Source organism: Manis pentadactyla, chromosome 3 (assembly GCF_030020395.1).
Source record: "Manis pentadactyla isolate mManPen7 chromosome 3, mManPen7.hap1, whole genome shotgun sequence".
NCBI lineage: Eukaryota > Metazoa > Chordata > Mammalia > Pholidota > Manidae > Manis > Manis pentadactyla.
In genome coordinates, this window is record NC_080021.1 from 187,021,429 (window position 1) to 187,309,786 (window position 288,358).

General features: G+C 45.0%; 2 protein-coding genes and 1 long non-coding RNA gene across 9 annotated transcripts in view; 1 reads left to right on the top strand and 2 right to left on the bottom strand.

The window, feature by feature from the left end:
• Positions 1-15,076: 15,076 nt before the first annotated feature.
• Positions 15,077-183,932, bottom strand: PAX5 (paired box 5). 6 transcript variants are annotated; one of them, XM_036888471.2, is made up of 11 exons: positions 183,142-183,932; positions 170,153-170,318; positions 164,877-165,074; positions 157,575-157,639; positions 153,821-153,949; positions 125,384-125,559; positions 94,747-94,803; positions 89,890-90,019; positions 54,802-54,903; positions 24,227-24,313; positions 15,077-17,834 (listed from the first exon to the last, which is right to left on the bottom strand). In XM_036888471.2, the coding sequence occupies exons 1-11, from the start codon at positions 183,185-183,187 to the stop codon at positions 17,758-17,760; spliced, it is 1,233 nt and encodes a 410-aa protein (XP_036744366.1). In that variant the 5' UTR covers positions 183,188-183,932; the 3' UTR covers positions 15,077-17,757. The 6 variants fall into 6 exon arrangements, with proteins under 6 accessions (XP_036744366.1, XP_036744367.1, XP_036744370.1 ...); XM_036888472.2 differs by lacking the exon at positions 183,142-183,932 and adding an exon at positions 176,052-176,445; XM_036888475.2 differs by lacking the exon at positions 54,802-54,903.
• Positions 183,933-214,537: 30,605 nt separating this feature from the next.
• Positions 214,538-220,080, bottom strand: LOC130683012 (uncharacterized). The gene is made up of 2 exons (XR_008996556.1): positions 215,235-220,080; positions 214,538-215,028 (listed from the first exon to the last, which is right to left on the bottom strand). It is a non-coding gene; the product is annotated as an uncharacterized LOC130683012 (long non-coding RNA).
• ZCCHC7 (zinc finger CCHC-type containing 7) overlaps positions 215,169-288,358 on the top strand; it is a 300,853-nt gene continuing 227,663 nt past the window's right edge. The window contains exons 1-2 of one of the 2 annotated variants that reach the window (XM_036888516.2): positions 215,169-215,311; positions 220,087-220,714. In XM_036888516.2, the coding sequence (XP_036744411.1) occupies positions 220,108-220,714 (607 nt within the window). In that variant the 5' untranslated portion in view covers positions 215,169-215,311; positions 220,087-220,107. Of the gene's footprint in view, positions 215,316-220,086; positions 220,715-288,358 lie in introns of both variants that reach the window. The other variant, XM_036888517.2, reaches the window with a different exon arrangement.

Below are 288,358 nucleotides of genomic sequence, written 5' to 3' on the forward strand. Positions count from 1 at the left end.
CAGTCCAGGTCCCAGGAAGTGGTTGGCCCACAAGAGTTCAAGGAAGAAGATGAGACTCTGCAGAGGTGTGAGCAGGGCTGAGAGACCAACCTGGGGCAGGGAGGCAGGTGAGGCATCAGAGGGGAGCAGTTGTAACCCTGGGCCTGGAGGGCAATAGGGAGGGATTGTTGCCGCCAGAATCTGAAGAACAAAAGCCATGGAAAAGGGATTGCAAGAAGATGTAAACTCTAGAAGGCATGAGGTGAGGACTGGATGGAGGTGAGGACAGAACTGGGTGAGACAAGGAGGGAGAGGGGACAAATTCTCGGATCACTCGCTGGTCTCTCCCTCCTGTCTCTGGCTGGTGCCTCCATGAGGACCAAGGGGCCTGGGTATCGTGGCCACAGAGATCAGCTTCTAGGATACAGAGCAGAGAGAAGGGAGGAGCTGTGGGGTACGGGACAAAAGGAGGATGCTGCGCATGCCCCTAGTGTCACCACAGCTGGCCCCTCTCCGGGGAGAAGGGCCGCAAGAAGGCATGTCTCAGGACCAAGTGGAGATTCTCCACAGGGGGCCCGCAGGGCATTGACACCATCACCAGCCACCTTTTACACCATCCCTTCACTGTCCTGTCTCTCTGGCCAACCCAGCAGCCCAGGCGCTACCTCTGCCGGTTTTCTCACCTCTCCCCCTGCTGGAGAGCTCGCCTCCGTTTCCTCCCTGACACCCTCTGAGTAATGACACCAGACCTTGAAGCCAACGAGTCGTGAATCAAAGTGGCTCCTCGATATCATAAAAGAGATGTTCTAAACCCCAAACATAAAGATCGTTTTATCTTTATTAATAGTTTAATGCATCTGAGAAAGCTATTTGACATTTTTTACACCTCCAACTCTTTCCTTCATGCATTGCTGGTCAGATTACACCAGGGTTCAGCCACTTAAATCCACTTAATAACTGACTAAATTCTACACTGAATTTACATTGAGCTACAAGCTGATTCTAGGATACAGATGAATTTTCTAGTGGAAAGAAAAAAAAAACCCACACCAACACCCTGACTCCAAAGTTGTAAATCTGCTTTAATAATGAAAAAGGAATTAGTTAAACTATTGGGATTGATGTCATGTTTAACAGCACGTCCTGATGAAGACTGCAGCACAGAGTGAAGGAATGAACCTCGTTTAATAATTGGGAATATTTTCTTCACTTCTTTAATTAAAGCATCACTTGCAGACACACGTGTGAAATGAATTCAAAACACCTGGAATTTGGGACCCAGAGAAAATTCAGTTTTCCCATCTGCTGGCAGGCCCAGTATACTTCAGTGCATGACCTTGTGAGCAGAAAGCTTTGGTCATTAATGGCATATGAATTGGAATAACATCTGACTGGCTGATTCCTTCTATTGGAGATACATACACACGGCCACCACCACCATTACCACATCACAGAAACATGGCCACACATGAGAGATTACATTTACCACATACATGTGCACACACTGGAGCTCAGCACACCACACACAAATACATAAGCCCACACTCTGGGCCCACACGTGCCAATGCTCTCTCACAGGAGGCACACATACGCTGAGTCCATAGACGGCACACAAATACTCCTGAGTAATTCTTAGTGGAGAAAGGGGAAAGACATGTTCTCTACCTCTCCTTAACTTCCCAGGACGAAAAAATTTGTAACTGTCAGAGATGTGATAGGACTGTCGAAGACATATGGAAAAAACTCAAACACACCACATAAGTTGGGAAACATAAATCCCAGTTCTATTTGTTCTGTGACATTGTATAAACCACACATTTTTCATCAAGATAGAAAATTAAAATCCTCACCAGGTTCAGAATTGCCAGGGAAGTTAGAAAGTCTAGTGGCCTGGCAAAAGGAGAAGCAACTGTGGCTAGCCTGGCACTGAAGGATGCTTGAGAACCCAGCACAGCAGAGCTCAGTGGGTCGGCGTCCTCTGCAGGGCAGAGGGAAGCCCACCCAGGCGCACACACCCAGGACCGTGGTTGGCCGAACCTTCCACAGGCGTGTCATCTAACTAAAGGACTCCTTGGTCAAGGGTGGCCAGTCCTACTCCCCCAATGAAGCTCATCTCAAACCTCCAAGTAGCCTGGAAGCTCTCCCGGTGCTCTAGTTCCAAATGCTTAACTTCTTCCTTACAAGGAACCCCGCCACTGCCCCCCGCCGCCACCCGTGATGACCAAATATACCTGAAGCCAGTTAATCTCAGTCCCTGGGGAATTAGACAATGTTACTCTATTCCATTCAGAGAAGTATCTGTCTCACATTTGGTTTTCCTTTCCTTAAGCCATTTTTCAAGAATTCTTGAAAAGTTCAGTGTTTTTACTGGGTTTGCTGTGGAATATCCCCAGCCATTTGAAGACTAAGTAATGACATCCTTTGGTTCTTCCTCATTCAAACAGATTCTTCCTTTAAAAAGTCTCCTGGATCAGGCAGGCAGGCTTCTTTTTGCAGAAGCCTCACTCTGCCCTCCCTCCAACACACCCTTGGCTTGTCCTTCATGGACCCCCAAACTACCATTTTGAATAGGTCCCCCCAGATGACTTCTGTTGACAGGCAGGCTGCTGCCACAGGCTGCCTGACACTTCCTTGGCTTGGGGCTAATTTCCAATGGCAGGTGCCTCACTGTGGCCAGAGTTCTGCAATCTTACTGTCTGCTTTCTTTCCAGCCCTGGGTGGGTGCCAGTGTTGGCTGAGATCCAGCTCATTGGCCAAGGAGGATCCAGTGCCCAGGGGCTTCAGAGGGCGTTTTGAGGGCTGAAGATCACCACAGGGAAGAGCAGACCAAGGGGCCTCGGTCTCTCTGATCCCTGTGGCCCTCATGGTTGGTGCTTGACCCTCGCCTTCATCTAGAACCACAGATTCACTGAGAATTTGAGATGGAATGACTGGAGAACATGTGGTTAAACCTACATCCCCCACTGCACAGATGGAGAGGCTGAGCCCCATGTGGGGACCTTCTGACTTGGGTGCGAGAGGAATCAGGCAAGAAGATGAGAGTTCTTTGTGGAGGGGATAGTGGGACAGTGGGAGGGAGCCATTCAGCTGGTCCCTCTTGAGTTTCTGAAGCAGAAACTCTGGGTTGCCTGTCATCCTCATACAAATCTTCCCTACCTCCCATCTCCCTTCAGTTCCATTTAACGTTTACTCGGTAGTGACTGGTTGAATAAATAAAAGTAGGAGTCTCTACTCTAAACCAGACAGTGTGCTATAGGTAATAAAGGCACAGTAGGGTGGCAGAAACTGCTGCTCATGTTCCAATATTATTCTCTTTTTCCCGTAGTAGTAGAATTTTTAGCTGGACAAAATAGGGCCATGCAGACGAAAGATCACATTCTCCAGGCTCCCTTGCAGCTAGATGTGATTCAGTTGTGGCAAATGGGATAAAAGCAGAAGTGTCAGGTGCCAGCTTCCTGGAACCTTACTCAAGCTGGCTCCCTTTTCTTTGTCTCCTATTCCTGGAATCCTGATGCTGCCGCCTTGGATGTTGGGGCTGAGGAACACAGCCTCAGGAGGGTCACAAATGACTAGAAGAGTGTTCCCTAGGGCTCTCCTGCAGCCAAGTTGCCATATCAGCCCTGATCACCCACCTCCAGATTCCGTATGTGAGAGAGGGTAATCTGCTGCTTATTTAAGCCACAGTTAATCTAGATATTTCAGTCATTTGTAGTTGACTTACTCTATTACAGGCAGTAAAATAAATACTTGAAGGTTTGGAAAAAAATTCCTATTCTTTCTAACTTCTCCAAGAAAACACTGGACTTTTTCAAAAGGAAATTACATTAAGAAACTAGATTCTCAGGTTGAAAATATTTTAAAGAGGTAGTATATACACATTAAACATACTCTCTCTATACATATATGCTTGTATAATTATCTTGCATAAATTTTCTTTTCAAGAATAAGAAGAGACTATGGTTATGGGAAAGAGAACTAGGAGCCTCAGGTTAGGTGGGAATAAGACTCACTGCCTACTTTTTTGTTCTGTTTGAATTATTTTAACCACCCATGTTGGGTTTTTTAATGCAAAAATCTAAACATGAATGAAAGGCCATTTTACCCCTTAGAGGCTCCCAGTCCAGTCACCATCAGAGGAACCCTTTCAATGTTGCCAGATGAGCATCCCGCTCCCCCTTGGATATCTCAGAGATGGGGTGCCCAACTCCTTCCCATACTCTCTCTGTGGAAAAGGAGAAAAGGGACAGACATGCCAACCTTGGAACTCATTTCCGCATCTTGGGAAAAGATGGGCCCTCCTCACAGAGCTGCGCCGAGTGCACCTGGGGAGCTGGCACATCCTAACTGCTCAGCCACGTGCTGATTAGCGTTACCACAGCCCATGTGTGCCTGGCGTGCCTGCCTGCCCCGCAGCACCTCCCAGACTGCTAGTTTGTGTAACTGTTGTCCTGATATAGGCTGGACTCCCTGCCACCAGATGGGGTTTCCCTGCCACCAGATGGGATGCTCCTTGAGAGCAGGGACCATGCTCAATTCACCTCAGTCCCCCAATCTCCATTCCGGAACCTGGCATGGAGCAGAGATTGATCAAGGAGCATTTACTGGCTAAAGAAAGGAAAAAACAATTTGACGATTTAAAAATGCAGGTCCTGACAGCAGTTCCCAGTAACCCCAGTAGGTTCATGATTTTTACTGTAATATCAGTGTTTAGTCGATTCCACTTCCAGATGCGTCAAGGAGTGCCAAGGAGGGGCATGACAGGAGAAGGGCTGTGGGAACTCTTCTGGAAGGTATCACCCGGCAAGTGCTTTCCTCACGAGGAGTATGAGAACCTCCCAGGAATCTCCATCAGAACTCCACCCCTCCTGCTGGGCCTGGCACAGACCCCACAGCCACAGTGCAGCGACTCTCAGAGACTGCTCTGGGTCATACAGCCTGGCTGCGTGTCTTGGCCCCACCGTTAACCAGCTATGGGAGCTGTGGGGAGATGTCTGAGGTTTCTAGGCTTAATTTCCTCAACTGTAAAAGTGAGAACTATAATAATTGGACTTACCTCCTAGGGCTGGTGTAAGGATTAAATAAGATAATGCACATAAAAAAGACCTCATTATCAATTTATTAAGGAGTGGCAACTCTTTGAGGTATAAATATGACATGGTTTAATTTTTTCCCCAGCTCCTCCAAGCTATGTAGACCTATCCCCTTCCCTTTCCTGATAGAAAGGCAGAAGGATTTTTATTTACATCTTGGCCATATTCTAGAAGTTTCTAGTAAAGTCCAGTAATTAGAATAGTTGCATTCTGAAATTTAACACTCAGTCCTGTTCTTTCTGAAACTCCAGTCTCAAACAACGCAAAGCTGGTATTTGCCCCTCATCCTCCAGAGTAGCCTGGACCTTTCTGTGGCTCCAACAGCCTGTAAAGAATTGAATTAGTTTTCCATGGCTACATAACAAATTACTGCAAACTCAGTGACTTAAAACAACATAAAGTTATTATCTCACAGTTTCTGTGGGTTGGGAGTTTGGGCATGACTTAACTTGGTCCTCTCCCTGGGGTCTCAAAAGACTGAAATCAAGGTATTGGCTGGGGCTGCCATCTCATTTAAGGCTTGGGGTCCTCTTCCAAGTTTACCAGTTGTCAGAATTTGGTCCTTTGTGATTGAAGAACTGATGTTCTCAGCTCCTAGACACTTCCTGCCCTCCCCTGGCACATGGCCCTCTCCACAACATGATGCTATGCTTCTTCAAGGCCAAAAGGAGGGCATCTGATTCTCTGACCTCTAGATCCTCTTGTAAAGAAATCACTTGCTTAGCAGGCCCACCAGGACAATCTCCCTTTTGATTAAAGTCAACTGATCAGGTGATTTAATTATATCTACAGAATCTCTTCACCTTTACTTTGGGTAGTCCCATATGCCTCTCTTACCCAACTCCTACACAGAGTTCCTGAACATGGGGGATCTGACTCTGCTTCTTCTCCTTCCCCTGGTTCCCATTAGAGGTCATCACCCCATAGCCTTCAGCTTTCAGATGTCCCCTCACCAGGGAGAGGCTCTTGGGGCAGGGTTCCAGTAGATGAGTACAAAGATGGCAATCATCAATGGTGCCTCCACAACTCACAAGGCTCACCCATGTTTTTGCCCATTCTCCTTTCCCCTTTTTCACTAAAATGAGGACAGTTCACGAAATCTGCTAGCCAAGCAGATCCCCATACAAGGAGCAAAATTCCAGTTTCTTCTTCAAACTATCTCTAAACTTTCAAGACATTCTGTTAAAGTGTCTTGATTTTGAAGAGTAGTAGCAACAGCTCTGTCCTCAGGACTCCTGGACCTGCATTTCCCCCAGGCTGACCATCTCTTCCTCTCCCAGTCTTCTTATGGGAAGGGTGAATGGGGGTAGTTACAGGATAGTCAGGCCCATTCTCCAAATTGTCATCTCTCAGCACTGCAGGAGGTGACTGGACCCAACCATCAGAGAGACTCAAGAACTTCTGGCTTCAACTTTGGGCCGTACATATGCAATTCTGGAACAACAGGAAATATCCCACTAAGTACCAGTGCCTGGTAGACAGTTAGTGCCCAATAAATGTTAATAGACATTATTGATTATACAAGGCCGAAGATCAGAGTGAATCAAACAGAACACTACTGATGACAAGCTGTGGGACTCCTTCAGTTTTTCCAGGTCAGGAATACCCTTATTCTCTAAGCCTGTTGTCAGTTTCAGTTCAACAGAGGGTAAGGAAAAAGGTGAGAATCAGAGAGCTGGGCAGGATATGCTCACGCCTTTCTTTTGCTTCAGCCTATCCATCCTTCACTGCCCCAGAGTTGGAAGAAAAAACTGAGTGAAGCTGAGATTGAAAGTCTCTGGAATTCATGGTGTCATGAAGACACAGCCTGGCTAACTGCAGACTAATTTCCTCTTCTTCAGCACACAGCTAGACTACATTTCGCAGCCTCCCTTTTCAGTTGTGTATGACCACGGGACTGCGTTCTGGCTAAAAGCATATAAGTGGAAATGATATATGCAATTTCCAGCTCTGCTCATGAACACCTCCTAAGGCATGATCCTCTATCCTCTTTCTTTTTTGCAGGCTTGATGCAGACAAACAAGATAACCTTGGAGGCCACACATTGCAGATGGCAGAACCAAAAGATAAAAGGAACCTGGATTCCTGAGTCATCTTGTGGAAGACTGCCTGCCTGACAGGAATACCAAAAAGCAGACTTTTATTGTTGTAAGACATTTAAGTTATAAAGCATATTTGTTACATCAGATGGCACTGAGTTAACTAATACACAAGTTCACAGACTAAATGATGAAATTTGTCTGCACCTACATTGTCCATGTTTTAAGAACTTGTAGAAGTTTCAGGAGTTTATCTGCCATGCTCTGTAAGGTATGCACAATGTTTTAATTCCACTTCACAGATAGGTTTTCTTTCCAATCCCTCTTCAGGGGCCTTCCCTATTAAAAAGGCCCATTTATAGAAACTACTACTTAGTGTTTTTGGAACTTGTTATCCTATTTAGCAGAGTCTAAATCAGGAGGCTTTGAACTCGGACAATTACTGCTCTTGATTAACAACAAGAACTGATGAGTTGGTCTTTCCAGTGTGCTAAGCAAATTCAGTGAAGCAGAAAATATCACTGAAGGGGAAACAATGGGAAGTGACTTTCTTGGCTACACTATGAGCTGTCGCGATATTTACACGTGTTTGTGGGTAATATAGGAAACTCTGCTGCTTGCATGCCCTTCCAGATGACACTGGTGGGCTTGAAATGCCATGTTTCCCACTTGACCTGGGCTCTTAACATCATCCTCTGATGGCAGGCAGCCAGGCTAGGGGAAAACCACAGATGGGTGAGTAGACGGGCCCAGGTACAGGATCCTACACCACACCTTTGAGCTTCCTCTGGGGCCAGCACCAGGCCTAGTGATTAACAGGCAGCTCTGGTCCCATGTTGCCAGACAGCTTGCTCAGCAGAAGCATGGAAAAGTGTCCATTTCCTCACACCCTCCCCAGAACTGGGTATTTTTTTTTAAAGATCTTTATGAAGTTCAATCATGCTATTTTTAATCTTGGATTGGACATGTAATAATATTTAGTATGTGTTCATTTGTGAATGATCTAAGCATGTCTTTTATCATTTCTTTATTGGGGATAGTAGTATGTTTCATATAAATGCATACAAAATTTTAATATATTAAGGGCATTGGACCTCTTCATATTTCATAGGGTTTATTTTACCAAGTTGTCTTTTTTTGTTGTAATTCTTTATGTACATATGGAAGTTAAAAAAAATTAAGTAGTTAAATATTACCTTTTCTTTTAAGACTTTTCCATCTTTTAAGCTTACAAAGTCACATTCCATATGGTGGTTTGAGACATATTCATCTATAACCCCACTAGTTTTATTTAAAAAAATTTTTAAGTAACCGTTTAATCCACCAGGGGCTTATCTGAATGGACGATGTCAGGTGGGAACTCCAAAATCAAGGCAGTGACAAATTCAGTGTTTAGCAAGGACCTGTTTCCTACATCTTCATATGTAGAAGGGATGAGGGAACTCTCTGGGGCCTCTTTTTTTTTTATAGTCAAATATACATTTCGAGGGGGTGGGGTGTTTATTTATTTATTTATTTAGGTATCACTGATATACTATCTTATGAAGGTTTCACAAGAAAAACAATGTGGTTACTACATTCACCCTTATTATCGAGTCCCGCCCATGCCCCATTGTAGTCACTGCCCATCAGTGTAGTGAGATGTCACAGAGTCACTATTTGCCTTCTCTGTGCTACACTGTCGTTCTCCGGGGCCTCTTTTATGAGGACACTAATCCTATTCATAAGGCTCTACCCTGATGAACTAAGCACTTCCCAAGGGCCCACCACCAAATACCATCGCGCTGGGGATTAAATTTCAATATGTGAATTTAGAGGGATGTAAATATTTGCTCTGTAGCCACCTTCCTCCTGCATTTAGCACTCTGTCTGACTTAGAAGAGGTTTTGACTACATTGATCTTTGGATGTAAAATTTTGACTACATAGCAGAGAAAACATCATGGCCACACTCACATTTGTCATTTGGAAAAGATTTCACAATGCATGACATATGTTCCTCACAACATGTTCGAAGTAAATGTTAGGTTTCCACTGTACAGATGAAGAAACCAAGGCCCCCAGAAGCTAAGAGCCCACTTAACTTGGCAGACTGACTACCAAGGGCTGGGGCCAAGACTCCTGCCAAGGCTCTTAGGGGACCTTGTCCCTCTGCTTTTCTCAGAGCCTTGTACATCCTCATCCCCCTGCAGGTCACCTCTGCATGTAGCATGGGGCCTGGCTCCCGTGGGGGTTTGAGGAACAAATGGGCCTAAGATTCAGTCTCACAAGGCAGACCTCAGGCATCCCCCTCGCCTCTCTTTGTGGCCAGCACTAAGGTAGATATGCTGCTGAAGACTTCTGCCCACGTGCCCTGGTTACCACAGGTACTCATGCTCCATACCCAAGAAGTGCAGGCATGGGGCCTCTGTCCCAGGAGAACCAGGCACAGAGGCTGTGGCATCAGGGATGGAGGCTCCCACTCTGCCTCACCAGTTCCCATAGGTCTGGGGTCCAAAATGATCAGTTCCAAAATGCTGCCACTTCCCTTTGAAGTTTATGCCTCTGAATCACGAGCAGTGCGGAGAAAGGAGCCGGGCCAGTTCCCCACCGCCGCAGCATCCCTCTCTCCCTTAGGAGTCACTTTCGTCACCATCCATTGCCAAAATGAATGGAGGCCGCACAGCTGGCTTTATTAAATATGAATGAGTCGCAGCCCATGGCCCCCACGCGGTCACCTGCCCACTCCATCTCTGGCAATTACTGCACTGTACACACTGTGCCAAGGGGCGCAGCGGTCCCTGCTTGCCCTTGCAGACTGACACCACCCAGCAGGGGCAGGGCTCGGGTCCGCAGCTGCCCTGCCCCTGATGGAAAGCCACCTCTGGGCTTCCAAGCAGTGCTCAGTTCTGAAGACAGGGACAGGGAATCTCCCACAGAAGGCTCATGGATTTTTGGGCTCTGAGCTCTGGTCAGATGTGGCCTGTGGCTTTGGAGCCCAAAGACTAGGTCTCCTGGCATGTGTGGCTTCTGAGCTCTGTCTGCATGTTAGAGGTGTGTGGGCAGCACCCAGACATTCTAGGTTCCAGGCAGTTTTGAGATTCGGCCAAGGTCAAGGTTAAGAGCATGTGTGCATGCACACACCAGTACTGAGCACACATTTGATGTGTGTTACCTTAACCCTCACAAACATCTACTAGATTGTAAACTTCCTGTTAGTGGGTTCTTGTTAGCTCTGTTCACTGCTGTGTCCCAGGTGCTGGGACAGAGTAGATACTCAGACACTGTTGAATGAAAGAATAAGGGTGTTCTGGGTGTTGCTGTTTTGGGGCTAATGAAGTTGGGGTTATAGAACTTAGCCAAGGTTCCACAGCTAGTGAGTATCCGAGCCGGGAATCCAATGCAGGCCAGGCACAGCCACTGCTCCACCCTGCTAAGCCAGCCGGAACTGCGGAACTGCTAATCCAGCTGGGGGCAGGCACTGCTCCTCTCACCCTAGCGCAAGCCATAGTCCGACGCTACAGCACACTGCTGTAGTTGCATGGATTTTGTTTTAACCCTGATTTCATCAGAAAAGCCAACAAAATTCCCCACAATCCCAGGTGGCTTTGTCAAAGATCATCTATGAAATTGTAAAAGCAAATGAAATCAAATTCTTTTTCTGAACTTAAAAAATTACTTTTATTTTAGGAACCAATAAAATTATGGCAAATATTTACAAATAATTATCTCACATAAAGGTTACATAAAATCAATTCTTCACAAGTAACAGTCACTCATGAAAAGACACACAGATATTGAAACTACGCCAATCTTATTGCAAGTTTCTCCAACTAATCTAAAATAAAAGTGTTGCAGTCAACCATTTAACTTAGAATAAAACCACAGATTCCAGTGTTGACGAGAAAAAAAAGTTAAAAAATTAAACCAAAACCCCACCCTGTTTTCTCCCAAGTCCCACCCCCAGCCCCTGCCCTCCTCCCAACAAAAGAAAAATATGTCCAACATCTTTGGCAAATTGGCACTGCTGTAATTACATTCAAATATTATTACACACAAAAGCAACACACGTCACTAAGAAAAAAAACCACCAATATTTCAAGTCAGTTGTTTTCTACTAGAAAAAAGAATACAAAACATACACATTTTTAAGAAGCATTTTTTTGTTTTCAATCTGTTGGAGACAGATCATCTCCTACTTTCCAAGGCAATTCCATTGTGGGTTTTTTTTGTTGTTGGTTTTTTGTACTTTTTTTTCTTTTTTTTAACAAGTAAGCGTCTATGCAGGCATCACAAACTTTGGCGGATACAGTAGATATGTAATTCTTTGATGCTGGAAGGGTCAGTCCCTAAGACAAAGCCAACTATCTCAAAGAATGAAAAACAAAATCCATATGTCTTCCTGGCAAAGAGTTCCATTTGCAATGTAATCTGCATTTCTACAAATACTCAATGTCCAAAGGCCACTAGAGGGTGAAAAACCAGGGCGGTGTCTTCCAGCAAGAGTCATGGCAAAACCCGGGTCCAATTTCTACCCTTGGCCCAAACTTGGAGGCAAGAAGCTGAGGCCCTCACTGGCCACTGCCCCACACTGTGCGGGCAGCTGGGGGCCAGGGCCTGCCTCCTCCTGAGCCCCCAGGTAGGCTGCTGCCAGGTCTGCTCACCTTCTCTGACCAAAGGCAAGGAGGGCAGGCAAGAATTGGCATGAGGAGACTCAGCGCTTTCTCTGAGTTTCAAGTATGTTTGAGGCGTGAGTGTGCATGTGTGTGTGTGTACACACTAACGTGCACGTGTGGAGGGGAAGGCCAGATTTGGAGACTGAACTTTGCAGGGCATTTCAAATAGACTCAGGACTTATTTATTTTATTTTTTAGCTTTATAGCAATTAATTGGCTATTGATTGGTTGGGATGTTCAACTCTCCATTTCCTCTAATACAATAAAATAGTTTCATTAAAATGTATTCATGCTTGAAAATAAGGCAGCCATTAAATGGTTTCCTTTCTGTTCCACTCCAAGGGATATGCACTGTGTGTAAATCAAAAATCCATCATCCAAAATCACTTGTTCTTAATGGTGCTTTTAGAGAAGAGGAGGGACATGGCAACAAGCATGGTGATTTGGGTGGTCAGTGGCAGGACTGGGTGGGCAAGGCTGCAGTGTGGCCTCCTCCAGCCAGGCCTCAGAGTCAGGCAGGGAGCACGTGACTCCCAAGTCATCTCTCACCCTGGAGCTTCTCACACTGCCTGCCCCGTGCCACGCTCAGAGCTGCCCAAAGCTGAAAGGGGGATTCCTTCCCTCTTTCTCCTACCTACAGGCCAAAGGCATTACCTGAGATGACTCCATTTTAGAATTCATCAAGAGTCCCTCAAAATATAGATAAAACTGCTGCATTTTCTCCTTGTGCTGCTTGGGAGTCTAAGATATGGAAGGAAGAATATTTAGACTTATTGAATGGTGGTTACATTTACCCCAACTCAGAGATGGGCTAAACAGTAGCCCTGGGAACATGCAGACTGAAACACGAGAATGGCAGGGATGTGACTGGGAGGTCCCCTTTGGTCCAGGGAGTCTAGAAACAGGACCCCAGTGCTGTGAAATTACAGCAGATGAAAGAAAGACTGGTGCCTGCCTGCTTCTAGCAAGCAGCTTGTTTCAGAGAAGCTGCAGACCCCTCGTCAGGATGGTGGGCGGCCAAGGGACTCGTTTCCAGTCCTCTGCAGCAGCCCCTCGGGACCTGGCCACCCATCTGGAAGCACAGCCAGGAGCTGACAGTGGGGAAGTACGGATCAACACTGTGGTTCCACCATGAATATGCAAGAGGGAACCCTGAGGTTCGGGGATCTGAGGACAACAGGGGACAAGGGCTGAAGGGGCTGCCAGGAGGTGGGGCAGCCTGCTGGCTGGGAGTCATGGCCTGACTGTCCGATGTTCCAATAATGTATTTTGTTACCTTTTAGGAAATGTACTTGCCTTGGACCTCTCTGAGGCCTAAAGAACTAAGGGAATAAATTCTCCTGGAGCACTGGTGTGCATGCCTGGAAACCATCAGAGGCAGGCTCCTAGATGGGTGACAAGGCCAAGGCTGCACAGCCAGCCTCTCAGCAGGGCTTCTGGGGAGCTGAGCCAGCCCAGAGCGCTGTGGGGTCCACCCACTCCAGCCCGGGCTTGGTCAGTCCAGGAGCCTGGACTTTGCTCTACTCTTGAGGAAGCTGTGTCTCAGCCATATCTTGTTTCTAGGCATTTGTCTGGAGTGCTTGGTTTGTTTTTAAGATTTGCTCCCCATGGCTTGGAGCTAAATTCTACCTGAAATGTCATCCAGAAATAGTGTCAGGGGCTGCCAAAGGCAGGGCAATGGCTCCAGGATGTGACTTCTCATAAAGGGATTTCACCCCTCAGTGCCCTGTGGCCACATCTGGGGCTCTGTCCTGCACATGTGAAAGGCCTGAGCAGCACTGACCTCCCCTCCAAGCCACAGTCTCCCCACGCCCACCCTTCAGATGTTCCTCCCCACCCACTTTCAAAGCTCAAACAGTCTGCAAGAGCCCAGGATGAGAAGGGAGGGGCCGCGGACCCAGGGAGACTGCTCTTGACACTGAGTGGTTGGACACCTCTCTCTGAGCTCCCATCTCCCCCAGATCTGCAGTGCAGGGCAAGGAGGTAAAGAAGAAAGGGGGCATTGGACAAAGATTGGGGGTTACAAGCTGGTCACCAGTGGGTCAAATTTGGCTCACAGACATATATTTCTGCTTGTAAGAGCATTTTAAGAGCTTTCACACCTGAATGCTGCTGGAGAGGACGCCTTGGCTCCCACCAGCCCTGGCCGCCTGCCACTGGGGCAAGTTTGCTCCACCTGTCTGGCCCCGGAAACAGTTCAGGGCCCTTGAGATTGTGATGTGTGTTTCCAGGCCTGCAGGTCCCCTGATGGCCCGCTCAGGGACTCCTGTGTATTGTCACAGCGAGGCATGGAGTCTGATCCACAATGGGAAGAATAAAGAATGAGGAGGCGTCCATGGCACTGGAGCCCTGGACCCTGGGAGCCCACTGGGCCCATATCCAGGCCCTGTCAGGGCTTCTGGGGTGGCCTTGGATAAGCTCTGGTGCCCTCAGCCTCAGGACACAGCAGGGCAGGAGTCTGGATGGAACTTCAGAAGAACTCGTGTGAATCTGGACAAAGAATTCACAGGCTTCAGTGTAACGGGGATCAAGTTGGATCAGCAAAACCGCCAGCCCCCGGGTCCCTCCTACAGGCCAGCCTGTGGCTCCCTGTTCTCCTTTCTCATTGTGGGTCTGGGGGTTTCTAGGGGATTGAAGGGTGTCTCTAAGCCATCCACTCCCATGACAGGAGCCCAGTTCTGTGGAGACCGAATGGGGCTCAGAGATCTGACAGGTCACTTGACCTCTATCTTGCACATGAGGCCAAATCTCAATTTTCCCACCTGTAAAATGGGCATTGTGATCTTTGCCCCAGGGAACGGTCAAAGATTGCAAGCACCACACAAATGTCAGTGATGAAAGGGCTAACCCTAACTGAGGTGCCTTGGAAGAACGATGTTGGATTTGATATGTCATCAAAGTTTTCAAGGCTGGAGCTAGACTTCTGGTAGGAAAACTGTTCATAAAATCCACAATGTCCTTTTCAAAAAGTCAGAGCTGGAACACAGGGTTGAAGGCCCATGGAGGAACACCCCAGGCTTCCTGCCACAACGCTGGTGAATGCCCTCACCTTGTGTTGCCCATTCACAGTTCTCTGGCATCTACTCAATGATATGTGTCCTTTGGAACCTTTCTCCCCAAGCTTCCAGGCAGCTGCGCGGGTAGGGTGGGGACTCCTGAGTCGGGGAGAGCAGATAAGTGTACGTGAGCAAGCACGTGCATCTGCCTACTCTTGGCCTTCTGCCTGGCAGCCCAGGAATCAAGAGGTTGTCTAATAAATACAAATGCAACCTGAAGACCTCAGGTCCTCAGGGGAGACCTCTGCAAGACAGCAGAACCTCAGGGGAGAGAGGAAGGGCATGGAAGAGACTCAGTGCAGGGCAGGAGGAGGCACAGGATGGGTGGAGGGGCACACGTGGGGCCAGGTGAGCTTTGCCGAGGAGGGATGGTGTGCACTTTAGGCAGGCAGTTCAGGTAAGGCTGACCTTCTTCCAGCAGCCTGAGACCACAAGGAGGGACCAGCACCTAGAGATGTGGGTGCAGGAGGCCAGGAGACCTGTGCTGCACACTCTGACCCTACCCTTCCTGTCAAAGGGAGAGAGGGAGGCCGGGAGAGGCTAGGCAGCATACCTTGTCCACCCTGCCTGGCAGAGGGAGGCTGGAGCCAGATCAGCCCAACTCCAGAGGTGGGCTCCAGCCCCAGCCAGCTCCCTTCCTTGCCCAGCAGGCTCCACGGGCTGGGTGTGCCAGCAGTGAGCAGACTGGCTCCTGCCCCCCCACCCTCGGGGAGGGGGTCTTCTCAGCAGTTCCCACAGCCCAGGACACCCCGTCTGGGCAGTGGGTCCAGAACCATCTCCCACTACCCTCACTGTCAACTTCGCTCTCCAGGGAAGGGAAGATCAGCCATGTGCCAGGGCTCAGGGGACTGAATTCCAGCCCCACCTCTGCCAGTCACTATTTGGGAACTCTACCTTGCTGAACGTCAGTTTCTTCTTCTGGCCCACCACCTTGTAGGAGTGGTGTGAGGAGAACACTTGGTGGTAAGTAGAAGAGGTCTGCTCTGTCTCCCTGCATGGCTCCGGGCTTCCCCAAGCTGGGCTGTTTTCCCTGAGGGGAGCTGGACTAAGTCTTCTGCAAAGCTGCCTCCCTGCCCTCTGGCTGTTCTGATGTCCTGTCTGGTCCACATATTAGCAGGACTCTGGCGCCCGCCCCTTTGTGCTTGCTTTGAAGAGGAAAGCCTGCCCCAGAGGAGCCTGCTGCAGACCCAGCATCCTGGGAGAGGGGAGGGGAAGCAGGGAGCTCTCAGGTGACCCTGCTGTACCACGGCAGCTGAGGCTCAGAGAGGTGGAGGGTCTTGTATGAGGTCCCACAGCAAGGCAGAGGTGTGACCAGGACAAGACCTCTCAGGCCTGATAACCTCAAGTGGGGGCTCTCTCTGCCCCAGCTCTTTGCCAACTTGGTGACATTTCAACATTGGGGACACTATCACATGAGATGGCAAAGTCCACTGTCATTGCTGTAATTCAGCCCAGATTTGGATGGGGCCTCCACCTGGCTGTTTTGAGTTGACAAGAATCGAGGCCCCAGGCAAAGACATGGTGGGCCCAGCAGCCCCATCTCAAGCCACTCACAGTTCACACACAAGTTCCTCACTGCCAGTCCCGCTCCTCTTCCTGGAGGCCTTCCTCTGTCCCCCAGATCCTCCCAGGTGGCTCTTTCCAAGCTCCCCTCCAGGCTCCCAGGGCCCTTGGCCGTGGCCTTGACCATCATGGCCCCTTGCATCCACAGGTAGATACATACTACACAAGGTGAGGCATCCGCCCCCACCTAGCACCTCCATCCCAGCTGCATTCGAGGCTCCACAAGGACAGGGAGGGGCAGACCAGGGGCTTCTGGCTGACTGCCGCAGGTGTTTGTGGTCCTCAGTGCAGGGAAAGTCCTCTTTGTTAATCACTGTATACATGGTAGGGACAGATTGCCCAGAACCCACCCGCTGGCATCCTGGAGGGTGGGAGAAGTGTCCATGGCGGCTGTCCAATGTAATTTGGGCCTGGGAGTGCCTCAGAAAACACATCCCAGTTCAGTTCAGCGGTTCCAGGGTCTGGGGCATCAAGAAAGGCTTAGGCCCTTCCTTGGACCGTGATCTCCTGGGTCCCATCCAGCCCTGATGTTCAAAGTCCACAATAGACAATATCTTACTTTAGAACTGTAGCTGAGGAATCTCACAGATGGTTCTCTTTGAGTCCTTTGATGTGGAAAAGAGCTGCTTGCACTGCATTAGGCCCAGGGAAACAGAGGCAGGTAGCTGGGGCATCTCCCCAAAGTGTGTTTCTCTTGGGGAGGGATTTTGGGGAGGGAGGGTCTCTTGGAGCATAAACACCCCAGTGGGACTCCTAGTCCAGAGAATAAACAAGTAGCAGTGAACAGGACGCTGGGCCCTGAGGTGGGCATCGTCAGTCTCAAAGACAGCTCTAAGCCCACCTGCAGGTCACCCGGGGCAGAGGGGCTCCTCTGTGCACAGGTCTGAGATGTCCTGTGACGCATCAGGAGTGCTGGATGTGTAATGGGTGGGCAGTCCACTCAGTTGGACCCTCAGGCCCACAAAAAAGCAAGAAAGTATTTACATGGGTGCTGCTGAAGCAACAAAAGCAAGCTCTCCCTCCTTCCCAGGCCTGGGGCAGGAAGACAGTGGGTGGTCAGACAGCTGGGGGACTGGCAGGCTGGGTGGGAGCTGCAGCTATCTGCAGAACAGTCTGTTGGTTTGTGGAGACCCAGTCGTCATTGGGAAGAAGCTCAATGATTGATTAGAGGTGGACCTGTGTCTGCAAGTCCAGCAGCCCTGCCATAGAACCCCCGAGTCCCTGGCAGGAAAAGTGGGGAAAGGAGCTTCAGACAAGTGGGGGGGTGGCTGGGCACCGTCTGATTGGGCCCCTTGGCTGTCTTCAGAAGGGACTGGGAGGCTATCGCCCTCAGTGATATGTGTCTTAAGTACTTGGCGCCTGCCTGGCTCCGAGGGTCAGTGACGATCATAGGCAGCAGCGGCTGCAGGCGGGGCGGCTCCTCGGGCGGCGGCGCTGTAATAGTACGGGGAGCCTGGAAGACACAGAATAGGCAAGGAGGTTGGAGGTTGCTCTTGTGCCCACAGCCTCATACCAGGACCCCTTTTCCACCAGTGTCTCCCACCTCTGTCCCTTCCTCTCTCTCAGCCGGTCCAGGTCACCATCCCCTCTCACCAAGACCTCTGTCTCAGTCTGTTCCCTAAACTTCAGGCCTGATCAGGGTTGCTACCTGCTCACAAGATTTCAAGGCCTTCCCTCCACCTAGAGTTGGGGTGAGCAGACTGGAGCCCTTGGGTCAAACCCTCCCTGCAGCCTGTTTCGGCCAGTAACATGCAGTGGAAGCCGGCCTTGACTGTTCGTTTCTGTGTGGTCTGTGGCTGCTTTCTGCAGCAGAGCTGACTATGGTAACAGAGATCATATGGCCTACAAAGTCTAAAATGTTTACTGTTGCACCCTTGACAGAGCAGTTGCCATCTTCTGACCTGGAGGATGAAAAGTCAACGCTTCTTTGGTCAGCCTGCAGATGCTTGTGCCGCAGCCCTGCCAGCCACTCTGGGGGCACCTCTCATAACCACTGCCCTGCCCCGCACCTCCACACACACCATACTCCAGGAAAATCAAACTCTTTGGAGCTGTCTCAAATATACCGTAATGTAACAGCACCTACTACTAGCTGAGCATTTCCTCTGCCCCACACCATTATGCCCTTTACATATGTTGTCTCATTTAAACCTATGGCATAGGTAGAGCTAGCCCTTTTATCATACCCATGCCTCTGTGACTTTTCCTAGGCTCTGCTTCCTTCCTGGAACACCTTGGCCATGTCTTCCCCTTTCCTGTCTACTAAACTATTCCACCTCCTTTAAGTCCCTGTGCCCCTGTCTCCTCCCCTGGGAGACCCCTGGCCTAAGCTCACACTCCAGTGCAGGCTGGACCACATGCTCTGATCACTTGCTACTGCACTTCCTCCCTCACTGCTGGGCAGAGCCCGACAGAGGCAAGGGCTGGGCTGTGCTCTTCTTGGTGTCCGTCCCCAGTCCCCAGCCTGGAGCCCGGCTCAGGCACATGCTCAGCCAGGTTTGCAGAGTAAACAAACAGCACTGAGTGAGCAAGCAACAGTGAAGACCTCTGCCTGTTTGTTCACTTATTTTCTGGCCCTATTGGGTGCAGTGCTAGGCAATAACACATAAATATCAGCCTGACACTGGTCAGTGTTCGGTGTCAGGAAGGGGACCAGAGCACTGAGGAAAGAGGTCTGGGAAATGCAAGATTATTCTGTCAGGCTCAGGCTTCCTGGAGGAAGTGGGGTGGGCTGGGCTTGGAGGACAGGAGGATTTGGACGTAGGGGCACTGGGGTATGTGAGTATATGGGGGAAGGGCAGGGTGCCATCTTGCTGCCTGTGAACTGGAGAGAGAGCCAGTGTGAGGCCCTTGTACCAGTGCTGGGTTCCTCCCACCGTCCCCAGGGGCACTGCTCTGTGCTCAAACTCCTCCCCAGGGATGAAAGTTTCTGGGGGCCTCAGGAAGACCAGCAGATTGTCAGAACCACAGAGGTCAAAGATACTAGGCCATCTCTTCCTTTTATAGGTAGGAAAACTGAGGCTCAACAAGACAGTCACATGCCCAGAGCCCCAGAGCCTCTCAGTGCCAGAGCCTGGCCTGGAATTCAGGCTGTCCGCACACGGCTCAGGACTCTTTACACCATGACGCAGTTCACAGCCGGGACACCCAGTGCCAGAGGGCCACGTTGACCCAAGGGAACAGCATGGACCATGTGTCTGCTGGGGTAGGAAGAGTAATTCCCTACGGGAAGTAATTAAAATCAATTCTGAAATATCACCCAAATCCAAATGATTCTTGGCAATTCTTTCAGATACCATAACTGGGCACCAAGGCCTGGAAAGGTCCAGTCAGGCTCTCTCATTCTTGGCTGAGTGACCTTAAACAAGTGACTTCCTCCCCTGGGCCTCAGTTTTCTCACCTGTAGGAGGGAGTCCCAGTGGCGTTTTAGGAGGGCACGTGAGATAAGGACATGAAAGTGCTTTGGAGATGGACTTTTCTCAGCCCTTTATATCCAGTAACTCTTTTTAATTCCTACAACAGCTCTATCAGATAGGAACTAGAATTGTTCCCATTTAGCATATGAGGAAACTGATGCACAGAGAGAGTAAGAGCTTGCCCAAATTCATACAGCTAATATGACATCAAGAGGACAGATGGGGCAGGCATTTTAGCATGTCCCACCCAGCCCCAATCAGCAGACATACCTCTCCTGCCCCATGCCCGCAGGAAGGCAGTACGGCCTGGCGGCACTGACAGCAGAGGTAGGGGAAATGCCTTGCTGTGCTGTCCAGAAGGCATGGCTACTAGGCCCATGCCCACTGTTCCCAGAGGTGGGTTTTCCAGCTGTCTCCTCTGTCACCTCCCCAGTCAGAGCCCTGACTCAGAGACACCTGCCTGCTTCCTCTGCTCTGGGAGGGGGACACTGTTGGAAGGCAGGCCCCGGAGGACCCTGGCTCAGCACCCACGGGCCGCCTCTCACCCTCAGCTCTCCCTCGCTCCCCTGACCTCTCGGCCATGCTGTCCAGGGGCCTCAGCAGGAAAACTCTACAGCAAAATCAAAACGGCTTGCATTTACTGAGAGAAATGAAAACATCACCTCACAGAGCACTCTGCCTTCCTGGTGCCCATTAGACTTCCTTCTAGAATAAACTTGTCCTTTTTTCTTTCATTTTTCCTCTACAATTCACATTATCATCCATTTACTTCTTGACACAGTCATTCGGCTCCATTGCTCTCTAATCCCCTTACCGCGGCCACAGGCACACCCATTCTCATCCTAACTGACCACAGCCGGCTTCCTTCCTGCCACCAGGCCTGCCGGCCCTGCCAGCTCAGGGTGGGCTGTGCGTGGGCCCCCTGCAGGCATTTCCAGGGGAGGACGTTCAGTGGGAGGGAAGCTCTCCTGAGAGGCCAGTGTGCAGCTCCATCAGGTGCCTTGGCCATCCTCCCCTTGGCAGTGTTTCTGTGAATATCCAGAGGGTCTCCCCTGTTTCCAGGCTCCCGTGGATCTAGCAGGAGCCCCAGGGAGCTTCAGAGCAGGTTTCTGCAGCCCCAGCACCCTCCCCAGGTAATAATCAGTCTACTTCACCCACCCCATGGGATTCTTTCAGCTAAAACCCAGAGGACACACCCTCGGGGAGGGCAGGCTGGTAGAGGTGAATGAGCCCAAAACTCTTTTGCAAGACTGTAGTAGAGGGGCCTGGCATCTCACTCAGCTTCAGGAGAAAGGGGCATCTTGCTTATTTGGGGCACTAGCCTTCAAGAGAGCATTGTGTTCAGCAACTGCTTGAATAAAGAAGTTGCCAGTGGTTATTATCCTCACTTTACACCCTAGGCAACTGAGGCCCAGACTGACTAAGACCTAACAATGATCCCCAGGTTATGAACTCGAGCAGCACAGGGGCCATTTCACATGTTTGTAACTGTCAGACATTGTTTAAACTTGTCCTGCATTTGCAGAGTTTCCTGGGGTATTAGGCCCAGCTCTTGGGGCTGGAAGCCAGAACTCATTCTCCCAGCTTCCTTGCTGATGGGCACAAGTGTGTCACCTGGGCCCTGCCCATTAGACTCTCTTGAGTATGACCTCTCCTGAGAAGACAGCAATTTGAGGAAGTGGGCTGAGAGACCCCATCTGCTGGGGTGGTGGCAGAGGTACCCAGCTCTGGGCAGTGGCTGGGCACAGCACTCAAGCCTGCTGGCTGAAGCAGCAGTGCAGAGCGAGCTCCCTGGGGGTGCCAACCTGCAACCAAGGAGTGCTTATGCTAGAGCAGCCCTGGGGTTGTGGCTGGGGGTCCCACACCTCTCTCTGGTTCTCCTGGGGATTCTGGAAGACTCCAATATCCCTTAATAAATTTGTTTTCTGCTTAAACCAGCCAGAGTGGATTCTGTTGTTTGCAACTGTAAGTCTGACAGATAAATACAATAGCCTGGCATTCAAAAATAGACCAGAGCTGTTCTCATCACACACATGGTCTGAATATTGAGGACTCGCAAGGCTTGTTCCCATGGAGGAATGAGGCCTCTTTTCCTGGCTGTAGTGCTGTTCAGACTGAATCAGTCGAGGAGAGTAGGGTTACCGCATCACACACTGGTTATGAATATAGGCTCTGGAGACAAGATAACCTGCATGCTATGTGACCTCAGGTATAAGTTTATTAACCTTTCTGAGTCTCACTCCATCTGTATAATAGAGACAACAGTATATGCCCCCTAGGGCTGCTGAAATGATAAAATGAGATAACCCACAGGAAGGGTTTTGCCCAGTGCCTATATGATTAGCAAGGGCTCATTCAGATGAAGAGAGTTTTCATTCTCTATTCACCCTCCAGGTCCTGTGCACCTCCCAGCACAAACACACTTGCCCAGGGCCCCCTACCCCTGAGCCTGTGAGCTCTCTGGGACCGAGTCTACATCTCTTCCACATGGGGCATGAAGCCCACGCTGAATCATGGGGGCTGTGAACTGGGTTTCACTCCAGCTCAAGCAGCAGAGACCTCAAATGCAGTCCAGTCCCACCCTCCCCTTGCCGTCCCTTTGGGCTCTTCTGGCATTCATTCAACATTCCCCAGATGTGGCTCCACCCACCTCCCACTCCATCCCTTTGCCACACTTGTCTGAGAACTTTCTTCCCACTTTTCTGCCTCTTGAACTCCCAGGCAAATAAGACTACCTGACACCTCATGAAAATTAGAAAAACATGCCCACTCTGGGCAGCTATAGCCCTGTACCAGCACTTGGGGCTTTGTGCCAGGCATGTGCTGGATTTCAGCCCCCACTTGTCCCCTTGGGGAGTGCCCAGCCATACATGGAGGTCCTAGGTGAATGTGGCCTCCTTGGGGTCACACCCCCATCTCAAGGAATTCTTCCCACAGCCTGGCCACATTCTCTGGGGTCTCACAGCAGCACTGGGACCAAGTCTCCATCTGAGGAAGATCTGTAGGGAGGGGCTCCCAGGCTCAGGCCTCCAGACCCATGCCCCCACCCCCACCCCTAATGAAAGACTCATGCCCCCTGAGACGGACAGCTGGGCCAACTCAGAGCCCAGGGCCTCTCAGGAGTGCTGTTTAAGGAAAACATTAGGTAAGTATAAATCTGATTCAATACTGAAAAATAATTTTTACCCAAACCAAAAAAGGAGTCTGACAGATCAGTCCAGAGATTTAGTTCCTTGAGGAGTCCACAGACAGTAAAGGCCTAGTCTTCCATAAAATGGGATCTCTAGGCACAGGGAACTGGATTACTAGTTGGCAGTGTTTCTTATTTCGCCTGCAAGTTTTGCATGATATACACTAAACGCTGGTGTCCGTGTCATGTGTCTGGCCTGCTCACCAAGCAGGTTTGGGAAGGGACCAAGGCTGTGACTCCATGGCCTCCTTCACAGACCCATAGCCTGGCACCTTGAGTTTGAAGACACCAGGGTCTTGCTCTTTTGAGGAAGTCTATGTTTCTCAGTCCTAAAATATTTCAGGATCTAGGGAATTAACAGGTTAATTTAAGCAGCTCTTTTTAAGCTGGAAAGACAAACCTGGATGGTCTCCAAGGCCCTTCCACGTCTGACCTTCATGGGAAGTCCTCAGCTGCCCACCCAGGAGGGATCAGGTTGCTGCCCGCAGCTGACTGGCTAAGTCTGCCGAGTGATCTGTGTGAGCCCTGGGCCCCAGATTCATGCTCCAGAACTTTGGCTCCAGCTGACACTCACCAGCTGGTTTCATGTAAGTTCATTTCAACACAACAAAAGGCTCTCTTTGGCCTTCTGAGGGCTGAGCTATCCCTGCTTGGCCTTTGGGGTGGCCCAAATATCTTTGATGGTGTGCACAGATCAGGCTGGCCCCAGCCCTGCTCAATCTGCCAGTCTGAGGCCTGAGTAGAGGCTGGATGCAAGCTGAGCTCAGAATGGCATAACTCGGCAGCACTTTAGCCACAGGGCAACCAGTTTCCTTCCAATGGAGCTTGCTCTGCTGATATCCATGGCAGACATCGCTGATCAGTCACCGGCCTAAGAGTCCATCAGGACAGGTAGCCACTACCAATCAATCAAGTTGGCCTCCTAGGCATCTCTTATTTAGAGATTTCTTACCGGAATATTCAGATTCTTAAGAAACACGTCACTCTTAGGCAGGCACTTTACCTACCTTCCTCTTTCTCCCTCAGTGCCCTTTTTTCCTCCCTTACCTCCCAAAACACCTGGGAGAGGGATGAGGGTGTGAGCAGGGCTGGAGTGCTGATGGCTGCCCAAGGGCCCCATCATGACTCTCACATTGCAGGTGACCAGACCTCAGGGTATTGAGGGACCCCAGCCCAACAAGGGGGCTGGATGGGGCGGCCGATGGCCCGGGGCCCCACAGGACCCCCGCCAGTACTCACCGAGCAGCCCCGGGTTGGGGAACCTCCAGGAGTCGTTGTATGAGGGATACTGAGGGTGGCTGTAAGGGCTCCCGGAAAACTCACTCCCTGCATGCGGTGGGTGGGGAGAGAAACAGGAACCGAAGGTCAAGTCAGGTTCGGAACATGCCGGTGGCATTCGCCTCTTCCATAAGCTGCAGGCGCTTCTCATGACCAGTAAGGGCAAGTCCGGTCCACACCCTTAAGTGGACAGCTGTCCCTGGCATTGTCTATATTTTCCCCATAACATTTTCTTATTCGTGGGAGTGAATATCAGCCTCTCACAGGCATCCCATGAAACCACCATGTTCCAGATACTCCCTTGGGCTACTGGCCCACTTTATAGGTGAGAAAACTGATGCCCAGGGTCTCTCACAAAATGGCCTTGATACAGCAACCCAAGTCTAAAGCTGCATTCAGCTTGGTTCTCAGCCCTGACGGAGGGCCCTCTAGGACCCAGTGTGGATTCAGTTCCATTCTCCATACGCTTCCTTCCAGGGTGGCTCTCAATGGAAGAGCCAAAGGTGGTCTCATTTGAGTCTGGCTGTCCGTGCTGGGAATTCAGCTGGGAATCCAGTGGGTACCATGAGACACAAACTCAGGCCTCTGCCAGGGGGCAGGTGGCACTTTGCTGAGATGAAGGGCAAGCTGAGGGCTGGGGAGCACAGAAGAGGGAGTGGGTTGGGGCCTTCGGGATACTGGGGAAGTGGCAGCTGTTAGCTGCCCTGGGCATGCAGACAGGAACTGCAGGCTGTGCCAGGGTGGGGACAGCACTGCGTGGAGGGGCAGAGTGGGACCTGAGGATGGCTCACTGTTGCCCAGCTACTCATGGAATCATGATGCTTGCATCTGGCACTTCCTTTGCTCTTGTTTCTGGCCCCAGTCGTCTCTTTACCAATGGCCAGTCATAGGAGAGGAGTTCAGAGCTCCTGTCCTCAAAGCTTGCTGCCTAGGCTCTGTAGCAGGGTAGGCCCTGCCGCTCCCCTCCCCATGGCTTGGGGCTCCCAGAGGGGGGGTTTGGGCCTGACTCAGCAGGGAGCCCAGTGTCTGGCACAGCTGGTGTTGGCAGGTGGCTGTTGAGTGGCTTTTTAAGCCACTGGTTACAGAGCAGGTGGGCCCCTCCCTGGCAGTGATGATGTGTTATACAGCCCCAACAGACCACCTTCAGCCCAAACAGGCTTCTGTGGATTCTTCTCAAGGATGCAAAAGGGCCAAAGGGCAGAAGCCTCCAGAAATACCAGCAAGACGTCAGGACCTGGACCGCTGCTCTTTCTCAGCAGCCAGGCCCAAATATAGGGACCCCAGGGCTCTACCAGGTGCGGCAAGTACAATAAAGCAGACTTGATGGGCCAGCAGCACCCGCCCCCTAGACTCAGCTGGTCTCCTCCCTTCTTCCACAGGCAGAGCATGCCCCCCCACACACACACACACTAGTGCGTGCACACACGTGCACTCCTCCCTGGGCCTCTCTGGGGGCCACTCCCAGCCTGACAGGCTGAGTCTTCCAATTCTCTGTTTTTTATGCCTCAGTGGTCAGGGTGTCAGGATCCAGCGTATGGAGGGAGAGCATGGTGACAGTGCTGGGCCGCAGCAGCCCAGCCTCGACATATCCATCAGTGCCACAGAGCCTCCTCCTCCTAGGGGGCAGGGTGGGGGAGCGGGAGACCCAGCAGCCTGGGGAGGGGGACAGCACCCTCCCCTCGGGGCTGCAGGCACCCTTGGAGCTGCCCCATCACAGGCACTTCCTGAAAGCATGGTGCTTGGGCCTGGGGCATCTGGCTACGCAGGCAGAAGCTGCCTGCATCGCCCGCCATCCAACAGCATCATGCCCGTGTGCCAGGCCCAGCTCTAAGGCCATCTCTTCCAGGAGATCTCCTTGATCTCCAGCCCCAAAAAGTGCAAGTCTGGGGGGTCCATTCAGCTGGAGTTGATTAGTTAATTGTGCCTGCACTATCCATCCAAACCCTCTCCCCAAATTGACAAAGGGCCATTAACAGTTTCAACTCCATTACAGGATGTAGTAAGTCAGGGTTGCCCACCATCCTCGACCCCATCCACCCCTGCCTGGCTTTCTACAACCCCACTGGGATACCTCTTCCTCTAGGAAGCCCCCTTCCCCCACCGCCCATTGTCAGGTGCACTCAATCTCTCGCAGCACCCCACAGCACCAGGCTGGCCCAGACTGATGTGGGGGTCTCCTGGGACAAGAGAGTGCTGCCCTGCAAGTCTGTGTCTCATTCCTCCCTGCGCCCATGGGCCACCCACCCCCAGTGCAATGCCCCGTCCATAGCAACAGCTGGTGCTCCATTCATCACCATAGCTTGCCTGCCTTTACCTGTAGCACAATGCTCTTGCACAATGTCCACATGGCTCTCTCCTTCACCTCCTTCTAGGCTTTGCTCCAATGTCATCTTCAAACCACTGCATTTTAAATAGCAACTCCTTTCACCCCACTCCTTTTTTCTGCTTTATTTTTTTTTCCACAGAACTGATCATAATTCAACCTATCTTGTTTACTGTACTTATCTTGTTAATTCTGCCTCCTTTGCTAGGATGTGAGCTCCATGGGGCAGGGAGATTTGTCTGTTGAGCTCATGTCTCCATTCCAACATCTAGCAGAAGGGCTTAACATCTAGCAGGCACTGAAAACTATTTGTTGAATGAATGAATGAATGAATGGGAACTCCAGGGACACAGATGATGGCTCCTACTACTTCTGTTATTAGTACTGATAGCCAGGGGTGTATTGAGCACCTGCTGGATGCCAGAACTCAGACCAGTTTATCTGATCCTTTGCCCAGGTTCTAGCTACCACACCATCCTGCTACTTAGTGGAAAACATGAATCCCCAGGGACACCCTGCCTGGAGTGCCAAGAGTGGTGGCATGATGGGCACCTTCAGTGGGACTCCTGTCCTGTGAGATGCCCTGTGAGAGTGGGCACTCTGCGTAAGGGTAGCTTGGCCATCTTGGCATGAGGCTGACCTGGGGGCTGGTGCAGCCACCTGCTGGGGACTTTGAGATGGTGTCTAGTTATCTCAAGTGCCACACAGGTAACTGGCTGAGGGTAGGAAGCCCTCATCCCAGGAGATGTGGGGAGGCCAGGTCCTCGATGGCCAAGGAAGCAGCAGACTACCCAGGTTCCAGCCCACATGCTCCCTATCACTGAACCCTGTGGTCCTCAGTCAATCTGGCAGAGGCTGGGAGCACAGGATCTGGAGCCAGACTGCCTGGGTTCAATCCCAGGTCTGCCTCTTTCTACCTCTGTGACCTTTAGCAAGTTACTAAACCTCTCTGTGCCTCAGTTTCCTCCTCAGTAAAGTAGGTACAATTAATAGATCCCACTGCATATCTCTGTTGTAAAGACTGAATGATACACAGAGTGCCTGGCACACAGTGAATGCTCAAGAAGTGCCAGCCACATGACAACGACCTGATCCTTGACACCAAGGCCTCCTTAGCATTGAGAATCTCACTTAAACCTCCTGGCAATCTCAGAAGCTCACAAGGTGGCTGCAACTTTCCACATTATATACGTGAGGAGATGGGGCCTCAGGAAGGTAGGGAGACTTTTCCAGGCCAGGAGGCAGCTCCAAGGCTGGCCTCCAGCCTTACTGCCCAGCATCCTCTGCCCATGGGACACTGCCTTTCCACCCCAGGCCTCTGGCCACCTCCAGGCCAGTGATGTCTCAGGGACCTGCTGGTCTGCTGAGCCTGGATCTCACTTCTCAGGAGCCATGAGACTCCTAGCAGGGAGCCACCCTCCTTGTGGTTCCATGGGCCCCACCTGACGCTGGCTTTTTCTGGGTCTGAGGCTCTAATCTCCTGCTTGAGTTCACCACCATCATGATACCCAAGGAGAAGACACCTTCTTTCCTTCAAACCTTACCTAAATCATGGGAGTTTTGCTACTGAGAGGGAGAAAGGGGCAGACAGGAGATGCACATGTCCCGCGGCAGGGGTGGGGCTGAAGAACATTTATTTAAGAAATGAGTGTCTAAGTTCCCATTTTAAGTAGCCTATGTTGGGGGCTGTAACCTCCCCCCACATCTCTCATACATTAATGACTGCTGCACACTCCAACGCCTTGGGCAGCCTGTTTTCTCCCTACATGGAAATCAAGGGAAGTGGATGAGTGCCAAGTTCGGGTGGCCGGAATGAGATGAGAGACTGTGGCTCAAGAGCCGGGTGATGTCAGAGACCATCCCCTGTAAACATCAGAGCATCCTGGAGAGGACATGTGACTTTCCACGAGGCTGGGAATGAGGGTTTGAATCAAGCTTATCTTGATTTCAAGGTGCCAGGAGGAGCCTGCCAGCCGTTGTTGGGATTCTTTGCACTGGGTAAAGGAGGGGTAGGGCCAGAGTAGGCAATGACACGAGCAGAGAGGTGGGAACAGGTGGATGGTATATGATAGCATTCTGGGGCACCTGGACTGATGCCCCCTCTTAAGCTGTTGCCAACAGGACCAAGAATACAAGGATGGTCCCCCTTCAGGCTCATGCCCAGGGTCACACCTACACATATGACCCACACTCCGCTCCTGCTCAGACCTGCCTACTCTGGAGCAGATGACAGAAAATAGCCTTTGGAATCAGACGCTCCAAGCTCCAGGCCAGGCTTTGCTACTTAGAGCTTGCGTAGCCTTGAACATGTGAAATGAGCCTCAGTTTCATCTGTAAATTAGAGGGTAGGGAAGTCCCCACTTTTTAAGCTTGTGGAGAAGATCAAATGACCTAACAGTCACAGAAGATCTTTGCAAACCCCCACATGGTAGGATTTAGTACCTTCTCATCACGGATGGTATAGAGAGCTAACTCAGTCATTCCTGCCCCCACCCAAACCTTCCAACCACAGCCCCAGCTTCTCCCCCATCCCCTTGGAGCCTGGGGAAGGACCGTGGGGACAGAGAGAAATGCAGCGCTGCGGAAGTGTCAGAACAGCAGGGGAGAGGTCATCATACATGACATACTCTGGTTTTATAGACATGAAACTGAGGCTCAGAAAGGAGAAGGGATTTGGCAGAGGCCGAGCACGTGGAGTCCCTCACAGACCAGGAAGGGTTTCCTGGGAATGTCTGTATCCAGCCGAGACAAGACGGAGAGAAAGCACACCCGCAGCCAGGAAGCCTGTCCAACGGCAGGGTGCTCCAGCTCCAGAAGCCCCGTGGAAAACAGTAGAGCGGAGAATGTGAGGCACTTGGCTTTTTACATGGGAAGGGCTGGCCTGCTTCTCTCATTACCACTCAATCCCAAGCCAAGCGCTTCTTCCCAGAATTTATAGGAAGTAAAATTGGCTCATCACCCTCTACACCACAAACTTATGTTGAACCTCACCAACCTCTGCTATTGCTCATAGTCCCGGATTATTAGGACTGGCAAGAATTTGAGAGACAGTTTATCTCAACCTCCCCTCCCTCAGGGCCACATAGCCAGACAGGGATGAAGCAGGACCGTAATATCCCTTGTATTCTAGCCTGGTCTTTCACCAACCCAAGGACAACTTCACTGGGTTGCGTCAGCAGGGGAAGAGCAAGTCCTGGGGTAAGAGCCCTTCCTACCCCTGATATGTTTGCAAATGTTCAAGCACATAGCAAAGTTGAAAGAATTTTGTAGCAAACACTTATATACCTACTGCCTAATTCTACCATCAATATTTTCTTATATTTGCTTATTATCTATCTCCATCTCTCCAGCCTTTCATTCATCTTATTCTTCAGCATTTCAAAGTAAATTGCAAACATCAGCACATTCTCCCCTACCTCAGCATGCATATCATCAACTAAGATTCATTATTTGTTTACAAGTTTTTTCTTTTGATATAAAGTATACACATAATGAAATACACAAATCTTAAATTTATTACTGCTGTGTTTTAGCAAATGTGTTCACCTGTGTAAACCCATACCTCTATCAAGATGTAGAACATTATCACCACCCCAGAGAGAGAAAGTTCTCTCATGCCAGATAAGGGGGAGTTTTAAATAATTGAGAACCCAGTTATCTGAGGATCTGACCAAGCCATTCCCCAATAAACATGGAGTTCTGAGATTACCACTGACAACCTAACCCTGATTGCTCAGAGGCCCCTAACCCACCGACTAAAGGCCCTTCCAGAGCCACTAAGCAGAATAAAGCTGAGGAATGCCTGTTCTTTCCTCAAAGACTCAGAAAGAAAAGCAGAAGCTCAAGAAATTTAGGATAAATAGTGAGTTCTCCCAAACAGCACTGCCTTTCAAAAATAAAAGAGCTAGCTGTGAAAATGAATGAAATAACTAGAAAGGACTAATTAAAATCAAAGGTTTAAAGGGGCCAAAATACAATGCACTTAATGAAGCCATCCTGGAGATTTCAGGGCCAGGAAAATCTTCAGAATTAGAGATGTTTTCAGTTTCTCCTTCACTAAAAGCTCAGAGATGGCAAGAAAGTCGGGGTTGCCTAAAATTCTCAGAAGTGACAGGTAAACCAGCTCAGTGAAGCTCTTAATTAACCCAAAAGGACACCTGCCAGATGATGGGGATCTGCAGCGCCCACTGGGGGCTGACCCCATCTGCAGATGGTAGGCTCCCACCTCTGCTTGAGACCCTGGCCAGCTGCAATTAACATGCACAAAGTCTTTCAAAGTGACTTCACAGCCAAGTTCTATTTTTTGAAGGATTGAAAGTGGGCTTTGAGAGAAAATCTTTGCAGAGGTGAAGGAAGAAAAGATTTAAAAAGGACAATGAGATTCCTCCAATTCCTCCCCATGATTTTGCGGAACTGCAACGGCTCAGGGGTCAGTGGGGTCCTGGTGCACTGCTGTCTATGGCTAGAGTGACCCTAACTATAGTACTCCACACAGGCACAGTCTGCCTTTCAAATATATATATATATATACACAAAATGTGTTATATGTAGTAGTATACATGTCACTACATTATGTTACATGTTTATACACATAATGCATACACATATTCGTGTGTATTTAATAATATGTATAATACATACACAAACATGTTAAAATATGCATATCAGGATGTGAGTGTATGCATATGCACAAACACACACTGTATTCTGGGGCTCTGTCACAGCCTCTCTGAGTGACCTTGATCAGGTCCCTCCTCCTCACCCTGCCTCGGTTTTCCCAGCTATAAAAGCAGTATGCCTGGGAGAGATTTAAATCTGACCTGGAAGGGCTTCGAGCATAAGATTCTCACCTTTCCTATTTTCACTGTGCCCACCTCCAGCCTGACCCCTTGAAGACCAAGGCTTCTCAACCTCCCTCCCTCTGGAGCAAGCCCCTCCTGGGGTCCCAATAGGGAAAGGAAAACCCAAGCAAACTCAGCAATGGTCAGCCCTGTCAGCCCCAACCAAGTGGCACACAGGGCATTGATCCATTCCTGGGAAAAACCTCTTCTCCCACCCGCCCAGGCCAGCCATGAAGGCCTTCATAAAAACCGAGAGAGGAGAAAAACCGGGAGAGAGCAAGAGTGAGGGAGAGAATGCAGAATGCATCTCGTTTCTGTTTCTCTGCAGAGCTGCGGGCTTTGCAGCAGGGGGCGCTGCTGGGCGGGCCACAGGGAGGCGGGCTGGACGTTCTGGGCCTCCACTCGGCAGGCCTGTCTGTAGAGAGGAGGCCACTGTGCCGTCAGCCTGCTTCCTGTTGTCCACAACTACACAACCCCAAATGCAAGGATGCTTCAGGGAACATGCTGGGGAACAACCCCACTGTCTCATTATTACAGCGTCTCCACCATGGGCCACAGGGTGAGCACCAGACCCCACCAGCTAGCTGTCCATCAGAGGCAAGAACTAGGGTTTTGAGCCACACGGGGCCAGCAGAAATACACCGATGGCTGCCCAGGGTTTTAAAGGGGCATGTGTCATCAGCCACAAAACAAAGAATTTACAACTATTGCCTTGTCCCCCAAGGCTGACTTCCCACCTTTCTGCAACCAGCCTGGTCCCTGTAGGCATTTCAGTTTGAGACCTTTGGCTATGCTATGGCACATTTTGAGCAGTTCTGGTTCAATTTTAATCTGCTCTCCTGCTGTGGTATTATTCCAAAGTTCTGTCCCAAAGCCCTCATCTAAGCAAACAAATGACAAGACAATGGGCAAATGGCCCCTGCAGCCTCACAAGACAACACAGGATTTGTGTGTTTGTGTGTAAGGCAGAGGAGCTCCAGTCTCTGGCCTGCCTTCACCTGGGAGTGACCACAGGCAGCACAGCTCTGCAACCAGGCCTGCAAGGCAATGTCCAGAAGCCCTGTGGTGGTGGTGTTCAAGGCCCTGCTGGGTCTGATCCCACTGAGCTCCCCGATCTCACCTCCACAACCCCCTACCCCAAAGCCAGGTTCCAGGCCAACTGCCATTCACCACGTGCTCCAGGGGCCAATCTCCACACATGTGCTGTTCTTTCATCTGAAATGCCACGTTCCTGCCCCTCATGTGCAATCCCCAACTTGTCAAGACCCAGCTCAAATACTAACTCCTACAGAAAGCCTTTCTGGATTGATCGTTCCAGCTGTGAGCATTCCCCCACTTTCCCCTGAATTCCCGGGCCCAGGTCCATCCCTGCCCATGGCCCAGAGCACATCTTGCCCAGACTCAGGGTGACTGGGACCCCATCTTGCATCCCTGTGGCTCCTCCTTGAGGGGAGGAACCAAGACTGATCACCTAGTGTGATAGTCAGATCCCAGCAACCTCCATCCCCCCAGTCCAGGGCCCTGCCCACAGCGTGCATGCCAGTGGGGTGAGCACCTTGCGGACAGATGCTCCTTGAGCCAGCCCCTTTTAGTGTCAGACAGAAGCAGATCAGGGAACTGTGCTGGGAAGCATTGGTGAAGCACTGGTCCTTGGTCCCTGAAGAAGTATGACACAGAGAGGCGAAGTGTGAGAAGGGAGAAGCATTGCCCTCCAGGCCTCCCTGCCACATAATGACAGCACTAAGGTCAGCTCACTCCAAAAACGTTTTTTTTTTTAATTAAAAAAGAAAGAGTAAAACCTGCTGACAGTTATAGCTCAGAAAATAGCATCACCGGACTGCATTCTTTGGGATGAGTAACCAGCAGGTTTTTCATTTTAGCACTCAATTGGCCATTGGAAGGTGCCTGGTCTGGAAACCTGAAGACTGTCTTTGAATGACCTTGTCAGGGACCCCCACTCTATGGCCTAAACTGCCAGGCTCTAGTTTCCAGAGTTCAGTTGGAATAACATTGAATTATATTCCTGAGAAAATCCCACTCACACATCTGTTATGGACGTCTAACCAACTCACTAGGATCTCGGTAAATCCATTCAGTTCAGCACTCACAGTAGCCCAGCTCCATTCGGATCTCTGTGCTTGGCCCCCGTGGCAGGTGCTCAGGCCCCAGTTCTCAAGGAACAGCCTGTATCTAAGGGGTTCTGAGACCCATAACTAGACATTCTGGTACCAGCAGAGGGTGTGGTGGCTTCAGAAGCAGAGCAGAAGATGAAAGTTATTCTGGTTGGGGTATCCAGGAAGGCTTCTTGTAGGAAGAGGCTGTAGTTTGGGACTCCAAGGACATTCCTCCAAGAACTTCATCCTTTAGTGGGTTACTGAATTCTGTCCCTGTGCAGCTCCCTCTAGCCCTGACTGCACTCTGAAGAGTCAAACTGCACTGGCCCTGGGACCACCGGCAGAAGCCTGCGGGCAAGGTCGATTTCCAGCTCCTGCCAAATAGGAGGCCATTTCAATATGGAACAGGCCACAGAGGCATGACTCTTCTCTTTCAACTCCCCTACAGGGCAACTGCTAATGCAGCACATTGGCCGATAAACCCAGAGGCCTCTCGATAGCTCTGATCCACATCATGATTTTTGTAAACAGGCAGGCACTGATATTCTACACAGGTACAGAGGGCACAGAGAACTCTGTGTGAGTAACTGAGATGATGGGACCCTGACTTGGGGCCAGTCAGTTCCTGTCAAAACCCCTCAGCCACTTAACTGAGTGGCCTTTGGAGAAGTCACTTTACCTCTTTGAACCTGAGTTCCTCATTTGCAACATGGTATTACAACACTTACAGGACTAAATAACATTGATGCATTTCAAAGTCTGTGGTAATCAAAATGTGTACTACAACATGAGGGGCTATTTTATGCTTACCCCAGTCCTTGGCACATAGCACGTGCTCTGGGTGATTGCTGAAAAAGATGGATAACCTGGGGTTTTTTAATGAAAATTGTATTCTCATGTTTCAACAAGTGTCTAAAATTCTTGATTATAGGAAAAGCCTTGAACCAGGAATCAGGACCTCTGTTCTCATTCTGTTTCAATCATAGTGTGACCTTGGGCATGTCCCTTTCAGGTTCACTTGGCCTCAGTTTACTCAAATGGACAGTGGCTGGGTGGGAGGTAGACAACATTGGTTTCCAATCCTTCTGCCACTAAAGAATACTTTTTCTCCCCTGATTCCTGCCCAAACAACCTTTTGTTTGCTTAAATGATCAGTCTAACCCCGTGCCCTTTTAAAGTGTTCTACAAGGGCTTTTTGTGGGCAAATAGGCAATATCTACCAAGCTGCCTGTGAAGTCGAAACAAGTCTCCAGCCCCTATTCCTGGCTCCCAGGCACAAAATGGCCCCAGTGCCCTACAGCTCAGAGGCCCTCAACCTCCAGGCACATTTCCAGAGCCTTCAGGGACTCCTTCTTAGCCTGACGTCAGCCCAGAGCTGGCTTACTTTCCTGTAGCCTAGACCTTGGCCTGTCCCTCGGAACTGCCAGGGGTCCTCCGCTGAAGAAATCGCCTCCCCTGGCTGAGTCTGGCTCAGTGCAGAGGCTGAGAGTCCCTGCCGCTGACTGATGAGAGGGAGGTGACGGTGTCACACCTTCCTGGGAAGTCACAGTGCTAGTCCCGACCCACGCTGCCTACCATCAAATTTTAATGCGGTTGCTGACATATTTATGGAAGGCCTCACCAAGTGTTCGTGAGGAGATCAGACAAGATTTACCTCCACAATTACTACCACGTTGTGCAGTCTTTGCTGTGTGCTGGGAACTGGGCAGCAGAAAGGCCCCAAGCCCCAGTGCGCTTGAGGAATACACTCAATTCTGCATACTTTTTTCCTGCCCCCAGAGCGCAGGGCCTGGGGCCAGGGGAGGTAGAGATGAATCAGACACGGTCCCTGCCTATGAAGAGCTCACAGCCTGCGGGATGGGGCAATACACACATAAATTATGTGGCTCCTGGGTGGCTGGGGACCAGTGCACAGATACAGGTAGAGAAGCAGGCTAGGCTGTAGAAGAAGGGAGTTATTTCTCTATCAAAGTCAGAGTCAGCATCAAGAATGAAGCCAATGATTGGAGCTCTGAGGGGTCTTCCAGCTGCTTCAGCTCTCCTGGTCTCTCCTCTGGCTGGAAGGGCTCCCAAGCTCTCCATCCCTCCCCGCTACTGGCCTCGGGAACTCAGCAGCTCCCTCTCCTTCAGTACCTACATGCCCATTCCACTCTTGGGGCCCCCACTCCCAAGGCTGCCCAGGCGCCTCACCCTTCCTCACTGTGCCCACACTCCCCTTTCTCTGTCAGGTGAATTGCTCTCATGGTGGCACTGCCCCAGAGGCAGGAATAAGGTGCAGTGACCCAGGCCAGTGGTCCTAAGTCCTTGCTGCCCATGACCTCAGGAGCTTAAAACACCCAGCCAACAAGGCCACACCCCATCCTAGTAAAATCAGAATCTCTGGGGTGGAGCCAGGTATCTGTGTTTGTCAAACTTCAGAGACAATTCCAACTGCACTACGTTTGGCAGCCAGGGGACAGCTCCTTAAGGGTAGCAGCGTCAGCCTCACTGGGGGGCCCATTAGAAATGCAGCACCTTGGACCCCTCTCTGAATTTGCTGGACCGGGATCTGCTCTGGAAGATGATCTCCAGGTGGTTTGCGTGCAGTAGCGTTTGAGAAGCACTTCCCTATGGTAAAGAGTTTATCGGCAGCCTCAGGGGCACACCAGTGTCTAGTCCCCCAGCCCTGGGAAAGGGGATGTTAAGGCCAACCTCTAAGAATGCTTAAAAGAGCTAGCTGCTGGGGTGGACTGGGCAGCCCCCACCAGCCCTCAGTGACCTTGATAACATACACGTTCTGTGGAGGGGGCTGAATCAGGACAATCCCCCAGGCTGGTCCTCACAACTGCCAAGGCTGGACAGGAGGTAGGAGCTCCATGCAGTCCCTTGTCTACCACAGAGCCCCTTTTCTGTCACTGCAGCAAGGCCCTTCCTCAGTCCAGGCCTCAGTGTTCCCTGGAACGCGGTTAGGAGATCAGCCCTGACGTTGGCTGTGCTGACGGAGACCTTCTTTCTTAAATTCAACCGACACTCTCATCCGTGTCCTCTGTGACCAGCCCACAGACCTGGCTGAGAAGTAGCTTTGCAGGGAGGAGGAACCTGTGGGGAGGAGAGATGTCTTTGGAGGCTAAAGAAGAAAGAGTGGAGAAACCCCATAAGGGAGCGAATGCAGGGCTAGGTGGAGGAGCCCCACAGGTTTGTGGGGGAGACCTGGTATGTTTCTACCTTGATGCCAGGCACAGAGCAGACAGTCAATATTTATCTACCTATTCATTCACCAGATATTGACTGATACCAGGCACTATTCTAGACACTGAAGATACAGCCACAAACAAAACAGAAGTTCCTGCTCTCATGGAGCTTGTATGCTAGTGGTACAGACAGTCAATAAGAGAATACAAAAGGAGGTAAAATTTCAGATAGAGTAGCTAGGAATGCCTTCACCAAAAAGGTGACTTTTGAATAAAGAGCTGAAGGAAGTGAGAATTAGCCATGTGAATATCTGTGGGAAGAGTAATCCACACAGAGAGAACAGCAGGTGCAAAGGCCCTGAGGCAGGAGGATGGGTGATGTGTCAAAGCAGCAGCAATGTGGTCTGCGTGGATGGAGAGAAGCAAGGGGGGAAGTAGAAGGTGAGATCAAGTAAGGACTTCAGCTGCTGTTCTGAGTGAACCAAAGTGATGTGACCTGACTTAGATGTTAACAGGCTCACTCCAGCTGCTCTGCTGAGAATGGAGTGAAGGGGGCAAGGGTGGCAGTGGGGAGACCAGTAAGGAAGTCACTGCAAATATTTAGTTAAAGACTGAGCTGCCCACTGAGTGGGAACCTCTGGCCATTTGGAGCCTAATGGAACCAGGCAGGAAGGGCCAGGCTGTGTGGCTGTGCAAGTGGATGGTCAGCTGGCCGAAGCCAAGGACACTCATAGAGTGAGGCGCTCTGCATGACCTTGGGCCAGCCCCTTCCTCTCACTGACCCTATAACAAAAGCGATAAGCAAGAGTACCCACAGAGTTGTGAGGATTCCGTGAGTGTGGATATACCAAGTACAGGTGTGGCTGCGGGAGGCGGTCCTGTCCTGTCACCCACCAGGAACGCAGGAGGGCTGTGCCTCCCTGTTCTCCACTAGGGGGAGCCTGGCAATTCTTCCCTGAGCAGAAATGAAGTTTGCAGGCATCAGTCCTGTCTCATCCAGGGAATTTGAGAAGCCCCCAGCACAGCCCTCTGGGGTGGGAATGAATATGGCCCTGAGCTGTCCTTATAGTGCCTGGGATCCTGTGGTTGGCAGGCTTGTTCTCTCCAAGAGACCTGAACAGTCCAGCTGAAAGGTTGGTACATGGAACCCTAAAAGTTCCATCAGGCTATAAATAAACCAAAGGGGTGGAAAGGAAAAGCCATGTGGAAAGGAAAAGCTGCAGCTGTCTCAAAGCATCTGGACTGCAGTAGGCAGGCTGGATGGCTTTAGCTCACCCCTGCACAACTGTATGCTTCTTTCCTCTCTTGGTCCACATGCTATTCAGTGTGGCTTCTCAGGCCTTCATTGAGCATCTGCTCCATGCCAGGTTCTGTGCTGGGCAGTGGGTGGGTGCTGTGATACAGCAGGGACTCAGGCTCATGAGGCCTCCTCTGACCCACAGACAGCCAGGACCCAGCTGGGCTTTGAATTCCAGAGAGTCTCTCTCACCTCTGCATTTACCCAAAGGCCAAGATGGCCCAATCAGATTCCCTTAAAACAGGCAAAGGGGGCAGGTGCAGCTATGTAGGTGTGAGTAGGTTGTTCACTGCACAAGAGCAACGAGCTGACTGGGCTTGCGGTGACTGATAATCAGCCTGCTCTCCATTCCCCAGACCTTGCACCCTGGCATGAGGCTATATCCACTCACGGGGAAGAGGGAGCAAGGTCCCGAGAAACAGCTGAGGGGAAACTTCAAGACAAGCCTATAGCTTCCCCCTTTTTTCCTGCAGTAGCTTCTTCACTCTGCTGTCACACATCAGGAAGGGAAGGAACTTAAGATGCAAACAGTGGATTCTTAAAGACAGTTCATACTAAGGCCATCTGGGTTCTCTTCTTTCAACCACATTTATTTAGCACTGAGGAGGTGCCAAGCACTGTGAGAGGCACAGACTGCCTTCAAGGGGGGATCATCATGCCTTTTTCAGAAGAATGATCTGGCTCTCAGGGCCCTGCGTCTTCTCTTGTTTAAACGACTCTGGAGCAAGCAAGACTGAACTCTGTTCTGGCCCTGCCACTTGGGCAAGTTGCTCTGTGGGAGCTGAGGCCTCAGCCTCCTCCTCTGTGAAATGGGATAACATTGACACCAACCTGGTTACCGTGAAGGGCAAGCAGGCTGGGAAATGACCAGCATTCAGCTTCAGCTAGAAAGCAGGGCCTTCTCCCTCTCTCCTAGCCTCATGACAGCCCTGGGAGGAAGACCGCCATAAAGATGCCTCCACCATAAAGATGCAGACTGAGGTCCAAAGAAGAGAAGGTGACTTTCCTAAAGGGTAGTAAACCTGGAGGCAGGACTGAGGTCCAAGGGTGCTGAGTCCCATTCCAGGGCAGCCTGCCCACACCAGACCCCTTTTTAGCCTGCCCATGGAGGAGTTCCATGCACAGATTTGGAAAGAGATGTTCCAAGGATGGGGGAGAATGAGCTGGGATATGTCAGGCCTGAAAGACACAAGAGAGCAAGGCAAGACTTGAACTCGCTCCTTGTGGGTGTGTGGGCGGGAGAACGTGCCCTAGAGTCCCCACAGGACCACTCTCAGAACCATGACAGTCCTTGTGCCCCAACCTGAGCCAGGGGGCACCCCTCCACCCTCACTCTGCCCCACTGCCCCAGTCCAGACAAGGCTGGTGGACCTGAGCGCCAGCCAGCCTCCCCCACCTCCTCCCGCCTGCCTCCTCGTCCTGCAGGCATGGTGGCAGGCCCTGCCTCCTCCCCAGGGAGCCCGCCGCCAGGCCTGCTGGCACTGATGAAGGGAGGGAGGCCGCCAAGCTGTCAGTCTGGAGGTGCCCCTCAGAGCCCCGCCTGGCTGGAGTGAGGAGGGTGGGCCGGCCCTGGAGCTGGGCTGTCAAGGCTTTCACAGAGATGAGGCTGGAGAGGTGCTGCCTGACAGCTCGCCCACCGAATTAGGACCATTTGCATGCTAATTTCCAGAGCTCTAACGGGCTGGCAGGCTGGCTGGGGTGTGTAGAGTGTGCAGAGAGGCACCACGGCCTCCCTGCCCACGATGGAACAATGCTTGACTGATCTAGCTGCGTTAACGAGCAAATTATGGTAATTTTGTTATTACAAATGCATAGAAATTTCCAAAGCAGGCAGCCAGTCAGGGCAGCTCCCTGCTCCTAAATATTGAGCTCCCTGTTTGTACACATGGGCTTGGCACCTGCTTCAGGGGTGGAGAATTCTAGGGTCCAGGCTGCCCTCAGAGTGTTCCTGGGGAGGCCCAGGGTGAGCGGGCCACAGGCCGGTGCATCCCTTTCTGTCAGCAACCAAACTTTTGGCTCCCATATCCCCCAAACCTCACTCTCATGTCCCCCAGCAGTCCCTGCCTAGTCCCTGGGCCCAACGATGCCACATGCAAATTGGTTTCTTTCCATTCTGAGCAGGTAACGTGGGTGGTTCTCTTCGTAGATCTCCTATGTCATGAGAAATGCAATTAGTTCCCTGCCTACCCTGTGAGCTGGGCTCGGCACCCAGGAGGAGCTCAGGGATTGTCTGATAAATGAGTGAATCAAGGAATCAAGGAATGGATGAGTGCATGAGTGAATTAAGGAAGGAGGAAAGGAAGAAGGAAAGGGCTGAGAAGAGAGAGAAGAAAGACAGAGGGAAGGAAGGAAGACCACGACTCATCCCACAAATGAGGATGATTAAGAGAAACCTCACCAGGTCAGCTCACTGGTGGTGTAGTTGACCCAAGGCTGCCCCAGAGGGGTTTATTTACTGACTGGCAACCCCTCCTGGCATTGATAATTGTCCACTGTCCAAATCACAATTCGTCCCAGGTTTTCTGGTGATCTTCTTTTTGATTAGAAGTATGTTGTTGAAAGCATGCTCTGGAATGCATCCAGATGGAAACCGTGTCCAAGATAGTGGGGGCTCCCTGCTCCACTGAGTGAAGCCTGGGGGGCTCCAGGCACAGGGCTGGGCTCAAAGCCTGGGCTCGGGCTGGATGATGGGATCCTGTTAGAAACCAGTTCACTTGCTGGGGTGGCCAAAAGGTTCACTCCTGGGCCCTGGCAGGTGTCCTTCTCCTGAGAGGGATTCCGGTTTGGGTTGTTACCACAAGGCCAAGAAGCCGACTCAAATCCATTTTGGGAGTTGGCGGGGAATAAATCACCGATTATGGAGAAGCGCAGCAGTGAGACAGGTCTGCTCCGGGCGCCTGCGGAAGCCTGAGACGCCTGGGAGTCACAGAGAAGCGTGGGAGGCAGAGACCCAAATGCGAGCCAAGACTTTATAACCTCAGCTGGGGTCACTGCCAGATTTTCCTATTTGCTGATTTTTAATTGGGTCACAACTTCCAAAGGGAAACTGAACCCAGGAAAAGAAAACAATTATTTCTTTTTGTTTAGCCACCTGACTCAGGGGAAAAGCAGAGAGCAGGAGAAGCTGGGGCCTTGGCATGGCCTGCAGGTCCCAGGCAGACCTTTGTGCCAGGGGATAGACTCTGCTGCATCCTAGGAGATGCTCCTGCAGCTGGCCAGGGCCCAGGAAGAACATGACAAGGAGGGGTGGGTGAGGTGGGAGTCCTGCTCTGAGTTCTTCAGGAAACCAGGTCACACAGGGACCATCCCAGGAATACCAGGTCTGCAGGACACCAGGAGACAAACCGCTTCTTTTCATTGCATTGGTGAAGAACTGAAGGGACAACAGGGCAGGCGGTTGCCACAGCAAGAGGGCCAGCCTGGTTCTGCCTCTGATCTGCCATGTGACCTTGAACAAGTACTTTCCATGACCTCATCTGCACACTCTCAGGCTGATGTCTGAGGGTGAGTCCAGCATTACCCATCCATGACGGAGGGAGGAACAGATGTATAAGGGCCATCTCCAGCCCTCCGTGAGGTCTGTGATAGAACAGATCCTCCGCACACTGCACAGACACACCCCAATCTAGACCTGTGCTAACCACCTTCAGAGTGCTTCCCCCAAGCCAAGGGCAGGGCCCTCAGCTGGGGGCCTCCACTGAGTCAATGCCTTTGTTACTGCCCCTAGTTACCTGCTCTCCACCCCCAGAAGTCCTGCGTGGTGGTGTGTGGTACATGGCTCCAGATTCCGATTCCCTTGCAGCCATTTTTCCAAGCATCTCTGGCTCCTTCCTGAGGAGCTCTTCTTCCAGAAATCCTCCACTGACACTGCCCTCTGAAAGACTGCATGCCCACAGAGCCCGATCGCAAAATTCCAGGAACTGTGGCGATTTGCTTCAACCTGAGACTCAGTATAGATGTGGTACCTCTCCTGATCTTGGACCTGCTTATGCCCCATCTTTCTCTCGCGTCACTCAGAGGAAGCAAATTCTAGACTTGAGCACAGTGTTTCTGAGAGTCAAACGCCAAACTGGCAAAGTCCTCCTGTTGTCATATGGGCTCTACCACTCACTAGCTGCATGACCTTAAGCAAATCGACTTTTCCTAAGCTTCAGTTTTCATCTCTGTGAAATGGGGCTAATAACTGTTCCTTCCTAACACCACAGTGGGGATCCACTGAGGTCATGTGTGAAAGAGGCTTGTAAACTGTAAAGATCTGTCCAGATGGTGGTTCAAATTCTTTGCATTGTTGTACACAAGACCTCAAAATGGTCACAGCCGTTGTGCATCCTGTTCTGGCAGGACAATGCTGGAGACATTTGTAACCTGGGATTGCTCTTGCTCTTTAGACAAAAGGACATAACACAGTTGTCATTTTAAAATTTCCTTTCCTCCCTCTTTTCTCTCTCTCTTGCCCTCTTTTCCACTCCTTCCTTCTTTCTTTCTCTCTTTCTCGTTCAACCCCGGATCTAAGGCTCCCTGATTCAGGCCCTTTATTTGTGCCTTTGCACATAGACTCCTTATAAAGAAAATTCATTTGTTCAGGGTCACCGCGTGGTTTTTCATTAAAAACAAATTACCCGCATTCAGGGAGGACATCTGGGCTTCGTGGGTCCCATTAATGACTATATTTCCAGCCTCCCCGGCCCGGTTGGGCTCCCCTTGCCTGTCACCCTGCGTTCCTGGCCCCGGGAGGACAATGAGAGTGACAGTCAAGTGAAAGGGGAAACATGAGGGATGAGGGCGAGAGGCGAGTCCCCCGAGAGGGGAAGGAGGGAAAAGTGAAAAAAATAAATAACTCAAACAGAGGGTAACAAGGGCCATTGTCTCAGCATCTTCCAGCAAGGAGCCAGAGCAAATATTGGAAGAGTGAGCGGGGGCTTGTAAGTCAGCTAAAGCTCTGTTTAATTACACAGTTCGGTCCTAAGCCCTTGACTCTGAACGGGACAAGATAGGGGAGGGCATGTGCTGAGTTCAAATAAATATCACCCATATCCGTTGAGTGCCTCCTATATTCCAGGACTGAGTAGGTGGAGAATTCTAAGAGGAGGGACCAGGGGTTGGGGGCACTTGGTCCCCCCAGCTCTGGCCAAGGCAGACATGGGCAGTGCCGCGGGGGACACTCAAGGGGGAGATGAGGCCCCTGGGGGTCGGCAGGTTTCCTGCAGGGGAGAGCATTCAGTTTGGTTCTGTGAGGATAGGTCTCACACGGACAGGTGAAGACGGCAGGTAGAAGGGAATATACTGGAATCTGAAGTGTGGTTCCCCAGGGTCTGGAAAGGGCTTCTCCTGGGTCAGGAAGGCCATACACAGCCCCAAGGGAGCACCAAGGAAACCAAGATCTTCCCCTGGGCCCAGAGCCCATTCTCTCTCACTCCCCGTGGGTACCAGGGGCTGGGTGAAATTGAAGCATGAGTTCCAGGTGCCAGGCCCAGCTGCTCCCCCGATTGGCTGTGTACCCCTTGCAAGGCATGGCATGTCTCTGAACTCAGCTAGCATGCCTCCAAAATGAGGATAAACACTCCAACCTCACAAGATACTTTCAAATTGCAACCTGGGATAATAGCTGTGGTTCCCTTTCTAGATTGTAAAGCACCAGGCAGGTCCAAGGGAAGCTTGCTGGTGGGATTAGCTCATGGGCATAGGCAACTTGGCTTCATTAAAAAGCATTCTCCTTTTGGAAGGCACGGGAGCCAAGCCCCGCTTACTATCTCTCCTCTAAATGCTCCCAGCACTGCCAGGAATTCTCTGGAGAGAAGTGTCCCAGGTGGACTGACCCACAGGCTTAGAGGTGGCAGTCAGGCCAGTGAGGGCTGACAGCTAATGAGGTCTTGGAAACAGGGACTGCAGATTCCAACCAATCAAAGGGAGGAAAACACAGATGACCCCAGAAGATAAGATGGTTTTTGGAAGGACTAGAGTATGTGCACAAGCAAAGCATGTCTCAGAACCTTTGTTATCAGCTGCTGCCCCCACCCCCTCCACGATTTTCTCCCTCCTCACCCCACCTCCCACTGGCTAACATGCCAGACACTCTTCCCAGGTTCCTCCCCTGACCCAAGGGAAGAATCATGGGCAACTTGACAGGCTCGAGCTATGCCTCTAATTTCCCCCTATTCTTTGATGTGAACAGTGTTTCTCAATTTCAGTGAAACTCTCTGCAAGGAAGCTTTAGACATGCCCTCTATGCCTCAACCCTCCTATAGAGAAATTCTGGAGCCCTCTATGCCTGACATCCCCAGTCTAGGCTGGACATCCCTGAACTTACCAGTTATCATGTCTACCCCAGACCTTTACTGACTTGCCCATCTGTACTGCAGACTGAGAGCTTTCCATGGCCAAGGGCCATGGCTTTCACCTTTACATGCCTAGGCTTATGCCTGACACATGTAGATGGTCATTAAATGTTGGGAAAAAGGAAGAGATGAAGGGAAAGAGGAAAGATGCTGGCTGGCTGGTGGGCTGCTGCAGCCTAAGCAGCTCAAGGCCCCCACTGTTTTTTATGTTCAATACAGTTACACAGGAAATCACCGTCTCTCCCAAGCCCCTCTTTCCCAGACCCCAGGTGCCAGCCTATGGAGGCCCCTCTCTGCCCCACCTTACAGCACATCACAGCTTAAATGCACCACAATAATAGTTTTCATTCTAAAAATATGAAAGGCTTATTTTCATGATTTTGCTTTTGAAATTATTTGGCCACAAGTAAATATACTTACGATTGGCTAAGTCTTGCAAAGTGAGAAAATCTAATCTAAAAATTGTTTTCAAATGTAATAAAGTTTTTATAAGCACTGAACTTAATAGTTAATGAAGTAATGTAACAATATGTAGACTTTAACTTAACATTTATTATGCCAGTTTTCCAGCATCTTTTTGAACTTTAGAAGCAAAAGGAGTTTTGTTCAGACCTGTCCACTCCTGAGGGTTTGCCTCCTGGAATCTGATGAGGCCGTGAGGACTTAGCAGGATGAAGGTCCATGGCTCAGGGAGGCCACCCAGCTGCCTCGGGACACCCACGCTCTGGGCTGTGCATCCACACAGCGCTCTCCACACTGACCTGGGAACCCAACCTCTCAGGGCTGGGGTGGGACCCTTAATGGCCACCAGAGCCAACCTGCCCCCACTTCACTCCACCCACTGCTCAGACACCTTCCAAATACTTTGATTTCTTCTAAAGCAAATCTTGACTGTATCCCCCCTGATCTAAAAAGTCATCATGATCCAGTTTGTGACTTTTTTTTTGCTTAAAGAAACACCACTTGTAGAAGCACTTCAGGATGACAGAAGTCAGGAGCCCAGACACATGGTCTCCCATACTCATGACTGGGTCCACCAACCACGATCAGGAGTGGAGACTGGGGAAAACTAACCAAGACGCTAGACACGGAGTAGCCTGGAGGAGGTGGGGTGTCCTCCACGCCCACTCCAAGCTCCCCAGTGCTGGACAGCAGGGAGCCTCTGGCTTTGGGCAGGGGACCTTTCCCAGCTGGGATTCTGCTTGTCACTTGTCCTTGCCCCAGGGGCCTGCCCTGTGTGAAAAAAGCCTGTGACGTACTCCCTCCCACCTTCATGCTCCCCAAAGGTACACTGCTTAGGTCATGGAACAAATAATGATGATCTCTGCTGCCTGTCTTGTCCTGAGGTTCTAGATTCTGAAGTCTGTAAGAACCTCTCCTAGGTGTGGAGGCCCTGAAGGCCAGTCCTTGCCTGCCACAGAAGGGTTAGGGGACCTTGGGCGTGGAGACAAGGAGAGTGTACAGGATGAGCACATCCTTCAGATCCTCCCCGAGGAGTTATGGTATATCAAATGACACATGACAGCGCAGGGCCATTGCTTTATCACATCATAGCCCCAGACCTGAAGGGAACTTGGAAGCGTTTGCTGCCCACTTAGAACAGAGTTGGCAGGACTCAGGAAGACCTCCAGTCCAGCCGGGAGCTGATTAACAGCAGACAGGGACCTCCTGGACTTAGAAACCCTTGAATGGCAGGACCTGAAAGCCCACAAGGGAGCATATAATCCAGTCTTCCTGCCCCTGCCTCCAGTTTGAGGGAGCAGGAAAGTCCCAAGGCCATGTCCCAAGTGCACACTGCAAGTGTCTGGCAGCTGGAATCGGAACCCAGGTCTTTATAAATTCCAGTAGGACGTTCATGCTTCCAGCATGCTTTCCATCTCTGAGTCTTTGCTTTTGCAATTCTTTTCTTCCCAAAGCAGCAAAGGGCTCATAAAGCCCACACTTGGTGTCAGTTTCTCCCCAATGCCAGCATCACTTCACACGGGGGTTCCACAGAGACTGTCAAATAGACTGCCCAGATCAGACCTCTCCAGACCCCTAATGCTCCATCCTGCAAGGGCACAGCAGCCTCACCTATGACTCACATCTAGATCAGCCTGGGCAGAGCCTGCCACCTGTCAAGGCTGCTGTTTGCATCACCTCATGCCCCAGCCGTTTCCAGGGGTCCAGGCCTGGGTGCTGGTGGGGGCCCTCCACTCAGCACAGCCTGCCCTGTCTGCTCGTCCCTGCCACTCCAAGGCTTTGGTCACACCAGTTCCTGCCTGATGCCCATGCTCACTAGTCCCTGGGTCTTCTCACACACCAGTCCTTCACCCAGCAATGTTCCTCCAGCTTCTCAGACTGGTAAACTCACATTTCAAAGTCCAGCTGAAATGGCCTTTTCTGGGAAGCCTTCCCTGATTTCCCCGACTCCAGTTCCCCAGCAGATTCAGCAGCCCCCTTCCCTGCACTTCCTCAGCACACTTGTAGATTTTAGCTCTTAACATAGCTTGCAGGGATATTTGGTATCTGTCTCCCCAACTAGACTATGAGCCCTCTGAGGGCAAGGGGTGTGTCTGAAACAATACACCAAGCCCAGAACTGGCATCCAGTGTCTCCCAGGAAATGCTGAAGAGTAAATGAATGAGCAAATGAACGGCCATCTGCCATATATCCCCAGGGTTCATTTTTCATTACTCTTGTGTCACAGTGACTGACAGCCAGTAGAGGGCAGCAAAGAGTCAGAAACAAGCAACAGGTGGGAGACCCAAAGCCCAGGGGGGTGAGCTTTGAAAGGTGCAGAGGGAGCTTCAAAAGTGCTTGGGCCACAGGGTCACCAGGAAAGTAAGAGCTGAGAAAAAAGGCCATTTATTCCCTGAGCAAACACTCCCTGGGCCTGCTGCTTGGGCCAGGGAAGCACTAAGAAGCATGGGGCCTATCTCCCACCTGATGCTCCAGCCCCTCTACCAAGTTATCGTTGGCTTCTGCTGGCCCTTCCCAAACCTGCCCATTCTCCATCTTCAATTCTAATTATGGGGAAGGCTCTTTACACAGGGCAAGAAGGCCGTCCCTCTGACCCCCATTCATTGGTCCTGCCATGCCTACAGAACAGTGCGGAGCATATTCGACCCATGGTCCACCTCGTGAGTGAGTCCCAGAGAACGGAAATGGCTTCCCAGATCACAGAGCCACTGGCTGAGCTCAGCCAAAGCCCACACTCCTGCCCACACACCTGCCTGTTTCTAGGTCCCCCAAGCCCCAGTGTCTTCCAGGGCAGGCCTGCCCAGCAGGGGAGAGGCTCAGGGTCAGGGAGGGGCTTGCTACAGACAGACAAAAGAGATGCTCCTTTCCCTGCCTTCACACCTCAATAACCTCCTGCCTCACAGGACTGGAGCCTCAGTAACTAACTGTACAACCATCATTTCAAAGGATCCTCAAGAACAAGCAAAGCTGGCTCGGAGTTCATTGCATGGGGCTTCTGCATAGTCACAACCATCAATCAGTGGTGAGACTACACTTCTTGCACCTTGCCCCTCACTCACTTCTCTCTGGACAGCTCTGTATCTCCTTCTCCCTCCCTCTTTCTCTCTCTCTCCTCCTCTCCCTTTCCTTCCCCCAACCTCCCACTCTACCCCTCTCCCTCCTTTCCCCTCCCCGTCTCTCTCCCCCTCCTTTGCTCTCCCCTGTCTCTCTCCCTTTCCCTTTCCCTACCCCATCTCTCCCCCTCCCTCCCTTTCCCTCCCCTGTCTCTCTGTCTCTCTCTCAGCCAGACCTTTGCCCTTGGTGCTCCTGGCCTGCTTCACCACCTGTGTGCAGAGGGCCTTACCTGGCTGGCTGCTTGCCCTCCAAAAGTTAACAAGTCCAAATCCTAACTTTGCTAGCCACCAGCCTCCTCCTTAACCAACCCCTCTTCCTTCCAACCCCACTTACCCAGACTGGGCTGGCCAAACCACGTTCCTACCCATGTGAACCCACTCTAGACACTGGGCTAAGCCCCTGTCTTACCCCAACACCCCCATCTTCCTCTTCAGATGGCCAAGGATGCGCTTGTTACAGTCCAGCATAAGGAAGGCCCCCTTCACCAGGACACCCTTCTCAACTTGATCAACCCTAGGTGTCTCTGTTTACCTAGGCCCACAGCAAACAGTCTGCTCCCACTCCTGCTTGGCAATGCTCTTGTTTATCACTGGATTCTTCTCGAATTGGTTCTCCCATTGGTCCACGGGCTGCACGGGGTGTGAGCTCTGCTGGAGAGCTCTTGATTTGATGCCAGCTGGCCAGGCCAGCTTCAGGCATGCCAGCTAAGCTTTTTTTTTTCTCACCACCACACCCAGTTCAGGCCCCTATGTAATCAGCAATCATCATCACCACCAACACTTAAATGACACTTAACATGCACCAAGCAAAGTTCTAAGAATTTTTACATTTATCATTTAATGCTCACTCTTATTACCATCATCCCCATTTTACAGATGAGGAAGAAATCAAGGCACAGAGAAGGTAATGTGCCCCAAGTCACAAAGCCAGTGATTCAGGACTAGACAGTCTGGCTGCTGAGCCTGTGCTCTGAAGCATCCAGCCACCCTGCCTCAGCACGTGGCGACCCAGCGTCCTTGGCTGCCTTGCTCTAGCATCACTGGCCTCTCACGGGCAGCCCAGTCCAAAGCCCTCCACTTCACTTCAGCTTCTATTTCCTGAATGCTACTATGGACCAGAAACTCTGCCAGGAACTGGGACACAGTGGTGAACAAAACAGACATAGCCTATGTACTGTACACCCGTGTATACTACACAGACCTGAAAAAGATTAAGCTTACTAAACTCCCTCAGTTGTGCTGAGCCACACAATGACAGGACCAGGATGCTTGGAGAGAGGAGCGATGGGGGTCCTGGTTTGGATGGTATGGCAGCAGAACATCAGGCCCCACCAAAAATGTCCACACCCCCCATCCCTGAAATCTATGAGTGGGGTAGGTCATATAGCGGAGGGGGGTTAACGTTGTTAATTAGCTGACCTGAAGGCAGGGATTGCCCTGGGTTATCCAGGTGGGTCTTATAAGATTGCAAGGGTCCTTGTAAGTGGGAGATGGAGGCGGTAGAGAGAGAACCAGAAAGAAGACAGCATGAAGATTCCATCCAATCTTGCCAGCTCTGAAGAGGAAGGAACCAGGGCAAGAAGCAAGAAATGTGGGTTGTATCCATGAGCTGGAAGAAGCAAGGAAACAATTCTCCCCTAAAGTCCCCAGAATGACATGTCCCTCAGACATTTTTAGCCTAGGGAGACCCACCTTGACTTCTGACCTCTGGAATGATAAGATGGTAAGTTTCTGTTGTTTTTTAAGTCTCTAGTTTGTGGCAACTCATTACAGCAGCAATAGAAAACCTAAGTGCTGGGTCACAGGGAAGATCCCTCTGAGCAGGTGGAACCCATTAGGTGTGAGAGGGAGCAGGCCTGGCCGGCCAGTTGACGGGAGCAGCAGGGGGAGCCCCTGGGCACAGGGGAACCACAGGTGCTGAGGGGGCCGCCGGCTCTTGGTCCTCCTGCCAGTCTCTTGTTGCTACTCCAGACCTTAGCAGCCTCAGGCTTCTCCATCCACCCCTCACCTCCTGCTTCTTCATGAAAATGCAAGCCATCAGTTCACTGAGCAACTTCATTGAAAGGTATCTAGAAATACTGTGCACTAATCCATGGCAAGTAGAGTACTCAGGACGGCAGGAACCTGCCATGCTCCTCCACCAGCTTCCCGTCAGCAGCTCCTTGACTGCCGCAGCCCAGACAAGGCAAACGCAAAACGCTCAGGATTTCCTGGAACTCTGTCCTAAAGCTTCCAAGAGGAATCACGTGAGGAGGGCACAGCCAGGAACTGAAGGGGTGTGGGGGCCACGCTTCCTTGACTGGTTCTTCTCAAAGAGTGTTACTTTGCTGCTTAGACTCACTGAAACCAAAAGGCGGTGAATTCTCCCTCCTTTCCCCCAGCCCAGGATTTTCAGGAGTTTCAAATTCCATGTCGATATCTGTTAGATTGTACAAATATCTTCAGGCAGGAATCAACTAGTTATACCCATCAAGACTCCATGGAATCTGGTGCAAAACTTTTGGCATTTGCTAAGACTTGATGAAAATAAAATCTGAAAACTGTCTCCATTCTAAACTGATATGATGTGGTTCCCTGTTTGCTTTATTCAAAATAACTAATCAGCAAAAGGATATACAGGGTTTGCAAAACTGCAAAAACTGAATCTATGAACCGCTGGAGGACACCAAGAAGCCCTGTTTTGCAGCTGCCCGAGTATACCCTGGAGGCAATCCCTTCTCCATTTGCCCTGAAAGCAGATCTCACAGAAGTCTTCCCTTACAAATGGAAGAGGTAAAGCCTAATTTCCCAAATCTTAACGTGGGAAAAACAACTCAGAAGATTTCCAGTTACCCTCTGGATTCACTGCCAGGCTAGAATGGAGGGCTGTTTCATATAGTGAAACACAGCTGTGGTGTGTAACAGCCTCAGAGAGACAAAGCAGGATTAATAACCTCCAAAGCCTTGCTCAGCTTGTTTCTGCAAACTGTCCCAACATTTGCTTTAGGGTCTATGAAAAGGTATCACTTTTGGAACTGTCCAATTGAATGAATGCCTCTGGGATTCAGAAGCCCAAGAGGTTATGAATCAGAAATCTGCACAAACATGAAGTCAAAATCCTCACACACACACATACACACACACACACACTGTGGTATATCCATGTCCTAATCCCTGGAACCTGCAAATGTTACTTATGTGGCAAAAAATGGGGGATGGGAGTTCTTTGTAGATGTGATTAAGTATCTTAAAATGGAAAGATTATCCTGTATTACCTGAGTGGACCCTGAATGTAGTCACATGTATCTTTATAAGAGAAAGATAGAGATTTGACACACACAGAGAAAGTGCTGTCTGTGAAGGTAGAAAAAAGAGAGATTTGAAGACTGGAGTGACATGACCACATGCCAAGAAATGCCAGGAATCACAGGAAGGTAGATGAGGAGCACATCTTTCCCTGGGGTCTCCAGAGGAGCAGGGTTCTGGTGACACCTTAATTTTGGGCCCAGTAATACTAATTTCAGACTTGTGGGTTCCAGGACTGTGAAAAATATAAATGTTATTAAGCCACCAAGTTTGTGGTGATTTGTGGTAGCAGCCACTGGAAATGAATACATGTGTCAATATTCATTTTCCCTGCCTCCCTCCCTTACAGCAACACACACAAAAGGAGCTCCTATGTGCTAGGGACTGTAAGGGATGCAGAAGACAAGTTAGGCAGAGGGCCTGGCTCTCAGCAACCTTACCTGCCTGTGGCATAGCTGAGTGGGCCACAGACACGCTGATGCACGGGGTTTAACAAAGCCAAGTGTAAAGCATTATGTCCCAGAGGAGGACCGCACCAAAGTGCTCGTGGGCAGGTAATGTTTCCACTCAGCCCTGAAGGGTGAAGCTGGATCCAACAGACCGAGGCAGAAACTGGTCTAAGCCAAGGACACAGAATAATGTGGGACAGTGACCAGTAAAAGTGAGGCGTGCTGGGAATCAGTGAGTGGTCAGGGAGGGGGACAGGCTGGGAGAGTGGACTAGAAAGGCAAGGTGAAGCCAGAACACAGAGATGCCTGAATGACAGGCCCAAGGTCTGCTCTGCTAGAAGGGGGGCCCTCTTTGCTATAGGCCAATGCTGGGGGCAGTTTAGCAAAGATCATTGGTGCAGGCCAGCAATGCCCTGTGACGCCATTCAAGAAACAGATTTGTAGATTATGCTGGAAACAGTTCAAAATATGTGACACTGGTTGACTATTAAGAAACAGAACTAAGGACTGTGCCTGCTGAGCGGGGAGTCCCAGCACAGACAGTGGGTCTGGCACTGAGTATGGGAAGGGTATGGTGTATGAGAAGAGAAAGCAAGAAAAGAAAGGAGGGAGGGAGAGAACGAGGAAGATGCGGGGCTCTCCTGCCAAAATGCTTGGGCTCCTCCCTCCACCCTGTGCCCTCTCACTCTATGCCATGGGACAGTCTCAAGTGACCATGCCACCAGGCCACCCTGTGGTAGTACATGTCTAGCCACTGCCAGCAGATTTGGTAAGGCTGTGCCCTTACTCAGGCCTGTGACTCCTGCTGCCACTACTAATGGGCAAGGGGCTGCCATCAGTTCCCACTGGGGACTCTACCAGGCCCGTGGCCATTTGTATCTTGAGCTTGGTAACTAAGGGCAGGAGGAGTTGTGGGGGCTGGAAGACAGGCTCTGTTTGGATAAACTCAAGAAAGCTCAACTGCTTCTCTGAATGCAGCCTCTGGGGTTTGCTGTGGGGAGCCAGCAGGGTGGCATCGGCTTCACCTGCCAACATGCCCTCAGGACAGGGTCTAGGCAGTGCCTGCCCCTCTGCCTTCACTGAGGGGCTTGTGTTGATAGAATGAGAGCGCACAGAGGCAGCACAATACAGAAGAGGGAGTGCTAAAGTGAGGGGCAAAAATCCAGATTCAAATCTTCCCACCCACAAGCTGTGCAGGGCAAAATCACTAACTGCTCTGAGTCTCAGCTTCCCCTTTTGGAAAATGGGGATTACACTCTGGACTTAGCCCACCTGACAGGGCTGAAACATCAAAGGGCTCCTGGGAAAGCCCTTTGCATTCTATGAAGTGCTACATAAGTGTGAGGGGCCAGTAATGGATGACTTGGGAACATCTACTGAGGCTGCCCTAGCTTGCTAACAGCTGGGGAATGAGTCAGGGGAAGGACAGTGTGTGTCCCACCTCTGCCTTGTGCACAATATTTCCCTATCCTCTGCCTGGACCCATCCTTGCAACAGAAAAATCAAAGGTTTTGCAGGAGTGAACCTGGCAGGCCTCCCCCATATGTACACACAGAGCCCATTTCCCATATGTCTCATATTTAAAAGTCATAAATCAAGCTAACAAACCGTTAAATGAAATATGCTCTATCCTCCTACCTTGTTAAATGCATCTTCGTAACAACCTGGAGGACCAGGAATGAATCTAGCATTCTGGGACTCGGCATCTGTGCCAGGACCTAGCTGTGTGGGGAAAGCCTTCCTCTGCTATCATCTGCCTTTCTCCTCTCCCACTCTCAGCTCCCCTCACTGTCTTGTGGGGCCTCAAACACAAGTGTGGACACCCAGCCCTCACATCCATGCTCTGTTCACAGCCCCCACAGAAAGCCAGTCCTTGGGCTCTGGGGCACACATCCCCCTGACATGGGCTGGGGAAGAAGTTGGAAGAGGTGTGGGGCTATTTGGACAGGACCCCTATAGCGGGCTAGAAGGAAGGATGTAATCACCGAGGGGCAGGTCCCTTTGGCCCTGCAGTCTCCCCCTGGTCCATGGCGGGAGGGTGGGAGGGCTGGCCCTCCGCAGGGCCAGAATGGGTGCCTGTTGCCTAGGTCTAAGGGTGGTTCACTCTAGTTCACAGCTTCTAGTTGTGGCTCTGTGTCCTCCTTGCTAGGTGACTGAGGAACATCCCAGCCCCCCTCCGGACTCAATTTCCTCACCAAAAGCAGGTGAATGACCATCTGTCCCCTTCTCAGAGCTGTTGTGAGGTTCCCAAGAAAAAGCCATCTGGGTGGGAAGGAGGTGGCATAACCAACCTGGCTTTTGCAAATGCCCTGAGACAATCAACAGTGTTTGCTAGGAGAGGAGCAGGCCTCTAGAGCCCCCAGCACTGAATGAGTGGTGTGGTCCTTGTAAATGGCTCAAACAAGAGCCAACACTAACCCTCAAAATAAGTGTAACAACACCCGACTGAGTCCTGATTTTCCCCCTGATTTTTTTTTAAGCATTTTTCAAAAAACACTGCTCTGGGTATCCCTGCTATGCTCATGCCCTTGGTTTATAACCAGCCAGCACCATGGTGGCGGTGTCTAGTCCCCACCATGGAGGAGATGGGGTGGCCTCCTTTCCAAAGGTCTTGGAAGAAACTGACATGTTGCGGGCCACAGGGGACCAGGTCTCAATGGCTACAGGCTGTCTGGCTTAGAATCAGGTGACAGACCCACCAGTCAGCATCCTGTCCGCGGCACATGGTCCTTGACCCCAGGGAGCACAGCTGCCCAGGGCATGGGGGGCTTCCTGGTGCTCATGTCGCACAGACTGGGTGGGAGGAGAGAGGATGGAGAAGAGCCCCCACTCCCTACTGGTTGGGGCAACCTTCAGCCAGGTCCTGCACCCTCTGTGTTCAGAATCCCCGTGTGGGCAACAAGGGGCTATTTAAGCAATAGTCAAGGGTCCCCCTGTCTCTGATGTCCTCCCAAGTGCCACCTCGGGCTGGTCCCAGCCCCACTGCAGGCCCAGTTGCAGAGAAAGAGGCCAAGAGTGCAGACTTCTGCCTGATTTATTCAGGTTCTCTTTTCAGAAGCTTAGAGGTCACCCAGGCAGTTTGGGGGGAATGCCCCCCTGAAACCCCGTCGACTGCCTGCTGCGGAGACGCCGACAGAACAAACTCACCAGGCACCATCCCTGTCAGCGTCGGAGCTGAGTAGCTGCCCTGTCCGGTGGGGGGGACGTGTGGAGGGTACCCGGGGAGGGTCGTGCTCGCCAAGTCACGGCCTGAGGAATCAAAGCAACAAATCACGGGGTGAGTGTCTCCGTAGCCAGCCGCTCATGTCCACAGCTCCCTGGACATCTGCACATTTGTCACGTCCTGACGCTGCACACAACGTGCCCCAGCTGTCACCATGGCTCTTGATCGTGCACACACACACACACACACACACACATATACCCCTCCAGCCGCCCTGGCTTCACTGCACAGGAACTGGGGACGGTGCTGATACATCCCTGGGAACCTGGCGCTCTGGCCAGCTCTCTGCTCCCCATGCAGAACTTGGACTTCCTCCTGTCCATACCTTTGCTCCTAAGCTGTGCTCTCTGCACAAAGTACCCTCTCCTCCAGCTGCACACAGCCCAGTACCATGCGCTTTCAGCTGCCAGTTCAAACAACTTTCTCCTCCTCAGACCCTTACAGCTCCACATCTGGTCCTTATTAAATTCTCCTTTGGCCTAGAGCTAGTCATTCATTCAACGAAGATGCAAGAAGCACCTCCTGATACCAGACACTTTTCTGGGCACTGGGACATGGAGGCTAAGGCCTCTGCCATCAGGGGTAGACACTCCAGTGAGTGCCTGTCTACCTCTGTGCAGGGTGCCAGCTCCTGGAGGACACCTTATTCATCCACCACAGGGCATGGCACCTAACAGGCTCAGTGAATAAATGCAGGAACAAAAGGAGCATCCAGGTGCCCTGGGTCCCAGGCCATGTGGAAGAGACCCCCAGGGAGCAGAACTCTGTAAGGGAGGTGCCACTGGGGTTTGTGCCTCTTAGGTAAAAAGCAGGGCTACATCCCTTCCAAACAGTGACAGTTACATGTATGTAACAAGGTGCTTGTGGTTAAGACCAATAGCCCAGATCTTGGGAGATCAGACTGCCCTGTGATTATCTGTTGGTTGGGTCCTGAGGACAAGACCCACCCTGGGAGGTGCAATTGGCAATTGCTCCTGAGAGAAAGGGATACATCCTTTCCAGCCCTGTGAAATGAGGTGCTCCCTTAGGATGAGGGAGTGAAGGCAGAACTTTGACCTCTTCTGGATGTGGACACTGAGGACTGGGGAGGTCAAAAAGAGGCCCAGGGGCATGGGGGAGTATGCCTGACCACACAAAGCCAGGCCCTGGGAGCCTCCCTTAGGCCCAGTGGGGTGGTGCAGGCAGAACACAAGATGACTCTGAGTTCAGCCCCCTAGAAGGTGGCCCAAGGAGAAGGACCATCTCTGACCACCTCCCCCAAAGAATGCAAGCCAGCACATGGTATGAGCCTTTGAATGTTCCCCAAATGAACGAACAGCCCGTCTAGTGCCACTCATTCAAAGACTATCCAGCCAACACCCACAGGCCACCTCATTTCACAGGGTTCTGCTTACCTTCCAGAACTTTACGGAACACCAGGCAGCTGCCAGACAGGAGACTCCCCCTGCTGCTCACCACCTCTCTGGCTTGGGTTTGGGCATCCTAGCTTGTGACAAGCGTGGCTTGTGTCCCTTCATGTGCATCATGGTTAAGGGGAGCAAATACCCCAGGATTTACCTCTGGGAGACCTCAATCCCCCACATGAGCTGCATATAACTCCCCGTGAAAGCCAAGATTAAACAGAAGACTGGAGTTGGCAGAACTGACCACTTATTTACAAGGTGATTCAAGGAGGTTTGCCCCCACCAGCCCTCTACGCCTCCCCCTTTCATTCTTCTCCAACCCAGCACCCTTAGCTGTCTTCGGCAGCTCCTCCCTCCATGGAGTGTAAGCTCCAGAATCAAGTCTTTGTACCCCAAGGTCAGAATGGCATCAGCCTGCAAGTATTTGTTAGTGAATGAAAGAAGGGGTCCTGTTAGAGAGGCAGGTGTTCTCTGCAGACCATAACAGTGCACCCATCGGCGGTCGAGAATCAGTGAAGGGAGGGATCTTGAGCTCTTCTTGACCAAGCCCCACTGCCATTTTGTAGATGGAAAAACTGAGACCTATGGTAAGTAGACAGCAGCTGGCTCAGGTCCCACAGGGAGCAGGTGGCAGAGCGGGTAGCATCCCATGTTTCCTAGTATTGGCCCAGGACTCTCTCTGCCTTAAGCAGCATTGTGGTTGGAGCAGACAGCACTCTCCCCCAACACAGTCTGCTCCACACTCCTTACAGAGAGTCGGGGCCTGAGGGCTGCTGAAAAGATGTCTGAGGATGTGGACTGAGTGCAAGGGTCAGACTAGTCAGTACAAGGTGGCAGCGCCAGGGGTCAGACTGTGGGAGCTCCCACCCACGCCCTGCCCCCAGGCTCACACCCTTAATGATGACAGGAACAAACCACAAATGCTTACATAAACTGCAAAACATTCAGTAAGTTATTTAACCCTCAACAGCCCAAAGGTACTGATACTTTCCCCATTATACAGAATAACGAGAGAATGATCAAGCAATTTATTCAAGATTGTCCTTTGTTGCACAGCAAGGGCCAGTGATTAAACCCCAGCAATCCAACGTCAAAGGCCATGTGTGTGTTTAGCCACCAACTCCATTACTTTGCACACCGACCTGGCTGTGCTTCTGACGACGAGTCCAGAGGCTCTACCTGCCTGTCAGCTGGGACACCCAGGCTGAGCCTTGCCCTCACGCCACACTGTCAACATTGTTTATTGGCTCTATCATGCATAAACAAATTCAACTAGCAGTTTTTGTGGGGTATATGTGTTGGAGTGGGAGCCAGGACCATTTCAAAGGAAGGCCAAGTCTCTCCCTGAAGGACAGAGAGTGTTATCCTGATAGGAGGCGGCCTGGTGCGGGGAGCATGAGGTCCAACCCTCACGAAGTTCACATTTCACCTGGCTTCCCAAGACAGAAAAAAGCGTCCTGGGAAGAGAAGGGACTTGCCCAAGGACATTCAGCTGATTGGAGGCAAGGCTGGGCCTGGAATCCAGCTCTCCCCCTCCTGGGATTGTGTTCTTTCTTCCACAGGGGCTGTTCTCAGGTCATGTCTGAACCCCAACAGTTTCCACCACTGTCACACATGCTGTAAAACCTCAATCCCTAAAGTAGAAATGCAGTGCTTCGCCAAACTATTTAACTCAAGAAACCAGATAAAAAAAGTAATAAAATGAACCTCAGGAAAGGAGGAGGATGGAATTGATAAAGAAAAAGCAAAAAATAATGAATAAGGAAACAGAAAGGCAGACACAATAATAAATGCAGCCAAGAATTATCGTTTGAAAAGACCAATAAAATAGACAAACCTAGGACAAGATTCAAAAAAGGAGACACAAATACACAAATATCAAGATAAGATAGGAGGAGAGGGTACAACCACAGATATGGAGAAGATGATAGTAAAACTTTAAGAAATTCATGGATGCCCTGCACTAATAAATGTGGAAATCTCAACAAAAGGTACAATTTTCTAGGGAAATATGAATTACCAAAATTCACTCAAGAAAATATGAACAGTACAATCACCATAGAAAAACAGAAAAAGTTATGTTTTAAAATAATTTTTTGAAATAAGGTGCCTTATCTATTTAACTTTTGGGCAAGTTTTTTGTTTTGTTTTGTTTTTCTTAAGTTCTTTTAAACCTTTGTGGGACACATGCTTCTGTTATTAAACTGTGCCAGGACATATGAAACTAAGAAAACTTCCCCCAATTCATCTTGCCAAGCTAGCATAATCCTAATATAAAAACTTAACGTGCACAAAAATGAAAATTAAAGACCAGTCTCACAACTTATTAATGTAAATGTAAATATAAATGCATATGCAAAAAAGCTACTATCTCACTGACCAACCAATATTAGAAAGAATAATATACAATGACCAAATAAGGTTTATTCCAGGAATGTAGGGATGATTCAATATTAAAAATACTGGTTGGGAAATCAAATTAATGTATTAAAGGAGGAAAACCATATGATTAAAGCTGTGGAAAAAGGCACTGGCTTAAATTTAGTACTAATTCCTTACAACACCTCTTAGTAAATAAGAACTGAAGTATACTTCTTTGACCTGCTATTGCTCTTAAATCTAGTCAACATCATACTTAATTGGTGAAATACGTAAAGCATTCTTAGTGAAGTCAAGAACATGCCAAGGAAACCTGTTATCATTGAAAATGATTCTGGAAGTTTTAGCCAGTATAAAAAGACAAGATAGAAGCATAAGAGGGTAGAGGGGGGAGCACCAAAATTATCATTTACTGGGTATATCTGGAGCCTGGAAAATCACAAGAAAATTAGCTCATCTACTAAAACCAAGGAAAAAGTTTTGTGAAACAGCGAGGTAATGAATGTCTAGAATCAAAACCTTTCTAGACTCAGGAGCTCCTCACTGCCTATTCAGTGGTGGTGTCAGCTCTGACTTGCCTGGCCATTCCCCAAGCCCACCCTGCTCTTTGCCATCCCCAAGCCTTTGTTCATGCGTGCCCTCTCTAACTGCCCTTCTCCCATTCCTGTCAATTAAATATTCCATCCAGTCTCATATTCTGCCCTCAAGAGCCTGCTCTTCTGGGAAGACTTTTCTAGGCCCTGCAAGACTGCAGTATCTGCTTCTTCTGAAGCTACCCCTCCTCCCAACCCTGTGTCACTGCACAGGGAGTATCATGCCAGGAGAACAGATGAGCTGGAGGTGACAGTGTTAGTGATGATAGGATGGCACTTACTTTGTGCCAGACTCTTGCTCTTTTACATACATTAACTCACTTTATCATCTTAACAATTCTAGGAGGTTCGAACAATGATCATGTCCACTTTATAAAAGAGGGGACTGAGGAATGAAGAGGCTATGTAAGTGCCTGAGCTTGTAGGAAACAGAACTGAGTTTGAACCCAGGTGGCTGGCTACTGCCTGAGCATTAGTGGGTGTGTGGGTGGTTGAAAATGGCAAAAAAGGAGGGATGAGAACTAGGAGTTCAGTTATTCAGGTTAGCCACTGGAAGGAATGAGCCTATTAAATCAGAACACAGAGTGTGGGGGTCAAAGACGGGCTGTCATGAGCCAGAGCAGATGGTGTGTGTCAATGCCCATTTGGGAATAAACTCACCGATAATAGTCTGCCAGACTATGCACTCCACAGAGGCAGGCTCCCAGAGGACAGGACTGCTTGGTGCCTGGCATGTAACAAGTGTCCATAACTATTGGTGGGACAGCCAGGGCAGGAAAGCCATCTAGGGCCCTTTGATTTGGGTCCCAGTTTTGCTACTGAACTTCTGTGGGACTCTGTATAAACCACCCTACTCTGAGCCTGTCTTCCCCAAATTTAAGAAGAGTTTTTAGCTCAATGATCTCCAAGAGCTCTTAGTGGTCTGTGTGTGCATACACAAAAAGGATAACTTGGCTGTAAGTAGATTTTTCTACCTTAAAGTTCAACTGCACCCACCACTCTGGAACCTTCACAGTCAATCCTGTAACATGAGCTTGCAGCCTGGAGGGCTAATATGTGCTCCTTAGAACAATGGCAGGCAGTTCTCTGAGCTTCTAGCCTCAGTGGAGCCTTGTGTCAGCTCTAGCAAGGGTTCAGGACTTGGCTGTCACATTAGGGGCACATCCTTATTCCCAGTCCCTTCCCCCAGCCGCCCAGGATGGCAGTGTACACAGTAAGGAGCTGACTAATGGCCATGCATATCCTACTGTCTTTGAGCTCCCTGTTACTGGAGCCCTCCTTTGCACTGCAGTGGCTCTAGTTTCATCCAGAGAATGTCCCTAGAACCAGAGGCTATGGCCTTTGGCTGTGTTTACCTTCCTTGGACTGGCCACGAAAGCAGAGTCTGAGTTATCACTTGTGGTGGGCAACAAAGGGAGAGACTGACAGTGTCTGTATCATCTCCAGCCTCCCAGCCCACCCTACTCTGTGCAAGCACTGGGGTAGGTGTTCGTGAACATTATTTCATTAGGATCCGAATAGACATTTATCTAAAGAAATTTACAAACGGCCAATAAACACATGAAAAGATATTCAACATCATTAGTCATCATGCAAATCGAAACCACAATGAGATACCACTTCACACCCACTAGGAGGGATAATCAAAATGACAGATTATGACAAGTATTGACACAGGTGTGGAAAATTGGAACCCTCATACACTGCTGGTGAGAATGTAAAATGGTGCAGTCACTCTGGAAGAGTCTCGCAGTTCCTCAAAGTTAAACGTAGTCACCATGTGACCAGCAATTCCACTCTTAGGTATATACCCAAAAGTTATGAAGAGTATGTCCCCACAAAAATGTGTACATGAATGTTGAAAGGAGTGCTAGTCATAATAGCCAAAAAGTGGAAACAATTCAAATATCAATCAATTGACAAATGGGTAAAGAAAATGTGGTACATCCGTTCCATGGACTATTTGGCAATATATAAAACAGAATGAAGTACTGATCCACGTTACAGCATGGATGAACCTGAAATCAGTATGCTTAGTGAAAGGAGCCCATCATAAAAGACTACTTACTGTATAATTGTATTTATATAAGATGCCCAGAATAAGCAAATCTACAGAGATAAAAAGTACATTAGTGGCTGCCAAGGGTTGGGAGGAGGGATTGCAAGGGAAAGGATCGCTAATGGTTATTGGATCTTTTTGGGGTGGGGGTGGGGTCATGAAACGTTCTAAAGTTGACTGTGGTGGTGGTGGCCTGACTGTGAGTATGCTAAAACCACTGAATTGTATACCTTAGGTGGGTGAAGTGTATGATTTGTGAATTAGATCTCAATAACATTGTTAGTTTTTATTACTACCACCTATTATGACCATCATCTTGAAAAAGAAAAAGCCATTTGACAAAAATGTAGGAGGACATATTATTAAACTGTTTCTTAAGCCAAATAAATTTATTTTTATGAAAAAAATACAATGAAAAATATTGACAAATTGGACTAGTCAAAAAAAACAGACAAGAAAACTCTTGCCTAGTAAAAACAATAAGCAAAGTCAAATGATAAATGGCAGATTGGAAGAAATTATTTGCAGCATATACCAGAGATAAATAGCTACTATCCCTACCTAGCAAAAACTTCCAAGAATTTAAGGGGAAAGACCAAAAATCCCATAGAAAAATGGACAAAATTCATGAACATATGTATATGTCACTCAAACAAATTGAAAAGATGTTCAAGTTCACTCATAATACTAGAAATGTAGATTAAATACAAAATGGTACAACCCTATGTGGAGGAGGATTTGGCAGTATCTAACAAAATTATACATGCATTTACCCTTCCAACAAGTAATCCCACGTCAGAGGACTTACCCTAAACACACGTAAGCAGTCAGCAATACACAAATGTATATGCACAGGTTAGACACTGCAGCATTACCAGTAAATATAAAATACTGGAAACTATCTGAGGGCCTGAACATAGGGAGTGCTGTGCACATGGTGAGGAGCTGGTGGGCCTCAGCCTGGTGCAGGTGAACCCCAGAGCTAAACCCTGGCCTTGATCCCAGGTCAGAGCCTTTAGGAAAATTCAAGTTCAGGTTCCAAATGGCTAACAGAGAGCCTTGGAGGAACAGTGGTAGGGAAAAGACAAATGTAGACCATTAGCCCTGGAGGTGCATTAGTCTGGAACACTCAAAATACAACCAGGTGGAGGGAAGGTGCAAACTTGCAGGAATACATCAGCTGGAGAGGGCAAGGCTGGCTAAGGCAAGCCATGGATGATGCTGGTAGAGGAAGTGGCCTCCAGAGGGCAGAACCACCCCCAGGGAGGAGATGCTTGAGCCAGCACTGAGGGGGCACGAAGCCACCTTCATCTGCTCTAGCTTCCACAGAGGGCCCCTCAGTTGCCTCCAGAGCCATATCTAGACCACTGGGACTGGCAGGGAGGTGGCATTTGGAGTCACATCAAGTCTAGGTTCAGATCTTAGCACCACTACTTATCAGTATTACCTCTGGCAAATAATACATTATCTAAGCCCCTGGTTTTTATTTTTATAATTGGGAAAAGAGGGTATTTACAGGGAGTGAAACAATAGTGCTCACTGTGACAGTATTAAAATATATCTGTGAATTCTCTGCTACTCTTCTCATGAAGGAGTGGTGTCTATGTCCCCTGGCCTGGAATCCGGGCCGTCATGGTGACTGGTCAACCAACAGGGCAGCAGCTTCCTTAGAGGTGTGTCTGAGCCAGACACTGGGCCAGGCACGTCATGTGTCCTATCTCAGTCAACGCTCACAACAAGCCCAGAAGGTGGGTGTGTTATTATCCCCATTTTACAGATGAGGAAATGAAGCCTTCAGGAAGTTGATATCCCTAAGGCCACGCGGGTGATAATCATGAGAGCTAACATTGCTGTGGCACTCACCATATTCTAACACTAGGCAGTGTTCCAACTACTTTTCACTGTGCTTTACAGGTATTGACTTGTTTAATCCTCAGAAACTCTATATGGTAAGTCTTATTATTATCCCCATTTTACAGATACAGAAACTAAAACTCAGAGAACTTAGGTACCTGCCCAAGGTCCACAGCTAGTAAGAAATACAGCCATATCCAAACCGAGGCATTCTTGTACCAGATTCTTTCACATTCCCCCAAAACACCAGGCACTTGGCCTTTTCCTGCCTCTGGGCTGGAGGTCCCCAGACAGCAAGAGGTCTTTGCTGCACTGACCAGGCACATAGTAGGCACTCAGAAAATGTCTGCCAAGATGAAATAAATCAATAACATTGGCTCTATGATCCTAAAAGAACTTTGGTTCCCATCTCACCAACATCTCAGAACAACACCCTTCATCATCATGAATTCCACAAAATAACTAGGCCTGATTTATCTGTTTTTGCTTGGATGCAACTTTTTCTTTTCTTACAGCCCATTTCTAGGTAGGTTCTCTCTATGTACACTAATGGGGGAAAATGTGAATCCAATTAACTTCAAATTTAGCTCATAATGAACTTATCTCATTTTGCTACCAGCTCAGTTCTCATCGTGTGGCAGTAATTAACCACTGGGGGTTGTCACTCCCAGACACATGACACGGAGATCCTCCCAGCCCCTCACTTCAAACCCTTACAGAATTCATTACCCTGACAGTGTGAAAACCCTTCACTTTGCATACCACGGGGCACCAGCCCAACTCCCCCTCTACTACCTGACCATGAGTGAGCGAGAGAAAGAAGTCCCTGAGAAGCCAGGAACTGCTGTGAACAAGGTGGGTGGTGGGGCCGGACGCTGGCAATGGCTCAATGGCCAGACAGGGTCTGCAAGCCTTGACAGCCCTGGGCCAGAGGTTCTGCCCAGAGGAGAGGATCTCCACACACAAGGCTCAAGCTGTACGGGAGTATGGCGGAGCTGGCTGGGGTGGCGCGGTCCCAAACTGACATCATATCCCCTGGGGACTCCTTGTGCCTGGGAAGCCTGCACACCCCAGGCAAAGGCAACAGTGATGTGCTATGTGACCTCAGGTAAGTTCCACCCCCTCGCCCGGCCTTAATTTCCCCATATGAACACTCAAGCAGTGGGAACAGATGGCCTCTGAGGGTTTTTTTCTGCTCCAACGCTCTGTAAGTCAAAGGAGCATTTGCTCCTGTGTGGGTAGTAATGGAGGCTGGTGTGGCTGGCACAGAGATGTGTGTGGCAGAACCCACCCACTGCACCTCAGCGTCAGACTCCCTGGAGCCCCGGACTAGCTCCCAGTGGAGAGAGGGTAGGCATCTGTCTTGTTTTCCTATCTCCAGGAAATGACCTTTAGGAAGGAGATGGAAGCCATGACCTGCACACCGCTACCAATGGCCACGTGGCTGACCAGGCACCTGGCTGGGGAGAGCGGCCCTACTCAGCTCAGGCTGGTTTTCAGAGGCTGAGACTCTGGTTTCATTTCATTTGTAGATCTCCTGTCTATGGGAATGTTAACACTGACCTGGTTTTTAAGACACATATGAGGGCTGAAGAAATCTTGCCCAAAGGTCATTTTAGCCCCCACTGCCAGTTTTCAACTTTTACTCGTTCTCAAAGCCCTCAAGCCCTTTCTGAACCACCCCACCCCCAGCAGCTTCACCAGCTGCCAGGCCTTTTAAGGACATGAGCTCTGCCTGGGTGTCCAGGTAACCGCCAGAGAAGTAACCCCCCTGCTGGGCGGAACAGACCAGGGCATACGGAATAAAAGCACTACCAGTGATTTCTGGGAAACTGGGGCATGAACCCGGAGGCCACCCGAACCTCCTGCCATCTTCTTTGTTCCTGTGGGTGACAGCCCAGCCTCCCAGCCATGCCAGCTTCAAAGACACCCCTCCCGCCTCATGCCAGTCAGTCCCCAAAGCCCTCCTGACTCTCTCGGTGCCCTCTCCCCCATGGCCCTGAGCTGCAGGGGTCAGAGTGTTCTTTCCTTTCTCCTGTTTCTGGCAACCTCCTCTCAGGCCCCTTTCCCCAGCACCCCGCAGTCTGTTCTGACTGCCTATCAAGCCCCTCCTCCAGCCCCCCAGTGTCCAGCCACAGAACTGCTCAGCCTGCCCTGAAGGACCATCTGGAATTACGTAGGAACTCAGTCAGGGCTCCAAACCAAGGCTTCTAATCCTGTCTTGGTTCAGTCATTTAACCAGAACTTACATTTTCCAAGAAAACACTTCTTCAGAGTCACGCACTATGAAAAACCTTTTTTTTGTGTATTAAGAAACAATATTCAAATATTATGTAAAACTTACTTTTTGAAAGGTCACCAAGGTGGAAAACAGCCTTTCAGTGTCATGGGGCACTATTTAACAGGCACAACCAAGGATCACACCTCTGAGAATATACCTGTGCTTGAGGAGTCTTTCCTATTTGTCTAGAGCCCAGACATGGGAAAGTTACATGTTAACGTGTAGATTTCTATCAAGTAGAAAACATAACTGTAAACGTTTGGGTTTACTGCTCTGTAGGACATTAACCAATTTTGTACCTAATCTAACAATTTTCTTCCAACATTCTGTTTAAATGCCTTTCCTGATGGACAAAGTCCCTGTTCCTCAAATGCTCTTGGAACCACTTTTATCTTTTTATAGGTTCCCTCATTAATTTATGAGTTGAATAAAATCTTCACATGTGTTCATTCCATATTTGTACATGAGTTGTATTCTTAACTTCTTAAAAATTATACTTTGACACTCGTTATAGGGAAAATATCAACCACGCCTGAGTGACATGAGCTGAAGACTCTCAACCAACACCAAGGCAGGTGACAGTAAACAACTTGGGGAAGGGGAAGAGCAACAGCCCAGCTCCGGGATAGGGGGTGGGGAACATGCTGCCACCCAAGCCCCAGAGTATGTGTGCTGGCAGGGCGTACACCACCAGGCTCATTCGTTCCAGCTGGCATTTGAAATGTGTGACAGGTGGAACAGGGGCTGCTCTGAGGTCTCCCTTTGTTGGGACCTGCCATGAGGAAAGGGTGTGCTGAATGGGTAGTGAAGAGGGTGAGCATTTCACCTAGAAGGGACAGGCTGGTGGGGATGTAACACCCCAACTTGCCTGCAGACAACAGACATGCTAATGCAGAGGAGCCACATCCCATCATTAGAGCAGACCCAGAGGCTCCTGATGACAGGTTTATTAGCCACTAGTTTAGGTGGTATTTACTCAGAAATCATAACCCCTAAATTTCCTTTCCCAAAATTACTTAATCCCCACTTTGAGCTAATTCTGACTGGCTTCTTCTAAATGCCCTGGCTAAAGATCTAATCTGGATTTGCAGAGCCAGAAAGACAACTCTGAGAATTGCCTTATCAGGGAGGTGTTTACTCTGCAGTCTTAACCCTCCCTGATTCCTTCATTTGAACGGCCCTCTTCTGCTTCCCTGGAATCGCTGGGAACTTCCCAATTTAAGCACTGTGTTTCAATTTTGAGAGAGTATTGGAATTACATCTGCTTGGCATTTGAGAGCAGACACTGGGGCTCAGTCAATATTTCCATGTACATTTGATGTAATCTTCCTCGAACTAGCAACTGTTGATCCAACATAATAAACCAATAAAGGCAGGGTTTTGATGAGCAAGGCCCCAAAGCAGCTCTGCCTGCTTGGGCTCTGGCCTCCCTGCCAGGACGGGCCCTGCCCCAGGGACAGATGTTCCACTGCCCGTATTTACAGCAGAAGGACAGTGAGTGCAACAGTGGGCTGGCTCATGCCTTCATTCATTTGTTCACTCATTCACTCATGCACTATCTGATGCCTACTAAGTTCTAAGCACCTTCCTGAGTGCTCCAGAGGACCTTGGAGATAGGGATGATGCTAGTGGTAATAATATCCACAACAGTAACAATTATTATTTATTCAGCTCTTACCATGCTCCAGGCACCATTCTAAATGCTTTGTACGCATTATCTCATTAGCCATAGGACAAGGGCCACAGGCTGGCAGTCTCGATTCAGACCCTGGCTCCATGCTTGCTGGCTGGCTGATCTTGAGAGAGTTGCTTGGCCTCTCTGTGCCTCAGTTTTCTCAACTGTAAATGAAGCTCTGCCCCACGGAGTTGGTGCACAGATTAAGTGAACAAGTTTCACACCCATCCTGGGGGATGGAAATCTATAAGCCCTACTTTGAAGATAAGATATCCAGCTAGAAAGAGGCAGAGCTGGATGCAAACTGAGGCCACCTGATGCCACAGTCTGTACCTTTACCACCCAGCCCCACACTATTCTGCTTCAAATAGATTAATTGCAAAAGACAAAACACACCACCCCTCTGACCAGCAATTTTACTTCTAGGTCTTTTACTATGGAAATACACAGAAAAGTACCAAGATTTACAATTAATGGTAAGGAAGGAAGGAAGGAGTGATGGAGAAGAGAGAGGGGCAGAGGGAAGGAGACAATCCATGTGCTTATCGTAATGGCTAGGTTAAATAAATTATGATACTTCTTTATGAAGGAATATTACACAGTTTTGAAAGACAATGAGGTAGATCTGAATGTGTGAATTGTGAAAAGAACTCCACAATATACATTACTAATTGCATGCAGGAGAACACTATACAGCATGATTCCATTTGTGCTAGTAAGAAGTAGATAAAACGTACATGCTGATAGATACATAAAAATGTTACTGGAAGTATACACAAGGCATTGTTAACTTTGGGGTGGGGGACTATGGATGGAGGGCTGAGGTTGAGAGGGAGACGTTTTATTTTTCATTTTATATTTTTCTGTATGGTTTGAATATTTAACCACATGCATGTATTACTTTTGATTCAAAATTAACTTTGTGATTTAAAATTAACTTTTTCTTAAGAACCAGACATTGTCTATGCCCCAAGGGGCTCACTCACAGTCTGGAAGGGGAGATAATAATGAATCCAAGATGCACAAAGTGAATGATGTATCCTGCCCCCTTCTGCCACCCCAGTAGCTCTGGGGACAGAGCTGTCTCAGTAGGGACTTCCTTCTCTCAAGGACAACTTCATGATGCCAGGAGCACCCTGGCCAAGTCCCGTATTCACAGCTCATTGGCCCCTCTAGGCCTCCCTCAAGCCCTCACATGGACAGTAAATACAGTGCCATCAAGCAGTCTCAGCCACAACAATCTGTCTGTGAGTAGCCCAAAGACAGGCACAAAGCCTGTCCCTGGAGTCCCTCTGGGACACAGTTCCAACGAGCTCAGTGGCTTGATTTCCCAGCCCCCAACAGACTGAAAACACCGACATGAGAAGAAGAAAGACTTCTAAAGCCAGACAAACTGATATTAGGGGAAGTGACAGGTGACAGGTGAGCAGCAAGGATGGAGAGAGGAAAACAATATAATCCAACAAAAGAAGTCCAAACCTCAGCAGTCTGGGGTGCTTGGTGGAAGGGCAAGCTGCCTGTTTACAGACCTCCTTAGGCTTCATCAATGTATCAGGCAAGGGTCAGTAATGCCAGTTCACAGAGATAACCTGTGTGCCATCATTGGAAGAGGGGGAACTTGCATCACTCCAGTATGATCATGTGTATCTCTTATCCGAGAAACTTGCGTGACACACTAGTGTTTTGAAAATTGGCTTGGGACCTCTATAATCATAAGTAGCAGATGGAGAAAAGCCCAATTGTCCATTTCAGTACAGGAAGGGTCCCTGGAGAATCCTTGTACAGGGCAGGGCAACAGAAAAGGCTGCCAAGAGATTAGGTTGCTGTTGGAGAACCCCCATGTCTCCATTCCTTGTCACGGTACACACCCACACAAGCTGGCTGGAGAATACTGAAAATGTATCTTTATCTCATGACATTTCAGAATCATGGAGTCCCATGGCTGGAGGGAAACCTGGAGATGTTCCAGGGCTCCCTGACTCAGGGCTGACAGTATTATCACATTTTCCCACCCCCATATTGCTAATGCAGAACACATTTCCCAAATCTAATAGTTGAGAAAGTCTTCCTTCCCAAGAGTTGGATTCTACATAAACTAGAGGCTTGCTAAATGGAAAATGGAATAATAAACGAATACACAGAAAGCATCCAGATCCCATAAGGTGACCTTCCAGGCTAGGAGACATGGGATCTTCCTGAAGGGTCAGTGTGGCGTGGTAGTTAGGGATGAGGGCTTTAGGCTGGCAATCTCGATCCAGACCCTGGCTGCACACTTGCTGGCTGGCTGATCTTGAGAAAGTTGCTTGGCCTCTCTGTGTCTCAGTTTTCCCAATTGTAAATGAAGCTCTGCCTCACAGAGTTGGTGCACAGATTAAGTTAACAAATGCATGTGAGGCCCCCAGCACAGGTGCCAGCACTGAGTGAACGCTCTGTAATGCCGCTACAGCTCCGCTGCTCACCAAGAGCACAGCCAGATCAGTCTTGGAGAATGTGGCTCTGCTCCCATCAAGTCACTGTCAGAAAGCTGCAATGGCTCTCCACTGCTGACACATCAGCTCAGAGCACAGAGTCTGGAGGCTACCCGCCAGGGCCCATGTCCTAGCTCTGCCACTTATTTGTTGTTTTGTAACCTTAGGCAAGATTATGCCTCAGCTTCCTCATCTATAAAATGGGTTATGATAACACCACCTTCTGAGACTGTCGGAAATGATTAAAGAATTAGGGCTTGTAAAGTACTCAGAAAAGTGGCTGGCCCAAATGTTAGCTATGCCTGTTGTTACCTCCAGTATTCAGAGAAGGCAACTGAGGCTATGACACGTTAAGTAACATGGCCAAGACTATGCAGGTAGAAAATGGGCAGGCAGGAGGCAGTGCGGCAGGGTTAGAAACCCAGGCAGCCTGTGCTCCTAAAGACCAAGTTCCGAATCTAGGATGGGTTTGAAATTGAGTCAAACATGGTCGGAAGGACCCACTGGACCTTTCAAGCTACAGGGTAATGGTAATGTCAAGGCTGGAGGACCAAGTATGAAATTCCATTGAGGAACAGCCAGCCCACTGGGAGTCAAAATCCCTCCACTTTCTTACTTGCTGGCTGGCCTCCACTTTCTTACTGTGCCTCAGGCAGGGCCTCTTCCCTCTTTGAATATTCTCATCTATGAACCCCGAGTCCCAATCCCAGGCCACCCACTTGGGAGGAGATCAAACAAAGCTAGAGATGTAAGGAATGCGTACTGTTGGGTTCTCTGCCCTACTTCCACATCTGGCTGACAGCCCATTTATTTTAAGAAATAGTCAACCAGTATAAATATCCAAGCCAGAAAAGCCTAGGAAAGGCTTCTGATCTCTTGTAAAGGGACTGAAGCTCATCGCAAATCCTAAATCAGTGCCTCAACTACTCCACTTCTTGTCCAGAGGATAAAAGGATGGTGGATGTCACAGATATCCCAGCCTGGAATGGAGAAACCCCACCCAGACAACACCCCTGCCCTTTCAATTGTTTCCCCAAACCGAACAGCAAGGCTTCATGAGGGGCTGGCTGGGCAAGTGCTCTGCTTGCCAGAGAAAACCAAGCCCACCCCACAGAGGCACCTCCCAGGGTGCACGGAAAATTAATGTGCTGCAGAGAACACGCATTAAATCGCAATGCCAGCCGGCGCTGCAGGCTGCAGAAGCGCTAGCCCATCCCTCCCTGGCCCTCCCTTCTCAGAGAGACTGAGTCAGGTGCCAGGGCTTCTAAGAGGCCCAGAGTGGCTCAGGCTCTTGCAAACCATTGCCATTTCTGGGATCACCCCTGCCCTGTCCCCCTCATGGGCCATCACCAGCACCACATGGGATCATAGAAGTGAGAACGCTTCACACAACACAGGGAGAGGGTCCTACTGAGTTAGGGTCATCATGTGGGTGCAAGTGTATGAGTAAGTCAGTCCTGGGTTCAACTTGTTGGCTATTCACTACCTCAGTGCCCACAGCTGGGGAAACTGAGGCTCAGAGACAAAGGGTCCTGCCCAAGGTCACATGTGTAGTGAAGAGCAGACCTGAGATTCAGTTCTGTCAGTTGGACTGCAGGTGTTTTGCAGGAGGCCCTGGAACTGGGCCTCTGTGGGTGGCATTCCTCCATGGTTGGAGATAGGGCTCAAGTTAGGCAGGGCAGGGTGGGTAGTACCAGTGGTCCTACCACGCAAGTGCATGAGCCTCAGCTTCCTCAGGCACAGGCACAGGCTGGAGTCAGGTGGGTGGGCAGCTGGGGTGTAAGGCGAGAGGGCAGGGGTGTCAGAGGTGGGAACCAAGAGCCAGGCTGAGCAAAGGACACACATGTTCTTCACACTGACCTTCACACTGGCTGGGAAACCGCTCTGGAACCAGGGAGTACCAGAGCCCAAAGGAGGTTAAAGGACAACCAGTACAGGGGTTCCAGCTGTGTCCCTCTGGGCCTCCATGGGGACCTCAGGCCTCTCCTTGTTTTCTTTATTCCTTTCCTGCCTGTTTAGTCTCTATAGAACACCCTCATGCTCAAGAAACCAATTCTCAACTTTTTCTTCCAGTAGTCAAGGGCACAAATGTCCTGACAAAGCAAACAACACTTTCCTTCAAGAGTGGATCTAGGGATGTGGGCATCTTCTCAGGCTCCCCAGTCATGGCTGAAGTCAGCGGTGGCCCTGGAGGCCGGCAGAGGGCTGAGAGTGGAGACAGCGAGGGGCACTGGCCAAACAAGCCAGATTCCTGCCCAGAGTGCCTGGCTTTCCTCTGCTTTGAAACTTCCTGTGTGTGCTGTGTGTGTGTGTGTGTGTGTGTGTGTGTGTGTGTGTGTGTGCACACGCGTGTGTGCATGTGTGTGTGTGTGATTTTGTCACATCTTTGTATTTACTGACCCTGCTAGTCAACAAATAAACACACAGGAATAAGCCTTCATGGAACTTACCACTGACTTCCTCCCTCTGTGCTACCAACTAATGACTATAATTCACTGAGTCCTACTTTCCAAATCTGCAAATGGGGGTAATACCCCTTGCTCTGCCTCCGGGGTTCCTGGGCTTCAGTAATGGAAAAACAAAAGAGTGAGGGAAAAAGAGGAGGAAAGCACAGCCTTCTGGCGAACAAGCAGAAACGATCACCCGTGGGACCCCGGGCGGCATCCGCTTGAGCCTTCATGCCTGATGGGCCAGTGCCTGCCACCTCCACCAGCTGTGCACTGTTTATGTGGCTCAGCAGGTTACAAAATTTCTGCTCCTCAGTGTCATTGTCTACAAAATGGGGGCAATAACACCCTCTTTACAAGGTTGTCTGAGGTTTGAACCAGGTCACCCAGGAGAAGGAGCTGTACGGAATCTGGCCTCAGGCCACCACACAGTAAGTGGCTTCTCCCCTCCCCTGCAGCCTGGGCCCCAGGTCCCCAGCACTCCGTCCCTTCACAACCTTTCAGCTCCAGCCGTCCTCACCACAATGAACCTCACTGGGCAGAAAGACTCGGAGAATTAAAACACGCAATCAAACAGCTTCTTGACGGGAAATGCTTTGGAAATTTTCGGCTCCATTTACTTCTCAATCTAATTTTGTCCTCGGATGCACATTATGCGCGAGATGGGATCTCATGTGGTTTGCCGGGCGCTCCGCACACCAGCAGGAGGCAGCCGGCGTCTCGATCGCTGCTCCTAACTCTCCACCGCCCATGAGCGGTGTAATGAAGGCCCCCAGCAGGCTCTGGGAGCGTCCCTGGGCAAGAAGGCCCCACCTGGACACCCTGACACCCACAGGCCTGCCAACACCCCTGGGGTGGAGGTTGGGGTTGGAGTGGTCACTAAGTCCCAGCCCCCCTGCACCCACAGCTTACTCCGGCCACAGTTCAGACTCTCACTGCTGCCTACCCACCCACCCACCATCTCCCTGCCTGGGCCCAGCCTCCTCCAATGTGCCAGCCCCTCTGCTCACTCCTTTAACGGCTCCACACTGCCTCTGGATCAAGCACAAACCCCTGGCTGCCCTCCATTCCCACGGGGGTAGTGTAAACTCCAGATCTAAGCAGCTTGCTTTCCTTTCCCTCCACTCAACTCTAACCTTAACAAATGTTGCTGCCACACCCTGGCAGCACCCAGCAAGTCCGTCAGAGCCCCCACTGTGAGGTGCCCTGCCCACCCACAGTACAGGCTCTCTCCAAGTGCTCCCAGAGCCCCTGTGCCCAGCTCCACGCCACAGCACCTGTCAGACTGCCTGTCCACAGAAGACACTAGACTGAACCCTTCCAGGGCAGGGACCACGTCCCATTCATTCTTCTCCATGGTGCAGGCACAATGTCAGCACAAAGCTGAGGCCAAACAAAAGCTCCCTGGTTCATTCTCTCATTCACTTGCTCAGAGAACACTTTCTAAGCCACTCTTCTGGCCCAGCCCTGCATCAGGTGCTGGGAATTTTGTGCCCTTAAGAACAGGAGGCTTTCTCTCTGAACCTAACAGGTCATACTTTCCATCCTTTCTGCTGGAAAAGAGCCCACAGCCAAAGCTCAGAAGCTACCCAGTTCTAGCAAAGGGAAATGCCTCCCAGCTACCCCCAGGGGCCCCCAGGGCTGGGCCTGAGCCAGCAGTCCTTGCTTCTTCCCTCTCACTTAATCTTTCCCCTAGGCCAGTCGTTCACCAAAAGTCTCTCAAATTCTAAAAACCAGCCCAACCCCACAGACTCCAGATCCAGCTGCCTCTACTCATTGGGCTTTCTTGGAATCCAGTACAATCCCTTCCCCTTTCTTTCAATGGTTTCTGGCCTTTAAGCAGATGTCCTTGGGTTTGAATTTAATGATGCCTCAAGTCCTGCTGGAAGGGTTTGACTATAGTTGATAAATGAACTAAAGAATAGGGCCCTCCTAACTGCCAACACCACTCATGTTTCTCAGCCCTCCTTATCTTGGATCTCTCTGCTCACTCCCTAATTCTCCAAACATTTTTGGCCTGGCAGCCTGACACCATTGAAGAACCTTCTCTTGTCCTGGGAACTTTCCACCTTAAAAGTTTAGGTTCCTCAAAGCAGAAGGCAGAAGCTTGATCTCCCAGCCTCCTGTGTAGCTAGGAGATATCTTACTGGCCTTACCAAGTGGGCGCACAGTATGAGCCATTAATTCAGAAGATCCTGACACAAAGAAGCTGGCGCCCATATAGTCTACCTGCTGAGGCAGAGGTTTGAGTGGTGCATGCGGTGTCCACTGACAATAGCAGGAGCTGAGGGCTCTGCAGCCACAGGCCAAGGGGCAGCATCTCAGCAGGAGGAGTCCTGCAGTGTTGCCCTGGTGTCTCAGGCATGGGTTGGGCATGGTTCAGGTATAGCTTGGGTGTGGGTCACACATAGTTCAAGTGTGGCTCAGGTGAGGTTCTTGGCTGTGAAGCCTCCAAGCCTGGCTCTGTCACCATCTTGAGTGTACTAATATCCTTTGGAAAATCCCTTTTCTGCTTAAGCAGTCAGAATTCTGTAGTCTCAGCTAAGAGCTGTGGCTGCTACAGCCTCCAAGATGGAGGGTATTTGTGGTCAGCATTGTCTTTCACCAATCACCTCTTCCCCAACTTCTCCATGGCTTCCTCTCTCCAGACTCCCTTATTCCCAAGAGCCCCTTCCTAGATCTCTGCTCCTCTGGCCCCTTTTGTTTATTCACCTTCACTGGGTGACCCAGGTCCTCCATGCCCATGACTTCCAAATCCTTACCTCCAACCTGACCCTCTGGACATTTCCCACCTGGATGTCCCTGGTGTACCACAAAGTCTAAGTACCCAAATCATCTCCTTTTCCTGTTATCTTTGTCTCAGCCGGTAGCTCCATTATTGCCCTGGTTCCGCAAACTCCAGCCAGGGAAGCCACCGCTGACTTCTGTATCTCACCTATGTCCCACATTTGACTATTGCCAATTCTCCCCCTCAGATCTTTTCTCCATCCTCATCTCTCCTGCATGAGCCCAGGTCCTCATCCTTTCCCTCCTGGACTTTTACAACCACCTTCAATGAGTTCAGTCTTCTTGCTGAGTCTCTTCCTCATTACACCCACCCTCTGTCAAGACCCCTACTTTAAGGCCACTCCCTACTTAAAGTCCTTCAGGGCTCCCTGGCTGCCAGAGGTTCTGGTTTCAGGTCCTTGGCAGCCTCCATGCTCTGACCCCTCCCTCAGCTCCAGCTGCACCTCTCACCACTGGAGCAGCCTGTGCTTTCCCACTCACCCTGTGCTGTTTCTCACGTTTATCATGTTGTTCCCTCTGCTTCATATGCTCTTCCTCACTTACCCTGCCAGCCTTGCTAATTCCTACCCATTCCAACCAGCTCAGGGGTCACTTCCTCCAGGAAGCCTTCCTTGGACACCTGTTCACACCCAGGTAGACATGGGTGGCCCTCCTCTTGCTCCTGTGATGCCCACCACACTCTTCTCTCATTGTAGTTCCACTTTCAGAAAAATTTGTCGAGTACTTTTTGGGGCAGGAAACCTTGCTAAAAAGAATCTTACATGCATTATTTCACACAACAAGCCTATGAGGAGAGTGTTATTTTCATTTCATTTCAATTTCAGAAAATTGAAGTGGCTTTCCCAAGGTCAGCGGCTAGACAGTGGTGAGCCTAGGACTAGAACCCAGAGTCACCTGACTCCAGGCCCCCAATTTCTAATGGTGATGCCTTGTTGCATCACCTGGGGAATCACTGTCTGCATCTGCCTGATGTACAATAACCGTGGCCAAGTCACTTTGTCTTGTTGAACCTCAGTTTCTTCTTCTGTAAAATGGGGATCAAGTCTCTCCCTGCCATGGTTTTTTTTAACTATAAATCTCTTTTTCCTAATGAGACTGATGGAGTCTAAGTCTTCCACAGAACCCAGCCTCCCAAGGATAGAAGGAAGATCTGAAAAATATCAGATGTAAAATCACTCTGTAAACCGTAAAGTGTGGTGCAGGAGCAAGAAGGCATTAGCATACTTCTGGGATTTGGTTTCACTGAACAATTTCCTTGCTCACCTAAGAATCAAAGGCCCGCCATCTGCTCCTTCCTTGAGCCTGGGGAGACCTTGCACTTTCCTCTTCGGCCCAGGTTGCCCCTGGAATTTTTGAAGTCATCATCCAGCTGTTCCCATCCCCCCTCCCAAAACACAATTGTGACAGTCAAGCAAAGAAAGGCAAGAGGGAAAAAAAAATCTATAAAGGCTCAGCAAAGCGGCGGCCAGTGGAGTTCTCCGGCTCCTGACCACCAGTTAGTGACGTCAGGATTTATAACTGTATTAAATAGTGTGACAGGCAGCCTTGATATATCAGTTCCCCCTTCTTCCCAAATCACAGACAATAAAAGCTTTGGCAGTGAAAGTCATTCATCATCATAAAGACCTGAGACATCCCGGTCATCAATTTCACTCACATCCTTAATACACTGGAGGGAGTGCAGGAGCTGAGCACCTCGAAAAGGGAGGAGGGAAAAACACGAAGGAAGATTGAGCAGGAATAATTACAAAGGTCAAAGAAGGGATTCCTTCAGGGGGTACGTACGGTGGGCAGGGCTGATCCCTGCCGGAGGGGTGCTTAGCTCACAGAGAGCCTGGACGGTTGCTGGGCCTGCTCCAGGCAGCCCGGCTCAGACCAGACCAGGCCCTGGGAGCATGGGGTCGGAGCCAGGGGCAATGGGCTGTGGGACCAGAGGGGGAGTGTGGGGGGTACAGGCCGCCGCACTCTGGGCTCCACAGCCCCAGGCTGGGTTCTATGGGGTCTTACACTAATCAGTCTCATTAGTACAAATGAGATTTAAAGATAATAATAAAGCCACAGGTATCTTTTTGTAATCTACCTCTATATTGGCACAGGTGGCTACTTGTGCCAGCTGTGGTCTTCTTTCTGCAACACCTTTTGAGCAACTCTCCAGACCGACACTACTGGTTGTGAAAGATATTGTAATGCTGCCGGGCCAGCTGGGAAAGAGCCACATCAGACATGAACCCCACATGTGGCCCTGATGCACCTGTCAGCTTTGTTTGTGGCCTGTTCTCCAGATCAGGCTCTGCCTGACTCAGACCTTCTCTAGCCAGAACTCCCGCCAGCCCCCGACATACAGGTTGGTGAGAAGCCATGTGGTATAGGGGTCAAGTGTGCAGCAGCTGGAATCTGACTACTTGGCATCTGCAACCTGACTCCACACCTTAGGAGCTGTGCAATCCTGAGCAAATTTCTGTACTCCTCCGTGCCTCAGTGTTTGCATCAGAAAAATAGAGATAGTTAGACTAATCTCTCATAGGGTTGTTGTGCAGACTAGACAAGCTAGCAAATGTATGATGCTAAGAACAATGCCTGGTACCTAGTGAGTAGGAGGCAAATATTAGTTATCCCTTCCACTGGTGACTCCTGGCTTCCTGGATTCTGGTCAGGATTGAGATCAGGTCTGGGAAGAGAGCCCTTATCCTATCCTTCATCCTAGATGCCAAGCTCCCAAAACAGGCTATTTGAACACCCTAATCTTGTGCTAAGCATGTGACACCATCCTGGACCTGGGCTAGCAGAGGCTTAAGAAAGGAACTAGTGGGTCTGGATGGGCAAGTCCAGAAGGGCAGCAGGTGCCCCTAAAAATTAATGTTGAAACCAGCCTTACCAAAAATTTATATAAGACCTAGGGGTGGGAGTAGAAGTTCTACAGCCCCTCAGGTAGCAAATAAAAGCTAATAGAGATAAATCAGAGACATGTTTTTTCTGGAGGGAAAAAGGCAGCAGCTCGACAGAACCAAAGCGTTTGGAAAGAAATGATGATAATTGTGATGATTTGTTGCATTCAAATGTCCCTTATGCTCATCAAAGATGTGTATGTGAGCATGTAAATCATGTCAATAACCTAGGAGGGAAGGGTTTGGGGGCAATTAGTAACAACCAATCATAGTAGACAGCTTGTTCATCCATTCGCCCATCCATTCATTTATTCAACAAACATTTCCTGAGTACCTACTATGTTCTAAGCCCCATGATTCAGAACTTCATGATCTAAAAAGAAAATCAGGCCTGTAACAAAGAATTATAAATCAAGGCACAATAGGATAACATATGGGATGATACAGGGCCTAGATGAGGGGGACATCACTCTGTGAGGTATTTGGGGAGGTCTTCATGGAGGAGGTGGCACCTGCAGGCTGCTCCCTGGCGACATGCCCTGAATGCACATGGGCAGAGAGACTGGCAGGCCTGCTGGTTCCTCAGTCCTTCAGCAGGTGTCTTGAGAGCCTTTCACAGGCAAAGCCCTGCATCAGCTCCCATCCGCTCTCCTGCTAGGAGATAGGACTCAACATCTGGCACTGTCAAGGTGGCACAGGCTCTGTGAGGTCACAAGAAGGGGCAGAGCTCCTAACAGTTTACAGCTCATGTGGACTTCCACAGTCCCAGAGGGCGATGATGAGCCAGGATTATAATTTCCATTAGGCAGATGTGAAAACAGGCTCAGATAAGGGAGGGGTCTTCCCAAAGCCACCAGGGAGTTACGGCAGAGCTGGGATGACTATCTGTGATCCTGCCTCCAGATCAGCCCAGGGCTCCTCCTCCCACAGCAGACTGTTGCCACCTCTGGGCAAATGACAGAAGCATCCGAAGCAAAGGAACCAGCAGAAGCAAAGGCTTGCAGGACCAGGTCTAGCTGAGTTGGAAGGTGGAAAAATGACAGGCCTTTATACAGGGTTCCATTGGGCAGCTTCGCAGATGAGGTAGGCAGCTGGCAGTAGACCAGTCAGGCTGAGAAATTAGGATAGAAGAGGAGAAAAGCCCCTCTCTGGAAGGAAGTCCACTTTGGAAGGCTGAGTCTGGCATGGAGGATGAAGCACCAGAATAGAAGTCAGGGGACGTGGACTCCAGAGCTGCCTCACTTTGGGCGATCTTGAGTCCTCAGTCCTCAATGCCCCCATCTGCTCACTGAGGAAGTTGCACTAGATGATTTGTAAGGGCCCCTCCAGCACCAACAGTCCAGTCTTTTGACCATGAGCACCTGGGAAGGCATGACTGTCACAACGCTGGGGCAGGTGGAGGAGACAGAGGAGCGGCCAGTGCTTGCAGAGGTGCTGGGGGCAGGTCAGACAGAAACGGAGCAAAAAGGTGCCTGATCCCTTCCCATGTGATGGGTCAGCCCGGTATGAGCAGATATGGAGTCCTCACGGAGACTTTACATTGGGCACTGGGGAGTTATGGTGGATAGAACCTGTGAATATGTCACCTTACAAAGCAAAAGGGACTTTGCAGATGTGATTAAATCAAGGATTTTGATATGTGGGGATGAATCTGGATTATCCAGATGGGCCCATGGAATCACCAAGGGTCCCTATAGAGGGAAGCGGGAGAGTCAGATCCCAGAAGATGTGACACAGAAGCAGATGTCAAAGAGAAGACAAGATGCTACTCTTCTGGCTTTGAAGATAGAGGAAGAAGCCACAAGCCAAGAGATGCAGGCAGCCTGTAGGGAAAGCTGGAAAAGGCAAAGAAATGGATTCTCCCCTGGAGTCTACAAAAGGAAAGCAATCTTGCCAACACCTTGATTTTAGACTCTGGCCCCAGAACTATCATATATTTGTGTTATTTTAAGCCATGAAGTTTCTGGTGATTTATTATAGCAGCAACTGGAAATATACAAGAAGCCAGTAGAATCTCCAGAATAGGAAGCCACAGGCCTGCTCCCCAGCCTAGGTAGATCCCAGCTCTGGTGGGCTCTTCCACCATCCCATCGCCGTGGAGGGCCCCCAGGCTCTCTGGCTCAGGCTGCTTTCCTAAACCTCAAAATCTAAATCACCACTTCCATAGCACTCGAGTTCCAGGCAGGGCTTTTATGCGTTTGAAATATCAACTCATTTGATGAACATAACATAAGGTTCTGGAAGGACATATACCAAACCACCAACTCTGGCAATGTCAGAAGGCTGGGTTACGAATGGGGTCAGAGGATATGGGCACATGTTACTATATATACATATGCACCATTCAAATTTATTCACTATGAGCTTGTATTACTTTGTGATTAAAAAGAAATTATGAAAGGGGGCTGTGAGAGACTAAACCAAGCTTCAGAGCAAAGAAGCCAAGTGTGCAAGGCTCTCTCAGAGCAGCTTACTTCTGCTCCTCCACAAAACATTCCACACACCCCCAGTCAATGACAAGTGATGGGTCCCTCTTCTGTGCCCTCAAACTTGCCTTCTTCCATGGCATTTTTCATTCTTTTGTTTGTTTGTTTTGTTTTGTGTTGCCTTGTAGGTATGTCCACATTTGCCTCCTCCCTGTCAGACTATGAGTATGTTGAGGACAACGACACTACAACCCTCAAGACCCAGCCTAGGTCTGACCTGGGAAGGAGCTGAATTTTGATGGAGAGATGAATGAATGAATGACTAAATGACGAATGGCCAGGTGCTACAATTTGGTGCATTTTCTCCTCCAGACAAAGGCAAGGCAGTGGAGATCTCTGAGGAAAGAACAAACTAATGAAATTGCTATATTAGGAAGATGGATCACAGCAGGGTGGGCTAGGAAGCCGGAGGTTCAGAGAACTACTCGAAGGCTATTTGGAAAGGTCGTTTCCAAGCTGCCCACAAGTGTAAAAACCTATGGGTGCATTACCTGGATGGCCATCCAGCTTTGTTTATTTTTATCTTACAAAATACAAGGTCAGAAACAACTAGAGTACCTTCTGCTGAAATTTTTTTAAATTAACACTGCACTTTACACAAATATTAGTTCATTTTTTTCAACAAATAGTTCTTGGGAACAGTGTGCTAACCTGAAAGCAAATCGTACTTTTCCTTTGATGTGCATTTTAATTACAGAGATGCTTGAACTTCATTTTGGCTTGAACATGGCCAAACGTCCAGCCTCTCTGAGCCTCTGCGCATCCTTCCAACACTAAGATTCCAAAGTTCTAGGTTTCTATACGATCTTTTTAACAATCACAAACCAAATACTTTAAATCCCAATGGAGTTCACCTTGACTATTTCTGGTGTGTAAATAGCCTTGCATCTCTGGGGAAAATTCCAATATTGGATATTGAGTTTTTTCTCTGAGTTGTGGTGCCCTGAAGCAGGCCTGCAACATGTAGTTTGGAGAGAGTGTAATGTCACTGCCCTGGGATGAAATTGCTGTATTGTTCACATTCTCAAGAACTCGGCACTCAGCACTCCATACTCCTTACTGGATGACTTACACACTGAGCTGCTATTTGGGGAAAGCCATTCCAGGCAGGCAGAATGGCCTGAGCAAAGGCCTGGAGTCAGGGCCACACAAGGCCACGTGGACAGCCTGAGGGCAGCCCTTCCTGGCTAGACAGAGGGGTTTTCTGTTGGGCAGGTATAGGAGCTAGAGGAGACAGGAAAGGGGCTGGAGCAGGGTCAAAAACTCATCACCCACAGGGGCCAACAGGCAAGGAAAGCCAGAGAAACTGGCAGGTAGAGTCTCAGGCAAACAGGAGAGGGCCAGCTCATCTAGAGGGGCAACCACCTCTCAGCTCTACCCAAGCGCGGCTGCATGGAAATGTGGATAAGTCTTCCAATTTTTCAAGAGAAGTTAAACTTTTTAAACTCTATGTTAAATCTCTTGATTTTTAAAGCACTTTCAGATCTAACTTTTTGATAGTGATATATTGACAAGGCTCAAAAACTTAAAAATGTATAGGATTCAGTAGAAAGTCTTCTTTCCATACCCAGTTTGCAGCGTCTGCCTGAACATGGTTATTAAATTCCTGAGCATCTTTCCAGTTTTTCTTTATGCATGTGTGCACAAATATAATATGCATTCCCATTGTCCCTCCCTTCTTTACACAAAAGGTGCATTCTGTACACACTATTCTTGTTTTCTTCATGAATAATGTATATCAGCAATCCCTGCCTGTCAGGAAATAAAGAGCTTCCTCATTTTTTCCTATAGCTGTACCACACCTCATTGTACAGATGAGCCATTCTTTACTTAAAACAGTCCCCTACCAATTGGCATTTGGGCTGCTCTCCTCTGATCTTTAAAATGTTAAGTCTAAGCTCTTTTTTTAAGTTTAAAAAACACTGTGCAGACCAAACAATCTTTGGACTAGACAGCGGGGCATGGAATACCAGGAGAAGGCAGTGGCTGGGTCTGTGAGTTCAGAGCATGGATGCAGGCCTGGGCTTGGTAGACACCTTAGCTCTTGCTTGCCAGCAGGAAAGGAAATCACTCAATGGGGAAGAGTTTCAGGTAAGTACTGTTTAAAGATTCTTTGCCTTGGAGGTAGTGAAATCCCCATCACCAGAGGTGACTGAGCCCTGATATAGAATAGATCCCAGGGCTGGTTGAGGCCTGATTATGGGCTGGGCCGAACTAACACTGGAGAAAGAACTGAGAAATGGTCTCATGCTCCTGAATCTCATTTGCCCATTCATTTCACAGTTAAAGGCATTGTCTGAGGCTTCTCTTGTCAGGGACCCTTTTCCCCCAAATCTTCCCACAGCTTCTTATCGTTAGGATCTCAGATCAGATGCCATCTTTTTAGAGAGGCTCTGCTTTGTCCCTGCCCCTGCTGGCCATATCCCCTCAACCCCTGCTCTCGGCTCTCAACCCCAGTTTGCTTTATTCAGAGCACATGCCATTATGCAGTCACACTGTGCATTTTTTTCTGTGTTTGCTGTGAATTGTCTGGCTCTCCCCAGCAGGTGAGCCCAGCGAGGGCAGGGACTTCTGCCAGGACCACCCTGGTATTCCCAGCTGGGCCCATAGTGACAGTCCAATAAACAGTAACTCCTGATACCATGCTCACTTTCCAAGAACACACCTTAGACACCTTAGCACCTTCCATGGGACTCCTAGGGAAGCCCCATGGCGGAGGATTTGGTTAGGGGATATTATGCTGGACTGTGGCCTCAGTTGCCATTTTTCACAGCACCTTCTGTCAGCCTGGATACATAAGGCATTCTTATATTTTTGCTTTTGTTATTCATTATGATTTCACTCCAAGGGAAGAGGCATTTAGTTGGGTCTGATTGAACCCCAAAAAGGCTCAGAAAAAAAAAAACAGGTAAAAGGAGGTTCTCCCCACAGAAAGATGAATAAATAGCCATTTGGCGCAGCCTAGCACCCAGCCAGACTTTTTGGTACAAGGGTCCAGAAACATCCTAATAACTACCATTTGTTAAAGTGTTCACCATGCTGTGACCTTGCATAGACCACACATGTAATCCTCACAGGAAGCCTATGTGGGGGTTAGAGCTGGTAGTGGGACTCACACAGGACCCTGACCTCCATGGCCTGCTGACAATATATGGTGGAATGGACTAAAAAAGTCCCGGTTTAGATTTCCAGAGGGTATTTCTTCAAGCATGTAATTGTAAATGTCAGCAGAAAAGCCAGACTGCCTGGCTTGAAGCCCAGCTTTACCATACTCTAGCTGGGTGACCGCAAGCAAGTCACTAGCCTCCATGTCCATGTTTCCCATCTGTACAATGGGGCCCATAACAGAACTCCCACAGCCAGCAAGGACATAGGACGGCCCCATTCTTTCATTCTCCCAGGCAAAAGTTAGGCAGGCGCAGCTGAGGGCAGGACTGCTGGGCTCTTCATTAGGAGGGAATGAGCAGAGGCAGGGGGATTGGCACCCCACCCGCTGTCCTCCCTGGCAGGTAGGCACAGTGGCTGCCCCATCAGCAAGCCTGTGGCCCAAGGACACACCTGCAGGTAATTAGTCCCCGTCAGGATGGTCCCAGACTGCTGACAATGCAGGAACAGGCTGGCCATGTCACTGGCTTGCAAATGGGGAGCAGCTTCTGAATAGTGGCCCTGGCTGGTAGAACAGGCATTTAACGTAATATTTAATGTGGCATATAAATGATGGAGAGAAATTGACTCATTCCCTAATGAGATCTTCCTTGGGCAGCATCTAGTGTGAGGGCCAGAATGGAGCAGCACAGAAGCCACCCGCCCCCACCCACACTCCAGGCTCACAGTCCAGCTAGAGCCCTGAACTGGGCTCACAGTCCAACATAGTGTCTAACTATGCTCTGCGTTTGTGGGGACGGAAGAAGGTAAGGCGTGGCGCTGGAAGATTCAGGTTCTCCTCTGAAGAATTCAGAACTGGGTCAACACATCCAGGAACAAGGTTAATGGCACATGGAGCACAGAGGCCCACCCTAACAGCTCTTGAGGGCATTCCTTCCAGGAGTTCTAACAGTTTTCTCTAACAGTGGGATTTGCAACTGCCCCTTAGAGGGTGTTTTGAAAATTTGTGGAGGCTCTTATATGACTGAGGGGCATTACTGGCTTAGTGGAATAGTCCCACACAATGAAAAGTCTTCCTTCATCCTGCACTGTTGTCATGTCCTGCCAAACATTTGTGTAGGTGAAAATTCTGTTTTAATTATTTGAATCTAGAAGTGAACTTCATTTACATATAAATGTGAACTTGCAATTTCCATGGTATTAATATACACTGAATTTTCTGGGAATGCAACGACCATGTAAACTGAGCAAAGCTCACATGTTGTTTTACTTGGAGTTTTGCCAAGAGCTCCTCACCTATTAATAAAATCACACTGGCAGTAGTAGTCAGTGTGAATCCCTACATGCACACTCACGCATGAGTCTGTGCTCAAAGCTGCTGAATTCACCATGCATCTATGCACCAGGCAAGCCCCAGACTACTTCATTATGTCTCACAGCTTAGACCTGCAGAGTATTTACTTACCAAAGTAGGTAGTATTTAATTAAAAAACAATTTTGCTTTCATTTCTCCTTAAACTCATAGTTAAGGCATTGTTTTGATTTTATTTGAAATTAGATGTGAACATAGGCTATACTTTTTATGAACTTAATTTCAGGAAGAGTAAAGGGTACTGTTAATATCTGCTATTCCAAGGGGATGCTAGGGGAACCACGCAGAGAACCCCAGTTACAGCACAACACCACAATGCCCCATAAAGCAGGAAGAAGGACTGGGAATCTCCTCCTAAATCCTCAGATACATGCATATGATCTGCCTGTATGTCTGTGCCTTTTTACATTTTTCATAACAATGAGATATTACTTAACACATTATTGTATAGGTTGTTTATTAAAAATATATCTTGGGTGTTTATTCATATTAACAGACAGTTCTACTTAATTCTTTTGAATGGTTGCATAGGATTTCATGGTGTGGAGGAGCCATAATTTGTTTAACCAGCTCCTGTTGATATTCACTACATTGTTTTCATTTATTTGCATTATACAAACTCCTGTAACTATTATACAAATATAAGAATCAGTGTGCATCTGTGCAAATATGTCTGTGAGATGAAGTCCTAAATATGCATATAAAGGTTCTGGGTTAGAGGGTAGGAATATGCATTTAAAATATTGGTAGATACTGCAAATTTCTCTCCAAGAAAGGTTTTATACTGATTTATACACTAGTGACAAAGTATGAAAATATGTTTCTCCTACCTCTCCAACACCAGACCTCAAGAAAAATTTCAGTCTTTGAGAAACTGATGTTTTTTTTTAAGTGCCTCATGATTGTTTTAATTTGCAGTATTAAAATTATGAGTCAGGTGAAAATCTTTTCATATGCTATTGGACATCTGCAATTTTTCCCATGAATTACCTATATATATCCTTTACCTGTTTTTTCCTACCTTTTTCTTATTTATTCCTAAAAGCTCTTTACATATTAAGGAAATAAGTTTTTTGTCATCTGTGTTCCACTTTCTTTTTTTTCAATTTTATTCTTTGTCTTTTGGATGTTCAACATACATGTGAAAGATTTACATTTGTTACAGTCACTTACATTATTTTTATTTGTCTTTGTATTTGGGACAGATTTTAAAAGGCTTTTCCCACTCTAACATTATAAAAAATGTCCCACATTTTTTTTCTAGTTTCATTTTATGGTTCATTTCACATCATGGTTTCATTTTTTTGCATTTAAGGTTTAAATCAACTGAAATTAATTTTGATATAAAAATTGAGGTATGGCTCCTAGGTGTTCCAACACCACTAACTAAATTATTTATCTTTTCCTGATTTTAAATGCTGCATTTATAAATATTCATATATGTTTGGATCTATTTCTGGACTCTATGCTGTGCCATTTGCTCTCTTTACTTCAGTTTCAGTAACAGTTTTAATTGATATAACTTTATCATAAAGTTTCTAAATATGCTAAGACTTTTGCTCTTTTTTCTATTTCAGAATTTGCCCAACTATCCTTCAGTGTTTATTTTTCCAGTATTTAGTATCATTTTGACAAGTTCCAAAAAATATTAACTCTGCTGGTATTTTGATTGAGATTTCTTTGGATTAATAGTTTACTTAGGGGGAACTGACATCCTTATGATATTGAATCTTCCTATCCCAGAACAAGCTATATCTCTCCATTTATCCTTTTATGTCCCTTAGTGGAGTCTTAAAGTTTATTCCTCAGCATTCTACCTTTTTGTCCTTTTCTTGGTGCTATCGCTAATGGACTCTTTTCTTCTATTATGTTTTCTAACTAGCCAGGGTTTATGTACAAGAAAACTAATGATTATATTTATAATTAGAAAACTTCTAATATTTTTTAAAGCAAAATCAAGAAGTAGATGAACTATGGTTCTTTTAGTTTAAATAAACTGAATAAAGATTTTTTAATAAAATAGCTCAGAATTATATGTGATCATGAAGTGGTCTTAGATTGACAAGAGCTCTTCCTTTAAGGCAACACTGATTTTCACAACAGCTTTCTTCTGCTACCTCTTATTTTTCTTTCATAACCCTATGTGGTCCTCCATAGAAATATCCTACAGCAACAAACACCCAGGAACACATACCCCTGTGGCGAGGCACACACAACAAGCCAGCATCTTCACTTTTTGCAGAATGAGGCAGAAAATATTTCCCTCAGGCAGAAAATATAGCCATCCAATACCCTGAGTCATTTTGCTACTCTGCAGCAGGTAATTTAATTTGTTTTTAGGAAGAATGAAAGTTGAAGCAACACAAAGTGTCAGAGGCTAGAATTATCTCAAAAACGTTAAAAAAAAAAAAAGCAAGAACTTAGTCACTATGTAAGAACTTGTACACCATGTAAAAACTTGTTCGTTATGCTTCAGAAGATTAGAGACTGTTGAGAATTAGGCTTGGGCTTGATTAATGATTGTGCATTGAGTCCCCTATACAGAATTTTATTGTTGTTAACAACCATATGATCAATAAATATGAGAGATGCCCTCTCAAAAAAAAAAAGCATAATTTTGACTTTTTAGTCTGGCATCTGAACAAGAATTTTGTCAGGAGTTTACCTAGACTTGCAGATACAGAAACCAAGTCTCAGGATGGGCAATAACTTGCCAATATAAGGGGCAAGGGGAAGAGGTGGAGCTGGACTTCAGTCTTCTTCTGGCCCACTGAAGCTTTCTGCAGACCCTCAGCTAAACCACCCAAGAGAGGGTCGGCTCTCTGCACCGACCTTCTAAATCAGGGATGTTCAACTCTGATCCCTTTCCAGGCTGGGTGTGTGAGATAAATGAACCGTTCGGGGTGGGGTGCTGTCTTGAGGGGTAGCTGCCACTGAGCCCCCACTTACCGCAACCATGTGCAACACATGGCCTGGTGTGGATAGATCTTTTCATTTCTCAAGGGAAGCCAGAGATTCAGATTTTTATTTATTAAATGTTGGCTCAAATTTTTTTAAAGTCCTATGTGGGCCAAACTAACTACATCCGTGAGCAGGATTAGCCTTTTAGCTGGCCACCAGTTCACCCCTTCAGTAGAACACTTACTGGGCAACTTTTCACCCAAATTCGCTTGTACACAAAAGGTAGAATACACTGCCCAACCCACGCCTTCCAATCCCATAACAGACCTTTTTGTAGAGCAGTCCCCTCCAGGATCTCATCTGATCTTCCCAAGGGCCCTGAGAGACCAGGACCATTTTGTCGAGGGAGAAACTGAGTCTCAAAGATGTGCCCAAAGTCAGACAGCAAGGAAGTACCAGTACCAGGATCAGCCCCCGGATTATCTGTGTGACCAAGTGGCCAGCTGTCCAGGCCCTGGTGTTCAAGTCTAATTCCACCACTCACTAGCTGTGACCGTAGGCAAGGTACTTAATTGCCCCAAAACTCAGTCTTTTTATTTGTGAACTGGACATGATAATGACAGTACTCACCTCCCAGAGTTCCTTCCTAGCAGAGCACCCGGTACACAGTAAATACTCAATAAAATGACAGTTATTTTTATTGTTATTATTAACTAGTTCAGGCTTCTTTCCACTCTACTACCCTCCCCTCCCCAGTTATTTGTAGGTCTTTGAAAAGAATAAGGACCCAGGGTCTAGGAGATTGAAGGCCAGTTCCAACTCTTCCCCTTACCCCTTATACTGGTCAAGTTACTGCACATCCTGAGACTGGGTTTCTGTATCTGTAAAATGGGGGTGTCATCAGAGGTCTTGCCATGGATTCTCATGCACCAGGGGAGAGGACATCATGGAACATCTATGATACTAGCAAAGGCTCACTGACTGGAGCTCCCCACCCCCTTCCCTGACCCAGTGTTGACTGCTCCCTACCTGTAAGCTCAGCTGCCCTCCAGGCTCTTGCCCTGTCTCAGGTGGACAGGGAACTGCCACCCTTGCCACTTGACTGAGCCCAGATCTTCACACAGGGTCCCTGCTGCTTCTGTCTGAGCCCCACGAACCCCAGTGCCAGCCTGTTAGCTCAGGTCTGAGCAGGACACGCTCTGCCTTGGGGTTTATGGGACCCTATGTCATCTAGCCCCTTTCCCTAAAGTTCTGATTCAAGTCCAGCCCCCAGCTTCCCTGACACAACCACAGCCTACCTGCATTTCCAGGAACCCCTTGTCTCAGTCACTACATACCGTGTTCTGTCCACCAGCTTACAGGGACATCTGCTCCCTCAGGCTGCACCCTAGGTTCTGGCCCAAGTGCACCCCCCAGCCTCCCACCCTCTGGTCTGTACAGTATCTGACACTGCTGCCTGCCTGCTAGCTTGCACAACCTCCCAGAGCCTGTCGCTCTGCACTATCCCAGTGCTGCTGGAACAGGAAGAGCTGTCTGCCTGTCCCGCTCTCCAGCCCAGCCCCTTCAGCAGCAGCAGACCCAGTGGTGACCTGCCACCAGAAGAAGGCTTCAACAAGAATAATAATAGACAGATGTACTGGGTGTTTGCTGTGTGTTATCTGTATTAACACATTAATCTTCACAACAACACTATGGGTTAGGCGCCATCACATTCCCATTTTAGAAATTTAAAAAACCACAGCCCCAACTCTTACATAATTTACCCAAGATAACAGAGCTCTCAATGGCATTGTGTTCAAATCCAGCAGTGAGCCTGCAGGGCCCAAACTCTTAATCTTTACATAGACAGCTACACGCTGGCCTTGGGCCTTCCATAAAGGCAGCTGCTTTGCATACGCCAAGCACATTCCAGCCTAAACCTCCTGCCCTCCTGAGTTTAGCCTCTGTCTGGAAATCTGAAATACCAGGAGTCCTGCTTGTCCTCCAGGCCCACCAGCCAGGGCTGCCCTTCTCACGAGAGGGATAAATCCCAGACCTCACAGGGGATCCTGAAATCACTGGGGTTCCTCGGACATAAAGCTTCCCTGCCATCCCTCCCAGCCCACAGCCCATTTGGACAGGCAGTTTCATCGCAGCTGCAGCTGCAGGCCCTAGCGGTCTCCCGCCTGATCTGTTCTCAGACTCTCATAACCACATTAAAACAAAAATGGCCAGTCAAGTTCAAAAGCACCAAGAAGCCATTCTTCCCACCATGCAGGCATTCTTTCTCTTCCTCCCTCCCACTGCCAGCCATCCCGCACACTCCAGGCGCCCTCACCTGTCACAATGGGATAGGACTGTGGCCCCGGCATGCTGCCCCCGATGTCGGCAGGGGTGGGGCTGGTCAGGCTGGCCTTCATGTCGTCTAGCCCTCCAGCCAGAGAGGCCATAGCTGAGTAGTCAGTAGTCTGAAAGCAGAAACAAAACAAGGACATCTCAGCATCAAGACTCCAGAGCACCCCGGTCAAATGTTACCACCACATTCTGGGCTGAGCCACTGCACTGGATTAGCACCTGCCAGCACTGAGGCCCACAGGAGGCTCACAGACTCCTGGCATTGAGAGGGCAGATTTGGCTCAACGGAACAAGACAGGTGCCCAAAATTGACAATTCTCCCTTGCTGAAGAGGTGGATAGGATTCAGAATAGCTTCACAAGAATTCAAGCTTAGCATCCTGTGGCCTATAGGTTCCCTTCGCCCAGCCCCAGTGGCCAGAGACCATCATCCTCCTGCATGTGGGGAGGGAGACATCAGGAACCAAAAGCAAGGCTTGATGAATAAGAATCTTGTTGCCAAGAGGAAAGACAGGCTTTTGATTTCAGTGCCCTTAAACCACAGATGTAGAATCACAGAAACAAGGTGAAGAGGCATCTGGGATATCAGCCAGCCCAAGCCTTCATTTCACACATAAGTAAACTGAGGCTCAAGGTAAAGAGGGCTTTGCGCATGACTGACAGGGCAGAATCCCAGTCCAGAGGATGATTCACCATAAATGCTCACCCAAACCCAATACATCAAACCAAATGAGCCACTCTGGCAGGTGCTTTTGAATTCTGCAAGTGTACGAACACCTGTATGCTGAAAACTTTGGGGTGCATACACCTAACATAACAAGTCCACACCAACCATGTGCATTTAGCCCATGAGTCATGCTCCTTTCTTTAAGCCATTTCATAAAATCAGCACTTGCAATGAGTAATTCCTTGGCATCCGAGCTACTGTCAGAATGATCTCCAGAAAAGGCTATGGAGATGCCAACCTGGGTCTTCCCATTCAAGGACAGACTAAATTACAAGCATGCATGACAGATCTCCTCCTCACTCAATCCCCAGGCCTGTTTTCAGGTAAAGAAAACATTTACAAACACCTAAGCCAAAGTATTTGGTTTTGCATGCCAAGCTCTAATGTGAGGAGTTCCCTCCAGGACCCTGGCATTCCCAATAAAGGACAAGTCCCTATCTGTCTAGAGCTATGTCCTTGGTCCTTGGCAGATGGGCACAGGGAAGCAAGCAGTCTTCTGAAAGGAGTTGCAGGCACCCTTGGTAAGATGATGAGGACTGAGCTACAGGGCAGGAAGCCAGAGGAGCCACTGGGTAAGTGTCGGGCAGAGGGGACTCAGACTCAGGCACATAACTGGTGCTTTTTTCTGCAAATGAATTAGAAAATATTTCTTTGGCATCTCAAATGCTAACTGGGGTGGAAAGCAGCAGTGAGTTCAGGAGGGGAATACTGCAGGCCCAGGCACCTTGAGATGGGGTCTCTCTGCAGACAGCTTGTCCAGAGCTCTGAGGGTTCTTAAAGCATCTCCAGCAGGGGCTGACTGAAACATGCAGAGAAGGGAACAGGCCCTAATGTCAGTCGAGGTGCTTCTTAAAGGAGAAGGACAAGATAGGGACATGCCTCCCCAACATCAGGAATCACTATAAAGCTGCAATAATTAAGACAGAGTAGGATTGGCACAAGGACAGATAAATAGATCAATGAAACAGAATCAAGTCCAGAAACTGATCTGTGCATATATGGAATCTTGATATATGAGAGAGGTGATGTACAAATCAGCAAGGGAGGATGGATTCTAATAAACAGTGCAGAGGTAACCAGTTATCCATTCAGAAACATGGGGAAAAAAGAAATTGGATCTTTACTTTACACCAGACACAAAAATCAATTCCAAGTGGATTAGGGACCTAAATGTGAAAGGCAAAGGCATCTCATGTGGTCGGCTCTAGGTCCAGCCAAAAATGCTTGTGAACAGGTCTGTCCTTGTGGAAAAGGACACAAGTGTCCCTGGCATGCTCACACAGGGTTCTTGGTCACTGGGAGGACAGTAGTGGGTCTCAGTCATCCTGCCGCACTACTCCAATGCCTCCTCCTCCAGGAAGTCCTTCCTGATTACCATTCCCCAGCAGGCAGGAGTCCTGCCTTTGCTCTGCTGGCCCCACCAAGTGGTGCTGATAAGAACCATAATCTTCATGACTGTATCTAAAGTTCACATTTATAGATCTCTTACTCTGTGTCAGGAGCTTCATCTGTATTATCCCATTTAATCCTCACAATAACTCCATGAAGTAGGTTCTATGTTATCTCCATTTTACAGATGAAGAAACTGAGACTTACACTATTATAAAGGGAAGTGACTTCCTAAGGTCACACAGATTCTAGGTGCCAGAACTAGGATTCAAACCTGGGTCCTTCTGACTCCACAGTCTTAACAAGTATCCTAATGATTTTCATACTGTGGGTTCCTGACCCTTTAACAGGTATGAAATCAATTTGCTAGTACCAACACTTTAAAAGATGAAATTAGAAAGGAAACTATCCAAGGATCTCACAAACAGAAAGAGTACGTCCTGTTTTGTAATTGTTTTACATATAAGTAGATACATGTGTACTAGTCAGAGACGAACATATATTTCTTGCTATAGGTCACTACCAGCAAAGTCTTCCTTCCATGTACCAAGGAGCTGTTTGGAAATAGTCAGTCTAGACTTCATCCCCTGTAGAACAGGGCTTGGTCATGACAAAGCCTACTGATTTGCTGAGAAGGAACTTGGAAGTAAAACTCATGGAAACAACTCCTTTTGTGCACTGCAGTGCTCAAAGAGAGGAGGCCAAAAATGCCTCTGTACAGGTTTCTTCTGAGATGGCATCTTCTGGAGTTTCTGGGACTCCTGGGGGGTGTGGATCTCCTGGGCTCCCTGGAACCTTGGTGCACCAGCTGCTGCTCAGCCACTCCAGGAAGTCCTCCCTCTGCTTGAAGGGCCCATCTCACTCAGCCACTTAGAGAACTCCTACATTGCCCACAAGACCCAGCTCAAATGTCACCTCCTCAGTGAAACCATTCCTGGGCCCCACACTCTTACAAAGAAATCATGATCCCCTTATCTATGCTCCCATACTTGGTGGCATTTTGCGCAACCTCCACTATCACACTTTCCACAATATACAGTGGCTGCTTATCTATTTCCCTCTAGGCTGCCTTGATAACATGGAACATCCCTAGAGCTCCCTAAGTGCTTTTTGAATGAATGAATACATACATAATACATAGTCCAGTAGCATGACATTAACCATAACACTCAAAAATTAACTGAGAAGTATTTGAACAAGAGCTCCAAGGGATATTCTAACTTCCCCTGGGTCCCCTCCCACCTCAAGTCAGATGACCAGAAAACAGTGTCCTTTCTACCATTAATTAAAGTCCCTAGGTATGTGCCTTCACTGATCTGTGATGGAATATCAGGCATTCATCATTTGTTAAAGGCAATAAAAGAAAACAGTCATAAAAAGAACTTTTTTTTTTAACCTCTGAAGACACTGCCCATTAGAATATTCAAATTCCTTGTCAATCTCTCCTACACTTCAAGTACCAGGAAACAGATTTTTTCCTTCTGATGAATGGTTAATCTGCCTCTGATTGGAAAAAAGATGTTGGAAACCACTGCATATCCCTTTTGCCTTGACTGCCAGGAAGCTCAATCATTCAGTGCCCAATCACCACAACCACATCATTGTTGGCACCTGTTGTAACGATCTTCTCTTTTTCTCTACATAATCTCTGAATTTTTTTCAGAATACATGTAATTGGTTATTTTGTTTATTGTTTAATTGTTTGTTTTGAAAGACATCTCAATTCCTTTGTAAAAGGGGAGGCTGGGACAGGTAGGAAGAATGACAGAAAAAAGGAACATGGGAAGAAAAATCAGGAGAGAAAAAGAGAAGAGGGAAGGCATTAATGGTGCCTATTTTCCTGGTAACAGTGACAATCTACTTCTGTTTCTCTTAGTTACTTAGGAAGCCAAGGGCTAAACAGTATCCTAGATATGCACATGGCCACACATATGTAAGTGTGTTGGTGCACCTGTGCACTTAGGAACATAAATCTCCCCTTACCCCAGCCACTGACAGTCACAGTCAATAGCTCTGTTCCACATTCTTACTTCTCTGAGCTCTTAGGGCTCTTTCTTAGGATATTATTTTGGGCTTCTGCTCCCTTCCAGTCAGAGCCCTCTGATGTTGTCCTTAACTATGACTCAAGAAGAGAAAGGAACTGAGGTCAGCAATTCATAGGCTGTCCACTCCAAGGCAACCAACTGGGATAAAACTTCTCTGCCTACTGCCACAGACTCCTGTAAGGCTTCAAGGTCAAAATCACGAGGTATGCACACCCTCCTCACAGACACCATGCTCCAGATGATGGGAAGTCTTGCACTCTCAAATGTCTCAGTTAGTGTAGTCAGGGTCAGTTTTCCCAACCTGGGAAAACTGAGGTACAGGGAGGGGAATGGACTTCCTTATTGATTTTTATCTGCAGAATTTATAGCCTTTGACCCCGTGGAGAAAGGACACATGACTCAGAGGCAAGAACCCCGTGTCCTGCCTCTTTCTCACCTGTGACCTCAGGTAAGCCAGGCCAGCTCTCTGAGCCTCAGTTTCCTCATTAATAAAATGAGATCCGAGTCTAACCCTTTGCTACCTGCTTGCCAGGGTGATTGTGAGGATCTGAAAGATTAGGAGAGGGGTAGCACTTCAGAAACTATGAACAGGAAAGGTTGGGGGATCCTAAAGGGACTCAAGAAGGCACATGCCCCAGGAAAGTGTGTGCTGGGTGTCATTTGGGTCCCTAGGAAATTACCTGGAAAAGGACTGCCTGGGGCTGCACCAAGTATTGTCTCATCAGCACGGGGCACCACTGCCATAGCATGGAGGAGAAAAGAAACACAGACACGTGAGAAGGAGGGCAGCACAGAGGAGGGCAGGGCACAGGGATGAGGCTCCAGGGCTGGCGACCTCAGAGGGCCACCTGGGGCCAAGAGGCTTCCCCATCATCTGGTGAGTTCCTCCAGGCCTGCTGCCAAGCCTCAGGCGGCCCTCAGAGCTGGGCCAAGCCAGGCCAATCACTCCCATCCTGAGGCACAAGACACCTGCCCATCAACACACCTACACCAACACACCTAGAAGAGGATGCAAGCTGGAGTAGGGGAGGTGTGTCCCCAGGGTCTGGCCTGAGGACCTGAGATAGAGGAGGCAGAGGGCTCTGAGTGCCTGAGGCAGCCAGGGCGGGACAGGGGCTGAGCGCAGATCCCTCCCTTCACTAGCTGCTGTTTCCCCATCTGTCTGATCAACTTGCACTTGATCTCTAAGTCCCCTACCACCACTGATGCACTCTGCCTCTGTAACTGGCCACAAACAAAGTATGAATTTCCTCTTCAACAGGTGAATTCCAAGGCAAGAAAAGAGAGATAGAGGGGGATCCTATAGATCAGAGGAGACTTAGAGACACAAGAATCCATTGCAATGTGAACCCTGATTCCAACAAACTGTAAAAAGTGCAACTGTGAAAAAGATTTTAGGACCTGTAGTGAAACCATTGGAAATGCAAACACTGATTAGGTACATTATAGATTAACTAACTTTCTAGGTGGGATAATGGTACCAAGGTTATGCTTGTTAGGTCTCACCTTCTAAAGAATCATTCTAAAATGTTTATAGATGAAGTTTATGATGTCTGGAGTTCACTTCAAAGTAAAGTGTGGTTAACAAATGTGGTATATCTCTGCAATTGCATACCATTCAATCCCAGAGGAACTAGATACTGCTGTGTGTTACAGCATGGATGCAACATGCTCTGCCAAAGATGCCAGACTCAGAGAGCAGAGCAAGTGTTGGCTGGAGATGGGTGGGAGCCAGGAATAACTATAAACCCACAGGAGGGGTCTTTCCAGAGTGACAGAACTGGGCCAGAACTGGATAGTGGGGTAGATGGCACAACTCTACATATTGCTACAAATATCACTGGCCCATATACTTCAAATGAGTGGATTTTATGGTATAAAAATTACATTTCAGTAAAGACATTAAAAAATAAAGTGGAGTGTGGGGGAAGCAGGGCTACTAGAGAAACAGGACCAGCTGTGAGTAGTCACTGAGTCAAGTTGAGGGGGTCTTAGTGGTCGATTAGACTATTGCATCTACTTTTGAAATTCTTGATAATTAAAGTGAGACACCCAAATGACATATATTTGACTCATGGCACTCCTTGCCCCCACTTGTCAGCTGCACAGCAGACACCTCAAGGTGAGAGGTGAGAGCACCCTCGAGGCTGAGGACAGCCAGGAGTTTGCTCCCTTGAAGGCTATTATCCCCCCATCCTCAGGGACTCCAGTTTCAAACACAGAAAGCATAAGTCCTCTCATCTGCTTAGCACTTTCCAGTTTGCAAAGTCCTTACAGGTCCATTATGTCCTTGGGAATCCTGGGGTATGGGCAGACGCAGAGAGGGGAGCCCAGGCTTGCCAACTCCAAGCTGGCCATTACCCCGAAGCAGAGTTAGAATTCAGAGTTAGAATTTCCCTACCAGCCCGGAGGGTAAAGCGCAGACGCACGGTGGAACATCCTCCTCCATGAAGCACCTTGGCCACAGACCCAACTTTACTCCAGCTAGCAGGCGAGCTTGAGTCTATAAGCAAGGAGGAATATTCCACAGTTTTTAAACCTGGGCAGGGTACACAAAAACTGTACCTGCAGAGCATATGTTAAGGAATAGTTCTGCCTTCGTTATAGTGGATTAAGCTGATTGGCAGGGAGCCTGAAGACCTGGCTTGGCGTTGGACTCCCATGCGACCTGGAGCAGACCCCACCCCTCCCTGGGCCTGGTGACTCCATCTGTCAAATGAGGAACAGAACAACAGGGCCCTTCTGGCTCAGAGGCCTCACCACGGTTCGTGCCCCCCACGTGTGGTCCTCATCATGTGGAATGTGTTTCCCCTTGACGGGGCTGAGGCTGGGCTTAGCCTACACTCTGTGGGTGGTGAAGGTATTGCCCATTCTACCCAGGGCTAAATCCAGAGGCCTGGCAGTCCTCAGAAGATGAATCTGGCTGAGGAAGCCCACAGGCCTTGGGGCCAGGAGGACAGAGTTCAGGTCTGACATGGCTAAATTCATGTGGTGTGGAACTAGGCCAGGCACCTCACACTCTCGGCACCTTTTCTAATTTATAACATGGAGATCTATGACCTACCTCACAAGGTGGTTAGAAGGCACAAAAGGGAGTGATAAGAATGTCAAATCCTTGAGGGTAGGCTTTTTATTCTCATTTTTTGAGTCCTCAGAGCCAGATATATAAGTAACACTTAAAATACTGAGAAGGGAAATGCAAGGAGAGATCTTTGTAGCAATGGAAATTCTCGGTGTGTCAGGGCCAGTGCCCCACAGGGGTGCTGTACTACAGTTTTGCAAGATGTTGTCAGTGGGAGAAACATAAGGATATATAGGATTCCACTGTATGATTTCTTACAACCACATGTGAATCTACAATTATCTTGAAATAAAAAGTTTAATTAAAAAACAAAAACAAGGTTTTAGTATTTCATCTCCACTAAAACTAATAAAGATTAAACTTGGAAGAAAAAGTTTGCTGAATGGAAGGACTACGAATGATGCTTGCAAAAGTACATGATCTACAAAGTGCTACTGTTAGTATTAACTGGGGGAAAGAACTGCCAAGGATTCTGAATGGGCTTGCTCTTCCAGGAAGCCTTCCTTGATTTCCCCTCCTCTGTGCTCCTAGAACATCTAAGTGTGCATATCTCTACCGCTGCATTTATCACTCTGCATTGTATACTTAATTGTTTAGGGCTCTCATTTCCCAGCTAGAGTGTGAACTTCATGAGGATGGGGTTGTGTGTCTCTCTCATCTTTGTGACAGCAGCTCCTGGCTCAGAGCCCAACTCTGAACAGGTGTGACATTAATGCCCATGGAACCAAATGGACTGGGACAGGTCCCATGGTCTGGCTCTGCCAACAACACCAGAGGCACTTCCCAGGATCACTGAGAGATAAGTGATCTCAAGGTGTCATCATTCATCAGAAAGTTCCCTAGGCATGAATGGGACATGCTCTTTAGTCATTTGGCTCTCCAGGACTGTGTTCGTGCCTGGGTCAAAATGGTGTGCCATGGAGTCGAGGGACTTCCAAGAAGAGATCTGCCAAATTTAACTGCCTCATCTCTCTGATTCTGTGTACAGCCTGCCAGGCATCCTTCCAGCACACCCCAGACATATCCCCAGGTAGTGTGGAATAGCAGGGGCAGCCCTGGGGGGCAAAGACTGAAATCAGATATTGTGGTTTCTATCTAGGAGAAACTTTTCCAGCAACAACTAATTGAGAGGCCCTTTCTCCTCCACTAGCCACTTAGAGAATCTTCATGAGCTCAAATCTCAGGACCCAAAGGAGCTCAAGGGCTATGGAGGCTGGCTGATTTTTATGTGATGCTTGAAACCTACCAGTGACAGAGAACTCACTACTTCCTGAGGCAGCCACTCCATGGCCACAGAGCTCAGTTTGCCCCTGGAGGCCCCCCAACCTTGGTCTCGGCTCTGCTCTCTGGGCTTTAGTTCCAACCAATGTCCTCTCAGGCCACAGCCACCAGTGCCAACCCCAGTTCAGGGCCCCCAGGTCTCCCACTCCTCATTCTGGACATGTTCTCTCTGACTGAGGCATAGGAAGCTTGCCTCTGCTTTTCTGGTGACCTCATCGTCTGGCTGAATCATGCTGTTCTCACAGTCAGCACTGAGCTCACTACAAGTTCATTTGAAATGGAAGGTGATTATGTATATGATTTTTTTTAAGTGTTCATTTTCTCCCACCCTTACCAGTGCACTATTTGCAAGCCAGAATGCCTGTGCTTATGAACTCTCCCTGGCTCCACACTGTCTCCTTGTAATGTCAACTCAAACCATACCGGCCCCAGTCCAAACCCCAATCTGATTTTTCAACTTCAATTCAAATCTATCCTACTTCCAAAACACCTCCCTCTACTCCAGCTACAGCACACACACACTCCCTGGAGAGCTCAGGCCTCTGCAGTCAGTGCCTTGGCTCACACTGTTACCCATCACACTCTAAATCCTTGTCCTCTAAGGCCCAGTTCAAATGTCATCTTCTGATGTTTAAAGTCTCTTGGGTTGAAATAAATCACCTCCTTCTCTGAATTCCCATGGCATTTTCCCTGCACTTTGTTTAGGATATCTGTTCCAAGCCACTTAGCTCTAGTACCCTGGGACCGTGTCTACTCCCCCTCTAAGATGGGGAGGCTCCTGCAGACAGCATTCCTACCTGCTGCGAAGCCAGGTCTCACCAGCAGGCCTGGGCAAGGCCTATCCCGAGTGAAACTGAGCAAGGGAGGGAAAGGAGGAGGAATGGAATTGAGAGCTCACTCTGAACCCTGAGAAATCTGCAAGGGGCAGGGGTAAAGGAGGCCTGGGCTCACAGCATTCTGGCTCTTGTCTTCCCAAACACAAAATAAATGACAAGGCTTGGAGCACAGAGCTCCACTTCTGGAGGACAAGAGCCAGGAGCCAGCAGTCAAGGCCTCCTGAATGACAGGAAGGTGCAGTGGGGGGAGTCACAGGAGGAGAGGGAGGAGGACCCCCTGTCTGGGGAGCTCCAGGGCCTGCTCCATCTCTGCCTGCCTGAGTAATGAGCAGCTCCAGATCCTGGCATGAAGAAGAGGAGGGAGAGTCCCAGAAACAATGCTCCGTCTCTGGGCAGCCAAATTCCATGGCTTGTTCTAGGCAGTCTACGCCTGGGCCTGGCTGTCCCGTCCTATAGGACTAGGAAGGAAGAAAGGCAGGGAAGCTTATTACCCCCAAAAGAATGCAGACCTCTTGGTTACCAAGGGGCCTGAACAGGGGCATGTGAAGGGAGCCTCACTCCCCTCCTAATGCACCTGTATGGTAGTCAGGGGGACATTCCAAGATGCTCATAGTTCATTTTCCTTTGGACTGACTTTCCAGCTGCAGAACAGAAGGTTATCCTGAAGCCGTTAAGAAAATGAAAAGACTTCCTTCCAAACTGCAAGATCCATAGGGTGAGGACAGGGAGGTAGGCCTGGATGCCCCTCCCCATCCCCACCACCTCTGTCCTGCTGCTGCTGCTGAGTTTTGACACACACCTGTGGGTACACATATACACATGTGTGCCGGCACACATGCACACACACTCCTCAGGCCAAAGGCCACCTCTGGCCCTTCTGCTCCCTACCAGAAAGGCCTTTCTAACAGGCGATATTCTGCAAAGGCAAACACAGGCAGCATTGGAAGGGAATGCCCTCTTTGTCACCAAGGTTTGCTAGAGCCAACCAGAAACCATGCAAGGAAAGCACCAGAAAAAGAAGGTTGAGAAGACCAGGCCTCCCACAACTTATTCAGACTCTTTGATTTGCAAGTCAGGAGCCTCTACCAGCTCTCACTTAACCCCTCACATACCTTTCATAACAGGACAGGCAGGGTAACTTGCACTTCCTGGATGCTTACTATGCACCAGGTACTGTTCTGGGTGTTAAAATGCATTGATTTATTTAATCCTTACAATAGCCCTACAGGGTAAGTACTATCATCCCTACTCTGCAGATGATGAAATGGAGGTACAAGGGGCAAACTGATGTGTCCAAATCACCACCCAGCTATGCAACTCCAGGTCCAAGGTCTTCAACAGCACTACTCAGCTCTCTGCCACTGCCATGAACTCCATCCTGGTACAGATGGGAAAGATGAGGCCAGGGAAACTGAGTCAGCTGTGTGTGTGAGTGGGGGCCAGACTCAGGTTCTGTCTGATCCCAAAGTCTGTGTTCTTTGCTATGATTCTAAGTGTCTCACAATGAGATGCTGGGACCAAAGGAGTGGGAACCACTGGCCAGGTGTCTCTTCCCATGCTTTACGACCTCATCAGACACCTACCGGCTCCTGACTCTCCACCTGCGATGAGGCCATCCCTCTACCCTGAGTGCCTTCCCTTTCCTCTGCTCCAGTCCTTGTCTATCCACTGCCTTCAAACCCTGGCTCAAGAATGCCTCCTGTAGGAAACATTTCTGGATGGGTTCAGCCATAGACATCATTAACTTTATCCTTTATTCTCCCCACTTGGACCCAGAAGATAGCCTATATGATAATGCTCAGATTTATGTCAGCATTAGCAATTAATCTTAACATTAGTAGAAAACAATAGAGAAATAAACAGAAACGTGATGTTATTAGCACTGTTATGAAGAAGTCAGGCATCTGACTGTTTGCTTGGTTCAAGAGCTGTGTTCTTTACTGAAGGTAACATTCTGACTTTTAGAAAAATCAAGCAACTAAAGGAAGGAGACACTAGGCTTAGGTTTTAGCCATTATGTATGAGCCCATATTGCTAGCACAGTGACAACAGTGTTTCGGTTTATATGCTGTTTTATCAAGGTTAACTTTACATAAGAGCCTTTGCTTTTAATTATTGAAAATATGTTTGCATTTTTCAGTTTTGTGTTAATTCCATGAATATTGTATTTTGTACCTGGAAACAAAACATAATAATAATTTGTGTGTGTGTTAATACCTATAATGTACTCAAACAAGCAAGCCATTGGCCTTGAGACTGGCCATGTACACAAACACATTACTGAAGGCTGAGTTTGAATTTGATTTTTAACAATTCCTTTTTCTCTCTTATATACACATACACATTAAATTTAGTCTCCTCATTTTATTTCCTTTACTTCTCTCCCACAAATCAAACTGCAAATAATATAAAACTGCTGGCTCGAACCAGGCTTCACACAAACAAACAAAAGCTTTCGAGCCAAAGGCAGAGATGTTCACATCTCCCATCCAACCATCTCCACCTCCTCTCCCTGCTCCAACTGCCCTGGAAATCCCTGGAATACTTCATCTTCATTTCCAGGAGAGGAAGAGGTTTGATCCCCAAATAAAAGAAACTTCAGTAGTAACAGTAAGCTGGGAAAATGCAGGCAGACTTCTCCTTGCCACCCATGTCAAGCTCACAAAGAGAAAAAATCGTACCATCCGACATGGTTGGGAGAGTTTGATCCAAAGCAGTGCTAATTAATATCCCCGGCTTTCCAGAAGCCAGTGCCACATACAGCTGCGAGGGCAACAAGGCTGTTCTCCCTCCAGTTTTATGGGAAGAGCATTTTCATTACAAAGCCTCCTCCCAGACCCTCCTCTCTCCGCCAAATTAGCCTCTAGAAGGAAATGGATGATCCATATATCAGAACTCTTTCTCTCCCCGTTAATTTTCTTATTTATATCCCATTTTTAAAGTTTATTGGTGCAACTCCCTGTGCACCTGTCCAGAGCCCTTCTGACAAGCAGTGGTGCCTTCCCGCCTCCCCCAGCCAGGGGCACTTTGTGCACTGGTCACCAGGATGTGCCAACTTTTTGAAATCTGCCTTGGAGAGAGCTGACTCCAGTGGCACTTCCTGCCTCCTGCACATACACTTTTATTTTTTTTTAATGAATGTTGAAGGTTCTAAGCTCATTCCTATGTGGAATATACATAGATTTGATGGCTTAGCAGGAACTATGGGTGATTCCCAGAGACCCCTTAAAACCCTAGGGGAGTGTCCCCACCCAAATCAAGCATCCCCAGCCGTTCCAGCAGAGTTGACCCATTTTTAACCCAAACTGCCAGAGCACTGGGCAGGCCCAGGGAGGCCACATACCCTACCATTTTATTCTGAAATCACACGTGCTGAAGGCTGTCTCTTTCCAACCTCCTGAAGGGACCCCAAATCCAATCTAAATGTCTCGAATTTACCTGTTTGTCTTTTATACATATAAATAGCTGCATTTCCATTCTCTCTTTGTTTCTCATTTTCATTTGGTTCTAATATCTGCATGTAAATGTCGGAAAATAGCATCTGTAATTGGAGATTATGAAGTATGGCCAGCTCCTGACAGGCTGCTAAGGAAGATGGATTATCCTCATTTTTCTGTAAATTTTGTCAATTTTGGAATTCATAAGCTATCAACACTGATCAAAATGGGACTTCACAGCTGTGTCAAAAAAGAGAGAGAGCAAGCAGGAGAGTGAGCTCCGGACGGCGTGCGGTTGCGCGCAGGGGCCGGCGGCCCGCGGCGGGCGGTGGCGCAGCAGAACGGATGCCCGGCGCTCCTCCCCGCGCCCGCCTATCCTCGCGGGCAGCTCCCTCTGCACCCGCGCCCTGGAACTCGGGCTGGGGCTGCCTAGTCCCCTGGCTAAATCAAACGGCTAAATCACGCTATTGGAAGGCCGCAAATCCTCCAAGGCACCCACTCAAACCGAGGTTTAATTTACTGCCCAGCGCTGCCGCCCTTATTTATCCGGGGGAGTCCGCAGGCTCGCTCCGCGCGGGCCTCGGAGATGTTCTACTCCTTCCAGACCATCACGGCCCACTTGAGGTAATTGTGTTGGTGTCTCTCTCTCTCAATTTTCCCATTACTGGGAGTAAGTACTGTTGGGACTCTGTAATAGCCCGACTGCAGCCCATATCAATAACAGATGAGGTTTAATCGTCCAACACAGAAATTATTTAGGCGCAGTAAGGACATTCAATGTCATTTGCATAATGGCATTTCTATCTCACGCACCTAACCCGTCTTGCATAAACAAGGCCTTGGGACCATAAATAATAATAAATCATGACGTCTGCACGCCTCTTGCGGTAATAGGAGCCACTCTTTGTGGAAATTATTTCAGCAGAAAATGGGCATTGTAATTTTAAAGACATGTGGCGCAGTGAGGCGCGGTAAATCACAAGGGCCCGCGATCCCCAGGAGCAGCCGGGGAACCTGCCCCAAGCCGGAGCCCCGCAGCGACATCCCTGGGGCACAGGAGGAGGAGGGCGGGTCTTGAGGGGGTAAACATTCGGGGCCTCTAGAACAGCCACCAGAGCGTGCCACTGTTCTAGGAAGCAGCAAGAGGGCAGGATGCACAGAGCCCAGCACAGGAGGAGTCGCCTCTGGGCCTGGAGAAACACCCAGGCCTCAGGCCAGCAACAGTCTTTGTTCCAGGAGAAAGGAAGCTCTATGAGGGCAGCGGGATTTCTGTCTGTTCTGTTCCCTTCTATGCCTAGAGCAGCACCTGGCACCCACCAGGCGTTTGGGAAATAATCCTAAAGAAATACAAAGAGAGATGATCCTGGCCCAGGCAGTGAGCGGATGAAAAGAGCCCTGAAACAGGTTAAGGTGAGAGAGATGGTGGCACAGACGCAGAAGGAATTAAGGCAGGAACTGGCACAGAAGCAGTTGTGCCACTACGTGGTGAGTGATGGAGTAAAATTGCCCAGTTAACTCTAAAACATACCACAAGGCAGCTGTGGGTAAGAGAAAGGCACAGATGGGGAGATGGGGAGCAGAGCCCGCATGGCTGCAGGCTGGAGAGGCAGACACAAGTAGGTTAGAACTTCAGCTCCACTCCCCTCGGACCAGTGGCCCTAAGCTCTGTGCCCCAGTTCCTCCGCTGCAGAACGCACCTACCAGCCATATTAGCTCAAAGAGTTGTGCTGGGCTTACATGTATGCCAAGTGCCTAGTGCTTCATCTAGCTTAGCATTATTATTGGGACAACTGCTATTCTTTGGGAAGTAATGGAACTATTCTTTGGGAAGTAACAGAAGTGAGTTCAGATATAACTTTGCCTCTGTGATCTGGGATAAGCTACTCCATCCCTCTGGGCCTCAGCTTCCTCTCTCTGTCCCAGAAGAGTTTAAGATGGTCCCCACTCACCTCTGGAAGTGCTGAGGCCCCAGACAGGTCATGCTGTGAAGCTTGTTGTTACTATACAGTGCTGCCTGTGTGGGAGGATTGAACGTTAACATTCCTCATGATCGTGAGCAAAAAGAGAAGGGGAGCATTCCCAGCACTCACCCAATGTCATCTCCAGCCACGCCCAACACTGGCAGCACCCTGGAAAGTTCGTGCTTACCAGAAAAAGTTCTGGTTCTTACACCAAAGCAAACACAGTGTTGCCTCTGGGAGGGCGAAGAGGGGGCGGAGATTGGCATTGTTAGGGTAAACCTCTCTAATGTGTTAATTTTACTGGAAGAAAAGTTCTACTGTGTCCTCATGATCTTTAAAGTTGACGAAATTTCGTGTGAAACTTTTCATCTCTGCCTTGGCACATGCAACTCCCCCTACTGGAGCACCAAAGGCTAGGAAATGCTGACAGGACAGCAGTAAAGGGCCAGTCCTGTGATTCTCCAACAACTGAAGTTCTCTCCCAAAAGAACAAAGAGAAACAGCAATCATTTCTCTGGCAAGTCTGCGCAGGGGGCGTTGGCCCGAGGGCTGCAGCGTGCTGCCGCCACCTACAACCTCAGGGCACAGCCACCTCCAGCTCACACATTTCCTTCACCTTCACCAAAATGTGAAAACTGCTCAAAAGCCAAATGAAGTCTGGAGTTAGTTATTAGTGTTGTACCAATGCTGGTTTCTTGGTTTCAACAAATGGATGGTGGTTACATAAGACACTAACGATAGGGGAAACTGGGTGAGAAGTATGTGGGAACTCTCTGTACTATCTTCACAAATTTGCCGTAAATTTAAAACTATTCCAAATTGAAAAGTGTATGTAAAAAACATAAGAAGCCAGACTGCACTGCTAGTAAGAGAACAGCAAGTTAAAATCACATGTCTTCTTTTCCATCTATCAGAGTAGCGATGATTCACAAGGTTGCTCCTACACGGTGCGGGCGGATGGGGGAAATAGGTCTTCTCACTGCGGGGGATGACGTGAAGGCAGTGAGGGCTTGCTCTCACATATCATAATGCGTATACACTGATTTGGCCGTTCTACTTCTGGGACCTGATTCTGGAGGTACAGTCCCATGTGCAAAAATAAATATGGACAAGGATGCTCAATGCAACCTTTTTTGAAAAAGAAAAAAATCAGAAACAACCAATAGGAGAGTTAGATAAATTATGATACCCCATATAATGGAATACCATGAAGCCAGTAAAAAGAAGGATGCAGTACTCTTGTCAATGTGGAACAATTTCCAGAAACAGTTGCTAAAATTTGAAAAGAGCAAAACTGGAACAATGCATATAGTATGCTACCATATGTGTTCACAAGGGGGGAGTTATAGATATATGTATTGAAAAACCATATGTACACACATAAACCTTACCCTCCTTAAAGTTTTGCATGTAAATCTCTAAAGAATACAGAACTGGGAATAGTGGTTGCCTCCCAGGAGTTCAGGGAGCATGGAATGAGGAGGAGACTTTTCACTTTATACATTTGGTATTGTCTGAAATTGTTATCACTGGCATGTACTGCCTTTGAAATTTTTTTTTGAATAAAAAAATAAAGTGTCACTCAGGTAAATGGCAATGAGCACATGCTGCCTGGACTTGAACAGGGCCACAGCTGTGTCCATGGGCCCTTCAGGACCATCTGTCTTGTGAGGTGAGCTCTGTACCTCTGCATCACTCGGTGTGTCTGGCTCGAGTCCCCTGGCAGTGTGCTCAGCAGCTGGCACTGGATGCAGGAATCCATGGTCCTGCCTGTGTGTCTAGAATGCTGCCCTACTCCTCAGCTCAGAGAAGGGCTAAGGCCCCTATATCAGACCCCCAGCTTCAGACAGTGTCTGAGCTGGAAGGGATTTGGGGTATCCCTATTCACCAATTTTCAGGTGGGAAGTTAAGGCCTGGTAAGGGGAAAAGACTGGCTCAAGGGACACCACAGGCAAGTAGGTGGGCCCAAATCAGGGCTCAGGTCTCAGGAAAAGCCACACTTGCTGTTGGGAGGAGAGAGACAGGCTCCAGTTCCCTGGCCCTCAACTGCTTCACTAGCAAAATGGGGTAAGAGCCTCTGTCTGTACTTCATATCCCAGAAATATTAATAGGGATCAAATAAGGTCACAGTTATGAAAGCAGTCACAGAATTTCTCAGCACCTAACATCCTTATTGATGTGCTGGGTGGACCTTGAGGAAGGTCCACAACAGGCCCACTTACAAACCCTGGCTCGGTTATAAGAGTGTGCCCAGCACTGACACCCCTTTTATGTTGAGCTTTGCTCCAACTCAATCCGAGAGGTACTGTCATTATTAGTCTTTCTTTTTGTAGAGGTGGAAATTCAGGTGCAGAGATGAGGCGAGTTTCCCATAATCACACAAGTAGTAAAACTGTAACCTAGATCATGCAGCTACAAATGCTGATGTTGGAGGCAAAGCTCTTAACAGAGAAGCTGCCAGCAGTAGAGGCGGTGCACGTGGGCACAGGAGCACTGGTTGCCACGAAAGGCTGTGGCCAGTGGGCGGGACCTAGTGGCCAGTCAGCTACCTTCAGCACAGCTGACTCCACACCGGGGGTGCTGTTAGCGCGCTGGCCACTTACCAAGGACTGGAACACCCGCCACCCCTTCTCTCCCAGCCCCCCTCTGCACCCAGCCCCTCGGTTCCCCCCACCAGGGCCTTCCCTGTCCTTAGGTGCACCCTCCTCCAGGGTGTGCCCCATCTCAGCCCAATCTGCACACCTCGCCTGCTTCATGCTCTTTTCTCCTCAGTCTCTGTGACATGAGCAGGATTGTCTTGCCTTATGTGTCCAATCTGTCTGCAGGATGACTAAATCTGCCTCCCCAAGGACACTGCCTTGACATGGGGGCAGTCCAAGCAGGGAGCTCCGGCAGAGAGGGGAAGTCAGGGGACCCCAGATCCTTCCCAGTTTCTGGCTGGCTCCCAGCATCCGACAGACACTAGCTCCATTCCACTTCCCATCCTTTCCTAAACCTCATTTCAAATGGTTATACCTGCCTTCCAGAACATGCACTGGAGTTTTACCACCTAACATTTCTTTCAAAAATCAGAACTTCATGGTAAGATAGGCTGATTTACTCACTTACTTCAACCCTATTGAAGACACTGCTGAGGATTTGTGGATTAGTTCAACATTCACATGTGCACACAAAGCCACATTTTTGCAAGCTATTTAATACCTGAAAAGAAGGCCTAGGAATCTCTGTATAAAGATTCAGGGTAAAATAATATTTCAAGAGAATTTTCATAAGACAATCAGAAGAGTTACATGGAAGACTTTGTGTAAACTTTGAGTAAATGAATCCCCAAACAACGGTGCCTAGCAGTGACTGCTGTATTCATGTTAATTATTCATACACTCATTCTTTCCTACCTCATCACTTGCCAAAAAATATCTAAAACAGCTCACAATGATATAAAAAATACAAGGAATCAGGAAGGGCAGGAAGGAAGGCAAGAGGAGAGCACAGAATGGGACCAACAATCGCAGACAGAGCCGATGGTGAACACGTATGACCTGCCCCCATGGACTCTGCATTGCACAGGGACCCTCACTTAAACTTCGCACAGGTCCATCAGGCAAGCACTCATTACCCCCATTTTGTAGATGAAGAAACTGAGGCTTAGCAAGGCCACGTAACCTGCCCAGGACCAGGTGGTTGGTAGACATGGAGTTGGGAATGAACCCCCACAATTTGGCCCTGGAACCCACACTCTCAAGCACCATGCTCTCCACACTCTCAAAGCCAAGATCAAGGCTAGAGGCTTAGGAACTTGCTACAGGTGGGACCACATCCAGCCCTCCTCTCTGCCTCCGGGAAGAGAGAAACCTGGTGTTCACTGCACAGAGTCCATGAAATGTGAACTGCCCGCTGCTCCTGGGTTCTCCCTCTGCCTCTCAGCCCAGGCAGGGCTCTCCCCAGCCTCTGCAAAGAGCAGGCTGAGAGGTCCCGAGTGGGCCTCAGGAATGACTACCACAGGATGTTTCTGAAGGTGTCACTCATGCGGATTCAGGCATCACCCCCAAGTGCAATTCAGTGAAAGTGACACTAAGGAGACCATGGGTGTGGGTGGGGGGTGGGGAATAGTTACCCAATTCAATGGCTTAATCTGGGAATAATTTTAAAATAAGTGAGAGATTCAAAGATTATATGTTCTCCAAGAAATCCTCCCTAAGTATGGTTTCTCTGAGCCAAACAAATGCCAATGGGGAGTGTTTTGATTCCTAACAAGGGGCAGGAGGGAAGCTACTTTGCACCCACAGCATAAGACAGACCTGGCTTGAGGGGTGTCTGTGAAACGAGGGGCCTGATGGACCTGGGGCTGAAACCTTGCAGAGGGGAGTGGAGCACCCACCCACCAGCAGAGAGGACTTTCCTTGGAAAACTGTTTTGGATCCACTCCAACTCACAGTTATCTAGATGATGGGGACCCCTGAGTTATCCTCCATTTAGCACTGTCACAAGGGTTGTGGCCCAGAAGATACCTGGGGCAGGTACAGCCACACTCCCATCTCTGTCATTAGAAAACAAAGGAAGTAGAAGTCCCTTTGGATGGCTGGTTTTGATCAATGCTACTTCTAGTACCTTCTGAGAAGAAATCTATGCCAAGATAACCAAATCAATTAACTTGTTAAAACAGACTGCTATTTATAAATCTGCTCACACATGAGAACAGGCCCTAAAATTAATAACTTTTATTTTAAAAGTTATTAATTTGCCATTCTTGCTGGCAAATTGGCTCAGCTGGTCCAATTGCTTGGGCCTCTCCTTGAATGAGATAGAAGAGGCTCTCTTCAAATCCCAGCCACCACTCACCAGCTGCATGGCCTGGGGAAAGCTACTTGGCCATTTTATCCCTCAGTTTTTTCCTCTATAAAATCAAGATAATGAAAGTCTCAACTTGACAGGGCTGTTGCATGGATTGAAAGAGTTAATTTCATGCAAAGCACACAGACCAGTGCTTGGCACCATGTAAGTTTTCTATTACAAAGCAGCATGGTCCAGACCGAACAGTATCCAATCCAGGGACTAGAGAGTATCCAATCTACTGGAGGGTGGAAAGTTCTCTACACCAGGGTACAACACCCACATAATCCAAAAAAAAGGAAATTGAAAGAAGCACATGCAAGGAACTCCACGCCGATCTCTCAGGAGGCTCACAAGGGTGCCCCTGCCCAGCTTCCCCTGAGCTCCAGGAACTCTGCAGCACTGAGCAGCACTGCTCTGAGCATTCCTGTATGGGTCTCCAGGGCACAAAGGGCCGGCTTGAGTTTTTAAATCAAGCAGCTGTTATTGGGAACCAGTCAGAGATCTAGAGAAATCCAAGCAGTTTACCTCAGTCTGCTGAGCCAGGAAAATAAACTTCCCCAGAACCAGTCAAAATCCAGGCCCACATTCACCAGGTTGCAGCCTCTAGAGATTATGACCCCAAATATGCTCTAGTGTGGGATCTCATGGCCGATCTCAGACCCTCCTGTAAGACTTTCCTATAGCTAAGCTTCTTCAGGGTGAAATAATATTTCAAAAGAATTTTCATAATAAAATCAGAAAAGATACATAAAAGACAATCCAAGACAATGAGGGGTTCATCATTCAAGATTGTATGTGAACATTTCTGAGTTGTTTTGCCACCCAGCACAGATGGGGTTTTCTGACTCCGGGTAATGGAAGAGAAAGCCAGGTGCTGGGGGCTCACATGCTCACCAGGGCCTTTTGTGGTTCAAGTCCATTTTAGGATGTTAGAAACTCCCTGGTGAGCTGAGAGGCATCCCCAGGAGACACTTGAGGCAACATATGTACCAATAGGCAGCTCACCAACAGAATTTGGAAGCCCCATGGCCCACTTTTGGCTTCTTAGTTCCTAACCTCCCAAAGCACAAGGAATAAATGAGGAGCTGGTCATGCCCAGAGCCAAAACAGGAGGGCAGCAGTTACCCAAATATCCATCTACAGAGGATCAGAAGCCCAGAAAAAGGTTGGTAGTGAGAGAATCTACAGTGCTTCCCCCAGGGCATAGGTAGCATAGGAGTTCTCCAGGTTTATTCCACATGTTACAATTTAACATCCAGATTTGGTTCATAAGTGAATCTGTTGAGAACAATCTGTATAAATTAATACACCTATTCCTAAAGGAGCATCTCATTGGGGAGCAGGCTCCCCTTCCCAGCAGCTCCAGACACAGCCCCACCAGCCCCACCACCATCCACACCCCCAACCTCCTAAAGTGATGAGCATGGAAGTTGAAAAGACCATAAAAATGACACTGTATTACCAAAACTACTGTATGTGTCTTGCCAGGTAAATATAACGTAAAAGTTTTAAACCTTGTCCTGTATCATCAGTTTCCTCTTTTAAATGAGGAAAAGAAACACAAAGGAAGGGTTTGTTATGAGGATTAAATGAGATTATACATGTAAAGCATTTAGCCATATGCACTGTCCAGATATTATTGTATTCTAGGTTATACTACATTTCTCTATATTGTATTATGTATGTGTGCATATGTGTGCATATGTGTATGTGTGTGCACATGGTTTTTTAAATAGGCTTTCCAGAGTCATCAAACTCACCCCCACACACTCCAGCCTCTTGAAGCTATTCCCCTTCCCCTAGCCCACACGTGCACAGGCCTCCAGGCTCCCTCTCTCCGTCTTCTCCACCTGGCCTCCAGCACTCAGCCTCTCCCCACCTATTTCCTGTGCAGCCCCAGACTATAAGCTCTGACGGGGCAGAAGCCTTGTCTGCATCATTCAGGCACTCTCCGAAGGAGTCAGTAGTAAGGAGAGATAATACCTATTGTGTTTCTGCCTGCCAACAGCTGCCCAAGGCCTTACATACAGGAGCCTCTCATCTGTCCTCAGATCAAGTGGGGCACACCAGCATCCCTGCTAGATCACACAACCAGTAGGTACGGGGACCAGGTGCCAGGAGCAAACGAACTGCAGAGCCCTGGCTCTGAATCACACTGCCATGTGGCCAGCAAGGGTGACCACTGCGGTGCTGTCTGAGTCCCCAGATAGGCAGGGCATGAGGGGGAGTGACAGGCGTCCCCGAGGGCATGGGCACAGGTGCTGCGAGTCCCAGCCCTTTGAGGGACAATGGCAAACTCAGAAGTAGCAGGTCTGGGTTTGAATAACCCCTTCTCCCTTCAGGACAGACCCAGGAGACCAGAGAATTCCTGTCCTCTGTTGTACTAAAAGGGAAGGATTTTTCTAATTTTTTTTTACTGAAGTATAGTTGATATACAATACAAAAGGGAAACATTAATTTACTTGTTTGTAGGGGAAAATTCTTGTACTATAACTCAGATAATTTATTAGGAAGATTTCTTAGCTCCTCAGGCAGAAGTTCTGAAAGTGATACAAATTGTGATTTTGATTACTTTAATGGGATTTCCCCTGAAGCCTGAGCTCATCTGCCTGCGTAATCTGTAGCCAGGCAAACAGTAAAGCCCTGAGAAAGCCTGGGGAGGAGAAAGTTGCCAGCAACTCGGCAGCGCACAGGTTCCTGCAAATGTCCCACCGCTGCAGGTCAAATGGCACACCTCTGGCCTACCTCTCAGCCTCTGCCTCCTCTCGCGCCCTCTCCTGCCCAGCCACCCTGACCCCTTGCCCACCATGACCCCACCCCTCTGCCCTGCAGAACCACTGCTGTGGCAAAATGCTCTTTGATGATAATGATAATAATACCAGTAATAATAGGAATAAAAATATTTATCAAGTGTCCATTATGGGCTGGACCCTCTGCTAAGCCTTTTTCGTGTTCATTTCATTTAATCTATATAACCAAAATGACACAAGAACTGCTATCATCCCATTTTACTTCTAAGAAAAAATCGAAGTTAAAGAAGTGGTAAAACCAAGTAGGTTTAAAATAATAACTTTGTGCATGAAGGAGGGCAAGTTACTGTTTGTTTGAAATGTGATGGTGAGCGGTGTGCTCAACCCAGACCCAGAGATCCCACAGATCTGGAGGTAAGCCTGCATGCAATCCCTTACTACCATCCCCTCCCAAGGGGCTCAGGGGTAACATAACTGGTTGCGAAGTCACAAGCAGCTGCTCCAGAGGACTGTGCTCTTAGCCACAATGCCGTGCTGCCTCCAGCAGGCCTCCAGGTGGAGGTCCTTGCAGATGTCCTCTGCAGTGGAAAGCACAGCTCCTTCCTCTCCCCAAGACTTTCTAGGCAAAGCAGAGGGGTCTGCATACTCACTGTCTCCGGCGCCAATTCCAGGCCCCCATTCCACACACCATCCTGCCACATCTCCTCCCCAGAATCCCATGCCATCTGCCAGTGCCCCCAAGCCAGTGCCTTCAAACTGTTAGTGAACTGCCTACATCCTTCCTGACAGGTGCCCTCTTCCTGTGGACCTCCCGCCATCATCTTCCCCTGTGCTCAGCTTCACTGAGCTCACCTCTTTGACTCCACGGGTCTTGGTCTCCATTCCCCTGCCCCAGCCTATCGATGGCCACAGGAAAGACCTCATCCTGTCATTTAGAACCGGTCTGCCTCCAAGACATCAGGCCCCTGAGCACTTTCTGAGCACAGCCTTTCATCACCTCCTTTCACCCACTTATCCCAGTGAGCTGGCTCTTGCCAGAACCCCAGAAGTTACAACAGTTGGATAAAGTTATCTGCCCTCTTGGTGACCTGAAATGATAACATTGCCAATTCCCTTACCCCAGCCCAGGAACATCTATATCCTCTTAAAAGCACTGATCCTGAGCTGGACTATGTGATGGTCTTCAATAAGTTCATCCTGTTTTGTTTCACAGACAAGATATCAGGAAAGAATCAACAAATCCATTTTTCTCTAAAATCGAGGAGAGGAAAGGCAACCACATGTCAGAGAATGCCAGAGCTTGGAGCTGGAAGGGACCCTGGTGGTTCTCTCTTCCAAGTTCCATCCGATGCTTCACAGCTGTCCTCGGCCTTCCTCCAAGTGGCCACCCTGTCCATGCCACATTCTCCCAGTGAAGAAAACCCACAGCCCAACCCACATTTGGGCAGTCCTGACTGTTTAGAAGAAAGCCGCCTCTCTTTAATTTCCATCTAGGTCCTGGTTCTACCCATTGGAACCACAAATAGGTCTGCTCCTCCTCCACAGGAGCCCTTCTGAGATCAGATTACAGTCTTGTGTATCCACTGAGTTTTCTTTTCTCCATGCCGGCCAGTTTCAGTTCCTCTCGAAGTACCTCACAAGATGGGTTCAAGGAGTAAGGAAGCGGGTAGTATAAGTGGGGAGCTGGATAAATGATGGTTCAAGCTACAGGCCCAGTCAAGATCTGACTCCAAATGTTTCTGCCTATAGGTGTTTGGACAAGTTGTCCTCTCTCCCCTCAGTTTTTTCTCTGTAATATGGGAATCATGTTACACTGCCTCCTTCATAGAACATGGAGGGGGAGGGTAAGGAGCTACATAAAGAGTTCAGCACAGTACCTGGCATATACTAAGTGTTTAGTGAATGTTAGCTCTTAAGTCTAGTCCTTTCCCCAACCTGGTCACCTCCTCTTGTCATGTTCGATCAGTCAACATCCTTCTTAAGATGAAGCACGCACCTGGAATCCCACACCACAAATGTGGCCTGTCCAACACAGAAGAGAGCAGTCCAGAGTCTGTTTCCATTGACAGCCACATGGCTGAGTTTACAGACAACTAAAACCTCTAGATGTTTCTGACCAGTACATCTGTTCATCTTCATGTCCCCTTCCCTCAGTTTTCTGAAATATTACTTCTATAACTATGGAGTTATTATTATTTGTGAAACCACTGATCCATTCCTATACTGAGGCCTGTCCACTCACTGCTGTAGCGATACCTATTCACCTACTGTCATTTTTAGAACATACAGTCTAGAAATTCTTCCTTTTTTAGTTAACACTGGCTCTGTAAGGAGACACAGATTAGGCAAGGAGTAGGAAGAAGGCCTTTCATTTTTATTTAGTATGATTCTGTATTGAACTTTTTGCTACAGGTACATCTTTGAAAAGGCCTTTATTTGCCTTCACTATTAAATGATCGTTTATCTTAGCATAGGTCAATTGTTATTATCTCTTAACACTTGAAGACATTGTCTGCTGTCTTCTGACATCTGTTGATGCTTAAAAAAAGTGTCTTATAATCTGAAAGTTATACTTTCTCTCTGGTTGCTTTTATAATTTTCTCTTTGTCTCTGATGTTCTTCAACTTCACTATAGTTTTGCTTAGATGTGCATTTGTTTTTATTTAACTTACTTGGAGTTTAGTATTCTTCTTCAACCTAATGATACATGTCTTAGAATAGTTCTGTTCTTTAGCCATTATTTATTCAAATATTGCCTCACCTCAATTTTTTCCATCTATTTTTCCAGAGCAACACTTAGATGTATGTTGGACCTTCCCATGAAATTTTGTTTATTGCTTACACTCTGTTTCATATTTCCCAACTCTTTAGATTTCTATACTGCATTCTTGGCAATTTCCTCAGCTCTGTCTCACAAATCACTAACTTTCTATTCAGCTGTACCTTATCTGGTATTTAACCCATGAATTGAATTTTTAATTTTGATGACTATTTTGTTTCTAGAAAATTTATTTTGGTTCTTTTTCTAATCTGCTTATACTTATTTAAGGGTATCTTATTCTTTTGTAATGTTTCTTGTCATTTTTTCATCTCTCTAGTCATTTTATGTCTTTTTCAGATCCTTATCTTAGGTTCTTAGAATACTAAGCTTCCTGGTTACATCTCCTCACATAATCATTTCCTCCTCCTTTCCCTGTGTGGTTTGCAATTTTTATTTGTGAGCTCATCTTCAATGGTTATCATTTACTCTGTAGGCATGTTGACAAACTATTGTGGAAGGGTCCAGATAAGAGTTTTTCATGTGCTTTTGATAAGCATCTCAAGGATTTCACTGATATGAGGCCAGGTTTATATTAATTTATATTCCTAGGTTTCCTGTGAATAATATAAAACAAGATACCACACCTGTATGTGGCACAGGCTTGGAATTTTAACTCCTCATGGAAAACTGTTGCTGTGCTCTGAGTCCCATGCAGAATCAAGTTTCCTTACTGCTTTCCTCAGCTTGTAGGTGAAATTTGCTTAGTGCTAATTTCATGCAAAGCACCATCCTTGCAGGTTTCAGGGTTTTTTGCAGGAGTTTCAGTTCCAACTCCAATAACACATAGGTCTAAGTCCATATCTTCTGTCTCAACACCAGCATCAAAACACTAGCTTATGTTAATTAAATACTATATCTAAGACCCATACCCTGGGCCACCGGGACATTAGCTCATGTAATTAAAGTCCTAGCGCTGAGTTTCTTAAATTCCAGCTCCTGAGAACTTCCCTCTCTTTAATTCAACCTCAGATATATATCAGAAATATTCTATTGTTATATTTGATCTAGTATTTCTATTGTTTGAGATGGAAGGGGAGCCTACAATAGCTGAGACCTTGCTATCAGAACCAGAAATCTATGTTCATTTTTGGTAATTTACAAAACAAGAAAGTTTTTTTTTAAAAAGAGCTTTGTAAATAGCCAAATTCCTTAAGCCAAATTTTCAGTGCACTCTCAAAACAAATAGTCTTGGGAATGGAATATGTTGTTCGTTTTTTGTTGGGGGGGTTATCTTTTTTTTTTCATTGCAAATATTGGTTAGCCTTGTTTAGGGGGAAATATCTCTACCCAAAAGTCAATTTTCACACAGTACCTTAGGCTCCATCTATTATGATTACTTTATGCCACACAGCACAGCACAGGTGGTCAATGTCAGTGACATGGCATATCTGTAAAAATTCCTTGGATGAATGAATGAATAAATGAATGAAAGAACATCCCAGCAAGGCTCAGGCAGCTCTTTGACAATATGCTTGTAATCTTTAAATCCCACATACACAGAATTTGCCTGTCATCTAAAAGAGAAGAACAGACAGGAGGAAAAAATGTAAACAAGTCAAAATAAAAATAAGAGATGGATTTCCAATTTGTTTTATCTCTCATAGAATGTTAGAGCTATAATAGATCTCAAGGATGACCCAGTCTAATCCCTCAGCCTAAATGCAGAAACCATGACCCAGAGAGAAGTGAATAGCCCTGGAGCTATCATGAAAGCCCAGGGGTCTGTCCCATACTTTTACACTATGGCAACTTGCTCTGCGTTCCTCAAACATTCCCAAAATGTCTTGCAAAACAGGTATAATGATTTTTCTTGGGAAGCCACCCTTCTGACAGACCCAGAGGAACACAAAGAATACTTAGAATACTCATCTGTTTAGAAAATATTTTTAAAGATGCTTATTAGTTAGAAATGGGCATCCCAGGCAAGATTCTAGACATCAGGGCAAGGGAAGATGGATGAGGCCTTACAGAGCCCATGTAACTTTTACCATTGGGTCACTTTGAGATGATGACCATAGAAGAATAAAAAAGATTGTGGTTCATCTAGAGGAATCCAGTACCTCTAGAGATCTAGGGAGCAAGAATACCAGCATAAGCCTTGTCATTCTCTCATTCTAAAGGTAAGATGACATCCCAGTTAAATCTTTCTTAAGCATCTCAGCATTTGGGAAGGGGTTTCCATCCCTCTCTCCACTTGCCAGGAAGAACTGGAAAAATAACCCTTGCCCTTCCTCCTGCTACTACCACTCTATCCACCCTCTTGTGGCTACTTCCATGGGGGGAGTCACCGACTTGGCTGGTCAGAGCCCAGGACACTCACTGAGCCATGTTTGACAGTGGGCAGCATCCAGTGCCTTTGGGTCAGAAGTCTTCCTCTGGCATGTCAGGTTTTCAGGTAGCAAGTATGTCAGACTGAACCTGCTTCCCATGGGAAGGCCCAGCCATGCCCTCTCTTGATTCTATCCTCTCCATCAGCAACTGGGGAAGAGGGAAGGCAGGGAGTGAGCCATCTGCTTCTTTAATCTCTAAAATGTATGATTCTTCCCTCCTTCAACATCCCCCAAGTTCCTGCATACCAAGACCTCCTCAGAGAAGTCAAATGAAAACTACTAAATTCTCCTTCTTATCAAGAGTTGAGTTGATGGTGAGGTATATTCCTATAGATCTAACCTCCTTCAACTGGGGAGAATATTTCCCCAGGGGTACCCTTGGGTGACAGAGGTCACAAAGCTCCAAAGTAGTAGCACATCTTCCTGGAGCATCAAAATGAAAAATCTAGGAATGGCTGTCCCAGAGTTTTGGGGATTTTTCTTAGTTCAAGTTGGGCTATTAGAAAGGCTGCGTTTTCGAGCTATGTGGTCACACCAGCCCTGCCCCTACAGAAATGTCCAGTCAGCAGGTAGTCTTTACATTCACCCATAAGACAGAGCCCTGTAAAATCTGCTGCAGCACCTCTATGGGTACCATTGAGGACTGTGTCCATTGCCTCTGCAGGGCCCCCCACTGGAAGCCCATTGACAATTTCCTTTCTACTCTAAGTGTCAGAAAAAAGATGGCTTCCTTTGGGGAATTGGCCTCTTTTCCCATGGTGGACAATGAGAAGCACATAACTATTTCTCATTTTCCTTTGACCATTAGGAAGCTCAGAATCAAATCTGAGCTCAGGTCTAGTAACCTGGGGCCTAGCTGGAAAGTTGGAGGTGTAGGTAGAAGGAGGTAGGGGAGTGAAGGGGAGAGAAGACAAGCAGTGTATCATGGGGCTACAATTCTTGGTCAATGCCACAGATTAGAGAGAAGGCCATCCTCAGAAAGGGCAGGCAACCATTTCTAAGGGTACAGTGACATCCAGGGGTACAGCAACATTATCTGTACCTTAGCAACGGCCTCCTGATCCTCTAACCATCCAAGTCTCCTCACAGCAGCCAGATTACTCTTCTAATCTGTATTGTATTGGATCCTGAGAGTCCCTGGTTTAAAATCTTCCAGAAGTTTCTCCTTGCTCTCAAGATAAAACCCAAGGCTCTGGTCCTGGTCCACAAGTCCCCTCACATTTGGACCCTACCACCTCACTAACTGTACCACATTCCACTTTCCACCTACCATACTTATCAGCCCCACAGGACATCTTGAGGTTACTGGGCCGAAGTTTTCCAGCCTCACCCTTCATGTAAGTGTGTCCCCTCTGCCTGGGACACTGCTCCCACCACTCTTCCCCACCCTGTGCTCCAAGGTGCCATCCTCAGAGATGCATTTCCTGATCCCCCCATCTAGATGAGGGCCCTGGTCTTTCTCTTCACAGAGCTCATCATTCTGAAATAATTGTAATGACACCCCATTTTTACTGGTATAATAATTTTATTAAAAGCTGTCTCCTTTGCTATAGGGTAAATTCTGGGGACCATGTCTATCTTCATTGCTGCTGTACCCCAGCACTCAGCACAGTACCTGGCAAAAAGGAGGTGCTCAACAAATATTTGCTGAATGCAATTGGTCAATCAGGAAATGTTTGCACCTGCAGGAGAAAGGGTGCTGACTTTAGAGGACTGTCCACCCCATAAAAGGGAGGGAGCAGAGAATGTGGCCGTCTTACTAGCTACATCCTTTGGGGCATGTTGCTTGATTTCTTTCTGCCTCAGTTTACTCATCTGCATGAAGATAATACTGTAGGCGTACTCTACCTCATAGGATCACTGCAAGCTAGAGTCCTATGTAAGACATTGGATTTTTTAACTCAGTGATTCCTTTATCTTCAGTTATGCATCACTCTCTGCCAGCCCCTCTGTAAGCTGTGACACCTGTTGGCATGACATAGGTCTGGCCCCAAACTCTTAGGCAGAGGATGTCCTGTGTGTGGCTGGCAACAGCCACTGGTATCAAGACACCTGGGCCTGGCATCTTCACCAGGAACCCAGCCCTGTGCTGAGTACTCGAGGGGATGGAGTCATCACTGTCCTCCCAAGACCTTGCAGCCTCCAGCCCTTTGCTGCTCAGGGCTGCGGTGGCCAAGCTGACTCTCTCTGCCCATCCGAGTGAAGATCCCTGGGGGGCTGCCCTTCGGTGCCACACTGTGGTGTAACAGGTCTTCTTTTGTTGCCTCGCCTCCTGTTCCCTCTTCCCACCAGACCTTTCTCATTCTTGTTACCTTAAAATCTCTTTTCAGGTTGAAAAGGCCTTGACATTTAGCTAATCAAGCCCTCAGGAGATTCTTAAAACTTCTAATAGAGCATGCATGAAAAAGGATCCTACTTACATGCTTCTAGTGATAGGAAGCTCACTACTTCACAAGGAGGTTCACTCCACTTTTAGAAAGCTTGGGTATCAGAAAGTTTTCTTAGCCTGTCTCCTTCCCTGCTCACATTCCCAAGTCTTCCCTTATGCAGACCAAACAGCTCAATTTCTCCAGTCATCCCTCCTAGGAAAGAATTTTCAGTTATCTCTTCTGAACAAACCATGAGAGGCTTTAATGTGGGGAAGGACTTCAGGAAGGGAGGCCCAACAGCAGCAGCAGGGACAGGAGCAGGCGGGAGCCCCTGAGAAGGCCGTTTCCAGGTCAACAGTAGTCCAGGCCCCAGTCTCAGGGCCCTCTGGAGCATACTGCGCCGAAAGCAAAGTCAGACCTCTCCCTCCACACTCCAGCCCCATTGTCCCTGATTTCCTCTCACTCACCCTACCTTCCAGCCACCTAGACCTGCTTGCAGCACCCTGCATGCCTGCGTTCCTTCGCACAATCACCATCCTGTTCCTTCTGCCTTGGATGCCCTCGCCAGTCACCTCTCTGCCCTCTCCACGGACCTGGATTCTGGCCACGCCTCAAGATGCAGCACTGATGGCACTTCCTCCAGGAAGCCTTCCCCCTCTCTCAGACTGGCACACCTGTCTCCTCTCCCTACCCCACCTCCTCTCGGTGGGCAGAGACCCACTGTGGAGGAAAATGAGCTCCCTAAAGAAAGGAAGTATGTCCAGCACCTCATCTTTCTCTGCAAAATCCCCAGCCCTTTTTCAGATAGGTGTTCAGCCCATCCTGATAACCAAGCTCAGTCATATTCAGACATACAAACTAATCCCTTCCAGGAGTAGGACACACACAGAGGCAGGCAATGCTCGGTCCCCGGCCCACCAGCCTAGAGAAATGCCACCATTTAGAGGGCAAACCAGCTTATGAGTGAGGGAAGCATTTCTGGTGGCTTTCTCTGTTAGACAAGGGACAGGCCTTCTCCCAGTTTAACCCCCCATGACCTTTGAACTTCCAGGGAGGTCAATAGCATGTCCCTCTTCCCCAGCTGTCTTTCTGTCTCTGGCCCAATGGGAGGGAGGGCCCTAGGCCCGTTCCATTTTGTGCCCGTATTGATCTGTTGGCAGCAATGGGCTGGATAATTAGCCAGGAATTAGGGTTTCTATTACAGCCAGGAGGCTGCTCCAGCTGATTTATCACCTGAATAATTTACTGTGATTGAAAGGAAATTAAAATGAACTCCATTTGACAACTGTGAGCTTTTATGGGCTTTAGTGAAGGCTCAAAAGCCAGATTAATAGCCTGGTGTTGGTTAATAGTCTGCCGAGAGTAAATACGGCAGGCTGTGCTCCGCAGTGGCCTTCCTGCTGTGGCCAGAGGAGGGACCAGCTCCCACCAGCAGCCCAGCGCCGAAGACAGCATCAACGCGAGTTTTACAGAAACAGATTCCACTGCTGGAAACGCACACAGGCACACACACATACATGCAATCAGCAGCTGTTTTTTTTCTTTTTCTCCCCTCTTCTCCTCCAAGGTGATCTTTACTCACTCCACATGTAGGAAAAACAGAATTTCTTTTCCAATAACCATTTTGAAAAGGAAGTGTCTCATTGCTCTAGGAATGTGTATACATTATACCCAGAGTCAAGGGTTTACTAAGTTTCCCTATAAAAGCAAAAAGCATGGGCCCACCAACCCAGGGCAGCTCTTGGCAGGAAAAGCAACACATTGGTGTGGGCTCTTGTCTCAAGGAAGTGACAGGCAGGACCCCACCCTGGCCCTGAAGAGGAATGTTCTTCATTCCTCTTGTGCCCATTCATGGGCAGTTGGGAGGGTGATTTAGGAGGATGTGACTACCCAGGTCTATGGCAAGACTCAGGGTTCTAGAATGACAGGCAGTCTCTGGCTACAAAAGGCCTGCTCTGCAGACCAGCCAGTCAGAGAACTGGCTCCTACACTTGTTCACACACAAAGGTTCCTGTGTGACCACCTTGTACAAGATGGGGAGAGAAGATCCAGACATTAAATTCCAGCTCTGTGGCCTCAATAAGTCCTGGAAACTCCCTGTGCTGAAAATGGGGTACACAATCTGGAAAAAAATGTTCCAACTTGTAAAATGGGGCTCATCAGTCTTGCCCAGGCTGCTTAGCAGGCATTTAAATTGAGAGTCCAATGGGAGGATGACGGTGACAGATCTCTGAAAACTGCGCAGTGTTATGCGTGAAGAAGGGCATTGTTATTATTGCTAGGTTGCTGCAGTGCCACTGTGTTGTAACAAAATCACGATTATTAGCACCACAAATAAAGAAACTGAGGTACAGAGAAAAAGCAACTTTCCAAACACCATTGACTTGCTGGGTGACCTAGGACCTGGGTGACTGAGGACTCAAGTCAAACTCTAACAAGTCCAAAGCCAGTAAATGCTCTCTATTCCCCACCAGCCTGCTCAATGAGACTGACAGCAAGGTCCCCACCTAGGCCATTAGACCTTGAAGACACAGATCTGCTCACAGATGGAAGAGGTACCAGCTTTGGTGGCCAGAGCAGAGGTCCCCTTCCTGGTACCACCACCATGCCACTCTGGGGCTCTCAAAGTAGGGCAGAGAGCTGCCAGGAGGGGCTCGAGGAAACCTGTACCCTTGGCATGCATCCCTTCTAAGCCTTCACCCCTTGCTTGGACTATCATTTGTCCAGTGTGATAGGGAATTGGGAGCGAGGGTATGTCATTCATAGTTCAATGCCTGTGTGCGTGCCCAGCAGTCCCGTGGCCTCACCTTCCATCTCTCCTCATTACAGCACATTATGGGGAGGTGAAGCAGATTAACCAGAAAGCACTGAGTCAGTCATTATCCCACCACATGGCTCCCCTGCAGGCCCCACCTCAGAGCCCACACAGAGAAAGACCCTCAGATGTGTCCGCGTCATTCTGAAGGACACGCACAGAGACTGCTGGAAACAGAGCCCTCCCAGAGGTGGCCGTGCAGGTCTCCTCCCCATCAGGCTGGCTGCACAGGGGCCTGTTGGACCTGTCTCCCAACATTTTCTCTGTGGCATCCCCCTTGGTGCTCCCACGTGAGGCAACTTCTCCATTCATCAGGACCCACAGGTTCTGAATCCACATCACACAGCCCCTGTGAGACTGTGGGCAGACAGAGCTGATGCTTGGTTCATCTGTCAATCTCCTGGGGTTGGCACTGTGCCAGGGTCATAACCAGTGTGCAAGAAATATGTTGAATAAATGAGCATATGAGTAGCTGAGCAAGTGAGTAAATACGGATGGATTCTGGACTCCTCCCAACTATGAAGCCCTATAATCTCTGCCCAGTCTTTCTGGGCATTCTAAGGTAAATGAATTCTCATTCTGAGTTTCTGTGCAAATCACACGGAACACAGAGGGAAACAGTCTCTAACAGCAAAGGTCTGAGTTAAGTAAGTAAGGGCTTACCATCAATGCCGGAGGCCTCACGCAGCGAAGGCCAGGCTGAGTGCAGTCCTGAGCCCTCACTCTTCACCATTCACTTGCTGGGTGACCTAGGACAAACCTTGTCACCTCTCTGGGCTTCTAAAAAAATGAGGAGGTTGAAAGCATACCTCTGTAATTCCTGCTGGCTCTAAAATTATATGATCTTGTCAATGGTTAGAAGATAAATTTTCTCCCAGATTCTGGAGGAAAAGGTGGGCCCCATCCAAAGAAGTTTTCCTGATCGAGTCCCCTTTCTTTCTCCTCATATTTCAGATGGATGTGGCTTCAGCCATCTCTCAATGGGAGATGTGATTTGTGCTGGAAACCACTCTTCTCCCTAAAGCCCACAACATAAGAGTGTGTGGGATTAGCTCTGTCCAGCACATAGGACTACAGCACTCCCAGAGGACACTTCACTCCACCTACAGGAGAAAAGACTAAAATCTTGACCACAGTCTAAAGGACTAGGCGCATCTCCCCAACATCACCTCTCATCACCCCCAGCCCAGCCTGTTCCCTGAAGCCCAGCCATGTGGCTCTTTCCATTCCTCACTTCTGCCATACTCCCTCTTACCTCAGGGCTTTTGCCCTTGTAATTCCCTCTGCTAGGCACATTCTCCCTATCCCCACATCCCTTCTGCCCAAGCCCTTCAAGGCTTAGCATAAATGCATTTCCCCCAGGGGGCCACTGTGGCCCCCAAGCTGACTTAGCCTCCGCTTTATCCTTTCAGAGAAACTCAGACGTCCCCTTCTCAACGTTTAGCACATCTACGATCCGTGACCCTTTGGGTTATTCTTTCTTATCGTGAATCTTCCACACATCTGTAGGCTCCCTGAGGGCATGTCCAAGCCTATCTTGTTCACTGATGTACCTAATGCCTGGCTCCATGCCTTGCACATAGTGTACACACATCCATGTTTGTTAAGTGAATATGTGACTTGCTGTGTGGCCTTAGGCAAGTTCCTTTGCCTCTCTGGGCCTCTGTTTCCCCATCTAAAAACAAAGATGTCTGTGAGAGGCCTCATAGATAGGAAGTGCTCAGAGACAGCCAGACTGTCATAGGATGGCAGCCCCCCGGTCTTGCTCATGTCTCATCATCCAAGGACCCCTCCGGCCCCTCTCTTCTCCACAGGAGCTTGGGCATACAGCCTACATGGTTTTTAGCAGTTCTTCGGGAAAACTTCAGAAGCATCACCTAATTATTAGATGGAGTGCAGCAAGGCCAGTCCTCACCAGCAGAAACTGCTAGCAAGTGCTGGGCAGTCACTGCTCATCAGTCTCTCAGACTCGCCCACTGGATGGGAGCTCACAGCAGGCAGGAACCACGGCTGAGCTGCTGGGCCTATAAAGTAACCAGCCAGGGCCTGGCACAAGCTGGGCATCAGCAAATAGTCTCCCGAGTGGAATCTGGTACTTTAGGGACCTTATCCAGTCCAAACTGGACAGAGCCTTTCTGGTGCCATCTCTGCAGCCATAGAGAGTGACTGCTTTTCTGCTCAGGGAAGAACGGGGGGCTGCTCAGCACAGGCTCGTCCTTCTGCTTCCTTCCCTCTCCTGCCAATGACCCAGCTGGGAGTTTGTCCAGTGAGACACTTCTTCATTTCCACACACTTGGATTCAGTCTCTAAAAGTCTGACAGAGCAGCCTGAAGACAGGACTGGCAGTGGGGTAAACACCCCTACCATCATAACGTGGCCTGTGGCCTCAGGGTGCTTACATATTCCCACCTTCACCCTAACTGACAGGATGATAACCCAAGACCACCCTAAGTGACCCAGAAGATCATTACACCCACCCTGTGCAAAGAGCCCTGGGAAGGGACGCCATTCAGCGATGGCAGAGCAGCCAGACAAGTCACACCCACCCCCACTTCCAGCTGGCCAGGAAGGCAGAGGCACCAGGGCAATAAGCCACAGAGCCCCAGACAAGTCCTCCTGATCTCATGGGGTACTGCGACTGGCCAATTCTGGCTGAAAATGAGAAGCCCACATCTGAGTAGAACATGGCTCTCTCACCCACACCCCAGGAGAAGCCTTCCTGGGGCAGGGCGTGGGAGGGGGTTGGCGAGCCAGCCCTGTGTTTGGCTGGAGGGCTGGCAGGCAGCGAGTGGTGAGGCATACCTGCTCGGGCTTGATGGGCTCCGTGGTGCTGAAGATGTCCGAGTAGTGCTGCCTCTCAAACACGCGGTCCAGCACCTCCAGCTGCTGCTGCGTGAACAGGTCCCCTCGCATCTGCTTCCGGAGGAAATCTCTGCCCGGAAGTGAGTGACCATTTGGCACTGGAGACTCCTGAATACCTTTGATGAGCATGAGAGAAGGGGGGTGAGTGCAGGTGAAGAAAGACATTATCAGACTCTGAGATTGGGAAGAGGGTCTGAGAGACCTATGAAGCCCACTCCCTCCCTGACAAGAGAAGCAGCATGCAGGGGCTCAGACAAGGGGGTCCATGGCCAAGGTCACCCTGCTTGTGAGTGCAGAGCCAGCCTCCCGTAGCCACTTGCCAGGCACTGTGTGAAGCCCTTTTTACATGCATCATCTCACCTAACCCTCACAATGACCCCAACGTAAATGGTATTTTCTCCATTTTGCAGATGAGAAAATTGAGGCCTAGAGAGATTAAATGGTTTGCCTGAAGACTGGAGCTCAGGTTAACTGAGAGGCTCGATCACTCCATGCCACCATGTCACACCCACCCCCCACTTCCAGCTTCCTTTTTGCATTGAAGACCCCCCTCAGAGGGGTCTCTGTGGGACAGCTCTGTCCCAGAACTGATGCCCTTCTCCCAGCTGGCACCTCTACTTGCTTTCTCTACTGTGGAGGAAGGAGAGGTACACCCTGACACTTTGCACAGGTGCCTAAAGTCTGTCATTTCCTTAAGATGGCCTGGGACACTCCTAAACATATCATCATTTTTTCATTCATTTCATAAATACTGATAAAATATTCTGTACCAAGTAATATTTTTTAAAGGACAGAGGATACAGTGGTGACCAAGACAGGCCCATTTTTCCAAACTAGAAAATGCAGCCCACTTTAGTTAAGTACTCACACAAACAGACATATGGTACAAACTGTGACTACTGCTAAATAGAAAAAGTGTCTAGAAATATACATCAGACCATGTACAATGGGGGAGGAGGTGGGACCTCACAGGGAGAAATCAGGGGAGCCTTCTAAGGGGAAGTCATGCTTGAACTAAGAGTAGAGGACAAGGGGTCAGCAGGGCAGAGGGTTGGGGTGGAGAGGGCATGCAAGGCAGAGGAGACTGCCTGTACAAAGGCCCGGAGATGAAAGGAACAGGAGTGAGGGGAACAGACCCAAGGAGGTGCTGCAGAGGCAGGCCGAGATCAGGCCAGGCAACCCTGGAGGCCACAGGAAGCCATGGAGAGGGGCTGAGCCTTCTGGGTTAGCAGTGGGGAGACTTGGAAGGGGGCTAGAGAAACAATCACCCCTCTACAGTCCCAGGGCCTGAATCATTAGTTCCTTTAGATCAGGCTGTGCTTTCTAAGCCCTACTCCCAAGCCTCATCTTTTGGAAAGACTGACAACATGAGTTTTGCCTTTGTGAGAATTTGAAAGTGGTACATGGAGTCAGCCTGTCAGCCCATATGGAAGAAGAAACCATTTCTTACTGACGTGTGTGCACTGTTGCCAGGACAGATGCAGCCTGTGAAACACCCAGGCTGCCTCCTCTAGGATGCCTTCCTTCATGCCCCAGCTGCTTCTCTCCCATTCTTGGAGCTCTGACCATGTTCTCCTTTATGGTGAACAGGAGTCAAGCCCCTGGGCCCTTCCCTCTCATCCTGTACTATTAGGCTGTCTTGGGTGGAAAAAACACTGTTAGTTCATCTCTGTCTCTTCCACAGGAATGTCTGTGGAATAAATCCACAAGTTAGTAATACCTGTGACAACTGCCTCCATTCTGCAGGTCTGGTGTGCAAATGTCAGGATCTCTCCACCTGACCTCATTCATTCAGTCATTCATTCTTCCCTCAACCAGCCTTAGTGAATAGGCACTGTGCTAACGCCAGGCATACAGTGAAGGGGAAAAGCTTGCCTAGCCCTGTCCTCATGGAGTTATGTTCAGTGGAAACGGAAAATGTTAATTGAAAAATAATTAGACCAGAAAAGGTGCAAGTGTCAACCAAGATAAATACTCTGACAAAAAGGTGCAGAGTTCTCAGGCCAGGGACACAGTTGACCTACCTCTGGGTGCTGCATGCAGTGGGTACACAATGAGTATGAGTCAAACTAACCAATTAGATGCTCAGAAATAGCTACAAAATGGATACCAGAAAATCACCCCTGGCACAAGGATAGGTCAGAACCTCCAGGCCTCCAAGGGAAGCTTCTATAGCATCTTTATCTGTGCCACAAATATGCTGTCTGACTTCACTGGGGACTGTGGTCTTGGAGACAGGCTACAGAAACACTCAGACCCATCTTATTCCAAGGAGAGAAGTCTGAACTTGCAATGTGAATGGTATGCTTAAATATATGGACAGACATGGACTAGAGTACAAAGGTATATAGGGGGCATGGTATCTTTAAATCTTTTTTTCTACTCCAAATCAAATAATATGTAATAGACCCAGTGCTGGGCTTATTCAACCATGTCTCGTAGAATTAACATTCTGGAAGCTAGCTTCAGGGGAGCAAGGGGCAGGAAGCCCTGTCTCGGGGAGCAAAGAAATACTGGCTTTAAATTTCAGGTTAAACCAATGTTATTCACAACCCGGCTTTGAAGCTAAAAGCTTTACACAGTCAGGTCTGGTCACGCAAAGGGGGAGGAAGCAAAATAGCCTCAGATTCCCATCTGTCAAGAGAAAGCTGTCTCTTGTGTGTCTTAAAAGATCATAAACCCATTGCATTTTCTTCAGAGCACAATGGAATCAGGGGTTTTGCATTTTGTTTGGTGGTTTCTGGTTTGTTTCTTTAAAAATCTTCATGTACTTGATGTTTGCAGATGTTTACTGGGAAGAAAAAACAAACAAACAGGAACCCCATTACTCCTTCTAGCACAGTGGCCTTTGGGATGCAACCACAGCCAAAGGCGCAGGAGCCCCAGAGAAGGAGGCTGCAGTCCCTGGGTCAGCCTCTGGCCTTTCTCTCCAGAGCCCAGCCAACACCAGAACCCTTACAGAGACTCCTTCATCCTCACAGGTGTCACTCTGTGTGGCAGGGCAGTGGCAGGGCCCAGTGGGAAAAGAGTTGGGAGCCAGCAGACCTGGGTTCTAGCCCCAGCTCTGCCATTACTTGCTGTGTGAGCCCAGGCAAGATCCCTTCATACTCTACAGCTCTGCCATTACTTGCTGTGTGAGCCCAGGCAAGATCCCTTCATACTCTAGGCTTTAGGAGCCCCATTCCTAAACTTAGGAGGCAGGGCCAGTCATCTCTGACCATTTACTCCTCCAAAGTCAACCTAGATTTTGTCTACTAAATAGTATTAAACAAACATTAATTTATTTTCCTATTTTGGATGGTTGTGTAGTCTTTGTAGGGGCTCCCCCCCCACCACCACCACCACCAGTGTCCATTCTAGCACAGGAGGATTGCCCAGACCTATCCAGGGGATCCCATCCTCTTTGCTAATACTTGGTTTAGGAATGGTCATGTGAGGCAAAGAGGGGCTGTTTGGGGGCTTCTGGGAAGAAGTCAGAGACAGGAAGAAATCTGTTTTCTTCACTAGAATACCTTTGCCCTTAATCCTTTAGAAGAGTGAAAATAACTCTCAGATCCTGTTACTGCTTTATATACAACAGCCCCAGCCTTATCCCAGGGTCCAAGGTCCTCTCCTGATCTGGCCTACAGGGCTTCAACATCCAGCCTGTTTGCTGCTTCCTACCCCCCGATCCTGGCCCTCATTGTGCACCCAGACTTGCCTCCCAAGTGAAGATGGCAGACAGAGACAGAAGTCTAGAGCCAGGGCAGCTGGGAAGATTGGACTGATGCTGGGGTATTCCCAGCTTGGGTCAGGTGAGCCCAGGGAGCTGGGGGCTGGTCTGCTTAGATGGCTGCAGTGGCTAATTCCAAAAGTAGTCTATAAAGCAGAGACCAACAAAATTCAAAACACACTAATTTTCATCTTTAAGAAACTTTCATATGCAACAGATGCTTGCTGAGGGCAATAGTGGCTTTTCACTTATAAAGGTGGGGGGGGGGGAGTTATTTGTTTTGGGGTCACATTACCAAAATGCCCTGCATACGACTGAGAGAGCCTAGCAAAGAAGAAGGGTACCAATAGTGGTGATGGGGACACAGGCTTCTCCAAGCCTCCCGTGACCTTACACTGGATGGAGCACTGGTCAGTGCCAGGAACTGAGCCAAATTTTTTTTGCATCCTTAAATTTCACTGATCCTCAGAACATCAGTGGGCATATTGTGTGAGACCCATATTCTTACCCCATTTTACAAATAAGAAAACTGAGCTTCATAGAGGTTGAATAACAGGTCACTCAGCTGGGATTTGTACCCATCTCTTAATCTGCAGATCCAGTGCTCTCTCCACTTCCCTTTACTCTTCAGGTCAGCTACTAAAAGCTCTCCACTTCCTCATCTGGAAACTGGGAACAATGGTATGCAAGACATTCCCTGCAGCTTTACAAGGATAGAATGAGTCAACGCCTGTGACATGCTTAGCACAGTGTCTGGCACAAAGTTAGTGTACAAACAATGTTAGCTGGTAGCATCATCATTTTCACCAAGAAAACCTGTCTAAGACTTTCCCAGGACAAAGCCCAAGGCTTCTGGGCCTCCAGGGTCTGCCCCTCCAGTCAGGGTCCCTCTTCCAGTGACCCCATGCCACCATCCCAGCAAGCCACTCCTCACTCCTCAAGCATCCCTTCATGTTGCCACTGCTTCATCGTGTTTCCTCTGCTGGCTCACCCTTTACTCCTGCCCAGGAAGGCTCTGCCGAAAAGCCACCTCTCTTGGAAGCCTGCCTCCAAGTCCAAAGGCTGAATTAATTGCCTTAGTTCTGGGTCTCCTCGGCAAACTGCACCGCTACCACTAGGAACCGGATTTTGCTCCTCACAAACCATCCTGTGAGGTTGGTTCTTGGAATCCCAATTTTATATCTGAGGGGACTGGCAGAGATAATAAGAAACTTGTTCAAGGTCTCAGCAAGTATAGCAGAGTACTGGCACCATCTTTTAATGTGCCTTCAAGTGAAGCTGAGCACTGTGATGGATGCTGCACAGTGCCCTGGGGAAGCCTGGGCCCCTGCACTCAGACCAGCCCAGGGGCAAACCCTCACTCTGACTCTTACAAGCCTGTGATATTTGAGAAACTTCCATAACCTCTCCAATCCTTGATTTTCTCATCTGTAAAATGAGGTAATAATGATACCTGCGGTTGACAAAAGAACTGAACACGTAAATGCTGACCACAGCACCTGGCACATAGTAAGGGCTCAGAAAACACAAGCTCTTTCTAAAATGAGTCCTTTTCTCCTTCCCTGCTAAGAGTATGAGCTCTCTGAGGATGGAGACTACATCTGACTCGCCTCAGGCATAGACACTAATCGGTGTTTGCTGGACAAAGGAGTGACATTGGAGGGCTTGAGGGGCTGCAGGCCTAACCGACTCAGGGGACTCAAGAGTGGCATATGGTCTGCGGCACCACCAGAGAACTTAGAAAGACACCTTCGGGAGTGACCTCTATGACATCAGAGACCCCAGGGGAAGAAAGAATGAAACGACTAGGGGTTTATGGTCTACCTACTTCTAAGAAAGATTTGAGGCAGTTCATAACATTTTAAACGAGAGGATGATAAACTACCAAAACGCGGTGAGCTCTGAGCTTCCCAGCAACACACACCAGAAGGAAAATGCATCAAGTCCTACATGCTCAGTCCCCACACAGACCAAAAAATGCCATTAATTTGTCTACTCAAAATAAATCACGGAGCTTCTATTCCCTGCATTGTACCTATTGGATGCTTAGGGAGACCTGGAGATGACTGACAACAGGAAGGGTTTCTGGAGGCGGGACCATCCCCGCCAGACCTCAGACGAGGAGGGGAGACAGGTGCTGAGATAAGGGTACAGAATTCCAGGCATAGATAACAAGAGCATCTATTATGAGCCAGGCTCTGTGCTGGCAGGGCTGGAAATGTTCCATGGCAGCCCAGAACCAAAATCAATGTTGTGGGTGAAATTATAAATCCCATCCCAAACTGGGGCCGCAGACTGAGAAAAATCAAAGGGGCATGGAGGAAAATTCCATTGGAATTACCATTATTCAGCCATTAGTTTCACTCAATCTTTCTTCTCAGAGAAGGAAAACGCAAAATTGTAAAATTGCTAAATACATTCAGGTTCAACCAGAGTGAATCTGATTGTGTTGTGTGTTACCCGATAAGTCATAGGCTGTCAGCAAGGAAAAGGCCCCAAGGGACAGATGATTCCACACTAAAGGATGGCAAACGGATTTGTCCAGGAAGAGCAGGAGGGTTCAAGGTGAGCGAACCTAGGAAGACATGAGGCCCCTAATGCTTGTTCCAAGCTTCACGAATCCATTCATTCTGGAGCAACATGCACCAAACTCCGTCTGAGTGACTGGCCCTCTGCTTGGCACCTGAGCTAGAGAGAGGTTTAAGGTCTAGCTCCTACCATCAGTGGAGGACATAGACAAGTGAATAATTTTAGTGTAGTAAAGTAAGCACTGGGAGTCTGAGAAGCAGAAACAGCCCTGGAAGCCAAATGGTAGTAGCCAACCCTCATATAGCGCTTACTCTGTTCCAGGCACTATTTTAAGCACCTTATTTACTTTTCACAACAACCCAATGATGTCAAGTCTGGTATTGCCCCCTCCTATTTTACAGATGAGGAAACTGAGGCACAGAGGGGTTAAGTAACTTGCCCAAAGTCACACAGCTAAAAGATGGAGGAACTGGAATCCAAACCCAAGCAGTCTGACCCCAGAGTCTGCCCCTAACCCTATACTAAACTGCTTAATCCAGTCTCAGGGCAGGATGATCCAGAAAAGTCCCCCGGAAAAGATGAAGCCCAAATCTTAAGGATGAGAAGGAAGGAGCTAGCCAAAAAGAAAAGCAGGAATGAAGTGCACTACAATCGGAGGGAGGAGCATATGCAAAGGCCTGGAGGCACAAGAAAGCATGGTACCTGGGGAGTGGCTATAACTCTGGAGGTTTTGAATGCAGGAATTGGGGGAGAGGGATGGGAGCAAAGTGCGCAAGGCTCTTTCCTCTCTGTCTTGCTGTTCAACACCATTGCCCGTTATCCAAAGCCTGAAATATACTCTGATGTACAAACAATGCAAATACGAAATATATGAAGAGATGGGGTTTCTTTGTGCTTAAATGAATCAAAATGACCTCAAAGAATAGTCAGGCAGGAAGTAATACCTTGTGCATTGCCACAGGACAAGTCTGGTCTCTCTAATCCATACTATCCAAGTCCATTACCTCCTACAGTAGTACCTAATTACTCCACCTTACAGAGAGATATGCACACTAATTAGGAAGGATGTTAACCACCATAGTGAAAATATTCCACAGCAAATGAAATATTACTTGGAGCAAAAGGGTGATTTGTTTCTGTGAATTGTGCTTTTAAATGAGATCAAAGAATGCTAAAGGCTTCGTTTTAATTATACCTGGAAGGTCTTCCTGTGCATGCACCCCTTTTTCAGCTTTCATGCACACAGCAGTCTGTCTCCCAACCCCCCTGCACAGAAATAAATAAAAGGTTTAAAAATCATATTTACGCTGATATCTTTGCATTACCCCCATTTGAGTTTTTAAATTACTATCTTTATTTTTTTCCAAGGACAATATAACTAAAAAGAAGGTTCATATTTTGAAGTGTATCTATCTGATCATTGCACAAATGTTTTCAGGAGAAATCACTATATTTCTTCAAGATGGGTATGGGTTTTGCCATAGATCAAAGTGAGAGGGAGGAAAAAAAGATAAATCATCAGAGATCCAAAAATACTTTTCATTTGGAGAAGATATCAGGCCATTTCTTTGGGACTGATGGAGTCCCTGTTCTGTCTCCATTACCCGAGGCAGGCAGCCCCAGCTAGGAGCCAACCACTGAGATTATATTCCCCATAAGATGGTCCCCAATATATATATATATATATATATATATATGATCTTCAACCTCTATTGATTGACCAATTTCACAAGCAAAGACTGGTGAAATGAAGCTGAAATGAACATCATGCTTTAACTCATTGAACCTATCAGGCCTGAGTTAATCTCACTGTCCACTGTCTCTGATAGAATTCAATTGATCAATCATGTTTCGGTGATAGTACCATTTCACTGGCTTATTGCTTCTTCATTTCAGAGCTTGACCTGTTAGATATACTTGGACTGGCTCAACTCCTCTTGGATACACAGAGATCAGCCTCTGTCTGCCAATGTGTGTCATCTCCTGTCCCAGTTGAAAAGAACTTGAGAGGTTTTTGTGTATATCTGTGGTGTGTTTTTCCACCAAACACACACATATCAATGGTGGATTTATGATGGCATGGAATTGAGTGAGCACAAATTATAAGAGGGACTCTTCCTTCTGCACGGGAGCCCCATCATTCCCTTTTACATAGCTAAATCGACTTGTCGTCCTGTGAATGCACCCCTTTTTCGGCCTAGACAGGGTAAGGCACGTTGGAAAATGGTAACCACAACAATAATAGCAATTGCCGCTGAAGTATAAATTCATGTTGACCTTTCACATTCATCAGTTCATCTGATTTTTGTGATAACCTAAGGAGATGAGCAAGAGATTATCATTCCCGTTTTGCAGATGAGAAAATGGGCTCAGAGAAGGGGAGGTGGCTTGCCCAAGGCCACACAGCAGTTAGCAGGATAGATGACACTGAGAACCCTGGTGTCTCAGCTCCTGAGTGCTTCCCACCCCTCTGAGACTGACCCCCAAAGGGTCTCAGAATTGCCAAGCCATTTTGGGCACATCATTCTGTGCCTGACTACTGGGATAAAGAAGACATGCTCAAAATTCGATTCAGAGAATTTCAGAGCTAAGGATGGATTCTAAGATCAACTTCAAGCTTAGAAGCTGAAGCCCAGAGGGCAATAAACAGTTGTCCAAAGTCACCAGACACTCAGCAGCCCAACTGGAACTCGAACCCTGGATCCCAGGCCCTTGGCCCAGGACTCTGCACTTACTCTCAACACCTCCCTAATTTATGCCAAGCCAATGAGCTCCTGGGAACAGAAAGAACTTCATTCTCCACTGTCAACATGGCCCAATGTGCTGGTTCCTTCATGGCATTTAATTTAATTTTCCCAACTGCAAGCCAAGATGCTGCGCTTTGGGAAATCAGAGGACAGGGGCTCCTCTGGGCTGTCTTCCCAGAGAGGTGGTTCTGGGAGCCACAAGGCTGAGCCCAGCATGTGGGTCTCTGGAGGAGGCCAGGGCAATGACAGTTTGCAAATAAGCCTTGCATCTGCTCAGAGCTGGCAGAGTCTGCAAACACACTAATGGACTTTCCTTTGCCTGCGGGGTGCTGGGGAGAAGCAATAAATAAAGTAGGTGCCTCTGGGGGAAGCCATTGCTGAGGCCAGAGACAGGGATGAGATTAGGGGTGTGCTGAGGGTGAGGGGAAGGGTTTCTGGGCCTCCCAGGGCAGCATGCTACCCACCTTACCCATAAAATAACACACCACCTTCCAAAAACACCTATCCCACATCCCAGATTTCCCAGTTTGTGTTCCAAATAGTCCAGCCCTTGTCTGAGTATTCTGACAGTCCTAAAATTCACCCCAGACACAGAAGGCTTGTGCAGTGGAGGGGCTCACATGGTCTGATCTGGCCACAATGTAGAGCTCCCGTTGGAGGATGACAAGACCGAGGCCCAGGGGCCAGATGGAGGCCCACACCCAGGACAGAGCTGATGACAGGAATGGCTACCCAGGGTTGAGGGCCAGGCTCAGAAGATGACTAGGAGGGAAAGTTGGCTGGAGTTAGTGACTCAGTTGCAACAGAGGACAAAATGAGCCTCTGAAGTTCCCTGTGAGACACTCTGAGCTGTCCACTGATGACCCATTGTACTCTGAGCAAAATTCACAGTGGATCATGGCCGACAAAGGCCCTACTGCATATGGGTACTGGGCCCTGCCACCCCCCACTTCCTGACCTCCCCTCCTCCCACCCTCTTCCTCTTATTCTGCCCTAGCTACACTGGCCTGCTTGCTGTCCCTTAATCAGGCCAAACATACCCCCTCCTCAGGCCTTTGCATGTGCTGTTCCTTCTCTCTCAGAACATGCCTCCTCAGATATCTGTTTGGCTCACTCCTCCCTCCCTTAGAGTCTCTAATCAAACACCATCTCACTATATGACCACCCTCCTAAACCAGCATATACCCTACCCTTGCCCCTGCTTCATTCTCTAGCTCCTTACCCAACTTTATCACCCTCCAGAGCACTTAGCGATGTTGTTTATTTCCCTTCTTAATTATTCTCTCTTCCCCCATTAGAAGGCCATTTGTAAAGGCAGAGGTTTTTGTCTGTCTTATTCATTGCTGTGTCCCCAACACACAGAAAAATGCCTGGCACATAGCAGGCCAGAGTAAATACCTGTGGAATGAATGAATAAAAGTGGATGCTTCATTGAAAGTGCAAAATAATAAAAAACAGGTACAAAGGAGATAGCTACTCCTTGGTCATCTCCTGTTGGGAAAGAGTGGTCACTCCCTCACTGGGGGCATCTGATGACCCCTTTCATGCCTGGCCTAGGGCTTGAGACACAGAACTCCTCCAGGGAAAACAAAAGGGGCCACCAAGCCTTACCCATCACTGAGGCCATAGTCCTCAACACCAAGTGAGGAATGGTGTTGGGTGAGGAACCAGTGAATGGGTGACTGACTCCCCAAGGGAGAGGCCCAGCCTTGGAAGTGTTTAAATGACAAAGACAGCAGTGCACAGGGTGCAAGCTCTGGCTGAGCCATTTGCAGCTGTGTGACCTTACACAGCTCAGCTCATCTGTGCAATGGGGTCAATAAATTGTGCCAAGCCTAACCACTGGGTTAGAGCAAGCAAGCAAATGGATTCCAAATGAGAGTGCTGTCTACACAGCAAACATCTCACATTTGCAGATGAGGACAGAGACTGAAGACAGAAAAAGGGAAACCATTTCCTTAATTTAAATGGCTAAGCTGCAACCCTTGGTTTATGCATTCATTCATCTTTTGTTGGTGCTCTGGCCCCAAACATAGCCCTGTAAGAGAACCAAGGCTCAGCCTTGAGGAGACAAAACCAGAAGATGAAGTTATGATTCAAGCATGGGGAAGTACCCTAAGAGAGCCCCCAAACAACAGGCAGTAGGGACTCAGACACAGAAGCTGTGTGGGAATGGGGGACATGTGGTCTGGGAAGGCTTCCTAGAGAGAGGAATCAGCATTTGAGACAGGATTTGGACTTGAGGGTATGGGGAAGACAGAGAGGGTCTCAGACAGAGGTGAGATGTGGGCGGGACAATGTTCACTGACTGCGGACCCATGGAGGAAAGTCACAGAGCTTCCAGATATAAATCAGGCCATGCTTCTGTCTCCCCAGGGCCAGAATTTACACACAGTATATGCAGACTTTTCTTTTTAACAGTCACAGAACTTCCCAAAGGAAGGCACCCCAGAGAGAAATTCATTTGTTCCAGTGGATCTCAACAAGGGTGCTCACATCAGAGACGATTTGGGAAGCGCGTGAGTTACTTTTACTGGGGTGGAGTTACGACATCAGCAGGCAGATCCAGGGTGCTGCCAGCTCAGTCCAGCACAGTGAAGGACTGCCTGCCTCCCACACATCTTTGGAATGACTCATCCCACATTCAGTTAGGTTACCCATGAACCTAACTCAGTTTTACTTATATACACAAACTTGGTGTTTCACTTTACACTCACTTTTCCAGAACTACAACCATCACATAAATGAAGGGAAGATTACGCTTTGGCTGGAATTTTATCAAGACATGTTTACAATTTCAGAAAACCAGTTTGCTGATGGCAACACCACCAGAGGCCTTCGTATTGCCAAAAAACACCGCTGTCCACGTTTGTAGCTGCTGCATTCATGGGGATTCTATGCCTAAGTGCAAGCAACCGGCTACTCCATTGTGTCTTCTACTATAGTCATGTCTGAGCATTTACACAATGAAATACATCATTCTATAGACTTTATTTTTCTTTCCCCTTTTGTTACAACTGGGGCATTGTACTGACTGTTTAAATTATGTGTGTAGGTAAGTTGTATTTTTTCAAAATTTCACTTTGGCATAGCAAGGGAAGCATAACAAAATATTTGTTTTGAAGAGGGGACATTAAGTTGACAGGATTTAAATTCACAGCATGTGATTTCCAAGGTCCCTCCCATTCTGCCAGTTAGGACTATCCCATATTGGGACAATCTTCCTCATCTGTCTTCCTGAAAAAGGGACAGTTCCAGGGAGAAAAAGAGTTCTCCAGACCTCTTTTGAGGGACAGGAAGACAGATGTCAAAATTAATTCTAAAATAAATGTACTTCCTCAGGCATGAATAATGAGAGCTTATTCCTAAAAGACAGCACCAGATTCTCCCATTCTTTCTAAAAACCCATTTCCTAAATACGCCAGAGCCAAGAAGGGACAAGCTCCTCTTCTTGCCAGGGTCTTCCCTCAGCCATCTATATCAACGTCGGAGCAAAAGGCCAGGGAAAGAAAAGACACCTGGAAAACTCAGTGCTCCTGTCGTCCTGCAGACAGTTAGAATGAGCTTTGGAGCAGAGAGAGGGAAGTGGGACTGAGACTGGGGTGAGGTGTAAGAGCAGGGCTGGGGCCAGAGGGGGGATCTCTGCTACCTCTGCTGCTAGCAGAGTAGGTAAGTAAGCACAGGCTCTGAAACCAGACTGCTCAGGTTTGAATCCCAGCCCTGCGACTTACTAGCTGTATGACCCTGGACTGATCATTTAACCTCTCATCTTTTTCATCTGCAAAAGAGAAATAGTAATAGTACCTACACTTCTTAAGGCTGCTGTGAGCACGGTGCCTATCACATAGTGAGTACCCTAGGATCACTTGTCAGCCTCATAAAGCTGAGAAAAGAGAGCTTTTTCTCCCCCACTGGTCATACTGCATGGCCAGAGCACCGGGCTGGGAGCAGAGATCTGGTCCTGGCTGATCTTTCTCCTGGACCACTCACACTCAACTGGCCCTCAGAGATCATCAATTCCAATTGCCCCATTTTACAGATGGGGATACTGAGGCCCAGAGAGGGAAAGAAAAAGGACAGAACTCACATAGCAAACTAGTGTCAGATATCTAGTCTAGACTCCTTCCACAACATCATGCTGCTTCCTAAGCTAAGCATCAGTTTGTACATCTGTGAACAGGGGTAACTGTCACAAGGTGGCACGAGGGGTCACTGAATGCAATGACAGAGGGAAAAGCCCTTACCAAGCCCAAACTAAGTCTTTGCCAACTTAAGGAATTTCAGTCATTCAGTCACTTGGCACACAGAAGATGTCTGACAGCCATTTATCCCATGCATTGCATTATCATCTCTCACTGGCTAGTAAGTTGCCCAGCAGCGGGGACCTGTACAGAGTACTTGACACATGGTTGGGTTTTGGTAAGTATCTGTTGAGTGTATGAAAGCATGTCTGAAAACGGAACTGGAAAAGAAAAAAGAAAAGGAACTCTGGTGTCTCCGACCAGAGGGAAAGCAAGAGATTGCAAAGAAGAAAGATGGCCACTTCTTTGTCCCTCCTTTCACGTCTGTGCTGGGTGCCAGGCCCCGTACTAGGTGCTGAGGAAGCCGCTGGGGTGAGCGAGAGGTACCGCTGTCCTTGGAACTGATGGTCTGACGACGCGGAGGCAGTAGAAAGCTGGGGGGCAGGTGGCCTCAGAGGTGCCACGTGGCTGGCAGCCTCCTCTAGGGGAGCAGGGAGGGCTTCCTAAGGGAGGTGCCATGCCACAAAGCCTAGGGAGGAGGCCTGGGGAGCGAGATGAAAGGAAAGCCATCTCTCCAGGACAGAGGGCACAAAGACATCGCCGGCATACGTGGTGGCTGTAATCCAGCCCTGAATTTGCTAAGCTATGGCACTCGAAGCAGAGATGACTTTCTGCCTGTTTCTACTTTTCCACGGGTGCAGGAGGCGAAAAGTTGATACCAGAGCATGGTCCGGGAAGACCGGAATCCCTGCAGGCCCGGGGGCAAAGGGAAGAAGAGGCCGCAGGGACACCCGGGAGGAATGGTCACCAACAGCAAGCAAGGAATTTATGAACCTTTATCCAGTTCTGCACTGTGGTCCAAGCGGGGGAGCTTGGTGTGCCAGCACCTCAGTCCCAGGCGGCCTCTCCTGCACACAGCGTCCCTCGGGCCCCTGACACTCGGCAGGCCGCGCCCCCGCCGCCGGCGCCCCTCGCCTCAGCGCGCATCCTCTGCTCCGCTGCCCAGCTCCCGGCTGCCGCCGGCCCGCGCTCCCCGGGGCCCGCAAGCTGGCATCCGTTGTTACCATAACAAACTCAATTGTTCTCAGCAGGGCCCCGGCAAATAAAGTCATTCATTAAGGGTCTCTCCCGGCCGCCGTGGGCTGTGCGGCAATCAGCGGGCCGCTCGCTGCCCCCTCGCGGGCCGAGGCGCGAGCCAGCGCCATTACCTGCCGGGGCCGGGCCTGCGGCGCCGCGGCCGCCACGCTGAGCCCCGCGGCCCCGCCGAGGCCGCGCCGGCGGGGGGAGCGCCCGGCCGCCGATTAGTTTTATCTCTGAACGTCAATTGACTTATACTGATTGGCTTCCTGCCGCCAAATGTCAATTAAATTGCAAATGCTTGGCGGAGGCCGGGCGGGCGGGCCGCCTCCTTCCCGAGGGCGCCGCGCACTCCCTTCTTTTCGCGCCATGTTCTGACGCGGTTGAATTTATTTCTCTTTACACGTCGCACAGGAATATCCTGATGCCCTCCTGCAAGGCGTCTGCCCTCTGCCCTGGGCCGGGGTCGGGCTGGGGGAGGGGCGCCCTAGAAAACAGGGAGGAGGAGGGTCTGGCCCCTCTCCAGGGCCGTCGGCCTGTTGGCGGGGCTTTATTTGCAAGGTGGCCCGACGGAATACCTTAAGACATCTTGGCATATGACTCCTGGTGCGCCCTTGGGCAAATCTCTTACTGCTTAGCTCAGGCCAGGCTTTCTTCACTGGCCAGGGGGGCTTGAGGAGATGGCGGCTGGAGTGCTGCATCTGGGTGAGCGCAGGGCGCAGGGTCTGGCAGAACCACTAACAATCTCCTGGTGCTCACTCTGCGCCCAGTCGTTTTAAGCCTGTGCACAGGCTAATCTCAACAACTGTCTGGGGAAGTTACTATTATCATTCTCCTTCACAGGCAAGATAATGGAAGACAGATTAGGGAGGTTACGGGAGATCTCCAGTGTGGAGTGGCCAACAGGGCTGCAGGCTGGGCAGCCAGATTTCAGAAGCCTGTGGCTTACTGGTGCATGGTACTCCAGGGAGAGGTGCTGTGAAGAAGTAAGAAAGGGAAAGGGACAAGGCACTAAACTAGACCTGGGCACCTGCCACTGCCAAAAGCCGTGCCGGCGGTCTGCCATCTGTCCTGGGTTTCTCACAGCAACAGTACGACTTATGTATTATAGTCCCCATTTTACAGATAGGAAAATGGACCTTTGGAGAAGTTAAGGATTTGTCCAAGGTCACAGAGCAGGCTCTAAACTTTAAGAACACTCCATTCCTACGTAGAGCTTTACAGTTTACAAAGCACTTTCTCATGCATTGCTTCTGAGTTTGCACCAGACTTGGAGAAAGGCATTCTGCTCCCTTCTTTGCCAGTAAGAAAACTGAGGCCCAGAATGGCTTGTGCAAGATCACCTGCACTCAAACCCTGGGCCCTGTAACTCCAAGCCCAAGGCTCCAAACCCTACCAGAAAGAGGCCTCAAAACAAGGATGACTCAGGCAATGCTCTGTTTTTTCCCTTTCTTCCCATTCTGCGGAGGGCTAAGAGGATGGACAACTCAAGTCATAACCAGAATCAAGCTGGAAAACGCTTCAGCTCATGCAAGAAAAGAGGAAAGGGGCTCCCTGGAAAGAAGGCGTTTGTGGAGGGCTACATTAGGTCTCCAAAGAAATTGTACTGTTTATTCCCCCATTGTCTCCCATAAACCTCCCCCTTTGCTGCTCCTGTCTGTTCCTTAAGGCTGTGTCTTGGGAGAGAGGTACACAGGTTCTTAACTGATAAAAGATGCCAGCATTTAAAAGATACAAACCTGACTGGCCGTCTTTTTCAGAAAAGAGATGTTAGCAGAACAAAAGTACCATTCAAAAGTGCTGGATGGCATTTGTCTCAGAGGGGAAATGGAGAGAGAGAAGATGGAGGAGGAGGAGGGGGAACAGCAGGGAGGAGGGAGAAGGAAGCATCTGGACTGGAAGGGTTGTCCAGGCTCATGGCATCCAGATCTTGAGGACCCATAGGGTCAGGGACCTGACTGAGATCACACAGCAAAACAGTGGCTGAACCGGGGTCAGGAACCCAGGCCTCCCCACCTTGTATCAGGTTTGTCCTGCCTCTGCAAGTTGCCCTCATCTACAACTTGAATTATTAGCTTCTTGAAATATGAATTCTGCCAGTATAAATTCTGGTGGGAATGTCTTTTTCTTCCGACTCTAGCCTGAATAATCCTGTCATTAGACTAGAAACATAAATAAAATAATCATTAAAAAAGGAGAGAACAGAAAACAAAAGAGCCTGGAATTCAGAAAGTTCTCAACAAGATCATCTTACGAATCCAGATTCAGGATTAACTCTTTGATCCAATGATAAAAATAATAATAGCTGATATTCTTTAAACTTGCTATGTGCCAGTGCTAATGAAAATATTATAGGTACATTGTGTACTTACCAGGTGAAGCAGTAATTATTATCCCTTTTTGACAGATGAGGAAATGGAGGCTCAAAGAAGTGAAGGCCCTTGTCAAAGCTCACACAGCTAGTAAATGGAACGGCCTGAACTCCAGTCCACCCACCACACCATCCTGCTGTGGCTTAGCACCTGCCTGTGATCAGCCAACTACCTGTACTTGAAGCCGACGGGCTAGAAGGTGTGACAGGGCAGTATGCGCAGCAGTGTTGGCGGAAGCCTCTGAAATGGGGGCCCTGAGTAATGAAACAGACTTTGAGCCAAGGTCCCCCAACGCTCCACCTGGCAGGGTGATGAGAAGCAGACCAGGGTGGCAGGCAAGGCTATTCTGGAGCCAACAACCTGGTGCCAGTCCGAACACCCTACCCGGGCCACTGTAGGCAATTTCCTTGATCTCTCTAAGTCTCCATAAAATGGGGATGATAAGAATACCCACCTGTACAGTGGCGGTATTAAATGAGTTAATTATATATATATATATATGTATAGTACACAGTAAGTACATAGTGGTGCTGTCTTGCAGTTGCTATTTGGGGCTGTGACCTATACACACCTGGAACATATGCTCAGGTAAAGCAGGCAGGTGGAGGGCTAAAGGCAGCAGCACGCAATCCATGCATGTGTGTGCATGTGTATGTGCATGTATATGTGCATTTAGACCATGGGAGAGCTCCCCCCCATTTCTAGAATGGTGGTCATGAGATCATTTCTATGAGGCCAGACAGCAGCAGCTGGAGTATGGAGGCTTTGAGATCAGGCAAGAGTGGAAGGATATTTGATGTGCAAGGCTCCAGGTCTTACTCAGCAGCCTACATCCACTGACCAAAGGGACTCAGTATCTATGACATCCAGCGGCCCCCCCCATTCGCTACATGTTTGCTACCATGCACAGGTCCTGTGCTGAGCACTAGGGGAGACAATGGTGACCGTGGCAGACATTGCTCCCATCTTCATGGGGCTCACAGGGAAGACAGACAAGTGACAAATGTGATCATTTCACTAACAGACAGGTTCTGTGTGCTGCAGGTGGCTCCAGGGGAGCTAACAGGAGTAAGCATCAAGGAAGCCCTCACTTAGGAAGTGATATTCAAACTGGATCCTGAGGTTTTGGAAAATTTAGCTAGGTAAATGGTTGGGGAGTGGGAGAGTAGTGGGGGGAGTTTTCCAGACAGTGGGAACAGCATTAGAATAAAAGACACCCTTTACTGAGCATGTATCATGCAATCAGGGGTCATCCTGGGCACTTCACCTGCATTGTCTCATACAATCCACGTAACACCCCAGTCATGGTTGGTGCCCTCATTTTGCATGTAAGGAAAATGAGGCTCAGAGAGGTCAAATAACTTGCCCAAAGTCACACAAATAGGTGTGGATGAAGTCAGTGCTGGAACCCCATTGCCTGACTACAACCAATGCATGGAACCCTTATGCTGCAAGCAGGAAAGAACAAGTAGTGTTCAAGGGACGGAAAGAGGTTTGGTGACTGGAATAAGCATGAACAGGGTTGGGAGGGTAGAGAAGGATGAGGGTCATAAGACAAGCAGGGGCCTGACCACGGATGGCCTTCCAACCTCATTAAGAAGTTTGGCTGGGTTCTGAGAATGATAGGCAGATTTGAAGGCTGAAAACTCTCCAGGCAAATCATTGGTCAGATCTGTATTTCAGAAGTGCCTCTGGGGCTGCTGTCTGGAAGGTGGACTGTTTGAAGAAGTCAAGGATGTTGGAGGTGGGGACCCACTAAGAGGCTACAGCAATAGGCCAAACAGGAGGAAACAGTGCTTGCACCAAGGCAGTGGCAAGCAGAGGGAATGGGGAGAAATGAGCAGATTCAGGAGATATTTAGGACAGAGATGCAATGACCTTGAGCAAACACCTGCCATGACGCCTTTATTTTTGGTCACAGACAGAGGCACAAACTTTCTAAGCTGTGAGGATAGTGGAATGCCTGCTGCCAGCTAACTTAAATTCCAGGAGAAAAAAAAAAATAGCAGCCCCTCCCTCTCCTACAGGACCAAAGAATATTTCAAAGCATTTTCCAAGGTCCTCTTATATAAAAGTCTGTGAGGCTGATGTTACTGTAATCCCCACAGATAGTAAGTGACCTGCCCAAGGTCACACAGCTGACACCAAAAGATCCTGTATCCAGCCCCAACCCCAGTGCTCTCTCTGGCACACCACAGAATGTGAGAGCCCAAAGACCCCAAAATGGCCCGTTCAAATCTCCACATCCTAACATGAAGAAAACAGGACTCAGAGAGAAGTGACTTGCCCAAGGTCACACAGAAGCTAAAGGCTTAGAATAGAATAAAGGACCAGAAAGGTTTGATCAAGACATCTACACCACAGAGGTGAGGAGGACCAGACTGATCCCCAACAGTGATGTCCAGCCTCCCCCTGCCCTGACTAAACCCTGGCAGAACAGTGAGACTCAGGCAAATGGTCAGCCCACCTGGCCACCGCTGCACCCCACGAGACAGAAGCATACCAGGCTCACAAGTGGCCTATGCACACTGCCCTCTTACCCCTCATCCCCATCCCTGGACAGCAACTAAGCTGTCTTGGGTCAATGGTGCCACCTGGTGGCTGGTGCTGGGAAGTATCTGACCGGGGAGTCGCTTTTCATCTTCCTTTCTAGTCTGACAAGGGGCAGTGCCTGTTGCATCTCATAGCCCAGTTCATGACGCTGCAGTCAGTCTCTTTCTCACACATACCTTCTCTAGCACCTTTCATCCTGCCTCTGTCAATTCCTCTCAGGTTACTTTAGGACATTCTCTTCTTCTCCCTCTCCTCCATTTCAGACCATTAATCCGAAGAAGGACTAATGCAAATGATAAACTTGTACCAATGAAGATGAAAACTGTACATTTCAAAGTGTAATTAGACACATACACACACACACACACACAGTGATCAACCACTGACATTCTGGAAACACCCAGAAGTACCTATGGAACTAGAACAAAAATCTCCCCTTTATTGCCTTTCAGACCTGCTTTTCCTCAAAGGCCAGGAGCCAAAATAAATACCATACCTACTTCTCTTGTTTCATTTTATTGTGTTTCATTCCTAGTCAGTATCATTTGCTGGTGTTTTCCTCACCAAAATTATGTCCAGGATGAGGTCTCAGGGATCTGCAAGCTGGTGTGGAGCTGAGCTGCAATGGGGAGATGTGGTCGGGTCCCCAAATGCCCACTTCCCAGGCTCTTAGGGAGCACAGGGCAGCTGCTGTTGGCCCTAAAGGAAGCCTGCTAGAGGGAGATCAGACCTCAGCCCCTACAGATACACTGCTGGAAATGAAAGGAGACGCAATAGCTGTGCCTTTCTGTGGAGCTCAAGCTTGGGAAAGGTGCAAGCCCCTGCATACCCCAATCTGCTAGAAGAGGATTTTCAAAGTCCCGCATGTTTTGTCATTCCCTCCCCCAACTCAAAGCCCTGACATGGCTCCCACTGCCTTCAGCAGCCAGAAGTGGGGAAAACTATGGTACCTTTCTTTTAACTAAAACCATTTAACTGCTCTCCCTCTCTATGAGTGATAAGCAAGCAAGCTCAGAGTGGGCAGCAGCCTGAGCAGAGATTCTCCAAGTCTAGTCCAGGTACCCCTTGAGTGTCCCCAAGACCCTTCCAGGGGATCTGCGAGGTCAAAACTATTTTCACAATAATACTAAGATATTGTTGGCCTTCTTCACTCTGACTCTCTCACAAGCTTACAGTAGAGTTCTACAGAGGTTATAGAATGCGTGACATTACAACAGATTGGATACAGAACCATATATGAGAACCTAGCTGTCTTTTATTAAGCCAGACACTAAAAAGATTTGCAAAATCATAAACCAGTGCCACTCTGATTAAATTTTTTGGTTTGGAAAATACAGTTTTTTTATTTCAAAAATATTATTTATGTTACTTGTTTATTACTATTATTTTTAATGAATTGGTAAATAAAGATTTAACATTTTTATCTGTTTTGATTAAGCCACATAAACTGTAAAGTTCCTTGGGGCCCTTGATCATTTCTAAGGGTTTAAAGGGTTCTCAAGACCAAAAGTTTGAGAACCACTGGCCTAAAATACTATCAATAGGACTTGAGGTAAGACCAGGAGAAGCTTAGAATCTTGGTGCCACAAAGAACCTTAGGAATCCCTTGATCTTATATTTAGATGAGGAAACTGAAGCCCAAAGAGAAGGGGTTTCCCCAAGATCACAGCAAGTTAGCCACAGAGTCAAGACTGGGACCCAGAGCTTCTATCTCCTTCCCCCCTGATTCCTTCGCCTGCCTCATAAGCCTCTGGTAATTTGGAGCCTTGTGAAATCCCTGCATTGCAGATTCTGGCCTTATTCCAAGGCCAGAAAGGACCATGGGATTCTCTGCTCCACAGGGCATTAGGAATGTGGGGTGTGGAAGAAAGCCAGGTCCATTCCACCCTGAGCTTCCCTGGCAAGCAGTCTGCCCGCAATGACACCATCCCTGCTGCTGTCCCTTCAGATGGCCCCAAAGCTCTTGTTCTGGTTGACGTCAGAACCAACTTCCTAAACTGAGATCCTCACACAGGGCCGGGATTCGGCTGGGGAAGGGGAGGGGGCCTGAGCACAGCAAGTGTGCAAACAGGCGGGGGCTTGGGTGGAAGGGGTGTTCAGTGGTGATGGCTTCCCACAGGCTCTCACTCACTGAATCAAAATGAAACTCAGGGACCTGGGGGCTGGGAGGAACTGAAACCTGACCCCCAACCCAAGGGACAAGCCCTAGGCCCTAGGGAAAGGCCCAAGGAGTCTCTCCAATTGACCACCTGGCCTCAGGTCCCTCGCTTTACCAAAGACATCTCTGACACTTGTCTGCCTGGGCTTGGCTGACGTGTCAGAGACTACAAGGCCAGAAGGACAAGGGAAGGTGGCCAGCCATGCTGGGAGACTGAAGGCCCACTAGGTGCCCCCTACATGCCCTGGGGCAACACCTGCACCCTCTTGGCCTGGACCAGTAGGAGTGCCTATCTGGTGGGTGTGGACTGAGCAACTTCAATAGCACTGTTCTTCTGTGGCTCCTTGGCCCTGGCCTACTGCCTCCCCTATCCCACCCTCCTCTGGCCTGAGAACTTGACTGCCCACTTCCCTGACCACACACACACACACACACACACACACACACATACACACAGCCCCATCAGGCCAGGTCAGGTCTCCAGTGGTCCATGATGGGCCTGATGAACCTGATCACCTTAGCCAGCTGTGAAGAACCACTGGTCCAACACTGAAAATCCCCCAGGAAGTGGGCTGGCTCTGGATCAGGCCAGGTCAACAGACCAGCCTCGGGAATAGCATTCCAGGGGGCGGGCCCTGCACGGATCATGGCCCAGGGACAGGAAAGCTCAGAGAATACACAGGGAGTGGAAGCACAGAAGGGATGAGAGGAGGAACAGGCAGCCAGGGTGGGAAGGTCAAGGCTCACTGTGGAGAGTTGAGGTTAGCTCTGGGGGTGAGTCAGGGGTCAGCCATTCCCCGGGTGATCGGCTGACGGGGCAATGGGGCTGGGTCCAAGTTGCCAGTGGCTTTCATCAGTGGGGGCAGTAGATGGGCCCAGAAGAGAGAAAGCAAGAGAAAGCAAAAATTGAGATTTGTCACATCAGATGGCAGCAGGATGCCAAGGACGCTCTGAGGAGCCCATTCTCTCTCTCTCTAGGTTTTCTGCATTTTTATTGTGTGACCTGGTCAGACCCCTTCTCTCCTCCAAGCCTGTTTTCCTACCTGAGTAATAACTGCAGTGACATGTCCTAGATGCTCTCCAAGGCCCTTTTCTCTGACAGGGAGTCTTGAGGGCCAAGCTGGTGACCCTGTGACCCAGTCCTCCCAGGCCCGGGTGATCTGCCCTCTGGCCCTCCATCTTGGAGGCCTCCACTGCCTTGCGTACCCAGGGCCTCTCTTCATGAGGAACTGAGGCTTGGCCCTTTTATTCTCCCATCACAGGGGGCTGGAAGACCAAGGTCCTGAAGGAAGGGTAGCAAAGGAAAGGGAGTGGCCCCCGTTTTGCTGCTGACACCTGGGGGCACTGTTGTTCAGTCCTGACGCCCACAGCAGCAGACTGTTACAAACAGGAAGTTGAGGTGGGCAGATCAGCTAGTTTCGGCTGCCAATGGAACTATGGCTGGAACCTGCTTGCCCTCAGCCTGTGACTGGCCTCACACTCTCAAGCCCCTTCCTCCCTTGGTGGCCACTTACTAAGCACTTACTACAACCAAGCGCTGGGGCTAAACTTTTTGTGGGTGTAACTTCATTTTGTATTGTGTGACCTTCCAATAACTCAACAAGGCTCGTGCCATCTCTTTGTTCCAGATGACAAAATGGAGGCTCAGAGAGTTACTTGCCAATAATTTCACCACAGGAAGTCTTTGAACCACTCAGTCCCAGGCCTGTGAGTCTGTGTCCTTGTTTCAACACCTCACCATCTTATTTGGGGCTTTTCAGAGATCAAAGAACTATGGAATCAAAGGCTAACTACAACTCCTGTCTCAGGAAGCCTGAACTTCCCCACACATCCATTCCCTCTTGGGAAATCTGACAGGGACCTCTGTACCTTCTATCCCAAGCCCAGGGGCAGCAGACAGTCTGAATTCCTGCAGAGGAAAAGGGTCCTAAGAGAGGAAGATCAGGGCTTGCCCAAGGTCAGGGGGCCTGGGCCCGGGGTGGTCTGTGAGCCTCTGAAAGCCCTTCTGCCCCTGTGATGGTTCCCATGGAGGTCTGCAGGCAGGCTGAGCTGGGGCTCCCAGCCCACAAGAGAGAGAGGAGAAGGAGGTGGTAAGAAAGGGAGAAAGTGCATGAGTGTGTGTGAGACAGAGAGAGAGAGAACGTGTGTGTGAGAGAGAGAGAGGAAGGGAGGAAGAGGAGGGGAAGGGAGGGAAGGGGAAGGGAGGAGAGGAGAGGAGGGGAGGGGAGAGGAGAAAGACAAACAATGGAGAGAGAGGGAGAGACTGAGAGGAAAGTGGATGTGAGAAAGAGAGTGAGAGCTGGACCGGGAGACAGAAGCAGATGCAGGGGAAGTATCTGTTAACAGGACATAAAGGGAGGCAGTTAACACTGTATGAGCTGCACCCCCAAATGAAAGACATGGGAGAGACACAAAGACACAGAGAAGACAGGTACAGCCAGAAAGAGGATGGACACAGTCATGACAGGACTCCCCACTAAATGCCCTCAAACTTCCCCTGGATGGTCTTGCTGGACATGATATCTCTTGAAAAGGACAGGCCACCTCTGGGTTTTGGCTGTCCTTCCTGTACGGGTCTTCAGGAAGATAGCAGTCCAGGGCCCAGAGGGCCACCTGCAGTGTACCCTCTACTGTCCAGAAAGAAGCTCTGTCCCCCACAGTCCACACTAGCACTGGATTGAGCAGCTTTCTGAGCAAATGAAAGGGATTCGCACTCGGCTGACCTCAGTGTGTTCAGAGCCTTTCAAACCCTGGGGGATTGAGGTGGTGGGGGAGAGGGAGGAGACCTGAATGGAGGCCCTGGAGATGGTGGGAGGAGGCCCCACCAGAGATCAAAGGCTCAGGCAGGAGCAGAGGGCCTGGGGCTGCCCTTTCACCCATGGCTGCTATTCACAGCTCTGCCAAGTCTGGCCCCACCACCACCTCCTCCGAGCCTTCCAGGGAGGGCGGCACTGCTTCAGGCTCTTGACCCCCTGGCCCAGGGGGATTCCTGAGGCCTATGCCACAGTCTTCTTCATGAAAGCTCTCAGGTGGGCCCAACCAAGAGACAAGCTGTGTCCCATGCCTGGGCAGCATGCTAGTCTGACTCAGTGCCATCCACGAGCCTCCTGGCATCTCTGCACCATGCCGGGTGCCAAGGGGTCAGGCTGTGATTAGAAACTTGCTATGTGGCCCCTGCCCAATCAAGTCCACATGGATGGCCAACTCAGAGTCAGGGCAGCAGGAAGGAAACACTTCCAGACACAGGGCAGTCACAGAAGTGCTTGGTACCTACATTTTAACAGGCCTGAAAAGACTGTTAAAAAGAGTCCAAACCAAATGCCCTCTTAACTTTCTGCACCCCCTCTCTCCAGCCCCCGCTCACAGTTCCAGGGACAGGGGACTCACTATCTTCCCAAGCTAATGCTTCCATCCTTGGCTCAGCCTGGCTACTGTCTGAAAGCTGTTCCTTGCACTGAGCCATAATCTGCCTCCCTACAGCTTCCTTCAACCAGCCCCAGCTCTGACCTTGAAGGCCCCAGGGACCTTATCAGTCACAGAACAGTTCAGCTGAAATTTGGACACAGTGGCCACATCCCCAAGACTTACTTGTCTTGGAGGAAAACGTCCTGGGAAGAATCCTAGAATTTCTAGACTGAAGAAGCCCTCAGCAACACACTGCCTAACGGCGCTCTAACTCGTTTGTTCTTGTTGTAGCACTTTATTCAGATGGAGCTTTCTGTGGAAGCCCAAAATACCAACCAGAAGCACTCCCGGTTAAGGGGAGTAAAGAGCCTCCCACTCATCCTCCTCAACTGTGAACCCTGTGCAGGCATGCGACCAACCGGCTCCACCAAGGAGCATTTGTTGAGCACCTGCTCTGTGCTGAACACTTGTGCTCAAGCCATGGTATGTTGGTATCCAATACAGTAGGCACGTGTGGCTGCCAAGTACCTGAAATGTGGCTAGTGCAACTGAGGAACTAACTTTTTATTTGATTTTATTTTAATTAACTTAAAACTAAAAAACAGAAGCAGTGCAAAATATCTCTCCCTTGATAAAGTGTCATTTCCTATGAAGAGCCTTCCCAGAGCCCCTCCCTGCCTGGCTCTCCCACTCCAGGGCCCCCCCACCCCCCATCAGAGCACCCCCTCACACATTGCCTGCCCATCAGAGGAATTTGGGCTTGTGGGTCTTGCCCCCCAGCCTGGGAGCTCTAAAGGGCAGGCCCTCTGTGGCTGGACTTTATTACCACCCATCCCTCCCCTGAGGCCTGGGCCGGAGAGTGGCTCCAGGAGGTGCCACAGGGCAAGACCCAAGTCCCAGCTGGAGGTGACTGTGAACCCCAGTAGGTCAGCCAATTCCACCTTACAGAGCCCCATCTGAGAAATGAGGGACTAGGACCCTCAGCGGTCTTCCTCTTGGTCCTCTATGCCTTTCTGGCCCTTCCCTCAGGTTGCCAAGGGCTCTTGAGAAAAATGATGCCATGGTCTGTGGCCTCACCAGACTGGCCCTCCCAGGCACCTGGCGATTCCTATGTTTCCCCAGTGGCTGGTTCGTACTTTCTCGCCATGCTGACCATGCCCTCCAGCTTGAAACTCTTCTTCACGCTGTCCCTGGACTCTACCCAGCCTTGGGCTGCTCCACTTCCAAAGCATCTCTCTGGAAGGGATAAGGGGCAGAAGGGAGAGGGACAATACAAGGGAACTGAGGCCTCAGAAGCTCTCTAGCTTTTCCCAACCCCCTGGGCCATACCAGCCTTGTGGCTTTGCCAGTGTTACAGAACTCCCTGGGGCCCTGGTTTCTGTTCCTATATAATGAGGGTGGCGATCTCTGCCCTTCAACTCCCCTTGACACCAATTCAAGGATCCAGGGGGCTATAAAGGGCAGTGGGGAAACTACACAGTACTTGCCCAGGCAGTCTGCCAGTCTGAGCAAGGGCACGTCTGCTCACCTCTCTCCCAACAAGAAGCATTCTCGGTGATGCAGAGCAGGCGGGGTGGTGGGGAGGCTCTGGTTGCTGCTTGGGTCTCCCACCTTTCCTAATCCTGTGAGCTTCCAGGACCATCAGATTGTTTTCTGTTAGACCCCAGATCACAGACTGGATCACCTCCCACATCTTTCTGGGGATCAGGGCTTGATCATAAATTTAAAAACTGGAAGGAACTCAGATGATCCAGTCCTACATCTGATTCTTGACACTCTTGTACAACAGCCCAGCATGGTCGCTTAGGCTCTATCACATACCTGTAGTGACAGGGCCCTTACAACCTCCCAAGGCAGCCCCTTTGTGCCCCAGACCATTCTCATATTTACAAAGCTCTTTTAACACTGAGCTGAAATCTCCTCTCCATCTGCCACACACTGGCCTTTGAGGCCACCCAACAAAGTCTCATCCCACTCACCTTCAATATGACCCTTTCAGATATTTGAAGGCAACAGTCCAGTCCTGTTCATTCTTCTCTTCTTTGTGTCAAAAAAATCCCCAGAGTCTCCAGGTGCTATGAGATCCAGATCTCAGCTATGACCATCTGGATACATCTCTATTTGTCACTGTCCTTCTTAAAAGTCAATACCCCAAATGGGCCACAGTCCTCAGGAAATGATCTGACTTGACTAGCACAGAGCAGTCTAGACTAAAACACTCACATTCCAACCCCCCTGCACATCTTAAAGCAGCTTGAGAGGCTAAACAGTGACCACGGATGAGAGATAGAAAGCCAACAGAATGCCCCACAAGCACAGTAAAATGATTCCCCCAAACCAGGACTTGTTTTGGTAGTAAACATCTAACTAGATTTTCTTCTTTTTCCAAATATTTCTGCCTGGATCCCTCAGCCCCTGAGGGAGCCTCATACTTCCCACCCCTCCACGGTGATCAAACGCAGCTGGGCCCCAGCATAGGCACATCTGCTGCAAGTCCAGTGACAGTGGCAGAAAAGATGACACCTTCAGCCCCATAAACCAACAGAGATGGTAGTCCCACCACCTCCTGCAGTAACACAGCACAGCAATCCCACAGAGTTAAAGACTTCTGACATCTGCTCTGAGTGTCAGGAGCAGGTGAAAGAGGTGAGACAAGTTCCAGAGGCTGTGAATCATCACCACACGCCCCCAGGCTCCAAAGGGAGGCCATAGGCCCAGCTTCTGCTCTGCCCGGAACATGCAGACCACAGCCCAGCCCACCACTGGGCAGACTCAATTTTCTAGTTACAGATCTTAAGTACTCTGGCATGTGCTCATGAGAACACACATGCCTTACAGGGAGGCGAGAAAGGGAATTGGGTCAAGGAACAGAATCATTGAATCAAGATTTCTGTCACGCTGCTCTAAGGCCCTAGACCATGGTCCGTTTTTTTTTCCTTTCCTGAGGAAGGTTTCTACAGAATCCCAGGGGGTCGCTCCTCCTCTCAAACACATTAATGTCAGCTGGTGCTGGCAGCCCATCCAGTGAAAGAGAACCTAGATTAAGGTGGGCCCATGGCCAGGACAGAGGTGGCCAGCTCCACAGGCCCAGGTGGCACCCCAAGAAGTAGAGATAAACCAACCGGAAAGATGGTCATCTTTGTAATCCTGGGAAGGCCCCTGAACTCCTTCTATCCAGGACCAAGGGCTGAGATGAGATGATTAGCTTTCTCAACCCATCCCTGACCTGAGCATCCCTAGAGGCCTTCTCGGGGAGAGGTGTGCACAGTCCCTCAAACAAGGCACCCGCTGACCCCCGCCACCCTACATGTGCCCCTCTAGCTGCAGGACACCCAGACCCTCTCTCTTCTCCAGGGCCCCCCTACAAAGGGGAGCAGGCTGTTGTGCTCACAACCTCCAAATCCTGTCCTCAGGCATCTGTCTGCAAACAGAAGTTCTCCTTACAGGCCACAAAGCTCAGGCCACAGGGGCTCTGCAGGTAAAGGGGTGCTCAGCGGGCACCTTTGCTCCACCCCCTGACTGTGTGCCCAGACACAGCTCCCATCAGGTCCATCCCAGGCAGGGCAGCATCGGCATCTCTTACCTTCATCTCTTTTGCGCTTGTTGGTGTCAGCACTGGGGGACGTGATGCCCAGGATCCCGCTGATAGAGTACGAGGAGCCAGCTGAGTCCGTGCTCACAGAGGACACCTGCGTCACGGAGCCTGTGGACACTGTGCAGAGGGAGAAGGGCGGTCAGGGCCCAGCAGGAGGGCGGTAGGGGCGGGCACTTTGGGCCTTCTGCCAAAACAATGGCGCTGACCCGCTCTGGGCTGGATGCGACTGCAGAGCTGCGAGAGTGCAGGGACTTGGCGACTGTGCACTGAGGACGCTTGCCCCATGGCAGTGGCTGCACCTGTGTGGTGAGAGCGGCCCTGAGCTGTTTGCCTTGGTTCTTTGCTGCTGGGGGGCTGGGAAATGGCCAGCGAGGAGGACTGATGGTAAAGAAAGGAACACGGGAGGAAGAAGAGCACTAGCTCAAATCCTGGCCAAGGGTACAAGGTGCTGGGGGATGGAGAGGAGAGAGGGGAGCTGGCTCCACCACAAGCCAGGGCTAAAAAGAGACTTACACTTGCTCATTAGGCAGGTTCACTCCCTGCTTACATATCCACCCACCCATGCAGACAAAAATACCTGCACGTTCATACACAGCCTGCAAAACTCCAAATTGCAGACTGTTTCTTCTTTTTACAGTTGCTCTCTGTCTTTTCTCCTTCATTTACCTGGACTTAAATACTTAATGTTAATTACGTAATATTGATATAATATGTATTGATATATATAATAATGATTACTAACATTTTCTGAGAACTTACTCTGTGCCAGGCATTATTGAGGCATTATTTCATTTAACTCTGAGAACAATCTTTTGAACTAAGTAATGTCATTATCCCATTAGAAAGTGAAGGGAACCAAGGCTCAGAGAAGGTAAGTGACTTGCCAAAAGTCACACAGCTAATAAGAGTGGTGACTGGAACCCAGAAACTAAAGTTTCAACCCCTGTAGTAATCTGCTCCTCATTAATTAGTAATGAAAAACAGTAATATGCTTCACATTAATGCAGTGCTTTTTGCTTGCAATAACCTAGAGTTCTATATTTATCCTCATTTATCAAATGAGGAAATTGAGGCCCCACAAGGCAGTGATTTGCTCAAAGTTATCTTGCTGATAAGAGGTGGCACCAGGACTCAGCTTCTGGTCTACTGATCTAAAAGTCTAGATTTCCCCTGCCCAGAAATGCGGGCAGAAGTCGGTGACATTGTGGCTGAGGCCAGGTTTCTAAATTCCTAAGGATAAGAACAGGGGACAGGAGGTTTTGTCCAAGTTTCCCATTAAGTCCTGGCTTCAGAGTCCAAGGGAGAGACCAGTCAGTTGTCAGGGTCCTCGCAAGCGGTAGAGCTGAATTTCCATTTCTGGGCTGTGGGAATTCTTGGTTCATTAAAACCTACAAACCAATCTCACACATTTCCTTGGACTATAAATAGCTGGAGGCAGGTGGAACCGCCTCTGACTCTAAAGTGTAGAAAATGACTAGCAACAGTGGTGAGTGCGGTGGTGAGTGCAGGAGAAGCCAAGCCGTGAGTTGCTCTCCCGGGGAGCACACCCAGCTCTTGTGTCTTGTGCCTACAGACCTAGAGTGAGCAGAGCCTTTCTTTTCACAGTTGTGTTTGATTTTAGATCTTCCTTAGGAGACACAGAAGCAGAAATCGTTAACTTCTCTTTTCCTTCACCAGAAGAAGTTCCTCAAAATAGATTTATGCAAATCTCACAACCTTTTCTGTATTAAGGTGCAAAGAACAGAGGAAGAAAGAAGATCACAAGTCCTTTGGCACTTTAAACAAGAACCGTATATAACCATGGCTCACCACGTTACTGACAGAGCCCATGATATGATATTTGTTCCAATATATTGTGATTAAACTAGATTCAAAAGAGCAGGTTCCAATTCTGGCTCCACCACTTACAGGCAGTATGACCTTGGGCTACTCATTTAATCTCTAAGATTTCATTTCCTCACTCTTCAAAAAGTTTGTAAACTATAAGAGGCTGTATGCATATAAGATATGGTTCTTATAAAAATTTCTGAGACAAAGCATTCTGCTGACCTATAAGTAGAATTATTTCTCTCTCCCAATGGAAGGAATATTATCAGTTACTCTCAGTTTGATATTCATTGCTAAGTGGCCTGAAATAGTTAAAGCAGCAAACAATTCCCCAGGAACCATCCTCAAAGCTCTTCCCCCTGCTCAACAGAGCTAGTAGCTCCCTCCCTTTAGCTGCCACAGCACCCTGTACTTTCTTCCTGAGCTTTATCTCAGTATTTCACAAACTGCTCTTTGATACATTCCCCCATTAAGCTGAGAAGCCCTTGAAAATAGGGATTTTTGTCCTGCTTCCTTTGTAACTTAGTTTCCAACGCCAGGTCTGTGTGGTGGGGGTGGCTTAGTGAACACTTTTGAATGGATTACTAAATGAAGAATTATTTTATGGCAGGAAAGAATTCTGTCTTAACCTTTGTCCAAAGAAGCCAGCATGGAGGATCAGAGACTTCGGAGAGCACCACAGATGGGGAAACTGAGGTCAGAAAGATGAAGAGATTTACATAGTTCACTGGGTGAGTTAATGGCAGGGCTGGAACTAAAAGCCAGGTCTCTGCCTGTCTCATCACTTGTGGGGCAGGGTGGCGGGGGGGGGGGGGGAGTTAAAGTTTTCAGTAAAGAAGGAGTGACAAAGGTGTGGAAAAGTGACACAGTCTGAGGCGTGATTAAGTGGAATTGACAGGAATGTGGCAACCAGAACAGTTGGAGGCTTGCTGGATGGTTGCCAGCTTTCTTACAGTGGAGTAACGTTTCCCCTAGCCAGCCAGAAGTGTTTCCTTTATCCCAAGAGGAGAAATAATATGCTTCACGTAGACACATGGCATTTTCATCTACGATCTTTGCAGGGAAGGGAAGGCAAGGAGACCTTCTGAACTTGAGTAGTAAGAGGCAGTATAACACAGAGAAGACAAGTAGTGACTCTATAACATCTTACTATGCTGATGGACAGTGACTGTAATAGGGTATGTGGTGGGGACTTGATAATGGGGGGAGTCTAGTAACCATAATGTTGCTCATGTAATTGTACATTAATGATAACAAAATTTAAAAAAAAGATTGTATATCAATGATACCTTAATTTTAAAAAGCATAAAAAAAAAAAACAGTAGTAGGAAACAGGACTCCCATCCTTACAAGACCTTACAGTCACATTCAGCCTTCATTCATGAGTGTTGGAAACTTTACTGGCAGCCCTTGACAGTTCACAAAGTACTTGAGATCGAAGCAAGAAAGAGAGAAAGTTTGGGAAGTTTTGCCACATCTTCACTCAAGACTGCAAGTGCACAAAGAATTGTAGAAGGGCTGGTTGATAGAAGAAAAAAACACATTCAAAACTACTTACTGACTAATGATGCAGAAAATGTTATGAATAAGTATCCCTTTCTTGATTTATTACTTTAATTATCTGACATTCTATAGACCCCCATTAGTGGATTTTTTTTTTTTTGGCTTAGATTTCAATTTTCTGTCTCATGGTGAAAGCTATTTATCATAATAATCAGTAAAATTCAAAACCTTTTAGCAGTATTTATAAAATTCATTTACCAGGTTCAGCCCTTGGAGAATGACAAAGAAGGCGCATTAGTACGTGTGCTGAAGTGTTTTATGCAGAATTATCTGTCCATAGAATGATTAAAAGTTCTTTAGAATATTTGGAACCTATTAGATTTTTAAATTTTTTTTAAGAAGTTCTTCTTACCTATGCTGTGACTGGAAGCCGGGACCGGCTGGTTGGGTGGCTGCTGTACTTTTGTCCGGATGATCCTGTGGGCAGTTGGGAAAGAAATAAATGGCTATTTACCATCATGGAAAAGAAGTTTCAACTAGCTATGCCTGGACAACCAAAAAACCCATATCCAACTGGGTCACAGTCACGAGGCAGGAGTGGTAGGAGGAGATTTAATCCCGTGTTGGGAACTTGGGGGTTGGGAGAGTTACAGCCTAGTTCCAACTCAGCCCCCACCTCTCTGGGTGTCTTCGGGTAACTTACTTGCACCCCCTCTCCAGGCCTCAAGTGCCTCTTCTGTAGAAAGGATGATGTGCGAATGCCATGAATAGGCACCCCTTTCTCTGGAGCAACTCCAGCTCCATAAGGAACTCACTGATGCCGTAAGGGAGTTCCTTCCCTTCCCTTTCCTGGACCTTAGCCTTTCATCTGTGGAATAAAGGGGCTGAGCCAGGTGACCTGTCTGTCCCCTGGCAGCCTTCATGCTCTGATTTCTCTGCCTTAGAGAGCCACAAAAACAGGAGCAACCCTACCTGTTGGAAAAGACCAAGTGAGGGGAGGTATGTGCTGCTCTGAAACCAGAAAGGGTTAAAGTGCGGCCAGGAGAGGCCCATGGTGGCTTTGCTAAGAGAAAGCTCACTTTGTACAAACCTGGTAGAAGGAGCTGGGAGCCAGGGATGTCCTGGCCTATCTTTCAGACCCCTTGTTCCAGTTCTAATATGAACTTGTGACCCTGAACTTGTGACCTTGTTGTGACTCTGGGCAAGTCCACTCCCTTTGTGGACCTCAGTACAATGAGGGAGTTGGAACAGACCACTCTTTGCTTACTTTCAGTAATTAAATCATTTTGGGGAAAAAAATTTTTACAGAAAAGCACAGTATACAAAAGGGATAATAGTGGTACTGCCTTCCTCTGCCATCTGGCAGCATTGATGTCCTTCTGCACAACCTTGGGCTGAGAAGTTTAGTTTGCAGATTTCCAGCTGGGACAACACAGGGGCCCTCCATGAGACCCCAAGGCCAGTGTGTCACAGAACAGCCAACCAGGGCCAGGCCAAAAGTCCCCCTAGGGTCTGCAAGGAAGTTCCTTCCTGGCATTTGGGAGAAGGGTGGGTGGTAATAAAATGGTCAGCTTCTTTGGAAAAATTCTATTCCAGCCTCCAACTATTACCTTTTAAAGGAATACTTTAATTAGAGTCTTTCCTTTTTATAAAAGTCCTTTTGCTCCATGTAGACTATTTGGACAATAATTAGAAAGATATCTAAAATCACATTTGGGCATTTCCTTTAATGCTAACATTCCTGAGCATGTTTGGAGATATCCACTTTCTCTTAACAAAATCTGAATTAAACCATGTATACAGTTTTGTATCCTGCTCTTTTCACTTACCATCATATGAAAAGGTTTTTCACATTCCAGGCCACTGTTCCTGGAAGTTTGTTTCAAGCTGCACTGGGTCTCCAGTGTGCACAAACGGACAGAAAGAACAGGAGTGGCAGATGCCTCCCCTTAACCTCGATGGGCCCTAGCCTCTGCTCTCCATGATTGCACGGCTCAGCACTAGGTACTGAGGATTCTTAGTCTGAGACTAATGGCCTGGAATGGATATTTCTGTTCACATCTCAGCCCAACAACAGGCCCTCTGGAGTCCAGGCCATTTGCCCTTCTCTGATGAGCTAGCTTAAGTGTTATTTCAAATACATTCAGAATGTATGTGTTGGTTTGTTTATTTTTTTCCAAAACTCAAACCACTTATTTTAACTAAGTAAACATGGAATGCATTAACAAAGACCTGGGAATGAGGTAGTCTTTCTGACCACCTGAAACTGAGCCAGCATTTGATCATTTTTCTTGTGCTGTGTATGTCACCTTTTCTGTAGATACATGTGTGATGTCTGCAAAGATAGAGCTAGATATGTGAATATATGGATATAACAGCTAAAAAATAGTTTGTCTATATTATGGTTTATATTTGTACAAACATATGGTAAAATATATTATTATTTCTCATTGAAGTCCAGCATGAAGTCCTAACTTTTCAAAGCATTGTCTGAACATTGAATTTGTACATGAGCAAAGCAAAGAAAACTACGTTTTTCTTATATTTCTTTTAAAGTATTTATAAATCATTGATAAAACATTCTCAATTGCTATAAATCATTGAGAGGTAGCTGCAACATAGCAATTAAGTGTATAGGCTCTGGAACCAAACTACTAGAGTTTGAATCCCAGTTTTGCAATTTACACACTGTACGTCCTTGGGTAAATTATTTAATCTCTCTGTGCCTCAGTTTCTTCATCTGCAAATGGGACAAGAATCATTCCTACCTCACAAGGTTATCATGAGGATTAAATTACTTAGGTATCTAGAACAGTGACTTCTGCATAGTAAGTTCTTAATAAATGCCAGCTGTTGTTATTTTCAGTGGTATCTTCATAAAGATTAATGATCAGTTGCAATCTCAAAAGGTCCATATTTTCCACATATGCCTTAAAAACACATGGGAACCCTTTGGGAGCTGAAGAGGGGAAGGGTAGCTATCCTCACACCATATTTAAAACTGTAGCAGGGCTGTCCTCTACAGGCGAGATCAGGATGTGAGAACCCTCCAAAGCTGTCCCCAGGGACAGAAATTTTGGCCATCTGCTTGCAGCAGCTGCCAAGAAAAGACCAAAGACCTTCACCTTCCATTGAGAAGAAGAAGTGGTAGTGGGAAGAACACCAACTGAGTAAGAGCAATCTAAAAAAAATAAATAATAAAAGAATAACAAACAATCCTCAAGACTTGTCACAGTAAGAGCCAATCACAGGACCCTTCCTAAGCCAGAGGTGGTTGGGACTAATTGGTAGTTAATACTAAAAGGTACAGCCTTTACTTTGCAGAGCATGAGCATGACCTGGGTGCCACAGGAACATCCCAGATGGTTCAATGGAAAAGGGAGTTCAACAATCAGCTAATTCCTACAAATGAGGAAACTAAAACCCAGAGTGCTCAAGTGACTTGTCTAGGATCACAAAGCAAGTGAGCCCAGACACCCAGCTCCTGTGCCTGAGCACTTTTCTTTGAACCACATTCAAAGGAAGTGGTCCCCCTGCTAAATATTTCCTATATGAGGCATAAAGCCCTTTGGATTCAAAATCCATTTAGAATCTGAAGATTAAAAATCCCAGGGACTTTAGGCATTACAGGCATATGTAAGGATCCCATTTCAACATCACCTCCACTTCCTTGAAAGTCAAGGTCTTCTCACACACACACACACACACACACACACACAATCACGTTGAAAGAAAAAATCATGGTGCCTTAAATAAGGAAATGGGAAGATAGTGCTGAAGAAATGCCACATCTATGGCACTGATCAAACTGCTATTGGTGCAGTAAGAATCTTGGGCCATCGGCTATGCTAAGAATCCAAAACCCAGGGTCCAGCTGGGCCATCTGAGAAAGGGCCCACAGGCGACATGCAAGCCTGTGGTTGATGTGGAGAAGAAAGAAGGAATGGGTGAACTGTCTCAGAAAGCTTCCCATCAAGTTATCTTCAGAGCAGAGTTTTAACCTGTCATCCCCAGGCCACATCCATCCCTGGGACAAGTTTTGTTTGGTCTGCAGAGTATATTTATTTTTATCTGAATTAGTTGCCAAATTTGTAAGTTAGGAGCATTTACATAAGTACATGGATTTCTAGCTTCCCTTGAAAAATTAGAAGACCCAGCAATCCAGGCCCCACATTCTCACATGACAAAAAGCAGTTGGTACTAAATAGAGCTGTCCATCAGAACTGGGACTGCCGCTCATGGTCCCCATCACTTGGCCCCTGATTTAGAGCCACAGCGCTGGAACATAAGACGGAAGACTCCGTTCCACCCAACATTTGGATCAGCTCTTAGTCATCTCCAACTGACACTCAGGCTGGATTCCAGGAATCTCTCATGCTGGTTGTGCAGCATCCCAGAGCACCTTTGTCCTTAAGAATCCACATAGGCATGGTTTGTGTCCCAGGAAATGTCCCACAAACCTAGCAGAAGTGGTTCAGTGTTGCTTAACCCCATGTCAATCATGGCTTCCCAGGCTGCTCTCCCAGAAGATAGCAAGGGGGCATACATTTCTAGGAGTGGACAGTGGAGATGATCCTATGGCTACCAGAATAGCTAAAAATCCAGCCACTACCCCACTCCACTCCCGAGCTGTTTGAAATACAAGAATAGTGAGAAGTTGCATCCCAGGGAGGCAGAGCCTGGGAGAGGAGGCTATGGACCCTCTTGCACAGTGACGTTTGCAAGACAGTTATTTAGAAGCTGAATCCATGTGAATGCAGTAGAGCTTTGCCTTCCTATAGAAAATAAAACTGTGTAGTGGGATGGCTCAGGCTTTCTTGGGGGCTGGCAGGCAGGAAGGCAACAACATTGGATTGGGCCGCACTTAGTTTATTTGTACTGCGGGGTCAGTTGGCTGAAGATGACAAGAGCTCTCACTGAAGAGTGTAGTTAGGAAACAGGTGTGCTCCTAGAGGAGAGCCCCCTGAGGGGTGCACAGCAAACAGCCGAGAGCCACAGATGGAGCCTGCAGACCAGCAGAAAAACAGGTAGGCTGCAGGGCTCAGACGCAGACTGGGCACAGGTGTTGTGCCTCTGCTTGCCTCTCTTCTCAGTTCTGTCACTTAGCAGAGTCCTACAGGACAATGGAGGAAACAGACCTGCCCTCCTCTTACCATCAGGGGACATGGGCTCTACTCCCATTCTATCTCAAAATCATCTTTCCTCTGCACTCCCCACCTGGGCCTCAGTTTCTATTCCTATCACAGGATAGACTTATTAAGCCTTCAGGGCTGTGGACAAGCAGATGTGAAAGCACCTTAGAGGTACTGCCAGCAGGGCCACCATTCTGGATTAGGACTCCCAGCCACGGCCCCAGCAACCAGCAGTCAAATCATCTGCACAGCCCACTCCAGGCATAAAGCATCAGCTGACCCACGATTTCCCTGGCCTCTCATCAAGCAGCCCCTTCGTAGCCTTCATAGACACTGTATCTGCAACCACTGTGCTCTCTTTACTTCATATGTTTCTTTCAACTAACTTACTTTCTGACTTAAATATTTTAAATATTTTATAAGGTCTATAATGCTATTGGGAGGGGGGTTTAGTTCAAAAAGTTCACACTTACTGGCTGGGTGTGCTAGTTATATTTTTCTGAAATACATTAAACTCATCATAAAGCAATTCTTACCCTGTATTACAGAGGATGTAAGCTGCAGCCCTATAAATGAACTGTGCTTGTTCTGCAAGGCACTTTTTTTAATTGAAATCAGTTGCTGCCATTTAAAAATGTAGAGATTTCATATATATAAATACACATACATACATGCATATACAAGCCCTAGTTTCTGGCTCCTCTTTAAGAGCCGAAAAAATGTAGCAAATACTGGGCCCACATTCCCAGCAGCATTCAGCTGGAGCTGAGAAGCACCTGCTTCTGTCAGTACAGGCTTGTGTAGTCTACTTTACCACAGACTCAACCTCTCCCTATTGCCTTATGCCTGGCCCGCTTTACTTGCTGCATTATCTGCCTAGCCACACATGAATATTAGAGTCGGGGACCCCCATGGGCAACCTAAAGTTATCTTCTGAACCACTGATTACACATACCCTGCACTGGGAAATCTGTAGGCCCACAAAGCCTGACCATGTGTTGGCAGCAGTTCCTTGGCAGACCAGGCTCACTGACCCTTCACTGCTCTAAGCATTATGTGCCTCACTCCACAGTAGGGCTTTTGGAGACCCAGAAAAAACATCATGTTGCTTCGTGTCATGCAAATCCCATAATTAGCTGTAAGAAGGAGATTCACACAGCACATCAGAAACCCTCATAATCCAGAAAAAGAACAGTAGCTATTCCTCCCTCCAAACCCACTACAATCGTTACTACCTCATCAGGAACTGTGTGCCTAATTCTGGCGGTCCGGACTTGTAAGTGCATGCCAGAACCCCTTGCAGACAAGGAGGCCCCTGAGAACAGAGACTATGAGACTGTGTGCCTGATCGCCCTCTCTTCTCAACACCTTGCATGCTGTCAGGGCCTAAGTCAAGGTTAGCTGAGAGGAGAAAAAAGGCGAATGGTTTATGAAACAGCAGGACTCAAAATGTCAACACATACACGCACTGATTCTGAGCATGTGAGTCATCCAAAAGGGACAACTGCTGTACCAGAAGGACCTCAGAGACATTCTGGTCTGACCCCTCTGTCTGCCAAGGGGAGGGGGAGGGGCCCTCCCTGGGCACACAGGCTCTGCACTGACAGGAGCAGGGCATCACCTTGGACAAACAGGGGCTCTGCGAGTTTTCAGAATGTTGGCTTCACTTTTCTTTGTGGAGTCTAAAGAACTATCATTTCTGTTTATCTCACAACTTCATCCCAGGACTTCTGTGGGTTTAAATGGAGTGGAGACAGCCATCTATAGTAGAAAACTTTCTTTCAGGAATTTGTTTTTGAAGTTCTGAGGGCTCCATTAGATGTATCCTGGATTAGACTGCAGAGAAAGAGTGGTTGTGGCTTCCAGAGAGTTCCTATGCCTGGTACGCACAGTATTTCTCTGTGTCTTTCTCTCCAGGGGTGAGATTCAGACAACTGGGGAGAGGGCACCCTATTAACTCCACAGCACCTTAGCATCCTTGCATCCTTGGACATCACTCTTAGAGATCACAGATCACATCAGAACCACCAGAGGCTTGAGCTCTCAGAGAGAAGAGCTTTGTCAAAGTCACACTGAGTTTGTGGCAGAACTGGGACAAGGAGCTAAATCTCCCAAGTCGGGGCCCTGTTCCCCATGCTCAATGGCTCACCCTCTGCCCAAACTGGAGGCAGGGATTTTCTTCCTGGGAAGCTCTGAGATGGGCCAGTGCTAAAACCTTGAGCCTGGGCTTGCAAGGAAGAGACGTTTGTGAAAGCCTAATTAGGACAATTCACTGCTAAGTGTTCCACATACTGAGGCAGGTGGTGAAGGGAGTGACAGAAATCATTCTGGGCTCTTACTAATCTCAAGAAGCCAGAGTGCTGCATCATCTTCTCCCCCTGGGCCTAGGACTACTGACCACTTTCGAGAGAAGAGAAGAGCAACAGAAACACTCATGGGCCATATTAGCATTCCTCCTGTCTGATAATCCCTAAGGGACCTTGGCAAAAGGAGAGACCAGGTCTTCAGGAAAGCACTCTCAGAGCCTCCAGGATCCCTCACTGCCCCAGCTCCCCAGCCCCCCACAGGCACCAGCCCCTCACCTGTTGATGGAACTGACGCTGGGCACCGTGTCATTGTCACACACCCTTTCTGCCAGCAGCCGGTCCCTGATCTCCCAGGCAAACATGGTGGGATTTTGGCGTTTATACTCGGCAATTTTTTCCACCACTTTGGGTGTCGCGACCTTTGGTTTGGATCCTCCGATTACCCCAGGCTTGATGCTCCCCGTCTCATAATACCTAGGACCCAAGGAAAAAGGAGCTTAGCTATGAGGAGTCAGCAAGAGGGATGTTGGCAACAAAATAATGAGCTATCCTGTCCAGGTATCTGATACAGTGCTATCTGATACAGTAGCCACTAGTCACATGCGGCTTCTGAACATTTGAAATGTGGCTTGTTTGAATTGAGATGTGCTTTAAGAGTAAATTACACACCAGATTTTCAAGACTTAGTACAAAAAGAAAATGTAAAATATATCATTGATAATTTTTATAATGGTTATATGTTGAAATGATCATTTTTAATATATGGGGTTAAAAAATATTTAATTAAAATTAACCACATATCTTTTTCCTTTTTTTAAATGTGCTACTAGAAAAATTTTAAACTTCAGATGTAGCTTTCAGATGTGGTTTTCTGTTGGACAGTGCTGGTCAGAATGCTATGCATTAATTAATTAATTAATTCTGTTACACTTATCTACCATTTCACAGTTTACAGAACACTTGTGTGTCTATTTTCCCATTTGATCCCTATAAGTTTTAAAGCACATAGACGTTTTGAATGAGTGAACAAATAAATGAATAGGCCGCTGCCTATAGGTATAAAACAGAAATCCATAGAGGTTAAACAGCTTGCCCAGGGCCACACAAGACCCACTGGCAAAACCAGGACTGTGGTCCCACCTCCTGAGCTAATATTTCCCCAGAAAGTTGGCTTGTATTTTTAATTTGCCAGCCCTCTGATTCCTTAGCAGATTCATCTGCATTCTGTGAAATTGCCCCCTAAAATGCAACTTACTTTTCTATCATAGAAAAAACAATAACCCTGGCAAAATTAAAAAAACAGTCGAATTCCAGAATTAACTGGAAATATGTTATATAGAAGTCAAAATCCAAGCAATCAAAAAAACCAACCACAAGTCCTCGGCAGCTCCTGCAACTCTTCCAGAGACCTCCCCTGAGGTAAATCGCTGTTTCTAAGGACATTTCCATGCTATCAGCTCTTCCTCGTTAACGCAAATAGGATGTCAGGGTTTTACAGTAAAACCGAGACCAGGGAGAAGAGTGCCATGAAAGATCATTTCAGGGGGAAAAAATTACTTGATTCCTATTCTGAATCTGAGCCTTCACTGGATGTCTCTCTCAACATTTACAGAATTCTTGACTTCCTCTTGCAAAGAAGATTATCTTGCAATTGAAAAACAAGATGTTTAACCAAAGAGACATTTTAGAAATGACTGGAAATTTTTAAACCTAACAAGAGTTTATAAAGGTAAGAAAAGGAGGTGATTCTCCAATGGGGCTGGTAGGGTGGGAAATGTTACCCAGGAACAATAACTGGTTACATTTGAAGAGATGCTAAAATTCTTAGTTTGGATTAGTCTGGTTAGGGCCAAGTTAGTAAATATTCTAGAAACAGATGAAATAGTTTGAGAGCAGTGATATGTAAGTGGAAATCCTGTTTTTCATTAAGAAGAGTGAGTCATGTACAAAATTTGGATCATAAGGTAAAACTCAACCTATCCTCCCTCTTTTTGTAATTGCTAAACAATTGTTATTAGTCACAAACAGGTTTTTAGAAATACCAAGAAAATGTGTTTTTGCCAGAAGTCCAGAAAAGTACCTAAATCAAGGTGCACAGCAATCTCCACAGCCTTGAATTATCCTTTCAGTTTTACAATAGAAAATCGGTTGTTACAGCATAACAACTCATTATTTAGGCATAGTGCTTTGAAGTTTACAGAACTGTCCCTTGAATTATCTTGACCCTCACACTAATCCTGAGAGGCCAGCAGGGCTTTATAGAAGGAAAACTGATGATCAGAAGTCTAAGTGACTTACCCAACTCCCTTCTGGAAGTTAGAGGCAGCCCCAGCTTTCAAACCTGACTCTGAATCCACTGCTCTTCCCAAAAATGATTTAATTTTGGTTGTAAAAATTAAAGAAATAATAATAATAATCCTTGTAACTATAGAAAGCTTTAGTGTTTACTAAACATTTTCACATGTAATTCCTCATTCACTTACTTGTTCAATCAGTAGGAAAGGGACTGTCCTGCACTTGGTACTCAGAGTGTTAGTTGAATGGGACTGCAATATTCACGCAGCAACTGGGCTTTGAGAGGGCAGCAGGGTGAGGCCCCACCACCCCAGCCACCAGCGCTTGCCCTGCTGGCACGGCTCAGGGTGGCAGCACCCAGGGCTCTCCACCCACCCCACCTGGGCAGTGCCAACCATAGGAGGCTATGGTCTTGACACAGAGGTCTCTGTCTTCCTTTTGACTGACACAAGGACCAGGTACTCAGAAGGCAACCCTGACTCTCTGGGAAACCCCAGCTAGCAACTGTGTCAAGTGAGGATTCAGATTAACTAACTGCTCTTTCATCTCAGCAAAACAGCCATGCAGCCTTTTGGATTACACGCTCAAAGGGCAGCCACCAACACACAGGGTAGTTGAGTGCACAGTGTTAGTTTAGGAGTAAAGAGGAGTAGGCACTAGTCAGTGGCTCTGACACTAACTAGCAGTGTGACTTTGACCAACTCATTTAGCCTCTCTGGGCCTCAATTATACCATTTGCATAATAAGGGAAGGATGTTTGCCCTGCCTGCCTTGCAGGGCCATTATGAAGACAAAAATGCAGAATGGTTAAGAAAAAGCTTTGCAAAATATAAAGAGCAGGTGTTATGGATTAAAATCCTCTGAGTGCTTATTGCTGTGTAAAATACCACCCAATTCCAAATGTGCTGAACCTCTCAGCCAGGCTCCAGTGAAGAAACCAGCCAGGCTTTCTGCATGAATTTGAAGGGGCCTCACAGGCCACCAGGCTGTGACTCTTGAGCCCCTCCAGAGCCTTGAGCTCTATGGACTGAATGCCCACACTCCTGACAGACTGCCACCTTTCCAAGATGATGGGGGTCTCTGCCTGCCCCACGGACTCTGCCCGCCTTGCCATGCAGCCTCTGAAAACAACAGCCACCACCCAGCACATGCTCTCTACAATCTGTCACCCAGTGTGCACCCATCAGATTCTTCAGTGACCAAAAAAAAAAATCAGTGGATGGAACAGACCCAGTTCAGAAATTCCCAGTCACACTGTTTTAGGGCTGAACTTGTTTCTTAAAAGGCAGTTCTAATTAGAGTGACATTTTGTCCACTGTGGTTCTTAGTTATGAAAATAATGAGCTATGAAATTCCAATTTATTGTTGACAACTTAAACGGCCAGGCACCGGAGCGGCGCGTAACTTCCGAGTGCCACTCTACCTAGTGACAAATCTATTCCAGACCGCCAGGAGACTGCTGGCTGGGTCTGGGAGGCCCCATCCCCTTCAGTCTCCAGGAGATTTGGAGGGTTCCCAAGCACCAGAACATGAGGGCCTGGCATCTGGACATCCCCTCTGGGAAGGCCTCAGCGTCTTGCCCTGAGAACATTTCAGATTGCAAGCAAGATGTCGGCCCAGCAAAGATGTCTCAGAAAAACAAAGAAAGGGCCTTCTCTCTCTCTCTCTCTCTCTCTGTACAATGACAAGGTTTCCCAAGAAGATAACTAAGATCCATTCAGCTCTCAAGAGCTTGTGTTGAGATAGTCTGAAATATTTCTCTTATATCTCTTTCTCTCGTCTTCATTTCTCTTTCTGTTTCTCTTGTATTTTTTATCATTCTCTTTTCTCTTTTTTTTTCTTTTTCTCTTTTGTCTATCTTCTCTCCTCTATTTTTTTCTCCTCTTGCTCTCTTCCTCCTGCCTAAAACCACGTAACAAGAACTCCACGCTGACGCCCTGCCTTCCTCCCTGAGCTCTGGCTGGGGCTCCTCTGCTGCTGAGAGCTACACAGAAGTGGAGCCCACAGCGTCCACCGCTGAGGTGACCTAAGACGGGCAAGGAGATGAGGAAGAAAAGCCAGGATCAAGGTCACTAAAGGGCTCCCAGACCCCTGGCCCTGAAATGTCTTCCCTTGGCCTCCAGCAAGGTTCCCCAAGGTTAGAAACTGTTGTTCTCTCCATCTGAGAGAATTCTTCAATCCCAGCAGATGGAAAAGAAAGCAAGCAGAAAGCCATTATGTCACTGACAGACTTCAAAATCTTTATTTTCTCTTCAGGCATCTGTTCTCAACCATAATGCAAGCTGCAGGACAAAGGTTGTTTTCTGACATGGGGAGAGAAATCTTGAGAGAGCACTAAACAGCTAAAGCCCGAGAATGCTCCTGGCTGCCAGGACAGACCTATAACAGCTTCACATGACTGGAAACAACCCTGTGGCTTTGGTTTGGGGGAAGGATGAGGTGCAGATGTCTAGGAGTCCTTAAGGCCTCTTCCCAGCCTGAGTGCTGAGGGGCTGCATGGACCTAGCTTGGTCAGTTCGCCTCTCCAGGTTTGCTTCCTCATCCCAAAACATGCTGGAGCTCAGCCCAGAACATAAACGGGAGCGCTAAAAGGCTATACAGCCCTCTGGGAGAATCAGCATTGTTAGTATTTTGCTTGCAGCAAATTGCCAGGTCAAGTGGCAACTTTCAAATGCCAGATTTCACTTAGTGTTTGGGGTTTTTTTCCTCTCTAATTTAATATATACTTAGGATGCCTGTCACTACAATGGAAACAAAACATTGAAGGAAAATACTACAGCCCAGCATAATAAGGGTGATGATCACCCAAAACTGAAAATGACAGCTGGCTTTTAAAAATGGAATGTGCTTTTGCAAACATTAAAATGAAACATTGAACTCTGGTTATGTGATTTTTAGAACTTGTGGATTTTCCGTCCAGCCCTGCTCAAGCTCTGGGCTCACCTAAGAGATGTAAGGGAAATTCCCAAGAACCTCTTACTCTTGAGTTCTTTGGAATAACTCACCAGGCTTTCAGAAAATATGTCATCTTTCCTGACTGAGTCACCCCATTCCACGTGTCACTTGAAACAGGGGTTTCCCAGGGCTACTTTGAATTGAATGGCCTAGAAAGGGCTTTGCAAACTCTAAAGTGCTGTGCACATGGGCGAAGTGCCACCATGATTCTCACTCCGACATTAGCACGTTGGACAGCTGTTGGGTCAAGGTCTATGTTGTTATTTGAGAAATCAAGGGAAGCCCAAGGCGCCTGCCTTTACCTGCCAAGAATTTTGCTGACACAACCATGGCTGACCCGAAGCTGCCTGGAGATGTCGCAGGGCCGGACACCTTGATGAGCAAGTTCCACTATCCTTTGACGGACTACATCCGGGAGTGGCCGTCCATTCACAAAAACCCCCCCAAGCTGATTCACTCCTCCATGTCCTGAAACAGATCAGAAACAAAAGGCAAGGGAAAGGGTGGTTAAAACCAGTCACATAGTAGTAAAAGTGCCTTTGTGAGCACCCGGAGCCCCTCTGATCAGAAATGGCCGCAGGCTGGATGTTTTGAGCCTGGAGTAGGATCACAGGGGCTACAAAATCATCTGGGACTGCTTCTTAAAATTAACCTTAGCCTTTGTTCATATTCAGCCAGTCAATTGGCTAATGATAGCAAGCGTCCCCATACTATGTTTCCTTTACTTACTAGCATTTTCCTTGTAATTTCCTTTTAACAATAGAAAATGTGAAGATGTCAATCCATACAAGGTACACAACTTATTGCATACATGATGCTGAGGTCTAAGGGAGATCCTGGGGAGAAAATACATTGTAAAATACAGCAAATTTAAGAGATCCTAAAAAATGAAACTCTTTTCCTTTTAACAAATATCTTTAAAAATGAAAAGGACTACTCCAGTAAACCTAGCTTTCAGGGAAAAAAGATGTTTTTTAAATCAGTGATCCAATTCAAGGGCTAAAGACATTTTAAAGATTTGTTTTAGATACTATCCCTACTCTATAGAGGTGAGGTTTAATACCTCAATAAAGCTGGGGGAGAAAATGAACAAAAAAGGTGAGGTTGATATGGAGACCTGAACACTGCACCCTAGCAGAGCACACAAAAGAAATGGGTCAGAAGATTGCATTTCACTCTACTGCATCAGGATTTATTATAAAGGAGTTCCCCTGGAATTTTTGGAATGTCTTAAAATGACAAGCAGCTTTAAGCTGGTTCAGGGAAAATAAGCCGGCGAAGGCTTCAGAGTCCCAGGTTTTGCGAGGGCTCTGCAATGGATTTTAAGTAAAAGGAGTCCAAAAAAAAGTATCTCCTCAACCCAAGGAGCAACCTTCTCGTACATCAAGGTCCATCTGGAGAGAATCATGAATCTAAGTAAATGAAGAGCCAAGCCAGTAAACACAGAGTGATCCCATGTAGCAACATCATTGACCTTGTAGCTGTTAATCAGCCACTAAGTGACATTGCTGAAGTCTGTCAAAAGCCAGAAGCCAAGTCCAAGCATCCACCAATGCTGCTAGCAGCTCCGACGCCAAGGAGAGGGACATCTCCTCTTAATCTGGGACTTGCTTGGGACTGGACTGTACCAGGGAAGCCAGGGCATCTTGGAAGTAACACACACACACACTCTCTCTCTTTCACTCTGTCCAACTCTAAAACATAAAATAGCCATCTCATCTCAGCTGTTCCCCCAGCACCCAACTACTATCCAAGCTCATGAACAATATCTGAAATGGAAAGGAAAAAACACCCATGACCTAACTTGTTTCCTAAAAGCTGCCAAAGCAATTCACTGAAGTTTCCCATGAGTCCAAATTTTCCAAGTTCAGGCTGATTTCCCAAAATTTCCAAGTTCAGGCTGATTTCAAGAAAAAAACACAATTTTATAGATAACAACAGTACTTAATTCTAGTTCTAAGCTGAATTTTTCTCTGATTTTAAAAATGAGCTTTAGTTGGTTTTGATTGTTCAAAAACACTTCAGACATAAGAAAAAGAGAATCCATCCCAAACCCAGGATTTTGTAGTTAGGAACACAACTGCATGGTCCACCTAAAACAGAAAGATTCCAGCCACCCCTGGTCTAGGGTCTTAAGAAGGCTTTGTCTTGTGGTTGGGAAGCACCTAATAAAAATTGGTTGTACAGATCTTTCAAGAACAGGCTGCATTTAAGAAGAAAGTAAATTCCAAATTGGTGCCAGCTTATCTGAGAAGACAAAAAGGAAGCTAAACGCATCCAGCACACTTTTGAGAGAACTATTAGACCAGGCATTGTATCCCTACACCACTGGCAATTTAAAGTTTCTGCCCAAAACACAGTGGCAACCTCCAGAGGATTTAAATTCCAAGAGCACTACTGCAAGACATTTGTGAGTTTTTGTATCATGGAAAAAACCCTCAAGTGTTGGAAACTAGGTGACAGCAGGTCCACAAACCCTCTACTCTTGACCACAAAGACTAGGCTACCAATGCTTTACCAGAGTCTAACCCGTAAGTCCATAGCTGACACCAGACTCAGGGATGACCTGAGAGCCCCTAACTTTCTGGAAAGGTCCCCAAACCCACTTGGCCCTTTCTGCCTCAGTCATAGTCCTATCCAAAAGAGCACTGCAGGTGGGCCGGTGATTTACAATTGTGGTCTGGGAAGGCAGTGCCTCCCACTTACCCTGAAATTAGAAAGAAGTGAAACCTGAAGCCTAAGAGGAGGCAAGATGTGGAAACAAAAGAGGAAAAGTGAGGTTTTGAGGGTATGAGTGCAAAGAGAGGGAAGAAAATGAGACAGATGGCAAGGAGAGAGCCTGCAAGGGGAGCCTCCACTTAGAAAGGCAGAGGAGAAAAAGGAAAGGACCAGCCAGGACAGGCGAAGGAAAGGAAGGTCAATATGGTACAGTGGGAGGCAAGAAACCAGAACAGAAAATGGAGGAATCTCAATAAGGGGGCATTTGGAGGACAGGGGACTTCTGGGAGGGGGCCCTTTGTTTTCTGTGACCCCAACTCCAGCCCTGCATCTCCTCAGAGAACCCGAGTCCCAGCCTCTACTTCCTGTGGACTCCAGCTGGGTGATGGCTCATCCCGCAAGAGATGCTGGGAAGAGACACACTCAGCCACACTTCCTCAGTGCCAAGTAGAATTTACAGAGAGACTGACATAGAGACAGATGCAAAAGAATCAAGGCAAAGACCAGGCAACAGACAGACAGATATAAGGGAAACACAGCCCTGCCCCACAGGGTAGACAGAGCCAGGTTTGCAGGAGGGTCTTGGGGGGAAAAAGAGTTGAATTGCAGATGCCCCTGGGGGGCCTTTGTGGCTCTGATCTGGAAGGGCTGACCTCCACAAATGTTTCTTAGGCCCCAGTAAGGTCATGATGCCTGCTAGGGGCCCTGTCCACACCAAAGACCATGACTAGGAATAGGGTCTTGGGGAAAGGGTCTCTGCTGATTCAGTCGCATTCTGAATGAACTCCAGGACCCACAGGGTCATTGAAATCCTCTTAGTGACACTGGAGAGAATGAATACAGGGACACACAGACATACAACACAGGGAAAGAGCAGGGATGAAATCTTGATGGACTCTAACTGATAGACAGGTGCTTACACACATGGACAGTTAGGCCAACAGATACAGTTAATCCAGACAGAGAAGGTGCCTTGCACATGTGTGTACCCACCCAGCCAGTCCACTTCCCACTCTGGAACCTGAGTCCCTTCCTCTCCCCTTCCCTGTATGCTCTAAAACCCAAGAACCATGTCCAACTGTGCCTATGTGAAATTCCTGTCAGTCCTTTTGTCTGTCTGACCTCAACATCATACTCTATAAAATGGGGGTAGCTGAAGGTTTAGATATGCTCAGGTAGGAACCGACTATAAATGTGCTTTGGGGCTGGTAACCATACCTGGGGGAGGTAAACATCTGGGGAGGGCGGTGAGAGGCCGTTGTGCTGATGAAAATGATGAGTCTGGAATGCGGGTTCAGTGCAGAACTCAGAAGCCCATTTCCCAGCAGTGCCTGACCCTCCCCCCTTGCCACCTCCCCTACAGATGCTAGACTGCTCCAAAAGGGGGAGGGGTTATTGGGAAGAAACTGAAGGGGGCCAGGAAGGAAGAAGAGGAGGTGGGATTTGGTCTGAGCTTCTACTACCCCAGCCACCTCTCAGATCTACTGCACACCCCCACAAACCGCCAACAAATTGGGACCCCAGAGAAGGCCTATATTGTAAAAGCAAATAGCTTTGGGTGCCAGAACAGGGGCACTTCCAGAGGAGCCATCTCTGGAAGCTAGGCTGGCTGGGACCCAGCCTCCACTGAGCTGCTGCCTGGAAGATTGAAAATGGGAGGAGGGAGCACATCTCGAGGTGGGGGCAGATGAAAGCCAGACAAGGAAAGACAGAGACATAGTCATTAGCGGTTTACTACTAACACCTGGAAGGAGCTACCTTCACCCTCATGCACAGCCGGGAGAACACGGGGTATGATGCTACTTCGCCAAGGGCCCAGGCACAACCTCTGGAACGCAGGACTCTGCGCAGAAGGATGCAGTGAGGGTCTGAGGATTCCCACCAGGGAGGAGAGCAGTGCAGGGGCTAGCCCTCCTCATTTTGTCCCTCAGTTGCTCCTTGGTTGAGCTAAAGGCTTGCCCACCTCTCAGAGTATTGACCCTCACTCGTTTGTTTTCTGACTCACTCTGCAAGAGCAGATCCTCCCCCATACGGGCTCAGGTCGGTGCAAAAGACGGCTGCCAGGGGCTCTGGGGTCACCAAGAATTGAAAACCGTTTTGACACAGGCCCCAAATGGTAAGGAATCGTTTGGGTTGGGATCCGAGCAAGCGGCTTCACCGCGCAAATCTCCCCACCGTTTCGGCAGATTATCACGGACTTGGAAAATTAACACAAAGAGAAACTGACCTGCCTGCAGCCAAACCCTGCCGCCTGGGTCAGCATTTTCCTACCTACCAAGCCCCTCGGCCCTCTGGGGCAGAAAAGCGTATTTTCGCCAGGGGAAGCTCGCCTTCTCTCCAGCGGGGTCTCTGCTGCCTTTGTTATATAGGGGACCTATGGCTGAGTAAACAGAGTCTTAGGTTGTCTAAGAGAACCTGTCTTGGGGAGGTCTCCCAGGCAGAGAGCAACTCCCTGATGTGAGGCTCCCGGGGACCCAAGCGGGCACCAGGCTGGATGCCGCCAAAGCCTGGCACCTTGCTCCTGCCCAGCTCCACAACACGCAAAAGGGAATACACGATTTGTTCCACTTGGAATTTCCCTGAAATGTCTGAATCTAATCCGGCGTTAACTCACCGTGAGAGTAGCGCTCATCTCACAGAAGGCTGTGCTAAAGGGTGAACTGGCAGGTCCAGGCGGGAACGGCAGTCGGCCGGCCTCACCCACACCCAAAATGACCCTTCCCGTCTCCAACACACGCGGCTCCTTTCACAAGGCGGGGGCGCCTATATGGTGACTAATTGGTTTTCTTCCTCTTGATTTTTTTTTTTTTTTTAGGGGAGAAGCCATCATGAAGCAAGCGTCCTGCAGAGAAGGGCTTGGTGTCTTTAAGAGTTTCTGTATGAACTGGCAGCTTGTAAGCAGAAGCTCAGCTCACGGACCACCACTTCGTTGATTTTTCAGATTCCACTCCTGAACTCCAGAAAGCCTTTAGAGCTCTGGAGCTGGTGTCCTCACTTGTCTCCCGACCTCTTCCTCCACACATACAAGCACTCAGGCACTGGTCGGGGCCCCACTCTCCCGCCAAGCCCCAGTCTTGATCAGCCAAACCGCTGAAAAAGGCGCCATCGGCGTGTGGGGCACTGTTTGAGACTCAGACTGACCTCTCCCTACAACTTCGTGCCCTCCTACTAGGCCAGCCCAGAGACCTCTCCAGGCTCGAGCCAGAATTCTCCCGGCATGCTGAGATGTCGCTGCCAGAGCCCCTGAAAGGCTCAGCTCGCTGCCTACAGTACGCGTTGCTGGAGGCGGGATTCCCAGTGCCAGGTGGTCTGGCCCCAGCGACCAGGCGCGTTATTCTACATCCCCTGCCTGCACTTTGCAAATTTGACTGCATGGCTACAAAAGTCCTGGGTTCTCCTGGCCTTAGTACCTGCCCCGCGGTCCGGCACCCCAAACCCCGTCCCGGCCGTAGAGTGAGAGAAATGAGCTCGCCGCCTACTTACTATGCATGGATGCAAACGGGTCGTGCTTACAGTGTATTTCCATCGGGGCGCTCCAGACTGCAGGCCGGCCCACGCCGCCGCCTCCCGGCGCCAAGGCGCTGCCCAGAGCAGCTAGAGAGCCGCGCCGCCAGGCCGGGCACTGTTCGAGCTGGGCTCAGAAAACACTGGTGAAGCTTTGGGGCCTCTCAGAGCCGCCTTGCCGGAGATCTCGGAGAGCTGCGCCTAGAGGCGGGAAACAGCGCTAGTGCAGTACGAATGGAAGCGGGACGCCCAACTCCCGGTGGCTTCCCTCCAGGGCTGGCTCAGGCGGCGGCTCCGGACCTGGTCCAGGATAGCTGCGGCCAAGGGGCCCGCAGCTTCAGGAGCATAGCGTAGGCACCCGCTTCCGGGATGGCTAGGAGCTGCTCTGAGGAGGCCTGCGTGGGACACCAGCCCTTAGCTTCACTCAGGGGGCAGAGAGGCCCGCGGACTGCCAAGCTACTTCGGCGGCCTCGCTGCCTCTGGAGTCTCTCCTCGACCTCTCAGTCCCCACAGGATCCTTTCTCTCTCTTCCTTTCTGAGTCTCTGGGGTTCAGATTTGCTGCCTCAGTCAGTCCTCTCTGAGGACTGCCGCCTCAGCCTCTCTCCACCCGGCTCTCCGACGTCTCGGACGAAGTTGCAAAAGAACTTCCTCTCTGGCTGCGCTGGGGGCCCCGGAGGGTTCGGAGACTCTTCCGCCACTGACGTTGGGGCCGAGACTCCTGAGTCCCAGATTGCTTGCCGCCCTCACATCCCCGGACCCGCTGCCTTCAAAGTTCCCGCGGTCCTCGCTGCTCCCCCATCGCTGGCACAGGAATGGGGACAACAGCGACGGTCTCCTCCTCGCCTGAGTATCTGCCTCACGCCCACCAACTCTTCGAGCCCCGCTGTCCTCTCTCGGGGATCTAGTTCGACTGTCTTTCAGTTGCCTCTTCCGGGACGGCCACCACGCCTGCCTCAGGCGTGGACCGAGGGACGCAGGAAAGAGCAAAAGGTCCCCTACACCAAGGCCTCGGGGACTGCTGAGATGAAGCCGTTGTGGGCTTTGACTGTTGTGCTGCGGCCGCCGGCGCTAGCCCTCCGCCTGCTCGGCGCGCACAGTGCGCCACCGCGCCGCCCCGGAGCCGCTTTCAGGACCCGCTGCGTGTGGACAGCGCCGCCCGGGGCTCAGCCTCCCTCGGGCGGGGGCGGAGGGCTAACCTGCCAATCACGCTTCATCAAGCCAATCAGGGCGGTGGCAGCCGGCGCTGGCCCGAAACACCTCCCTATTGGCCGAGCAACCGGCGGGCTCCGCCTGATTAGCCGATACCTGGGCAATGGGAGAGAATGGAGGGCGGGGCCTAGGCGGCGGCGCCACGTTCATTGACAAACGCGTGGGGCTAAGGCCCAGTGGAGCGCGGAGAGGGGGAGGGGGGAAAAGGATACACACAGTGCCCGGAGAGTCCCGCGGCAGTTCCCGCGTGAGCCTGGCCTCCTCTTCGCGGCGTTGAGACCCTGGGACGCCCTGAGGGTTTAAGGGCAGCCGAGGCAGGGGTGGTGGGGTGAGGGTGGGAAACTAGTCTTCAGAAAACACGCGCACAAGCGGATATTGAAGGAAGACGAGCTCAGTTCTCAATCTAACGACCCTCAGAACTGCGATGGTCTTGTAATGAGCGCATACCCAGTCGCGTTCTGACCCCAGTTTCCTCACCTGTAAAATGGGCAGAGTTGGCTTACCTAATCTTTAATGAAGGCTCCTTCTAATATTTCGTGATTTCATCAAGCGCCTACTAATCCTTTGTCGACTCTTCCTCCTTCACTTTCCCCACAGGGCCCCAAATTCTGCACTAACCGAAAGGCAGAGACTTTGACAGTAAAGAAATCTCACACTCCTTTAAAGTTAATAGCCAGGGTGCTCCAGGAGAGGGGACTAATTTGAGGCTTTGGACCAGATTGTCCAAGCACGGAGCCCTCAGCCCCTCTTTTCAGCCTCAAGACCAGGAGCTGGGGGACCTTTTGGGGCTATTGATGAGAGGAGCTGAAGGCTTCTGTTGGCAGGAGCAATTCTGCATCTGGTGCACTGCCTCTTAGGAACCGAATGAACCAGTCAAGTCCAGTGCTAATGAGGGTTCCAGAAGTGGTTGGGTGGGCTGGCAATATTCTATCTGCAAGAACCAGTTCTAATGGTTCTTGGAGAGAGACCACGTTGCAGCTTTCAGCTGTAGAGAAAACCCGACCTTCCTTCTCCTGCCTTGGAAGTTCTTGTTTCTTTTAAGACAAAATGGGTGGATTTCTAGAACTCTTCTTGTCCAGAAGGGCGGTGTCTTTGACCAGCCAGTCTCAGTTTCTCAAGGGTGTGAGGCCCTGGAACCACAATCAAAGGAACTGGACTTTTAAAAGGAAGCTTGTGATAGTCATTCTACACCCAGGTGGCAGTAGTTCTGTGAGTGCCTACATCTAACAAGGCGCTGGCAAAGACACTAAAGACTCTCCTGCCCCAGCAGTTCGTGGGAATGGTCCCAAAACCCACCCTTTTTGAATTCTTAAATGATGATCCTCTAATATTATACATAAATCTACCAAAATAAGGGCTCTGAGATGCCTGCTTCAGACCTGGGCTTGCAAGAACTGAACACAGGTTGACCCTGAGAGGATGCTTGGGTCATTCTTTGCTGCTTCAGTCTCCCATCTCTACCTCTGCCCCATTTCTCATATGCCTACACTACGTAGGCTCTCAGGCCCACCTTCTGTTCCTGTCCCAGACCCAGCTGCCCCTGACCGGTAGATAAGTTTCCGGCGCTGACATCATCCCCACCCCCTCCAGGGCACAGCTGCAGAAAACGGCCTGGGTGGGCCTCTGGGGGCCCATGAGGCAGCAGTGTGCACTAGGGAGGGGTGGCTGCGTTATCTCTTCTTTGTCTGGAACCTTGCCTGTCAGGATCTTTGCACGCCCCTCCACCTTGGAGCAGGAAGATCGAAACATCAGAGAGGAACCGGATGAGTTACTGTTCCCACATTCACTCTACCTGGTGGCCCAAGGTGGATCAGAGGTGACTAGAATTCAATCTAGTGGCTCTGTATTCCCACTGGAGAGGCAGGAGTAAGGGGACGCCCTTAGGGACACAGCCAGTGACACACCCACCACTGGTCCCATTCGTTGAGTTCAGGCCTCAAAACTCAGATTCTAAAGTCTTAGAGCTAAAAGGACACTGAGGCTATGTTTTCCCCATTTTACAGATGCAGAACCTGAGGCTGAGGCAGGATGCGACTTGTCCAAGGTCTTATAGCAAGTCCTGGGTAGAGGAAATGCTGATGGCTGGGAACCTCTTTCTCAAAAGGATCCCTCCAGCACCACTGTCTGGATGGCTGGGCTTAGGGGCAGTGGAGTATGCTTCCAGTCGAAGAACCCAGCTAGGATATGCCCACACAAAACCAGTTTTCCTTCTGGTACCTGTGTGGCTTGGACAGAATCCCCAGAGCACTGCCAGGGTTGGATGGAACTATACATATCACCCCAATAGGAGTATCTCAGATTCCCATTTCATATAGAAGGTGGTGGGCTTCAAGATATTGGGTTGCCTAACCTGTGTGGCAAGAGCAGCACCCTTCCCCACCATGGGGTGCACAGGGCAGAGGTTTTTCTCTGAGTGGGGAGCTATTCATGACCTCCTGAGCTGTCAGCCTCCAGGGAATTCTTAACATTAAGAGATGAGGCAGGAGCATGGGGAAAGGAAAACATCTGGGAAGAAACTCAATTTATGTAAATAAAATTGCCTTTGAAAGTTTTGCTATTAAAAGAAAGCCCATTACAATAAGGTTCAAGAAACCAAAACACCTTCAGAGGAACATCACCATGGTCTTCAACCACAAACCTGGCTTCCCTGGGAACACACTCCCTTCCCCTGCCTCCCTTCTTTCTCCATACCAGCCTCTCCGGTGCCCAGAGGCACTGGGTCAGAGGGATGGGGCTGCTTCAGAGCTCTGTGGGCCTGCGATCAACTCCTGAAGCTCAAGTCCCACTCATTTCCCCCGTCTTGCTTCAGGCAAAGCAAGGCCTAGAAGGGCTCAGATTGGTTGCTCAATTCGGGGAAGTCAGAGAGGCCCTGTGGTCGTTGCTGTCCTAACTGGGCGGGTCCTCTCTAACCCTCCTTTAAAAGCATCAGAGAAAACAACTGAAGGGAGGTTGCTCAGCTAGTTTGGGGCAGAAACGATTTCAATGTGATTGATGTGCCTTGATCAAGAGTCACTCTGCCTGGCCTAAGTCTTTTTGCAGGCATCATTGAAACGAGTGGAAGGGGAGGATTTAACCAGATTTTTCAAGAAATGTGTAAACTGTCCAGTCAGGGTATGCTATCATTACCAGCACACTTGAAGACCAGGGGCTCTGGGGCTACCATTTTCTCTCCTAAAGCTTTCAGGCTGGGGGCCCTCCTCAGGACTCAGATTCCTTATGTATCTAATGGGGAGAAGAACCCCTGAGATGAGGCCTCCCAAGGTTCTGCAAGGTGAAGATCTATGGGTAAAGAATATTGTTATCATTCCATCAGGCTCATTCCAGAGCTGGGGGTTTGGATGTCAATACCCAGCCAGACAGCAAGCTATTCAACCTATTCTGGTCTCCCTGGTTTTGGAACCTCTTAACTCCCACCTCAACTAGCTTGCCCCATAGTAGTTTTTCTCCAAGGGGGTCCATCCGGGGTGGGGCACTATCTCCTTTCCCAGCAGGAGGGAGAGGTCTAAGGGTAGACTAGTCACCTTCCTGTCCTAGCTCCTTCAAACCTTATGCTGTATTATCTTAGGCAAGTCTCTTCCCCCTCTGGAGCTCAGTTTTTCCTTTTTGGTGCCACAGTGTAAAAGCTAGACAAAAGGATAAAGGATCCTTAAGTGGCTGTCTGCTCAGGGTCAACATTACCCCATGTGGGGTTTAGAGCTTGAAGGGTATATACTACTTCCCCATTGCACAGATGGAGAAACTGAGGTCAAGAGAAGGAATTATTAGAGCTCTGAAGGAAAAGGAAGTCAGGTGGCCCATAAAAGCCCTTAAATGAAGTTGGAGAGGGGAGGAGCCCACGCAAAAATCCAAAAACCAAACCTGAATGCTCCCAACCTGACCAGCTTCTCAACTGTCTCCTCTTCACCAGCCAAGGTCCGGGCTGCGGCAGACAAGGAGAAGTGCAGTGTCATCTGAGATGTCCACCTTTTCCCAGGCAGGCACCCTTATCCCAACCCTAAGGTGAAGAAGGGGGTGTGGCTCTCCAGATTTGTAAACTCAGCCCAGCCCAAGTCCCCCCAGCCCCACCCAGGCCCTCCTCACTGAGGAATGAAATGCTTTATTGATTAAATGATTATTCAGGTGATTGAACTAATCAAATAACCCATCGACCGCCATGAATTACATTCTTTGTAGACAGCTTGTTGGAAGAGGCAGCCAGGCCAGCGACAAAGACCCTCCCCTGGACCCTCACAGGTCTCTGACCCATTCCCCTCCCCATACACACAACCTCTAGCCCCAGATGCAGTCACCTCTGGGAGTCCCACCTACTAAGGGACCCACTAGTGGCGAGGATAGAGTAGGGCTGGAGCAGAGAGGGTTTCCAGGTTCCTTTCCTACAAGCTGACCCTGGGGAATCCTCAATTCCTGCCACTTAGACTTCTGTCCTCGCTTCTCTTCTGTCACCGTTTTGGAAATACATCTATGCCCAGGGAGTTGTCCTGGGTTTAGGGTAGAAGTTCACCAACACACCCCACCCCCACTTTTTGCCATGTATTTAGGGCTGGGGTGGAGGTGAAGGCTCACAGATCCACAGGGCTGCCGGAAGGGGAGTTCTTGCCAGGGCCAGGAGTGTGTTTGGGTAGGCCTAGCGAGTAAAAGCTCTCATACCCAGCTTTTACTTCGGGGCAGAGGCCTCCTGCTGCTTGCCACCTCCTCTCAGACATAACATTTATACTTTGCTACCGACTGCCTGGGCCTGTGGGAGGGCGGGCCTGTGTGCACAGGCACCAGAGCTGCATGCCCAGGCTATGCACATACGTCTACCCACTTGTGCTCTCCTCCATTGGAGCGGCACCCACAAGATAAAACCTGAGCGCACAGCGCACCAACACACACACACACACACACACACACACACACACACACACACACACACAGTGTCAGAGGCTTATTTGGGTGAAAGCAAAGGTAGGCTTGGGGGTCCCTAGAAATGTCACAACTAACCTGCAGGCTGCTCACTCTCACCTGTCAACATTGACCCTGCCACAGGAGACCCTTTTGTACAAATGGTAGGCTCATCAGTGCCCTCAGAGTAAAGCAATGCACACCAAACACCAAGAGGTTACATATCTTGAATTCACATTTCCACTCCTGGTTCTCCCAGCAGAACGGGACCTGGGCCGGACTGCTAGCAGGCTTAGCACAACGGACCCCCACAGGACCCAACACCTGTGTGCTTACAGGCTGGCACTTTTGTGTACACTGGCATGAACACTGTGAACAGCTGTTGACACCCAAAAATGGAGAGGTCAGTGTAACCACCTCATTCTCACTTCCAAAATCTCTTAGGATATGACAGGTGAACATGGACCTTAAAAGGAGTAGATGTACACTCAAGACACTTATCCAGATTATGTATGTGTCACTCATAGACACACATTTTGGATACCCAAAAGAACTGTACCCAGACACATCAACTTATAAACATACAGTAACACTCATGAATATAAAGATATACATAGGCACATAAACTCTTGGACACAAATTCGTACATGTTGACAATACATATACAGGGACACACATTCAGTGTCACTCATGCACTCTGAGCCCCTATGTAAACACACAGACCCAAACTTTCAGATCCCCGGACAGACCCCCACATAAACATTCAGAAATAGGGGGGAAAAAACAAGCTAACTCGAAGACACTCGGACTGATACAAAAGTGTGTGAGAAGACATACAAATGCGATGTAGACAGACACGCAATCAATTCCTGTGAAAATGTGGCACACGCCCTCCCCCGGGATCAACCAGTGTGAGGACCCGCGCGCGGCTGGGCCCCGTGGTTAACACGCCTGGAGCCCGTATCGCTGTCCTACCTGTCCTGCCGGTCCGAGGAGTCGGGTAATTTTTCTCTAAATCCATGTTGATTTTTCAGAACTTGACGATATGGACAGAGGAAAAAAGTTTCCACTTTTTTGTGCTTCCTGTTTGTTTGTTTTTTTTGGTGCCAGGGGCCGCTCACAGGTCGGAATAATTCAAGCCTTCCGCTCCCCCGCCGAGCTGGGGTAGCTGATCACTGAGCTGAAACTAAACGTTTTAGGTGGAAAAAAAGCGTCCGAAGGCACCGTGAAATGATTAAGGAACTAAAGAGCTTCTCGCCATGTGAGATCATGTCCTGTTCTCGCCAACATCACAAGATGTCCCCAGACACGCCGCGCCCCCAGCGTGCCGCCCCGCACTGACTGCCCGGAGCCGAGAAAAGGTGTCCGCGCTGTGCAGCCGGGCCTGCTCAGCTGGCCAGACGTGGCGGGCCGGACCGGGCCGGGCAGTGCAGAAGGCCGGGAGAGCAGCAGTGCCGCCGCCGCGCCGCCCTGGACTTTTATAGGGGGTTAGGGGGGAGGGAAGAAAGGTTTCAGACGGAGCCCCACGCTAGCTAGCGCGCCTAAGGGAAGGTACCGACCGAAGGCAAGCCGGGATCCCTGACCTCGCAGCCAGACCTTCTACAAATCCTTGCGCCTCGGTGTCGCGGTCCTTCGAGCAGTGCCTGGGGCGGATGACCCCTCTAGGTGTAAACCCCGCAGTGTAGGCGGGTACAGACCCCGTTTTTGTTCTTAAATAAATTAATCACCCTGCCAAGCAGGTGCTTTTGAAGGGGGTGCAAAGGCAAGCAGTGTTGCCAGGCATAGAGGGGGCGTTCCGGTTTCTTCAGATTCACCCCTAGGGCGGCGCCCGCCCGAAGAACTCCCTGCCACCCCCAACCCAAGTTACAGCTTTAATACTATCGTTGGATCCCTGACAATAGGGCAATGCCAGACCCTTTAATCCACCAGGTTCCACTCAGCCTCCTGGTCCCAAACCCATTCCCCTCACCAAGTCCCATTCTCATCCGTAGCATAGAGGTTAAGTTGTGAAATGCCGGTGATAAAATCTGGGCTTCTGATTTGGAGCACCCGGGCTAAACAGAACCATCTAAGTAGGTCCTGTAGATGGACTGGTGTCCCGGACATCTTACCCCGGCCCGTAAATGGCATCCCTTTGCCCTCAAGCCCCAAGACGTTGCGGCGTTCCGGAGCCCCAGGACTTGATTCCAGAGGGGAAATCAGCCCGAGAGAGACCGAGCAGAGGTTTGGCATGTCCAGCACTCTCTTCGGCCCAGGCTTAAGACTTCCCTCCCTTCCACCTCCCAGTCCCGAGTCCAGCTGCTTGGTTGGGCCACTAGAAGCCCATGGGGCCCTGCTGCGGGGTGGTCGCAGGGGCAATGCTCTCTAGGGCGGGGGAGCGCTCCGTAGGAGGACTCTTGGCCCACCGGACAATGGCAGTTTCAGAAAGTGAATCGTCCTCAGGGAGAAGGTTGTTTGTTTTTTGGAGGGGGTGGTCACGAGGCTGGGCCACAATCTAGGGGGAAGAGCCCGCAGCTCGAGAAAAGGGAGCGCGGAGGGGGGGAGGAGGGTTTGCTGGCGGGAACCGGACATTGCTTATCCACTGAGATGATTTCGCCACAATCGAAAAGAGGGCTGTGGATTCCCGGGCGGCCCCCCCAACCAAGTAGTCTGCGCAGTCCCCCTGCGCCGCCTCTTTCCTGCAGACTACGGTCCGGGTCCCTGCCCGCGCAATTTTAGTTTTGGCCATCTCGGAGCTCTCGACTCTCCGCAGCCGGGCCCCAGCCCCTGCTTCCCGCCCTCCCGCCTGGCCCGCGCGGGGAGGCTGCGCCGAGCTGGAGCGGCCTGTCGGCGCCTAAAGATCAAAAGCCCTCCGGGAATTGACATTTCACCCCCGGCTGGGGGCGGGAGTTGTTTGGGTTTTTTTCTGTTTAGAGGGTTTGTTTTGTTGTTTTGTTTTTGTTTGTTTTCTTAGAGTTTTCATTTCATTATCTATGAGTCTTTTGTTTCTGGTGTTTTGCGTGTTGTTTTTTCGTGGATTTAATTTTAGTGGGTTTAACTCTGTGACTCTTGGTCTTCTGGGTGGGTTTTGATTTGTGTCTTGTATGTTTTGATTTTGTATCTGTGTTGCACTTTGTTCTTGTAGATTGTCTTTTTGTGTATCGTTTGGAAGGCTGTTTTTTCTGCGCGGTGTTTCGATATGTTCTGATTTTGTATTAGTGGGTGTCGTTTGTGTGTTCTGCGTTAGGTGAATTTTGTGTTTGTATGTGTTTTGTTTTCTTCGATTTTTATTTTGTTTTTATGAGTCCTGCGTTGGGGTGGGGGTTTTGCTTTATGTTTTCGTGTGTTGGCTTTAGTTTTTGTGTTTGTGGGATGCTTCGGTGAGTTTTGCGTGTGTATTTTGGCTTTGAGGAGCTATTCGATTAGGGAGGAGTCACCAGCCACACTCCGTTCCTGCCCGCACCCAGAACGGGCAGAGGATTAGGCCAAGCATCATGAATGGTGGTTTTGCCATGCTCCGAAATACCTAACCCCAACGCTGCCGCGTTGTACTCTGAGCGCTCCAGACCAACGCGAAACAAATATGCATTCCCGAGGGGGCGTCCGCCCTAGTCATAACCCCGCGGGTCGTGTGGCGCCACTGCCCGGTCACCCCGGACCCCTTCGCGGGGTATCCAGACCCAGCCGCCATCCCCTGGTCCACCCTGTCCCCGGGGTGGATCTCCCCTTGCTCCTGGCCGGCGTGCTTCGGACATCTCCGACTCCCGCAGCGTTGTAAAAAGGCGCGGCTCCCTGCTGCAGAGCAGGTGGCCTCTTCGGAGGACACGGAATTGATGTTGTGGCCCTAAATATACTGGGCAAGGGGCTAGGGACGCTTGGAGTCTAGGTGCAGGTCAGCGTCGGGATCTCGGGAAAATCCCCTTTCTCATTCGCTCACCGCCCTAGAATCCTGGAATCCAGCTGCGTTCAGCTTTCGGTTTGGAGAGCCTGCCCTGTTGGCAACCATAGACAAATCCACACTCGAACGTACACATGCACAGCTACAGAGCGAGAGCGAGCGAGCCGGAGTCTTGGTAGCAGAGGCCTGCATGGCGGGACCAGCGCTGGTACTACTTCAAGGGGAAGCCAAACTGTAGTGACCGGAAATGTTCCAAGGACAGAAAAAAGGAATTCTTTCTGTCCACGTTGCTGAAACTTCTCCAATCACTTTACACCTGGATTTGCTTAATGCTAAACCAAGGAGAAAGGGAGAAGCAAATCTAGAGAGGCAGAGATGTGCGAGCTAAACCGGCAAGCAAACGCGGGGAAAATATATAGAGAAAGAAACATGGAGTGGGAGAGACAAGATTGTGGGTAAAGGCAGACTGGAGTCTTCTCCAGGCCCCCGCGCGTTCTTGCATTCTGTGAGAGGGAGAAAGCAGAAAACCGAGAAAAGGGTGACAAGAAAAAAAGAATCGCAGAACGGGTTGGCCTAGGCACTCTGCGAGCTTCCCTGCAACTCAGACGCTGCAGTCTAGGGGTGGGGAAGCCGACATCCGGAGGAAAGAAGCCTAGGTCGGGCTTTTCTACTGCACCATGAAACACCCGAGGACTCCAGGGCTTGTAGAGCCGGGACTGGGGCTTGGTTCCGGCTCTTAGCTGAACCCCACCCCCAAACGCCCAGGCCGGAATACAGCAAAGGCAGGACCACCGCGATCAGCCTCTGGGCCTCCCTCTGTGCGAGCCTAGGAAGAAGCCGCCGGGAACGACTCTGGCCCTGGGGCTCTGTGCAGTAGCCAGCGCTGAGGATGGGTGGGAGCCGACGTCCAGGCAGGAGGCGAGGAAGAGGCTCCGCCCTAAAGACGGGGGCCCAGTTCTGGGAGCTGCTGAGGCCGCAGCTGGACTAGCAGGATTCGGGGTCCGCGCAGCGCGCACGTGGCACCGCACCTTCCGCAGGCGGCGCCCCTATGCCAGCCCCGCCCCGCTTCGTTTGCTGGGCCTGGATGGAGTTAGGATTGAGGGTGGACGCCGAGTCGCGGCGAGTAGGTCCCTCGCGGTATAAACTTGGGACTTGCCTAGGGGCGGCGCCCGGGTGGATGGACCACTTCTCCACTGGCAACTGCCCGGGCGTAGAGCGCAAAAAAGCGCGCAACGCCAGCCAGTTGCCACCGCAGGTTTTCAAACGGCGCCCGAGGCAGAAAGGGGCTGATGAATGGTTTGGGTTAAAGCACCCATTTCTGCTGCCAGTGGAGTCCTCTGTGCATAAAGGGCTTCGAGCTCTGGCTGCTGGCTCGCTGGGGCACCATGTGCTAGCGGCTGGCTACCCAGAACTATTCGGGTAGCGCTGGAAAACACGATGGGACTGTGTTCGGGGAACCTGGTGCTTGCTCATGGTGGGTTATTGCTATTGTTTTACTTTACTGCCTATCTTGCTTTAATTAAAAGTGTTCTTGACAGAAGCCTCAAAGAGTGCAGACCTGGGTCGTTTGGATGGGTTCATTCCAACTCAAATCCAGTAATTCAATTCAGTTCCACAACTGGTTTCCAGCACACAGGTACACATGGCAGACGTCAAGTTTATGCCGTACACACATGCATAGAGACACGAATAGAGGGCAACTCTTGGAGAATTCTGAGATAAAATTCACTCTCCTGGAGTTAACATTCGCAATATATGAACATGGAAAAAAGGCAGTCAGTTGTATTTAAAATTTGCCAACACGTCCCTGCAATCCACTAGTACCTAAGAATCCAAAACAGGGCATTGAAAAGATTTACTGGCGCTCTGATTCTTCAACATTGAAAATATGTGTTAATCAGTTTATTTTGTCTTATATTTCCTTTCAAATTTAACAATACTATAATCTGTAAGTAATAAAATTGTATTTTCCTGAAGAAAGCTTATATGTAGGATGTTTTATTTCTATCAGTATTTATAGGATGAACTGTTAGCCCTCCCCACCCCTTTTTTCTTCTGATATTTCTCTGTGTAATGTGAGCTTTAAATATTCATGCACCAGCCCAGACGTGCATTATTTAATATGTTTAAACTAAAAACATTTTAATGTGATATAATTTGATTCCATGAAGTATTGGAACATAAAGAAGCCTACTTCACAAGCGATGTTGAGTGAGTGCACAGGTTAAATGATTCTTTTAGTTTTTGGACGCAGATCAGAATGTTAAACGGAAGCGAAGCACTCCTGTAAGTAGGCCCTTTAATGTTCTCGCTTACTTCATTCTCCATTTGTCTGTAATAACTTCAGGGCTATGGCAGAAAATCACAGCAGGATTGGAACGCTTTCCCTGGAGCCTGTAGGGTGACCTCGCAAATGGCCAAGTGAATACCTCAGTCTCAGGGCAGGTTGTGAACTGATTTTTATTTTTTCTTTTGAGAGGAAGTCTTCTGCGGGAGGAAAAGGAACTGCAGGATATGAAGTCTGGATTTGGGAACATCGTGAAATAAAACTGCGCTCTAAAAATCTTTCAGTTTTGCTGCTGATTACCTATTCTTAGCAACTTGACGAGCTATTTGCTGGTAGTGTCTTCCAGGATCCAGACCAAAGTAAGATGGGAAAGAGAGGCTGGGCTTGGGTCCAAAGGGCCTTTGAAGTGAGCCCTGCTTCCAGCCCCAGTGTCTAGCGATCCCCAGACACACTTCCAAAAGTGCTCAACTTTTTCTTTTACTTTGTACTGGAGATGGGGGCTTCAGACACTGAATGCCAACCAACTAAAAAAACTGTCTACAAAGAGAATATTTAAAGATGTTGCCTAGTTTATTTTCAATCAGATGGAAGCCACTTAGCAAACCAAGTTGAGTTTACGAACATTAAACAAGAACAAGAAAGTCGTTTTCCCCCTACATCATGAAAATGGGAAATCGTGGCACTATATTTTCCTTATAAACACATAAATGCCTACCTATAACACAAGGGAACTCACAAGTCACTTTTATTTAAAAATTTCCAAAATGAGGTATTGAAAGGATTGGAGGTCTAAGACAAAATAGTCAGCAAATTCATACTAAAAGAACCATACTAAATTAGTCATTCTAAAATGGTGCTCAAATTTCAGTGAAAGCAATTTTTAGGACAAGTGATGGGTGATTTTTTCTGAAGAGATCTTAATAATTTCTCTCAAAGAAACAATTAAGGAATATCTATCCAGATTTTACATTTATAGTATAAGTATATATGTTTATATGTTTATACAAAGAAAGATAGATATACAAACGTTCTGTGCATTGGCAGGTTGAGAGCTTGCAGGCACAAATTCTTTCTAACAGGTATGAGATGGAAACAGTTTGGTGAATTGAAAGGAGGGTGATTTTTTTCCTAGTTTGGTACAGCAGCTGGTGTCTCATTTCTCATGCAATTTGCACATAGACTCGTGTACCCCATGAAGGGACAAAAGAGAATTAGACAGGATTAAAAAAACCTGCCGGTGTCCGCAGGAGGTGCCTCAAAGCACCCCTTTGGACACACGTTCCTGGTGATGGGGAGTTTGCTGACTCTAAACCAGGCCTGACCTTTTGTCTTTTGACCTCTGACGCATGAAATTAGGTAGCAAAAGAAAATGCGAAGTAAAGGATACAAAAACATGGAAAAACAGCTCTCCTTGACAATAGTCATTGTATCAGATCATAGTGGAGCTGCCCTGCACAGCCCGAAGTGTTTGTTTATAAGGTTTCAGGTCCTCCTGGCCACTGGAGCTCCTGTTCCCTTTTGTGGATGACCTGCATTTGTTGGGGGAGAGATTAAGCACTCTTTAATTAAGCTCAGACGGGGTTTTGTCCTGGCTCCTTTCACTAAAGCCCGCCCTTTAGCGACTGCTTGTTTCCTCCATTTCCTCTGAGGCCATGAGTACAGGCTGGGTGCCTGGGTTGCGCCAGCCAGGGCAGCTTCTGGAGGCCAAGAGGAAAGCTCTGCCCCAAAAGCCCCTCTGGCCACCCAGGTGGAAGCTGTTTCCCAGCTGGCATGGGGGAGGAGGAGAGGCCTGCTTCTGTGTCCAGAAGGACAGCACACTCCAAGTGGATAGCCCTCCTTTCCTGCTCCGGACCCAACTGGGGAGTCTGATGCCTGAGGTACTGGGATTCCCATCCACCTTGCCTAATGGGCCAGCCCAGTGACCTCCATTGTCATGAATGCCAGGGAGGAGGGCAAGAACATTTGCAGAGAAGCCCTCAGTTAGTCTCCATCCAGCAGTCATTTGATCTTCACAGTCACCCTGGGAAGGGGTGCAAAGCCCTGTGTCAGAGGCCAGTGTGTAATGTCACTTGAGCCGTAGACCTGGTCCAGAGGGGAGACAGAACTCTACTTAGACTTGAAGTGTGAGAATGGGTGTGAGCAAAGGGAGAATTACCTAGATGAGTGTTGGAGGTTGAAGAGGACTTGGCTGGATAATAAGGATGCAGAGAACATGATTAATATTTCCATTTTGCAGATGAGACTACTGTATATCAATGTATAAACAAAATGCTATGAAAATTGCTGACCACGGGCTTGGTGGATGGAAGGAATGACAAATGGTTCTGATGGAAGGAATTCACAGTGGTTTGTGAAGTGGGGCAAAGAAGGGAGGACAGATAAGCTGGAAAGCCCTGACCACCCCTCCCTTCAGATCACCAGAACATTAGCTGCAGATATTCTCCCCTTACCAAATGGCATGAATGGACCCTGAAGTCCAAAAGGAGAGAGATAAGGGAAAAGCCTAGGACCACAGGAAAGAAACACAGAAAAATTTAATTACTATCCGTTTTCCACTTTCTGCCCTGGGAGCTTACAAAGTTCATTAAAAACCCTAGCCTAGGATAAAACAAAAAAACTTCAGGCTGGAATGCTCCTCATGCACCTTAGTAAACCCTCCAGCTGTGGGGCATCCTCCCAGAGCTACATCTGGTAGATACACAGCCCTGAGCTATCTCCTTCTGTTTCCTTGTATGTTGGCAAGAGAGGATTTCTGTCCAGTCCTCACTATTCTACCCAGTTCATGAGCTCCTGTGGGCAGGCTCCACCTCTGGGACCCTAGCTCTTCAGGCAGTAAATCATTCTGTTCCCTCATAATGGTAGCTTCTAAACTTTAGTGTGAGAAGGATCACATGCAGATCCCTGGGCCCCACCTCCAGAGGGCTTGATTTCTTGGTATGGAACAGGGCTTGGAATCCAGATGTTTAACTTCCCCCAAGAGTCAGATGCAGGAGATACCTAAACCATCCACTGAGAAACACTGGCTTAAAAGCTTTTCCAGGGCAAGGACCAAAGCACTGATTCACTTACTCCTGCCACCTCACCATGGAACTTGTCAGGGTGGCAGTACCCAAACCCCCAAAATACCAGCAACTCTATTTGCAAACCATTTCCAATGTGCCCCCAAAGGAACAAAGAACTATCTGTCCCCTTCTTCCATTTTTAAATCAATTCCATTTAGCAAAGAGAGCCCAGGGATTAGTCCTGGAGGAATGCAAGACTCTCCTGCCCTCCAGCTGCTTCAGTCATGTCAGAAAAATAAGCCTGTAATTTAAGGTAGAACTAATTTGGCTTTTAATGAAATAACAGAAAAATGAAGGAGTACTTTCCTACTTGGGGAAGTCTATGAAGGTTTCTTGAAGGAGATGGTGTTTCATCTAAGCTTGAAGACTTAGTTGAAAAAGATGGAGAGAAGGGTGCTACAGATGAAGGGTTCAGTATGATCAATGGCTTACAGGTAGAAAATGCTTGGCCTGTGTAGACATTGGCAAAGCAGGAAGAGAGAGAATGTTTCCCTGGTGATGAAACTGGGACCAGCTAAGGAATCAGAGTTTTGAGGACATACAGTAAGAATTGCATTAGAGTAATCTTAAGGTTGGCCCTCTTATTCACCACTCCCAGGTGGTGCCCATGGGAATGTCTGAACATCCCTCTGAGCTTCACAAAGTTCTTTCTTGCCAAGCCTCTCTGTCCAAACAGAGGTCACTGCTGACTGCTTCTGTGGGCTTCCATCTCTGCACCCCAGAACAGCATAGGACCTGCACATAGAAGATGCTCATTTGAGAAGTCTGATGAATGAATAAATGTGGTGAAAGGGAAATCTCTGGACTGGGTCTCTGCAGTCTATGACTCAAGCTCACCCACTCAACCTACCTCTTAGGTCTGTTGAAAGGACCAAGTGATCTAATAGTTGGTCACTTGCCTTGTGAAGTATTATTAGGATGGGTTTAGATTCCCCAATGCTGTTTAAAGAAAATCTGTTTTGGTTGACTAAATGTATTTCAGTAGAGGAGCCGATGGTCCAGCATTTGACAGGAGTTATGAGTAAAGGTTTGTATAGGAAGAGGCCGACAGTACTCATGTGTTGAAAAATTGTGCAGTTCTTTTTAAAGTCCTTTTCCAGCACTGTGAGAGAGAAAATGAAAAACAAAAAATTCAACTCAAGCACATCTGAGAGCCATAGGTTAACAGCTGTCATGATACTGCTGCTAAATTTCTGAAAAGACAATGTAGGATCTAGAATTGCTGGGGGAAAAAACAGCTGGACAGAGCTGAAGTGAGAAGAAAACCTCAGATCTTAGAGGGAAAATGAAAAGACATAATTGCAGTCAATAGTACATTAATGAGGTGAACTCTACTGTATACACACACACATCCTATACATGGTAGAATTTCACTCTGTGGGAAAGAAGGCTCAGAAAGATGAGTCATAAGTCATGTGTTCTGTCAGATTCTCCACCAACTCCTAATCCCAGGAGTCTTCCAGTGGGTATTCTCTTCAGAGAGAAACTAAAGTAGGACAGGGCCTCTAGGATAGTACAACCAGTAGTTCATCGATTAATGTGTTGCTAATTAAGTAGTAATAAATCAGTGAATAGTTCATTAAAAGCACAAGGACTTGGGGTAGCGGGCCTCATTAAATTGTATCAGCTGTATCTAGACTGGCCTTTCTGCAACATCCCAGTGAACAGTCATTCAGAATGAGCTTGAATATCTCCAGGAACAGTGAGCTCACTAGCCTCTTTCACTGTGGAATTGCTGGCAGTAAGTCCTTTCCCTCAATGAGCACACATCCGTTTCCATGTAACTTCTGTCCACGGGTCCTCGTTCTGCCCTGTGGGGGTCGTTGCTCTCAGGAAAGAACAAACAAGGTGACACAGTGAAGGTTCCTGTGAAAATATCTGCTCAGACAGCGTGAAGGGAGTTTGAACATCTCTCCTATGTCATTGGACGAATGATCCCAGCTGCAAGGGGCAGTCTCAGATTGTTGACTGAGGGAAGCACATTCAAGAATAAAGGAGGAACAGAACTCTGGAGCCGAGAGCCCAAACTGCAGAAAATTTCTGAAACCCCAGTCCCATGGCTGCATCCCCAGGGGCCAGAGATTCCCATGTCAATTTATCTTTAAAAGGACATTACTACAACCACCACTGTGAAACCACAGGCTTGGGCCATCTATTCTAAGGCAGCTCTGGGAACCACTGAATCCAACCCTGTGCCCCATTTGACAGATGGAGACACTAAGGCCCAGAGAGGGAAATAGAATTGCCCAAGGTTCCACAGTGAGTTAGTGGGAAGTCAGGCATGGGAGGTTGGTGAGAATAGTTGGCATGTCTTGAGTGCTCACTGTTTACTGTGCTTTATATACCTTATCACCATGAGTTGAGTGAAGCTTTGACTCTGAGGCTCAGAGACACTGAGACTTGCTCAGGATCACCCAGTTAGGAGATGACAGAGCTAGAATTTGAAAGCCAATTTTGACTTCAGAGCCATATTTCTTAACTAACACTATAACTGCTTCCCTAAAACCTAGTCCTCCTCCATCCCCCATGCATGCCTTCACCAGGATTCTACATCTTGTGGGTCCCCCATTATGCTGCAGTGACTCTCAAAGAAAAAAGATACAACTGGACAATGTTCTAGAGGACTTGCAAAGCACTTCTGTGTCTTCCTGCACATTATCTCAGAGGATCCTGATAACAGACCCAGGTTGCAGCCTGGGCAGAAATTAGCATGCTAATATCATAAAGGAAGACCCACTGGGGTCCCTTCAGCCTGACTGGACCTTCTCCGTCACTGTTTATACACCTGAACGGACGTCCAACGGGCTGAGAAATGCATAATGTGGGAGTGAGTGTCCACACCCACTGGCAGGGAGGACCAGACATACGGGACTTGGCTGACGAAACTTTTAATTCCCAAAAAAAAGGAGTGTATTTTCTCTCGTTATATGATTTAAATAGAATAATGAGATAATCCTGGATTTAAAAAAATCAACTCTGGTGTTTACATATTGATTTATTCTCAGAAGGGTAGGAGGGTCTAGAGGAAATGCATTACGTGGGTCTTATTTTACAATTTGCTGTGATAAACCACATTTAATCCCTTTCTTCAGGAGGGATCTATGAAGGATACAACAAAATGTAACTAGCTGTTGCTTTCATTGCATTTTTTCCCAGATTTTTATTTAGTTCACAATATTACAACAATAAAGGAAATTAAAAGGAAAGAGACAATTATCCATAATCCTACCATCCAAACAAATGAACTGTTCAGAGCTCCTCTTCTGTCCTAACTTACATGCTGGCAAAATTTACATAGGTAATTTATTAGTGTAGTTACAGCTTGGTTCACTTAACAATTTCTGGTTATAATGCCACATGGTCTTCATAATTATCATAATTTTAAAATAAATATTTTAACAATTATTTTAATGGCTGCTTAACACCTTTTAAGTAGACATTTGATTCCTTAGTATTGTGTATTTAGAAGGACTCAGTTTTTCACTGTCACGAATAATCCCAAAGTGCACATCTTCATACTACCTTCTCCTTTCTTTTTTATTCCTAAACTCCCCAGATCTAGATTTGCTGGGTAAGAGGGTATGAATTCTTGCATGGTTCTTGACATATATGAGCAAGTCACTTTGCAAAAGGTTTTTATAAGTTTATTTTGCCTCCAGTAATGAATGACTATAATACTTTCATAAGACACGCTTGCCCCAAGCGAGTGAAATCAACTGACAAATAAAAGATAACTCCATAAGCAACATTTAAAATAAATGGTTTGACAAACCTGTCATCAGCTCTGTTCTCTTATCACTGTTGCTGTCATAAATTAAATGACTTTACCAAGAATTTGCAGAAAGCAGCAAAGCAATTATTATACCCATTTTATAGCTAAGGAAACTGAGTCTCAACTCAGGGTTTTGCCCAAGGATGCAGAATGAAAAAGCAGAAGTGCTGAGACTTTGGCAGTATCAGTAGCCTTAGTAAGCCAAATATTGGTTCCCTATAACCTCCTTTCAGTCTCATTTTGTTGTTGCTGTTTGTTTTTTGATTTTTGTTTTTTTATCCCTGGGATTTGGGAGAAGCTGGTTGGGGGGAAATACTTTCACATCAGGTACATCTGTAACTTTTTTTGACAAGCATCCCAGACCTCCTTGCCTCCAATTGCTACTCAAAGCAGGGCCTTGCTTTGTAGGAGATCTTTCAAATATTCTTGCCAGAGAATCTCTGAATTTCAGAGCTTCAAGGAGCATCAGAGATAATCTCATACAGTGGGCTTAATCTAAGATAGGGAAACTGAGGTCCAGAGAAGGGAAAAGCCTCACACAGGCAGTATCTACCCTCTGGTTTAAAATGCTGCCTAGAGCACATCAGTGGGTCACTTGTGTTTTGTGAGATAATAATAAACGAATATTTTTACAAAGGATTTGAGGATCAAAGCCATTGGGGTAACACTGGATATCTTATATTTCTTTGGTATACATAAATTTACTGAGTTAAAATAAGACTGGTTTATTTACTAAAGGACTTTCTAAAATCTTTACACCCCAAATTATGTTTGTTTTAATGTTTTGTTTTGGTGGGAGGTTTTTTTTTTTTTTTGCTATCATTAATCTACAATTACATGAAGAACACTATGTTTATCAGACTCCCACCCTCAACAAGTCCCCCCCCACCCCACTACAGTCACTGTCCATCAGCGTAGCAAGATGCTGTATAATCACCACCTGTCTTCTCTGTGTTGCACAGCCCTCCCTATACCCACCCCATAACACTATACATGCTAATCGTAATGCCCCCTTTCTTTCTCCCCACCCTTATCCCTCCCTTCCCACCCATCATCCCCAGTCCCTTTCCCTTTGTGGTGGGAGGTTTTTTTTTGAGCAAATATTTCCTCTTTACCAGATTTTATTTTTAAGTTTATTTATTTATTTTTTACTCAGTAGTACATACATATGGCTTGAATTCAAAAGGTACAAAAGCAACTGAGGAAATGTCTCTTCCTATTTCTGTCTCAACCACCCAGGTCCCCTTTCTGGTAACCTAGTTACCAGTACACTCCCAGATAGAGTCCATATGGGTACACTTAATACATCCTGGTGATTGTTCCACATTGCTACGTAAAGAGCATTCTCATTCTTTGTAATTTTTTGTTCCTGTAGCATGGTATTCTGATTAATATGGACTTGGCTCTCCTATAGGAATGTAGTGTCCACCCTCAAAGAGCACACAGTATCCTGGAAAAATGAAATATACTCATTATGGCCACTAAAACAAGGTAGAGAGTGCTCAGGGAGGAGCATAAACAGCATGGAGGCCATATAGAAGAAACAGGTCAGTCTCAGCTAGGTTTGGTTTGGGGTGGAAACTGGAACCTTAGAAAGTGCTTGCTGCAGGTAAGTCTCAGTGGAGGGACAGTGACAAGCAGTTATTCATCACACTGACCTTTGTTTTAAAAGAAGACCAGCATGTGTGTATTTGGCTAACTCCAATGCTTAGATGCTGAGCACAAAAGCTCAGTTTTTATTAGCTATTTTTGTTGCCCATATATTGGAACCAATCTTAAAGTAGAAGTCAGATGTGTATATCAGATATCATTTGGAGTAATAAGTGTATTTTCCTACTCTTTCTAACACCAACCTTACAACTCATCTCCAACAGCATGCATACTAATTAATTTGTTTTCCATATAGTAATAAGATTAACAACCTTGCATTTACACGGGGTACTGAGTCATGTTCAAATAAAACAAGTTCTAATGAGAAAAATTGGATGCAGCAGCAAATCATGTCCCACTCGGCAACCCAGGTTTATGTGTGTTTGTCTGTCTTTGCTACACATATTTTTCTCAGGATCTCACTGTAAACAAGATGATTTCTTTCATGTTGGGTTAGTCTGGGTAAATTTGTTTAATGAACAACAAAGTCATTGTAAACATTGCACAAATCTGCATGCCCTGCAGCATGGCTAGGAATCTTTTAAGCTGCTTTAAAAAGTAAAACGTGTTAACCACAAAAAACAATATTGGGGAAAAACATTATTAATATATCAAGGCTCTTAGATATGCAACCCAGCTCAGTTCTCTCCTGGACAACTGAAGAGCTTATAGTCAAATGAGGCATGACCTTGCACCTTCATTCTGCCTCCCCTGGTCTGGCTGTCAGCTTCTGTCAGCTGGAGAGTTATCTGGGCCTGTGAATATCTTACCTGCTAATCATCATCAGAATCACCTGGAGAACTTTTAAAAAAGGCAGATGGCCAAGCTGTCCTACTAAATCCCAGTCCTGCTAAACTCCAGTCTCTGAGGGCTGAGGTCCCAGAATCTGCATTTTTAAAGACAAGTTCCTTAGGTGATTTGACAAACAGCTGGTTTGGGACCCACTGGACTAAGTCTGCTAAGATCTTTTCCAGCTCTTATGTTCTCTTTCTTTATGATTTCATGACCATAGAAGCCCATGATTCTAAAAACTCATCTTGGAATGCACTGTTGCTCTCATCTGGGCTGAGGAGAACTGGTTAGGGAGACAGAAACCTGCGTTCTAGTCCTGGGTTCCCCTCAAGCTGTCTGGATGACATTGGAGGAGTCACTGTACTCGGGACCTCAGTCTTTTCATTCACAAAACAGGAGCATTGGATTCTTTCTGTCTGACATTCTAGAGCCTAATAATTTCTGACTCATTTGGCATTTATCCATTCATGTCAAACTGCCCTCTAGTTGAGTTGCAAGAGCAGAGAGAGGCTTGAAGGCTAGTTGCCGTCATGTGCAGTAGCCTAGGGATCCTTTCTGCGGCTGAGGGAGTCTCTCATGGCCTCTCCTTCCTGGTGGGCCCTGCTCCACCCTGCTCTTCTTCTGAGAAGCATAAGGGTGAGTTCAGCGACAGTGAGGCACTTCCAAGACCCTCACTGCTTCTCCCCATATCGGACTCAACCCATTCCAGCTTTTCTTGTTTCTTCGGGGCAGTATATATGCAAGATACCTCCATGCTATTTCCCCCACCATTCCCAGCCCAGAGGCCCCAATGTAGTATGACCCCAGAGCATCTGAGGAATGAATGAATGATGCTTGAAGTCACAAGAGGTGGCTTCAAGCTCCAACATTTAGTGCCTCTGTGCCTCTTGGTCCTCAGTGGGCTCTATGCTCAGTGAGGCTGAGGGGGAAAGAGGCCTCTCAGGTCTGCACACTGTGTGGCAGCGAGCAAAGAGTGTGGTCACTTTGCCAAATATCGAGTTCATCAGTTTTTCTAACTTCATACAAATGTAGTCACACTGAATGTGTTCTCTGTGTTTTGCTTCTTTCTCCTAACATTATACTTTCCTGATTGGAGTGGGTGTACCCAGTGTCCGCTTTTACTTATTCATTAAACTATATGCATGTGCTTCACACATTTTTCAGGATTTGTACTATATTTCGCAAATGAATTATGGAGTTTACAGAGGTAAACTTGAGGGAATCTAAGATAAAACCTTCCCTTTTACCTTCCCTTTTTTTCCCATCCCTTAGAAAGCACTTGGTCAACAGAAACATTGCCTTGATCTCCTCCATCACTGCCCCTCTCCCATCAGCAAGTCCTCGGACCTGTTGGAGCTTTGGTTTCTTCATCTGTAAAATGATGGTGCTGCCTGCAGAGGTGGGGTGAGGAGGCATGGGGGTGCACGACTACATATCAGGACCAGACCTGCCGTACCTATGACTGGGCTTGAATCTCCACATGTGGCAAAGTAGCAGTGTGGAAACTGGACGGTATAGGCTTCATGTCGATAAACCCAAGAAAGAGGGAGGGAAATTCATTTTCCATGAGGAGACCCAGTTCAGCAACATTTCAGTATTACCTGCCTGGGCTGCCTTATGCGTTCTCTGTGGGGAGTCAGGGTTTAATGAGGTAGGATAAAGCACACTCGCACATTAGTTAGCCTCAGCACAGGCAGGATTAACTTTACACTCCATTTGCAAGGGCAAAGCTCCTCTCCTGGAGTTTGTTATAAAGGGATTTGGAATAACAGAATGATAGAGCTGGAAGAGAGCCCCTAAGACATCATCATAATCCTCCCCTGTCATTTTACAGAGGGTCAAAATGAAGGCCAGAGAGCAGAAGGGATGTACCCAAGGTCACCTACTACATCAGCCACAGAGCTCAATGACAGGTCAGAATACAGGTCTCCTGATCCCCAGACCTGTGTCCTCTCCGTTTCATCATTGATTTCTTTCCAGCAGCCTTGTAACAAAGGTGGGGTAACACATTTCTCTTGATGACTTGGCTCCATACCCCTTTGTACACACCGCTTCCCTCTTCAGGTTTCACGGGTGTATGAGAAATATGCGAATCCAGCTGAAGCTGGGAAGGAGGAATCTGTCGCACAGACTGCATTAGAGACATTCTGAGATGTTGGGTCACGTTCTAGGAGATGCATCCAAACCCAGGGGCTGAAGGCAGACAGTCTTCCTAACACCACCACTGCTATTACCACCAGCAGCGGCAGCCAGCACATATACAGTGCTCGGTGCTCTGGTCTAAGCACTTCCTATGTCTAGTTCAGTTAATCTTCACAACAACCTTACAAGGTCTGTACTATTGTTTACATACTAGTATCATCCTCATTTTACAGAAAAGGAAACTGAGCAGACAAGTTAAATAACATGTTCAGAGTCATAAATTGTAAAGCTGGGATTCAAAGCAAGTAGTCTGGTTCCAGAGACGAGGCTCAACTAAACTAGCCCCATGTACTTTTCTTCCTAGTCCACCTTTCTTCCGGATGCCACTCTCTGGTATACATATACCCCTCCCCTTCTCTTGTGCATTGCCCTCTGCTCTGGCCATGCTGGACTGAGAAGTTATGGCTCCTTAAATATGCCCCAAGCTTTCCCCCATGTTCTTCCATTTTCCTGGAAGTCCCCATTCTTATCTGTACCTGTCAAACATCTTTAAGGCTTAGTTTAGATGCTTCTCCACAGAGCCTTCACATCTAGAATTCATCTCTCTCTTCTCTATTTTGTAATTCTTAGTCTTTTCAGGAAGATGTTGAATGTTTTCAAGAAAAGCAGAAGCTCTTCCAGATCTACTCTCTATCCTTCTCCTCTCTGCTTGGTAGACTGGCAGGCTGTCCTCCGTAAACTCCATCATTCAAACTTCTTGCCCTCTTACTTCATCTTGGGTTCAGCCAATGGGAGGCACCAGAGAGAAAGCAGGGGATGAGAAAAAAGAGAAGTCAGAATATTTATTCCTCTGGTGCTGTGAAAAGGACATAGCTGGTGATATGGGCTTCAAATGATGATAAGTAAAATGCTTCAATTTCTTCTGTGGCTCTCTGGTCCATCAGAGCAAGGTGTAAGCTCCTTAGTGTGAGATTCAAGGCTCTTTGCTATCTAGTCTCTACTCACTGCAGTTACATCTCTTGCCCCAGTCCTGTCTGTGACACACCATTCCAAAGGTTTTGCATTTAGTCAACTGAGCCAAGCTCCTTCACATCAGTGTAGCTGTGCACTTGCTGTTCCCTTTGTCCAAACTGCCCTTCCCTCTTCACTCCTTCCAGAAAAACTTTGCTCAGTGACACCACCCCTAGGAAGGCTTCTCTGAATCATGCCTTTTCCAACCCCACTAGATCGTGAGCTCCTCTAGAGCAGGAACTACTTCTTACTTGTCTTTGCATCCCTACTGCCCAGGTCCTGAGAGGAAAAGGAAAGTGAGGGGAACAAAGAGGCTGCCTTCAGTGCCTGAAGGGCCACAGAAAGTCATCAAATGTCCCTCTTGGGTAGGGAGAGTTAGGAGGGCTTCTGACCACCTCCTGGGGCCAAAGACTTTTGCCAACATCACATCCTGGAGAGTAGAGTCAAGGAGAGTTAAGGAGAATTAACAGCATGTCTGAAGGTTGCCTGAGGGAAGCAGTGAGAGGCAGTAGAGACATCAGACCCTGGGGGAGGGGAGAAGGAGATGTAGAGGGACAGGGATTGCCAGTGGGGTGACTGGATCCATACTGGGATTAGGAAGAACTGCACAGGGTGGGTAGGAGCCAAGAATACTGTGCTCCCCAGAGCTGAGAACCAAGTTGATGGCAAGGGGGTTATAGAGAAGTTGATTTGGGCTTCCTCAAGGGAAGATTTTTCTGTTTCTATTAGTCTTATTTTGGGGTGGCAAGTGACAGAAGCCAAAATCAAGAAAACGTAATGGAAAAAAAACTATTTTGGTTCATATAAATGGGTAGTTCAGGATAGAGCTTCAGGAACTTTAGGACCTTGAAGAATGTTTCCCCATCCCTTGCTGGTTCTTTCTCGTGCTAGCTTCATTCTCTCACTGTACAAGTGGGCATCTTAGACATAGTTACAGACTCCAGTCTTTTCCCATCCAAGCTCAGTGACACCCCCCACCCCACCACCATTGAAAAATGTATATACAGCCTGAAAGAAGGACCCTATAGGCACATCTCGCATTATATACCCATCCCTGAGCCAGTCACTTGTCTGGAAAAACAGGTGCTCTGATTGTTAGGCCTGCTCACATGCAGAACCACATCAGTAAGGATCCAACTAGGAAATAGAAGCCGCTCAGAAAAGAGGGTATTCATTACTTACACACAAGTGATGGAAGAAACCTTCCTGAGAATAATGAAACAAGTCTGATATTACCAAGAGCTAGAGGCCACTGCTAATCCTAAATCAGAATAAAGGGAAAAGGTGATATTTTGGAGATCAGCCAGAGGGAGTTGGAACCATGAAGGACCTGTGCAGCAGGAGCTGGATTGGAGTCATGAAAGAAATGCAGCTGTAGTACAGGAATCTGGCGCTATCTCCTCCTCTACAGAGGAGGAGAAACACCTTGGCTTCTCTGTTCCCTCCCCCTCCAACCTCCTGCCAATGCCTCCCATTGGTCAGACCCACCAAAACCCAGCTAACATGGGAACCTGGGATGGAGGGCCAATGGGGTCAGGCCCTCCCCACTGCAATAGAGAGAGAGGCAGGGGAAAGGCAAGGAATGGATGTGAGGATAAACAGGCCAGGAAGCAGCACACCACCCCCGAGGCCCATCAGAGCCACATGGAAGTACCAGTTTCCCAAAGGAAGTTGGTGCTCTTATTTAAAAGGGGAAAGGAATTCTGGACAGTATTTGCCAACTGCCTAATATGAAATGGGTGGCTTTGTGAAGTAATGAGATGCCCATCACTTAAGGTGTTTGAGCAAAGACTGAATGGCCAGCTGTCAGGAGTCCTACAGAGCCATTGCTGAGTATGTGGGAAGATGGATGGGACAAATCCCTTCTGGTTCTTACTTGTGTATTTTCTACAGAGTTATTATTTTTAGACATGCTGCTGCTCCCATAAGCCTAGGCCATTCCTTTTTGTGATTAATAGAATAACAAACTTGTAAACTGCAAGCAAATTTGATTTGGAACACACTGAGGAATCTGGCACCATCAGGTGGGCCACTCATTGTATTTCCAGCTTGCATCTGGTCCTTCTTGTTACATCGTTGCTCCTGTGCCAGAAGTATCATTGCCAAAAATAGTCAGAAACTTATAAGTTTACTTTTACCTTTTGGCAGAATCAGTAAACTGGATTATTCAAGTTTTGTCTTCCCTCCCTGGAACTCCTAAAGGAAAAGAAATCACAAGAACAGATCTTGGCACAGAATGAAAATGAGACAAAGAATGTAATCATAATACTAGTGAATGGTTTTCAGACTGACATCTGTACATTAAGAATATGTAAAAATACCAATTTCATGCTCTGACAGATGATTCTGCATCAGGGGTGGGGTAAGGCTTTGGGAATGCCAAATGTCAAAGTATAACATAATGTCAGTATTCATGTGCTCTTTTGATGAGATATCGCTGGGGATGGGAATTCCTTAAGGGAGAGATGTCTTAAAAAGTGGGAGGGGAAAGGGAAAACATAAGGAAGGAAAGACAGAAAGGACAAAGGAAAAGAAAAGCTGTCAATCAGAATTTTTAAAATAACTGAGCAAAGAAAGGTTAATATATGTGTGTGTGTGTGTGTGTGTGTGTGTGTGTACACACACACATTTTTTAAACAATATATACTATCCCAAATCCGAGCCATCATGTGTAGAGGTTACTCATCTCTGTTTTGATTTCCCACTCTTAGAATATCCATGTTTGATTTCCTTTCTTTCATACGTGTAACAGTGCTATTTTTTGCTTGAATTTGTATAGCATCCACAGAAATTTAAATGTAAAAATTCATCCATGATCCTGTTGCTCCAACATATCAAACTTGCTTTTTCTGTTCCATTTTAGTTTTTGTCCAAATGTATAACTTCACACAGTGGCTATCATAATATGAGTAAAAACGCACCTGTTTTCTAAAATTTTGCATTAGGAATTTCCCCTTATTACCATATGGATTTCACAATGACCACTTTAAATACTTAAGAATTTTCCAAAGCACATTTGTACTATAATCTCCTTATCCTTTTTTGTGTTATCAAACTTTTAGGGTTCCTCCCTACTTTTTCATAGGTGTAGATAATGCCAAATATACATCTTCATATATTCAATGCATTAAATAAACTTTTATATAACAGGTACTGTATTAAGACAAGAGGGATTATCTGGAAGGATTCTGCTTCAGGGTCCAGGGAAGAAGCCAGAAAAATGAACACACATTTATAATTTAGAGCTCTAGCCCCCTGTCACCCAGTGTGGTTCACCTACCAGCAGTATCAGTTTCACTCAGGAGCTTATTACAATGGAAAATCTCAGGCCCCACCCCAGACCTACTAAATCAGAATCTGAATTTTAACAAGATCCCCAGGGTGTTTAAGAAACAGCCAATTCCAATCCTCTCTTGTCTACCTAGGTAGGGACGCTTGATTGATCATTCCCTGTCTTTCCCCCTTTCCGACCTGCTCTCTACTTTCCCACAGCCACAGATGTGCTCAGGTCTCTCCTATCTTGAAAACACCACTAAGAAACCTCAAGCTTTGGTACTGCTCCCTCCCTATTTGAGAATGGTTCTCAAAGGATTTGCCATGTGTTGCTCTGTGACCTTATTACCCACTTCCTCTCAAATCAGAGCTCTCTGGCTTCCACTCCCACCACTTAGACTTCTCTGAAGATGGGCTCTGGGCTCCTCTTAGCTGCCACAACCAGTGGACTCTCCAGTTTTCACGTGGTATCTGACACCACAATCAGTCTGTCTCCCAAACTCTCTTCTGGAAGTTACCACTCCCTTCCAGTTTTCTCCTACTTCAATTACAATGTTATGCTGTATCTGATCCCCCTCCCTTAATCCTTTTGCTGCTAGTTCCGTGGTCCGCCTCTTAAACCTTGGGGAACAAAACCAGGGTTCTGTCCTTGGTTCTATTCTCACTGTATACATTGTCCCTGAATAAGCTCATTTCTGTCCAGCATTTCAATTGTCATCTCTCAACTGAAGACCCCAAATATACAAAACATGAATATGCAGAGCTCCCTCTGGAGGACCCTTCCTCCAAATCCAACTGCCGACCAGACTCTACCACCTAGATGTCCAAAGGCACCAGGGGACCACTCCTGGTGCCTTTGGACATCTAGGTGGTAGCCCTTCCTCTAGTTTCTCAGTCTTTATAAATAGTTCCACCAGCCACCCAGTGACTCTTCCCCTCTCCTGCACTCAACTAATCACTGTGTTTCGTTAATCCTGCCTCTCCTGCCTCTCTCAGTCCCCACTGCCATTTCCCCAGCTCACTTTTTGTCGCCTCTCCCCGGAAGGATGGCCACAACTGCTCAGCTGGCTTCCCTGTCTCTGCTCCCACTCTCCTTGCCTCGTCCTTTTCTACTCTAACATGATGGTATTACTTGTAATATGGAAATATGATCTTATTGCCCTCCTGCTATAACTGCTAAACCTTTCCAAGGACATCCGGATCTGTTCAGTCAAAACCTCAGTGGGGTGAAGACAGGGGATTTTTGTTCCTTCCACTTTGGTGGGAAGTAACTGGCCAACAACATAACATCCTTGGCTCAGCACTAAAGGCCCTAACAGAATGAGCAGAATCCTTGGGAATTAAAAGAACACCTGCTCCCTGCGGCAAGGTCCTGATGGATGACAGAACAGCCCTGAGCCACCGCCACAGAGCAAGGCTACTGAAACCCACCTTTGGAGTTCCCTACTGAAAGTAGGGGCTTTCTAAAATGCTAGCACGAGACGCTGTTTGCCCTGGTAGTGACCAGAAGATATGCCACTTCCCCTTTCTCTGAGTTTATCTCTCCACACTATGGTGACCACATCCAGTGATGCGCTGGAAATGTTTAATAACTGGCTCTCAGCAGAGAAAAAGCCCTGATTTAAAGTAGCTACTGGTTTCCGTGGTATAAATACTTCCACAGTGGCCAGTTGTGAGTTGCAAATGTGATGTCATTGGCTGTTGTTGGGAAGGGATGAGTCATGGCATATCATCATCTGGCATTTCCACAATGTACAGGCAATAGATGTAAATTACTATAAGAGCAAAGGCAATACTACAATAATTAAGATGTAATGAATTTTGAGTACTTGTTACTTTAAAAATACAATTTATTTAATTTTAAGTTCATATAATTTAATTTTTAACAATGACTGTGTTTGACAACTGGCTTGCAAAATTCCTGAAAATTTGACAGTAGGCTCTTACGAGCTGCTATGAGCCAGCTCAAGCACATTACTACCCCCGTCCCACCATGACCGAGTTGCCCGTCACCTGGTCTAAGGCGATGTTTTCCTAATTGATCTCTTACCTCTAGTCTCACCCTCTCCACACTACCAGTAGGGAGACTGGATAAAACACACATCTGATCATGTTACCCTTCTTAAAACCTTCCAAGGGTGTTTGTCCTGAGGATAAAACCAAATTCCCTATCTAGCATACAGGGTCTTTGCGATCTGGCTGCTGCTTCCTTCTGCAGCTTCTCAGACTATTTTTCATGGTGCTTTTTCCTCTTCCTGCATCCCCCAACACGCTATGCTCCAGTCAGCTCCAGACAGCTCACCTGCAATTTCACGAACACATGAGACTGGGTTACGCCTCCAGCCCTCTCTGCCTGGAATGCTCTCCCCGGACCTGGTTTTACCACAGAGAACACTTCCTCTTCTTACAGTATTCAGAGAATCACTTCCTCTGCAGATTTTTCTCATTCTCTCAGTTATATATGAATCTCCCACTCTGGTGTCCCTACGAACTCCACAATCTGTCTGTCTTAGAAGCTGGGAGCAGTACTCAGGCAGAGCAGGACCTCAGGTAGGTATCTGTTAAGTGAATAAATTAACGAGAGCCAAGGAAGCTCTAAAGCTGGGGTCTAAAGGCCTACTGTGGTGAAGACCAGGAGGCTGGATGAGTCACGTCTTTGCTCTTGATTAACCAAAGAAGCTGTGTCTTTCTACAGAGGTAGAGGATCTCTGTGATGGAAAAGAATTGAAAGTTTCTGTAGCTCTGAAGAAGAATCAGTTCCTAATTCTGACACATGCTCCCAGATGGATGAATCTTGAAGACATGTTAAGACATGACATGACACTAAGCCAGTCTCCAAAAGACAAATAGTATATTATTTCTCTTATAGGAGGTACTTAGCTTTATTCAAAGAGACTGAAAGTAGAGAGGTGGTTGCCAGGGGCTGAGAAGGGAAATGGGGAGTTAGTGTTTAATGGCTAGAGTTTTAATTTGGGGAGATGAAAACATTCTGGAAACTGGTGGTGGCGACAGTTGCACAACAATGTGTATGTATTTAATGCCACTGAACTATACACTTAAAAATGGTTAAATGGTACATTTTTATGTGATGTTTATTTTACCACAATTAAAAAAAAAGAGAAAGTCTGTTCCTAGATCTAGTAAAAGGGGTCAGAGGAGAGAGTGTGTTAGAAATAGAGCAGTGATGAAACTTGTCTTATGACTGATCTTCTTCCCTCTCTCCCCACCCTTAACACTGGATATGGGCCAGGTCCTGTTTTGGGGACTGATGCATGTGTGTGGGGACTCAGAGATGAATAACACAGAGTACCTGCCCAGGAAAAAGTGCTGCACACAAGTGAGGGCAAGGGTGCGTGGGAGCCATGTTAGCAGGTGGGGTGACGAGGGAGGCCGCCCAGCATGACTTTAAATCTGCCCACTCTTCTCCTTCCCCCTCTGGCCCCAGTGACATGTTTCTATCTCAGGCTCCCTGAGAAGAAACCCCACACTATTCCTGGTATCAAGATTAGATGTGAAGATTTAATCACATTAGGAGAAACATCTGGCTGTAATTATGGAGCTTTAAATGAGGTCTTTATATTTGACACTTGGAATTAAGGCTAGTGAATCCTCCAGATGTTTTCAAAATAAACCAGACTATCTCATGGACAACAGAAGAGTAATTGGGAATGAGCCCAGAGAGACCTTGAGCATAAGCAATCTGAGGAAGCAGTTTAAACGTGTCCACAATAACACTTACAAAAGATCTATTAGCACTGGATGCATATGTTGAAGAATCTTAGAATTTGGAAGGTCAAAGGGCTTCCAATTATTAAGTCTGGCTCCTTATCCTATTGGTGAGAAAATTGAAGTACCCAGAGACAAAGTGGCTTGGAAATTCATACAGTAAAATAATGTCACACCTGGGACTATAACCCTGCTCTTTGACTTCCAGAGTTCTTTATTTTCTGCTCAATTGTTGCTTTCTTTCAATAAAATATTCTGAAGGTTTTTTTTATGTGTGATTTTTTTCCCCTCCCATAACTACAATGAATCAGTGAAGTAGAGGTGAATCCTTCGAAACAATGAATATATTGTTAAGGATTGAATTATGTTTCTCTGAAACATATGCTGAAGACCTAACCCCCAGTATCTCAGAATGTGACCTTATTTGGAAATAGAGTCATTGCAGACATAATTAGTTGTCATATTGAAGCAATGTGGGCCCCTATTTCAACCTAGCAGGACTGGTGCCCTTGTAAGAGGAGGCCAGAGACACAGTGGGAGAATGTGGCCAAATGATGACAGAGGCTGAGCTTGACATGGAATGCCAAGGATTGCTGAGAACCTCGGAATGTAGGAAGAGGCAAGGAAGGATTCTTTCCTGGACCTGTCACAGAGAGCTGGATAGGGGCAGAGTTAGGGATGCTATTGAAGCTAAGTTGGTATCAGTTTAAACTACACTGGCATTAATTTAGGATGTTATCTGTAATCACCACAGTAATCACTAAGAAAATAGCTTAAAAATATACAGTAAAGGAATTAATAGGGAATCAAATTTGTACACTAGAATAAATTAAAAAAAAAGGAAGGCAGTGTTGGAGGAAGTGAAGAACAAACAAGATAAACCAGACATATGGAAAAGAAATGGCAAAATGGCAGAAGTAAATCCTACATTATCAATAATCACTTTAAATGTAAGTGGATTAAATGCACCAATTAAAAGACAGATATTGGCAGAATGGATTAAAAAATATGATCCAAATATTGCTGCTTACAAGAGACTCATTTTTGACCCAAAGGCATAAATGCTGGGATTGGGTCTCTTTTTCTCAACATTTTCCATACATGACATATAGTAGACACTCAGTAAATATTTATTTGAATGAATGAAACAATGAAGGTTATTATTGATCTTTAAAAAATTATATTTTTATGACATATTATGATTTATAAAAAATTGTACAATGTTTTAATTTCCATTTATATACTAAGAATATTGATTTTCTCATGTTAATCAGCTATTTTTAGTTCTTTGTCTAAAACTAACTGTTCAACAAATCTAAACAGAGGGAACAAAATAGCAGTAAACTCATAGCACTCATAGTAGTTACCAAAGGGGAGGGGTTGGGAAGGGTGGGGTCGGAAGGAGAAGGGGATTAAGGGGCTCAATAATTCATAATCCAATATAGGTTGGTCACAGGGATGGTAGTACAGCACTGAGAATACAATGAATGATTCTGTAACATCTTTTTTTTTTATTAAGCTATCATTGATATACAATCTTAGGCTCAGGTTTCACATGAAAAACACTGTGGTTACTACATTCCCTCCTATTATCAAGTCACCACCACACACCCCATTACAGTCACTGTCCATCAGCATAGTAAGATGCTTGAGTTACTACTTGTCTTCTCTGTGCTATGATTCTGTAACATCTTACTACATTGATGAACAGCACTGGAGGGGATGAGGACTTGATAATATGGGTAAATGTTGAATTACTGTGTTGTATATATGAAACCAACATAAGATTGGATATCAATGATACTTTAATAAAGTAAACAAACAAACAAACAAACAAATAAATAAAACTACCTGTTCAAATCCTTGGCTGTTTTTCTACAGAGGCATTTAATTTTCTAATTGACTTGTGGAAACTCTTTATGTATTGTGGATGACATATTTTGGTATATGTGAGGGAAATATTTTCTCTCATTTTCCAGTTTGTCTTTTAATTTTGTTTATTGTACCTTTCTTCCTAAAGTACTACATTTAAAAATATTTTTTCTAATTCATTTGCAATTTCATTTATCAGTGATTTATTTTTCGAATGGTATGAGGTAGGCTCCAACTTCATGTTTGGAGTCCTTTCTGTACAATTTATGAAATATTCCATATTTTCTCCACTGATTTGAAATGTTCTATCACACATCAAAATACATGGGCCTATTGCTTCTGACTTTTTAATGTTTATTTCTGTTCGAGTACCACATAAGATCAATTTTATTCCTGATAGTCTGTTGCTATCCTACTGTTTCTCACCTGATTGTAGAGCTCTTTGCGGCCTATAGCTACTTTATTATTTTTATAGATACATGCCATTTACCCTCTGCTATCCAGTACAGCTCCTAGCAATTCCTGCCCACTGTTTTTCTGGTTCCAAGTCACACAATTCTAGCCTGTTCTAGTCAGGCCAAGATTTGCCCAGGTGGTCTTTGAAGACAGGAAACTAAATTCTTTGATAATGCTACTTGAGCAGACTCAGAATTTGCATCTTCAAGCAGTCTGGAGCATTGTTTTTTTTTTTTGGATGGATAATATTCAGCCAGACAGATATATTCCCTCTCTATGCCCAGAAACCAAGGCAGATAATAAAACCTCTCACTATTTCTGCATAGCTAGGCACAGGCACAGAAGAGAGACAGCTAGAGAATTAGTTCGAAGATCAACAGCACAGCAGAGTGAAGGAAGCCAATCTTGAGAGAGAGAGGCACTGAACATTCTGAAGTAAATGTGCGGTAGTTCCAGGGCTCTAACAGATTGTCCAGCAGCAAAGCAAGAACAGGGATTGTTAGGGGCATGCAAATACAGGTGCTGAAGACTATACAGAAAGTGTGAAGTTTGAGGTATTGCAGTTAGGGAGACAGAATCTTCTGCAATTAGTAGGTCTGGTACAAGTAATACACCACACAATGCAGACTAGTATCAGTCGTAGAAGAATATCAGACCCAGAATTAAAATAAAGGATGAAGGCAGAGGAAGACATTCCAGTGAGGAATAATAACAAATGAGAATAGAGTCCTTGAAATATTGGCTCCTATTTCTAGGATTTTCATCATAATGAGAATGTTATAATTTGTATAGTTTATAGTATATAGTTTTTAAATTTAATGAGTTCTATTTCTGTCAGAATAGAAACAGTCCTTTTAAGCCCCACCTTGCTAATGGTGTCACTCATTTAGTAAGAAACAATGGATATTAAGGTTGAAACACAAAGCATAACATCTATAATTTACTGTATATAATTGTGCTAAGTTGTCTGTTGTAAACTGTATATAGGTCATTGGATAGGGTGATCTTGATTATTCTCAATTTTTTTCTGTTGTCAGTCTAAAGTTCTGAGCAAAATAATTCATGCTAATGCTATTAGAAAGGCATGCCTGGATTGAATATTACAGGCATGATTTGGGAGTCTCAGACAAGTAGGCAAAGAAAGCTGCCCTCTTATAGAATGAGACATGAATAAAGTCTATCCCTATTTGAGCATGTGTGTCCCTTTATGCATTAGAATCTACGGGTCCAGGGCTCACAGGCATTTAAAACAAAGGTATGCTTTCTGGAGTATGCAGCTTCTGAACACATTACTGATGATAAGCTTCAAGATTTCTTGTATGGACTCAGATGATTCTTAAAAATTAGAATATCAGTAGTTTTGCTAGAAAATGCTTCTTACAAGTTACTTAGAATATAAGCCTTGAGAAATACATTTTCAATGAGGAATGATAAGTGAGAATAGAGTCCTTGAAACATTGGCTCCTTATCCTGACAATTTTATTGTAATGACACTATTATTATTTATATCGTTTAAATTATAGTATATAGTTCTTAGATTTCATGATTTTATAAGGAAAAACATTCTCTAAGAAAAATTAAGCCATCTATATGAATGTCCAAATTTTCAAGAATGATTTCACAGCCTAGATGAAAATTACATGCTCTCTCCATCACCTTGCAATTTGAAGAACTGCAAAATCATGAATAATAAAAAAGGATGTTAAACTTTTCAACAAATCCAGATGGGTACCCATGTCACTGAGAATTCCTGAGAATTACCTTGATTGCAGCTTCAGACTAGGATCCTGAACTGAATATCACTTACTAGTTGCAATATATGGACTTTAAGTGACAGTAGTTTCTGTAATTACATTTTTAAATTGTACAGACATTAAGTCCATGTTGGTGGCAAATGAAAAACTTCTAAACTAAAAAGGGCAAATGTTCAGTCATTTCACTTGCCAGCCTCTTTCTGCCTCAACATTTCAGACTGTGGTACATCATAGTCTTCCCTTTCAAGGAGTTTAGTTTCAAAAGGCAGCTTTAGGCATAGAAAAAAGCAGGGATTTGGGATTCAAACAAGACTCGGGTTTGAATCCCAGCTACGTGAGTTAGACCAAGTCACATAGCCTTGTCAAGTGCCATATTTGTGTCCATACTAGTGAAATAGGCTAATGCCTCCTGTACAGAGTCATTTTGAGGCTGGGAGAGTGGCTAGCAAGGGCCTATTTTATTACATAATAGGCTCTCAAAAAATGAAAAGTGATTGAAAAGTAAATGTTAAAACGGCAAACTGATGAGTTAGTTCTCAGAGGTTCTAGGCACTACTAATCAACTGGAATACAAGAAAGAAAGAAAATAAAGATAAAAGAAAGAGGGGTTTTCTTCCTCTGCAATGGAGGGGTGCAGATGCACCACTCTGCCCAGAGCCTGCTACAGTATGTCCCCCATCTTGCCTGCCCTCTGCAGCAGATTTCTGCTTGGCCCCAATTTAGCTGCTCACTGTTAATGTAGCACTGCCACTGCAGTGGGGAAAGCAGGTGCTTCCTTCCTCAAATGAATGGGCTCTTGAGAACATTCTTTGTAAGAAAGGCCTCTGGATGTGCACGCTGCCATCCATAATCTCAAGAAGAGCAGACCAGAGACAGCATGAGGTAGAAAGAGTAGCACTACGTGTGTGCATGGCTTGGGGAGAGACTCAGAGGCCTGAATTGCAGACACAATTTTACCTCTGCTAGGTAACTATTGGCAAGTTTCTTCCCTTCCCGGCTTCAGTTTCCACATTACTGCAATAGGAGACTGGATCTCATGATTTCTAAAAGCCATCTAAATGAGAACTCACCATGTAAAGACAATAGGTGTGTATATACACACAACTCTCCCTAGTCAGAAATCTGTATCCAGGACCCATTCAGCCTTTCTACTTGCTTTGGCATCAGGGAACACTACACTGCATTCCTATTATTTGGACTCAAGACATAGTTTCCCCACTGAACGGACAGCTGGTGGATCCACATCTGGTTCTTGGTTTCCTAGAGCCTACTGGGAGTTAGGGTGCCTTCATTCCTTTAACACCTTTATTGAGTGCTTGCTGTCTGCCAACCACTATGTTAGCTGGTGAAGATACAAAGATAAAATATCAAAGTTTCTGCCTTCAGCAAGTCCATGATGCAGCTAGGAGATAACTACAAGATAAACACAATATAACTGCCTTAATGGAGGTTTGTCCCAAGTGTGGAGGAAGCTGAGGGAAGGAATGCCTATTCTGTCTGACTGAGTTGGAAGGTTTCCCTGAAGACCCAGAGCTTAGCAGAGTAGGCTGGCTGAGGTATGTTAGAGGAACAGGGAAGGACTTTACATGTAGTTGGAATGTGCTCTGTCAAGGCAGATGTGGGAGAGCACAGCATGTTCTGGCAACTGTCCAGGATTCAGCATGGTGGTAAACAAGAAGGTAGATGTTAGTTCATGAAGTGCCCTTGATGCCATCCAAAAGACTGCAGGTTTTATGACATATCCTAAAGGGGGTGACTAACGCATTTTGTGGAAAGGTAGTAAATCTCTGTTGAATGCCTAAGTAACAGTGGGACGATTTGGCACAGTACTTAGAAGCATTTCCTAACCTTGTGGCCTTGGGCAAGTTGCTTAACCTCAGAATCTGTTCCCTTGTTTGTGAAATGGGAATTTAAAAACCCACCTCAAAGGGCTGTTAAGTTTTAAAAAGTGTTTGTATATAATGCACTTGTATAAGTAAGCCTGGCAATTGGCAAAAGCTCAATAAATTATTTTTTAAAAGATAACATGTGTTCTACACAATACACATCACCTAGATGATCTAGTAATATCTGTGACCCATTTCTTCTCCTGTTTCATCCTCTGCAAAATGGGTCCTACAATTATACCTTTCCATTGTACCCTGTCTTCCTTCCTAGCACTTACCATAATGTTAATTAACATTTCTAATTACTTTCCTGGCCAAACTCTTAGACTATAACCAAATTACTCGTATTGTTTTTTTCATTATTATAATTATTATTGTTTTTAATGTGACCATTTTTTCGTGTTTTGTAGTTGTGGGAGCAGCGGCAGCAAAAGAGGAGGAAAGAAAGAAAAGAAAAAGAAGGAAAACTAAGAAAGAAATGGAAAGGAAAAGAAAAAAAGAAGAAAGGAAAAGAACTTGTATTGTTTGCCCAGCTAGACACTATGAGACTAGGAACTTGAAAAAAATTTGCCACTATATCATTGACTGCTTCTTAATACATGTTCCATAAATGTTGGCAAAAAGAACCAGTGTGAAACTTATCTTTCAGAACTGTGGCCAAGGGCCAATGAATTGATTCAGTGCTTCATTATCTGTAAAGTTGTACAGATAAATGGATTATTACTAAGTATTAAAATAAGCCATGAGAAGAACAGAAGTCAGAAGCTCCCAACACAATCTTGTAGCCTCCCGAGGCTTCAAAAGGCCAGTGTTTATTTCAATCTTTATTAAGGGTACAGCTCTTCAAGGCTCACAAAGAGTTAAATATGTTGCCTTGTATTCCATAAAGAGGCAGAAGCACACAGTGTGAACTACGTTCAACTTCAAACTAGAGGTGGAAGGGACCTGCCTAAGGTCACCTAACGCACTGGGGAAGCTAGAAACCAGTTGCTCCCGAAGACGCTTATTCCTTGTAACGGGTCTCCGCTTGGGGTCAGGCAGTCAAGATACCTACCGCGACAGCCCTAGTTCCCCACGCACTGTTAGGGTACCGAGCCACGTGGCACAGGGAGGACGTTCCCGAGATCAACGGAGGAGGCGGAGCCCGTCCTGAAACCTGCCCAGAGGCATCATGGGAGGTATAGTTTTCCCTCGGGCACAGAAGGGTGGGCGCTCCCCTCAGGTTTTGCCGGATAAATGCATCTCTTGCGTGTAAGTCGTTCAAAGAAAGTGTCCCCGATTATAGATGCAGCCTAGGTATCTCTGAAAGAAGCCGTGAAGGGGAAGGGACAAAGCACGGAAGGCAAACCAAAAGATTACCACAGGGGGAAGAGAAAGGGTTAACAGTTGTCACGCCTGCGTACGGGAGCCCGCAGCGTGGGCGGGGACGGAAGACGATTCCCGGGAGCTGTGTTTTCCCCGGAAGTGCCTTCCCCCCTCCCTGGTCCGCGTGGAGGCGCTTTCCTTACCTCATTTGTCCTCGCCCCTCCCCGTCCCTTTACGCGTTTTGGTTCCTGGTTGGTGCTTCCTGGTCACAGCCGCGGCAGTGAGTATGTGTGACGGATTCCCAGCTGCCCGCGGCTGGGGTCCCTTCTCTGTCCTCCATCTCGGTCACCGGGCTGTGGAACTAGTGCATGTCCCCTCGCCGGCCTCCGTGTCCCTCGTCTGTGCCCCACTTGTGGCGGGGTGCGGCTTGTGGCCCCTTAGTCACGCTCTACCCCACGCGGCTCTGCTGACTGGCTGGGGTGTTCACTTCTCCCTGCCTGGCCAAGGCCTGAGGTCGTGGTTTGGAAAGGGCTGGACGCCCATGGCCTTTGTGGGGGTGGCGTTTCGGCGTTTTTTATCTTCACCTACGCCTCAAGATACTCTAGTCTTTAAAGGAAGTAAGCCAGTAAACGCGGAGGTACCCCCGCACCGACAGGGAGCCCGGCCTGTGAAGACCGAACAGCCCTGGGCCAGCTCCAGCCTCTGCTGTCAGAAGCAGCAGCTGCAGTTGTGGGGCTAGAAAAAAATCTGGAGACGGGCTCTTTCCCCCATGTGAAACAGGGAGACTTGGTCTGTGTTCGCTTTATCCCCGACATCCTATGAGAGAATAGTGAACTTAAACTTTAAGGGAAGAGTTACCGGTGCAGGGTGTAGTGGGAAAACTGGCTGGGAGTCCTCAGGCCTGAGCCATAGCCATGGCGTCACCACTGACTTTGTTGTTGATTCCAGAAAATATTATTTTTAGTCTGAGTTTATAATTTCTTCAGATTACAGGGTTGAATTAGGAGACCTTTTGAGCTCAGTAAGTGAGCTTCTCAGAGCCCATTTCTGTATGAATAAAATGAAAGCGTTCAATTCAATGACCCAGGCCCCTTCCAAAGCTCTTGATTTTGTATTTTGAATACTTAGGGTATCACATCGAAAGACTTTTAAGTAGGCTGTGTATATATTTCAGACAGCATTATGCTTTGCGGACAGTTCCGTATTGCTGTTTTCAAGAGAACCTGTTGGGTTTGGGATGAATTGAGGAATAAGTGGAAGTGAGGATTATAACTAAAAGGGTAAGATACCAAGTAGCAAAAAGAAAAAGGGCTGAAGGAAAAGTGAATGAAGTGTTTGAGATGGATTAGTTATCATAAAACTTTAGGTATGCCAAGAATTGCTGGACTTGTCTGAATAAATTTAGCATAATTCTCTCCCATCAACATCTTGTATTCTGTCTTCTTTTTATGTGACCATTGTTTTTTACACATTTGGATTCTTAACCCTAGTCAGATTTGCTTAAAAGTGAAAGTCACATTTGAAGATACTTTAACACTGGAACAGTAGTGTTTCCAATATGTTTCTCAGCATAGCTCACTAAGAATCAGAAATTTTAAGTTGAAAATAAACTGTGTTTGTTACTCATTTTCTAATGAAAACTGGGTTTAAAATAAAGCTGTAAATTTGATTTAAATCCCTTTGAGATGGGTACTTAGGTCATCACGAAGAAACACAGGCTAAAAGTTTTTTGAGAGGAAATAAGAGCAAAAGGCTCAAAGTTACCAGTTAGTAGAGTCAGAGCAGACGTATTGACCTTAAAAAATATACATAGTAAAACGTGAAAGCTTAAATAAGCCGTAAGTTGTCTAGTTTAAAAAAAATTCAGTGAGTGAATACTCCCACTTTTGAATGGTGAGAACCTGCCTTTGCAGTTATTTTCTATAGCTGTCTTGTATTTGTTAAGCCATTTATGTTCTTTAGTTTTATTCCCAAACTGCTATTTTAGGTTCTAAGAACCATCTTTTTTTGGTCAGGGGATTGCTATAATCTTTGAGTACCAATTTGGGAGGCTCTTTGATGATAAAGTGACAAATTCCAAATGTATGCTTTTCCTTCCAATTAAAATGCCTTTCATAGTTTTTAAACTCTATTGGAACTTGAAGTATTTGTGAGGTAATTTAGTTGTTACTTAGGTGTTAGAACCAGTGCAAATACAGCTTTGAAGAAGCTCTTATTTTTTAATATTTATTTAAAAGTAAAAATTAAGAAAAAATCTTAGTGATTTTCTCAACACTTGGCTGAGAGGGAAATCAGTCCTAGCTATGTTCTTTACCAGCTACATATTGGATAGGCTCCCTTATCTGTTTGGACCTCAGTTTCCTTATATGTAAATTGAGAAACTTGGTGTTGAGATAATCTAAAAGACCAGATTTAAAATTTTGTGATTCTCATAGGGACCTTATATTTTTGGTTAAGTATGCTTGAGAATCGTGTGCAATGACCAAAAAGCTAAGAAAGCCTTCTGAATCAAGAAAAAAAAATATATTTCATATTGGTCCTTTTTGAGTAAACACTTTTTAAAAGAAAAGTAAATTAAATGCATTTGACTGTAATTAAAGTAGTAACATAAACGTAAACCAAAACAGCCTCAGGCAAACCTTAACCCTGGCATCCATAAACTACACAAATAGAAGAGCAAGTTATGTTGAGCACAGTGTTCAAGTACAGAAGATACAAAATCCTCTTCAAGGCCATAGGGGCTAAATTGTTAAATTCATTTTTCTACATTTCAGGGAAAGAGATAAACCCTTAGGCCCAAGGAAGTCAGTTTTTATTATATTTCTGTAGTTTATTTTTGGCATACATTCACAGGTGTGCCTATGGCTGTATTCTTAATCCTTTTCCTTTGGGATGGCTCCAAGAGTAGTACAAATTTGTAACTGTAATTTAGCTCTTTTAATTTTTTCTGTGCTGCACTGGAATTATGTTATTTATGTTTTATCAGGATGGATCCAGTCAGGATTTTGAAGGAAGCATAATTCCTTCCTTTGACTTCTTTCAGAATTAATTTACCTATTAAATAAAAAGGAAAGGATTCATCTTTTATTTGAATTCCTCTGAGGCTAACATTTCAATATAAACTGATAAATGCTATGAACATTATTATTCAGATAGCCACATTTAACTTGTATGACAACAGCATAGAAATCTGAAAGACAATGCAAGAATGGAATAGGTATATTGTACCTTTTAGAGGAAAAATGACATAAAAAGTTGGTTTCTTTTTCTTCTCCCGGCTTTACTGAGATAAAATTGACAAATAACATTGTGTAAATTTATGGTGTATGACATAATGACTTGATATATGAATATATTGTGAAATGATTACCATGTTAAGATTAGTTAACACATCCATCACCTCACATATTTCCTTTTTTTTGTAGTGAGAACACTTAAGATCTACTCGAGCAGATTTCAAGTGTACAATATTGTATTGTTAATTCAGAACTTACTCATCATTTTTTCCCCTAGCTTTATTGAGGTGTAATCGACACGTAACATTGTTTAAGTTTAAGGTGTACAATAAAAGTGGAGTCTTTATTTCTGTAACACAAAAAACTCCAGCATAAGTGTAGTGCATTTTTCACTCTTGTTCATTTGATTTTTGGAGTCAGGTGGTTCTGTCACCAAAACGATCATCAGAATACCCTGACATTCTGGGCAGAGTTGGTAAATTAAGAAAATGGCTAGTGTTTCTAAAATATATCTGATAGCTAAAAGAGGAGTAGAAAGAATAAATTGTTATTGTTCTCTAGGCTGTCCCTGATTTTTGAACAAACATGAGTTATTTTTCCAGAGCTCTCACTTTGATCAGTATTGCATCAGTACCTAATTGAAACAATTACTGTGTAGATTTTTGGTTGAAGATAGGAGAATAGTTGTAATAGTGGAGACAACTGCAAAATTCATCATAATTTCTATATTTTAGGCACATACTAGATTTATCAGGGCTGAAGAACAAATGCTTGGTGATGATATTCATTTATTCATTCATTCATTCATTAATTCAACAAACATTTGTAGAGGTCCTGCTAAGTACTAGTTACTCTGCTTGTCTTTGAGGATCCATTGTTTAGGCTTTGGGGATCCATTGTTTAACAAAGTGCAGGTAGTTCTTGTTCCCCTGGGGTTTGTGATCTATGCTTGTCATCAGAGATTTACAGTGAATTTGTAATTAGAAATGAGGTGAGTGTTTTGAAATGTCAAGTGCTGTAGAAACCTGTAAAGGGACTCTTAATTTAGTCTGCTGGGTCAAGGAAAGCTTCTATGAGGAAGTGATGTTTAAGCAGAGTTGATGGATGAGCAGGGTATGATAGGCCCACAGTGGGAATATAAACTGCTCCCATTGCCAAGAGTTTTGCCTCATTTTTAGGTCCTTAGTAAGTTTGTATTTCATCACATCTTTATAGCTAGCTTGGAAATAAACCAGGTTTATCAAATATTGTTATGTCTTCTTTTGGTCAAGGATCAGAAGGCCATGAGATTAATCTTTTAATTGAGAATAAAAATTTACACCAAAATGTTAATATAATTGTTTCCTGTTGTGGGTTTTTGTCATAGTTGAAGTAATATACCTTTATGACAATGTATACCTGGAAAGGTGAAATACAGGAACAGGGAAAAGGTGAAGATTGGATGGAATAGTGAGAGTTACCTAAAATATTTTTGTGATTTTTAATATTTTGGAGGGAAAGTGGTGTCTGAATTGGTGGATTCAACCTATTTTTCCTTTCCAGTGTATCTGTAAAATAGGACATTTCCTTAATAACTATAACTCAATTTATTGGTAGTAATTTTCATTTGGTAGGGGTGGGCATTACTAAAGTAGCTTATAAGAGGACTTAGAAATCCATGAAAAAAGTTACTCTTAAGAGAAGAAGGTATTTTAATATGTCATTGAGAAAAGTGATGGTTTGCACAGAAGTTAGCTCTAAGAGGTGATACCATTATGCACTGAACAGGCATGATCTGAGCTTTTAAAATACATTCTTTATATGACTTTATCTTTTACAGCATCAAAGTTACTGACTTTCCATGATGTTTGGTGGTTATGAGACTATAGAAGCATATGAAGATGACCTTTATCGTGAAGAGTCTTCTAGTGAACTGAGTGTTGATAGTGAAGTGGAATTTCAGCTCTACAGCCAAGTTCATTATGCCCAACATCTTGATAATGTCGTCAGGGAGGAAGAACATGAAGAGAACAAGTCTGAGAATTCTGAATTATCCAGTAGTAATCTAAACCAGAAAAACTTAATTATTCTTTCAGATAGTGAAGTCATCCAGTTATCAGATGGGTCAGAAGTCATCACTTTGTCTGATGAAGATAGTATTTACAGATGTAAAAGAAAGAATTTTAAAGTCCAAGCAAAAGAGAAGATTCGAGGTCCTCTTGCTTCTTTTCATTCTGAAGAGTTGGCTGATAAATGTAAGAGGGATACTGAGAAGCCTAAACCCAAAGAGATACCGGGTCCCATCCAAGAGGTCATGATTATAGAGGTCAGTTCAAGTGAAGAGGAAGACAGCACCATTTCAGAAAGTGATAATGTGGAAAGCTGGATGCTGCTGGGATGTGAAGTTGATGATAGAGATGATGATATCCTTCTCAATCTTGTGGGATGTGAAAACTCTGTTAACGAAGGTTAGTATCATATAGGCCATTTTAGAAAGTAGTATCATCTTTAATAAGGAAGATTGCTTTTCCTAGACAGAAGACCAATAGGGTCTGCTCTGTTTAATTCCTCATCTTTTGGTCTTGTTTTTTGGTTTGTTTCTCATGAGACTCTCTTACCAATGGCTACTCTAATCGTGGTCAGTCTGAATACCAGAAAGAGTATGTCAGAATGTCAAAGACACTCTGCTGTAAACAAATTCATAGCTGCTGCTTCCTGTTTGGCTAGAGCCAGTTCTGGACTGAAATCTTAGTTTCCCCCTCTCTCTTCTGTGTACCACAGGTGAGTACTCCATCCACCTCTGACATGGTCCTGTGCTCTCATTTGCCCACCTCTACTGGGACAACTTCTTAAGTGATTTGCTTGCCTAGGAGTTAGGTAGCAAGCCTGGGGAATGTCTGGTATATAGAGGATGTGGAATTGGTATTATGATTTTAGGAATTCCACTAAGTCACTAAGATGGGAAACTATGAAGAGCTGTAAGTCTACAGTAGACTGTATGAGAAAGTGCATATTTGTCTCCTCTGTCACATACAGTCATATAGTCTTGCTGTTTATTTCTTTAGAAAGTCCCTTTCATTTCTTTCCCTTTATGTCTGTAAGTCCAGGGAAAGGAAATCCTGGGGCAAAATACCTCTAAAAACCGAAATCAGTGAAAGGGAGAAATAAAGTTCAAAACCCGTTTATTGCTTACACATTGCAGTCCGGGGCCATCCAGCAGAAGCAAAACCGGCCCTCCATTTCACCTCTCAGGTACAGATAAGCCCTGCATGTTGCCTGGGTAATTACCCATAGATATGGAGATGAACTTCTCTCCACCCCTGAGGAATGATGCAGATGCACTAAAGCCATACTTCTCTCCCCCCTTGAGCACCTGTTGATATGCGTATGTACTAAAGCCAGGTGAGAAATTCTGGAAATATTACAATTTTACCCACAATGTCTAATGCCCAGTCTCTTGCAATAGTTTCCTAAATGATCTTTTATATCTTCCCTGCGTGCTATTGTTAAACTAGTAGTCTTGTAGTGCTCTTTTACTCAGCGGTACTTGGCTGCTCCAAAACCTTTAATGGCATCCACCACTCAGTATGAAGGTTATACTTTGGAGTCCCAGGATTGATAGACTTTTTTTTAGGAGCCAGATAGGAAGTATGTTAGGTCTTCAGGCTGTAGACTCTCTTATTCGAACTTTGCCCTGTGGGGAAGCAGCACCAATACCTCAGGAAGTGGGACAGCTTCTCCAGCAAAACTTTAGTTACAAAAACACTGGCTGGCTCAGTCCGTGGCAGGCTGAGCCTGAGGATGTGACGCAAAAGGAAGAAAAGGAATAGAATAGTAGCTGGGACATAGAGCAGAATCAAGCTAAATTTTGTCAGAAAGGGAGGTCTGACAATGTTTTTAGGGAGAAAGAAAAGCACTTCTGAAGGAGAAATTAACTTGTTTGATGGATTAGGGTGGGGAGGCCAAGTAAGAGATGTATCTGTTTGAATTAGTCTTAAAAGGGAAGAGAGACACCTTTAATTGCTAGATTATCAAGTATTTATAGAGGAAGAAAAGAAAGAATAAATTCAGATGGATATGTTTGATTTTCTTGGGAAAATGAAAGTGGGAGTGGACAGGGGATACTTAAAGCTTTGAGTTTGGAAATGATGTTTAAGTGCAATGGAGCATTCTCTTAGGCAGTGGTTCCCAATATTCTGAAGATGATAACCTCCTTATCCCCATGTGACTGTGGTTATATTTTTAGTATTCATTAATTGAGAACATGCATGTTAGCAAAAAACTACTATTTGATACTCCCTTATGTGACTTAGTATTTTATTAACCATAACATTGTCTGTACATTTGAAAAACAGAAGTATGTATACATGGGAGATAGTCTTTATATAATACATGCGTCTGGGTCTCCATTGTGCTAACTAATTCTGTAGCTCCCCAGAAGTATGAAGCTCATAGCTTGGAAATCATTGCACTTACAATAACAGAATAAAAGGATTGTTTAGAAGTGTTCAGTCAAAACTGAAGCAATATGAATTTGTAATGAAATTCCCTTTGAAGGATTTCATAATTTTTTCCAGTAATACCTGGCAGCCTGGAGCAAGATGATCCAGGGTTAGGCATAACATTACAGAATGTCAAAAAGGATCTAGGCTAGTCTTCTTTAAATTGCCTTCTCCTGACATCACACCTTGTTTCATCAAACACTAATGTGTTAGTGATGATCGATCACTTTTGTTGAATTCAAGTTTCCCATGTCCACCTTGCTGAATATTTCCATTTAGGTATCATTGTCATTTCAGATTTAACATACTGAAAAAGCATGATAAATTGGAAAGAAAGCTTCTTTCCACAGAAAGGAGCAGGTCAACTAGGAGGTGACTCAAGTAGAACTATGGTTTCTCAGGGCAAACTGAAAAGGTTTGATGAAGGGTAGTGAGAGTGTGGTTAAGGGTAGCTGAGCTATTTGGAAATGAAGATTCTAAAGGAAAGGGAATGATGGATTCAGTCAGGTTTGTCTTATAGGAATGAAGAAGAGAAGGTTGGTAATCAGGTATATAAATAAATCTCTGGAAAACAATTTTAGTATTTTATGTTTTAAGCAGACAAGAATCATGGCTGTTCTAGAACTGCATTTTGGGGGGGATATTTGTATTTTTATTGAGGTAAAATTAACTATTTTAGAGTGTTCAATTCTGTGGTATTGAAACCATTCACAGTGTTGTGAAACCATCACCTCTATCTAGTTCTAAAACATTTTCATGACATCCTAAGGAAGCCTTGTACCCATGAAACAGTTATTCCTTCCTCATTCCCTTCTCTCCCAGCCCCTGGCAACCACTAATCTGCTTTTTGTCTCTGGATTTACCTATACTGGATATTTCGTGTAAATAGAATCATCCAATGTGTGATTTTTGTGTCTGGCTTCTTTGACTTAGCATAATGTTTTGGAGGTTTATGCATGTTGTAGTGTGTATCAGTACCGCATTCTTTTTTAAGGCTGAATAATATGCCATTGTATGGATATAGCATAATTTGTTAATCCAGTCATCTGCTGGTAGATACTTGGGTTGTTTCTACCTTTTGGCTATTGTGATTAATGCTGTAGGGAAAATTTATGAGTAGGTATTTATTTGAATACCTATTTTGGATATTCTTTTAAGCATCTACCTTGCATATACCTATTTTGATATTCTCTTTGAGCACATACCTACAAATGGAATTACTTCTGTTTCACTTTTTGAGGAACCACCAAACTGTTTCCTCAGTGGCTGTACCATTATGCATTCCTGCCAGTAACAGAGGGTCCTAGTAAATTGTATTGTTTTTTATGATGACTTATTATGTTGTACATGTCTTGATTTGCTAGTAGGCTTTTTTTTATTTCTTACCGTTTTTTCTCCTAGCATTTTGTGTTTTGTAGTTGTTATTCATGTTGACTTGTGTTTTTCTAGAATGGGTTTTTTCCGCATCAGATTTTTCTTACATGTTTTCATCCACTTACAATTTTTAAAGAAACTGATTTATTCTTATAGGTATACATTTCTTTAAAGTTCAATGTGTGCATGTGGGTACATTTATACCCCTTTTTCTGCAACATTAGTAAAAGCGTTTGATTTAAGACTTAAGTAATTCTAAGTAATCCTTGATTCCAGACATTCAGTGTGTGTTTCTATTATCCATATTGAAATTTATTCCTACTCTTTGCTCCTAGGATTTATTTTTTTGTTACAGACAAATGTTAACAAATTCTGCAGTTCTGCAGTTTAACTTGCTTAACTCTTATAAACTCTTACAAATATTCAAATATATATCCCCTGTTTTATTTCCTTGATCTGCTAATGCCATAATCCTATTTCTTTCCAGTTAATAAGCAACATATTCAGTACTCACACCTGTTTGAGTGTGTTGTTATTACTCTCTAATCATTCTCATCTCACTCATAAATTGATCTGGGGATAGATCTGGTTCAGTTTATGTAATAATCTTTATAGAGAGAAGATTTTTTTTCATGTCAGTAGAAGTTTGTCAAAATTCTGCTATACTTTTGAAATGATGATTGTTAAATAGTAGTAATAGCTCTTTTGTATACTGTTCTCCCTCCACCATAAACCCCCCAAACCTACAGCATCATATTAAGAGAAGCGAGTACAGACTCCTTGAAGGCAGCCCTTTCCTATGCTCAGAAGTCTCCACAATATTTACAATAATCCTTGACATTTATATTAATTTATTTTCCATTAATTACTATATCATTAAACATTTACTGAGCCTCTACCCTATGTAAAATACATAAAAGGGATTTAAAGTGGTAAGGTTTTAGCCTTCAGTGGCTTAGTGTTTCACAGAAAACATAAAATATCATAAGAAGCAAATTAGTTTATGAAGTTTCTTCTTAACCATGGGAGTTAAATCTCTCAAAACCTGGTGATATATATGGTTGAAAACTTAACACTTTCTGAAAAATAGGATTAGTAAATTTGAGGTAGTACATGAACATATGAAGGACATTGTAAGTACATATGTATTTCCCATTTACTATTGTTAAATTTAACAGGTTAAGTGCAACACCACCCTTGCTTTGTGGAAACTTCAGGCTCTTCCCCACTACTACAGTTTCAGTGAGATGTTTATGTATTTGTTGCTTTACCCCACACCATTGGAGGTAATAGCACAATCAGTCAGACACTACACCAGTAGGAGGCATTTTTTTCCTTTCTTTTCTTCCTTTAAATGTTCAATACTTTATGGTTTTCTGATTTGAAGTTGTTGATTAATTTCCTGATGTTCCATTGAGGCCTTGGGAATGTAACACTTATGGAAAGTGCTCAGCCTAGCCTTCCTCAGTACAAACAGTTTATGATTAGGGCTCTGCTTGTAATAGATTAATGCCCAAACATAGGACTTCAGTGTCTGTTACATCTACTGTCAGCTCTCTACTGAGGGATGTAGAAGTTTATTTCTCAGTTCTAGGCTTCATTTCCTCCACTTTCTTTTCTCTTTCCTAAGGCTTCTTTATATCAGTGATGCCTGTTCTGTTTTCCTTTTAGAATTCTCACCCTCTACTTTCTTATGTTACTCTTGGTAGGAGTGATGTACTATCTCATGTATTAGAAAGGCAGATCTCCTGGTTGAAGAAAAGATGTACCAAAGAAAATCAGCATGTTTTTTAATTTGTGAGGGGCATCTCAAGTTTGGGAAGGATTATTGTATAAGACAGCCAAATGATGAGGAGAGACAATACATGCTACAGGAATTATAGAGGAATAACTAGCAACTTATTTTCCTGGATGGAACAGGGATAGTATTAGCTCTAAGACTAATTATTAACTCTTTGTTAGTTTTTTACTATGGAAGTTTTAAAGTATACAAAAATAAAATGTTAAAATGGACTCAGTGTCCCATAAATCAACCTATGACCCGTCTTTTCTCATGTATAACTCCATGCCCCTGTGCTATATTGAGGCAAATTGCAGACATCATATAATTTAATTAATTCATATATATATGAATGTGTATATATATATATGTACGTATATGTAAACATACACACATTTCACTATGTACTTCTGAAACATAAAGATTCTTTTTAAGAAACATAATCACATCATCATACCTAAACAAATTACCAATGATTCTTTTATCATTAAATACCAGTCAGCATTCAGATTTCCCTGACAGGCTCTTAATTTTTTTTCTGACTGTTTTTTAAAATCAGGTCCATTGTTTGTAATTGGTTGATAAACTGAAGTGTCCTGTAATCTATAGGTTCTCCCTTTATCTCTTTATTCTGTTTTTTTTTTTTTTTTTACTTGTAATTTATTTGTTGTACTAGCTGGATTTGTTTTTTGTCCCCTAGAATTTCCTGTCGTCTGAATTTTGTGTCATTAACTACTCCTTTAGTCTGAATTTATGTGTCATTGTATCTCTTGTGAACTGATCGATCTAGAAGCTTGATTAAATTCCAGTTTCTCTCCTTGTGATTATGCTATGAACTAGATATAGATTCATTTGTTTCATTTTGCTTTTGATGTGTTTGTTTTTTAGTATTGCCTTCTAAAGTTTAATTTGTTTTATAATTATGTAAGATGTTTATAAGGTTCCAAATTCAAATCAATAAGACAAGGTAAAATACATTCAGAGAAGTTTACCTTGTATCCAGTCTTCAACCTGTTCCCCTCCTTCCCCTTATGGGTAACTGGTAAGAGAAAATAGATGTCTTTTATGTTTAAAAAACAAGCAAGTATGTATATATCTTTGTACCCTATCTCCCCCTTCTTAAAATAGTAGCATACTATCCACACTTTGCCTTGTTTTTTCTGTTAACACTATAGCCTGTATATCAGGCCACAGTAGTATGTAAAGGTAGTCTCCTTTCTGGAACTATGGACAATTTTTATATCTTTATACTAATCTGAGCTGGACATATTAGGCATGTAACCAATATTGTTTGAAAGTGAATGAAAAGTAATTTAAAATAGTTGATGAATAATATACTTGCGAGAGTCTTAAAATGTATTTTAAATAAATGTGTAATAGTCTAATTTCAGAAGTATGCTTTATACTTATTCCTGGTCTTAATGTTTCTTTCTCATTTAATGATTTTGAAAGATTTAGATTTTGCAAAAAATTAAATAGATTCAGATTTTTAAAAGAAAATACTTTTTGGAGAATGAAGAATATAGCATTTTTAAGAGCCAAAGCATTCAGCTTGCTAGTATATGACCGTTAAGGTGTAGAATTTTATACTAATGTAGAGCTCTTTAAATATGTACAGTTTGGCACATTGCTCCTTTAGTTTGTCAGCATTTGGCACATAGTGGATACCTAGCAAATCTTAGGTCAATTTAATTGAACTTCTACCTTTGTGTACAGAGTAGTGCTCTTTATATATTACTGAAGTTGAAATTATGGCTTGATTAAAGTAAAATCACAGCTTTTGAAATAGAAGTAAAATTATGGCTTTTAATGACTTAGGGTAGTAAGTCTTTTAACTGTTTTTACATCAGGGCCCATTTGCTCCAAACAATATGCATATAAAAGTTTTGGATGCAATTTCGGAGGGTGAAGAACTTATCTAGAAGGCAGTTGCTGAATCTCTGGCATTTATTAAGCACTCAAACAAGACTTTGATAACTAATTAAAATTTGAGTAGAGTAGGTTACCTATTTGAATTTCAGTTTTTCAGATATGTCACATTTTATTTGATCTGGGTCTTTATATATGATGCTTTTTCTACCTGGATCAGTGTCTACCTTGCCTGGCTGATACCCACTCATCCCTCTGGTCTCAGTTTAAAGTTTACTGCTAAGTGAGGTAATGGACTTAGGTTCTCATTTAGTAGCTCCTCAGTTGACTAGTTGTGACTTTCGTTAACTTTCTTTATTGGTAAAATAATAAATGTTATTTCATTAAGGTTATAAAACTAAATGAGACAATGGATAAACTAAATTAGTGTAACAGGAAAATATTTTGACAGAACTCTTAAAACTGTGAAATAGGTCCATTATCACTGTGACAAGTACAGGCATGTAACTTCCACTTGGTATTTTTAAGTTGAAAGTTCTCAGCTTTCTTTTTGTGAATCCAGGTTGCTTCTGAACATGTCTCTAGTATGTTTGAACTTGTTGGTAGGCACTTTCCTTAAATAAATTTGATTTGGTGACATTTTATAATCTCCTAGTTAAACCTAAATCTGAAATCTGAAAATCAGTCCAACAGGTGCTTATTGGGTACCTATAGTGTACCATTAAGGTGTTGGGATTCAAGAATTACCATGTAGTCCCTGCTTTTTAGGAACCTTAAAATGCATGACAGCATGGAAAGTTCACTGTAACACCCAAAGTATATTTCTACAAAAGAAAAAGAGATGCCCCATTACAATCCATAATCATTTCCAGATGAGTGTAATAGACTTTCTGGAAAAGATTACTGTGGATAGGCAAAGTACAAAACTGAATTGAAAAGTAGCGTTTGGAGCTGAGTATTAAAGAATGGGATGGATTTTAAGTTCAGGTTAAATGCAGGAAGGAAGAATAGGAGGTAAATCCCCAAACCCAGATATCAACTTAAGACTGTATGGTACTACTAATGTTTTGAATATGTGTCCGGGATGATTAAGCTTTTTAATAGCATGTCTTTTTAGAATCTACCTCAGACTAAATGAGAAAGGGTGTTTATATTTTATATATGTTCTCTGTATGCAGAATGCTGTGATTTTTTTGTTCCATTGTTTTCTACCCATTTCTTGATTGAATATCTTTTTTATTTTCCTTTAAAGAAAAACGGATATTTTATGCAACTTATGGCAGAAATATTTTCTCAGATGGACCAGGTGTTATAAGTTAGTCAAAGGACATAACCAGCTGTTTAAAGCGTGTATTTTATGCAAGGCTGTTCAAAGTAGAAGATGTCTTAAAACTCATTCCTTATAGCTTGTGTTGTTCCTTAACATCTTTTAATATAGGAAGGGAACACATTCTTTTAGTTTTGGGAACACTAATAAATTAAAGTTTGCTTCCTGAGATCTTCAAGGTGGTGTTTTATCACCCTTTCTGCATTTATCAGATAACCAGTCAAGCTTAATTTCAATAAATGCAATTTCTTGAGAGATCATATGAGCTAATAGGTCATAAAGGTGGGTTGCTGTTTGATATATTTCTCACTGATATATCATTTAATTTCTGTCTTATAATTGAAAAATGGCCACATGCTAGAGTTCCAGTGACCTAGAGCATCAAGGAGCTCCCTGCCTGATGTTTTCAGCTTTTGTAAGTCTGTACTACACAATTCCTAAAGCTGCTTTTGAACTGTGTCTCTAGTTGTAGCATGTCTCCTTACACTTATCTATTGTAAGGGCATCTTTTTATTTAATTTCTAATTAGCATAATGACTTGAGCTGTTTTATTCACTGTTCCGTGGTGAAGTTGTCATAGGGAGAGAAGAAATAAAAATGTTCAATTTCAACTTTACTTGTGAATGGGGTGAAGTTTGAAAGCCTTTTATGGTCATTGTTCAGTAGACTGAAAATCTCATTAGAAATTCCAGAAATGCTAAGGCAGCTTTGGGTTGGATTTTAATAACATTTTGGAATGTTGATATTGTATGTTGCTAATTTCTGTGATTTTACTGTTGATGAGCAATTTAGGTATGCATTCTTCCAAAGTCAATTTATGACTTTCAGTCTAAATTCATTTACAGTATCTTCAACAGTGATAAGTATCTAGGGAGAGAATTAAATTTTACTTTTTTAAAAAACATTTTTGTTTGGAAACTGATTTGATTTTTGTGTAAGATACACTAAACTTGTTGGAAACTACTTAACTAAGAAAATACCATGATTTATATTTATTGAATTAATGACTTCATTTAGTTGCCATTAAAATTATTTACTCATCTATAGGTTTACATTTTTTGTGTAATGGAGAAGCATAAAATTAGATGGGCAGCATTTTCATTCTACTTGTCATAGGAACTTGAATACTGATGTCTGGGTAAAGAGTATTTAAATGTAATTTTCTTATAACTGTTTGCTATAAAAATTACCTATTGCATATAGTGATCATTTGTCTAAGAAGTATAATTTACAGACAGCATATTTATGGTCAGAAGGTAAATTTAATGGGAACTACATATGATTAGACTATAAAACATTTTTCAAAAGTTCAGAATAGTGGACATTCACAATTTTTTCCATGTAAGAGTAAAGGCTATTCAGATAATTCAGTCTCTAAACAGGAGATCCTATTTTTAAGACTCTGCTAAGTAATTTACTGATCTCTTGCTAGCATCCTCTTGGTTGTGAACACTTACTGAAGTATTGACTTAATGGAAGTATTTCAGCCAAAAGTTTTTAATTGCTCAATCATTGTTTATCTTTGCTTTGTTATAAATTAAAGTTATTGTCATGGTTAAGTTTCTGGCATTTTGAGTTACTTGCCCAATTGTTGTTGATTCTGCTGACAATAAAGAAATCAGTATTTTAACTGAGCATCCACTATGTGTAAGGTCACATTTTCTTTTGAAATTATACAGATAGCTATACTTTAGAATATCTATTGACTTGCATTTTAGTTTTTGAATCTTGATCTGATAGCATTGGGTTTGAACAGAGGTATAATTCTGGGGTCGAAAATTATTTTTGTAACATAGATTTGAATTCAGATATAATGCAATGTAATAATACGTTATTAAGAAGTGGATCTTGTCTGCTAAATGTGTACTTTTCTCTATGACATTTGTACCTTAGAATTTCAGCTTTTGTCATAGTCTTGAAAATTATTTAAACTTGAGAACATCTGCTCCTCCCCTTTTGCAAATAAATTTTAAGGGAAGACAGCATAATTCTATAATGGGAAATAAATTGTACTCTTCTTCTTTTTGCTTTTTTACAGTTATCTTAAAATTACCTCAAGATGAAAGAATGGCTGTTTAGAGCTACTTACTGAGAGAAAGTGTTTTAATTGACAACTCCCTTGAAGCACATAGATCAAATTTGATTTTGTTTGTAACTCAGTAGTGCCTGTACAGAATTACCTACTTTAGAGAGGGAAAGCCCCAATTTCTAGAAAACTTTTCAATACTCTCTCCATATTTGTAGTTAATGAGAAATTCTAAATATACAGGAAATAGACTGGCTCTGATTGATAAAGAAAATTGTGAAAGTAATTGAAGAATTACGCTTTGAAAAGCCAGGTGAGAGGAATACAGACTACAGAGGAAAATGACAAATAAATGAAGAAAGGAGGTGTTAAAGAAAAAGGAAACAACCACATTAACCTGTAATTTACTCCTTATATTGTAGCCATTTTTTAGTGTTAAATGGTTTGATTTAAACAAAAATGAACTTCTGTTGATGGTTTTATTTAGAAATAGCATTACTTTCCATGTCTTAGGATTTTAATTGCCAATAAAATTTCATTGTTCTAATAAGTACTTGAAAAATAACTGCATTCCTATATAATTAGTACTTTGTTCTTAATTCAGTACCCTTAATCACTCTAGCTCTTTTGGTTTTCTTTAAAAATGATGTAAATTTTGTGGGAGAATAAATATAGCTTAAATATTGCTGTAAATGTGTTCGTATATTAATCTGGTATGATTGGTTTTTAAGTGTATGAAATATTCCCTTAAAAGGTTCATAGCATTCAGCCTAAATGTTTCTGGATATGTGAGTTCCTGGTAAAAATCATCAGATCCTAAGTTGTGGAATATTTGTATTGGTTCTTAATTCCATGACTGTTTTGGCTGTTGTGTAAATCTCGTTATTATTCTTTCTGAGATGTTCTAGTTTGGGAAATTTCTTTTATTACCAGATTTAACAGATGAAGTGTGATGGTTGTACTACAGATTATTTAATTTTCAAGCCGTTTTGGTTAAACTAACTTTGGGGTATATAGTTCTTTACGGGTAGTCAAAGAGGAGTTGTGTTCAGCTGTTTGATTGTGCTGCCACTTAGGTTAACATCAGCAGCGAAGGACCTTATCTCTGACTTCTCTTCCTTCTGTTAAATTTTTTAATTGCTTTAACATTATTTAAATATAGAAGAAGATAGAGTTGTGAAGCAAATTTCTGATTTACTGGTTCTCCATATTAAGCAATGGTAATCCTTTCTCTTTTAAGTATATTACATATGTATGTATATTTTGATTTAAAGGGAAAGAACTTAGTATTTATAGTATGTGGATACAGTTATTATTATTTTTAATTAATAAAATGAATTAAGGTTGTTTGGAAATCTCAAAAGATCTTTAGTATACCTGCAACCTCAGCAGTCCCTTTTTATCTGTACAGATTTCCCTGCCTATTGTGGCTGTTTGCTCTAATTTAAATTTCCCATGGCTTTGGGTTGCAGACTTGGTTTTCTGCAAGAGTGCCCATGCTTACATGGTCATATATTCTGGGTGACTTTTCCACTTTTTCGTTTTTGTTATTTTGTTGATTGCTAAAGGGAAAGAGGATTTTTTTATTTCTTTGTTTTGATCTTTCTTCCTTAGCCCATCTATTTGTGTGTTGTTTTGTTTTGCAGATTGGGAAGAATTATTGTGTGAACTTAGATCCATGGAGACTAGCAGGGAAAAACTAATTTTGTTCTTGGTTTTGTTTTCTTAATAACAGTAGCAATTTAATTTTTGAGCCATCAGAAAGAAGCTCAAAAGATATGCTAGTTTTATGTGTGAAACTGATAGAAAATTATTAATCCTGAAATTTTCTATTCACGGTCACTCTACTGTTGGAATAAAAATGTTATGGTTAAACTAAGTAAATACGAGAATTACTAATTATCAGTAAGTAGTACTATTACACGTTTTTAATTTAAATGCAGTTGTATATCCAAAAGAAGTTCATAGGCAATCAGTTGTAGTCTGATACGTAATTTCCCTTACATTCAATTTTTGTTGTCCATGTTGTGTACATATTCAGATAGACATATGAATATACATTTGATTGGGATGTACATTTTTAACTTGGCCAGATCTTAAAAGTTTGCCTGTTCCTGCAAAACATGCTTATTTTTCAAATGTGAAGAATTTTGTTTTATGAAACAACTTTATTCTGCTGAATGGTAAGACTTTGAAGTGCTGTGGCAATTTAAATACTGAGTAATTTGTTACTATTGTAAGGGAAAAGTATAGGTTTCTAGTCCTAACATCTCCCCCAAATGTTTTTTTTTTTAATGTCTGAAGACTTTAAAGTACTAAATTAATGTGATCAGAGCTACTTCTGTTATACATTTGTTTTGTGAGGGTGTCATCATACAGTAGCATTCTTTAATTGAAATTTATATTCATTTAGTTGAATAAAACAATAAAAAGATCCTTTTTAGCATTTAAAAATTATAATTCCCATTATACCATGAAAAGTGATGTTGTAATATGCTGTTAATAGGCCAAAACAACTTTCTAAGGTTGAGAAATAGGATGAAAAAGGATTTGTTTTTATATGCATAGTTTTAGGGTTATTTTGTGTTTAATTGATTATACACCAATGGCAGTGAGGTACCTAAAATTCTCTTTCTGGATGTCTAAGTACCTTGGGAATTGGGGTAAGATCAAGCCTTCTTTCTTTTATCTGCTACAGTTGTAGTTTTTTCCATGTGGATTTTAGTACTCCTAGAATACGAAACTGATTTAAAGAGTTTGTTATTACCAAGAAACCAATAATTCTTTAACTGTTATTTTCTAGTTATTATATTCATATTTTTATTTCTATGAAATGACTTCTCAAAAAGGAATTTCTTTTAAAATCAGTGAGAATTTCAAACTATGAAGAAAACGTATTCTGGTACTATTATTAGCTGTTGTTTATCCATGGCATTTAAAATAATTTTGAATTTCTGCTCTTTCATCATAGTTGCAGAGGGTTCATAACTTTGTAAAATTATTTTCCCTAGTTCTGATTAGTATTTTTAAAGGCATTTTGTAAGTTTAAACTTGATGTTCATATGTAATTATGGAGAAATGCAAATAACCTCTAAAATATATTTATTTCTAGTATTCACATCAAACCAGGGTATAATCGGTGATATGAAAAGTGATTCAGCTGTGAAAGTATGCAGTTTTAAAAATAACAAGGAATTCTTGTTTTACTAACAAATGTTCATACAAAATGCTATTAGTTCTTAAAGCTCATGGCACAGATTTTACTGTGTGTAGCTTTAGTAAGAGAACACTCTGGAGCCAAATTTGAAATTTATTAAGGAAAGAACAAACTGCTGAACTGCTTTCATGCTGTTAAAAAAACTTCGTAATCATCAGACATCTTTTTTTTTAAGGTCATGATTGCTTGATGCCTTTTCCAGTCTTTATTTGAAACTCGTTTTGTAGGATTTCTTTTTGCTTCTCCCCCTTTTTTTCTTTTGGCAGTGAGTGGAAGATTCTTCTAAAACTGAATGGCTGAACATGCATGTATAGTAAATATTAAAGTATAATGGGAATACTTTTATTCTTGATTTTTTTTTTTAGGCCAGAAAATGCTGTGAAGGTAAGCCAGTGAAGGTTAAATTACATTGTGTGGTGTGGAAACTGTTTTCTGTATAGAAAAGTAGGCTCTGGAGTAGAGCTTTAAAAAATAGGGGTTGTTTGTAAAATATTTTGCACTTTGTTATTGCTTGGTAAGCTTGAGGTATTTATATGTTTCAATGTTCTAGCTCAGTGTTGGTTATTTTCCTGAAAAATAATATACTGAGTATGAAGGAAGATGTGGAGTGTGAACAGAACAAGAACTGGCACAAAGAAAACCTCCTTCCCAAAATGTTGCCACCTGATAGGTGGAGGTTTCTATGCCATTATAGATTTTCAAAACATAGAGGGTTTAAACTCTTTTTTTCTGAGTTCACTTAAACTTTGACATATTTAGCAAAGTTTGATTGTGATAAGTATTAATATTTCAACTCTGGTGTTTATCCTAGGTTAGCCTTTACAAAATTAACAAAACAATGCATTGAGGCTAATTGCTAATGTTCAGCTAAGTTACCGTGTTCATTTAAGTAATAGCTCTTGACTGTGGTATTTTTTTTTATTAATATGATAAGCTGAAATTACAAAAGGTCTATGAAGAATGCAGAAGTTGAATTATGTAAAGTTAATTTTGATATTTTGCCATAGAAACAAATTAAAGTATGTCTTATATGTAATAATTTTATTTCTTAATGTTTTAAGTACAAGCTATTGGCTTTCAGTATATAGAAAGTTAAGACCTTTTAATTTTAAATACTGATGTATATTGACTGGAGTCATACTTTTTTAAATTACAAAAAACTTGAGGCAAATACATAAAATTGTTAGTGTTTAGCTTATCTAGATTTTCAGTGATGAGACTTTGTGAAAGAGGAATAAGGCGTGGGATTTTTTTTTTAAAGAAAAGGTGCTTCCTTTAAAAGTACTAATTTTAGAACTAGAGAAATCTTGTGAAGTATAATAAGTCCATATCCATAATTATTTTAAATCACTAGTTAGAGAGGAAGGTATGAAATACTAATATCTTCTTTGTTGGAAGTCATAAACTATTTTGAAAAGTATGAAAGGGAAAAAATAAACTGGTTTCAGGAATATTTATATCATTTTGACATTGTATGTTATTCATAGATTCATGTCACAAAAACCTGCATGACTTCACAAAAGAATTAGGTGTATTTTAATTCAGTAGGCTTGCTAAAAACAATTTTGTTATAAATCTAGAAAAATTTATATATAGTATTTTTCCTCTTTAAAGTTCAGTGATTCATTTTGGTGCTTTTCTCAATTTCAGTTTTTCTTGTTAATTTAGACATTATTTGTTTTAAAAATGTATTTCCAGTAATATGTTATCGCTTAGATATATTTTTACTGTTCCAATTACATTTCATCCATCTATGACATTTTATCATGTAGTTACTATTTTATTATTCTTTTTGTGGTATTGTTGTAAGGTCCAGACTTCAAATCTTAAGTAAGAGCTAGTGTGTATTACAGTGTATATGACCATTTCTAATTTGACCTGTTACTGTAAAGAAGGCTAACAAGTGTATATGACTAGCCCATCCCTTCTGGAGCAGTTGAAAACAGGCCTCAGAAGACTCAAAGGAATTCTTTTAACTCCTAGCAGGGCCACGGGGTCAATGTCAGATTTAGTCATGCTGTTATTTTAGCCCAGTGGTCCAGAGAGATGACTGAAAAGTGAGTCTTTTATTTCTTTTTTTGTGTGGTTATTAACAGGATTAAATGTAAGCCATTGTGTACTTAGTACCAATTAGTTTCTCATCTGAGAGGTTCATTATGATTTTTTGTCGGCCTTCATCTTGTAATATTTGTTTCATTGTTTGATTAGTTAAAGGGCTGAATGGACTAAAGAAAAGTTTTATAACAGTGCTTTTAAATTCATTGAGAATTTTAATAAGTAGTCAACTTTTCAGATATGTAGACATTGACTGGAAAATGGTCCATATTGAAAATTGACATGTAAGATGGTAAAGTTCAGTAAATTGTTTAAAATTTTCCTTTTCCTATTGTATTTTTCTTTAGTCTTAAAAATAGGCCATTTTTACTATATTAAATAATGCTTTTATATTTTTGCAAGTCTGCTTTAGATTTTTACACATTTCTAAACATCATGTTCAGTTTGCTCTGAATTTGTAATTATTGTTTGGGAGGCACACCTACCAAAAACCCAAAATTAATAACTCTTATAATTTCTAAATTAGAAACATAGATTGAGCTATTAAAAACAGAACATAAGAATTCTAGAATAAAGATAATTGTCAATCGAAACAAGCCTTAATTTAAGGAAGCAGCTTGGAAGTTGAATCTTTATGCTATTATAAATAAGTAAAAATGCAAAGCTGTATGAATTCAGAGAAGAGCATACCTAACTTTTTAATTGCTTATTGGTGGGGGTTTTTTGATACTTGAGTTAAAAAATACTTTTATTAAGTAAGTTTGGTTGAGTAACATTCCTCATTTCAAATATTGAGATATTTCAGTAAAATTCTGGATTAAAATTGTTCTTAAGTTAGATTGAAAATGATTTGTTAGAAGTGAGAATTAAAATAGAAGAATAATTTTGTGTTAGTAGGTAATCATCTGGGACAAGTAGGTCTTATGTCCTTTTGTTGAAGTGTACAGCACACATTTTCATGTGCATTCATCTTTAAATGAAATTGCCTGTAAGCTGATTCAGATTTGACACTGAGTTCCTTTTTACGCATTAAAAATGACAACTGTTAATATAAACAGATGCAGTTACTGGTTTACTCTTTTAAAAGTGTTACTTAATTTATTGCACATTGTATTGATGTACTATATATAAATGTAATACCCTTGTACTTAATCCTTTGCTTACTGCCACAAGTTTTTGGACCTAGATTGCTTTATTATGGAGTTGGTCATTCAAGATTTTATGAACCAAATAATTATGAAGCATACAAATTCTGACACAAAGGGTTTTTTTCCCCTCAAATTGGCTTGAGGTATAGGGAATTTATAGCCCTTGCTTTTTAGTATTTGTGTACCCAACTTTGTGAGAAACATTTCTTTTAAGTCTATGTGAGTATTACTTTTCTCTTTAATTGTAATTTGGAAAGGACTTAGATCCTCCAAATGAAAAACTTTATAGACTATATTACCATATGACCAAATTACACTTGCTTTATTGTCTAGCAGTCAATCTCTTTACTCTCCCCACCCCTGTTTTTAAAACTAAAAATGTGTGGTAGCTGTATAAGTTGCTGTAAGACTCTCAACAGGAAGTAAATCAGTAGTAACTTCCTCTGGTGATTCCTTGTTCATCATATAGGAAGGCAGTTTCTTCTGAAAAAGAAAACAGTTTTTACTACTCAACACTCCCCCAAGAACTTTGGAAAATAAGAAGGAAGTTTTTAGTATAATGGTCTTGTAATATGGAAAAAGACCAATTTTTAAATCAAAATTAATCTCTCCCTTTATTATTTTGTATTCAACTTTGAAGGAAGCTGAAATAGATGTTAAGTTGAAAATCTAACTCAGTATCAAGTGCTCTCTGATGGTCACATAATTTAAATAGTTTAAAATTAGTGAATACCTTTATTTATTGATGTAAAATTTAAGAAATATAGCTAATAACATCAGCTATTTGTAACTTTTCCCTTAAAATTGAATTAACGTTAGATTTCTAATAGAGTGGGTCCAGAATTAACATTGAAATAATGGCAGGAAGTATAAGGTAAAGGACAGGCTGTCCTAAAGATAATTCATTAAGACTTCTGTTTCTTTAGCATCATTAAAGTAATAGTAACTGTTGTAAGCAATTGAATCATATACACCAGTTTAGTAAATAATCACACCATTACTAACATTCAGCCCTGTTCCTTATAATCGCTACCCAAACAGCTTCAAATTATGCTATTTTAAAAACACTTCAGTGGAAGTTTGGGAACTTAATTTTGTTATAAGGGTGCAACAGAATAGCGTTTCTTTATGAATAAAGTTCTGGGCATAATGGACAGTCTAATGTGTTTGAAAAATGTTGTGTCCTATGAAAACTAGTTTTATTTCATACTTCATTTTTTGTCTGATCAGGTGAGGCCTAATGAATATAGCAAAAAATAAGAACTTTTTTGGAAGTGTCTAATATTGTTTAATGTAGAGATAAAGGTTTGCTATTATATTTATTCTATAAAATTAAACACAAAGTTAAGGGGGAACCTCCCAAATATCTATACCCCAGGAAGATACGTAGGAGTGAAGAGTAAGTAGAATAGAAATCTAGTTTTTAAGTCTGGTAGTTACATTTTATATTCAGTGCTTTTGACCTTTGGGGCTTTTACATTTCCTACAATGAAATGACTTTCTTTTGTAAAAGACATGACAATCATGGTAGGATTAAAAGTAATAGCTAATATATTGCTTTTTGTAGCATCTAAGGAACCATCTGTATTTGAGTATACAGTAACTTAGAATTGATTTTTTTTAATGGCTTTTTAATGTAGACCAAACCTCTGTGGCTTTTGAAAGAAAAAGCATTATTTTATTTTAACTTAGTGTATTTGATGAGTCTTACTTCATTTTTCTTGAAAGATACTACATAGATCCTTATCCACAAAACAGTCATTTTTATACTGTGATTTTATTGGCTTAGCCAGGCCCATTGACCAGTTAAAAACATTTAGGTTTTAAAATCACTGCTGTTTATCAGCTAAATTTTAATACATTTTAACATACCAGAGTTTGATTTTAAAGGAATTTTAGCCTCTGTTTTATAAAGGTGCTCTGTAAGAGCACTGATGATAATGATATTTATAACTGTATCTTTTACTTACTTTTATCTGGTATTTAAAACTATCAGTAATTGTTTTTTCATAATGAGGAGGGAAAAAAAAGCCTGACTTGCCTAATTTTAATTTTAAACCTTGTAAGTGTGTGTAGGAATTGAAAAGTCTATAAATTTTCAATAATCTGTGATACTGCTTGGGGAACAAAGACATACATTATTTGAGACAGCAAGTAATAGCCAAAGAAACATATTCCGTATCCATTAAGTCAGCCAACAAAATAATCAGGGCCTTTTTTGAGTCACTGTGTAAGGTATGCTGTTACATACAGAGATGAACCAGGCATAGACTCTGATCTTAAAGATCCTATAGTTTAAGAGAAGAGATGAGATGAATGATATAAAAAGCTTTGGGATGCAGAAGAGGAAAGACACTGCTTTCATGAGGGATAGAGGTATGTGGGAGACAGAGAATAATGTCCTGGGACTATGGGGACAGCAGACTCTTATTTCTCTTTTGAATAGGGGAGTGTTTCTCAGACTGGGTTCCTCAGATTCCTAGGGTCCATCTTGAGGGGATGATCTTTGAGTTCTGTAAGAATTGTTAAGATTTGTTATTTTTGTTTTGATATTTAAAGAAGGTATTGTACCAATTATAAAGACAACACTTTGCAGTGATAGTTTAGTTTACAATTGAAAGATGTTTGTTATTGAATGAGACTTCAATTTCTAGTTAGTGTTTCTCTGTTTGGGATTTATGGACTGGTTTGATGGTCAAGAGAACTTTTCTTGTTTAAAGGGGTCCATATATTTCTTAAATTTCAGAAACAAAGACTTAGGGTAATATTTTGTACACTCTGGACACATTCAAATTGGTTGCAGGAAGTAAGTGGCCTAGAAGTATCTGAGTGGCAAAGGGGGTCCATTTTGGGATTACATTTTATTTCTGGAGACAGGGCAGTTCAGAAAGATAGCTTATGAGTTCATTTTAAGTCCCAAAATTCTTTGAGCATTTTGTAAGTCACTATGCCATTTAGGATGTAGCTTGGTAGCAGTGCTGGTGAATTGGCACAGATTGTTTGATTTTAAATAATAACTGAATTTATTAAATGAGGGTAAAATTCATAAATATATTCTGAACATAAGCTAGATTTGTTAAAATGGTTTATGAGCCTGCTACTGTATTCTAAATAGTGTCCTATAAGGTAGCCAGAGCCTTTGTGTAATTGATTATTTTTGGGGTCCAATTTTACTTTCTGCTTACAGTTTTGCAATAAATTAACAGTTTATTTAATAAACCTAGATTATTTTATACAGTATGGTATGGGATTTTTGTTTCATAAATTTTGGGGAAACCCAAAATTAATTATAAACTATAAACAAATAATTTATAGTTTGTTGTCTCTAAAGAAGTGTGGCTCTCACATTGGGTAAATGGAACATGGTAAATTTAAGAATATCTATACCAAAAATCCCAAACATTACAAAATTTGGGGGAAAAAACAAGAATATTTTCTTTTATTTTTCCTCTTGTTCCCCTCTTAAAATTTTTTGTGTATAAAAATAACTGCCTTGCTTCTCTGCCCCCAAACAAACAGAACTGACCAAAGAATTGGATGATAGTTTTCCGTTCCTTACATTTTCCTGAATTTATGCAGCTTTTAAAATAGGGGAATTCCTAGGAAACACTGTTGTTTCCTGGTGAATGCTTTGATAAGGGTGACATTATTTGCTCACATCATGCATAGAATAATTTTGGTTTATCTGGAAGTTTTTATTTTCTTATAGTGTTTTGCATGTAATATATGCTACTTTGACGATATTTTATTGCCATTTGAGGTTCTTAATAGTTCATGTGTCAGCTTGCTTTTATATAAAAATATATTTAAGTTGCTTTGACGGACACTTTAAATAGCAAGTGGGAACACTTAAACAGCATTGCCATGTTCCCTTTTGTTTTTGCTTTTTAAATATTTTTTAATCCCTGAGCAATTGGAAGCATTTCTCCTAATTTCCTGTGCACAGAAATTCCCTGAAATGTTAAGAAGCTGCTAAAAGACTCAAGCTCCACAAGAAGTCCCAAAGATACATCACTGCTTGACTGCAAACATTTTTAAGAAAGTCACTGATTATAATGAACACAGCCTTTAATGGCAGTTTTTCCTCTCCTTTTCACGAGAGTGTGACAGAGTGTCATTAAGGTTTTAGAAATGAATGCTCCTGAGGAAAGGAGGATCACTAGGACTACAATGATGCCCAGTATGTGGCCGTGGGATTCTCAGTTGGACTCTTTTTAGGTTTTTAATCAGGTTGGAGAAGGGGGATGGAGAGGAACAGAATAAGAATAGACAGGAGCTTTGGGCACCTGTATACCAGAGCATTTCATTTTCTCATTGATCTATGAACGTTGAATTTGTAAGGTCTAATCTAGAAAGGTAAACCAAATTCTAAATATTTTGAGGGCTAATAAACAAAATCATCCCTATTTATATTTGGAAGCACATAATTCCTTTTGCATTTAACTTAAACTGTTTGGATATATTAAATCTGAAATTTCATTTAAATTGTAATTCCACTTCTGCTCTAAGGATATTGTTTTAACCCATAGTTCTTTTGCATGATGACAGTAATTGCTCTTGATATATTCTGTAGGTCAATCAGATTGTATCACAAAAGAGGGCAAATAACAAATGGGGTGCCAGAAATAGCTATTTTTGAAGTTCATGTGTCAGCTTGCTTTTATATAAAAATATATTTAAGTTGCATCATGTGTGTGCGTGTGTGTGTGTGATACATCTTTTTAATTGAGTGTAGGGTGGGAAGAGGAGTTATTTTTAAGTGTACAACCGTAATTTTCTCCCTTAGTTCTCTTAAAAGCAAACACCATAAGCCTTATTTAAAAATTTTAATGCATAACATCTAACATCTATGAGTTTGTTTTATGATTTTTTTAATGTTACAGTGTGTATGCAGTATTTGAGAAGTTATTTTTCCTGTTTAATAAGTCTTAACGTAGTGTTTCTGAACAGGATTTTTTTCTTTCTTGTGAATCACTATAGCACTGGAATTTATGAAGACATGATTATTGATTCACTTTTTTCTAGCTGAAATCAGAAAGTAATTTCTAGAATACACCATCTGTTTCTCAGTGAGAGTAAACCCTTTTTCTTCCTAAAATGGTCCTTCTGTACTTCATTTTACTTGAGACGTTTTGACATTAAAGCTGAGATTGGAAAAGGTAGCTTTCATTTTACTTTTTGACTTAGCTACTTAGGTTTTAGGAAAAATTGTAAGATGATCTTCATATGTTCAACCTTAAAAGATTATTTTCCTCTGACTAGGATAATGTTGGGGCTCTTTTGAGCTCTGAATTCAAACTTAGCTCCCGTGGGTTGTTGGACAGGCTTCCTGGTAGCTCAAAACTAAAACCCTCATGAACTCCCCTCCCTTTTTTTTTTTTTTTTTAAATAGTTATTTTTTATTGAAGGGTAGTTGACGCACAGTATTACATTACATTAGTTTCAAGTGTACAACACAGTGGTAAAACATTTATACACATAATTCTAGGTTCCAGCTATCACCCTACCAGGCTGTTACAATATCTTGACTATATTCCTTATGCTATACATTACATCCCGGTTACTTATTTATTTTACCATTGGAAGTCTGTCCTTTTTTTTTTTTTTTTTTTGTGAGGGCATCTCTCATATTTATTGATCAAATGGTTGTTAACGACAATAAAATTCTGTATAGGCGAGTCAATGCTCAATGCACAATCATTAATCCACCCCAAGCCTAATTTTCGTCAGTCTCCAATCTTCTGAGGCATAACAAACAAGTTCTTACATGTAGAACAAATTCTTACATAATGAATAAGTTACATAGTGAACAGTACAAGGGCAGTCATCACAGAAACTTTCGGTTTTGCTCATGCATTATGAACTCTAAACAGTCAGTTCAAATATGAATACTCATTTGGTTTTTATACTTGATTTATATGTGGATACCACATTTCTCTCTTTATTATTATTATTTTTAATAAAATGCTGAAGTGGTAGGTAGATACAAGATAAAGGTAGAAAACATAGTTGAGTGTTGTAAGAGAGCAAATGTAGATGATCAGGTGTGTGCCTGTAGACTATGTGTTAATCCAAGTTAGACCAGGGCAATAAAACATCCACGTATGCAGAAGATTTCTCTCAGAACGGGGGGGTGAGGTTCTAAGCCTCACCTCTGTTGATCCCCAATTTCTCACCTGATGGCCCCCCTGCGACTGTGCCTGTCTTAGGTTGTTCCTCCCTTGAGGAATCTTACCCGTCTCTGGCTAACCAGTCATCTTCCGGGGCCATACAGGGAAATGTGAAGTTGGTAAGTGAGAGGGAAGCCTTATTGTTTGAAAAGGTTAGGTTTTTACTTCTTTGCATATTTATGCCCTGTGGCTTCTATGCCCAGCATTTGTCTTGAGGTATCTTTACCACTTGGAAGAATTATGATACTCGGTAAATTTGATATGAGGCACGAATTCTATTTAAGGGTTGTAATTAGGAAGGAAGAAGAAAAGCTATAGAAGTAGCAGGCGGAAGAAAACATGGAAAGATTGATTATTTCTTTGACATATCTTCTTGTAGAGTAACTTCAGCATGTATAGGTTTTAAGCTACTACTTAAATTGCGCACACACATTAACATAATAGGAGTATAGTTACATAACCAAAGCATACCTGTAATTACCAGCCATCTCCAGTGAAACCAAGAAAACCAGTTAGGCACCTTAGGCATTTGTGAAAACTTATCTATGATATGGTGGATATTGTCCAACTGAACTTGAACAGTCTGAGAGAAATCAGACAAATTAAAACAACCCATTCCTGGGGACTGTTCACATGCCATATGTTCTTTTAACAGTAAATAGTCTGTAGTTGTAAGACTTTGGAGTGCTACAATTTGCACTTCTCCAAATTCTTGGTTGAGTTCCAACAGTATAGATCCAGTCAAATTTGTTGTTTTACTGTATGCACAGGTCAGCTTAGATATCTCCTTCCTCATTCCCATGGCAAGTCCAGGAACTGGTGGGATGAGTGCATCTACAGCTGTAGCAGTGCGTGGATCTTTGTTGGGGTTTTTTGATGATCATCTTCTGGCATGAGTCTTCCAGAGAGTGCAGATGTTGGAAGTTCTTTTTCATATCGTATCTTAGTTCATTTTCGGGGTAGCCCAATTAGGCTTTGATCCTCTGTATAAACACAAACAGACCCTTTGTCTACACTTTTATATGCCCTTTATACCCTTGTGTAGAACTCGTTGGAGGTTACCACACAGGAACTGCCCTTTTTTTTTTTTTTGCTTTCTTTTTGGTATCACTAATCTACACTTACATGACGAATATTATGTTTACTAGGCTCTCCCCTATACCAGGTCTCCCCTATAAACCCCTTTACAGTCACTGTCCATCAGCATAGCAAAATGTTGTAGAACCACTACTTGCCTTCTCTGTGTTGTATAGCCCTCCCTTTTCTCCTACCCCCCATGCATGTTAATCTTAATACCCCCCTACTTCTCCCCCCTTATCCCTCCCTACCCACCCATCCTCCCCAGTCCCTTTCCCTTTGGTACCTGTTAGTCCATTCTTGAGTTCTGTGATTCTGCTGCTGTTTTGTTCCTTCAGTTTTTCCTTTGTTCTTATATTCCACAGATAAGAGAAATCATTTGGTATTTCTCTTTCTCCGCTTGGCTTGTTTCACTGAGCATAATACCCTCCAGCTCCATCCATGTTGCTGCAAATGATTGGATTTGCCCTTTTCTTATGGCTGAGTAGTATTCCATTGTGTATATGTACCACATCTTCTTTATCCATTCATCTATTGATGGACATTTAGGTTGCTTCCAATTCTTGGCTATTGTAAATAGTGCTGCAATAAACATAGGGGTGCATCTGTCTTTCTCAAACTTGATTGCTGCGTTCTTAGGGTAAATTCCTAGGAGTGCAATTCCTGGGTCAAATGGTAAGTCTGTTTTGAGCATTTTGATGTACCTCCATACTGCTTTCCACAATGGTTGAACAAGTTTACATTCCCACCAGCAGTGTAGGAGGGTTCCCCTTTCTCCACAGCCTCGCCAACATTTGTTGTTGTTTGTCTTTTGGATGGCAGCCATCCTTACTGGTGTGAGGTGATACCTCATTGTAGTTTTAATTTGCATTTCTCTGATAATTAGCGATGTGGAGCATCTTTTCATGTGTCTGTTGGCCATCTGTATTTCTTTTTTGGAGAACCGTCTGTTCAGTTCCTTTGCCCATTTTTTAATTGGGTTATTTGTTTTTTGTTTGTTGAGGCATGTGAGCTCTTTATATATTCTGGACGTCAAGCCTTTATCGGATGTGTCATTTTCAAATATATTCTCCCATACTGTAGGGATCCTTCTTGTTCTATTGATGGTGTCTTTTGCTGTACAGAAGCTTTTCAGCTTAATATAGTCCCACTTACTCATTTTTGCTGTTGTTTTCCTTGCCCGGGGAGATATGTTCAAGAAGAGGTCACTCATGTTTATGTCTAAGAGGTTTGTGCCTATGTTTTCTTCCAAGAGTTTAATAGTTTCATGACTTACATTCAGGTCTTTGATCCATTTTGAGTTTACTTTTGTATATGGGGTTAGACAATGGTCCAGTTTCATTCTCCTACATGTAGCTGTCCAGTTTTGCCAGCACCACCTGTTGAAGAGACTGTCATTTCCCCATTGTATGTCCATGGCTCCTTTATCAAATATTAATTGACCATATATGTCTGGGTTAATGTCTGGATTCTCTAGTCTGTTCCATTGGTCTGTGGCTCTGCTCTTGTGCCAGTACCAAATTGTCTTGATTACTATGGCTTTATAGTAGAGCTTGAAGTTGGGGAGTGAGATCCCCCCTACTTTATTCTTCTTTCTCAGGATTGCTATGACTATTCGGGGTCTTTGGTGTTTCCATATGAATTTTTGAATTATTTGTTCCAGTTCATTGAAGAATGTTGCTGGTAGTTTCATAGGGATTGCATCAAATCTGTATATTGCTTTGGGCATGATGGCCATTTTGACGATATTAATTCTTCCTAGCCACGAGCATGGGATGAGTTTCCATCTGTTAGTGTCCCCTTTAATTTCTCTTAAGAGTGACTTGTAGTTTTCAGAGTATAAGTCTTTCACTTCTTTGGTTAGGTTTATTCCTAGGTATTTTATTTTTTTTGATGCAATTGTGAATGGAGTTGTTTTCCTGATTTCTCTTTCTGTTGGTTCATTGTTAGTATATAGGAAAGCCACAGATTTCTGTGTGTTGATTTTGTGTCCTGCAACTTTGCTGTATTCCGATATCAGTTCTAGTAGTTTTGGGGTGGAGTCTTTAGGGTTTTTTATGTACAGTATCATGTCATCTGCAAATAGTGACAGTTTAACTTCTTCTTTACCAATCTGGATTCCTTGTATTTCTTTATTTTGTCTGATTGCCGTGGCTAGGACCTCCAGTACTATGTTAAATAACAGTGGAGAGAGTGGGCATCCCTGTCTAGTTCCCGATCTCAGAGGAAATGCTTTCAGCTTCTCGCTGTTCAATATAATGTTGGCTGTGGGTTTATCATAGATGGCCTTTATTATGTTGAGGTACTTACCCTCTATTCCCATTTTGCTGAGAGTTTTTAACATGAATGGATGTTGAACTTTGTCAAATGCTTTTTCAGCATCTATGGAGATGATCATGTGGTTTTTGTCTTTCTTTTTGTTGATGTGGTGGATGATGTTGATGGACTTTCGAATGTTGTACCATCCTTGCATCCCTGGGATGAATCCTACTTGGTCATGGTGTATGATCCTTTTGATGTATTTTTGAATTCGGTTTGCTAATATTTTGTTGAGTATTTTTGCATCTACATTCATCAGGGATATTGGTCTGTAGTTTTCTTTTTTGGTGGGGTCTTTGCCTGGTTTTGGTATTAGGGTGATGTTAGCTTCATAGAATGAGTTTGGGAGTATCCCCTCCTCCTCTATTTTTTGGAAAACTTTAAGGAGAATGGGTATTATGTCTTCCCTGTATGTCTGATAAAATTCCGAGGTAAATCCATCTGGCCCGGGGGGTTTGTTCTTTGGTAGTTTTTGGATTACCGCTTCAATTTCGTTGCTGGTAATTGGTCTGTTTAGATTTTCTGTTTCTTCCTGGGTCAATCTTGGAAGGTTATATTTTTCTAGGAAGTTGTCCATTTCTCCTAGGTTTCCCAGCTTGTTAGCATATATGTTTTCATAGTATTCTCCAATAATTCTTTGTATTTCTGTGGGGTCCGTCGTGATTTTTCCTTTCTCGTTTCTGATACTGTTGATTTGTGTTGACTCTCTTTTCTTCTTAATAATTCTGGCTAGAGGCTTATCTATTTTGTTTATTTTCTCGAAGAACCAGCTCTTGGTTTCATTGATTTTTGCTATTGCTTTATTCTTCTCAATTTTATATATATCTTCTCTGATTTTTATTATGTCCCTCCTTCTGCTGACCTTAGGCCTCATCTGTTCTTCTTTTTCCAATTTCGATAATTGTGCCATTAGACCATTCATTTGGGATTGCTCTTCCTTTTTTAAATATGCTTGGATTGCTATATACTTTCCTCTTAAGACTGCTTTTGCTGTGTCCCACAGAAGTTGGGGCTTAGTGTTGTTGTTGTCATTTGTTTCCATATATTGCTGGATCTCCATTTTGATTTGGTCATTGATCCATTGATTATTTAGGAGCGTGTTGTTAAGCCTCCATGTGTTTGTGAGCCTCTTTGCTTTCTTTGTACAGTTTATTTCTAGTTTTATGCCTTTGTGGTCTGAAAAGTTGATTGGTAGGATTTCAATCTTTTAGAATTTTCTGAGGCTCTTTTTGTGGCCTAGTATGTGGTCTATTCTGGAGAATGTTCCATGTGCACTTGAGAAGAATGTATATCCCGCTGCTTTTGGATGTAGGGTTCTATAGATGTCTATTAGGTCCATCTGCTCTACTGTGTTGTTCAGTGCTTCCGTGTCCTTACTTATTTTCTGCCCAGTGGATCTATCCTTTGGGGTGAGTGGTGTGTTGAAGTCTCGTAGAATGAATGCATTGCAGTCTATTTCCCCCTTTCGTTCTGTTAGTATTTGTTTCACATATGCTGGTGCTCCTGTGTTGGGTGCATATATATTTAGAATGGTTATATCCTCTTGTTTGACTGAGCCCTTTATCATTATGTAGTGTCCTTCTTTTCTCTTGTTACTTTCTTTGTTTTGAAGTCTATTTTGTCTGATATTAGTACTGCAACCCCTGCTTTCTTCTCACTGTTGTTTGCTTGAAATATGTTTTTCCATCCCTTGACTTTTAGTCTGTATATGTCTTTGGGTTTGAGGTGAGTTTCTTGTAAGCAGCATATAGATGGGTCTTGCTTTTTTATCCATTCTGTTACTCTGTGTCTTTTGATTGGTGCATTCAACCCATTAACATTTAGGGTGACTTTTGAAAGATATGTACTTATTGCCATTGCAGGCTTTAACTTCGTGGTTACCAAAGGTTCAAGGTTAGCCTCTTTAGTATCTTACTGCCTAACTTAGCTCGCTTATTGAGCTGTTATATACACTGTCTGGAGATTCTTTTCTTCTCTCCCTTCTTATTCCTCCTCCTCGATTCTTCATATGTTGGGTGTTTTGTGCTGTGCTCCTTCTAGGAGTGCTCCCATCTAGAGCAGTCCCTGTAAGATGTTCTGTAGAGGTGGTTTGTGGAAAGCAAATTCCCTCAGCTTTTGTTTGTCTGGGAATTGTTTAATCCCACCGTCATATTTGAATGATAGTCGTGCTGGATACAGTATCCTTGGTTCAAGGCCCTTCTGTTTCATTGTATTAAATATATCATGCCATTCTCTTCTGGCCTGTAGGGTTTCTGTTGAGAAATCTGACGTTAGCCTGATGGGTTTCCCTTTATAGGTGACCTTTTTCTCTCTAGCTGCCTTTAACACTCTTTCCTTGTCCTTGATCTTTGCCATTTTAATTATTATGTGTCTTGGTGTTGCCCTTCTTGGATCCTTTCTGTTGGGGGTTCTGTGTATTTCCGTGGTCTGTTCGATTACTTCCTCCCCCAGTGTGGGGAAGTTTTCAGCAATTATTTCTTCTAAGATACTTTCCATCTCTTTGCCTCTCTCTTCTTCTTCTGGGACCCCTATAATACAGATATTGTTCCTTTTGGATTGGTCACACAGTTCTCTTAATATTGTTTCATTCCTGGAGATCCTTTTGTCTCTCTCTATGTCAGCTTCTATGCGTTCCTGTTCTCTGATTTCAATTCCATCAATGGCCTCTTGCATTCTATCCATTCTGCTTATAAACCCTTCCAGAGTTTGTTTCATTTCTGCGATCTCCTTTCTGGCATCTGTGATCTCCTTCCGGACTTCATCCCATTTCTCTTGGGTATTTCTCTGCATCTCTGTCAGCATGTTTATGATTCTTATTTTGAATTCTTTGTCAGGAAGACTGGTTAGGTCTGTCTCCTTCTCTGGTGTTGTCTCTGTGATCTTTGTCTGCCTGTGGCTTTGCCTTTTCATGGTGATAGGAATAGTCTGCAGAACTGGGACGAGTGACGGCTGGAAGGACTTCCTTTCTTGTTGGTTTGTGGCCCTCCTCTCCTGGGAGAACAGCGACCTCTAGTGGCTTGTGCTGCGCAGCATCGCGCAGACAGGGTTTTTGCTTCCTGCCCGGCTGCTATGGAGTTAATCTCCGCTGTTGCTGTGGGCGTGGCCTGGCTCGGGCAGCTACTCCAAAATGGTGGAGTCGCGTTGGAGCAGGAGCTGCTGGGAGGCTATTTATCTCCGTAAGGGGCCTCCCTGCTCCCTGCAGCCCAGGGGTTAGGGTGCCCAGAGATCCCGGATTCCCTACCTCTGGATTAAGTGACCCGCCCTGCCCCTTTAAGACTTCCAAAAAGCACCACCCAAAACAAAACAACGACCACCAAAAAAAAAAAAAGAAAAAAAAATTTTTTTAAATTAAAAAAAAAAGTTTTTAATTAAGAAAAAAAGAAAAAAGGTGGTTGTTCGTTTTTCTTTATTCTCCGGTGCCAGCCTCAGGCCTCTGCTCACCGGTCTTGCTGCCCTGTTTCCCTAGTATTGGGGTCCCTATCCCTTTAAGACTTCCAAAAAGTGCTCGCCAAAACAAAACAGCAAAAAAGCAAAAAAAAAATGGTCGTGCGCTTTTCTTATGTCCTCTGGCACCCAGCCTCCAGTGCCCGCTCGCTGTTCTTGCTGCCCTGTTTTCCTAGTATCCAGGGCCCTGCACTCTGACCCGGATGGCTGGGGCTGGGTGTTCGGCAGTCCTGGGCTCCGTCTCCCTCCCGCTCTGCCTGCTCTTCTCCCGCCGGGAGCTGGGGGGAGGGGCGCTCGGCTCCTGCGGGGCCGGGGCTTGTATCTTACCCCCTTCACGAGGTGCTGGGTTCTCTCAGGTGCGGATGTGGTCTGGATATTGTCCTGTGTCCTCTGGTCTTTATTCTAGGAAGGGTTGTCTTTGTTATATTTTCATAGATATATGTGGTTTTGGGAGGAGATTTCCGCTGCTCTAGTCACGCCGCCATCTTCCGCCCCTCTCCCCTCCCTTTTTTAAAGGAAGAATTCCAATCTCTCCTGGGAAGATAGGCTTATTAAGTTAGAGCAAACTACAGTGATGGAGGTATACTAGGAAGGGTTTGAGAATTTCTTAATATTATTGAGAGCTTTAGACAAAGTTTTACAAATATCTACATGAGGTTAAATAACCGGCCTTGAATTATGTAGGAAAATAGTGAAACCTGAACTTCCCTCTTCCTTTTGTCCTGTTTGCTTTACTTTTTTGAAACACACTTCTTATTTTAGAACTGTTTTAAGTTTACAGAACAATTGCAAAGATGGTGCAGAGAATTCTCATGCCCCACACCAGGTCCCCCTATTAGTAACATCTTATATTAGTATGGTAGATTTGTCAAAATTAATGAACCAATATTGATTCCTTATTATTAACCAAAGTCCATACTTTATTCATATTTCTTTAGTTTTTACCTAATGTTCTTTTTCTGTTCTAGGATACCCATCCAGGGTAGCACATTACATATCTTTGTCATGTCTCCTTTGGCTTGTTTTGGTTATGACAATTTTCTCAGACTTGCCTGGTTTTTGGAGACCTTGTCAGCTTTGAGAAGTAGTGGTCGGGTATTTTGTAGAATGTCCCACAGTTGGGACTTGTCTGATCCATTTCTCATGGTTAGGCTGGAGTTATGAGTTTTGGGGAGGAAGACCACAGAGATAAAGTACCATTCTCATCACATCTTATCAGGTGTAAGTGTTGCACACATGACTCATCACTAATGATGTTAGCCTTGATCACCTGGTTGAGGTAGTGTTTGGTTTTTCCACTGTAGTTACTCTCCCCCTTTTCCATACTGTACTTTTTAGAAGGAAATCACTAGGCATAGCCTCTACTAAGGAGTAGGGAGTTACTGTTCCACCTTCTTGATGGTGGGTATGTACATTATTTGGAATTCTGCATGGGAGATTGACCTGTTCTTCCTCATTCATTCATTTTTATCATATGGACTCATGGATATTTATACTTTGGGTTATAATCCAATACTACTTCATTCTGTTCTTTTTTTTTTTTTTTTTTTTTTTTTTTTTTTTTTTTTTTTTTTTTTTTTTAGATAATTATTTTTTATTGAAGGGTAGTTGACACACAGTATTACATTACATTAGTTTCAGGTGTACAACACAGTGATTCAACATTTATATACATGATAATTCTAAGTACCAGCTATCACCATACCAAGTTGTTACAATATTTTGACTATATTCCTTATGCTATACATTACATCCCGGTTGCTTATTTATTTTACAATTGGAAGTGTGTACTTTTTCTTGGTTGTTGTTGTTAGGGCATCTCTCATTTTTATTGATCAAATGGTTGTTAACAACAATAAAATTCTGTATAGGGGAGTCAATGCTCAATGCACAATCATTAATCCACCCCAAGCCTAATTTTCGTCAGTCTCCAATCTTCTGAAGCATAACGAACAAGTTCTTACATGGAGAACAAATTCTTACATAGTGAATAAGTTACATGGTGAACAGTACAAGGGCAGTCATCACAGAAACTTTTGGTTTTGCTCATGCATTATGAACTATAAACAGTCAGTTCAAATATGAATACACATTTGATTTTTATACTTGATTTATATGTGGATACCACATTTCTCTCTTTATTATTTTTAATAAGATGCTGAAGTGGTAGGTAGATACAACATAAAGGTAGAAAACATAGTTTAGTGTTGTAAGAGAGCAAATGTATATGATCAGGTGTGTGCCTGTAGACTATGTGTTAATCCAAGCTAGACAAGGGCAATAAAACATCCACATATGCAGAAGATTTCTCTCAGAACAGGGGGGGTGAGGTTCTAAGCCTCACCTCTGTTGATCCCCAATTTCTCACCTGATGACCCCCCAGCGACTGTGCCTGTCTTAGGTTGTTCCTCCCTTGAGGAATCTTACCCGTCTCTGGCTAACCAGTCATCTTCCGGGGCCACACAGGGAAATGTTAAGTTGGTAAGTGAGAGAGAAGCCTTATTGTTTGAAATGGTTAGCTTTTTATTTCTTTGCATATTTATGCCCTGTGGCTTCTATGCCCAGCATTTGTCTTGAGGTATCTTTACCACTTGGAGGAGTTATGATACTCGGTAAATTTGATATGAGGCACGAATTCTATTTAAGAATTCGTTGTAATTAGGAAGGAAGAAGAAAAGCTATAGAAGTAGCAGGCGGGAGAAAACATGGGAAGATTGATTATTTCTTTGACATATCTTCTTGTAGAGTAACTTCAGCATGTATATATTTTAAGCTACTACTTAAATTGCGCACACACATTAACATAATAGGAGTATAGTTACATAACCAAAGCATACCTGTAATTACCAGCCATCTCCAGTGAAACCAAGAAAACCAGTTAGGCACCCTAGGCATTTGTGAAAACTTATCAATGATATGATGGTTATTATCTAACTGAATTTGAATAGTTTGAGAAAAATCAGACAAATTAAAACAACCCATTCCTGGGCACTGTTCACATCCCATATGTTCTTTTAACAGTAAATAGTCTGTAGTTGTAAGATTTTGGAGCGCTACAATTTGCACTTCTCCTAATTCTTGGTTGAGTTCCAACAGTATAGATCCAGTCAAATTTGTTGTTTTACTGTATGCACAGGCCAGCTTAGATATCTCCTTCATTCCCATGGCAAGTCCAGGAGCTGGTGGGATGAGTGCATCTACAGCTGTAGCAGTGCGTGGATCTTTGTTGGGGTTTTTTGATGATCATCTTCTGGCATGAGTCTTCCCGAGAGTGCTGATGTTGGAAGTTCTCTTTCATATCGTTTCTTAGTTCATTTTCGGGGTAGCCAAATTAGGCTTTGATCCTCTGTATAAACACAAACAGACCCTTTGCCTACACTTTTATATGTCCTTTATATTATTGTGTAGAACTCATTAGAGGTCACCACATAGGAACTGCATTTTTTTTTTTTTTTAATCATTAATCTACACTTACATGACGAATACTTACGAATACTTTGTTTACTAGGCTCTCCCCTATACCAGGTCCCCCCTATATACTCCTTTACAGTCACTGTCCATCAGCGTAGCAACCTGTTGTAGAATCACTACTTGTCTTCTCTGTGTTGTACAGCCCTCCCCTTTCTCCCACCCCGCTATGGATGCTAATCTTAATACCCCCCTACTTCTCCCCCCCTTATCCCTCCCTACCCACCCATCCTCCCCAGTCCCTTTCCCTTTGGTACCTGTTAGTCCATTCTTGAGTTCTGTGATTCTGCTGCTGTTTTGTTCCTTCAGTTTTTCCTTTGTTCTTATATTCCACAGATGAGTGAAATCATTTGGTATTTCTCTTTCTCTGCTTGGCTTGTTTCACTGAGCAAAATACCCTCCAGCTCCATCCATGTTGCTGCAAATGGTTGGATTTGCCCTTTTCTTATGGCTGAGTAGTATTCCATTGTGTATATGTACCACATCTTCTTTATCCATTCATCTATCGATGGACATTTAGGTTGCTTCCAATTCTTGGCTATTGTAAATAGTGCTGCGATAAACATAGGGGTGCACTGATCTTTCTCATACTTGATTGCTGCATTCTTAGGGTAAATTCCTAGGAGTGCAATTCCTGGGTCAAATGGTAAGTCTGTTTTGAGCATTTTGATGTACCTCCATACTGCTTTCCACAATGGTTGAACAAGTTTACTTTCCCACCAGCAGTGTAGGAGGGTTCCCCTTTCTCCACAGCCTCGCCAACATTTGTTGTTGTTTGTCTTTTGGATGGCAGCCATCCTTACTGGTGTGAGGTGATACCTCATTGTAGTTTTAATTTGCATTTCTCTGATAATTAGCGATGTGGAGCATCTTTTCATGTGTCTGTTGGCCATCTGTATTTCTTTTTTGGAGAACCGTCTGTTCAGTTCCTTTGCCCATTTTTTAATTGGGTTATTTGTTTTTTGTTTGTTGAGGCGTGTGAGCTCTTTATATATTCTGGACGTCAAGCCTTTATCGGATGTGTCATTTTCAAAGATATTCTCCCATACTGTAGGGTTTCTTTTTGTTCTATTGATGGTGTCTTTTGCTGTACAGAAGCTTTTCAGCTTAATATAGTCCCACTTGTTCATTTTTGCTGTTGTTTTCCTTGCCCGGGGAGATATGTTCAAGAAGAGGTCACTCATGTTTATGTCTAAGAGGTTTGTGCCTATGTTTTCTTCCAAGAGTTTAATGGTTTCATGACTTACATTCAGGTCTTTGATCCATTTTGAGTTTACTTTTGTATATGGGGTTAGACGATGGTCCAGTTTCATTCTCCTACATGTAGCTGTCCAGTTTTGCCAGCACCATCTGTTGAAGAGACTGTCATTTCGCCATTGTATGTCCATGGCTCCTTTATCAAATATTAATTGACCATATATGTCTGAGTTAATGTCTGGATTGTCTAGTCTGTTCCATTGGTCTGTGGCTCTGTTCTTGTGCCAGTACCAAATTGTCTTGATTACTATGGCTTTATAATAGAGCTTGAAGTTGGGGAGTGAGATCCCCCCTACTTTATTCTTCTTTCTCAGGATTGCTTTGGCTATTCGGGGTCTTTGGTGGTTCCATATGAATTTTTGAATTATTTGATCCAGTTCATTGAAGAATGTTGCTGGTAGTTTCATAGGGATTGCATCAAATCTGTATATTGCTTTCTGCAGGATGGCCATTTTGACGATATTAATTCTTCCTAGCCATGAGCATGGGATGCGTTTCCATCTGTTAGTGTCCCCTTTAATTTCTTTTAAGAGTGACTTGTAGTTTTCAGAATATAAGTCTTTCACTTCTTTGGTTAGGTTTATTCCTAGGTATTTTATTTTTTTTGATGCAATTGTGAATGGAGTTGTTTTCCTGATTTCTCTTTCTGTTGGTTCATTGTTGGTATATAGGAAAGCCACAGATTTCTGTGTGTTGATTTTGTATCCTGCAACTTTGCTGTATTCCGATATCAGTTCTAGTAGTTCTGGGGTGGAGTCTTTAGGGTTTTTTATGTACAGTATCATGTCATCTGCAAATAGTGACAGTTTGACTTCTTCTTTGCCAATCTGGATTCCTTGTATTTTTTTGTTTTGTCTGATTGCCGTGGCTAGGACCTCTAGTACAATGTTAAATAACAGTGGGGAGAGTGGGCATCCCTGTCTAGTTCCCGATCTCAGCGGAAATGCTTTCAGCTTCTCGCTATTCAATATAATGTTGGCTGTGGGTTTTTCATAGATGGCCTTTATTATGTTGAGGTACTTGCCCTCTATTCCCATTTTGCTGAGAGTTTTTATCATGAATGGATGTTGAACTTTGTCAAATGCTTTTTCAGCATCTATGGAGATGATCATGTGGTTTTTGTCTTTCTTTTTGTTGATGTGGTGGATGATATTGATGGACTTTCGAATGTTGTGCCATCCTTGCATCCCTGGGATGAATCCCACTTGGTCATGGTGTACGATGGTTTTGATGTATTTTTGAATTCGGTTTGCTAAAATTTTGTTGAGTATTTTTGCGTCTACGTTCATCAGGGATATTGGTCTATAGTTTTCTTTTTTGGTGGTGTCTTTGCCTGGTTTTGGTATTAGGGTGATGTTAGCTTCATAGAATGAGTTTGGGAGTATCCCCTCCTCTTCTATTTCTTGGAAAACTTTAAGGAGAATGGGTATTATGTCTTCCCTGTATGTCTGATAAAATTCCGAGGTAAATCCATCTGGCCCGGGGGTTTTGTTCTTTGGTAGTTTTTTGATTACCGCTTCAATTTCGTTGCTGGTAATTGGTCTGTTTAGATTTTCTGTTTCTTTTTGGGTCAGTCTTGGAAGGTTGTATTTTTCTAGGAAGTTGTCCATTTCTCCTAGGTTTCCCAGCTTGTTAGCATATAGGTTTTCATAGTAGTCTCTAATAATTCTTTGTATTTCTGCGGGATCTGTTGTGATTTTTCCTTTCTCATTTCTGATACTGTTGATTTGTGTTGACTCTCTTTTCCTCTTAATAAGTCTGGCTAGAGGCTTATCTATTTTGTTTATTTTCTCGAAGAACCAGCTCTTGGTTTCATTGATTTTTGCTATTGTTTTATTCTTCTCAATTTTATTTATTTCTTCTCTGATCTTTATTATGTCCCTCCTTCTGCTGACCTTAGGCCTCATTATTTCTTCTTTTTCCAATTTTGATAGTTGTGACATTAGACCGTTCATTTGGGATTGCTCTTCCTTTTTTAAATATGCTTGGAGTGCTATATACTTTCCTCTTAAGACTGCTTTTGCTGCGTCCCACAGAAGTTGGGGCTTAGTGTTGTTGTTGTCATTTGTTTCCATATATTGCTGGATCTCCATTTTGATTTGGTCATTGATCCATTGATTATTTAGGAGCGTGTTGTTTAGCCTCCATGTGTTTGTGAGCCTTTTTGCTTTCTTTGAACAGTTTATTTCTAGTTTAATGCCTTTGTGGTCTGAAAAGTTGGTTGGTAGGATTTCAATCTTTTGGAATTTACTGAGGCTCTTTTTGTGTCCTAGTATGTGGTCTATTCTGGAGAATGTTCCATGTGCACTTGAGAAGAACGTGTATCCTGTTGCTTTTGGATGTAGAGTTCTGTAGATGTCTATTAGGTCCATCTGTTCTAGTGTGTTGTTCAGTGCCTCTGTGTCCTTACTTATTTTCTGTCTGGTGGATCTGTCCTTTGGAGTGAGTGGTGTGTTGAAGTCTCCTAGAATGAATGCATTGCATTCTATTTCCTCCTTTAGTTCTGTTAATATTTGTTTCAGGTATGTTGGTGCTCCTATATTGGGTGCATATATATTTATAATGGTTATATCCTCTTGATGGACTGAGCCCTTTATCATTATGTAATGTCCTTCTTTGTCTTTTTTTACTTTCTTTATTTTGAAGTCTGTTTTGTCTGATACCAGAATTGCAACACCTGCTTTCTTCTCTCTGTTGTTTGCTTGAAATATCTTTTTCCATCCCTTGACTTTAAGTCTGTGCGCGTCTTTGGGTTTGAGGTGAGTCTCTTGTAAGCAGCATATGGATGGATCTTGCTTTTTTATCCATTCTATTACTCTGTGTCTTTTGATTGGTGCATTCAGTCCATTTACATTTAGGGTGATTATTGAAAGGTATGAATTTATTGCCATTGCAGGCTTTAAGTTTGTGGTTACCAAAGGTTTAGGGTTAGCTTCTTTACTGTCTTACTGTCTAACTTAACTCGCTTGTTGAGCTATTATAAACACAATCTGATGATTCTTTATTTCTCTCCCTTCTTATTCCTCCTCCTCCCTTCTTCATATGTTGGGTGTTTTGTTGTGTGCTCTTTTTAGGAGTGCTCCCATCTAGAGCAGTCCCTGTAGGATGCCCTGTAGAGGTGGTTTGTGGGAGGCAAATTCCCTCAACTTTTGCTTGTCTGGGAATTGTTTAATCCCTCCTTCATATTTAAATGATATTCGTGCTGGATACAGTAGTCTTGGTTCGAGGCCCTTCTGTTTCATTGCATTAAGTATATCATGCCATTCTCTTCTGGCCTGTAGGGTTTCTGTTGAGAAGTCTGATGATAGCCTGATGGGTTTTCCTTTGTAGGTAACCTTTTTTTTCTCTCTGGCTGCTTGTAATACTTTGTCCTTGTCTTTGATCTTTGCCATTTTAATTATTATGTGTCTTGGTGTTGCCCTCCTTGGATCCCTTGTCATGGGAGTTCTGTGTACCTCTGTGGTCTGAGAGGCCATTTCTTCCCCTAGTTTGGGGAAATTTTCAGCAATTATTTCTTCAAAGACATTTTCTATCCCCTTTTCTCTCTCTACTTCTTCTGGAATGCCTATGATTCTTAAATTATTTCTTTTATATTGATCACTCAGCTCTCTTAAAATTCTTTCATTCCTGGAGATCCTTTTATCTCTCTCTGCATCAGCTTCTCTGCGTTCCTGTTCTCTGTTTTCTAGTCCATTAATGGTCTCTTGCATCTCGTCCATTCTGTTTTGAAGTCCTTCCAGAGCTTGTTTTATTTCTGAATTCTCCTTCCTTAGTTCTTGCATATTTCTCTGCAAGTCCATCAGCATGGTTATGACTTTTGTTTTGAATTCTTTTTCAGGTAGACTGGCTAAATCTATCTCCCCAGATTCCTTCTCAGGGGAAGATGTAGCAGATGCCGAAGCTGTCTGGGTTAGTCTTGTCTGAATCATATTTTTTTGCCTTTTCATGTTGACAGGTGCTATTGACTGTCAGCTGGGAGGGCCAAAATTTTCACTTACTACTGGCCTTTCTTTACTGGGGCAACTGCGACCCCTAGTGGCTTGTGTTGGGTAATTGCGTGTAGAGTGGGTCTTTGTGTCTTGCCTGGCCGGGAGGGAGAAATTTCCCTTTCTGTGGGCGGAATTTGTCTCAGGCTGCTTCTCTGCTTTCGCAGCGCCCGGTGGGGTGATGGATGGGGGGGCTGCTTGACTGTTTGCCTCCGTGAGGGGTCTCAGAGCTGTTGCCCAGGGGGTTAGTGCACCCGGTTTTCCCTGTAATTTCCAGCTGCTGTACTGTGACCTGGGCTGTTTCCGTCAAGCTGTTAAGTCCCTGTCCCTTTAAGACTTTCAAAAAAGCCCCCGCTTTTCTTTGTCACAGGGGCATCAGCTTCAGCACCCGCTCTGAGGTCTACCCCCTGTTCTCCCAGTATCCAGGGCCCCCTGGGCATATACTGTGTCTGCGCTCTGGCCCGGATGGCTGGGGCTGGGTGTTCGGCAGTCCTGGGCTCCGTCTCCCTCCCGCTCTGCCTATTGTTCTCCCGCCGGGAGCTGGGGGGAGGGGCGCTCGCGTCCCGCAGGGCCGGGGCTTGTATCTTACCCCCTTCGCGAGGCGCTGGGTTCTCGCTGGTGTAGCTGCAGTCTGGCCACTGTCCTGCGTCTTCTGGTCTCTCTTTTAGGGCTAGTTGTGTTTGTTGTATTTTCAAAAGTATATATGTTTTTGGGAGGAGATTCCCACTGTCCTACTCACGCCGCCATGTTGGCTCCGCCTCCTCCTTCATTCTGTTCTTTAAATTGTTATAGCTTTGGCCTTTGGGAGCTCTTTTCAGTTGGTTTCTGTGTCTCTTTGACATAATCTCATTTTATTTTTTAAAACACTTTTTTCTTTTTGTTACTATAAGATACTACAGGTTCATCTTGTGTATTTTTTTCTCCAGACCTAAAAGCAGATATTTCTCACAGTCCTTGTTCCTTTTGTTGGAGAATGATATTAGAAAACAAGATTTGGGTGTTCAGTGTTTGTCTCTACTTTTAACATTGCTATAATGGCTTGAGTCAAATGAGACATATTTCAATATCTAGTCCTTTTTAATAATTGTGGAAGATTCAATGGCTGATTCAGACTGCAGCCATATTCCAAATGGTTCATAAGAAATATTTGGTTTATTTAAAAGTTGACCTAGATATTTATATTGCCATGATAGTAATTTAAGACTTTGTTTATTTGGATGGTTTGTCTCCATTCTTCCCAAAGGTCTTTCAAATTTTATATTTTGCTTCTAAGGGAGCTTATTCTTGAAGTTTATTAAGTGTTTTGTATCTTCATAAAACTCATATTGATGTGGAGCATAAACCTTTTTTAAATTCATTTATGACTTTTCAGAACTTGAGATGTATGTTTTTTCTGCTTTTAGAATTCTTGGACTGGATGGTTTTTAATTGAGCAGGTCCCTCAAACCTTTGGTATGACTCCTCTGTTAATCATTACAAGGTATTTAAACAATTGTAGTATATACAGTATGCATTGTGTGCTAGGATTATATGGAACATGTTAATGGATTTTATTTAACTTACTCTTTTAGAGAAACTGCCACAGAAAGGAAAGTTATTAGTAATTGAGTCCTTTTTGGATAGGGTGCTGATAAGAAAGTATGTTCATGTGTGGTAACTGGGTAGAAAATACTGCTGATTCATCATAAGCGCCTTTGGAGATCTTAGATAATCTTGAGAGTGGCAGGAGTGGGGTGGGGAACACTTTGTTCTTTGCATTTTTATTTTTCATCTATTTTTTTCCCCTTCCTCCTCAGGATTTTTTTCCTGTATGACTGATAGGACTTTTCTTTCTTTTTCAAGGCTTCCCTTCCCTTGCCAATCAACAGTTGTCAGCCCAGTTTGGTAGGCAGCGAATGTGTAATGGTTAAGAATGCAGGATTTGAAATTGAGACCTAGATTTGATGTTACCATTTAATCCTGGCCATCTAATTTTGGGCAAATTCCTTAAATTTTCTAAATCTCCTTTTTCCTCATCTATAATGAAGTTAATACTGCCTACCTTTTAGTGTGCTGTCAGGATTAATTAGAATAATGCATATGGAATTATTTTTTTTCCCTCCTAAGGAAGATTGTTCTTGAAACATATTAAGTGTTTTGTATCAAAAACTCATTAGTATTTGAGCATAAACCATTTTTTAATTCAGTTAATATCTTTTCAGAACTTTCCAGGTATGTTTTTTGTCTTTGAGAGAACTTGGACTCTGGGTAGTTTATAATTGGGCAGTTTGTTATCACAGTCCTTGGCACATTTTAAGAGCTAAATAAATGTTAATAACTGTAGTGACTTTATCACTAGTCTGCTATGAGAGATGAACTATTTGAAATGTCAGGGTGCCACATAGGCAAGAATATGGTAAAAATACAAGGTTGTTTAGAATCTGTCTTTAATTGCAGGTTATGTAACAGATTCTTGATCTGTTTGGTATTTTTAAAAGTTAAGATAAATGATTATAATGTTTCCTAAAATTATCTTAATGAGTTTTGAGTTCTACTTAACCTCTTCAAGTTTTATTCAAGTGTAGAGAATTTAGAATTAAAAAAATAATGTGAGATTCTCAAGATGGAGGCATGAGTAGGATGGTGGAAATCTCCCAAAACCGTACATATTTTGAAAATAGAGCAAATGTATCTATTCCTAAAAGAATGACCAGAAGATACAGTACGTGAGCCAGGCTATATCTGTGAGAATCCAACAACTCAGGGAAAAGGGTAAGATACAGAGCCATGACCTGGCGGGACCCAAGCACTCCCCCCACCCCAGCTCACCAGCGGTTGGAAAAGAATCAGAGTGGGGAGGGAGTGGAAGCACAGGACTGCTAAATAACCAACCCTAGTAATCTGCCCCAGGAGCACGGAAACACATTGCATGGTGCACTGGAGATTAGAGGAGTGGAAAAGCAAAATACGAGATTAAGACTGCGAACAGGATCCCACAGCTGGCTGCCCCAGGACAAAAGAAAAGCAGGGGCTTTAAAAGTTTTAAAGGGACAAGGGTTTAAAACGTCCTGGCACACTCAGCCCAGCAGGCTGGGAACTTTAAGGAACTTCAGGCACCCTAACCTCGTGGGTGGCAGCACAGCTCCGAAACCCCTCACGGCAATAAGCAGCCTGCTGTTCTTTCTCCCCCACCAACACTACAAGCAAACAGGCTGATCTGCCATTGCTGCAGAACAGTTGGGGAGCAGCCCCACCTGCAATAACCACACAGCTTCACACGGAGAATTCTCCTTGCAGATGGCTAACCAGCCCAGACCCAGAAGCTGCTCCCTACGCGCACTTGATCGACACAGACAGTGGAGACTGGTGCAGAGTCCGGGAGGCACAAAGGGGCTTTGTTCTCACAGCAGAACATAACACCGCTTGCCTGTGACCCACACCAGTGCCCTATGCCATCTCGAGTGCTTATCAGCCTATGGCAGCTCAGGATTAACCGAGAGGCTGCTCCCTGTGAAGGTTGACTGGCACAGACAGCGGAGATGGGCACAGAGTCTGGGAAGGACAAAGGGGTTTTGTTCTCACAGCAGAACACATGCCATTCACCTACGACCCTACCAGCACCTTAGGCCATCCCGAGGGCCACCCTGCACACTGGAGCTCGGGATTAACCCAGAGGCTGCTCCCTGCGTGCGGTTGACTGGCACAGACAGTGGAGACGGGTTCAGAGTCCGGAAGCACAAAGGGGCTCTATTGTCATGGCAGAACATGCGCTGCTGGTCTATGAGCCCCACCATTGCCCTAGGTGACTCTGAAAGCTGCCCTGTCCATGGCAGTTCAGGGGATAAACCCAGAGGTCCAGAGGTTGCTCCCTGTGTGCAGTTAACTGGCACAGACAGCAGAGACAGGCAAGGCGCCCGGCAAGCAGGAAGGGACTTTGTTCACCCAGCTGACACAGGTGCCACTCTCTGGCAACCACTCCCATTGCCATGAAAAGGTAGAAGAACCTTGTTCAGTCCAAAATCCCTCCAACACCAGAGAGAGGGACTGGTGAGAATGAAATCACCAATTTTCCTGAAAAATAATTCAAAATAAAAGTCATAAGCATGCTGATGGGGCTACAGAGAAATATGCAAGAGCCAAGGGACTAAGTCTGGAGGGAGATAACAGAAATGAAACAATGGAAGGATTTAAGAGCAGACTGGATGAGGTGTAAGAGACTGTTAATGGAATAGAAATCAGAGAACAGGAATACAGAGAAGCTGAGGCAGAGAGAGATAAAAGGATCTCTAGGAATGAAAGAATATTAAGAGAACTCTGTGACCAAACCAAACGGAACAATATTCACATTATAGGGGTACCAGAAGAAGAAGAGAGAAAAAGGGATAGAAAATATCTTTGAAGAAAGTGCTGAAAACTTCCCCAATCTGGGGAAGGAAATAGTCTATCAGAACATGGAAGACCACCGATCTCCCAACACAAGAGACCCAAGGAGGACAACACTGAGACATATAATTAAAATGGCAAAGATCAAAGACAAGACAGAGTATTAAAAGCAGCCAGAGAGAGAAAAAAGATCAGCTACAAAGGAAAACCCATCAGGCTATCATCAGATTTCTCAGCAGAAACCTTACAGGCCAGAAAAGAATGACATGATATATTCAATGCAATGAAACAGAAGGGCCTCAAACCAAGAATACTATATGCAGCAAGACCAGCATTAAAATTTAAAGGAGGGATTAAACAATCCCAGATAAGCAAAAATTGAGGGAATTTACCTCCCACAAACCAACTCTACAGTGTATTTTAGAGAGACTGCTCTAGATGGAAATATGTCTAAGGCTAAATAGCTGTCACCAGAGGAAATAAAAGCACAGCAACGAAAGAACACCAAAAAATATTAATAAAGGCAAAATAAAATCAGCTATCCACAAAATCAGGCAAGAGAAACACAAGAATACAGAATAAAACACCTAACATATAAAGAGTGGAGGAGGAAGCAAAAGAAGGGAGAAAAATAAAGACTCATCAGACTGTGTTTATAATAATGTAATAAGTGAGGTAAGTTAGATGCTTAGATAGTAAAGAAGCTGCTCTTGAACCTTTGGTAATCACGAATTCCAAGCCTGCAATGGCAATAAGTACATATCTATAGATAATCACCCTAAATGTAAATGGACTGAATGCACCAATCAAAAGACACAGAGTAATAGAATGGATAAAAAAGCAAGACCTATCTATATGCTGCCTACAAGAGACTCACTTCATACCCAAAGAAATACACACACTAAAAGTGAAGGGCTGGGAAAAGATATTTTATGCAACAATAGGGAGGAAAAAGCAGGTGCTGCAGTACTTGTATCAGACAAAATAGACTTCAGAACAGTAAGTAACAAGAGACAAAGAAGGATTATTATATAATGAAAAAGCGGACAGTCCAACAAGAGGGTATAACCATTATAAATAAATATGCACCCAACACAGGAGCACCTACATATGTGAAACAAATACTAACAGAATTAAAGGAGAAAATAGAATGCAGTGCATTCATTTAAGGAGACTTCAACACACCACTCAGTCCAAAGGACAGATCCACCAGACAGAAAATAAGTAAGGACACAGAGGCACTGAACAACACATTAGAACAGATGGACCTAACAGATATCTACAGAACCCTACACCTAAAAGCAACACAGTACACGTTCTTCTCAAGTGCACATGGAACATTTTCCAGAATAGACCACATACTAGGCCACAAAAAGAGCCTCAGTAAATTCAAAAAGACTGAAATTGTACCAGCCAACTTCTTAGATCACAAAGGTATAAAACTAGAAATAAATTGTACAAAGAAAGCAAAAAGGCTCACAAACACATGGAGGCTTAACAACATGCTCCTAAAAAATCAATGGATCAATGACCAAATTAAAGCAGAGATCAAGCAATATACGGACCCAAATGAAAACAACAGCACAATGCCCGAACTTCTGTGGGATGCAGCAAAGGCGGTTCTAAGAGGAAAGTATATAGCAATCCAGGCCTATTTAAAGAACGAAGGACAATCTCACATGAATAGTCTTAAATTCACAATTACTGTAACTGGAAAAAGAAGAACAAATGAGGCCCAAAGTCAGCAGGAGAGGCATAATAAAGATCAGAGAAGAAATAGATAAAATTGAGAAGAATAAAACAATAGAAGAAAATCAGTGAAACCAAGAGCTGGTTCTTTGAGAAAATAAATAAAAAAATAACCCCTTAGCCAGACTTATTAAGAGCAAAAGAGAATCTACACACATAAATAGAAACAGAAATGAGAAAGGAAAAATGATGGACACCACAGAAATACAAAGAATTATTAGAGAACACTGTGAAAATCAGTATGTTAAACTGGATAACCTAGAAGAAATGGACAACATTCTAGAAAAATACAACCTTCCAAGACTGACCCAGGAAGAAACAGGAAATCTAAACAGACAAATTGCCAGCATCAAATTGAATCAGTAATCAAAAAATTACCCAAGAACAAAACTCACGAATCGGATGGATTCACCGTTGAATTTTAACAGACATTTAGAGAAGACATAATGCCCATTCTCCTTAAAGTTTTCCAAAAAATAGAAGAGGAGGGAATACTTCCAAACTCATTCTATGAAGCCAGCATCACTCTAATACCAAAACCAGGCAAAGACACCACAAAAAAAGAAAACTACAGACCAATATCCCTGATGAACATAGATGCAAAAATACTCAACAAAATATTAGCAAACCAAATTCAAAAACACATCAATAAGATCATCCATCATGATCAAGTGGGATTCATCTCAGGGATGCAAGGATGGTACAACATTTGAAAATCCATCAATATCATCCACCACATCAACAAAAAGAAGGACAAAAACTACATGATCATCTCCATAGATGCTGAAAAAGCATTCAACAAAATTCAACATCCATTCATGATAAAAACTCAACAAAATGGGTATACAGGGCAAGTACCTCAATATAATAAACGCCATTACAACAAACCCACAGCCAACATTATACTTAGCAGCATGAAGCTGAAATCTTTTCCTCTTAGATCAGGAAGAAGATGATACCCACTACCCACTCTCCCCACTTTTATTCAACATAGTACTGGACATCCTAGCCATGGCAATCAGACAACACAGAGAAATAAAAGGCATCCAGATTGCAAGGAAGAAGCCAAACCGTCACTGTTTGCAGATGACATGATATTGTACATTAAAAATTCTAAAGAATCCACTCCAAAACTACTAGAACTAATACCGGAGTTCAGCATAGTTGCAGGATACAAAAGTAATACACAGAAATCTGTTGTATTACTATACACTGATGATGAACTAGCAGAAAGAGAAATCAGGAAAACCATTCCATTCACAATTGCATCAAAAAGAATAAATTACTTAGGAATAAATCTATCCAAGGAAGTGGAAGACCTATACCCTGAAAACTACAAGACACTCTTAAGATAAATTAAAAAGGACACTAAATAAATGGAAATTCATCCCATGCTCTTGGGTGGGAAGAATTAATTTTGTCAAAATGGCCATCCTGCCTAAAGCATTCTACAGATTCAGTGCAATTCCTATCAAAATACGAACAGCATTCTTCAATGAACTGGAACAAATAGTTCTAAAATTCCTTTGGAACCACAAGAGACTGAATAGCCACAGCAATCCTGAGAAGGAAGAATAAAGCAGGGTGGATTTCACTTCCCAAGTTCAAGCTCTACTACAAAGCCACAGTAATCAAGACAATTTGGTACTGGCACAAGAACAGACCCATAGACCAGTGGAACAGAATAGAGAGTCCAGATATAAACCCAAGCATATATGATCAATTAATATATGATAAAGGAGCCATGGATAGACAATGGGGAAATGACAGCCTCTTCAACAGCTGTTGGCAAAACTGGACAGCTACATGTAAGAGAATGAAACTGGATTACTGTCTAACTCCATACACAAAGTAAATTTGAAATGAATCAAAGATCTGAATGTAAGTCATGAAACCATAAAACTCTTAGGAGACAACATAGACAAAAATCTCTTGAATATAAACATGAGCAACTTTTTCCTGAACTCATTTCCTCAGGCAAGAGAAACAAAAGCAAAAATGAACAAGTGGGACTATATCAAACTAAAAAGCTTCTGTACCGCAAAGGACACCATCAGTAGAATAAAAAGGCATCCTACAGTATGGGAGAACATATTCAGAAATGACATATCCAATAAGGGGTTGACATCCAAAATATATAAAGAGCACACGTACCTCAACATACAAAAAGCAAATAATCCAATTAAAAAATGGGCAGAGAATCTGAACAGACACTTCTCCAAAGAAGAAATTCAGATGGCCAGTAGGCACATCAAAAGATGCTCCACATCGGTAATCATCAGAGAAATGAAAATTAAAACCACAATGAGATATCACCTCACACCAATTAGGTTGGCCACCTGCCCTGGCCGTCGGGGAGTTCAACAAGGGCTCGGGAAGTTAACCTGGATGAGGGACAAACCAGACACAAAGAAGGAGACCAAGTCGAAAGTCTGATCAAGGTCTCAAAGTTTATTCTTACAAGGTAGATTATATAGGAGCTAGGAGGGGGAAACAGCCCCAGCTGAAGTGAAAAGGATTATCTAGGTTGCTAGGATACCTAACTGAAGAATGTTCTCTGGAAAAGATCATGGGTGGGGGATTACTGAGGAAAGACAGAATGTTTTACTAAGGAGGAGATGTTATCACGGCAGCTGCTTAATCTCTATCCCAGCGGTCTAATCGGTCTAATCGCAAGCTGGGTGAATTGATCTTTCGTAAACAGGGCAGGCTTGAGAAAATAGAGACCTAGGCGAAAAGGGCGAGACCATTGTTTCTAAGGCCTGCGGCTCCCGACAACCACCATCCAAAAGACAAAAAACAACAACTGCTGGCGAGGATGTGGAGAAAGGGGAACCCTCCTACACTGCTGGTGGGAATGTAAACTGGTTCAACCATTGTGGAAAACAGTATGGAGGTGCCTCAAAAAATGAAAAATAGAAATACCATTTGACCCAGGAATTCCACTCATAGGAATTTACCCTAAGAATGCACTTTCACAGTTTGAAAAAGATGTATGCACCCCTGTGTTTATTGCACCATTATTTACAAATAGCCAAGAAATGGAAGCAACCTAAGTGTCCATCGGTAGATGAATGGATAAAGAAGATGTGGTACATATACACAATGGAATATTATTCAGCCATAAGAAGAAAATAAATACTACCATTTGCAACAACATGGATGGAGCTAGAGGGTATTATGCTCAGTGAAATAAGTCAGGTGGAGAAAGACAAGTATCAAATGATTTCACTCATCTGTGGAGTATAAGAACAAAGCAAAAGCCGAAGGAACAAAACAGCAGCAGACTCACAGAACCCAAGAATGTACTAAGTTTTCAAAGGGAAAGGGACTGTGGAGGATGGGTGGGAAGGGTGGGACAAGGGACAAAAGGTGCATTTCGATTAGCACACATAATGTATTTGGGGGGGTACATGGAAGGCAGTATAGCACAGAGAAGTAGTGATTCTATAGCATTTTACTTTACTCATGGACAGTGACTATAATGGGGTATGTGGTGGGGACTTGATAATGGGGGGAATCTAGTAACACAGTGTTGCTCATGTGACTGTATATTAATGATACCAATAAAAAAAAGAAAAATGTAATATGTTTGACTGGCTTTCAAAAAAATGATGTCTCTAATTCTACTACATACTCCAGTAGTATTTAATGATCTGTGACTCTATAGTTGTGAGTGTTCTAACTACAGTGGATATTAGAAGATCTATAAGAGGGAGAAATTTGGATGGTATTTATATCGTTCAGTTAGCAATAATCAAGCCAACCAAATTGATTTTATTAGTATGTAATAGTAACTTTTAATAGTTTTATTAATTTTAATGGTAATGTTTTACTCAATGTATTCTAGTAAATGGTTTTGATATCTAATTCTTCCAACAAAATTATTTTTTCATTTCAATACTTTTTCCGAATTCAGGGTCAGTCATTAGATATTTCATATTATCAATTAAAATTTTTCAGTTATTTTAAACTAGCCATTGATGTTCTGAGAAGTTGGTTATTAAAGAGTGCTTTAATATTTAAAAATTCCTTGTTCTCAGAGAGCTACTGTAAATTTCACCAAATTTCAGAGTCCTATCTCAAATATACTGTCTTTGCTTCTTTACTTTTTCCAAATAACCTCATCAACTGGTAATGGTTAAGGGTGCGAATACAAAGAATATGTCAGTTTGGTACTGCCTGTCGTGCAGTGTAGATATTTTAGCAGTTCACAAATATTTACTGACTGCTTTCTTTGTTAATCACTAGAGGTGCCTACAAAGGTGAGTTAGACCAGAGTTCCTGACCTATTAGAACTATTCTCGTCTGGAGTCTATCATTCATGTGTAGCAGAGTGACCTCAACTTTGCTATGTTTAGATTCTTTTGGCATTTAGGATGTGTTAGTTAATGTGTGTTAGCTATTATCATCTGTTTGTTTTATTTTGATGGGAGACATGCTCAAAATCACACTGGGATAAGATAGATAGCTTTCATCTTCAGATCTCTTTGCTCTAAGTTAAGATTTGCTTTCTTTGCCATTTCTCCTTTCCTTCCTTAGTAAAGCTAAATTTTTCTAAATATTTACTTGAGTTAAATTTTGTTTTCTTTTAAGCGAAGCCATTTTCATGAATTTTCTCCAAAATGCTCCCATTATCATTAGATACTTCATTTCTTTATTAATGGCCATTGTTGTTCCATATGTTTTGGCTCTAAAAAGGCTATTTTAGTTTTTCTTGAACTTCTCTCCTGACTTACATGTTAGTTCTTGAAGAGAGAGACCACATTTTGTCTCTTATAAACCCAAAAGCATATGATAGACTGCCTTTAATATGGCAGGTGTTAAATTAATGTTTGTTGAATGGATTCTCTAAATGGAGTAAATGTTTTTTGAAAACTTTTTTCATAGAATGGATACTTCAAATGACCATAAAAAGTGTTACAAATATTTTGTGTAAACATTTTTTACTTCGGCTTAAGCTATTCCTTATAAAATATATCAATTTTAAAAGATGGTCACAGTTATACTGTAAGACGTGTTCTGTTACTCTGGTAACTGAAAGAACGTCTACAAGCTTTTGGTTGGTTAATGGGAATGTTCATTTCCATCTTTTTTTTCTGCATTTGCTAAAATGGTAATAATAGCACTTTTCTTCCTCCCTCCCTCCCTCCCTCTCTTCCTTCCTACCTACTTACCTACCTACCTGCCTACCTACAGCTTTATTGTGTCAAGGCATTATGATAAGTAAATGAATTTCTTTGCCCAAGGAGTTTGTAATCTAGTACAGAGATTCTCAAAATGTGGACTGTGGACTCCTGTTGTTCCTGTAAGGTCAGAAGTATTTTTATTGTAATAAGATGCTATTTTCGTTTTTCATCGTGCTGATATTTGCTCTGACAGTGTGGAAGCACTAGTGGGTAAAATTGCTGATGCCTTACACAAATCAGTGCTGTGGCACCAAACTGTATGGGTAGTCATTGTATTCTTCACCACTACAAGCTCAACTCAAGTAAAAGTCCAGTTTAGTCTATTGTAATTAATGAAGCAGAAAAAGTTACTAAGTTTATTAAATCTCTAGCTTTGTATAATCACTTTTTCCCAGTAGTCTGTGTGACAAAATTGGGAGCACGCATAACATCCTTATGTGGTATCCTCAAGTAGTATTGTTGCATCAAATAAAAGCACTTGTTCAGTTTTGTGAGCTGAACCAGCTTCTTTTGAATGGAACATTTTTTACTTTAAAGAATATCTGAGAAGCTACAGCTATTCAGAATTGGGTATTTTGCAGACATTTTCTTGCAAATGAATCAAGTAAGAATGCAGCATAAAGGAAAACAACTGTCAATATTTATTGCCAGTGATCACATTTGAACTTTAAAGCAAAAACTAGAAATTTGGAAAACATAGCTATCATTGTAAGTTTAATAGAGACTGTCAATTCTTAAAAAATACTTCAGATGAGATCAGTTTGATATTTAAAATGTGATTTTTTTTGGATTATCGTATAATGAAATATATGTACATTTGGAAAGATCTTCATAACTCAGTGAAGCAACATTTTCTAGATGATTACCATGATGGTACAAAATTGTGCAGGGGCTAAAAGATCCTTTCAAGGTACAAGATAGACCAATGGATTTTAATTTTAGCAGAGTACATAAAAGTTCTTTGATGTAGTTTCATATTCTACATTGTAACTACATTTTGTTAGAGTGTCAAGAATATTCAGGTTATCTGAATAGGCTATTAAAATATTCCCCTTTCAGTTACATAACTATCAAACCTGATTTTTTTCATAATATTTCAACCAGAACAACGTATCATAACAGATTGAGTGTAGAAGCAGATACGAGAATCCAGCTGCATTTTAAAAAAATTTTATCATTAATCTACAATTACATGAAGAACATTATGTTTACTAGGCTCCCCCCTTCACCAAGTCCCCTCCACAAACCCCATTACAGTCACTGTCCATCAGTATAGTAAGATGCTGTAGAATCACTACTTGTCTTCACTGTGTTGCACAGCCCCCCCATGCCCCCCCCCACATTATACATGCTAATTGTAATGCCCCCTTTCTTTTTCTCCCCCCTTATCCCTCCCTTCCCACCCATCCTCCCTAGTCCCTTTCCCTTTAGTAACTGTTAGTCCATTCTTGGGTTCTGTGAGTCTGCTGCTGTTTTGTTCCTTCAGTTTTTCTTTGTTCTTATATCCACATATGAGTGAAATCATTTGATACTTGTCTTTCTCTGCCTGGATTATTTCACTGAGCATAATATCCTGTAGCTCCATCCATGTTGTTGCAAATGGTAGGATTTGTTTTCTTGTGGCTGAATAGTGTTCCATTGTGTATATGTACCACATCTTCTTTATCCATTCATCTACTAATGGACACTTAGGTTGCTTCCATTTCTTGGCTATTGTAAATCAGCTGCATTTTATTAGGCCAGTCATTAAAGAGTTTTGTAAAACATGGTCATTCTTACTATTCAAAAATTTTTTGAAAATAGTTTTTTTAATAAAAATGTTATATTCTACAAATGTATTATGTTAAATGAGTTAATACTTGTTTCAAAAATTGCTCACTTTAGTTTCTTACATGATAAATATTGATAAATAACACATATAAAAATGGCTTTTGGTGTGCTCAGTAATTTAAGAGTACAAAAGGGTCCTGAGACCAAAATGTTGGAGATCCAATCATCCAGTATAAGCAGATAGGACAAATACTCACACAGAGGATATTTGAATGTTATAATAATTTGAATATAATAATTGAGAGTGATATAAAATTCTTTGTGTTCAGTGAAGAGAGAGAGTTTATTTTTTATTAAGAGGAAACTAAGGAAACTTCAAGAAAGCAGTACATACTAAACTAGTCTTGAAAAAGAATGTGCAGCCTTTCTGGATATAGGGACTAGAGGAAAGGAGAGGAGGACATTAAGATAGGTAGAATCACCACTATTCTTTTTTTTTGAAGAAATGTAGCTATATAGGTATAGGTATATATAAAGTCTAATTATAGCATTGCTGTGCTTCATCACTGTGAAACTGATTTGTAGTGGCTGAGGGCTGACCATTTTCAGAGCATCAAATTTATTTGTAATTATTTTTTTCATTCCCTGTATCTCCATGCAAATCAGTATTGGGAAACTGTTACTGGTTAAATGCAAAGAGCTAATGTTTCTATTTGAATCTGTAGTTACAAATGTGTAACATGAACATTGTCTTTATTGGCTCTGTCCTAAATAGAATCTCATGATTGAGTTTTATGAGTTTGTTCCTGTGTTCATTTGTGTTTTGTGTCCTCTGTTTTCCCCACTACCCTCCTTTTTCATTCTGGTTGTATATTTGGCTTTCTATTTGGCATTTGTAACTGATGTGCTTATTGCATTTCTAATTGATTCTCCGAATCCTCTTTTTTTTTAATGCTTTTTTTGTTTTCTGTTCTTTTATTATTAAACTAAAATAGATAATATCCTTAGTATTGTATATTAGATGGGCTATTTTCTTGTCCTTTTTCTTAACATAAAAATTGATGTAGTAATGTATTTTACATTTATTTCAGCAAATATTCCCAGAAAAAAAATTCTCACCACCAACAAACATGTGGACACACACACACACACTCCTACACCTACCTTTTTCCCTTAGGATCTAGAACCTTGAGATTTTCCTCATCACTTAAAGTGCTTATTTTTAGGGGTTCCATTCAGGTTCCTTAATGGTTATGTACTTTGTAGATCTCTTTTTAGGGTTGTAGTATGAGAAGTTGAATGTGCTATTTGGGCTCACTAAGAAAATATGGACACTTTCTTGATTACAGTGGAAACCCCTTTTTGTCTTGTGCTGTTAGGATCTGTAGTCATATACCTGATTAAAATGGGGAGTCATGAAAAATTATATATGTGAACATTAAACATTTTAAGTTAATACATATACGTATTTGCTGCTCTTTTGGCAGAAGGTCAGGACTTTTTTTGAGTATCACTATCACTCTGCTAATTAAAGTTTTTCATCATATTTCTTTCATAAGCTAATATTTTAGAACAACATGGATGCAGAATCCTTTTTGTTCCCTGGTGCTAGTCTTATATTGTTGGCTTGCCTACATCTATTTTGATTAACTTTTAGCAACTCACTTAAGCCACAGCCCTTTATTTTTTAATTACCTCATTGGTTCACTTGATGCTTAATTATATTAAATATCATGGCAAGAAGTGCAGCTAGCAAAATTAGCTTTGGAGTATGTACAGCATGTATTTCACTAGTTGAAGCAGAGTGAATGGGTGACCTTGAGAATGGTCTACTAACTCAAGCATTTAGTATTGTATAGCATTTATATATTTTACAAAACAAATTGAGAGCATTGGCCATTTTAGTTAGTGGGTTAAGTAAAGATATATTAAAAGAGTATTAATTTTAACATTTTGAGTCTAAACTGTCACTGGACAGAAGCTTAATTAAAAAGCTTCAAGGAATGAATTAAATATATGCTATTCCCCCCTGTGTCCCAGTTGTTAAGGGGTGCTGTAGTCCCAAGGAAGTTGTTTGGTTTTAACACTTAGCCAGATCTTGAACAAGAATTTGTTAGCAGGACAGATTTGATAAGGGAGCAAAAGGGAGAAACATGCTGAAAAAAAAGGATTTTGATTATGGGTGTTGGTGGTAAACAAGGAAAAGAGTATGTGGGAAAAGTGTATAAGGAGTGTGCAGAGGGAATATGGAAGAGGGTAGGTATGTCCAACAGGTTTGAAAATTTACATGGTATTTCCCCCTTGAGACGTGTAACCTTTTATCATGAATTTTATATTAACATAATAAATGTATATATTTTGTTAATATGGAAACATGTTTTTTCTTTCTGGAATGGATTAACATGTTTCTTACAAAGTTCCATAAATTCATAAGACTGCTGTGGTAGCCTTCTCATCTTAGAATTCCTCTTAGGCTCTGTCATTAGAAGAATGATTTTGTGTGGAATGTGTGAATGATCAAGGAATATGGGGTAGCTTACAGTTGTTCACAACCTGGTTTGCAAATGACAATAAAATATATTAGTTTGCTGAATAAAATTAGGAATATTTTTCTTTCTGCAGAGTATTAATTGTATTATAGTATGCCACAGCCACTTGCAGTACAATCCTTCTAGTCCTAGAACAGCAGCCAATTTCAGGAATTAAGAGAATTAGTTGCTTTGCCTAGTGGCACAAAACATACCAAGGTATTAAATTACTGGCTTCTCTGTTTGGGGCACAATCAGAAATAAAGTTTAGAGATAAAAGTTGATTTGCATGCTATTCATATTTGTTCATACAACCTTAACAGGTATATTTTTCTATTTCTTTCTGATTCATACAATCCTTTTTGAAATAAATTTTCAATTGCAGTTATGTCCAGAGGTATAGAATTTTAATAAAATTTAGGATAAAGACTAAATTCAGGACTCAACCACAATAACTTGATGCTGTTGGCTATGGAAATATTTTCATCTATCTTTAGAATATTTAAGCAAATAATAAAAATACGTGATTACTCCCTCTCAGAATACCAACAGCATTCTTCAATGAACTAGAGCAGATACTTCTAAAATTCTTATGGAACCACAAACGACCCCAAATAGCCAAAGCAATCCTGAGAAGGAAGAGTAAAGCTGGGGTATCTCGCTTCCCAGCTTCAAGCTCTTACTACAAAGCCACAGTAATCAAGACAATTTGGTACTGGCACAAGAACAGATCCATAGACCAGTGGAACAGAATAGAAAGTCCAGATATTAACCCAAGCATATATGGTCAATTAGTATATGATAAAGGAGCCATGGATATACAATGGGGAAATGACAGCCTCTTCAGCAGCTGGTGTTGGCAAAACTGGACAGCTACATGTAAGAGAATGAAACTGGATTACTGTCTAACCCCATACACAAAAGTAAACTCGAAATGGATCAAAGATCTGAATGTAAGTCATGAAACCATAAAACTCTCTTGAATATAAACATGAACAACTTCATAAACTTATCTCCACAGGCAAGAAAAACAAAAGCAAAAATGAACAAGTGGGACTATATCAAACTAAAAGGCTTCTGTACAGCAAAGGACATCAGTAGAACAAAAAGGCATCCTACAGTATGGGAAAATATATTCATAAACGACATATCCAATAAGGGGTTGACATCCAAAATATATAAAGAGCACACGTACCTCCACAAACAAAAAGCAAATAATCCAATTAAAAAATGGGCAGAGGATCTGAACAGACACTTCTCCAAAGAAGAAATTTAGATGGCCAATAGGCACATGAAAAGATGCTCCACATTGCTAATCATCAGAGAAATGCAAATTAAAACCACAATGAGAGATCATCTCACACCATTAGGATGGCCACCATCCAAAAGACAGCAAAAAATGTTGGCAAGGATGTGGAGAAAAGGGAACCCTCCTACACTGCTGGTGGGAATGTAAATTAGTTCAACCATTGTGGAAAGCAGTATGGAGGTGCCTCAAAAAACCAAAAATAGAAATACCATTTGACCCAGGAATTCTACTCCTAGGAATTTACCCTAAGAATGCAGTTTCCCAGTTTGAAAAAGATGTATGCACCCCTATGTTTATTGCACCATTATTTACAAATAGTCAAGAAATGGAAGCAACCTAAGTGTCCATCGGTAGATGAATGGATAAAGAAGATGTGGTACATTACACAGTTGAATATTATTCAGCCATAAGAAGAAAACAAATCCTACCATTTGCAACAACATGGATGGAGCTGGAGGGTATTATGCTCAGTGAAATAAGCCAGGCAGAGAAAGACAAATACCAAGTGATTTTATTCATCTGTGGAGTGTAAGAACAAAGGAAAAACTGAAGGAACAAAACAGCAGCAGACTCACAGAAGCCAAGAATGGACTAACAGTTACCAAAGGGAAAGGGACTTGGGAGGATGGGTGGGAAGGGAGGGATAAGGGAAGTAAGGGGCATTACGATTAACACAAAATGTAGGGGGAGGGCACAGGGAAGGCAATATAGCACAGAAGAAGACAAGTAGTGACTATAGCATCTTACTATGCTGATGGACAGTGTCTGTAATGGGGTATGTGGTGGGGACTTGATAATGGGAATCTAGTAACCACAATTTTCTCATGTAATTGTATATTAATGATAAAAAAATATGTGGCTACTTAACAGATGACTTACATAATTAAAATTTTTGAGTGATTTATGATGTTTTATATCAGGTAATACATAAAGAGCCAATTTGGTAGAGGGAGAAGTAATTTCATTTGGACTTGATTATTCCCCTAAAATGTTATTTTTGTACTCAAAGTAGTAGAAGCAGAGATGAAGTAACAATACTGAGAACCTTTTGATTTTGTTAGGATGGAATTGGGTCAGCTTTTATAGCCTACATTAGTACTGTATCTCTCTAATTTTGTGAGATTTGGGGGAAATTGTTTTAACTTTTCACTTCCAAGTTCTGAAGGTCTTACAAAAATCTTTTTCTTTATGTTCCTATACTTTTCCTATGCCATTTTAGGCTACAGGAGTGAGACAATATTTTTGGCTCTCTAGAATCTCTGATCTTCAGTCTGCTCTAAAACATCCCAAGAATAAGGGGGAAAAATTACTTTGAAATAAGCAGAGAGAGACCAGGAGAACTAAGCAGTCCCTAATTAGGGTCTCTGGCAAGTATGAAAAGAGTACAGTGTCTTATTAGAAATAACCTATTTATAACATGAATCAGGCATGAAATTGATCTTCAAAATGTTTAAATTTATTTCTTCCATATTAGTAGAATTTAGAGAGATTTCCTTAAACATTTGGGCCTTCTATGGTGTACCTTGTACAGAGTACCACTGTCAAACCTCGCTTTGTCCATATGACTGCCAGACACCTTGCTTGAAAGTTCTCATTGCAACCTTTGGAAATAATGCTTTAAGAATCTTGCAGCTGGAAGGACCTAAAAGATTATCTAGATCAGAATTTCCCAAATCTTGTTTTATGCCATGGTTTAACATATTAATATGTCCCCAGGCTCTACCCTAGACCTGCTGAATTAGGATATGTGTGGGTGAGACCTAGGATTTTGTATTGCAAAAGGTACCCCAGTGTTAGGCTGGCTCAGATTGATTGGAAATCGCTGTGTCAAGACCAGTGCTTTCACTTTCTAGATGCAAAGTCTCAGGCTCAGAGATAAGTGACATGTCAATCCGTATTCAGTTCTGTCCTCTTCTCTGCATGGCAGCAACAATTTGCAGGGTTTTGAGAGGTGAAATCATGGTAGCTACAGAGCTCCTTTAGTTGGTGGACCATGCTCAAATGCCTCTTAAGAGCTTGCTCTTCTGCATATAACCGCCCAAGATAGTGTCATGGCAAACAACATTTCTTTGGCTATTGCTGGCAGATACTGAATTCTTTACAGGAGAATGATCCAAAAATCTCCTTTAATTAACTAACCTATGAATAAGTGCAATCAGATACTTCGGGACGTGGAGTTGTCTTCAGAAACCAGCTCTAAATAAAAACCTAAAGGGAAGAGTCATATAATGATGATTGATAACAAAGTGATACTTTTGTTAGAAAAAATAGGAAAACTTTAATGTATAATTGACATAGCGCACACATTCAAAATACAGAATGTGATAAATTTTGATACATGTATACCCACAGGAAGCCATCACCATAATTGAGATGGTGAATGTATCTAAAACCTTAAGAAGTTTCCTCCTGCTCTTTGTAATCCTTGTCACCCTTCTTCACCCTCATGGAACCACTCACTGCTTTGTGTCATGATAGGTTAGTTTTGCATTTCCTAAACTTTTATGTAAGTGGATGTGCAGTAGGCACTATTTGTTGGGGGGGGGGTAGAAGAGCTAGCTTATTTCAGTTAACATAATTATTTTGAAATTCATCCATGATGTAGCAGATCTCAATACTTCTTCATATTATTTTATATCCATTGTATGGATATACCACAGTTTATCCATCCAGACAAAGTTTCCAGTTTTTGTTTGTTACACATACAGCTGCAAAGACTATTTGTGTAAAAGCCTATGGATATGTGCTTTCAACTTGAGTAAATACCTAGAATTGGAATGGCTGAGTCGTACAGGTATATATGTTGATCTTGATTCCTTTAATTTTGCTTAAAATCACCAGACGTTTTAGGGTAGATTCTGTTGGATTTTCTGTGTTGTTGAACATGTCATCTGCAAATATGGTTTGACTTCCTTTTTCCAACCTGGGTAACTTATTTTTCTTGTCTTACTGCCCCAGATAGACCCTCCAGTAGTATTGAATGGAAGTGGTAGGAGTGGACATCTTCATATTGTTTCTGATTTAAGGGGACAGTATATATAGTCTTTCATCATCATGTACAGTGTTGGCTGTAGGTTTTTTGTAGATACTGTTTATTGGATTGAGGAAGTTTTCTTCTATTTGCTAAACACTTGTATCAGGAATGGGTATTGGATTTTGTCAAATGTTTTTTAAGTGTTTTATTGAGATGATTATGTAGTTTTTGTTAATGTAGTGAATTACATTTTTAAAAATATTAAAGCAATTTGTATTCCTGGGTTCAATCACACTTGGTCTTGATATATTATCTTTTTTTATATATTATTGAAATCAATCTGCTAAAGTGCTGTTTAGAATTTTTGCAGGTATATTAATAAGAGATACCTGTTTAGTTTTCTTGTAACATCTTTCTTTGGTTTTGGTATTTGAGTAATGCTGACTTCATAGGATGAGATGGGAAATAGTCCCCTTCTTTTTCTGAAAGAGTTTGTGTAGGATTGGTATCACTTATTTCTTAGATATTTTAGATATTTGGTAGAATTAACAAGTGAAGTCATCTGGATATTGAGTTTTCCTTGGGGGAGGTTTTTTAACAACAAATTCAATTTCTTTAATAGATACAGAGCTACTCAGGATATCAGTTTCTTCAGTAATTTTAATGGCTCATGTCTCTCAAGGAGTATTAAAAATTTCATCTAAATTGTTGAATTTATTGGCAGAGTTCATAATATTCCCTTTCATTTATAATATGTGTAGAATCTAGTGATATTACCCCTCTCATTTTCTTTCTCTTCTTTTTCTGATCTATCTAGATTGAGACTGGTCAATTTTATTGATCTTGAAGAAACTGGTTTTGATTTTTTAGTTTCTTTGTTTTTTTTAGTTTTCTAATTTTTTGTTTTTAGCTTTGATCTTTATTTTTTTTCTGTTTACAGTTGCTGCTATTTGCTCTTAATTTTCTAGTTTCTTAAGATGGAAGCTAAGGTTGTTGATTTGAGACTGTTTTTTTAGTGTTATAAATTTCCCCCAAGTGTCATCCCACAAATTTTGGTTTATTGCATCTTCATTTCCTCTCTGTTGAGAATATATTTTAATTTCCTTTGTGATTTTTTTTCTTTGACCTGTGGGTTATTTAGAAGTGTGTTATTTAATTTCCATACATATTTGGGATTCCCTGGACAACTCTCTATAGATTTCTAATTTAATGCATTGTGTTCAAGTAACATACTTTGTACGACTCAAATCCTTTTAAGTTTATTGAAATTGTTCTGTAGACCAGAATATGGCCTCTTTGGGTAAATGTGCTCAAAAAGGATGTCAGGTTAATTTTGGAAAAACTTCAGCTATTATTCCCTTTTTTTTCTCTCTCTCTCCCCACTTTGGATATTTCAGTTATATGGGTAGTTGGTTACTTGGAATTGTCTCACAGCTCACTGATGTAGTTTTCATTATTTCTAATTCTTTTTTCTCTTGTGTTTTATTTTAGGTAGTTCTTATTGCTATGTCTACAAGTTCACAAATCCTTTCTTCTACAAATCTGCCACTAATTCCACCCAGTGTGTTTTTAATCTGAGATATTGTAGCTTTCATCTGTAGAAGTTTGATTGGGTCTTTTTTTGTTTCTTCCATGACTGTACTTAATTCTTTGTATATAAGGAATAATATTATTACAACTGTTTAATGTTCTTGTCTTCTAAATTTAACATCTGTGTTAAGTCTGGTTTGTTTCAGTTGACTGATTTTTTTCTTATTATGAGTCTTATTTTCCTGCTTCTTTTCATGTCTTCCAATTTTTGATTAGGTGCCAGACATTAATTTTAACTTGTTTGGTGCTGATTATTTTTATTTTCCTATAAATATCTTTTCTGCTGAGATAATATTAAATTACTTTGAAATTATTTGATCCTTTTGGGTCTTGCTTTTAAGATTTGTTTCGTGGGAACAATGGAGTGTTTAGCCTAGGGCTAATTGATTCCTGCTACTGAGGCAAGACCCTTCTGAGTACTCTACCTGGCATCCTCTGAGTAATGAGATTTTGCAGCCTGACTGGTAGAAATAGGCACTATTCCAATCCTCGTTTGAGTGCCTGGTACTAATCTATCTTACCTTTTTGGATGTTTCTTTCCCCAGCCTTACAGTTTTCTTACACATATGCTGAATATTGTGCTAAGTACTCATTGGGACTCTCTGGAGATCTGTGTGTTTGTTTCTGTCCCCTTTGTTACTCTGTGTTTTAAAATTTCAAACTCTTATCTGCCTTGGTCTCCCTGGGCTCTCAGCACTTCTTTTAAAAACTCTTGGTGTTTGTCATGGTCTGCTGCACCCTTACTCCTTGTACTGTGGCCTGGAAACTCTCTCCAGGAAATAAATTAGGGCAGTGGTAGGGTTCACCTCTCTGTCTGAGGAATTTTATTGTCCTTTATTGCCTGCCATCCAGTGTCTTAAGCACCATTGTTTCATGTTTTGTCTCTTTGGGTTTTGTTTAGTTCCGTTTTCCCATTGTTTTATGTGAGCTGGTAAATCAGATCCCTGTTAGTTTATCTTAGTTAGAAGCAGAAGTCTGGTACTCACTCTTAATTTCTTGAGTGTGTAATAATTTCTTGAGACTTGCCTTTGTGTTATAGAGCACATAGACAATTTCATAAATTTTAGAGGGCCAGGATCCTTCCTATATCTTTTTATTTTTTTAGCTTTTTGTTTTATTTATTTATTTATGTATGTATGTATCATTAATATACGATCACATGAGCAACATTGTAGTTACTGGATTCCTCCCATTATCAAGTCCCTACCACATACCCCATTACGGTCACTGTCCATCAGTGTAATAAGATGTTATAGAATCACTACTTCTCTGTGCTATACTGCCTTCCCTGTGCCCCCCACTACATTGTGTGTGCTAATTATAATGCCTCTTATTCTCCTTATACCTCCCTTCGGACCCACCCTCCCCAGCCCCTTTCCCTTTGGCATCCTTCCTGTATCTTGAGACATCATTGTAAAACTATGCAGTATATGTAGCAATTCTTTGAATTGTTGAAAGAGCTAACAAGTTCCTGCTATTGTTGTATTAAGCAATAATCTTGGCTCTAAACAGTTAATCAACTGGAAGGTCCAATTGTTAAAAACCTGTGTTCATCAGGAAACAAAACACAAGGGTTATAGTCAGGATTCTGCCTATGTGTAAACATAAAAATGTCTGGGTCTATTAGGATATAATTTTTCTTATCTTCTATTTTAAGATTTGGTATAAACTCAAGGGAACCATCCCACTGATGTCATAAGCTCTATCAAAACACAGACAAATATTTTGTTACAAGAGTGGGGCTAATTATGTCACTAGGGGACCTACATGCTAGGGGTGAGTTGTCATTCTGAGAGATGATTGGAAGACTTGTGAGACTCTTACCTCTTTTGCCAGCCAGATGCTAACAGCTACTCTGACCTAGGTGGAGCTCCAGAGGGCATTTCACTATGGATACTTGCTCTAAACTCTAATACCCCATGGAAATCCAATATAGCTGATTTTATAATTTACTTCTTCAGAAATTCTTTAAGATAAAATTTCTATTTTCTTTATCATTGTCTAATTTTGTAATATAAGGTTATTGTTTCCAAAGAATATGTTTGTATTGTGTGTCTGTACTAGCATTCTTTTGGATACAAAATAGACTGGAAAATTTTAAAATTCTGAATCCCATTTCTCAATAATTTTAATTATTGCTGTTTTGGTTTTTTTTTTTAAGAAATTTGGGGCAGTGAAGTAAGGAGCAGAAGTCATTGTAGTTTGTGATCCTGTCAGTTTGTCTTGTTCTGCTTTCTTGGTGCCCTAACTTTACCTTTTTTGCCAAGTTTAATGAGCTTATTGATGGTAGGAGTTTTTCCCTTGATGTTTCTATGTCAGCCTAGTATGTACATTTGTGATGTTGAACAACTGGTAAATTAAAAATTAATTTAATGTGTTTATCAGCTAAATAAAAATGGCCACAAATTTAAAATTTCTAATTGTCTAATTCAAATTACCTCAAGTGCACCTGTAGCTTTTCTAGTTCTGTGTGGTTAGAGTCTCTTTTTGCTTGAAGTGAGAAGTGTAATCTGGACAGTCACTTTTCCAAGGAAACAAGCACAATACTTCCACAAATTGTCTTACAGGTATGTTTTTGACAGACTTGTGCATATCTTTTTAAGAAGGCTGAGGTATCTACCACTTTTTTTTTGAAGCAAAAATAGACAAAAACACATTTGGGAAGAGGAAGAGATACTTAATTCTGAAACTTTAGAATATAAGTATTAACTGGCATCACATAGGTCTGACTTTTTTATGGAGTATGTTCGTTAAAAATGAATTTTTGAGATTACAGAATTTCAGGAATGAAAAAGGCTTAGAAACTAATGCTACTTGATGGTGTTAAAAGCAGATGTGCTATTACTGCTATGGGTATTTAGGAAACAGCCCTTATTTTTTAAGAGACGTATGGTAAAATATTTCGTATGTTTCCTTGTTAAAAGTGGAGTGGAGGTAGATTGTTGGTAGTGTAAAGGAATAGGTGACAGAATTCCAGCTCTTACGCATTCTGTTGCTGCTGAGTTAGCATATTTCTAAATGCTCTATTTAAGTGGTGAATCTCAGTAACAGACAACATTGTGAAGTTAATGCAAATCTCTATTTGGCATCTTCTTGAGAGACCTGTTCTTTGGGGACTCTTGTTTTTTTTCCTGCTGATGCTATTAAGTGTCTCAACCAGAGGAACTTAGTTCTACAAACTAGTTACCAATAAGCTCTAATAATGTCTTGTCTTATAATGGCTTAAGAGGTTACCTATTTCAGTATTATTTATATTTGACTGACAATGAATTTTTTCAGTGGAAAAAGATTATTTTGGGATAGATACATTCCCAGTATCTCTTCAGTCATACCAATAAGTTGCCATTTGGTTTGTTTGTGGGTGATGTTGACCTGGTTGATTACCAAATTTATTAAATGGAAGATGTTTGTACATCTTGAGCAGGGATACTTGCATTTTTTTTGTTCTCCTCCGGCTCCTCTGCCATTTCTGGGGCTGATGGCAGCTTTCTCATTCCGCAGAGTGCCTCCCCTGTTACATCCTTTACCTTCCCCACAGTGCCTCACAGCAACACTATGTCAGTCTTCAACAACTCTTACTTTCTCTTCAATACCTCACAGCTGGCATTCTTGCACTGCCTCTTCTCATGCTTCTTGCAGGAGTACATCCTCTTAAAGTTCTAATGTGCCTTCTGTAGTTATCACTATTAGTTTAAAAACAAAATGAGGGTTAGAGGCAAAATATGTAGAAAATGAGGAATTGTGTACCTATTGTTTTCACTGGTTTGTCTTTCTGTTTCCTTTTTCCACTGTTTCAAGTATCATCTCTGTGCAGATTATTCCTTTGGGATTGCCCCATTTTGATGTCTTTCAGTCATCACAAACTCAGCTCAGCTGTTTGTCTTTCCTGTTAAACTCGTCTTACAGTACAGTGTCCTAAATATGCCAGTGGTACCAGCATTTCCCTAGTCAGGAAAATCATAACAATTGTAATACACATTCATGAGAACTTTTTAATAGTATTTGATTTTTCATCTATTGATTAATTCAGTAGACACTTATTAAACTCCTATTGTAGCCAAGGACCTAAAGGTACATAGGTAAAGAAGATACTTTTTCTGATATTAACTGCATTAGTGAGGGTGTGGATTTAATAATAGGAGTAACTGTTGAACTGCTGTGTTGTGTACTTGAAACCAATATAAGATTATATATCAATGATACTGAAATAAAAATAGATGTAAAAGCCAAAGATGTAATAGAAAACCAAGAAATAGGTACCAGAATAAGACAATTATAAAGTGAATTGCTCTATAATAAAAATATTTGGTGGAAAAAACAGCAGAAAAACAGAAGGTACCTGTTCTGTCAAGCAATTTGCAATCACATTGGATAGACACAAGTAAAAAATTGTGCAACTGTTTACAAAGCACTGTGGTTATTAAGCACATCATGTATGGGATGCTGTAGGGACAGAGGGAGGCACCTTCCTAAGGATGCAGTGTAGGGAGGATAGAAGGGGAAGCTTGAGTTACATTTTTGAAGAACACAGAATAGTAGAGTAATAGAAGCTTGAAAGAAATACTGAAAGATGATTTTTTCAGGAAATAATTTGGCAATATATGAAGCTTTAAATAATGATTGGTTCTTTTGATGCAGCAATCTAAGGAAATTATCTGAAATAGAGTAAAATTCTTTGTATATAAAGGATTTGATTATATAAATCTATTTGTTTTGATTTAATTGTATATTCATATACAATTTAAAGAAATAATAGAGATCCTTTGTACCATTTGCCCAGTTTCCCCCAGTGGTAACATCTTGCAAAACTAAAATGTGGTACCACAATCAGGATATTGATACTGATCCATTTAAAATACAGAACGATTGTGTCACTACAAGGATCGCTCGCCATGTTGCTTTTATAGTCTCCCTTTCCTCTGCCATCCCTGACCCCTGTCAGTCACTAATGTGTTCTCCATTTGTAAATTTTTGCAATTTTGAGAATGTTATGTAAATGGAGTCATGCTATGTGTGACCCTTTAGGATTGGATTTTTCACCCTGGAGATTTCATCCAAGTTGTGTGAATTATTAGTTTGTTCCCTTTTGTTGCTGAGTTGTATCCCATGATATGGGTGCACATAGTTTGTTTAACCATTAACCTGTTGAAGGACAACTAGATTGCTTCCAGTTTTTGGCCATTATGAATAAAGCCACTGTGCACATTCATATACAGGTTTGTGTGAACATAACTTTTCAGTAGTATAGTAGCTGGGTTGTATGCTGGTTATATGTTTAATTTTTAAAGAAACCACCAAACTTTTCCATAGCAACTGTACCATTTTACATTTCTGTCAGTACTATATAAGTATAAAGGATGTGTCTGTTATTTTTTAAAAAGAAAATAAACATCCAGCAAAAATGGAATAATTTTGATTATACATCTGTATCATGGAATACTGTGTGGGTCATCAGAAATGTTTGTCTGGTATATTTTGTTAATATTTGAAAATGGTTATTGTAAGTAAAACAGAATCTAAAATACTATTACCTCACTAATAAGTGCATAAAGAAATAGCTCATAATTGGTAATTTAAGTAAAGAATGTTTATGACAATATTTTACAAGATATTTTTATTTAGCTTGATTCTGTGCCACCCCTCACAGCTGATGGTACCCTTCAGGAAAAAAGAAAGGAAAGGTATGTTCTTGCTTAATTAATCCATGTTTGTGGCACTGTTGAACGCTTGGGATATTCACTGTCTAGGAATATAAATTACTTCTCATGAAAGTCAATATAATGACTTTAAGAATACCTGATCCTGTGGTTCACTGGATATAGTCAGGGTCCCTGATCCAGCCTGTTCTTCTTACCATCCTACCATATAAATGTCCTCATTCTTTAAAGTTATCTTCTCTTATGCATGTAAAAACACGTATAAACCATACCTGACTTGGAATTGCATCTCTGAACTAAGTCTTTTTGACAACACTAGCTTTCATTTCCTCCAATTCCCAGCTACCCCTTCTGCTTCTGGTAGTTCAACCCCTCTCCTAGAAATTCTCTACATTTTACAGCTTATGTCCCCATCTTCCACAAAATTAATTTTTTCACATTTAGTATGGGTAAGCAGAATTGTCTTACAGACCATATGATCTGGCCAGCCTTTCCCATCAGGAGCTAGTGTTTAATATTAAACACATTAAAAATAAATTTCTTAGTTTTTAACTACTGGTGCTTTAGTCACTGATCTTCTTTTATTGAATATGTAAATTATTAGGTTAAATCACATGGAATTGATGTGAAGGTTGAATATGGCAGTTTCATATTCTTCAGATGAATATATCTTTAGTCTATGGGTTAAAGTTTTTATTAAGTTAGTCTGAGAACTCAGTCCCAAAGATTGTAAGATTGTTGCTTCAGTGCAGAAAAGTACACCAGGTTTTTAACAACAGTCTGTCACTGTGTTTTGGCAAATACAGAATGTTTTTATATTGGTGGTTTAGTTTCCAGCCTTTTGCCATTCACCTTGGAATATGCGTATTTTTCACCATTTATCATTTTCATCATTTAGAAGTAATGCTTCTAAATGTCACTCATTGCCTTCTATCTCTGATTACATTTAATATATCAGTGTTTAAGTAACATTGAAGTGTCCCTGAGTTACAGTTTAAAGCCAAAGCCATTTATGGGAAGAACTGAAGAGACATAAGTATGGAGTAACTATGTTGCTGTAACTGGGAAGACACATCAGCTTTCACTTCCACACTCACTATAGAGCTAAGTAAGGCCTTGGACCAGTGGTTCTCCACCCTGGCTTTTTTTTTTTTTTTTTTGGATTATTTCTTTGACATATCTTCTTGTAGAGTAACATAAGCATGTATAGGTTTTAAACTACTAATTAAATTGCGCATACACATTAACATAATAGGAATACAGCTACATAACAAAAGTAGACCTACAATTACCAGCCATATCCAGTGAAACCAAGAAAACCAGTTAGATACCCTAGGCATTTGTGAAAACTTATCAATGATCTGATGGATATTGTCTAACTGAATTTGAATAGTTTGAGAAAAATCAGACAAATTAAAACAACACATTCCTGGTAACTGTTCACATCCCATATGTTCTTTTAACAGTAGATAGTCTGTAGTCGCACGATTTTGGAGTGCTGCAACTTGCACTTCTCCTAATTCTTGGTTGAGTTCCAACAGTATAGATCCAGTCAAATTTGTTGTTTTACTGTATGCACAGGCCAGCTTAGATATCTCCTTCTTCATTCCAATGGCAAGTCCAGGAACCGGTGGGATGAATGCAGCTACAACTGCAGCAGTGCCAGGATTTTTGTTGAAGTTTTTGATGTTCATCTTCTGGAATGACTCTTCCAGAGCACCCTGGCTTTTTATTTTTTATTTTTTATTAAGGTATCATTGATATACACTCTTACGAAGGTTTCACAAGAAAAACAATGTGGTTATTACACTCACCCTTATTATTGAGTCCCCCCCACTGATACCCCATTGCAGTCACTGTCCGTCAGTGTAGTAAGATGCCGCAAAGTCCCTGTTTGTCTTCTCTGAACTACACTGTCTTCCCTGTGACCCCACACACAACCATGGGCACCAATCATGATACCCC

Bases quoted from the DNA above. Each gene is read 5' to 3' on its own strand.
- PAX5 (XM_036888471.2), bottom strand. From the start codon at position 183,187: ATGGATTTAGAGAAAAATTACCCGACTCCTCGGACCGGCAGGACAG. The intron at 157,640-164,876 runs GTGAGGGGCTGG...AACTGCCCACAG, and splicing joins AGCGTCAGTTCCATCAACAG to GATCATCCGGACAAAAGTAC. The intron at 94,804-125,383 runs GTATGCCTCACC...ATGCTATGGCAG, and splicing joins AGCCCATCAAGCCCGAGCAG to TGGTGCCCCGTGCTGATGAG.